The following is a 283,799-nucleotide window of genomic DNA, read 5'->3' as shown; positions in this document are numbered from 1 at the left end:
TGGCTTCAGCAACACCACATTGCTCGTGGTGCCACACTCGGGACACTGTTCCACTCGGAGGCTCTGTCTCTTCTTTCCTCTCCATCAGGTGCCTTTTCCTACACCTGGGCCATCTCAGTCCTTAAGGGCCGTTTCATCTGCTGTGACACATTTCCCACCTCCAGCCTGGGTCCGTGGGCCCTATGTGACATTCTATCATCATACTCAAAGCGACAGTCCAATGCTGAGCCAGATAACCCGGGTTTGAGTCTAATCTCTGCTGTGTATTTATCGCTTGTGTGATCTTGGGTGAGTTTCTTGACTGCTGGCTGCCTCTGTCCCTCACTTCTAAAATGGAATGGAGGTAATAACAGTTCCTCCTTCATAGAGTCGTGTGAGGATTGAATTACTTAATACATGTAAATGACTTAGAGCAGCGCTCGCTGAGAGTTATTGCAGCCATCTGTTATGTTTCCCTGTGACTGTTGTCAAGTCCATCTTCCTCTCTAAGCTGGGAGCTTAATGAGGGACAGTCCATTATCTCGTCTCTTCCTTCGCGCCCAGCGCTAACTGGAGTGCTGCCAGATTCCTGCTTTGCTCCTCTGTCCCCAGTGCCCATGACTCGAGTGCTTTCCTAAGGGAACAGCAGTTTCCCAGCCCATCGGCATCTGGCGTGACCATGGGGCTTGTCTGGGCCAATGAGACGTAAGTGGAAGTGACTGGGGACCAGTTCCAAAAAGGAGCTTCCAGGGGCACCCCTTGATTTCACCAGCTCCCTTCCCCTCTGCTCCTTTATCCTGGGTCCTGGAAGCTGAAACACACCTTGGAACAGGAGCACAACCGCTGCTGGCCTGCAACGAGTACATAACAGGAAGGAAAACTAAGCACAGTGGCACCTCGGTTTTCAAATGCCATCGGTTCCCGAAGACCCTTCGAGTTCTGAAAAGTTGGAAAACCGAGGGATCCGCAGCCAACAGCGAGGCCTCAGGAGCTTGCCCTCAGCAGAAGCCGTGGGCCATGTTCGACTTCCGAGGCGTGTTCGAAAACCGAAGCATTCCCTTCTGGGTTTACGGCGTTGGTAACACGAAATGTTCGTCAATGGATGTTCGAAAACCAAGGTGCCACTGTATTTGGTTGTTGGCCACTGAGGTTTGGGGCTTGTTTCTTACGACATTATAACCTAGTGAGGGCTGACTAATGCAACACACACTAAAGGCTTGTTGATGAAACGGATAACAGAATGAGCACTGATAACAGAATGAGTAGGGATGGGCGTAGGCCGTGCACAATTCCTGCCTGGACCGTGGCTGGGATGTACCTCGCCGCATCAACTACGTTAAGAATGCACTTTAAAAACAGTGAATGTGCTTCCTCACATTAATATGGAATGTAACTCTTTGTAATATAAAAAATGAGACAGCCATACTGTAGTCCTCCAGACACATTCAGAATATCCATCCCCAAGCCCAAATGAAAGTAAAGGTGGCAGTGAGAACAGGAGCATTTCTTGGGCAGCTACTATGTTGGGAGCACTTTGCTTTGGCCAGCCCAGCAGAGCCTTTCGACAATCTTAGGAACAAACTGTATTTCCAGATGTGCGGACTGAAGCTCAGAAATCATGTGAAGTTCACCAGAGATAACAAGTGATGATCCAGCTGTGAACCCAGATCTGCCTGAGTACAAAGCCCATTCTCTCTCCATTAAAGGGCACTAAAGAAAGTATTTGAAGACAACCCGGGAAAGAAAACTGGCCATCCTACAACACTTCTCCTACGCTACCTAACATGTTTCACTTTCCTTTGACACATGGCCCAGCATTTTAACAGAGATCCAAGTGAAAGAATTTGAAAGTGCAGTCTCCCTGATGGCACTAAGCAGACTAGCAGGCATTTACTCTCAGTAAATGGATTTGTTTAATCAGATTGCTTTCTTATCACAAAATTAAAATCTGTCCAAGAAAAGAGAAAATGCCAGTTTGGGTATAATAGAGAAGAGAAAAAGTGGAAAGAGTAATTTCCATCAGGGGCTTCAAACTTAAACACCTACAGGGCCAAACAGGTAAGATAATAAATGAAGAGGCTGAATGGGGTGTTGGCAAGCCAGGGCCACATGCCTGGTCTAAAAGGGACAGTGGCTGGTCTTTTCCACTCAGCTGCTACTATTCAGGAACACCGGGCTCTAGAAGTCGAAAATCTGGCCCTCTAAATGTTGACAGGTTGGCAACAAATTCAGGCTGTTTTTTCCAATACTGTATATTCCAACCCTCCTCCAAAAACTGTCCCGTGGGTTCTGACCTATGTGTCACCTATTTGTGATACATAGGACATTTAAGAGAATTGCACTTTTGGAGGGACCCATGCTTGGAGGGAAAAGAGAGAGCTGGGGAGCCAGAGTATGAGAGCAAAACCAGAGGATGGTGCAAGGCAGGCAGACAAGGTGAGCAAGAGGTCCCAGGAAACAAACTTCTTTGAAAACAATTGGCTTGGGCTGATTCAGTTCTTCCCCATTCCAACACAGCCACAAGTAAAAGAAAACTCTGAGAAGAAAAAGCCATTTTTTACCAAATAAACTTTATTACTTTGCAAAGTATCTTTACTAGATCTCGTTTGATTTCAGTCCTCAATTCAACATTACAGTCAGCCAACTTAACCTTTTAAAAGGAGTTTTATTGATGGTATACTATACAGGCATTAACATGTCTCCAAAAAAAAAAGAAAGAAAGAAAGAAAGAAAGAAAGAATTAAATTGCTTTGTTTAGTGATCTTAATTATCTGAAATAATTAGCTCCAGTCAATTCTCCAATAAGCGCTCCCCAGAGAAATCAGTGTTTGGGGTAAGGTAAAGGGGGGAGGAGGGAGTAAGCTTGGGACAAAAGCAAGCATTTGGGAAGTTATGTGGAAATATCTAATTAACCCCAAGAGTGGGACTGACAATCAAAGCCACTTCCTCAGTGCTTAATTATTAAAAGCAAATAAAGAAAGTAAATATTCAGAAAGCTAATCTATTGGACACTGGAAAATAGGAGCCACTTTGCACCAAAGTACTTAATAATCCCCAAACACACAGGCAGGGGTGTGTGTGTGTGTGTGTGTGTGTGTGTACACACACTCCCTTGCCTTTGTTCCTGAAGATCTTGGCTTAGAATACTCTTCCATCCCATCTCTGCCTAGAAACCCCCTTCAGCCCTTTATGAAGTCTCCTGTTTCCTCCCAGACAAAATTGTTCGCTGTGCTTCCATAACCTTTTGTGCAGAACGATATCCCATGTGTATTCAGTAGGGGCTTATCTGTCCCACTAGATTGTAAGCTTGCAAAACTCGGGCAAGTGCTTATCCACCTCTGCGTCCTCAGAGCCTGGTGTATTTGGGACAGAGCAGGTGCTTGGTAAGGGAAAGTAGAATGAACCTAAGGATTGGATCAACTCCTTTTTGTGCACAATCTGGTGCATAGTAAAAACTCAATAAATATTTCCTATTTTCCTCTTTCTTTCCTCCTTCCCTTCTCCCTCCTTCCTTCTTGCCTTCCTTCCTTCCTATTTTTATTTCACTTTAGTTTCCACAATAAAGGTATTGATTCCAGAGCTTCTGGGCCCAAACAGCAGTTTTCTATGTGAATTTGTCATTTTGACTCATGATTGACTTCCAATGAGCCAATGCAGGTCACTGGAGAGGCTGAGAAACCCCAGGCAGGGCGAGGGGTGGCCTGGGGGCATCTCTGTGCAGAACCCCATTGGAAGGGAAGCCTCTCAGCTTCAAGCCACTACTCTTTGGCTGCTGGCCCCAAAAGAAGACCTGAAAAAAGCCTGGGAGAGAAGGGAAAGAAGGAAGGGGAGAGGAAAGCCCAATGATGTTCAAGGTGTCTGCTGATGTTACTCAGGATGATTTGTCGAAACCAACCTGTATGTCCACCTTGAGGACTGTGAGAATCCTGGGGACTCTGGAGAATTTTATTTAGATATTTGCCCTTGAACCTGAGTCTTGGAGCTGAGTCTGGAAGGCTGAATAAAAATTAACTGGGTGAAGAAAGTCCAAGTTCTTCCAAAAGGAAGGACCAGCATACACATGGGCACAAGGGTGAAACATCACGATGGAAATGGGAATCCAAGCCAGGCAATTTGGTCTTCTACACCAATGGTGTTATTCTGCTAAGACAGGCAAAGAGAGAGTAGAGGAGATGTAGGCAAGTGAGGTCAAGAAGAAACAGTTACAGCCATTGCTCATTTCTGGGCTTGGATGTGGCCAAGAAGTGATGGCTCTCAACCCTGACTTTCTCCCTAGTTTCCGCCTCAGGGTACATTGCCTGCTAGACATTCCTCCTTGCTCGGGTGTCCCATAAGCACCCCAGATCCAACACGCACAACCATCTGTGCCTTCTATTTTCCCATAAGCTTCCTTCTCCTCTCACTTTTCTCTCTGATCACTGTACCATCATTTCCCTAATCATCTAAGACAAATACTTGGAAATCATCCTTGGTTCTCTCTTTCCCTCCCTCCCATACTCAGTTAATCAGCAAATCCTGATGACTTGGCCTTCTAACACCTCTTGAATCTCTGCCTTCTTCCCCATTCCTACCATCACCATTGTCACCATCTCTCCCCCTGGAACATAGCCAGGTTTCCTTACTTCCAGCCTTGCTTTACAACCCTCCTACCTATGGTTTCTCACTGGCCCTCCAGCATGGACAGAATAGAGCCCAAAGTCCCAGACATGCATACAAGGACACCTGGCACCTGGCCCTGCCTACCTCTCCGGCTTGATATCTGCCCACTTCAGTATTGCGTTTTGCACTTCGGGAAATCTAAATGGCCTGGAGTCCCCCAAATGCTCCACGCTGCTCTTCAGCTCTGTGGCTTTGCTCCTGCGCCGCCCTCCTCCGGAACACTAGTCCCTCCTCCGGAACACTAGTCCCTCCTCCTTTCATCTGGTCATTACTCATCTTTTAACCTCAGTCTGGCGTCTTCTCTTCCAGAAATCATCCTTCAAAGGCCAGACTTCTCCCCCTCCTCTGTACCCTTGCAGCTCCCTGGGCACACCTCTGCCCTTTGCCTTCCGTCATTACCTAGTCACATGGAATCTGCCTCTCTAGGCTCTGACGTCCTCAGGGAGGGCGGCCACCGTGTCCTGTCCATCTTAGAAAGGCCACATCTTAATGCAGTGCTTGGCCCTCAGCAGTCACACAGACGTTTGTTGAGATGCACTCTGGGCCATGCCTCCTGAGATGCCTCTTCGACAACCAGAAAATTCAGCCTGAGTCAAGGGGTTCCCACTTCCATATACATCGGAGGAAGGTCGGGAGACCAGCTGAGAGCACCAGAGAGCTCTGGGACATTTTTATTATAAAGGTAGATTCGCTGAGTGGAAAGAACACAGTCCAAAGGTATCTTGTTGAAATCATAGCTCTATCCTGACTCACTAGTGCAGACTTGGGGGAGATATTTAATCTCTCAGAGCCTTAGGTGAATTGTCTGTAAAAGTATGATGACTTATTAGCTTACATTAAAAAATGTTGCCCTGGCCGGGTGGCTCAATCAGTTGAAGAGTCGTCCTGTACACCAAAAGTTGCATGTTCCATTCCCGGGCAGGGCACACCTATGGTTGCAGGTTTGATCCCTGGTCACTTTATATTGCTCAGCAAATAGTGTAGTAAGCAAGAGAAATATTAGATAATTTTCAGCCTCAAACAACTTAATGAGATTATAGGAGTCACTGATGGTGACCAGCAAGAGAGATAATATTTTGCGATCTGTCTCCACAAAGATCACTTAACCCTGTTACTGAGAGATCATTGTTTGGAAACTGGCAACATGTAATATTCACTAAGTGACTTGTAACATACTTCCTGTACTGTGTTCTAATTGAATATACATAGATTAAATTTTGAATTATGGATTTGCTTGAATAAGGGCTGTTTGGTTCCTGAAAACCTTAACTAGAAATTAATTGCTCATTCAGCAAGAATTCACTGGGTCCTGATAAATCTCAGGCCCTGCACTAGTCTGAGGATTCAGAGATGATTAAGCCACACGTTCTGCTCCCAAGGTACCCATAGCCCTGTAAGGGAGACTCAGAAAGGAATTGGTTTCACAAAGGACGACAGGTAGAAGCTCGCATCTATAGATCCAAAGTGGAGTTCCAGTATTTTGCAAGTTTTTTTAGTGCACTGTCCAGAACTCACTGCTTCACTCAGAAATGAGCTGAACTATAAAACCCCAGCCTGGAGTGGTAAGGTGGTCTTGGGCCAAGCGCCTCTCAGTGTTGCCATAGGGCCTTCTCCAGTGGGAAATAAGGAAACGGTGCCAGCCAGGTGGCTCCTGTGTATACGGCTTAGCGAGATGCGCAAGACTCCTGTTCTCTCCCGTTATAACAATGAGAGTCGTGGGGAACGTGGGTGTTTGGTCAAACCACAGACATCTTCTGTATAAACGTCAGTGCACTAAGATACAGATGCAGCACTCTCTCACTGGTGCCCGCTTGGGAGGGTCCCTCTTCATGCCAGGAAGGACACCCAGGGTGGTTGTTGTTTTAATTTCACAGGCCTGCTCTCCTATCCCACCAGCCTGTGCACGTGACTTCTCTACTGAGACAGACCGCCCCTGGAGAGGCAGGTGTCCCTATTTGACCCTCAGTGGAGAGAAGGGAACAAAGTCCACCTTTTAATACTGTTTGGGAAGACATGGGGATTCAGTGGGCACACAGAGAAGCGAGCAAGAGGAAAGTGGAGAAACACCAAATGCCTACGGTGGAGCAGCCCAGGAATTTACAGGCCGGGAAAGGGAGCACACAGGAAAGGGCCACGGCCATGTTCAGCCTGGGCATTATCATAAGAAGAAACATCTATGTGAATGGAAAAGCGGCTCTGTAATAAATCTGACAAGTGTAGTGACCAAAAGTAACCTTACAGGGTGATCTGATCATAAATTCCTAGCTGGGCAGGTCACGGTGCCTATGAAAGGTTTGTCTTTGCCTTCAGCCAGGCCTGTGCATTGTTCTTGTGCATCTAAATTAACACACCTTTGAAATGCCAGAAAGATTTCTCTTTGCCAGACCCCTCAGAGGTGTAACCACCCTTGAGAGAGCACATAACTTAGCTAATTGTCCTATAATCCAATCATAGGGATTTCCCCCACCTTGCTTTCTCCTACCTCCATGTAATCTGCCTTACTTGTTCCCTCAATTCCAATGTACAAAAGAAACTGTGAAACTGTCACTCCCCAGAGCATTTGAGGTCTTGCTTCCCAGCATGTCATCAGTTTGGCTCAAATAAACTCTTGTAAAAGTTCTCTGCAGGTTTGGACTTTCGTATATTGATGCATAGAGAAAGTTCAAGAGGATGAAAGAAATGCATGCTGCCAGAAAGAAATTACTGGATTTGGAGCTGATGAAATTGCTGTGTTAAAGAATAGGTATTATTGTCCCCTGCTCTACCTCTACCCCACTGTCTGGGCTGGTGCATATAGGTAGGTTAACAAAACAGAGCAGTTAGTAATTTTAGTAATTCTCTCAGGTGCAGGACAAGAAACTCATCTCACATGATTAAATCTATGCTAAGGAGAAGCCCACTGGACAAGAGAAGTTCAAATTGGCCGTTGATTGAGATCTCACCCCACTGCCCTGCCCAGAACAGAATTCAGAGGAGCACACACAAAATCCCACTTGCACATGCCCACACACTGGCACACACACAGACACATTCGCACACCTGCAGGTACATGCACAAACTCACACTTATATGTAATCACAGTCACAGGTGCTCATATGAGCACATGCACACATGTTCACATGTTCACAGGTGTGTGTGCACACACACACACACTCACACACAAGCCCACCTGGAAGGGAAGAAGAGGGAATGAATGATCATAGCTGAGGCTGGGAGGACAGATGGGAACCGAGGGGGGAGTCCTGGGAGGAGGCTTTTAGCTCTGTACTTCCCTCACCTGAACTGTCCACAGTCATGTCTACGTACATTCGGCTCTTACCCAGCTGCCCAGCCCCTCTTCTCTGGGAACTGCTTCCATGGCCCAAAGGCGGTCTTAGCAGCCGTGTTTCTGAGTATAGTTCCCTTGGCCATAGCTAATTGGCTGGGGGCTGAACCCTGGCACTCAGCTTGGTTAATCATGCTATAGGTCCCGGAAGGTGAAGGTTGGATCAGAAAGGCAGAGAGTCATTGGTGCTGAGCCATACTGACAGAGGAGCTCTCAAGGGAAGAGACGCACCTTCACTACTGAGGCCCCCAGGGATCTCTGCTTCCCACCCCGCCCGACACCTGTCAGTTGACTACTTCCTTCAAGTCTGAGAGATACCACTGACCTACTCCCTGTGAACATATACAGCTAGATTAGCTTTGATTTATTTTACTTGCAAACAAAAAATAAATACACCATCCATTCTAATCTTATTGGAACACCCATTCCTGCCTCCAGCTAGAAGGGATCAGCTCATCCTCAGAGCACCCATAGCATTTTGATGACTTGTTTTTTCTGTGCCATTGATTTATCTCTAACCTTCAATGCAGACCAGAGGTTCCTGAAGGTAGAATCCATGTCTTAGTCATCATTTTAGCCCACATAGCACCTCGCACACAGTAGTTCTTGATGAGTATATGTCGAACAAATGAGCAAATGCATGATTGAACAAATGAATGAATAAATAAATGATCTCAAGCAATGCTAAGCATTTCTTCTGTTTTCCCCAGGAATTCATCAGACCATAATCCTAGAATCTAAAATCCACATAGGTGAATCAGTTCATTTTATTTCATTTTATTGATTTGTTGTCATCAACGATGTGCCACACACGGGGATACAAAGATGAGAGTAACATATGGACTCCGTCCTTAAGAACCCCTGGTGGCACTGGGCTGAGGATGGGCTGGGGGTGTAAATGAGGCAGAGGTACATGGCTCCCCACCTGGGGACACAGCCCTGAACACCCTGTTCCTGGGAGCAGCAGAACTGGGAGAGTCACACACTGTACACCCGCCCCAATCCTGTATCAAGGCCGCATTAAAAGCCATTTTTCAAGCCTGAGTAAGATGTTTATGACCTGATAGACGATGGCTGGCAAACTCATTTCATCATAAATATCACGGCAGATAATATACTCAGTATAAATGATGCACCTGCCTACGCCGGGATCCTCAGGGTGAGCGATGCTCCTCCACATGGGCTTCTTAAAGACAAATTATGGGCTGTAATTACCTGGTGTTTGATTTTCTTTCTTACGAGCTTTTCTTCGCCCTAATTACACTCAGGTGGGAAGATGGAAGCCACCACTGGGACGGAATGGAAGAAAAGGGCTCTCTGTTCCCTCAGCACTGAGGGATGTCAGAGAGGTGCCTGGAGAAGGGGCTGGTATTTCCGTTGCTCGAGGGGTGGGGAACGTCTGGCCCGCGGGCTGTATAAGGCCCGCGAAATCATTTGGTGTGGGCCTGCCAAGGCAACTGTAGGCAGGACTTGACATTCAACAAATCTAGGAGCTTTTTTCATAGCTACTTTTTAAGTCGATAATTTTGTATGGCCTGCAGGACGATGTTATAAATATCCAAATGGCCCTTGGTGGAAAAATGTTCCCCATCCCTGCGAGACTGAAAGAAAAAACTCAGCAAGTCAGCTGAGGAGAAAGTGGAGAAGTCGGTGGGGGAGAGAGTGGTGAGTTCTCAAGAGTGTATATTTTTCAGAAGATGCCAAGGACATAGAAGATATCCTTTCCCTGTCTCTATCACACACACACACACACACACACACACACACACACACACACTATGCAGGTGAGATTCTACATCTCCAAACTGCCCCCCGACTGCAGAGGGTGGGCCCAGGTTTGTACACTGTCTAACCCACTGTGACTCCTGAATTCGACCCCCCTCCTGCTTTCTGGGTACACCCTTTCCTCTGTCCTCGCCAAAGCTTAGCTTAAACTTCAACTTTCCAAATACCCAAGCCCTTTACCTTTTGATAGACTCCCGACTGCTTATCAACTATTCCACCAAAATATTTCCTCTATGGTTTCTGGGCATTTTGTTACAATTTATACTTAAAAATTAAACCTCACCTTAAACAAGGGACCAGATTCTATTGGCTTAGTATCTTCTCTTGAGGGGGTCAGAGAAATTCTTCAAAGTGGGCAGGAAATATGTCATTAAAAATAAATCAGTGGATGCACAAGAGGGTCACTGTAATGTGGTAGAAAAACCTCTGGGCTGGAAGTCAGGAAATGGGGTTTAATTAGTACTTTCACTATTTCTTATGCAAGTGATGTTTCTTCACTTCCAATTATAAAGTTAAGAACTTGGGTGATGGTTAAAAAAAAAAAATTTTTTTTTTCTTTTTTTCAAAAAGCCCATTCCGGAGCAATCTCATGTTCATTCACCTCCTATTGAGAAGAAAATGGGCCACCCAGGAGATGTGATGACATTTCCCCCCTAAGGAGTGTATGCTCCTGGCCTCTGAAAAGCTGCAGGCATCCTCCGTAGCCATTACTCACCCAACCAGATGTGATCCATTGTGACTTTTCACATCCTATTTCCTGATTTTTTTCCAACTACCTGGAGTTTCTCAAAGACCTCCAAAGGAAGACAAGTCACTAAGTCACTTTAGCATCAGCCAAAACAGACACCAGGAGAGAGGAATCGTAAATTAACAGCAGCAAGGCCTTGGGGCTGGCAGAACACTGGTGTGTGTGTGTGTGTGTGTGTGTGTGTGTGTGTGTGTGTGTGCGCACATGCATGTACGCTATTCATGGAAGTAGGTGGAAGTAGCAGAAGCCCATCCATGTAGGCCCAGCCATTTCCAAGCCTCAGGGCTCTAAAATCCCTGGCATTGGAACAGCCACTCATAAAGGAAAGTCATATAAAATATGCCGAATTTATTAACCAGGGTCTCCTCGTTTTTGTTTTCTTTTGCCATATTGAAAAATAATTAAGTTTGGCTTTCAGGGTAATAGTCCCCATTTCCTCTCCATCACAGAAACCTGCACTTTAAAAGAGAGAGCCATAAGCATACAGGTCCCTCCGCCCCCCAGGGAAATTTCCCACCCCAGCCTTACCTGCCAGGTAGCTCAGGTCAAAGGGCAGGTGCAAGCAACACAGCACCATCCTCGGCCACTGAGCATCCCTTTGGGGTAGCGAAGATGAAGGGCTGTCCTGCACTTCTGCATAGTTGAAGCTCTGGGCTTCTGGACTCCCAGGTCCTCTTCTTTCCCGTTAGACAAAGGCAGTGAAGTGCCCAGCTCCAAGGGCACCCACGGAAAAGGCGGCGAGTTAGTAGGTACTGATCTCACATGGTCACATCATGGACTTCCCGAAGCGGTTGCTGCTCATTCATTCTCATGGTGACTGTCACTCACTCCTTCCTTCCCTTATTACCCATTTATTATTTTCTTCTATGTTAAGCACTAGAAGTACCAAGATGACAAAATTTAGTTGTTACTCCTGATTCAAAACAAGAGCAAAGCAAGTAAAAGGAACACCTGAAGCTGAGGTCTCAGGATCATAAACTAGAGGGATGGACCCTTTTTTCCAAGGCAGGCCTTTCCCATCTCCTCCGCAGGGCTGAGGCAGCTCTAGGTAAAGTCACACAGGAGTGTTTGGGGACCTCTCTTCCAGCTCTGGGACTCCCCTCTGTCAGGTGTCTAGCACCCCCTGATGACCTTCTGACTGGAGACTCCTTAGTTCATTCTCACTAGCTATGGCACACCAACCAGTTGGTGGGACCAAAACCTCAGAGTTAATGAGCTAAGAGAAGTTTAGTGGGGACTGGAAGTCTGGAAATTTGAGAAGGGAGACTATTGTTCCTGTAACCCTGTACTCACTGCCCAGTGTTCCAGGCTAAAAGAGAAAGGGCTCACAGCCCAGGAGTGTGAAACAACAAAAACAGACATGGGCACTAGCAGTGCTAAGTAAAGTCTGTGATGACTACTTTTAGTTTTCCTGCTGGAATATCACTTGACCTAAGAAATACGCACCCTGTAGATTTTCCTGTTTCACCTTAGGACTCCCATGTGAGCATTGGTAGCCAGGGTGGGGAAATGGAAGACTGAAGTCTCCATCCTCAGTTCCATCCATGCTTCGCCTCCTCCATGGAGCCTTTCCTGATTCCAGCTCTCTGTGCTGCTTTCCTTTCTCTGACTTTTTTCCACATGTAACATTACACAGCTTAGAACAGGACTGTGTCCTACTTTGAAATGCTCTCCATCTGTTTTGTTTGCATACTTCTTGCTTTATCTGGCAAGACTGCAGGCTCTCTGAGAGCAGGATCCAGGTTTGAGATGTCCTTTGATGAATCAAGGAGGTAGGAAGAGGGACAGATCCAGGATACACTCAAGGACCTCACACTGGAGTGAGACGAGGGCTGGGGACACTGACTGCAGAGGCGGAGTCTGGGGGCATCTTCCCTCCAGTGTGAGGTTGAGCTGCAGCGTTGAAGGCTGTTGTGACTCTGGACGTGATTCAGGTTATAGTTGCTGGACGGAGAGTGACTGGGGGAGGAAGGGGAGGGCAAAAGACAGAGCACAGGGCAAAAATCCCAAGTAGTGGTTGGCATTAAGGCCTAGAGAGCAGGAAGCTGTCACCATCCAAGGAATGTCTGTTGCCAGCTAGACCCCAAGGCTGATGCACCAGTCTTGCACATCCAGGGAGAGGCACAACACAGCCCCCGAGTCACCAGGATGGGATTCAAGTCAGGTAACCAGCTGTAGAGAGGCCGGCTGGTGGGCAGGAAAGCCATTAAAATTGCAAAATGGGGCCATTGGGACTGAAAAGAAAGACCTGCCCTCAGGGGCTGGCCCTTTCCAGAACACTTGCAGCATCTCTGCCCCCATACTCCACCACCTCAGGGGACTTCAGGATTTGGAGTTGACTCCCTGTCTCTCCTGACCTGAGCTCTCTGGCCGGTTCTTCTCTTTGTAGCTGGTCCCAGGTATCTGCTGCGAATTATTTCTTGATTCCCAGGATTTCATCATCCAAGACTGCAACTTTGTTCCCTTTTGACTCAAGTCGGCAGTGGAAGAAAGATCCTAGCTGGCACCCTCAGTACCTGGAATTGTGCAAAGTACATACTTGTCTGTCTGTTCCAACATATCACAATGAACAGCTCACCAAAGCCAGTGCACACCTGGAGGGTGTGAAAAATTCCCTGCTGGTGATGTCAGGCCACTACAGAATCCATTTAAACTTCCCAGTTAACCTCTCTGTTACTCCTTACTTTCCCCTTAAGATCGAGGAGACCTGAGTTCAAATCTGCCACTTACTAGCCTGGAACCTTGGGTGACCCTCTCCAAAAGATAGAGATAATCAATCCTGTGGATAAGAGGCCTCTGCCCCTAATCCCTGGTGCCAACTAGCCAACATGCTTCTGTACCTCACACATCAAACAGTAAGATCTGAGAATCGGTGATCAATGAAGACTTATTGACTTGGCCATTTGATCTGAGACTAAGGACATCAAGCTGCAGACAAGGACTCATTTATAGCAGAGGGGAGGACCACCAGCACCAGGGACGCATGCCATCGGTCAGTGTTTGTGGGGAGAGCTGATAGAATGCACACTGGTAGCCCATGTGCAACGACAGGCACAAATTCTTCTCAGAAGACAAATAACCATGTAAATATGTAACGTCATAGCAGCATAAAGGCATGGGTCAAAAGACGGGTGAAGAAATGGGGACGGGGCACCAAGGGGGCAGAACTATGACGGAGCAGGAACCTTTCTGTTCAGGCCACTGCCCCACACTCTGTTTCCAGGTTTTAGTATGTTTTTAATCACTTTACTATTCCTTCTGCAAACCAATAGCAGGTCCCTGGTGGAAAGAGAAAATAATGATGCAGGCATGCGAGCCACTTTCTTATTGATCTCCTTTCTCTTCATTTCCTTTTGACCTAAGCAGAGAAAGCACAAGTCTCACTCTTCCGAGAAACCATAACTCAGACCTCAACTCGTGGACTTTAAGAAAGTGCTTAATATTTTTCTTCTTATGTCCCAGGGAACTACATTTCAGGTGTTTAATCATCTTTACAGCCCCCAGATATTTGGGATTTATGGAAAGCATTTAAACTCAGTGGAAAAAATAAAAAAACAGAGTGTCCTAAATTCAGGGTAAATCTCTGCTCTCGTTATGGGTGTTAATTTACGACTCGACGGTGATTTCAAGGCTTTTCCCCAGATCCTCTGAGGCTTGTAGTTGCCTGTCATTCAACCTGGTTTTATTCTCAGTGTCAAATGAATCTTATGTTCAATCATACAGAGTCTAATGTCCCCGCCCAGGGCCTTAGTCTGTGGAATTACAAGCCCTCTGAGACAAGACCAAAGCAGTCTTTGTGGTATCTCATGTCCAGCCCCACCATGGTGAAAATGCCTAATCCTTCAAAAGGCTTGATTCTTGGGCACAATGCTCCTGGGGGCTCAGCCTGGGGGCCAGAGTGTCTCAGCTGCTCTGAGTGTGTCCCCAGCTATGCAATCCCATAAAGTTACTCCAAAGCAATGGAGTGGTTTCTGGGAGCATTAATCTGTGCTCACTGAGCCGACCTTCATTCCTGGTCCCTGGTGGTGGACCCTGCAGTCATGCTTCAAGAAGGAAGAAGGAGCTGGGGTCTGGGGCCTCCACTTAGGAGTCCAGTTTTCTCACCCTTAGGGTGGGAGACGAGAAAAGTGGTTAGAACCAATCAGGGAAGTGGGGATTCAAGGAAGATTTTTTTAAAAAAATATGTATTTATTGATTTTTAGAGAGAGAGGAAAGGAGAGGGATTGAGAGATAGAAACATCGTTGAGAGAGAAACATCATCGATTGGCTGCCTCCTGCCCACCACACACTGGGGATCAAGCCCCCAACCCGGGCATGTGCCCTGACCAGAATCGAACCAGTGACCTCTTGGTTCCTGGGTTGATGCTCAACCACTGAGCCATGCTGGCCGGGCATCAGGGCAGATTTTGGATGGCAGGGGAAATCCTAATATCTCCTCCTGCCCAAGGCTGCAGGCACTCTATGAAACACCTCTGCAGCTACCGTCTCCAGGCACAGCACAGTCTCCTGCACCCGCCCTTGCTGTGAACCTTCACCTCTGGCTTCCCTGCATGTTTTCTCCTGCTCTCCCCACCTGAGCTCCCCCTTCAAGCCCATAACTTGCTTCATTAGCCTGCCCGGACTTGGGATTCAGCTGCTTCTCAAGGTGACCCTCCCGAGCCTATGTTTCTCACCTGCAGGCTGGTAATGTCGTCATCTTCACACTCCACCCAAATCTCCCAGGACCCCCAGGTTTCCATTGGCCTAGAAGAGAGACCAGACTGCCTGTTCCCTCCCTGTGTCCCCCGTCTCCATGTCTCCAACCCACTGTGGATCCATAGGAGCCTCTCAGGCCTGCTCTCCCAGAGCTGAACTGAGCCCCAGCTCTCCTCCTCCACGTTTCCAGAGCACAGTCACCCCAACCATGTCCTACAAGGCCTGCTAGGTCCAGGACATACCGACAGCAGACCAGACGAAGACAGAAGTAGCTTTTCAAAAGCCTATTGAAGGGACAGTGCCTTAGCCACATGGAATGAGAGGTAAAATTACAGAACTTCAACTGGCGGGAGAAAGGGTATTTTAGGGAAAATCATTCAGTGGTACTGCTCTAATCATATTATATAGGATGAAAAAACACAATAAGGGAGAAATAAACTAAGGTTCACTTGGTTCCTACTGTGTGCCAGACCATGTGATGAGCTTTTCCTCAGACATTATTTTATTTCCATAATAACTTAACAAAATCTTATCTTACTTTTATAAAATTAAAACTAAATCTAAAAGAGATTAAGAGAATTAACTCATTCTATCCAGCTGGTAAACTGCAGAGCTGGAATCAAACACAGTCTATATTTTCTCCTAAATTTGGGAGTTTTTTACCCCAGCTTTTTCCCCATGGCAGGCTTTTGGCTTCTGGAAGCCACTTGTATTGATGCTCACATCCTTCCCAGAGCAGGCACTGGTGGTGGGCATGGTGCTCTTTTCTCCAGCCTCACTCTCTCTTCTGGCCCTGCACCACTTGCCACCCCAGTGAAAGGTCCAGGTTGAGCTGGTCACACTGGCTCTGATCCAGGGCCCATTAGCAGGGAGACTGACTGTCGTATTGTGCCCTCACCACCTTGGGACAAGGCGCTCTCACTCTCAGAGACTCCAGACCCTCTCAGGAGCTCTGCCTTGCTCTTGACTCTGCAGCACAGCTCTTCCAAGGAGAGGCTGCAGAAGGGAAGGGTCTGGATCTGGGCCCCATGTCACTCCCCACTAGCTTACTGCTCCGATGTAATTAATCTGGAAACTGCAGCCGATCCTTCTGCATCCTACTGCCTATCAAGGAAAGAACCCCACAGAGGTGGGGGAAAGCAGAGAGTCGTCTCAGCTTGTGGTAATCCTGTAATATTTGAGCAAGATCCATTCAGAGCTAAGCTGCTACTGAAATGCTTGAGTGCTTGAGAAGCAGAAGAGCCACATGGTGCTTTTAAGAAACCAGCACTAGCCAGCAGCCTCACAGATGCCCAGGAAGTCCCAATTAAGCCAAATGACACCCTGCCCAACCCCAGTGATCATTCATTTACCTATTTATGATTTAGAGACTATCTTCGGTGGCTCAGCCTCTTTCTCATAGTCCACCTAACAACTGGCTCCAGCTGTCTATGGTCACTTACAGCAGTGCCAGGAGGATAGCCTCCTTTCTCCCTCCCTCCATCACTTAGCTCCTTTGGAAAGAAAGGGTTAGTGCAGGAGCTCCTGAGACCCACAGGTCTCCTGACTCACCTTCCTGAACTCCATTCAAATCTCTGTCTCTCTCTGAGGTGTGAGTCAAAGGAGCTAAAAGATGAAGCATAAAGCTGTCAAATTAATAAGAAAAAGAGAAGCACACTGTAGTGGCTTAAATTGTGTTCCCCCAAAAGGTATGTGGAAGTCCTCGCCCCATCAGGACCTGTGCAAATGACCTTTGGATACAGGGTCTTTGCAGATGTGATCACGTTAGGAGAGGTCATGCTGACTGAGGGTGGGCCCCAATCCAGTGACTCGTGTCCTTAGAAAGAAAGGGAGATTTGGAGACACACAGAGAAGCACAGAGGGAAGACAGAGGCAGAAATTAGAGCAGTGCAGCTACAACGGAGGAATAGTGAGGGCTGCTGGCAACCCCCAAAAGCTGGGAAGAGGCAAGGAAGAGGGAGCCCTCAGAGGGAGCAGGGCCCTGCCACCACTTTAATTTCAGACTCCTGGCCTCCAGAACTATGAGAGGATAAAGGTCTGTAGTTTTAAGCCACCTAGATTGTAGTAATTTTTTATGGCAGCTCTTGGAGACTAAGACACACACCAAAAAGCAAATCATGAAGGAAGAAATGCAGACACAATAGAAAAATGTAAACAACGCTCAGCCTCCGTGGTAATAAAAGTGTGGCTTAAAACAATGACGTGCCCGTTTTACCTTTCAGATGGCAAAGATTAAAAAGAATTATAATGCCTGCTGTGGGCAAGAAGGTGGGAAGCGGGCATCTACATGCTGCTACTGGGAACAAGTGGGAACGAATCTTCGGGAGCATAGCATGGTAACATGCGTCAGAAGCTGTAAACCCATCCTGTTCCTGGAAATAATTAGGCAAGGGTGCGAAGATCTATGCCGAGCACTATTTTCATTAAAGCACTCTTTATAGTAGCAAAATAAAGAAGGAAATTTAAAGTTCAAACAATAGGGAATTGTTAAATAATTTATGTTATGTTCGCACAATAAAATTCTGAAGCCATTAAAAATGACGTTGATATATATGCATGTGTATCTATATTTTAATATATTTTTATTTATATCTATTTTTATATACAGGGGGTTGCAAAAGTAGGTTTATAGTTGTGAGTAGGCAAAACACACTAGGATTATTATTTATTAATCACTGTATTATTTTCCATATAAGTAACTATAAACCTATTTTTGCCCACATATATATACATATATATGTGTGTGTGTGTGTTTGTATATATATTTACCAGTCTTCTTTTATTGAATGTTAATTCTCAAGTAACATATAAAAGGGTACAGAGGTGCCTGGCAGAGGAGCTCATGGCCAGGGACGCAGAGCACCCCGTCCACCCTGGGGCCTCTCGGTCGTATTTGTGGGGCCCGCTAGTATTTGTCCCTCATAAGAAAGGCAGTAATTGAAAAGCACAAAACTGGCTGCCCCACAGAACCCCCAGGGGTGCTCCTTTCCTCACACTGACGAAGGTTTTGTAATTCTGGCAGCAACCTCTGAAATGCTCCAACATGCCTCTGGGGTGAAAGCCTGGTCAGCATCCAGCTTGGCATCTCCCCTGTTCCACAGCCGTGAGTTTCTTCTCCGTCACTGGTATGACTGATGCCATCTTGGAGTCCCGAGTGTCCTCTGTAGAAGTCAGCTTATATTTATCGACAAGGAGAGATGTCCAAACATATTGCCAAGTAAGAAAATCAGGAAATAGAATCATATAAGTGTGTGTGTGTGTGCGTGTGTGTGTGTGCGTGTGTGTGTGTGTGTGCGTGTGTGTGTGTGTGCGCGCGCGTGTGCATGTGTGCGTGTGTGTGTGTGTGTGTGTGTGTGTGTGTGTAGCCCGCTGTGCTCTGCCAGGCCTCTTTCCCCCGCTGTCCCCTCAGCCCTGGCCTGTCTCGCCCGGTCCCTCTCCAATATCCTCATCCCCTCTGACCACACTTCTCAGCACCTGTCCAGGTTTCCAGACCCCCGTCTCCGCCCCACCTCAACTCCCAGCCCAGCTGCCATGTCCAGTGGGCCCAGAGAAAACGGATTGCGCCACTGTTGTCCCTTCAGGCCTCACATTTCCCTTCCAAACCCGTGTTCCAACCCAAATACCTTTCACCTCGATCTGGAAGGTTCTCAGCTTCCCCACAGGCACAGCTCACAGGGCCTCAGCTTCAACCCCTTTCCTGAGAGCCGCTACTGCCCACCTGTAGCGAAGCCCCCTCACCCTGCCCTCGACGTGCCAGGCCGGCCCACAGCCCGCCGGGGCCTGTCTACCCCACGGGAAGGCATGAGCCCTGCGTTTCTCAGAAAGGTCTCCAGGGCTCTGTGGGGGCAACCAGGTCTCTGCTACCACCCACTGCGGTGGGACCTAGAGGAGAGAGAAGTGGTGGGGACAGAGCTCAGGAACAGGACCAGAGACACATGGGTATGTGGATGAGCGGGACACTGGTTTTTCCACCGGAGCTCCACAGACACCAAGGTCCTCGATGTCCCTGGGAGGGGGCAGGGAGAGGCCGGGCTGGCTGGGCTCAGCGCCATCTCTCGCTTCACAGAGTGGCCCACAGCTTAGCTCTTTTGTGTGTACAGAATACCTTCAGATCGTACTCTTTAAATGGGCCCATGGTTAAAATCAAGGTTTAGGAAAATACTGAACTGGGGCTCTAGAAGCCCAGGTCTCAGGGCTAAGGCAAGGGTTCAGTTTCCATGACCGAACATGCATTCATTCATTCATTCATTCCTTTAACAAATGCTCTGAGTCACTACTATGTGCCAGGCGGAGAGCCCAGGTCAAGTTTACCAGACTCACCGCAGAGGAAGAACTGCCTGACATTGAAGTCAGGGCTGCTTCCGAGGACGGGGAGCCTGCCCGGGCCAGGGCCCCAGTTTTCTAACAAGCCACGTCAAACACGGGGCTGAAAACAATCATTGATTTTCTCACAAATGCGCGTTTTGGACAGGACTTGGCGGGGATGCTCATGTTCACTCTGTGCAGAGGCGGTCCTTTGAAGCCCTGCCCGCATGTCTGGTGGCCAGTGCTGGCTGTCAGTTAGGACCTCGGCTGGCCTCATCAGCTCAGTGTGTCTGTCCTTGTGTCTGCCGGCTTCCTCGAGGCGTGGTGGCTGCTTCCAGGAGTGAGCAAGAGCGAGAGGAAGTGGAAGTGGCCAGTTTCTTAGCGCCTAGGCCCTGGAGCTGGCGCATTGCTGCTTCCCCTGTGTTCTGTCGGTAAAGGAGTCACAAAGCCTAGATTCCAGGAGAGGGGACACAGACCCCACATCTTGATGACAGGAATGTCAAAGACCTTTGGGGTCATGTTTTAAAATCACCACAGCCTGCAAGTTGGGAAGAAATGGTCCCAGCTACGGGAAAGAAGAGTGGTGAGGGCTTTAAGACCAGCTATAAACGCTTCTGTCCGTAAAATACAATGGTTGAAAATGTGGGCTATGGTATTGTTCACCCCTGGACCGTTGCACTGCTCCATGGAGCTCACATGAAATATGCTTACACCTTCTGCTTATGGAAGATCGCCATAGACTGAACGATGGCTACCTTAGCCAAGTGCCCAATCCCAGGAATTACCTAGGCCCCAGACTAAGTATTCTCAATCTATTCCTCCATTCCTTAACTGACTTGATTTCCAGGCCCCCTTACCAAGATGGTCAGCATCCATAGGAAACATCTACACTTGTCAGCATTCCTTGGAAAATGCCACCCTTCACCTAATACCCAGGTCCATCTCTCCATTGATTAACACAGTTTGGCATCTCAGCAATCTTTTGGTTGTTAACACATCCCGGGCTTGCAGGAGCCTGAGGCCTTCACTCCTGTGGTTCTATTAAACTCTGGCCCCTCATATATAATAATTCAATCCCACAGTTATTAAAAGGAAAGCCTGTGCTTAGGCAGCTGACAGTTGGGACCAAAGGGTAAGATTTCGAATTACCCACAGAAGGGAAAAATCACAGTGCACATCACAGTTTTTCTCTCTCAAGGGAGTGAGATGTTACCTGTAGAGTGATTTTCACTGAGTTTAAAATACACAAGAGGACTTTGAAATAATCTTGAGAGACGGCAATATCTCATTTCACTTCTCCACCCAAACCAGCCATCCTGCTTCCCCCCGAGTGAGAGAGGACACATGCAAGAAAAGATTCAGCTCCTAAACCGACAGGTAGTGACACAGGGCTAAATTTATTTAGAAATACCTAATTAAGCTCCAGAGTAAACTAGTCATCAAGGTGTTTAATTGGCAGCATGTGACTATTAGGAGCTAATTAAGTCGTTCTGTTGTACTTTAATGAATGTTTCTCATCCAGCCACTGCATGGCTGGTGCAAGTTTAAAGAAAAGAGAAGGGCCCTGCTGGCCAGCCAGCCCCTAGACTGTGTCCGGAGCTGTTAGCAGCACCAAGGAGGAGCTGAGCTGAGCAGAGGGGCAGTGTATGGGGCTGCGCAGCTCTTTCTACGCCCAAGCCCCCGAAGTTACTTTGAATTCACTTAATAAATAATTGTTGAGGCTCCCTTCGGTGTCAGCCAGGCAAGCAGAGAGGATAGTGGGGAGATTCTGGCTAAGCCCTGGTTCAAATCCCACCTCTGCCTCCTAGTTATTACATAGCCACACATCACCTGGCCCTTCTGAATTTCAACTTTCTTGTCTGAAGGATGACAAGTAATACCTGCCTCATAAAGCTATGGTTTTAAAATAAAAATCAGGTATCCTCCACCCTATGTTCAAAATTCTTCAATGACTTCCCATCTCAGAGGAAAAGCTAAAACCCTCACAGTGGTATGAAAAGCTTTTAATAATTTTTGTTCTTCCCTGTCCCCTACCCCCTTATTGCTCTGCCTTCTACTTCTTTCTCCTCTCCTCTCACTTCAGCCACCCTACTCTGTTTGCTGTTCCTTGGACATACGAAGTCCCCTCCTGCCCCAGGGCCTTTGCACTTGCTGTTCCTTCTGTCTCTAATGTCCTTCTCCCCAAATATCCACATGGTTCACACCCTCCATCTTTCCCCAAGTCACCTTTTCAGAGACTTGTCTTCTGATGTCCCTATTAAAATTCTAACACTCTCTCCCACCTAAACTAAAAAGTTGGCAAATACTCTCTTCCATTCCTGCTTTATTTTTTCACTTAATGCTCAATCCCATCGAACTTACAATATATTTCAACATATTGTTCATGTCTATTGCTTTAGAATGCCTACCTCACTCCAACATGGAAAGTAGACTCAATGATAACAGATAACGTTTTGTCTGGTTTGCTCCCAGCTGCATTTCCAGTGCCTAGAACAGTGTGCCTGGTCCATGGTAGGCACTTAATATTTGTGGAACAAATAAATGAATGTTCAATGAGATAAAGCATACAAAGGACATAGCACAGTGCTTGATGCATATTGGTGCCCACATTAAAGTGGGAGAATCCACCAGGGAAACAGCTCATCACACCCCTGCTGTTCGGATAAGCTTCCAACACCTCATCACTGGGAGCAGGGGGAGAACGGCCTAGAGACCCCTTGTGCCCAGGCAGAGTTGTTGCAGTCAGCAACCCGCAGGATTTACCCAGCCCTGGCTGTAGGACAAGCATTCTGCCACACGCCCTGGGAGTTCAGATGAGAATGGCACACATTACCCGCCTATAAAAGCTGAGGGTTAGGGCTCAGCAAACTCCCCTGTAAAGGGCCAGATAGTAACTACTTTTGACTTTGCAGGTCATCACAGTCTCTCCCAGCTGCTCAACTCTGCCATTGTAGCCAAATAGCAGCCTTAAAGAATCTGCAAATGCTGGGCATGGCTGAGTTCTAATACTTAATTGGGAATCCTAATACTTAAATTTTATATAATTTTTATGTGTCACAAAATATTATTCCTCTCTTGATTTCTTTTCGACAGTTTAAAAATGTGCAAACTATTCTTAGCTCACAAGCTATACAAGAAATGGACCAGATTTGGCCCGTGGACAGTAGTTTGCCACCCCTGGTCTAGACAGAGAAAAAGGAGATAAAATATTTTGCTTGTGACTAAAGTTTAAAGCAGGATGCTGCAGGCCAGACAGGAGTGGCTCAGCAGTTGAGCACCGACCTAGGATCCAGGAGATCACGGTTCGATTCCTGGTCAGGGCACATGCCCGGGTTGTGGGCTCAATTCCCCAGTCGGGAGCGTGTAGGAGGCAGCCGATCAATGAATCTCTCATCATTGATGTTTCTATCTCTCTCTGCCTCTCCTTTCCTTTCTCTGAAATCAATAAAGATATATCTTTAAAAATAAGTAAAATTAATTAAAAATTTAAAATAAATAAAATAGGATGCTGCAGACTAAATTTCACATAGGCTCATGGGAGATGGGGGTAACTAGGTAAGGGCCAGAGCTGATCTGTCAGGAGAGGTCTTTTGTTTAGGAGCAGGGATGGGGGCAGAACTTATGCCCAGAGACTGAAATTGTCTTTGCCAATCATTTATTTAATACAGGTTCCCTGTGGGAATTATAATAATTTCACAAGCCAATAGCATACAGGATAATGGCTTTTCACAAGCCAATAAAAATAACATACTTTGAATGAATTTACAATTGTTTCGGGCAAGAGTTTAAGAAAATAAAGTCAGGTGTAGTTTGAGGCGCACCTTTCTACAAGCTGGTTGTCAGGAGAGTCAGCTTAGCCAGCTCGGAGCAGGTGTCCAGCTGCCAGTGCAAAGTGAAAGTTTCTTGCTCCAAGAGCTCATTTCTAAGGAACCAAGGCACCGGAGTTGGTGGCAGGATACTATCCTTCCCGGGGCTGCTGCTCCGGTGTCCCCTCTGCTGGTGGAGTCGCTTTACCAGGGCAGGAGCCCCAAGCTCTTCCAATAGCACTTCAGACCAGCAAAGAGCCTCCTTGCCCAGACTGCACACTCTCGGGCGGTCCTCATAAACTCTGGTACTTCTGGCCCAGATGTCCCCCAGCCACAGCTGCCATAGTGGCTTCTCCAAGTGTTCTCATCAGTAAGTCCTCTGCAGCACCCTCAGGAGCTGAGCTATTGGGTGCTTATCAGACGCCCATGATGACATCCTGGCACAACTTCATTTTTGTATCAGGTTTGGGGACGAAAAGCTTCCCCAGCATGGAAAATAACAGTATTAATAATAATAACAACAACAGCCTATTGAGTGTATCGGATGTGGCATGCCCAGCTCTCTGCATTTTATAAGCATTATTTCATTTAATCCTTATAGGAAGTAAATTTACCCCTTCTTTCAAGGGAGGGAACCAAGGCTCAGAAGCTTAGAATAAGTTTTCGAATTTTTTTTATTTAGAGAGAGAAAGGAAGTGAGAGGAAGAGAGAGAAACATCCCTGTGAGAGCAGAACATCAGCAGGCTCCCTCCTGCTCACCCCTACCTGGGAGAGAGCCTGCAACCCCTGCATGTGCCCAGACCGGGAATGCAAACTGGCAACCTTTAGGGGCACAGGACCGACACCCAGCCAACTGAGCCACACTGGCCAGAGCGGAAGGTTAATACTTTTTCCCAAAATGCACAGCCAGTAGCAGAGCGGGAATCTCAGCCCAGGTCGGCAGCCTCCAAGGCCACCCTCCCTCCCACTAGATCCCACACTGTGATCGAGATTCCCCCCGTTTCCTCTGATCAGCTGCTGCCATGTCCCTGGTGTGTCTGTGCTCATGTAAATAACCATTTCCTAAATACACTCAATGAAAAATCAATTACATAGCAAAGAGGCTGAGGTTTGGATAAACAACCTAATTGTTCCTCTGGGGCTGCTGGCTGAGCAGTTCCTGCAGAAAGAAGACTAAATTAAGAGCTCCACCTCAGGCACTGAATATACACTCTCTTCCTACATGACCCCGGAGGCCTGAGCCCCTGGGGCCAAGGCCCCACAGCATCCCAGGGGAGTTCCTGGTCTCTTATACCACTCCCAAGGGGGCTAAGTGAGAACCCCATGCTCAGAGTAGACCCCTTTGGTCTACTCAAGGTGCCTTACTCAAAGATGAACACTGGCTGCCTTCCTGATTGACTTGATTGCATCCCTCCAGGAAGACCTCCCTGCTTGCACTTCTGGATGCCCTTCATGAGTTCTTCGGTTCTATGCCTAAAATTTGGCTATCAAACTTTCTTTCTTTTGAGTCAGGACACCGTTCCTGACTGATATGAAAAGATCCCAAAAAGGTGTCAGTCATTAACACCTTACTGTGAATTAGTTCTCAGAGCTTTTCAGCCAGACAGGTAATTAAAACTGAGCCTTGGCTAGAGAAGATGTAGAATCCAGGTTTGGGGCATAGTAAGGGATGGCTGAAGACAGAAAAGTGGCCTTTGACAAGAAAAACTGTGAAAGGATGGTATTCTAAACTGAATTTGCATGGGTCCCAAACCCATAGTTAGCGATTATCATCAGTCATTTATGGTGAGCCAGGCAGGGTGCGTGGTTGGTGATGCTTGAAGAACTAAGGTATGGTTCCTAACCTGGGACTCACAATTACCACAGCATACAGTTGGCTCTGTAGGAACACAAGAGCACACCTGTCAGCACTGGAATAAAGTGTTCAGAGGTCTGGCCATCAACTATGGAAGCAGTGAAATAACTGAAGAGCCCTGGGCAGAAAGTCAAGAGACAGAGGTTCCAATCCTGGTTCTTCCGTGCGCGTTGCTGTGTGATCTTGCACGAGGACCTTCATTCATCCATTTAGTCATTCATTCAACTTTGTGATAAGCTCTGGGGGTGAATAGAGTGATATTACTAGACCAAAGTCCATGTGCCCAATACTTCAAAAGGTCAAAACTTAAAACATCAGGCTTTGGAGTAAGGAAAGGTTAATTGATGGAGACAGCACCAACCAAAAAGATGGGGCCCCAAATGGTGCCTCAAATCCATCTTGCTCGCTGGCCTAGGTTAAGAGTACTTAAGGGGTTGGGGGCACAGGTATGCAGAAGTGCTAGTAGGGCGAGTTTTCATTGTAGTGAGGCAAGAAAGTTAGGATTGGGGACAGAGGCCTCAAATTCTACCCTCCCCTTTTCCATCCTGAGCTGGTTCTGTGCTCATAGTGGTAACATCATAGATACTATTCCTGCTCTATTGTAGGTTTTACAGACTAATGGGGGAAACAGACATCAAAGAAATACTTTCACAGACAATTTGCCTATAAAATGACGAAGTTGGTCTAGACTGGAGGCTTTCAATCTTAGCTGCAGATTAGAATTAACTGGGAAGCTTTGGGGGTGGGGTGGGAATATGACTATCTCCAAAGATTATCTCCAAAGACTACAATTCAAACTGGTGGGGCTCAGGCACAGGTATTTTTATAAGTTCTCCCAAGTGATTTTAACTGTAATCAAGAGTAAGAACCAGTGAGCTAGACAAAATTTAAAATCTCTTTCTACTCTAATATTCTATTAGTCTTTTATATTCTATGGATAATCTAGGACATTTATGTGTACATATATGAATTTCTGTCTGTATGTGTATGAGAGAAAGACAAAGATACCCAGGGAGATTGAATGAAGGGGGGAAGAGAGAGAGAGGAGAGAGAGATACCAAGACCAAGTGGAATGTGGGTAAGACAAACCATTGGAGACCAGTGGGAAAATCATATATATCAATACTTCCAAAACTTGGCCAGAAGAATGTTCAGTTGCAAGAGGCGACTGGCCTACTCAACATTCTTTCTTCCATTCTTCTTGAGTTATAAACCTCTGATTTAATTCAGGGCAGAAATGTGCCCAGCTCTCAACCTGCATTTCCCAGGCTCCATGGCAGCCAAATGTGATCAGTGAGATGCAAACAGAAGTCATGGATGGGACTCTAGAAACTCTCCTTAAGAAAGATACTCACCAAGGGGGAGCAGACTTCCTGCCCTTCACCCCTTCTTCCAACTTTCTGCCTGGAACAGAGTGTGATGGCCAGACATCTTTAGCCATCTGGAGCCGTGTAGTGACCTTGAGGATGGAAGTAATGAGCTAAGGATGTTAGAACAGAGATAAAAGGAGCCTGGGTCTCAGAGAGAATCATGTGTCACAATCTCCTGGACTGCTTATTTTTGGTTTTCTTTCACCTGAAAAAAACCTAAAACCCCACTGTGTTTAAACAACATACTGCAGGTTATTTGACTCTGATACAGGCATTCTATAAAAAAAAACACCCTATTCATTCAAATAAGTTTGGGAAACACCGCATGCCGCAGTGGCATTCTCCACCTGGTCTGTCAGGACTCCCATTGGACACTTGCCCATAATAAAGGTTCCTCACAGAGAAACCTGGTCACTTTGTTTAACTTGACACTCAGAACCTACTTTCCCCCCACTCCTTTCTCACGGTAATATGTAGTCAAGCACAGACACACAGGGAATCTTTCAATATTGCACGAAACTAGTGTCTTTCATTCAGTACATTGAGAACCTCTGACATGGAGGCGTGAACACCCACCTGTTGAAATCCGCGAACACTCAATATCTGAGCAGTTCCATCCCAAACATCAATCAAATGTTTCAAAGCAGATGTGACAGAACAACCAGTGCAACGTTTCCTTTTCCATTTAGTTGTTGGTGCATTGCAGTGACAAAGTCACAAATGCTTCGCTCAGAACCAGCTCCAACAGCCCAGATCCCAAGTGGCCCGGGGGGGCTTTCTCACCAGCAGCCGGTTCCTCCCTGCGGGTCTTCTGCTCTGGCTCAGCTCTGTGTAGTGTGTTGACCTGTGTTTTCCTGCTCTGGCCCATCTGGAAGGCTTCCTGGGATGTACATGAAAATCAAGGCCGCCCAAGAGCTGGCTTTCAGAGTGAGGCCCTGCTGCCAACCCCATTTCTCAGGCCACCTAAGGGAGTGCACATCACCCAGCCCTTGGCTTCTGCTCCGTGCTAACTGACTGTGGGCACACACATGCAGCCTGCCCTGTTCAGAGGTGGCGTTTGACTTGGCCGTTTGAGGACTCCCAAGGAGATTGCCTGAATCTTCTGCGTTTAAAATCCTGAGACAGGTGACAAGTCCTTTTATTTCACAAAAGCATCATCTGAAAAAAATTCCTCTGAGAAGAAACACCAACAAATTCACAAAAAATACAAATGCCTGATATTCTTTCCCAAATTCAAAACAATGGCTCTTGTCCCTTTACATTTAACCAATACGTGTCTTTAGGTTCTTATAGACGATGCAGTTGGGTCTTGTTTTTTTTATCCACTCTGACATTCTTTCTTTTAATTGGTGTATGTAGATCATTCATACTTAAAGTGATTATTAAAAAATAAAGTGATTATTGATGTAGCTGAATTAATAGCTCTCAAACACTCACACAGCCTCACACTCACACACTGAAACACGCTCATGCTTACACACGTTCACACATTCACACTCATGTACACCTGCACACACTCATATGCTCATATACATACACACGCATGCACACTTACACTCACACACATTGCAGAGGTTGGTGAGAGGCCCAGAAAGGCCTTTTATTTGCTCCAGTTCACACAGCACAACTGGGACAGGCCTGGAATGACACCCCAAGGTGACTGTTCCCATTTGGGGGACCATACTGCCTCTCACTGGGCCAACAGGACCTCAAGGGGCACGAGTGTGTCTGGGCACATTAATAGTGATCCTGTTTGCTGCCAGCCAGAGACCGATGCTTGAACCAGCCACCAGTGAAGCACATTCTTGGGCTTTGATTCTGTTAGGACGAGTCTCCAGGCCTCAGAGAAACCCTGCTGACCCTCAGGGCTGGCAGCGCTTTGCTGATACAGCGCTGGGCAGGGGGAATTGGGGGGGACTTGCCAGGACCAGGACCTCATCATGCCAGGAGAAAAAGGGCTACATCATAACAAAAATCGGATCACTCCTACTCTCCTAGAAGGAAAGCAAGACCTGTAGCCCGGGGGAGCGAAGCTACAGACGACGTCCTAGAGCAGTGGTCTTCAAGCTGGAGTGCACAGTTGTGCTGTGTGACCTTAAGCAAATAAAAGGCATCTCTGGGCCTTCTCCTGCAACGTGTGTCACTGCAGGTGTGTGTGGCTATGTATAAAAATGTGAGTGTGTGAGCGAACATGAGTGTATGTAAATATAAGTGTATTTTTCAGTGTGTGTGTGAGAGTGTGTTTGGGGGTGTATGGTGAGTGTAGCTTGTGAGGGTGTGTGAGTGTGAGTGCCTGTGTGTCGATGGTGAAGAGAAACATTCCACACATGGGGACTTTCCAAGAAGCATCCATATATGGCCGATCGTACCAGCTGCAGGTCCTCGGACTCCACACATACTATTCCTGGTGTCATCAGAGTTCCCTTTCCTACTCTCCCCTCTTTTAATTGCCCCTCTCCTACCTCACAAAAGAGAGATGCTTCCCTCACCCACCCCCATCCTTGGTAAGGTGCACTCTGCAGGTGTAAAATGCTTCAGGCCACTTAACAAAAAGACAATTAAAAATATTATTTGGGAGGTGGGCCTCCTTACCGATGAAGTCAGGCACAGCAAGCCCACCTCAGGACTTCATTCCTTCCCTGGGTTGTACATTCTGTAGCTAACAGAAAACCGCACCCCACAGCCTTCGTCGCAGGCCCTCAGGGAAGTAGTCTTTAATCAGATATATAGGGCGTCCCAAAAATGTATACACACACTTGGAATAATTATAAAGGCAGTGTTTATTAAAATGTATTTCATTTTCAGAAGCGAGCTGTCAGCTGTTAAAGCGTGTATACGTTTTGTGGGACACCCAGTATTATAGAGTAAGGCAGCGGGCCTGTTGATAATTCTCTGGTCAGGACGTCATCTCTGCGTTCCTCCAAAGAGTCATTGCTCTGACAGGGCCTGGGGGAATGAAGAGGTGACCACATTGTAAGGGGCAACAAAGACCAAAAGTGGCTCTCCACACACACGCACACACACAGTATTACACATAAGAAGCTCTTTTCAACTATTCTCAGCACTCAACCCTAGGAGGAGCCAAAAAACCAACAGCAAACAAACAAAAAAAACTTTGAACAGCCAAACCAGCCTAAGTTTGCAGCACCAAATGTTTTAAACAAGACAAAAATGTTTCCAGGGGCTCCTGAAGTTGACGAGTTGTGCTAGATAAAACCCACAGATAAAAATTTCATGTGATTTCTTTTGAATGCAATGTGCATTATTCAATAGGTAGTTAAAATCTATTTTATCAAATAATATGCTGAGATATGTATTCCAGTTGCAATCAATCTTGAGACTATTTTGTCTTATAAAATGTTTAACATTTTTCCCCTCCTACACCTCCTATTAATCAAAAAAATTAAATACTAAGCTGGTGTATAAATTAATATTTAGCAATACAGTTGACTCTTGAATAATGTGGGGATTAGGGACACTCTCCCCCCTGTGCAGTTAAAAATCAGTGAATAACTTTTGACTCCCCCAACACATAATAGTCCCTGGATATCCAAGGGGGAATGGTTCTAGGAACCTTCACAAATACCAAAATCCATGGATGTTCAAGTCCCCAATACATATAAAATGGCTTAGATCAATGCATACAGTCAGCCCTCCACATCCTTGGACTCCCAACCACACATCAAAAATAGTACAGGTATTTACTGAAAAAAAATCTATGTATAAGTGGACCCGTGCAATTCAAACCCATGTTGTTCAAGGATCAACTATATTATACTATATATACCTTCCTCCTTCACTGAATGTGTTGGAGAATTTATTTCAATGTCTAATGAAATTAAAGGGGCTATTTCTGTTTTTTAATACAAGATTCCTATTTAATTATTCCCGAAAGCTAACACCAAGTTCAGGGCACACTTGCAGGCACATTTACTAAAAAAAATGCCACACCATTTATCATGTTTTTTGGTTCATAAATAACTTAAAATTTCGACTGCACATAGCATTGAATTATGAAACAGCTTATATTTATTCTTGTTTTTATAACTCTTTATAAAATAGATTAATTATATTCTGCATAATTTTAATCTTGACTGATTTTAGTAATCTTTCTTCATAAAATTAAAAGTAAACCTTCTTATGGTGGTTTTCACGATCTTCCTCACAGCGTATATTGTAATGTTGATATGGATTAAAAATTTAAGTCGGACTTTTTCTTAGAGAAAGTAAGTCTGATTTGCAGCCTGGTTTGACAAGGAAGACTAGCTTTGCTAAATTGATTATGCACAAGGCATTTTCCATGAAATGAGTGAGCTAAACCTAAGCTGAGGTTCTGACAAAAAAGATACTTAAGCACATCATAAAATAAAAGCATTTTCTGTTTTAAAATTGCCTTCGGAAAAGTGAATTGAAATTAACAATATTTTAATTTTCCAACCCTTTTTTAATAAGTTGGGCTAGACAAGGTGAAAAAAATAACAGATGTAATTAACAGTCTTTGAGTAGACTTGAGAAAAGGCTCTCTGGATACTCCCAGAAATGGAGAGTGAATGCTTCTAAGGATGGATAACAAATCCCTCAGGGAGTCTTTTACTCTTTCAACAAAATTGAAGAATAAATATTTTTGGATAATGGGTCACTGTGTAAATTGGGGCATTTAACCCAAAAGAGTTCAAACAATTAATGAAGTTATCATAATTAAAACATCTAGTCCTGTCAACTGATCAGTGTAAACAAGATTTGTCAGTGTTCACACCTAAAAAACAAAACAAAAAAATTTTAAATAGAATTGATGCTTTCCCCTTTCTCATTCTAGCAATAAGTGATATTTATTATCTAATTGGGAGAACCACATTAATCTCATTTAAAAATATAATTCCCCAGCTGATGTTGCTCAGTGGTTGATCCTGGACCCATGAACCAAGAGGTCACTGGTTCAATTCCCAGTCAGAGCCCACACCCGGGTTGCAGGCTCGATCCCCAGCAGGGGGCATTTCTCTCTCACAGATGTTTCTCTCCCTCTTCCTTCCTCTCTCTCTAAAAATCAATAAAAACATAGTTTTTTAAAAAAGAAATATAATCCCAATTATTCTTATTATTTAACTTTGTACTGACAAAATTTGTTATATTTATGTTAGTTTGATTATTTGTACACTGATGATAATTATAATGGCCATTCATTTAAGAAGTAATTTTAACACATAGAGCATTATGGAAAATTTTAATATTAAAATTTCTGACTACACACAAAAAAGAGTATATAATTAACACTACTGAACTGTAACCTTAAAAATGGTTATGAGGGCAGATTTTACATTACATGTTTTTTACCACAATTAAAATTTTAATTTTTGATTACATACATAATATTTTTTCAGAAATGCATACTTGGTGATCAATAAAGGATTAGCAAGCATAAAAATATATTACATTAGAATAAAATTCTAGGAAGATGAGTTTGTGAAGATTAGATGATGCAATAAAATGTCCCAGTGTTGAAGAAACAGTTTAAGTTCACATGCTTTTTAAATGAGCAGTGATGGATGTTAAATCACTATGGTATTTAGGTTCCATTGAATGCACTTAATAAGTGATAACGATTTTATTTTAGAGTCAGTATTTATAATACCCTAAAATTATATCCTTGGAATGATTTCAACTTTTGGAGAAAATTGTAGATGTTTGAGGAGCAACATAGACTTTCAGGAGAACTTGGGAGGCATGTGGGTAGAAATGAAGGTGCCACCTTTGAGTCTGAGGACAAGCAGGGGTCCTCGCAGCAGAGACCGGCTCAGGCTCCCCATGCAATCCTGATTTTCCATCCTGTTCTTCCAATTTCATTCCTTAAGAGCCTTTCTTTCTCCTGGAGAAAGCGGTGACCCTGTGGACAGCAGTTTCCAAGCTGTATCCACTCTGTGTTACGCACCCTTTCCTTTCGTGGGAAACTCAGTCAGGCTGGGATTTTCAATGCATGGTCTAGATCATTCCATTTAGGAAGGCGAGGGGTGGGGACCTTTATTTATTGAACATCTGCCATATACCAGATACTGTGCAGGATGCTTTATATACATAATCTCATTTATTAATAAGAATAATTAAGATTATCACATGCAGTTATGATGATTATACTGAGCACTTAGTATGTACCAGACACTGAGCTGTCGACTTTACATGAGTGACCTTTACCAACCCCTACAATGATCCTATGAGGTAGGAGTTCTGATCAGTCCCATTCTACAGACGAGGAAAATTAGGTCAAATACATCTTTCAGAGTTAAACAGATAGCACGTGGCAAAGCCTGATCGTGGCACCAAAGTCCACCCTTTTGACCTCAAGTGCCATGCCCAGTGCAAATGAATCTCCCTGAGTTTAAACATCTTGACAAGGTGCCACTTGCCAAGTCTCAGGTCAACCTCACTCATTCATTTCCTATTTTGTTCCAGAAAGGAATTGAGGAGCTGCCTGATAACTACAATATTTGTATTTGTCTAGGACTCTCCCAATATGGGGTCACCTTGCTTCTTTGCCAATTTTATAAAGTGGACAGAATTGACTTTAGTATAATAATTACTTTATTATGATTACATAATTACTCTCTCCCTGCCCCCCCTTTTTTGCAAATGAGGAAACTAAACCGCCCACAGTGCTTTCTGAAACTCACCCCACCCCATCGGCATCCCCCAAAGCCCTGAGCAGACAGCACCTGACAGCTGTGAAAGCTGAGTCAAGGCCCTGATGCAACACCAGCGCCCCAAAGCACACAGGGCTCCAACAGCCGAACCAGGGGGAGCTCTTAACACACTCTTTCCAGCTTTGGACGTCACCGAAAGTGAGGGCTCCTAATGGCCTGTCCCATCAAGCGGCGCCTGGCAGTCCCCCTCGTGGCTTTAAGGAGGGAGCCCGTGGGCCTGGCCCGGGAGCACACCCAAGGGGCCGCTTGCAGGTCCAGAGGAAGGAGAGTGCGGGGCTCAGTCCTCACGGCCACTCCCCAGTAGGGGTACTTGTCCCCTTGCTCAGAAATTGGACTTTGCCAAAGGGCCTGTTTTCACTAATTATCCCCCAGATAATAGTGTGGACCTAATATAACACGCAAAAATGCAAACAGAGCTTTGACTGTGAGAGAGACGGAGCCCTGGAGGAGCACCTAAGGCTGATGAAGTGACAAGAGATAGAGTAGCAGGGTTGGGGACAGGACCTTCACCGGGGGCCTCCCCTGGGTTTACCTGCGGGGACTCCCAGAATTTCCTGCGCAGTCCCAGCTGCTGCTCCCAGGACCTGTGCATCGCAGGGAAGCCAACAGTCTCATTCTGGTGCTTTTCTTTCTTTAAAGGATTAGAGAGGAAAGAAATAGCTTTTGTTTTGCTTTTTTCCCAGTTGGCTAAACATGACATCTGACCTACAGACTTGAAAACAACTTGACTAGCAGTGTGAGCGATTAGACAGGACAACAGCCCCGGGGCGTTCTCTCCTGGAATGGGGGACGCCCAGGCTGTCTTTTCTTCTAAAATTTGTGGCAATCATCAGAAAAGAGCAGCTGTCAAACTCGCCTCCTGCCCCAGTGGGGCTGCCCGGTCACTGCAATCTTTATTTAATTGGGTTATTAATCTTGCAAAGCACTACCAGCCTCTCTCATTGTGCCTTTCGAGCTAGCCAGGTCTGGATTTTGCAAGCATGTTTAATTAAGCTCCAAAAGCCACAAGCCTCTTGTTGACACTCTCCCACCGGGCCAGACACCAGCCAGAACTCAAATAAATAAGTGGCTCTACCTCCCTGTCCATCTGTCCCATTGGGAGGTGGTGATGTGAGAACAGGACATTCCGAGGGGAAAAATGTCCACCTCATCAGAGGTTTGCTGCTCTCCAAGACGGGAGGCTGCTATCCCGTGGAGAAACATGAATTAGAGTGCCAGAGGGAAAGGAAAGGAAAAGATGTTATTCAGACTTGTGCAGATCAGTCACCCCTCCCGGCCACGCATACTTGTCGGGAAGGAGACCCCCCACCACAGGGGAGCAGCCCCTCTCCAGGACTCTGTGCAATCCTGGAGACAACGTCTGCACCCTGGCAAGTGGAGGCGTGTAAAGCCGGTGGGGGACGGGGGGGGGGGGATGTCCAGAGATGGGTCTGGGGAAGAAATGCACTTGTGTATGTTCTACAACTGTGTTTTAACAGCTGTGTGCACATCTGCCTCACCTAATAAACTGTGAGTCCTAGCAGGCAAGGAATGCTGTCCGGCACAGTGCTGGGCACATAGTAGACACATACATTTTGAAGGAGGGAAATAGGAACATGAGGGAGGGAGGGAGGGAGGGAGGGAGGGAGGGAGGGAGGGAGGGAGGGAGGGAGGGAGGGAGGGAGGGAGGGAGGGAGGGGGAGGGAGGGAGGAAAAACAGATGGGCAGGTGAGGATGGATGGGTGTGTGGCTGGGTGGCTGGGTGGCTGGGTGGCTGGGTGAGTGGGCAGGTGGCTAGCTGAATGGATGATAAGGATTTGGATGAGGGACTCCTCTCACTGTTACACAGACCCCATGGCTCTAGAAAACAAAGTTTCTTCCTCAGGCTCTTCTTTCACTGGCAGAGTCTCTTTCCCGGGCGGGTCCCCAGAGAGTGGTCAGAGGCTTGCGCGAAGCCTGCATAGTACACCACCGAAGCAACGCCAGCAGGGAAAAATCCCCATCTGTCTACCAGCTGTTTGAAGACAAGATGCTCAACAACTCACTGCTTGGGTTGTAGAGGTTATCTTTATTTTTTCATCTATTTGTTTTTACTGAATTATGTCCACAGGGCACCAAGCACTCAGAATAAGCAAAACTGCGAAAATGAAATCTACCATCTGGACTTTTCTAGACATCTGGGTACTTGGTGTCATGTTGACCCCAGCTGGGTGTCTTATGGTCAAGTAGTTATATCCCAAAGCAGCAGCAGGGCAAAGAAGGAAGCATAAATAAGGGTGTTCAGGTGAACATACATTCTAGAATGTCCATAAGTGTTCAGATTTCAAATACTCTGGCCCATTGTCAGGCTATGTCCCTATTTTTAATTTGGAAAATATGCTTATTCTAGACACATGGGTAAAGGGGAGAGTACAAGGGATTAGGGAGAGAAAGGCAGAAGTGAGGAAGGGGACTGCCTGGGGGTACTTCACTGCTTGGCGGTGAGACGGGCACCTGAAGACAGCACACGTGCCACAGGGTATTCCTCAGAGGGCGCTTTTCCCAGCGCCGCTACTTAAGGCTGGCTTGGGCCGCTCGCCTCCTCCCAAGCCCAAGCCCCGGGTGGAAACAGCCGGAGCACCAGCTTCTCCTGGAGTTTATCTTGCACCACTTTCAGTAATGCCCCCACTTTTCCTCACTCTAGCAATGTGGGTAGAGAAAGGAGAGTGAATCTCCCCATTCTACAGAGAAGACAACTGAGGCTCAGAAGCGAACAGAAGCTACCGGTGCTGAGCTAAAGGGAGAGGTGGAGCGAAGCTCTGTGCTTCCAGGGGGCCTTCTCCAGAGGGGGAGAGTACAGAGAAGCCTTAGCTGAAGTTATTTCCTGCTGCCCAAATAGGTATCAAACAAGAGGCAGGACGACAGGGAAAGCCTGGAAAAGACTGGCATCACTTTAGACATGACCCAGGCACACACACACACACATATGCCATATGTCCTTAAGGTTCATTTTATTTTAAACCCATTAAGAGAAAAATATTCTCTCTCCGGGACGCCCCTCCCTGCCTGCCTGCCCCGCATCTCCTCTTGGCTGTTCCGGGCTCGCTGTGGTGTGTTTTTGTTTTCTGACTGGGTGATTGATTATAGAGGAGCAAATTAGCTCCCACTGCTTTTAAGATGCATTTTCTCTCTTAAAGAGAAGATGATATGTGTGAGCATTACTTCTGTCTCCCGCTGCCCGCCTTGGCCGGGAGCCGCAGTCTTCGCGGCTTTAGAAGGGCATTCTCGAAGGGAGGAGGCACACAAGTGGCCCTCACCCTGCTGTGACCCAGCCCTGCACCCACCCACCGTCGCCTCCTCCGAGCCGCAGGGGATCTCTCTGGTTACTCCAGGCTCTTTTTACCCATCTCCATGTCAATCCGTGTGAATCCATCTGCCACGCACAAGGTAGACAGTGTTGAATGAATGAATGGACACATAAATGATGAACGGTGTATAAACACTAAGGCCTCTACCTAATAAAATACCTCTCTGTCTCCCTCTCTCCTTCCCCCTCCTTTCTGCTATGGACCTTGCTGCTCAAAATGCAGCCCTGGACCAGAAGCATCGGCAGCCACTGGGAGCAGGATTTCCAGGGCCCCAGGTGACCTATAAACCTCGAGAATTCTCTGCATGTGGTGCTAAGTGGAGGCAGGATGGTAGACGAGACGAACCCTCATATGTCTCTCACTCAGGATATCAGATGGACACAGTTATAAAAGGCTTGGCTCGGGGTCATTGCAGACAGAGCGCTGGCCTAGGAGAGGGAAGGTGGAAACTCAATTCTGCCTTCCTTTTGGTTCTAGCCCGCCCTGCTATCTGCTCCTTCGGGGTTCTCAGCTGCCAGATCCAGAGCACAGCAGAGCTTTGCTCTAACTAATTGCCAACAGTTGGCTGTAGCTGCATTCGTTACTCAAAAAGGCTCATTAATCTCCTAATGCCAGTGCAGCCACAACTGTTAATGGCACCTGTCACCTCCCAACCCCCAGTGCCCCGTGGAGCATCCTGGCTCCTCCGGCAGCATAGCAGCAGGAAACAGCTTCCTTCTCAGGCTGAGTGCCTAGGGACATGGAGCCAGGCTGGTTTAGAACCCGGTTAAGCCCTGTCTATGGTAATAGGGGGGGGGGGGCGGGGGGGGGCAGCTATCTGGGACCTCTTAGATGAGCTGAGTTGCATTCTCTCAGTCAAATTATGGAAGCTGTCCTTTTTTCTCAAGTATAGGGATGGGCTCTACCTTTGAAAACCTTGCAGGATATTTGGGAACATGGAAAAGGTACCTTCTAGAAAGCTAATGATGATGTCTGAAGAACTTCAGAGCCTTTGGCCAGGGCTAGAGTCAGAGGCTCAGACCTGTATGTGTCCTATGGCTCCAAGAGTGTGATTTGGACATTCCCCTGCCTTTCTCCTCTAGCTCTGCTTCTGTGGGCTGTCTTTCTACGACTACGCATCCTTAAGGGAAGGGATCTGCTGTGCCTTTCACACCCTGGCCACCAGGGCCCGGCCCTGCTAACCCACCAACCAGCCGCCTAGACTCACAGCTAGACTTGGGGTGAAGGAGAGAGTAGGAGGGGAAGGGAAAGAAAAGATGGGGAGGGAAAGAGAGCAACTGAGGAAGGGAGCTGGTGGGGGCACCTCTCTGGACAGTGGGAGTAAGATGAATATTAAGACTAAGATGCTTGTCCTGGCCAGCGTGGCTCAGTTGGCTGGGCACCGTTCCATGCACCGAAATGTGGCCAGTTCGATTCTTGGTCAGGACACACGCACCCGGGTTGCAGGCTCTATGCCCAGGAGGGGCGTGCAGGAGGCAGCCAACCAGTGTTATGCTTTCACATCAATATTTCTCTCTTCTCCCTCCCTCTGTCTCTAAAAATCAATAAACTATATTCTTTAAAAAAAAAAAAATGGGATACGATGCTTAATGGAGACTGATGTCACTGTCCCCAGTGGCTAAAGGACCAGTCCAGGTGAATGAGCCACCCACTAGGGCTAAGGTGGCACAGCTAATGGCTTTATTCTGTTTCTTCTAACATTTTAATATGAAATTTTTTTTAAACAGAAAAGCTGAAAGAAATATATGGAAATGCTAATTGTTGAATATAGGCAGGGGTGCATAGGGGTCCATCTCTGTTGCTATTTCTGTTCGTCCAGTGGACCAGGCTCCCCGGCGTCGGTCAACTCCGTCAGCGTTGCCACAGCCCACAGGAGCGGCCCTCTCCCGAAGCAGTTGTTAGTGCAATGCCGCCCTCTGCTGGCCGCAGTCCTCACTGCCCCAGGACGGCTCAGGCGGGCAAAGGGCTCTGACCGGGCTGGTCCAATTGTCCCCACTCAGCCCTTGGCCGTGCCCCTCCCGTGTCTACCCTTTGCCGAGGCCCCCACTTAGTGCTCGTGGGACCCACTCAGGCCTAGCCGTGGGCACCGGGACTGAAACCCAGCTAAGCTCAGACTGTTGAGCAATGCGTTGGGCCAGCCAGCGTCTTTGTCTTCATGTTCCTGCAGCCGGTCCCTGAGCATCTGCTGAGTGAGGCTCTGCGTGCAGCGAAGCTCCCTTTCCACGCTGTGGACAGATGCCTTGACCTCTCGGAGCGCCGTCTTCCTCCTCGGGGGCAAAGCAGACAGTGAGAAAAAGTGCAATAAATACACCTGAAATTTCAAATACACCTGAAAAGAATTAGAAAGCATTTGTCTTCTTAAAGCAACGCTGAACCCATGTGCCAGTGTGTTGCTGGCATCAGGTAAGTACCCTGGGCCTTGATATACTTGAGGTCATTCGGAGGTGTCTGGTGCTTAGACGTCACCACCAATGGGAAGGGATAAAGCCGAATGGGTCATCCAGACGGTGGCCGCCTGTGGGGGGAAGTCCCTGTGCAACTGGAAGCCGAGGGAGCAGCGTCTCCCCTGGGCCCTGGGCCTGTTTTATTCAGGGGAGGTTAGAGCAGCGGCTCTCACACTTGACCTGTGTCAGCATCGCCTGGAGGAGCTGTTAAAAACCCAGACTGCTGGCCCCGGCGTCGGTCTTTGATTCACGTGTGGGGTGGAACCTGAGAATTTGTATTTCTAACAAGTTCTTAGGTAACCAGAGCAGACTGAGAACTGCTGGGCCAGCTGTGCTTTGGTAACAGCTCCTGAACCTCAGTGGATTCACACCGTAAAAGGTGATGTCTCGTTCACTACGTATGGAGTAAGAGTCGGTGCGAGTCACAAGCCAGCGGATGCCCTTCCATCTTATAGCTGCGGCTTCTGGAACATCTGACCTCCTTGGTTGACAAAGGAAAAGAAATGAGGTGTCATGTTTGGGTTTTTAACCATCTGAGTCCACAAGTGATGACACAGGTCACATCCACTCATTTCACTGACCAGAACTATTCACATGCCCCACCCATGTTCCAGGTAGACTTCTGCTATGTCCCTAGAGGAAGAAGTGAACTGGATGTTGGTGAACAATTGTACGGTCTATTACACCACCCAAGCATATCTCTTTTCACCTTCAAGAACAAGTGCAATCGATTAAAACAGGATGGTGGTTAGTGGGGGCACATTTTTGGCCTTTTAAATGTTAGTCATAGAGTAAAGATGATGATGATGGTGATAGTGATGGTGATGGTGATGGTGATGGTGATGATAATAAATACTGAGTGCTGCCAGGCCGGGTGTGGCTCAGTGGTTGAGCATCAACCTAGGATCCAGGAGATCGGGGTTCGATTCCCGGTCCAGGCACATGCCCGGGTTGCGGGCTAAGCAGTCGATCAATGACTCTCTCATCATTGATGTTTCTATCTCTCTCTCTCCCCCTTCTTTTCTCTCTCTGAAATCAATAAAGATGTTTTAAAAATAAAAAAATAAAAATAAATAAATAAATACTGAGTGCTTACTATGTGCCAGGAACTGTTCCTAGTGCTCTTTGTGTATTAAATCGGCCCTCACAACAGCCCTCTGTGATAAGCACCATTTACATCCTCATTTTATAAATGAGGCAAAGTGTGGTTATGTCATTTTTCCAGGTCACACAGCTAGTGAGACCGAGCTGGGATGTAACCCAGCCAGTCTGACACTAGAGTCCATGCTTTATAACCATTCCTCTGCTCCATCACTGTGCAGTGAACTTATTTTTGAAGAGAGAGTAAGGGAGACCGCAGTGGGACTGCGTGGTGTCTGGATAAGCAAAGAGTCCAAACCTAAATGATCGAGAGATAAACAGCTCTACAGAGAGAGCATCCTCGTAAAAGCAGCTCCACTGATGATATACAAAGGAGTTGGCTCAGCCGAGTAGGTTAAAATGGGATCCAGTTCCAAAGGAGTGTTTTTAAGAGCACTCACTGAGGCCCCACAAAAGCCACAGGGCCATGCAGGTAGTATCTGCTCCCCGAAAAGAACACAATCTTCCCAGCAATAGGTCAGCGATCAGGAGGACAGGACAAGATATTTCTCAATATTTCTCATAGGATTGCTTCCCATATCATACAAGGGCTCCTTTAATGAAACCCCAGAAATCCCCTTATTGTTACTTCCCTCCCTCTTCCCCCAACCCCCTCTCGGCCTTACTCCATCTGGAAATACACTTCAAGCTGCGTGCTCCCACCCTGAGGCCTGAGCATCTTCTCTCACTCTACCCTGGGGGGTCAGTGGCAGGCTCTTACTTACTACCATAGGAAGAGGCTTTAAGTCTTAGCGTGCCTGGGGTGCAGTCCCACTGAGCAGTGACTGAAACGGTTCCTTTGGGTGGATCACCTACATGCAAAATAAGCCTTTCTCCCACTGATGGTGATATGTTCTCAAAACTTCGAGGAGTTATGGTCATCAAAACTGTTCCTTTTTTCTGTCTTACCAAAGACCCCCACTCGGCAGGCAATTAGGAAAGGAGGAGCTAGGAACACGCAGAGCTGGGAGAGGGAAGGGAAATCCTGCCTGCACACGCTGGATCCCAGGCGGTCGAGTGCCTCTGGCCGAGCCAGCGGTGGCCAGCAGAGGGCGCTGGCCTAACGCCTTAGAGAGCTTGGAATCCAGCCTCCGCCGGCGCCTCGGGTCACTCTGACATCTCTGGGAGAATGGTACCTCCTCAGAGGGACCTGTTTAGCCCAAACGGTCCTTGTCAGTGCATCAAACGGCTTTGGCCTCAAAATGTCAGATTTCTTTCCTGGGATTTACTGTCTTCCTATTTCCTGTTTTCCTTAATAGAAATTCAAAATCTCTTTGGCCATGCTTTTGAAACACCACGGTTTTCAGGGCAATCTGAAAATACTGGCTATTTTGTTTAAAGAAAACAAAAGAGTTCCTTAGTTCTCAAGGATATGTGATGAGTTATTCCACCTTTCTCTCTATGTCTCTCTCTCTCCTACACACACATGCGCGCACACACACACTCAACATTCACAGTTTCTGCTGGCAGCTCACCCCCACATCTGCAGCCTGGGATCCAACTGAGAAGACAGATGATTGGGAATTAACTGAGTGCTCAGATAAGTTATTCTGCATCGAGTGTCTGTTTTGTAAGGGTCTCCAACCTGTTCCGGAGTGTGCTTAGCATTAATTACCAAGCACAGTTCCACTGAGTGGTGACTAACGCAATTCTTTCTAGCCCAGTCTCCAGGTGGTAAAAGGCATGGAAACACATCTTTTCTTTCTTGCAGGAGTGCCTGTCAGATGGACCAAGAGTGGGAATTGTGCTTTGAAAAACAGGCAATAACAGGTCACTTCTCAGCTGATTCTGACATGGAAAGCATGTTGCATACACACGCTCCTGGAGGCCCCCCTGGGCTCTGCCGCCAGATTAAGAATGAAAAAGTAGGGATTGAGGATTTCACACTATTAGCAAATCCAAGTCTTGAGAGGGCAGCGAAGGCAGACTGGGGATCTTCTATAACTCTTGTTTCAGGCTGTATGCAGGGGAGGCTGGCTGACCCCAATACTTCCTTACCCCAGCCCTGCCCAGTTGCAGAGGGATCCTACCCCCAGAGTCAGCCTGGCAATCCCTGTGGAAGTGCATTAGTTTGTTAGAGCTGCTGTAACAAAATGTCACAACTGCATGGTTTAAACAACAGAAATTTATTGTCTCACAGTCCTGAACGCTACATGTCCAAAATCAAGTGTTGGTGGAGTTGGTTCCTTCTGGGACCACGGAAGGCAATCCATTGCATGCCTCTCTCCTTGTTTCTGCTGGTTTGCCAGCACTCTTTGGCATTCCTTGGCCTGCAGAAACATCACTGTGATCTCCCCCTTTATTTCACGAGGTGGTCTCTCTGTGGGCATGTCTGCTTCCAAATTTCCCCTTTGTATAAGGACACCGCTCGTATTGGATTAGAGACCTTCCTAACGACCTCATCTTACCTAATTACATTTGCAATTACCCTGTTTCCAAATAAGATCACATTCTGAGGTACTGGGGAGTTAGCTGGTTTGAGATGAGTTTTATAGATGAAAAAAATACAAGATGGGTGTTGTAAGCAAAAGGAGAGCAGCGACAGGGTACAGTCCATGAGGCATGGCACAGCAAGGTCACATAGCCATGCGGCTTAGCTTTGATCCTGCAAGCAGGCCTGCGTGCTCAGACGTGCATTCCAGGTCGAGCCCTCTTTCAGGTGCCTGAAGAATGGAAACGCGAGAAGGTCAAACCCAGAGGACACGGGCCCAGTTCCGAGCTCTGACTGTCATTCAGCAAGAAAAGATGATGTCAAGCCCCAAAGGAGTGGAAAAGGGGCACGTTGAAGAAATATTTAGGAAACGAGATCAGCAAGACTGGGGGGTTGCTGGATGTGGACCGGTGAAAAGGGGGTGGGGGGGTCACAGGTGACGCAGGCTTCCAGGCTGGGTGACTAAGCGGATGACACAGGATGCAGGTGGAAGCGCAGGTGTGGGCAGAGCTGGTCAAGTTCAGCCTCGTAGCTCCTCCCCACCACCCCCGCCTCGCCCTTCTCACCTCCCACTAGGTACAGCTTCAGAGGAGCTGAACTTGGGGAGCTGTAGGACCCTCAGGGAGTGTTCCTCAGTACCCTTAAATAATTTACATTTTAATAGAGAAAATAAACGTTTGATCCAAATATACCTAGGCTCAATTACCTCCAAGTCAGCAACCTATTACCTACAATTCCAAAATCCAGAAATCCCAGAAAACCTGAAGTTTTTGTTGTTATAAATTCGAAGTTCATTTGGCAGCAGAACTAAACTGAATGGACTTGAGGCTGACCCATCAACAGTGGCCAAGGACAGGTCCTATGTAGACACAATGGCTTTCATTAGAGCCATGCGACACCCCCAGAAAGGGGGTGGGAGTGTGTATCCAGAAAGTGTAGAGTGCTGTGTAGACCCCCCCAGGAGCCACTCACTCTGCTCGTGAGAACCCCTGTGCCATCAAGCCTACACTATTCTTCCCATTCTATAGATGAAGAAGCTGAGGCTCAGGTCTAGAATGGAAACCTCTTCTACGAGATACGAATTTGTCTTTATTCTCAGACCTCCCCAGTTCACTTTCTGGTCGTTTTCATGTTGACTAAGCACCCCCCCACACAGACATGCTTTCATACCTGAGCTTTAAATCGCCCTCCCCGAATCCATCCTGCCTTATTCCTGCAACCAGTTTTCCTACTGGACTCTTGTCCTGGGATCCCTGTAATAAAATCTGCCCGGTGCCCAGTTCCTCTGAGACAAGGGCACTTATTTGCTTTTGTTTCCACCCCTACCCTGGGTTTGGAGTCTCGTCCCGATACCTCCCGCTAACTCCCCCCCCCCCCCATGCTACCTGCCTTCCCGAATCCCAATTTATATTTGTTGAATGAATTATTAAGTTACTAGCTGCTATATGCTAGGCACTTAAAGTCAATATCTACTCTAAGGTCTCAAGACTTTGTGAAATAATAATTTTTAATATAATAGAAGATGGAATCAGGTATTGCTAAATGCTGTGGAGAGAGCGAATTATTTTGTTATGGAGGATTTTATAAAGGAGGTAAGATGTGAGCTGAAGCACGGTTAGGAACCCTCCAAGCAGAAAAAGAGAGGACAGTCCAGGCAAAGGCATGTGGCATGAACGTCTCAGAATCCCCACTGCTGCTCTCTGCACACCTGTGAGGCCTCGTTAGCTCTTGTGGGAACTCTGGGGTGTGAGGGTTTGCTGGACATGCCAGCCACTGCCCATCACCCCCCTCCCCGGATCTGAGCTGCACCGGCCCCTAACCTGTCCATTCCTACCTTGGTTACAAGTTATGATGAGGTCAGTCTTATCTTACGGGTGTCCAAAATGACTTGCTTTAAAGGCTGATGCTTCCCAAGTGTCCTAGGATTGCAAGAGGAACAGGGACTGCCTTTGGAGCTGCCCTTTCTTGTCCCTGGAATCTGCCATGCCCTCGTCCAGCAGAAGAACAGAAGAAATGTCTCCTTCCCTTCTCTCTGCCACACCCCGTCTTGCAGGCCTGGCCCCCAAACATGACCCCATCAGTCCGATAACTTAGTTCCTCTAGGCCCCAGGATCAGTCAGTAATTTTCCAGTGCTACTGAGTACAGCAGTCTTGCCACCTCTGCAAGAAAATGATCCCCGCCCTCTCTGCAATCCTTTAGTTCCGTTGCTCTCCCCAAGGTTTTGGAAGGCCTGCACCGACCATTTTCTCTCTGCTTCCTCCCACCTGTTGGAAGCGGGGGAGGCAGAGTGTAGAAATGCTGAAAGTTGAGACCACAAAGCAGAGTGTCAATGCCAGCCTGCTCCCCACCGCCTGCTGAGTGTAAAGTGCAGGCGCTAGCCTTGGGTTTGACGTGCATTGTGCCTGTTCCAAGGCGCTGCACAGAGAGGCCCAGCCACTGTTCTCTGCCCACAGACCTTGCCCTGGAGGCATCGCGCCTGCATTCTCTCCTTCCACAGGTTTTTTCAGTCCACCCCTGAAGGTCGTATTTGGACAATAGCCCTGGGAACAGTCAGACAAGAGATCTGGTGTCTAAATCCAGCAATTGTTTCCTTGCTCGGGAGTGAATGACTTCTGCTGCTTTGCGTTTATTGTCATTCTCTTCTGTAAATGTTCCATCTCAGCAACAATAGCAGATGAGAGCATCTAGGTGGGGACGCTGGCAGCCTCGGAGCCCTCCTTCTGAAGGCCTAGAAGGGAGACAGGGAGAAACGGGGAAGTGAGGCAGAGGGGTTCACTGTCCTCAGGAGGTGGGGGGCAGGGGACCACTTGTCGTTGCTACTTTCCCCATGGGCCCCCGGGGTGGATGTGCTCTCAGAATGTTGTCCAGCTCCCAGGTCCTGGGCGCTCCAGTGGTTCAGCACCCTCCCAAGCCCATTATTAAGGAATGGTTAGTCTTTCACTGGCCCCCACTCACGATAAGTTCATAACCAGGGCATACATTGGACTTTGCTGGTACTAGCATGCTCAGGGGCTCAGGACCTCTCTTCTTCCTGGAAAAGACAGTTACCCCAGGAGGCAAGAGGACCTGTCATCTCTGTACCTTAGGATCTTTTTTTTTTTTTTTTTAAAGTATATCTTTATTGATTTCAGAGAGAGGAAAGGAGAGGGAGAGAGAGACAGACAGAAACATCAATGATGAGAGAGTCACTGGGGATGGAGCCCGCAGCCCGGGCATGTGCCCTGACCGGGAATCGAACCTCGATCTCCTGGATCCTAGGTCGACACTCAACCGCTGAGCCACGCAAGCCGGGCTGTACCTTAAGATCTTAAGCTGAGACCTCACTGCCCATGGAAATCTTCTGTCCCAAACATCTGGCTTACAGGCGTGCACACATATGCACACCCACAAGCACACACACACCGATGCCCACACTGCCCCTTCCCTGGCCCCGTCTGCTGGCCTCCCCGAGCTCTCCTGAGCTGCCCTACTCTCTGTATTGGTCCCTGCAGTGTCTCAAACTGAGTCATGTCCCCAAAGGGCCCTCTTCCTGAGTGTTTATCCTTTCCAAGCATTTTCTAACCGTTATCTCATTTAATTCTTATGACCCTCTTGTTGAGAAATGTACTCCTTTATGCCCAATTTATGCATGAGAACCAGACTCAGAAATGAGAAGAAAATTGTCTAGGATCACGCCTCTAGTAACAGGGCTCCCAGTTCAATCCCGAAGCAGCTCTGCGCCTGACTCAGCTTTCTCACTGTAACTCTCAAAGGGGTGAGTGCATATTACAGAGGCTAGGATCTGTCTGAGGAGACACTCCTGAGGCCAGCTATTCACTCACTAGTCAAGTTCTTCTCTAGATGAATCCTTGCAGGATGCCTGCTCCATGCCTGCTCTGTGCTGGGCACCATGGGGACAGAGAAGATTAGCAGGCAGTCCCTGTGGCCCTGTTAGGTCCTTTCCACAGAGGGCAGAGGGCTTGGTAATCACCCCGGAAATGTTCCAGAAGGTTGACATCGTAGGGACGACTGGCCTAAGAGCCCCTTGTCCTAAGGGAGGAGGGAGCAGAGGGAGGCAGGGAGGAGGGGGGTGTCACCTCAATGCCTGGCATGGTTTTTCCCAATAGACAAATACTTGTTGGTGCTTATAATATCACTGAAAAGGAGCAGCGGTCTCCAGCCCCATCAGGAATGTGGAGAACTATGAGGCAGGGCTTTTTGAGGAAGGGTTGGTTGGAAAGAGTCCTGCCAAGAAAAGAGCAGCCAGAGGGGTGGACACAGGCACAGGTCTGGGCAGAACGCTGTCACTAGAGGGCAGTGGCAACTCACTCTTGGGACTGAGGGAGCCCTGCTCTGCCATCCTTCTGGAGAAGCGAGAGCAATCCTGCCGCTTTATAATCTGTCTGTGCCCTGAGGCCCCCGAGGTGGGCACGAGACTTCTGCTGGGAGTAAACGCAACATTACTTTTCATGTTTCATTTGACCTCGAGGGGTAGACTGATATCGCCGGCCCAGTTTGACGGGTAAAAACAGAAAGATCTTGATGTTTTAGGCTCACCCCAGGTTGCTTGGCTAATAAAGATGTTATGGAGACAAATGCCAGCCAGGTCCCTTAAACCCCAGACTGGGGCCAAATCCAAAACCTGTTTGCACATGGCGATGTGGGCCAAAGGTTTTAGGGAAATCCTCACCATCATAATTTTCCCTTTAGAGGCCATCCCCTTTGTTATTTGTTCATTCCCTTCAGGCTTAGGAAGTAACAGAAAAAGATTAAAATGAAATTGGACAATCAGGTACTTGGTAGGTAACCTTGATAAAAGTTTGGATGGGGCAAGTGATACTCAGGACTGCCGGCCCGCTGCCCCCGAGCTCCCTTCCTGCTCTTTCAAGGTCACCGGCGTGTGACCTTGGAGAGCCATGACGTATTCCTCCAGCTGTGGATACAGAAATACACCCAGATAATGATGGACACCAGGGAGAGAGGCACTGCAACCCCTGCAAGGGCCAGAGCAGGTTCTCACTTCAGGACCGACTGGGTCATCAGCCAGAACTCTCAGGTCCCTGGTGGCCTTTATCCCGCCCCCACGGCTTCCTGGAACAGGCACCGTCCAGGCCGGCTCAGCTGGGAATGTGACTCAGGCAGCAACGGCGAGAGATTCTTTCAGTGCAAGGACCCAGCAAACACGCCAGGAGGGGATCAGGGGAAAAGCTACTCATCTTGTAGACACCTTACCTGCAAGATCCAGCGCCACCCCGCCTCTCCCGGGGAGAGCTGGAGACAGCAGAGGCCCAGGGAGAGGGATCTGAGCAGAGGATGCGTGGCCCACCCGACACCCAGCTCCCTGCGGACTCTAAAGAAACTGGAAGGTGCAACACAAATCAGAAGAAACGGGCTGTTACATGTTCTGGATTCTGCATGTGTATGGGGAGCCCATCCATTACTAACGCTCTGAATGCTTCCCCCTTCTGCTATCAACAGTATCAAGCTCAGGACACACCAGAAAACTCTTCTTTTAGGTCTGAGTCAGCCCTTTGCTTTTGTAGATCTTTATGGAACACAATCGCTGCCATGATGGAGGTAATTGGATCATGGTTTCTACTCTCAAAGAGCTTGTCACTGTCCGGCAGCCCTGACATGTATCAGACCAATTTTCACCCCAGTGGAGCAGGCTGGATGCCGTTGCAGAGATGGGCTTTGGGAGAACAGAGAGGGTCATCCATCTGCCTGTGGACCCAGGAAAGGGTGTGCAGGGGAGGAAACTGTTTGCAGGTCCAGCTCAAATAAAAAGATGAGAGCATCACAGGCTTCAGGAACAACGCACACAAAGACACAGCAGAGTCGGTTCCTGGAAATACTAGAAATCTGGTGTCTTATTTTTAAAACAAATAAACACTAAAGTAACGAGTCATACACTGATCCATGCCTGCGTGCCAGCCTATTGTCCCTTAATTCTATTCCTTCCCTCCTACCACCCCTGCCTGTACCTACTCCATCCTGTTACCCAGCTTCAAATTGGAATGTGCTGTGAAGTCAGTGTCCTTTGTTTGTTGGTGGCCCCTCATTATCTTTCTCGTTACCCTTTCAGGCCATGCACAGGATGTGCCTTTTCCCCTCACCAGTTGCATTTGGGGCTTCTCTCCCTCATGCCCTCACTGGCCAGCCACAATGCACTTCTCTCTGTCTCTCCAATAGGTGTGGCCCCTTTCCACCCCAGGACCTTTACACATGCTGTTCTTCTGTTTCTCTGACTTTTCTTCTACCTAATTCTTTTTCCTTCTGATTCCAGTTTGAAAGTCACTAGGTAAGGTCCCCATAACGTATACTTTCATAATGCCTTAAGCTGTTCATGGCACTTATCACAATCATAATTATCTGCATTTGTTTAAAATCTGACGTTACTGCTAGAATGTGAAACTCATGAAAGCAAGACTACCTATCTCGTTTACTACTGTATGCTCAGAGCCTAGAATATTGCCTAAGACAGGGTAAGTGCTTAATGACTACATGCTGCATGCATGCATGCATGCATGCATGAATGAATGAATGAATGAATGAATGAAGGTAGTTTTCCCTTCCCTTTTCCACCCTGGCATCTCATTACATCTTATTAGCATTTGGCTATCTACAAAGCTCAATCTCAAGATCTAATTAAATATAAAAGACAATGCAGACAAAGTGAGGTGAGAAAGAACTGCTCTGTCCTCATGAGCACACCTCCCTTTTCTCTTTCTTACATCAAACCATAAGAGGGTCCCTTACTTTGTGTATTTCAGGGAGCAGTGGAGGTGAGCACCTGAGAGTACACTTGGCCACACCTCCCTTTGCCAGCGTTACCTGGATCAGCTCAGACCTACCAGTCATTTGAGGGGAGAGAAGGCTGCTCCCTGACAGGCATCGGCACCCCCTTCAGGTCCTTCCCTTCTTTCCACTCCTGCTGCCCCCTTAATCCAGGTCCTCATCCCTCAGCTCAGGGACTGCAGAGCTCTCCTGCCGACTTTCAGTCTCCACCTCCCAACTTCAGGCACATTGCGGTTTCCCACCAATGCCCTTGCTTAGGAACCTACAGTGAGTGACTGTCTACTGACTTTGCAGCCAAGTCCAAAGCCTCTGCCAGGCTGCTCAAACACCCTGCCCACCAGCCTCACCCCCACCGCATTGCAGGCCCATCTTGTCATTTCCAGCATGCATCTTGTGTATTCCAACCTCTGTGTCTCTCCTAATCCCACCCCACCCACCACACCTCCCAAATCTGGCCCTGCTCATCCTTAAGGCCAGGCTGACTCCCATGAAAACTTTCTGATGTCTCCAGCCTACTGCAGTCTGACCCTCGTGGTCCCATCTCTGGTGACCACCTTACTTAGCTATTGATGGATCTCTGATGGTCTTCTGTACTTTAGCCTTACCTTGTCTATAGGGCACTTAGCTGATGTTTAATAAATATCTGGTTGAGTGGTTGATTGGGGAAAATGTAGAGGTAAAGCCATTAAAAGGCTCTGAACCAGCCCTAGCCTGTTTGACTCAGTGGTTAGAGCATCGGCCCTCAGACTGAGGGTCCCGGGATTGTTTGTAGGCTCCATCCCTGGCCCCTGTTGGGGCGTGTGCAAGAGGCAACCAATCCATGTGTTCCTCTCACATCAATGTTTCTCTCTATCTCTCCTCCCCCCCACACACACTTTCTCTGAAAAGCAATGGAAAAAAATATCTTCAGGTGAAGATTAAAAAAAAGAAGACTGAACCAAATAGACCTGCAAGCACGGGTGTATATGAGCGCTCTACATGTGTTACCATGCCAAAAGCTCTCCTCCACCTCCCTGAAAAACATTCCCGAATGCCCCTTCCATTCTCTGGTCACCTGTGCCAATGCTCAAGCAATGGATGCTCTGCCTGACTCCTGCCTCTGATGTCTGACGTGTGGTCTGGTCAGTAGCTGCCAGGGCATCTGCCTTCTGAGCTCAGCATAAAGAGGCAACACTCTCTCCTATGGCACCTGACACCTGCAGGACCTATTTCTGTCTCCACAGCTGAGCATGTATCCCTGGCTCCGGGGCTCGCCAAGGCCAGCACTCTACAGGTGGATTGAAAGAAAGGGGGCGGAAGGTGGAGGGTTCTGGTGAGCTGATGTTGACAGGCAGTTCCTCGCCCCATTCAAACTTGTACCAGGGCATGTGACAAAGCACAGAATGGACTGATTTGTGTGCTTGGACTATAGAAGTGCTATGAGTATAGAGTCTGGGTCTGGTTTTGTGTGCCCAGTACCTAGAACCCAGTCAGTGCTTGATAAATATTTAAGGAATAGTGTATGTGTGTGTGTTCTGGAGAAGATGTCAGAGGCAGAGTTCAGCACCCTACAGAGATAAACTTTCTAGTGTTTGTTGATATCCATAAGCATTGCTGGACTGCCTCAGGCTGTGATTAAACTCCCCAGTCCAGTGTTCAAACCGAAGGAAGACAGCTGCTAGTTGGGATATTATACCTAGAGAATCTAAGCAACAGAAATGCAAACTAGAATTCAAGGCAGAAAAATATTAAGAAACAAGGGCTTTCCAGTCTCCACATTTCAGCCAGTGTAGAAACCCTACTACTGCTCAGGTGGGCATTTTCAGACAACACGCCCCAGCAACTGAGTGGTTAAGAGGGAAACTGAGGCAGGCAGATCTAGAAAGCTTCTTGGATTTTCTGTAGTCACCCCATTCAGGGCAATGGAAACCTCTCATCCGATGTTTTGTTTTTGCTTTTTCTCTTTCCTCTCTCTCTTTCTATCACACACATCAATGCAAACACAATTGCACACATGTGCGTACACACACACAGCATAGAAGGGCCTCTTTGCAAAAGCATTTTTCTGGATCAGACTAAATGCTACTAGGAGTGAAGGAAAGCAGGGCAGAGGAGCGGAAGGAGAGCTGCAAGCCACCTAGCTACTTTCCCTCCCCTTTAAGGCTGCCTGGTTACGGTCCTGGGAAAGAAAACCCCTGCATTCCTCCCCTTTAATTCGGTTTATTGTTACAGCGCTGGAGCAGCTAATCCGCGCAGACCTGTAGGAGCTGGAGTGGGAGCACCAGGAGCACGAATTCTTTCCGAGTCCCTGGGTAAGACGAACCTGCTTCTTTTCTTGATGTGAGGAGGTTTCCTTGCTTCGTGGGGGCACGGGGCTCCCAGAGAGTGGGTTTGATGAGCCAGTTTGTGAGCAACTTGGGTGTTTATTTCAGCCTCGGTTCCAGTCTCGCCTGATGGTTGTGGTATTGAGGGTAAGTTGTAGCTGCCTTGAGAAAGAAGTCTGAATGAGGTCCGAGTGGGACCTCCATGGGAGCCTTGAGTGGGAACCTTATGCACTTCTGGGCAGGAAAAGGGGAGCCCCATAACTGTCTGTGCCCCTCCTGCAGGCTGCATTCCAGGGACAGTCCTCAGGGCTCTGTGCCCGGGAGGGGCAGTCCATCCGCGGGTGTCGGGACCTCCAGAGGGCTGCACCCCTGCCCCCTTCATCTCTTAACCTCTCTGACCTCATCTGTCACCCAGGCAATTCCCGGTCCGCCTACCTGTCTGGGTTGTGGTGAGATTTAGGACGGCCAGGGGGCAAAAAGGAGATTTATAAACAGCCTGTGGCTCTGCAAGCCCAAGAAAGGGAAACCAGCCTCAGTGCCCCTGGCAGGGTCCGGGCCGGCTCCAGCTCCGCATCCCTGGCTGCATTCGGCTGCAAACTCAGCCGCCCGGAGCGTGCGGAATTGCTGTCGGTCGCCAGACCACTCCTTCCCCTTCCCCGGGGGTGCGCCCATCTCCCTCCTGCCTTTAAACTTCCTTAGTTCAGTTCGCAGGTAAAGATGCTAAAAGGAGGTCTGGACTCACCACCACCCCCATCCACGCTGTGGCCCCTTCTCTCCACCACGTAACTTTGACGCACAAACCTTAACCCTGAGGCTCCCGGAGGCGCTGCGGGGCTCGGCTGGTCTGGCTGCAGTGCGCGGCTGGCTGGCTGCTCGCTCTGGAGCCAGATAAATTGATCATGAGGAAAATCGCTGAGAAGGGTCAAGAGAGTCAAGCAGGTTCCGTCTTGGGTAAGGAGATGATCTTTCCCAGACCAGAGGCTGGGGGCAGAGCCTGGCCCCTGGCAGTGCTACTGACCCAGGCTTAACCAGAGCCAGAGATGAGACCCAATAGGCCATAACACAAAGTGCTTAGTAATACTGGCCGTGGGGACCACACTTCACAGTTATAATGTGCTTTTGCTTAATTATCTTTAGGACGAGTCCATCAGGCTGGTAAAGTATCATTTCTCTTTTAGTAGAGATGAGACCACTGAGGCTCAAAGAGGTTAAGCGGTTTGCCTGGGGTTGCCAAGCTGGATGCTGGCAGTATCCACTTGATGATAGTAGCATTTGAACCCAGGTCTTCTGACATAACCAGTGACCTTTCCCTGATGCTGCAGACAGCCACGGTGTGGGAGTGGGGATGGGGGGGGCGGGTATTGAGAGCACTCTTTAGGAAAGGTGCAGAACTTGGGGAAGAAGCTTCAGGTTAGAGTGCGAAAGGTTTGGGCTACATCAGGGAGAGGCTCAGGCAATAGGTGCCTGGGGTCCCAGCCTCAATGCTAAGAAATCTGAGTGGTCCAGGGATGCAGCCTTTCTCAGGCCATGCAAGCCACGTGGGGGGGGGGGGGGGCAGGAAGGGAAAGCAGTCAGGTTTGGGAATGCACGAAAGCATCCTGAGGATGGGTGTGGAGGTAAGTGAGACCCAACCGCCACCACCAGGAAAGAGGCAACAGGTTGCGTGGTAGGGGGACTAGAGGCTGCTGCTGGCCTCTGTTGGCCTGTCCTTTACCATCTGCTTGATTTGGGGCATTTTGTTTAACATGTTTTACCCATCAGGATCCCAACTCTAAAATGGAGTTAATGATACCTGCCCTGAAAGGCGCCCGTGAGGCACTAAAGGAGAGAATGCTGGTGAAGCGCCTAGCACAGTGCCCACCCAGGGGATCAGCCGGGCAGGACTGGAGCGGATTCTGGCTGGGACTGGAAAGAATGAATCCCTCTCTGAGAGGAGAGCGCCTCCCTCGCCCCCTCTCCCCCGTTCACGCACGCACATGGCCATAAATAAATTGCCACACGGAGTGCCTGCGAGGGATGGGGCCAGCCGCAGCCTGCCAGCGCCGGCGGCGTGAATGGGCCGCGGGATGAATGAGGGAGGTGGAGCGGCTGGCCTGCCGAGCGGCTGCGCGCTGGAGCTACAACTGCAGGCGTCCGGTCATGGTCAATGGCAAGGGGGCCGGGGCCGGGCAGCTGCCAAAAGGAACACGAGTCCGAGCCCTTGGCGGCCAGCAGGCTGCAGGGGCTGTGCTGATTGTCAAACCTGGTGCCTCGGAGGGAAGGCTGCTTAGACAGAGCTGCTTGCCACAGCAGACCCGAGCTCAGCCTGTGCCACCTCTGCGCTCCCTCCCCAGGTGCAGATCCCTCCAGTCACCTTCCAGAAAGCTCAAGGTGCACTGGCATGCCTGGCTGGGGCAATTTAGCGTAATGTTCAAAGGAGGCGCCTCTTGAAGGGGAGTTAAGCTCAAAGGCAGCATGTGGCAGACACAGTGAAAACTATTACCTCTGAAAACTCCTTAGGAAGGGGCCCTGGGTGGAGATGAACATATTGCCCATGAAAAAAAAAACCCACACCAGCAGTGTTTCCCACAGTGTTGCAACAGGTCTCTGTTTTCTTGGTCGAGTACCAGATGAAGTAGTTGGTTTGCATTGCAGGGCCCTGATGTATGAGAATTTATATATCTTTAAACACTTCGGAATCACAGTGAGAAGAGATGCTCACGCTGTGAGAGGCGTGTGAGAGCTGAGAGCAGCTGAGGAAATAACAGATTCACATTGCCTGTCCTGTGCTCAGCCCGATTTAAATTGTCATGTTTCCCTCTCTCTCCATGTGCCTGTAGCGTGGGCCCACTGCAGAGCACGTTGGAGGTTGCAGAGTGCTTTCAGGCCCCCTGATGCGCTGGACAGCCACAGGAGTGCTGAGCAATAGACAGAGATCTTTGTTCCCAGTCAGCAGATGAGGACACCGAGGCCCATTGTGGTTAGAAGCCCATTAAGAATAAGTAGCCACCCTGGCACATGTGACTCAGTTGGTTGAGTGTCATCCTGGGCACCGTGGGGTTGCTGATTCTATTCCAGGTCAGGGCGCATTCCTGGGTTTGGGGCATAATCCCTGGCGGGGGGCGTTCAGGATGCAGCCAATCAATGTTCTGCTCTCACATCAGTGTTTCTCTCTTTCTCCCTCCCTTTTCCTCTCTCTCTAAAAATCAATTTAAAAAATCTTTTTTAAAAAAGAATAACTAGTCCTGCCAGAGTGGCTCAGCGGTTGAGCATCAACCTATGATTCAGGAGATCACAGTTCGATTCCCGGTCAAGGCACATGCTCAGGGTGGGGGCTCGATCCCCTGCAAAGGGCATGCAAGAGGCAGCCGATCAATGACTTTCTCATCATTGACGTTTCTCCATCTCTCTTCCTCTCCCTTCCTGTCTCTGAAATCAATAAAAATATATATATTTTTAAAAGAATAAATAGCACCCCCTGCTCTTTCCAGTGACTCCTATGTGTTGACCTCTCAGCACCAAATGAAGCCCTAGGGAATGTTCCTCATTTCCTAGACGAGAGGCACACAATAAACCTCAAGCAACACATGAACTCTGGCTTGTCGCTGCAGATGGAGGAAACTGGTTAAACTTAAGTGTGGGTTTGAGCCTGAAATAAACTGCATGAGGCAGCTGAGAAACGTCCTTCCTCAGTGATTTTGTGAACAGAAACTGGCTAACGGAATTGGCCTTGGAGATGGCAGGATCAGTGGGAGGGCTGGGGATGGAGTCCAGGTTCCTTAGAAGTCTGTCCCACCAGAAGTCTCCAGGAGCTTTAGGGTCCAGGGCCTGAGCTCTGGCCAGCTGACCAGCCATTTGAGTTGCAGCCCATGAATTGGAAACAGGTTCTGACAGCACACACAGACCCAACCACATGCCTGCGACCATGAGGAGAGCGAGGCTATGAGTGACAGCAGCAGGCTGCTGGAAAATTCATATATTGCTCAAACAAATGGAGAACCACAGCAATAGACATAGCCCAGTCCCCGCTTTCCAAAGTAAGCTCTGAGAAATTCTAGATTCCCCTGGATGCTAGTAGGTGTTATGAAAAGAAAGCATTTGACAGTCTAGTAAATTTGGGGGGGTTCCAGGTTAAATAGCATTAAGCAGGTGTCTGTAATAGTCCCAGAACCTTTTTAATAAGCTAATGTGGATCATTAAAGATACCTGCTGAAGAGGCAGAAAATCCACTTTGCTCAGAATCTCCTGGGACTAATATTCTAAAAAACAAGCTTCAGAGAAACTTAATCTAGTCCAATCTCCTGTTTTTACCAAGGAGAGAGGTGGAAGCCCAGAGAGGTACAGTGATCTGTGTGGGGCTGCACAGCTCCTCAGTGCCAAGCCAAGACTGTGCCAGAACTTGAGTTCTTTCTAGTGTGTCTCTCAATCCAGAGAATGATGGAAAGTCAAGTATGGGCCCGAGTCCAGGAAACGGTGGGGCCCCAGCAAGAACCATCCCAGCATTAGCCTTCCAGCCCCTTTATAACCAGGGTACCCCAGCCTGGAGGCAGACAGCACATTCTTATGACAGATGATCTAACTGATAACCTTCCTCTCAAGGCCCACAGGCCTTTCTGAGTCATGATCCAAGGAAATGGAAAACTGTGGAAGCACAAAGCAGTCTTAGGGGGGCCTAAGTCCTCTGAGGTGAGGAAAAGGCCACATATGGTCCCTCGGGAAGGCTCTGAGGCCTGCTCACCATGCCCCACGTAACAGCACCAGGAAAGGCAGGTTGGCTCTTCCTGTAGGTGGAGCTGAGAGCCGTTACCTGAGGGTTGAAGGCTGTAAAGGTGCTGCTCAAAGATTCTCTCCTCCCCTGTCCCCATCTCTCTGATTTGTTGTGTCCAGTCTAGGTACTGGAGTGTGGGTTTGGGAAGCACACTGCATTGCATTGCATTGCACTGAACTAAACTGAATGCCTCTGGATTAAAACCTGGTGCTCCCAAGACTCTTATCAGGAAGGGTGACATTCTTAAGCAATTAGCCCAGCTGATTGATTTAATAAGCACCTCAGAACAAAGTCCTTAGTGGCTGTGACTCGAAAAAGGAAACTTTTGATAAGGAGGTCACATGGAGATAGGCAGGCAGGAGTGAGGGTCCAGAGAGAGGCTCCAGGGCAGTGTAGGACCTGGCACCTTCAGGATATGGTGATGACAATGAGAAGGCCACCGAAGATAATAAGCTCATCCTTCTGGGGCTAGTGCTGCTCCTGGAACCAAATGGAGCCTGGGAAGGAAGGAAGGAAGGAAGGAAGGAAGGAAGGAAGGAAGGAAGGAAGGAAGGAAGGAAGGAAGGAAGGAAGGAAGGAAGGACAGGGGTGCCCCATGGAAGAAGCATGTGAAGGACGCCTGCCTCCTGGGCTCCCAGCCCAAGATCTCTCACCAGCACCTCATAAGTAACCAGGCTGGAGGCACGGGGATCACACATCATGTTTCCAGAAGCTCAAAAAGGCCTACTCAGAGGCTGTGTCCACCCCAAAGCTGTGTGTCTGCCCTTCAGGAAGAACTTGTCCTTCTGTGATCTCCACCCAGTTGTGAAATTTTCCCCCAAGAGATCAAGAAGACCATCCAAAAATTACGACTGAGTGCTAGCTGGAGCCAGGCACTGAGCTAGGCCCAAGGGAGACAAGGAGATGGACCAGGTCTTTGTCTATATGGAGTCACTTTCTAGTGACGACATGACCTCAAACAAACAAACAGAATTTCAGATTGTCAGGTGTGTTCCAGAAGACCGTCCCAGTTTCACATTATAGAGTAACTCTGGGGGGAAGGGGAAATGACTCTAGGTAGAACGGTCAGGAGAGGCCTCTTCAAGTGTCCCAGGAAAGTTCTGACACCAAGAACTGGACCTAGAGTCCACCCCAGGCCCTGCATTATCTGTCCCAGAGGTGACAATGATGGCAAGGGAGGCAATTCGATTCTGCCCTCCCTGCGGCTAGGCCCCAGGCAGAGCCTCTCAGCAATAGCTTAGAGAGGAGGCCCTACTGCCCCCCCTTCCCAGGTGCCCGGCTTCCTGCAGCTGTTCCTCTCTAGAGCAGTATCAAGACCACGTCTCCCCACCCTCGACACCCATCTGAAGTCCAACTCCTTCGCAAAGCCATCCCTGATCACGCCCCCCTCTCCCCTCCCTTCAGGGGTCTCCTCCTCATTCACTCACTTAACAAACATGGGCACTAGAGGTTCCAAGATGAGGAACGCATGGCCCTGCCCTTTAAGCACTCGCATTCTGGTGAAGGAAACCCACCCGTAAGCAGTCACCCCAGTCGACCCCTGAACTATTTTGGCCCTGACCCAAGGTGCTCATTCATTTGCTAACTCCCATCAACTCGTCTGTGTTCTTAGGTATTTATTTACATACCTCTTCTTGGTCTTTTCAACTTCATTGTAAGCACTTTCCAAGGTTGTCTCATATCATAAAAATGTCTGTATTTAGTCCTGTGGGTATACAAGAGATATTCAACAAGTGCATGTTGAATGAAGGAGTGTTACCTCCACCACTCAAAAATGGTCCCATGAAATGGGGTGATTTCCTTTGCCAGGAACCATTTTGCAGAACATTCTTGAGGGTCTGGCCCTGTTGGGGAATGAGGGACCTGAGCCAGCCCCAAATGCCAGCATCCTTGTGTCTTCTGAGCCGTACGTGGGAAATCAGCTCTAAGTCTCAGAGAAGTCTGCTGGCTGTTGTGGAGCTTTGAAGCCCAATAGAAATTGTTGCCAGAAACAGAGAGAGGTGGGGAGTACTTTGGAAACAAAGGAGAGCAATACGGGAGCCTCGACCTTTTCAAGATTTGTTTTCTTTTCTTCTGAAAGGGCCTTGAAGTTTCTCTGCCATCAGGCAGGGGCGGGAATGAAGCAGGGGTTCAGATCTGGCCCCGGACCCTTCCATGGAGCTCTGAAGATGGAACTAAATTGTTAGGATTGAGTGTATGGGAGGAGGGGTGGGCGGGAAAGATGATTTCTTATAGCCTAGCTTAAGCTAAGAATACTATGTTTTTAAGCAGCTATTTAAAAGAGATGGGAAAGAAGGAACAGTGCGTACAGATCTGCTAATGAGGCGGCGATGCCTCCTGGAGAGCAAGCGGGTCGTCATTCCCGGGGGCTCCACAAGGGGGAGTGCTCCCGCCCGGCTGAGGGCCTGGCACCCGAAAGAAGGCTCGTGATTCTCTCCCACCTGGAAAAGCAGCGTCCGCAGCCCTGTTCTTTGGAAGGCAAAAGAGACAGAGAAGGAGACCCACATACTGACCCCGCTGGTCTGGTTCCTTTTAACGCCCACCCCTTTGCCCTACACTAGTCAAGACTTCTTAGCTGCAGGATGTCTACACAGTAGGAAGCGTTTGGTCCAAGCCCAGATGCCAACTGCCCTGAGAAGTGGAAGCTACTAGGTTTGGGACTAAGAATCTGCAGAATCATATCTGACTAAAAATAGCCACATATTGTAATATTTCATCTTCCTCAAAGCAGTCTCTGCCAGTCAGGGTCCATTTGTCTCCACTTTGCAGACTGTGCCCTCAAAGTCCAGGGCAAGTCCTCCTCTGGCCAGTGTCGTGGTCCCTCTGGGCTGCCACCCTGCCAAAAGAAACAAATCCACAAACGGGCCCGAGATTACCGGCACCAGCCACCAGATCCACGCTGAGCTGTATCAAATGTGTTTTTTATTAATTCTATAACCAGGTTGTAAATTTACACACTATACTAAAATGTGCAAAGAAAATGTAGATTCTTTATTTCCTATAAAATCTTACCCCACCAGGCAGCAAAAAGAATATAGGAAGCTTCACCTTTGAACTTGTCTGTGATAACATCTCAAATTTCATAAAGAGTTTCATCTAGCTCTTGATAAAGTGTCTTTCAGAAAAACACAGGTGGCCTTTCCTCCTCCTGTCCTAGTTCAAGGTGGCATTTTACTTATAATTTACTTGATATAGCTTTAGTACGGGAGAGGGGGCATCAGACTCCCCAGGGACCTCAACTCCCAGCTGTCTGGAATCTCCTCAGAAGCTGATCGGTGACCTCTGAGATGTGACTGGTCTCATCTGGCCCATGGGAGTCATGCTGACACCTTCCACTGAAGGCCCAGATTCCAGCCATTTGCTGTCACCTGAGACTCCCTGATTGTGGTCATGTCTTCACCCAGACCCCAACTGACATTCCCTCTAGCAGCAATATTTCCCCTCACCAGGGCCATGGGCTGAAGAGAGCTGATAAATGTTTTGTTTGTTCGTTGATAAATATTTGACATCTGGTTCTTGGAAGGTGGGGGGAGGAGTGGGGAGAAGCCCTGATTGTAGCATTTGCCTATTTCCATGGTGTAAATACTCTCACGGTGGCTAACAACATGAGGCCACTAAGGATGGAGCAGAGAAGAGACATACACAGTCAGCTGTCAGGAGCTGGTACAAGCTGGCTCCAGCCCCCCACAGACCCTGGGCAACTCCTGCAGGTATGGGACTCCATCTCTCCCAGCTGCTCCCTCTAAGCCTGCCCCTTGGGTACTTTCTGACCTCTTAGATGTGGCTGCAACAGAGTTCCCCTTAGGCTTACAGTCTCCCACCAGCAGGGTCCAGGGAAGTCCACCCATCTACTCCTGGATGGATGTTAGCAAAGATGCATGCTTCTGACAACTACACTATTTGCCTCCCCATCTCCTCCCCAGGATCCACACGAGCTAACAGTATCTGTCTTTCCATGCCTTGTCCTCCCTAGCAAGGGCCTCACTGTGTCACATTCTTCTTATTCCCAGGATCTAAGCCTCACAGTTATGTCTTAATGGCAGAAGAGGTTTCCTTCTATGCTATAGACCCTATTTTATGACATGAGTGCTCCAGATGGGGATTACCAGGAATGAAAAAAACATCAACTTAATATCCCCCAAATGTTATCTCTGTTACAACTGGTTAATACAGGGGAGACAATGTGCTAAGTTCCCGTGTACACAATTTCAATTACTCATCATAACCAGAAGGGGCTTTGTCCCCATTTTACAGATGAGTGAATGGACTCAAAGAAGTTATTAACCTGCTTAAGGCAATGTAACTAGTAACTAGTGGAGGTAGGATTTAAACTCAGGTTGGCCTCCAAACCTATGCTCTTTGCCTAATGCTAAATTGTGGAGACACACACTTTCTCTTTGTTCTAAAGCTATTGGAAAACCCCATGGATTGTACTGGCTTTTTTTTTTTTTTTTTTTTTTTTAATGGGGAAAGAGGGGCATTGCCTAAGACATACAGCCATTAGACATACTTTCCCCCTTCTCTGTCAGGTCCAAGAAGTCTGCGGAGAAGGGTGCTGGCAGAAAAGTGTCTCACCTCCCTTCAGTATCCCCTCTGTCCAGCTAGGGCAGAGTGTCCAAAGGAAGAGAGAGTCCTTCCAACCCACTCAATCAACCCCAAGAACATGCTTCTCTCTAGCAATCACGGCCTCAGAAAGGGCACCGTAACCCTGGGATGTTCCTACCAGAAGCATGAGAGTCAATCTAGACTCCTATTACTCCACTGTAGACACATCACCTAGTATCGTAGAGAACTGGACCCCCAGAATATATCCCAGCCACCCGCCTCCCTCCTTTCCTACCACCATGGACCAAGCTACTTTCAGCTCCCTCGGGTTTCTGCCCCCTACCTGTTCTCCATGGACCAACTCCTGCCCTCTCCACCCCATTCTCCATAGGGCAGCTCGAGTGAGCTCTTTAAAACCTCAGTGGTCTAATTTAACTCTCTTGCTAAAAATCCTTCAATGTCTCCCAGTATCACTAAGAAGAAATTCCAATATCTAATGGAGCCTTAAGGCCTTCTAAGGTCTGTCCTGTGCCCGCCTCTCCCTGACCACCCACCGCCCATGCCATGCGGAGCTCACTCTGCTCCAGCCACACTGTCTCTTCAGTCCTTGGGGCTCTTCCCCCCTGTACTTTTGTATTTTTTTCCTTCTGCCAAATGCTCCCTCATACACTCTATGTTTGGCTGGCTTCTTTGCAAACTTCTGATCTCACCTGAAATATAAACTGCTCGGAGAGGCCTCCCTGACCTTCATCTAAAGAAGGCCTGCCCTGCCTGTCTCTTTTCCAAGCCCGGGCTTTGCTCTTTCGTGGTTTTCCCACACTTTGTCTCTGGGCACATGTTAGTTCACTAGCTTGCTGCCAGTCCCAGGAAGGCAGGGCCATCACCTGTGTTTTCCATCAGGACATATCCTGCGCCTGACACATCACAGGTGCCTACCAATGTGGTAACTCCAGAACTCTGATATCAAAGTTAGGACATGAGAGGCTCTTTATTTCGCCATCTATTTCGAATGATCGCCTAAGGAGTTTATCGCCACCAAACCAACACTGCAGGAAACGTTAAAGGGACTGCTGTAATAAGAAGCAGAATGCTCGGTAAAGCTGCCCTGTGAGGCCCTCCAGACCTGGGCTTTTGTTTCCTGGGAGTTCTTTTATTGCTGCTCGATTTCATCAGTTGCTATTGGCCTATTCGGGTTTTCTGGTTCTTCCTGATTCAGTTTTATATGATTTCACTCCTATGTGGAATCTAATAAACAAAATAGATCCAGAGACACAGACACATGGAACAGACTGAGGGAAGGCAGGGGTGGGAGAGTGGGTGGGGAGAGATTAATCAAAGAACTTATATGCATATATGCAAAACCCATGGGCACAGAAAATAGTGTGGTGGGGGGGGGCGGATGCAGGGTGGAGGGGATCAATGGGAGAAGGGGGGGCATCTGTAATACTTTTAATAAAGATAAATTTTTTAAAAATAATAATAAAGTTAGGACAGGATTCAGTTCAGATTTTAATGAATAACTATTGAATAACTATTTCCCGGCACTGTGCTAAATGCTGTGGGAGTTACAGAGGAAACACAAAGTTCATTCATCTAGCATTCATGGGTTTAATCCTTAGCAGGTAGGAGAGATGTGGGAATAAGAATGATTGGGGACTGGGGGAGGTGGCAGAGCTGGGACAACAGAAAAGGAAGTTGGGCTGGCTCAGCAGTGTGCATAAACACCTTGGGGATCACCTGGTGACACAGGAAATGCGTCAGCTCAGCCCAGGTCCCATCAAGGTGGGTAATCCCATGTTAATCTGTACATGGATATGTTACTGCCCTTAAATGCATAGATACAAAGTAGAGTTTCCACTGCAGACTAAACTAAAATCCCTGAACACTGGGCAAGCACAATGGGCGTGTAGTAGATGCTCAATAAATGTGTTGTAGTGATTTACAAAGCAAGTGGAGAGAAGAGTCTTATTTTTGCCAATTACCCAGGTTTTGCTCTTCATACTTCTAGTTGTTCCATGAAGGATGTATTTTCAATTCTTTTTACAACTTATTTTATTTGGGAAATGAGCTGACCAGGCCCTTTCTTCCCTTCCCCAAACAAAAGCATCCCCAGAAGCTTCAACTCTGGAGGCGATGGGCCGAAAGGAAGAAGATGACTGCAGCTCCTGGAAGAAGCAGACGACCAACATCCGGAAAACCTTCATCTTCATGGAAGTGCTGGGATCGTGAGTGCGGGCTGGGAGAGGAGGGAGCGGCTGGGCCTCCTGCGGGCGTTGGAAAGGGGGCGGTCCAGGCCAGCAGAGGCTGAGAAACTGGGACATCTCCGCAGCTCCAAGGGACCTCGGGAGGTGGAGTAGAGGCCTTGTGGCGGAGAGTAGGGAAGGTGCTTGGGGATAATACAGGGGACAGTTTAATACATTGGAGCCCTCAGGGAAAGCCCCCCCCCAGCTTCTACCTTCTTCCCTGCCCTCCCCACCCCCACCCCCACCCCCACCCCCGGGACCCCATAGTGGCCACAGCTCCTGACTTCTGGTCCTGGTCAGAGGAAAGAGACTTTCTGGAGCACTTGTGGAGATTCAGTGACCCTAGAACTTTCCTGGGCCCCCTCACCCACCTTGAGGGATCTTCATCTCCCCGGGCAGTGAAAAGTCAACCCCACTGTCTACTGCAGATGGAAGAAAACATGCTTTGGAGGCTCAGAGCCGGTGGGGTTCACACACCTGGATCAGCCGTCTCTGCTCCGTGGTTAAGAGCTGTGTTGGAAAAATAAAGTGGTGCCGCAGCCCGAAGCCCTGCCAGCCTAGGGGTGTCTGGGCTGCCCCTTGACAGTGATTACACAGCTGGCGGAGCAGAGCGGCTCGTCTGGAGCTGACTCCCCCTTAGTCCTGCCTCTCCCGGGGGAGGCCACAGGCTCTGACGCGGGCTGGCAGCACCTCCACACCGCCGGCCCCCTCGCCTCCGAACCCCAGCCGGTCAGCTAATTAGCCCGGGCTAACTGGGCCAGGGGCCTGGGGAAGTGAGGGGCGGTTAGTGGGCTGCGCATCCAAGCGAGCCCTGCCCTTGGCCAGCCGGGCTAAGTTTAGCTCCCTCTGCCCCGGCTAGGAGGCAGTGACCTCAGGAGCGAGGGCTGGCCAGACTCACAGTGTAGACGGGGAGGAGCCAGGCTCGGCCCTGAGAGGAGGCCTCTGGCCCTCCCTGCCCGGGTAGGGGTCGGGCAGGCGGCGCTGGCCATCAGAGCGTTGGCCCTCCACCAAGGGCCTTTGCCAAGACGAGGGAGGCTAGAGAGCTGGGTTTTGGCACAAGAGAGAGGAACAGGACTCATGAGTGAATCAGAAATGGTTTGATAAGAAGCCTAAAAATCAAAAGAAGGAGGCAGAAGGAAGCCTGGGATGACAGAAGCGTAGTCACCGTCTGCCCAGACTTGTGCTGTAGTCTTATCCGAAAATAGACACGCTGCCGCCGTGGAGCCCAGTGGGGCCTGCCACAGCGGGTCTACACCCAGGCGCATCAGAGCCACTGGAGTGTGTCCCTCTAACTGATGACTGCGGGAATGCTTAAGCAAAGAAAAGGTGAAATAGGTACAGCTGAACACCAACATACCCGCCTCCTAAATTCAACAGCTGTTAACACTTCACTATATTTGTTTTACACACACACAGACACACACTAATATGTAAGCTGGTTGCAAACATCATCACACATCACTTCTGAATCCTTCTTTCTGCATCTCCAAGGAGTAAAGGCATTTTCTTCTATATCCACAATGTCATTTTCATACTCAGATAATAATAATAATAATTTGCTATTATTGTAGCCTAGGTAATTTTTTGAAAAATACAGATTCCTGGGCCCCAAACCTACTAAACTAGGATTTGGGAAGACAGGACCCAGCAGCCGGGAATCTATATTTTAAGTGTTTCTGGTGGCTCTAATGTATCCAGCCCCACACTGATTTGGGGAAACTGAGAGGACAAGACAAGGTCAAGTCACTGTTTAGCAGTAGAGCTGAGGAGCAGCTAAGGAGAAAGCCCCTCTGTGGTGCTCAGGATGGAGACAGGCAGCCCCATGATGCAGGCCCCACGACTTACCCAGGGGAGGTGCCGTGAAGGGGGGAGCAGTGGCGCAGAGCAGGCTCCCCCACTGGGGATGCACCGGAATCCCAGAACAAGGCCTCTTCTCTCCAGTCCTCAGCTCGGCTGCAACTACCCACCAGGGAGAATAGGCTTTTGCTAAATCTGCCCAGACACCACCCACAATTCCAGGACCCTAGGACAGCTGTAGGGACACTGGGCAAAGCTAGTCCATAGCAGGAGGTATGTCACCCCAGTTCCAGGCCTCCTCCTTTCACTACCCGGGACGAGATTTTCCTCCTTGGTGCCTGCCCCCACCTCCCGCCTCACCCAAGCTCCCAGGAAGAGCGGAGAGCCGTTCAGAGCAGGAAATGCAAACCCAGAACTATGAAGCAATTACTCCTGGCTCTGAAGGCTCTGCCTGTCTTGCCTTCTGACCCGCACAACCTTGACTGCTCAAAACTAGCTCTCTGCTCCCCAATCTGACAGTCTGACAGATGGCACAATTAAATCTTCTCTGTCCCTGCCCCCCCCCACACACACACACACACAGTAGAAAGCAGCCAGAGGCAGAAGAGCAGCGCCGTCATTTCAAATTGCCCCAACAGGTGCCACTGACATACACCTGGATGTAAATAGTGCCCCAGGAAGGCCTTAATTTGATCTCATTGCACAAGAGGATCCCGAGTAGATGTCAGCTTTGAAATCGGGGGATCGTTCATGTGTGGTTGTAAAGGTAAAGGTGAAAGAAGCTCTCAAGGTAGATCCTAAAATGTCACAGCTGGAAGGAATCGTTAGGCCACAAGGTTCAACTCTCGTTTTATAGATAAGGACAGTGGAGTCTCACCCCAACCTGCCGCTCCCCACCCGGGATTTTTCTCCAGCTTCTTCCCCGACCTCACCTGAAACATCACTTCCAAGCGTATTTTCCCCCCACTGGACTAACTCTCATTCAGTCCTTTACACTGGGCCAGGGCGCTCTCAAGTCAGCCGTGAACCATGTTCTCAGCTCTCCCGGGGGGCACTGTACACATCAGGAGAAGTCGCCGTTTCTCTAGCTGCTGTCTGCTGGGGGCAAGTGTTGTGATAATTATCCTGTGAAATACACGACGGCTCCGAGGCGAATGGCGCCTGCTGGAACTGTGCAGTGCACAGCCGGCCCAACCACAGCAGGGCCATGTCTTTAGTCTCGGTTTTCTGTGATCTCAAAGTACCTCCTGCTCCTCTGTAAGTGTCTGTCTCTCACACTAGACTCTAAGCTAGAAATTGATCCCAGAGCCTAACACAGAGAGGCTCTGCCAGCACGACAGGCATTCACTTGAATGTCTGATCACATTTTCAAGTTAGATATTAATTGCTTATGTGTCGGGGGTCTTCACCAGTCTACAGGCACCTTAAGTGCAGAAACTTACCTCTTTACCTGCAGTGGCCAGTCTCCGCAGGTGCTCACTAACCCTTGATTAAAGGGACGAGTGAATGAATGAATGAATGAATGAATGAATGAATGAATGAATGAATGACTAGACGAGCTCCGGAGGCTCCGATTAACTCTGCTCCAAGTGCAGCTGGGGAAACAGGAAACTCAGACACAGGAAACACCAAGCATTTTCTGATTATATTCTCAAAGTCCTTTCACCAGCTTGAATGCTATTGGGCCTTCATTCTAGAATACCCTATTGGCACGGAAAGGATGGCTCAGCCGTTTCCTCCCTAAACTCGATCTCCTTTTGTTACTCCCAGGTGTCCTCCCTAATGGTAGTCAAATAATAATAATAAATCTAACACATGTGGTTTAATAGATGTCAGGAATACTTTTAAGCACTTTTATGAACTCATTTAATCTTATAAACAACCATATGAATCAGATGCTATTGCTATTCACACTTTTCAGAAAAAGAAGCTGGGCATATAGAAGTTCAGTGACTAGTCACCTAAAAAGCCGAGATTCTAACATGGCCAGTCAGGCTCCAGCATCTATTGCGAGCTAACTGCCGTTCTGATGGCCTGGTCTCCAGAGGACCCCTTCAAACCAAGAAGCCTGTACTTTGGGACCCTATGCTCTGTTACTACGGGGTTCTGTCCGCTCCGTCTTGAGGAGCCTGCCCAGAGCTGCTGGGTTCTGTCTTCCACTCTCTCAGATGCTACCGAATGAGAGGATGCTCAGCCCCCCTGCCTCTGATAACTGGTTCAGGGTGATTATCACCATCTACAGTGCGTACAGGAGCCTTTCCTCTCTCACTGTATCTGAGCACTGTCCCCCAGTGCCACCTCCACCTGCCACTCTAGTGCGCCACACTGTGCCATTTAGGGAGAAGAAGGGAAATTCACTCCGCAGTGACCTCTCTTTAATGGGTTTGCCAAGTGAAGGAATGTCTCCATAGCAAAGCAGGGTCTCTGGGGGTCCTTCCCAGATCACTGATGCAGGAAGTAGCACCTCCCAGTCCCTAAGTCTGTAGTAGAATCTTTTCTTTCCCACGAGGTGGATGTCTGATAGGCTCTGCCATCCACAGCTCCCCAGGGGCCCACGATGACAATGGAAACTCATTCCCCAATGACAATGGAAACTCATTCCCCAATGACAGTGGAAACTCATTCCCCGCCATGATCCGTCGGTTTTGCCTCCAGCAATGTTCTCTAGCCAGTGCTAATTTTTATCTCCCGGTGTCTTCTGCTCAGAGGCGCTTTCTCAGAAGTTTTCCTGGTAAAGCAAAGGGTGACTGGGAAGCTCTTCGCCCTGAAGTGCATCAAGAAGTCGCCGGCCTTCCGGGACAGCAGCCTAGAGAATGAGATTGCTGTGCTGAAAAAGTGAGTGGGGCTCGGGGTTGGCTGAGGACCACTGTGGGGTCACAACGTTTCCTTCACAAATTGCCTTCGAGAAGGATGGGAGCTGGGGTTTTCACTCCAAGAGGCACTGCTCTCTTTGATTGAGCGAATGGGTCAGTTTGACTCATCAGCTACGTTTAGCCAGCCAGCTGTCTTGGCTGATTTTTGCCCCCCAGCAAATTGTCTAGTGAACCAACTTGTAACAGAGCTGGTTTGTGTGCACAGACCAGAGGGTAATTATCCCAAAGAAACAAAAATCAATTGAGGGCCAACCCTAGGAAGAATCGATAATTAACCTCAATTTGTTCCAAATCAAATGTAGGGTCAGCACCCCAAGCGTCATGGTAGAGGCTACACTAATAAGTCATAATATTTACAGCAGGGCTCGTAAAACCCTTGTGGAATTCCTTTGGTGTGTCAAAAGTGTAGTAGGCATCAGGACCACAAGGATGGAGCCAACAAAATTCCTTACCCTCAGGAGCTCACATTTTCTGGGCAGAGGCAGAGGTACTCATAACAAAGTCTGTCCCCATTAGATGTGAGCCACACCAGCAGGAGGCAGAATTTGAAGGAGACAGGAATTCATTTTGCTACATGTGTTTTTTTATGAGTATGAACTATTAGGTACATTTTCAAAGATGAGGGACCTCGATGGATGAGTGGAATTTTGTGGAGGCAGGAGGGGCAATGCAGAAAAGGAATTCAGACTGAGATTAGCGTCAGCTTTAACGCAGAATCATGGAGGTGCAAGGGATGTCGCAGAAGAGTTAGTATTGGAAGCCCCTGAACTTAGAGTGAGCACTATCAAGGGACAGGCGATGAAACTGAAATGGTCAAGTGGGACCTGATTATAAAGGGTGTTGTCTGTCATGATCAAGGCTGTTGACTTTATTCTGTGGGCAGAGAAGTCATCAAAGGATTTTAAGTAAGAAGTCACATAGTCAGATTTATATTTTAGAGCCAGTGAAGGAGGGATTGGAGATGCCAGCCTAGAGGACGGGAGAACAATTACAAGACTTCCTCAATAATCTAGGCAAGAGATGAAGATACAAGCAAAGTAGTGGCAGGATCATGCCATGGCAAGAAGACTGAGTTTATGAGGCATTTCAGAGAGAGAAGCAATTGAGTTTGGGGTTGACTGGTAAGAATATAAAAGAAAAGCATTAAAAATGACTCTGAGATTGAGTGATTAATTGGACCAGAATATCATCACGTGGGATAAAAAACAAAAAGGATGTGTAGGCTTAGAGGAAATGGAAAGAAATTATTTGGAGCATATTGAATATAAGTGTCCACCTATCTCTACATAAAGGTGTCTGGTAGGATGCTGGAGATATAGGACTGGGCTCCAGGGAGATTAAAGCCGAGAGAGACTCCAGACTCATCAAAGGCAAGGACTGTGGTGGTCTTTGCTATTATTGGATTGTATCATCGGTCCCTAACAGCACAGATACATAAACAGCTCAATAAACATTTGTTCAGTGACTGAATCATCAACATGTTAATGTCAGCTTGGCAGCTTATATGTATAATTGAGTCCATCAGGTTACCGTTACAAGACATCTATATTTTTAGAAATGTTTTAAAGATGATAGGTACTATTAATTATATGTTTACTATTCCCCGGGCACTGCACCAAGCGTTTGACATGCATTTTTCTTTTAACACTGATGTAACCCTATGAGACAGTTGTACTTTGGAGACAAGGAAAGTGAGGCTTAGATCTGAGTAAGCCAGACAAAGTTACCCAGTTCATAAATGCCAGAGCTAGATCTGAACTCTGCCCCAACTGACTTAGGGTCTAAATTCTTAACCTCTGTGTTGCACAACCATGACTAAAACTTCTAGAAATTTTTCTCCTGGACAGCCATGCGCAGAATTGCTGATTGTAAAGCCAGGCCTCCAGCTAATACTATTATTCTGCTTGCCTCAGCCTCTGAGTAATCCCAGACGAAGGTCCTCCAGGGCAGGATTTCTTGGCCTCGCCACTATTGACATTTTAAACCAGATCATTCTTTGTTGTGCTGGGGGCAGTCCTGTGTACTGTAGGATGTTTAGCGGTGTTCCTGCTTCTACCTGCTGAATGCCTGTAGCATCTCCCCTGTCCCCAGTCATGACGATAAAAAATGTCTCTAGATATCACCAAATGTCCCCTGAGGGACAAAATAGCCCCTGATTGAGAATCACTCCTCTAAAGTATCCCACAGAATGACCCTCGCAATGAGCATCTGCCTTCTCACAATATCCTGGAATAATAATTTTGCAAAACTTCCTGCATGGTTACCCATGAAGAGGCCTCGCTAACCTAAGTCCCTCCTCCAGTTGTAGTAGCCTTTCTTCATGCAGTGTTTCTGACACCCTGGATACCCGTGTTGCTGACTAACCTAGTGGTCAATGCTCCCTTAACCTTCCTCAGGTCTTTCAACTTTCTCTTTTGATAAAGTTGGAAGAGATCCCTAAAGTAACAATGAAACACTTATTACCTGAAGGCGGGATGATCAATTAGCCATTCAAAAACACAAACTGAACACCGCTCTGGGAATCTTTTCTCTGGGATTTCTTTGTGACTGCTTAGGCACTAGGAAGGCTTAACAAGAACTCTTTCTTCCTAAAGATTGTCATTAAAAGTCTCAGAGGGAAGGTGGGGGTGGGTGGCAGGGTAGGGAGAGATTAACCAAGAATTTATATGCATACATGCATAACCCATGGACACAGACAATAGTGTGGTGAAGGCCTGGGACAGGGAGAGGGGTGGGGTGGAAGGGGTCAATGGGGAAAAATGGGGACATCTGTAATATTTTCAACAATAAAGATAAATTTTAAAAAATAAAATAATTTAAAAATTTTTAAAGTCTCTAACAGAAATAAGAGTCCAGTTGGGCTGGGTCTGCATCCTTTGTCTGGACAACCTAAACCACATGCCTTTCACCATGACCCTTACTTTTCCCCAGGATCAAGCATGAAAACATCGTGACCCTGGAGGACATCTATGAGAGCACCACTCACTACTACCTGGTTATGCAGCTGTAAGTGAAGGTGACCCGCTTCCCCCACAGACGTCCCACTGGAGGAGGCTGGTTGGTGGTGAGGGAAGGATGACAATTAAAAGACAAAATCAAGAATTAGTTCAAGAGGATTTGAAATGCCAAGAGTCCTTTTAAGATCAGTATGCCTCTGGGAGTGGACATGTTCTGTGTGGACCGAGGGATAAAACTAAGGTTGATTGTTGAGTTGGTACGTACCAGTACAGCCTTACCAGTTGTTAAAATCTTTCCTACCAGCCTGCAAGTAGCTGTGACCCCAACCCATCCATCCCCCTTCTCCCTTCAGACTTTCTGGACCTCCCCACAGCCCTACAATTGAAAGGTAAAGCCTTGCATAGCAGGGCCCTCCAGAGCCCTTCTCTGGCACCATGGCTTAAGTTCATTTTGACTAGTCATGTTCATCAAACTGGATATTAAATGCTCTAACATCACTCCAGGGTAAAATTACTATGGGAGTAGAAGCCACAGGTAGGTAGATTTTGATTCAATATAAAGAAATACTTTCTCAAAAGGGAGCCACCCAAAGTTAAGAACATGCTGTGATTGTGTGTCCACGTGTAGGACTGAAACGTTGCCTCATCATAAAGGTCTCCCCATCATTGTCACATCCAAATAAAAGTTCTGCCTGAGAGCAACTACCGTAGGGTTGGTCAGTGCTCCTGAGGACTCAGCATTGGGCTCAGAAACACTCTACTTATAAAATGCACACACACACACACACACACACACACACCACTGCAGTCTCAGCATGGCTGGATTCAATCTTGTGACTGACAGGCTAATTCCTCATAAACTCTAACGAGCTAACTCCGGCCTCAGCAGCCCATTAACCCCTGGGCTCACCTGAGGCCCAGTGAACAGGTAGGAGTCCAGGGAGTAATGTCGGGGGAGGGCCCAGAGCATCACTAACACTTGAGCAGGGACCACATGGCACCTTAATGAAGCCAGTTCAACAGGATTAGCACACAGTCATTCAGATGGCTAAGGGGAGGCAGGAGGGTGGAAAGATTCAGAAGTCACTGAAGAACCACCAAGCCTCCTAGAGCACCAGCTCCAGGACCCAGGACGCTCCAAGTCAGGAATTCATAGTAGTGGACAAAGAGTGTCTTTCTCTCAGGAGCCTCCCCCTCCCATAGCAGAGTCCAAGCTTCAGGATAGAAGCAAAAGGAGTAGGCTGTTATGCATTTTTATTGGAGAATTCTACACCCTTAGTGATGCATGGTCCTGACATGTGTGCATAACCACGTCCCTTGTCATGGGGCAGTGCAGGGGATTGGCACTCCTGGCTCATGGCTGAAGTTGTCTGGAATATTCATCCCAGAGAAGGCCTCAGAAGAGGATTTCACTGCACGTACTTGAAAAGATTCATGTGACAGGATGTTCTTTTTGTTCCGTGTGGCCCTAATGGGCCCAATGGTAGAATTAATGTTATGTCTGCTGGTAGAAACTACAGGGAGTCGGGTTTCATTGTATAGCTAGAAATAGTAAGGTGACAAATGATAAAACAGTCTTAGGAGGTAGTGAGTTCTCTGATGTGTTCTAGTACTTACTAGAAAACTTCTTGGCAAAAATACTGTAGATGGTATTCAAGAGATGGGGGTCAGACTTGTTCTTCAAGCTCTGTTAAATCCCAAGATACCATCCGTGTGAGCCTCAAACTACCACAACGCTACCCCTTAATTTCACCTTTAGGTGACCCAATTTTACAAATGAGGGCAGAATTTCCCACATAAGCACAAAATTCTCCATTCGCACACCTTTTCTTTGCCTGATTTCAGTTTCACTTCTCCCTTTCATTGTTTCTTCTTTCCTGTGTCCTAGGCTGGGAAAGAAGGCAAATAAGAAATGTGTCCACAGAAAGGAATTATTGGCTTCTTGTGAAACCCTAACAAGGGACACTTTACATTTTCAAGGACATTTCCAGGGAGAGGTCAATGTTTAGGCCAAAGAAATGAGTCCCTAGCGATATCATTCCAGGCACCTGAAGGAGGCATTCTGAGGCTGGAGTGGCTGGTCTTCCCTGTGCACAGTCAGGGGTCCCCGTCTATTTCACCAAGCTGTGTCCCCATGGCTACAGAGAAAACACATTCACATTCCCTTGACCTAAAATAAGAGCTGGATTCCTGCTTTTGCCCCTGTGCCCACAGCGTTTCTGGTGGGGAGCTCTTTGACCGGATCCTGGAGCGAGGTGTCTACACAGAGAAGGATGCCAGCCTGGTGATCCAGCAGGTCTTGTCAGCCGTGAAATACCTCCATGAGAATGGCATCGTCCACAGAGACTTAAAGGTGCCAGGGCAGAGCCCTCTCTGGGGAGGAGGGGACAGAGAAATGATCCTTTAGGAAGTTGCATGGGTCATGGGCAGTCTGAGCTCTGTAAAATGAGATGGCTGGACTGGCTCACTCCTAAGGCCCTTTCTGCCCTTAGATTGAACAAATCTTGGATGAATGAACAATCATTGTCAATTTGTACCTCAGCCCTTTCCTGAACTTTTCACTAGACCTTACCCTATTTGGATATCAGGATAATCTGCTGGTTTCTGGGACCCAGTCACAGTCATACTCAAATGTAATGAATACTTATTGAGGGTCAGCATTGTACCATGCATGTGCCAGACTTTAGAGGTGTCAGAGATAGTTAACCAAGGGTTAGTTCCTTCAAAAAACAGTCTTAGGGTGGTTGGGAATGGGAGTGGGAGGCTGGGATTAGTACATTAAAGGCTATAAAGCTAAGCAAAGTCAAGGCCATAAGCAAAATACAGATTGCTGGGGTATAGGAGTTGAGGGTGCAAGTAGGAGGCAGGAGAGAAAAATGGGGGAGAGATGACCCTGGCCTTGAAGTCAGGAGCCCAAGGTGCAGCTTCCTAAGAAATTACATGTCAAGGGAAAAAAGAAATGTATGTTTCAGATGATTACTGTCTTACATGATATTTCTCTTCTCCCACAGCCTGAAAACCTGTTGTACCTCACCCCTGAAGAGAATTCCAAGATCATGATCACAGACTTTGGTCTGTCCAAGATGGAACAGAGTGGTGTCATGTCCACTGCCTGTGGGACCCCGGGCTACGTTGGTGAGTCTGGAGGCAGGAAGGAGGTTGACCAGTTAGCTACATTTGACCACATGAATATTATTCACAGTTGTGAGAAGATAGGGTTCAATTTCAGCAATGATCCAAGTAGAGCAATCACTTAGGAGGTTCAGGGCCAGCCAATCCACTGATCTCTAAACTACCCCTGCTGCTCCCAAGCCTACATCTTAAAAACAGCCTACCCTGACTTTATGCCTTTGTCTTTCCAGTTAGACGAGGGGGGGAGACAAGGTCACAAACCCAGACACCATTAGACTGCTGAGGGGTTGATCTCTAGCCCACTTTCCTTTCTTCCACTTGAGAGGAAACCTCAGCCACCCAAGTGTTGGTATCCTGGAGGCGTAGTGCTGAGTTTGAATCTAAGAAACACAGATGTGGGCCCCCAAATACACACCCTAGGAAGCTGGCAGAGACGGGGCCTCCTGCCTAAGCAGGAGGCTTCCAGAGCCCCCCAAAAAAGTAAGAGCAAGCAAGAAACCAGGTGACAGCATTCCTGAGATCCATGGCGGAGAAAGCCGAGACTCAGAGCATCCACTCCTGCCCCTTCCCTCTTAGCCAGCCTCACTGGGTTGGGGTTAGGAAGTGGGAAGTAGAACCTGACTTAATAGAAGGAATCAGTTCTCTCCGCAAAAGAAAGGTCGATCACTTACCATTAGGTATTTAGTCCCACTGGGCACAAAGCCCTGGTGTCTATGATAAATACAGAAGACAGACAAATGCCCCAGAGTTCCCAAACAGTGGGAGACATGACCCATTCCCTCATGGAGCTCACAATCTGATAGGGCAGACAAAACCCTGCCCTCAGAAGGTAGCAGAGACTGATGGGACAGGGACAGGGACAGCCTGCCCTCTGGGAGTTCCTCACTTAACAGGGGAGACTCAGTCTCTGCCTTCAGGGAGATCCTGGTCTAGTCAAGAGAGACAGTCTTTCCAGCTACACACCTTGGGGGTCCCTGCCCTAGGGATCCCCCATCTGAGTGGGGAGACACAGGGCCTGCCTTCAGAAAGTACTCAGTCCAATGGGTGAGACATAGCCCCTGAGATCTCCAGTCTGATCAGAAAGTCATAGGCCCTGTCATGGGGACCTTCTAGTCTGATGGAAGATGATTTAGTCTGATGGGAAAGACACAGTCCCTGCCCTAGAGGATTTTTCAGACTTACAGAAGCTGCACCAGCCCAGGGCTGCTATAAATCTTCTTCTCTAAGTCTCTCCCTGACCTTCAGCCCCCAACCCACAGCCCTCTCGTCTTGCCCCAGCCCTGACTCTGCCTTTGGTTTGCAGCTCCGGAAGTGCTGGCCCAGAAGCCATACAGCAAGGCTGTGGACTGCTGGTCCATTGGCGTCATCACTTACATATTGTGAGTAGAAGCTATCATTGGCTCAGTTCCTGGGAATTCTCAGAACCTGCTCACCCCTCCTTTCCCTCCCCATCCTCAAACGTCATCCACCTCCAAAGCATGTGCACGTACACATGTGTGCGTGTGCACACACACTCTCATATGCACATACATGCACATATGCACACACACACACTTTCTTGTGCACAAAGTTCCACCTGTCCTGATTTCTACCAGGTAATAAAAACAGCTCAGTGTGAACCCACTGTTCACCCACATGGTAGTCTGTCTTCCTGTACTCCACCCCCATTTACTGCATGTGTTGAGTCCTGCTCTGTGGAATGAGCAGTGAAAAGGGGAGAGGCCAAGCAAAGCTCAGAAGCCAAGTGGGCACAATGTTTACGTCTTGGATTTTTTTCCTGGTGATGTCAGCCTGAGGCCCGACGATGGCAGGTTTTCTAAACCTGCTCAGCACCCTTCCCCTCCATCCCTCCTCAGCTATAGCAAACTTTGTTCTTAGAAAAATAACCTGCTGTTAGTTATTTACCCTTTAGTGTGAATTCATTTCTCTATTTCCTCAGCTTATGTCGAATAACTACTCTCATTCATTCATTTACTCAACAAATATTCATTCACTGTCTACCCTGTGCCAATCGCGGGTTTAGGTACTAAATAATAAACTACTAACTAGCCTTAAAAATCCCTCATAAAACTTACACTCAAGTGGCCATTCTACCAGCCTTCTTAAAGATATTTTATATCATCTAAGCATCAGGGAAAGTACAGGGAGAGGTGGCGGAGATGAGGGGAATAACATCCAAAGGGACCTTCCAGGCCTGCCTGTCCCAAGCTTTGGCTGCTGCATAAACACTTGCTGGGACCTGCACTGTTCCTGAATCAGAGGCAGATCCATGTCCTGGCCACACTGCTGCTGGGGGGCCCTTGTTGCCTCCCTGTGTTCCCAGTGGGAGGCTGGGCATGGGGAGAGGCTGGCTCGGGGAGGAAGGGGGTGTTCAGCAGCATGGCCCCTTCTGTTCCACTGCAGGTTGTGTGGGTATCCCCCTTTCTATGAAGAAACTGAGTCTAAGCTTTTCGAAAAGATCAAGGAGGGCTACTATGAGTTTGAGTCTCCATTCTGGGACGACATTTCTGAGTCAGGTAAGGCCAGAGGGTGTGAAGGACAAGATGACAGGCTCAGGGCAGAGGCTGCCAAGAGAAAAGAGCTTAACAAAGGATGGCAGTCCTAGCTTTTGAAAGTCCCTGAGGAATTTCACAGAAAACAGGCTGCCAAGGAGAGCGGAGAAATCTTCATCTGGTTCAAGGGCCAAATATATTATTCACATCTAAGGTTCATGCTTTTGTTTTCCTGGAAACAGAACCACAGTCTGCCTGGTAAAAGCAGGGGAGGTAGTTCAGTTGAGGGGCCAGGAGCGCAGAGCCAGGCAGAGGGGAGTCCTCCAGCAGGAGCTGCAAAACCAAGGCCACGTTTTGCCTTTTACACACCAAGACTGAGACTATGCCAGGTCTCTGTGTGTGAAAGGCAATCATTGCACGTTGTTGGGTCCATTAAGTAGAGATCAGAGCTGGGAAAAGCCATTGCTCACATGCGTGCCCATGTGAGGGCGTTGGCCCCTAAATGGTGCAAATGTGCACATGCAGGCACGTTGATGCCTCGTGACGAGAGATGTATGCGCAGTGCTACGTGGGTGAGGCTGAGTAGAGCCTTTCTTTGGTGCTTTATGGTGGGTTGTTGTTAGGTGGTTTGGATTTTTCTTTCTCTTTTTAAGATTCTTAAAATTGCCTCTTTGGAAGATTAGCTAAAAGATGCATTCACTGCCACCCACCAGCCGGAAGTGAATTTCCATCAGTCATGAAATCTGGTCCTTAGCTGCTGTGTCTTTGATTGCTCCTCTTAGCCAAGGATTTTATTTGCCACTTGCTGGAGAAAGATCCGAATGAGCGGTACACCTGTGAGAAGGCCTTGAGGCACCCCTGGTGAGTGAGGAATGGGGTAGGTTCTATCTCCAACCCGTGGCTCCCCCAAGACCACACTGACCTTTTTACATGGTATGTTTCCCTGGAGTCTGCTTGCCCTGAGCTATTTACTGTCGTGGCATCCAAGAAGCACAGAAGTGTTCATCAAGTCCAGCTAGAGGGGCAAACAGCATTTAATTAAGTGGCTTCTGACCCAAGGGTGGCATCTGAGTGTCTAGTCAAGTGCAGGGGGCAGAGGCAGCTAGGTGCCGTCATCAGCACTGGAGGGCAACACTCAGTACCAGTCACTCGGGAAGCACCAGGCAGGGGCAGCTCTGCCACGTCCTTCAGAGGATCACTTTACTCTACTCTGGGGTCAAAACCTGTTCCAATTGAGAGCAATCACAATTCATAAAGTAGGTAAATAAAATCTTAAAACACTTCCTTTTTTCTTGCTATACCCCTACGCAAGAATTTATAATAGCTCCCTATTTCCTACCACAGCAATCCCAGAATCCTTTGTCTTTCCAGGTTTTCCCTAATCTGGCTTGACCTCCAACTTTCTTTCCCAGAATTCCCAACACATCTTCTCTGTTCCAGGAAGGCCTAAGAGCTACACTTCTCCCCCTGACTTCCCCTACCCCATATACCAAGCTCTTTACTAATTACACCTTGGGTTATACCATTTTCTGGTGAATGTCCTGCCTCTTGCCTTCAGGATCCAGAGTAGTCTCTGCCCTTCCCTGAAGCTGTGGCTCTTGCAGTCCAGGCTGACCCCCCCATCTCTCTGTGTCAATTACACAGCTTACCATGAATGACTCTGGCTCATGGCATGAAACAAGGCTCCACACCCACACTGTAAGCCCCTAGGGATCAGGACCACGCCTGTCACTTTTCTGCATCCCTTAGTACCTAGCAAGTACTGTGCACACGGCAAGTGTCTGAAGAACACTTAGAGACATGTGAATAAGGGGTTGAGGAAAAAGGAAATAGACAATATTGGGTGGCCTCACTGAAGAAGGCTTCCAGGAGGAGCTCAGTTCTGAGCAAAGTTTTGAGCTAACAGATGGTGACAACCCAAGTGCTCTTTGGCACAGGGGTTGCTAAACCTTTTTATAAAAAGCCAGATCGTAAATATTTTAGGCTTGGCTGGCCATACCACCTCTGTGGCTGCTAGTCAATCTGCCCTCGTAGCATGGAAGCAGCCATAGCCCGTATCTGAATGAAGGGGCATGTCTGTGTGCCAGTAAGACCATATTTACAAAAGTGGCAATAGATAGATTTAGCCTACACACCAGAGTTTGCTGCTCCTGCTCTAAAGCAAGTTTTGGTTTTGCCAAAGCTTAGGCCCCTGATGACCTTCCCAGGGGGATAGAGAAGCTCTGGTTCCAGCCTTTCCTACTCTGGGCCACCCTTCTCCTTGGGCTCCATTTGGCTTAACCTGGACCTACAGGGACAGTCTTCTGCCCAACCCCTGGCTGAGTTCCCATAGCCACCCACTATCCCAGTGTCCCCTCTACACCTGCAGGATTAATGGAAACACAGCCCTCCACCGGGACATCTACCCATCAGTCAGTCTTCAGATCCAGAAGAACTTTGCCAAGAGCAAGTGGAGGGTAAGTTGTCCTCTCCAGGAGGCAGCAGGCTGTGCTGGGCCCCCAGAGCTTGGGCTGGGGCAGGGGCTGGTGGAGAGACTCTGGACCCTCTCTGAACTGAGAAGTGGGCATATTGGTTTCAAGAGGCCATGGGGCAGAGGGAAATTGAGCCCTGTGACCGTCTGAGAATGGAGATGGCCAAGGCTGGTCCGTGTCTCCTTAGCAAGCCTTCAATGCGGCCGCCGTGGTGCACCACATGAGGAAGCTGCACATGAACCTGCACAGTCCGGGTGTCCGCCCTGAGCTGGAGAACAGGCCTCCTGTCACTAAAGCCTCAGAAGCTTCGAGACCCAGCTCCCCTGAGATCACCATCACCGAGGTCCCTGCCCTGGACCAGAGCGCAGCACTTCCTGTCCTGACCCGGCTGCCCTGCCACCATGGCCTCCGGCCCACCGCCCCTGGTGGCAGGTCCCTCAACTGCCTGGTCAATGGCTCGCTCCGCATCAGCAGCAGCCTGGTACCCATGCAGCACGGGCCCCTGGCCGTCGGGCCCTGTGGCTGCTGCTCCAGCTGCCTGAGCATCGGGAGCAAAGGGAAGTCCTCCTACTGCTCCGAGCCCACGCTCCTCAAAAAGGCCAACAAAAAGTAAGTATTTTCACCCAAAGACAGAAGCCCCACCTTACTCAGTCTAAGTCTGAAAGAACTCAAGCAACAAGCTAAAATAAATTGACCAAACGATCTCTCCCACTTGAGGCAGTTCTGGGGGGTGGGAAGAGCTCTGGATCAGGGGTCAAGACAAATGCTGTCCTTACCACCCACTAGCTGTGTGGCCAGTGACAAATCAGGCAATGTCTCTACTCTATTTTGCTCATCTGTAAAATGGGTTCATTGAATTATATTTACCTGCTCAGCCTGCCTCACAGAGGTACTATAAAAGTTTAGTGAAGCAACAGGAATTAGAAATGCCTGCAGAAAACTGGGTATATGTGAATGGTGAGCATTAGAATCCTTGAGTTTCCAGGGCCTTGGTGCTCTGGGAGATTAAAGGGGGGTTGGTTGTCTTATTTGTCTTTTCTGCAAGTGCTTGCCCTTTCTGAATCTCATAACGGAAGGGCTGAGTGGATGCCACAGGCACAGAAAGCTATCTCAGCTCTTCCTTCCTCAATTACATCACTGCCTGCCACTTCGTTTCCTTTCCAGGAACTTCAAGTCCGAGGTCATGGTGCCAGTCAAAGCCAGCGGCAGCTCCCACTGCCGGGCAGGCCAGACTGGGGTCTGTCTCATTATGTGATCTCCGGAGGCTGTGTCTGTGTCACTGCAATTTTCAGGTGAGGGGACTAGAGGCAAGAGGGCCAGGCAGGAACTTGGCAGGGGAATTTCTGTCCCAGAAGAAAAGCCCCATCGGAGTCTGAATGATGGGGTGTGAGGGGTGCCAGCCCCATCCCCACCCTGAACCCTTTCCTCCACAGGAAAGATGGTAGACTCTTCTTTGCCCTTCCGACCCTGGGGTCCACTCTGCATCAGGAGGAAGGAAAGCCAGCGGAGCAGGGCCTTGCAGGAGCAGTTTCTGGTCAGAAGCAGCCAACTGCTTCCACTGGGGCTAGGCCCTCCCCGAAGGCCCAGGCATGAGCCTCCAGGTGACAAGGCCCCGCTGAAGCCATGAGCAGGAAGAATGGCATTCACTGGCTTCCAGGTCACTCTGGCCTGCCTGCTCCGTGCCCCACTCCCTACGTGCCGTGGCTCTGTGCAGTGTGCGTAGATAGCTCTTGCCCAGGTCTGTGTTGTTTGCCGTGAAAAGCTTAACAGGCTGGCCAGGCTGTGCCACCTTCAGAGCAAAGCCATAAGGAGCATCTGCCCAGACTCCCCGCTCAGCACACACTCGCTCCTGCCTCTCAGGCCTCCGTCCTCATGGCCAGAATGGGCTCACCCATGCAGTCGCCTGCCCATCCGCATGAATGACAGGCAGCTGGGCAGTCGGCCTGTGAGTTCTCAAAGTGGATTTTTAACTCCAGGATTAGCTCCTAACCTTGCCGGACCCCCAGCCTACTCCAGCCCACTTCTGAGCCACCTCCCTCCCAGCCCCAGTCCAAAGGCAGTGCCACACCCTCCGAGATGATAAAGGAAGAAAACCATGACTCAGTACTGTAAGGAGTTGGTATCCTGGCCCGATGTCCTCCGCACACACACCCAATTAAGTAAAAAATTGGAATTTGACTGTTTTCATTGCAGCCAGTAATCCTACTCCTGCCTCTGTTCCCCTTTCTGACCCTGAAAGTCAGGCACACCGTTCTTGTCCCTCCCTAATTTTCTTGCCACCCAACCCCCTTCCAGCTTCATGCTCAGTGTTGTGCTCAATAAAATGGACATATTTTTCTCTATGAGGCTTCATTTGGTTCTTCTCAAAATCAGAAGCAGCTCAGGGTCTTGTGAGCACGCGTGGAGTGGAAAGTGCATGGAGAGCTTGAGGCAGGGAGAACCTAGCAGGCGTGCACTGAGAGCACGCGGCGTGCCAGGCCCCTAGCGACAGGAGTTACACATACCCACCCGTTTACTCCTCACGGTGACTCCTTGGTGGTCCAGCGCCAGCACCCATTCTCCTAATGACTGGATTAGGTGAGCATGAAGGTGAGGCTCAGGCCTGCTCTGCCACATCTGTGACCTTGGGAAGTTATGTAACCCTCTGAGCCACCTCGGTTTCCTCCCTTGTCAGATGAGAACAACAGCACCACCTACATCACGAAATAGTGCAGGTAATGTGTCCCGCACAGTGTCAATAAATAATATAATTACTAATAATCAAGATGTTCATGTAGATAAATGTCCAGCACAGTGTCTGGGCTCTGGCAGACACAAACCCTGATGCCATTTCCATAGCCAAGCCCCATACACACGCGCACACACACGCACACACAAATACGAATCCATTACAACTTCCCTTTGAGATCCCAAAACACACAGGTTCTGGACTTAGTTCTGCTTCCAGAAGCAATGTGAATTTGGACACCTTGCTTCCCTTGTCTGGATTTCTATTTCCTCATCTGTAAATGTGAAATGGTATCATGTTCAAAGACGAAATGGCTCCTCTGGTCTTTCGGGGATGGGATCCATCAGGTCCCGGGGCGAAGGGGCCCAGCCTCCCTAAATGTGGGTGATGACCAAGCTGGACCGAGCAGAGCGGGGCAGCCTATGCTTCATGCACCACCAGGCCGTGGGGGGCAGAAACAGGTGACAAAGCTTTACTTTATGGGAGACAGCCTAGTTTCCCTCTTTGAACCTCCAGGCTCCGTTCCAAAGCTTTTTATTGGGCCTTTTCACTTGTACATCGTTTGGGTTAAGTTTCTGTGTTGCTCCAGGATTCAGCCTCAATGGGGAAGAAGAGCGAGGACACTGCCCAGCCAAGCTCCCTCCACTTGAGAGCTCCTGGTCACAATGATATGGCTCACATCTGCCACCTCTGTCCCTCACATGTAGTTGTCCCATCAGCTCAGGCTCAGCTGCGGCCCAGAATAATCTTAATAGCTGTGCACCAGGGGTGGTCCAGGCGGTGCTTTCGGCTGCATAAAAGAAGCTGGGAAGCTTTCCAAACCAGTCTGCCCCCCGAAGCAAAGAGGGCTGGTGTGTGGGGCCGGGGACTGGCAGCCAGAGTCTCACTTGCAGGTGGCGTAGTAGAGCACCCGCTCATTGATGTGGTCGCGGATTTGAGCCACGTGCTTCTCCAGCCCCGTGAGGTCCACCGAACGAAGCATGATAGCCTGGCTCCCCTGCAGCAGTTCTGACTCCATGTCTGAGGGCAGATGGAACAGTAGGTGGGGCTGGGGAGACCCCCAAAGACTCCCGACCCTTCTTTCTCTCCCCACTCACCTGGACGCAGCACCTGCAGGAGGAATCACCTCCGGGGAGCCTCCTCAAGGGCAGCCCTCTCCAGCCCTATGCCCCTCCAGCCCTATCCCATGATTAGAGAAGCAAACATGGTAGAGACCAGGCCCAGGAAGCCCTCGTCCCAATTACCCCATGGCCCCCGACCCTTCTCTGCTCTGGGCTCCCTCAGATGTCCCAGACTAATGAGGGAGGCCACTGGCACCAAGATGAGTAGCCCACTGCTATTGGACCCAGACAGCTGCCACTCCTCCAGTGATCAAGTGGGCATCATGGAGAAGAGCTGGCTGGGTGACCAGAATCCCGCCCTACCTTCCCTCCCCAAAATGCCACTCCAGGTAAACCTAGCCCTCTCCCTCCAGTCCATTCTGCATACCACCACCAGCATGTGCATGGAGGACTTGAAGGACTCCAAACTGGCTTAGTCTAGCCTGTCCCTCCTGTCACACTAGGCAGGAGACCCTCTACCACATTCATGAGAGCTGGGACCCAGCCTCAGCCTGAACTCTTATAGGAATAGGGAGGGAGCACACTGCCTCCCTAGGCTCCAACTTTAGGCAGCTCTAGTTGTTAAAAAAAAAAAAAAGTCTTCTCATTAAGCCAAGGTGAGGTTCTATTAGCAGAGTGTAACAGGGCTGTTACTGGACTGACATTCAGTCAGTGGGTACCCATGTGGACCTATGGGCTGATAAAACATGGACATTTTAACAGCTGCTGTTCTGTTCCCAGCCCTCACCCTTAGGGCCCCCTATGCATGATCATCCCCATAATTCTGCAATTAAAGGTAAGTTCCAATGTTACAATCTGAGCTTTTTCTGATCAGTAAGTGCGTGACACACCCATTTCTAAATATTTTTAATATCATCTCTGAGCCATTACTCCTTTATTTTGGCTGCTTTATATTTATTCGCTCTTTTGGCAGCAACAAGACAAATACCAAGACTTATATCAAGCTTACAGTTACTCAAAACTCAAGCCATTTTCAGGTGAACAACAACTCATATTTGCTTACTAATTACTTGTCATAAACTGTTTCACTACATCAGCCACTGAGAAACTCACCTGAGCTGTACTTGTGGGTTTAGGCCCAAGCGAGGCCAGCATGGAAGACAGCATTTCAGTGTTTCAGCCCATCCTTTTAGACTTCTGAGAGTGCCTTAGAATACTGGCTCTCTTATCTAGTGCATCATATGAAACATCGAGGGACAAGACTGGGCACCCACTGACCCAGCCCCTGGGCTCCTCTAACAGGGTCAATTCCTCTCACCTCACTCTCAAGGTCTGGCTGGTCACAGCCTCCTATCTATTCACTGCTGACCCAACAGCCCAACCTTCTCCTGGTTAGCCAGACAGATTTTTGTCTGTTTCTCTGAAATTCAGAGAAACTCTGAGGCATGCACGGGCACACCAGTGCGATGAACCCATTGTCATCACACCTGGGAGACTGAGCCTGGTTCCTGGAAATCCCTGTCCTCCTTTCTGAGACACTCCGAACCCTTTTGAAAGCTCCTTTCCTTATGCCTCTGCCATATTCAAAACCCTTGAATGGTTCCCTACTGCCTCCAGGGCTGAGTCTGCCTCCCATCCTGGCATGGGGGCCTGGCACATAGGTCCCGCTGCAATGACTCCTGCTACATCTCTCCATCCCATCCTGAGCCTCACCAGCCCTCCTCTCCTGATGGGTGCTCCTGCCCCATCCTCAGAACATGCCTCGTCCTTTCTGCCCATCCTGTCTTGAGATCCCTCCCCTTCCTCACAGCCTCTCCCGCATATCCTTCAGGCTGGTGTCTAATCTTGTCTTTTCTGAACGTTTCCTTCACTGGACATTTCGCTCAGACATTGTTTAGTCTCTGAACCTCCAGACATCTTATTATTTGGGATCTTATCATAGGCCCCCTTATGCTGTTAAATACAGTCATGCATCTTGTGAACAATAGGAAAAGTGGCCACATCTGGATTGCAAGCTTCCTGAAAACAGGCCACATCTTGTGAACATCTCTACATTCCCCGAAGCCCCATCATTGTGGCCCATACTTACCAAGTGCTCGGGAACTCCCGACTGACCTCACTCCCTGACCACTGCTAGATCCAAGACTGAGCTCAGACGCTCCGGGGTGGGGCCAGCCTTCAGGGATGCCCTGAACCATCTCCTCACCTCTCATCCTGTCCATCATCTCCATGGTCTCCCCAAACAGCTCCTCTGCCTCCATCTTGACGTTCATGATCCGGCTGCCCTGCTCCCCCAGTGGGGGGCTGCTACCCAACTGGTCCTTCAGCTCAGCATATTTTTGCTTTAGTGTCTCAAGTCCCTGAAAAAGGTAGAACAGTCTCTGTCACCATCATCATCATCCAAAGTCCTAAAGACCTTTGGCTAGAACACCCAAATCAATACCGAAGGATAAAGGTAGGTGCCTCCTAATAACCCCAATGGATTGGTTTTGCCTATAAGAACCCCTAGGCCACAAACTGTGCCTTAAAGTTCTTCTGCATGCCCTTCCCTTCATCTGTAGTTCCTGTCATTTCTCGTTCACTCTAGCACAGTGTCAGGCACACAGTTGTTACTTAATAGTATGCTTGGCAGCTTGGCCACTGTACCAGGACTGTGAGTGCTAACGTGCCTGGTACACTGGGGGCACTGACATGACTCTTTGATCTTCTCTCTGGTCTAATTCTGACCAGAGAGTGATGGGGCACCCAGGTGAGGCTGTCACGAGTATCTGTCTGGACTGGGCAGCCATGACAGGGGACAAGCTCTGGACCGGGTGTCAAGAGGCCTGCCTTGTAGATGAGCTTTGCTTTGGACAGAGTTACCACTTAGTCGGTAAAAGGAGGATTGGACTAGATTGTTGCCACCATGTCTGAATCAGCGACACCCAAGGCAGCCAGAAGTAGAACTCAGATGTCTGGCCAGATTTGGGTTAACCCTGAAGCCCCTCCTGGTTATTCTAGAATAACTGCTATCCTACGTGCCTAGAGCCCATGGCCTTATAAAGTGGACAGTATACACCTATAAAGTGTCCTCGCATGCTCAGGAGCCCCCACCATTGTGCTTCCTCAGGCTAGCTGCGACCTCTCTGTACCTCCTGGGCACTCAGCGCCCCCTGGATGGCACCCTCCGCCAGCTGCTGAGCCTGGGCTGCCTGTGTCCCCTGCTGCTCGGCCTGGCGGCGGAGCTCCTCCATCCGTGCTTGGAAGCCACCCAGCTGCTCCGTAATGCCCGTCACCAGTCTTCCCGCTGGCCCCAGCACCTGCTGAACCTTTGTGGAAAGGAGACTTGGGTCAGTGGTGATTCTCACAGGCAGTGGTTTTGATCCCTCTTTTCTCCAATGCACCAGGCACCTAAGCTTTCTCCAACCAGAACATCCCTCCGGCCCCCTCCAATGCCCTGTCTGTCCACGGGCATCCAGGCCTCCCCCTTCTCCAGCTCAGTGGACCCCCATTCCTTTCTGCACCTGGCCACAAGGCCAGAAAACCAAAGGCTCAAAGCCAGGTTCAAGGCTGTAACCCTCCTTCTTAGGTCCCCGGCTCAGTTTCCATCCAGGTCACTTTCTGGCATCTTCTATGCCTTGTGCCTGAATCTGTCTGTTCATTCTCAAAACAAAGGAAGGAAGCCAGAACAGCTCACCTCAGCAACCCTGTCCTGGATAAGCCGCAGGGAGCGGCTGGTGCCCTGCATGGTGTCCTGAGCTTCCTGCAGCGCCAAGGTGCCCTGCCGCAGGTTCCCCACCACGTTCTCCACCTGGCCCTCCACTGCGTGGGCTCGGCTCCTGGGCCAGAGGGCAGAGGGGAGAGTGAGTGAGCAGGGAATGGGGAGGCCCGTGCCTCAACCCACTCACCAGTCCAAAAGAATATCCTTCCCAGCCAAGACAAGGGGAGTATTAACTCAGGAGCTTTTCCCTCCCGGACCCCACCCAGCAGACACCTGTGGGCACGGTGTCCAGTGTGGAAGGCAAAGGTCACCTTGAGTAAAGCATCACCTGAATGCTGTGTCTCACTCTGCCCTCCCCCACCACAGTAAGCACCCCCTCCTTTCTCCCAGCCCCTGGCACCCCTCCAGCTTGGAGAACTTCTTCTCTCACTTCCAGCCAGACACATGGGGAGCAGAATCCCGGGCAGGGAGGAGGAGTTCAGGGCCAGGACCGTACCTGGCCTGCTCAGCCTCAGCCTGGAGCCTGCGGGCTCGAGCAATGTCCTGCTTGGTCTGGGACAGCACCAGGTCCACGTTGGGGAGCCTGGCTGCAATGGCCTGGATCTCGTGCATCTTCCTCAGGACTGTGGCTGAGTCCGTGGGCAGCCACAGTGCCAGCACTGCCTCACTGACCTCCTGGATGGTGGCTGCATCGGTGTCAGGGTCTAGAAGACAACTGTCTGTCAGACTAGGGAGCCTGAAGGTCAGAGGCCTCTCTAGGGTGAGAGGCATCTATGGAAGGCATCACTGTAGCATCTCTGCCTGGTGCCCATGGCCCTGCCGCCCCCTCTCAGGCACACTCAGGTGCCCATGCTCTGAGGATTTCCGGAGGATGATTGTTGGCACAGCTGTGGCAACTAAGTGTCTGGTGGCACAGGAAACTGCAGGCTGGGAGAAGGGGGTGGTGCCAGACAGCTGGGCCTGAACAATGCCTAGAGCACAAACACAATCAGCCCTCAACTCGGGAGGGCGGCCAGGAACTGGAACTGCTTCCTTGGCAATAAGACCCCTTCCACGTGCCCCTCCTCAGACCAGAGCGCTCGTTTCTGCAAAGGCAGATGAAAGTGATCAGGTCTTTGCTTAAATGTCACCTTCTCAGAGAGGCGGGCCCTGGCCATCCAATCTAAGATCACAATCTCCACCCTGCGCCGGCACTCCTTACCTTCCTTCTCTGCTCAGCTGTTCCCTGCATTATCACCACCCACGTGCCAACGCACAACTCATTTATCTGGTTTTCTGTCTCTTTTCCTTCTAGAACGTGAGCTCCATGAAGGCAGGGTCTGGTTTCATCCACAGCTCTCTCCCCGGCCTCTAGCACAGTGCCTGGCACTTGGAGGCACTCTGTGTTTGTAGAGTGAGTGAATGATTCGAGGGCTCCAGGCCCAGGCCTCCCCATTGCTAGTCAAGCAACCTGGGTCAAGTGAAATGGCCTCTCTCAGCTCAGTTTCCTAATCTATGAAATGGGAATAATCATCCTCAACCTGAAGGGCTGAAATGAAACCATCAAGTAGCAAGAATTTTACAAACCATCTCTGGGGCAGAGAGTAAGCTCAGAAGTACAGAGAGGGCTTCTCCTCCCCATCTCTCCCTGTTCACCTCACAGATTCCACCGGTACTGATGTGGGAGGGAAGGGGACACCCACCCACCCAGATGGTTTGCCCTGGACTTGAACTCCTCTGGGGCGCTGGGGCTCTGGGCCCAGCATTACTCTGCAACCAGAGGGTTTCCTCGACAGCTACCTCACAGGTCCCAGCCCCAAGTCAGGTGGAAGGACATCCCTGGAAGGTAGGAGCCACACCCCCTTCATGTCTGCGCCCCTTCGGAGCCAGAACAGCACACTGCAGGAGCCCGAGGCATAACTGTGGTTGGGTTTAATGAAGTAGGCTGACCCTCAACTACAAGCTTGCACAAGGACCTCTCCACAAAGACCAGCAACCTCTCATCTAACCCAGAGTCCTACCCACAAAACCAGGCCTCATATGCACCTTCCCAGAAAGCCCCACACTGAGCACATTCCCACAGCCCTGCCCTCCTTTATCCCGCATCACTTCGGCTGAGCCCAGGGGCTGAGTCTGCGTTTCACTCAGTTTCATGGGCTTCCAAGTCTCAGGATGGGCTCAGCAAGCATACATTGCTCTGAACAGCAGCGTGTGGGGAGCTGAGACTGAAAATCAAATTAGACTCGGTCCCTGCCCTCATGGAGCTCAAAATCTGGTGGGACAGAATCAAGGAAACACAACCCCGAGTGAAGGGGGTAAGCACAGGGTGCTGGGACGGCCACTGGAGGGGTACCTAACCCAGTCTGGCGGGTTCAGGGAAGCTGCCTAGAGAGCGGGACACCTGGAGGGTTCCTAGGGGAGGAGTAGGTCTTAGCAGGTAAGGAGAGGTGGGGCAGGGAAGACAATCCAGAAAGAGGAAAAACATTAGCAGAGGCAAGAGTGTGTGTACGTGTGTGCACGCACACGCGAGCCCACACACATCTGTCTCATGGTACAATGACCTAGAATATGAACTGCGGAGCAAGAAGAATCCTGCCTCCACTGCCTCCAAGCTGAATGCCCTTGGGCAGGTTGCTTAACCTCCCTGTGCCTACTGTCTTCATCTGCAAGGGGCAAAGGGGTAGGCAGTCGGGATGAAGCAATAGAATACAGGAGAAGCACTTAGAACAATGCCTGGGACTTAGTGAGAACTCGTTAAACCTGAACTATTGTTTAGTCAGTTCCTTTTGAAGACGTAGGGAAGGTGACATCTCCTCTTCCCCCGCAGGCCTCCCCCTAGGCTGTGGCCCTGGGTGCCAGCAGCAGCTAGTACCCACACCTCCCACACCAGGACTCTGGAGAGTAGACCATGCCAGGGAGGCTGTGAGAAGGCTCTGTAATAGGACTTGACCTGGGACACAAGTATAGCTGAGAAGACACGGAAGGGGCCCCATAGCCCCACAACTCCCGCTGTTCTGTGAGCCTTGCACCCCGAGGAGAGACTTCCTACCCACCTCCCACTCCCCGGCAGAGTGGATGGCCATTCTGACTCAGGAAAGCTTCCTTATGTCTCCGCCTGAGCCCCAAACTTGGCGCTGCCCCTCTGTTGATGTTTGTCGGGCACCATCTCCCTGCATCCCCAGGTAAATTATCTTCCCCATTCTGGAGCTCTCCTGGAAGGTGACGCCTGCATGACCTCAGAGAAGCCAGAGGACCTCAGCAGGTCCTTCCTGCCCCTCTCTGACCTGCCATCAACTCTCAGGAGGGGGCTCTGGCGTGTCTGGAGAAAGGCAGCACAATAGTAGCAAGAAGAACCACTGTCGTTACACCAAGCCCTCAGCTCCTTTTGACTAGGCTCCCAGCCAAGCAATTCCCTGGCAGGGACCAGAAATCTAATAATATCGACTCCTATTCCTGAGGCACCTTTAATTTTTCAAAACACATTTTACATCAGCTACTCGATCCCCAGAATAAACTTGTGAAATACTACCATCCCGGTTTGTAGAAGCAAAAGATGAGGCAAAGGGAAAAGCAACTTGCCCAAAGTCGCCAGGTTCCTGAGTCCTATCCAGGGAATTTTCCACTCCCCAAGGTGGCATGGGAGGGGATCTGGCTTATTTGTTCATTCCACCAACGTTGGATGTCTGGCCTTATGCTAGGACCCGGTGACACAGAAAACAAGACAGACAGTCATCCCTGCCCTCTTAGAGCTTGCAGTCTAGACGAATGAATTCTAGAACACAGGCTCAGAGCAGTGTGATGAAGGTCAGATGCCAAAGGGGAATGGGAGGGGAGGGGTTGACCAGATTTGATGGTCACAGAATCCCCCACTCCCCCCCCCCCAGGTGATATTTAAGCTGAGACCTGGAGGGCAAAAGTCAACAGCCTTGGAAAGAGCATTCCAGGCAGAAAAACAGCACGCAGAAGTCTCCAGACAGTCAAGAGCCTGGCCTGTTCAAGGGCGGTCAGTGAGCAAAGCAGGAAGACACAAGGCCGCCCACCCAGGAGGTGAGCAGAGGCCATGGTAAGGAGTTGGGAGTTTATTCCAAGACCAAGGAGGATTTTAGGCACGAGTGGGATGGGACCCCACACATACATTTTTCAAAGGTGTTTTAGGCCATTTTGTTGAGAACGGACCTGACGGAGCAGGAGGGGAGGTGGGAAAACAGGCCGTGTCAGCAGCCAGGGGAGCGACGGGGCCTGGCCCAGGTGGCATAGAGGCAAGGGAAGGAGGTGGCCGGCTGTCCTGCCGGGACCGCAGGAGTGGAGACATCAGCCCAGGGGTGGGCAAGGCCAGGCTCACCTGAGAGGAAGTCCCGAACCTGCTGGATGAGCTGCCGAGTGCGCCTGACGTCGTCCTCCATCTGGGAGCGGCTGGTGCTCACCTGCGTCTCCAGGCGCTGAGCGTCCGACTGCACCTGCGAGGCAGCCTCCTCGGCTGCCCTGATCTGCAGACACAGGCTACAGGTCAGCGATCAAAACCCCAAGGGAGCCTCCCAGCAGCCCCCCAGGATCCTGTGGCCACCCACTACCCAAGGTCTACCTGGGAAACATTTGTAACTAACTCAGTTTGGTCCCAGAGAAAAACGATGTGGAATCAGGTAAAAGAAAAGCCCAAAATGTTGGCACCAGAGTCGACTTCTCACTTGAGTGGGGCCTGGGGCAAGTCACCTGACATCTCTGGGGCTTGTCCCCAGAATGTAAAATGGAAACTGATTTCCCCGGGGTTTCTGTCCTCCCTGCCTCTTCCTACGGGTGCCCACCTCACCTTGGTCACACCTACCATCTGTCTGGTCTGCTGGAGCTGGGCGTTGAAGCCCCGCAGCTGCTCGGCCACCTGCCCTGCTGTCCGGAAGGCCCCACCAGCCTTAGGGAGGGCACCTCTGCAGTGGGAGCCACAGGCTGTGCCGTTGTCATGGGGACAGAGCTCGCCAGGGCACGATCCTGGGGTACAAGCTGTCTGCCTGGAGCCCCCACAGAGCTGTGCAGAGAGGGGCAGTCAGAGGGTACCCAAGGCTCCTCAACAACCACTCCCATCCCACACAAATAGCCAGATGTCTCCATGGCAACTGGGCACCAGAAACTTGTTTCCTTGGCAACCACTGAGTACTCGGTGAGGGGCCAAGGGTCAGGATAAGTGGGGGAGCGGGATAGGTTCACATTGCCCTACCGGGAAACGTGTACAAGCAGTTGGTGTGTGACAGACTCGGGTAGGGGCTCCAAAAGTGGGGCTCCATGCCATGACTCACCCTGTTGATGGTGGGTGTCAGATCAGGCAAGGAAGCCATCCCCAGCTTCAAGGCTGCGAGCTGGGGGCCACCAGCTCCTCCTCCGCCTCCCACCTGCTGCTCTAGCCTCTCTGCCTCTCTCCGGCTCGCCCTGACTTGGAGTAGCCGGTGGGAGCTGTCGGAGACCTGCCTGGCGGCCTGGGCTGACCGCTGGTAGGCTGCGGTTAGCATCCGGAAGGCTCCTGTGGGGATAGGAGAGGGAAACTGAGTCACCCCTGGGCCCAGAGGCCTGGAGATGCAGGAGCAAGAGGTGTGGCATGGCATGGCAATGCCCACGGCTCTCTGAGCTCCCGCTCCTCACCTGAAGGGTCGGCACTGCTGATCTTTTCAAACTGCTCCCTCTTATTTTGGTACAGGACAAGGAGGTGGTTGACGCTTCTGTCCAGAGTCTCCAGGTCTCCTGGGAGGGACAAGGTCTCCTCCTCTAGGGGCAGAGTGGGCTGCAGGTCCTGGAGGCTCCGCCTGAGATGGGAGAGGAGCCTTCACTACCATACAGGAGAGGGGCTGACTCCCCAGAAACAGCTCTCCCTTTGAAGAAATTGCTATCAAGTCAGGAAAAACAGAGAGGCTTTCAGCAAATGAAGCAGGAGGGAGATGCCACAGGCTGAAGAAGATTCTGCTGGGCAAAGGCTGAGAGGTCCGGCCTCCCCCTCCCTCCAGTGCTCTGCAAGCAGATCCAGGAAAATCTCTCCTTCCTCGACTGCTGTGCCCCTGACACCCCTGATTCTCCTGCACCTGCCCACAGCTGGCTTCCATGAGGAGCGCCCCGACCCTCCTCCTGGCCTCCCTACAAGCTGACCTCAGCCACCACCTGTATAGCCGAGGTGCCCAAGGCTCTCTCTGGAGTCCACACTTGCCCACTGAGCTCCCACAGCCGCTGCCCCCTGGTTGTCTCCACATGAAGGAGGGTCACCTGTCCAGACCCACAGCCGTTGATCTCTCAGAGACTGGCCTCTCTCCAAGCCTTGCATTCTCCACTCCAGGCTTTGCTCAGGCCTGGACCGCCCGTCCGTGGACCGCCCATCCAGGCCTGTACTTCCAGCCTACCAAGTGCCCAGGGACTCACTCCACAACCGTGAGACTCAGGTCAATCACACACCTGGACCGCTCTGGGCACTAAGTCTGCGAGGGCTCGGGGAATGGAAACTAATTACAGAAGCTTCCAGAACCAAATCTCACTAAGAAGGAGACTCTGCTGGTAGGAGTGGGTGTGGGTGGGACCGCTCCCATTCCAAAGGCAAAGACAAGCTATTTTTAGGTCCCCTGCCTCGCGGATGCCCTCCGCCAGGGTGACTAATCCAGAGCTGACTCTCACAGGCAGTGCCCAGCACTTGAAAGAACGCCGGGCTTGGGCTCCAGCCTGTGCTCAGAGTCCCCTCAGCGGCCGGGTGGCTCTGTCACGTCATTTACCTGTGCCTGTTTCCTCATCGGAAAATAGGCACTCACCACACCACCACGCAGGCCTGTTGTAATGGTTAAAAGAGCACGTACGTGAAAACGCTCTGTAATCTGCAAAGGGCTCTACCCACGCAATGAAAGACTGGGGTGCCCCTGGTGTGAGCCCATGTGACAGAATTCTCCTAAGGGCTTGGCAGGGAAAGAGGATTACCTGATAGAGAGGATGGCATTGGCCACCTGGGCCACGTCCCGCTCCGTGGCCGGGGCACTGCCAAGAATTGCCTGGATCTGCTCGATCTTGCTCTTTGCATCCCGGATCTGGGAGGCCAGGCGGGGGTCCTCCAGGCCCGACCCGGGCCGGAGCGTGGTGGTGGCATTGTGGAGGCTGCGGAGGCGCCGGGCCTGCTCCTGGAGGTCAGTGTCATAGGTCTGGAAGCAAGGGTGGCAGGCCACGCACACCGGGTAGCGGTCACAGTAGCCTCGCTGGCACTGGTCACAGCGGGGCCCGGTCAAGCCGGGGCGGCAGAGGCACTGGCCTGAGGCTTTGTCGCAGCCTGGGCCCTCGGTTCCCCGGAAGTCACAGTCACAAGCTGGGGGACAAGAAAGGCAGCCGGGTCAGGGAGGTGAGGGTGTCTGATAGGGACAGTCTGAAGAGGAGGTCTCACCTCGGGGTCTTTCTCACTTAGAATAATAGACTGTCAAGGCCCGAATAAAATCATGGAGATGCCAGCAACAAGGGCCAGCCCTTTCTTAGCACCGAGTCCCTTCCAGGCACTGTTCTAAGTCACACTCACCATCCACACAGCAACTCATCTGACCTTCACGCCCAGTCCACGGCAGAGCTGGCCCCCTTACGTTCCCATCTTTACAGATGAGGCAACTAAGGCACAGAGAGCTTAGGTACCCCTTGCCCCTTTCGCAGAGGGGGAAACTGAGGCCTGCAGAGGGGGAGTGACCCGCCCACATCACTCAGTAAGGTCAAGAGAGAGCAGACCCGGTGTGCATGCTCCTGTGGCTACTTGTCAAGTGGACTTTCTGGGGAAATGACACCTTCCCCCTCAGGACACACTTTCTCCACTTACGAAGAGGGAAGAAAAGTCCTCCCCTCCCTGCGGCAGCCCTGGAGGTGACTCTGAGAAATGCTTTCTCGGGGAAGTGGGGAGCAAAGCAGCCTTTCTGTCATGGGGACACAGGGATGGCCCCATGTCACTGGCCCAGGGCTGGAGCAGTGGGGAGCGGGTGCTCTCACGGGCCACTAGGGCCCACGCCACATGTGGCACATGATAGCCTCCCATACCACAGACCACGCGCCCCCACCACGAGCCCACCCAGGCGCTCATCCCGCCACAGCCTCCGCACCCCCCTACTCCGTGGGCATGTACCTCGGCATCCCACGGCCGAGTCTCTGTAGGTCTGGTCCGGACACTGGAGGATGGCTGCAGCATTGCACGTCAGGCCACCAAACCCTTCCCGACAGGGGCACTGCCCTGTGAACTGTGGGAGAGCACCATGAGGGAGCCCCCCCGAGCCCCAGCCTCAGAGAACCTCCCTGGTGCAGTGGCCCCCAAACAACGGCTTCCACTCAGAGACAAGTTCTTAAGTCAAAGCCCCACAGGATGGCCCCACAGAAGGGGCGGCGAATGGGCATTGCCAAAGCTCTGAGCCACAGAGGGAGGGACATTGGGTGGCCTCCCCAAAGGGGCTGGGGACAGAAGCAGCCCAGCCTGGCTTTGGAAAGGCCCAGAAGGGCGGCGGGAAGGGAGATGGACATGCTAGTGGACGAGTCCCCTCTCCTGTTCAGGGGCCCACGGGGCCACCCCCACCATGTACCTGGTTGCACTGGGGGCTGAGGGAGTTGTTTGGGTCGCAGGCACATGGCTCGCAGCCCCGGCCGCTGGCCAGCTTCCAGTGGTAGGGAGCACACTGGTCACATTTGGAGCCCACCACATGGGGCAGACACAAGCAGCGTCCAGTCTCCTCATCGCATGGCATGTCCTGTCGGGACCCCAGAAGGCTGCAGTCACAGCCTGCAGGAGGGAAGGCTGCTGAGTTTGGGAGACAGCTCACCAAAAACTCACCCCCAGAAAACATGCGGCAGAAGGGTCTCAGCCTGGGACAAAAACCAAGCAGGGCCCATCCCTCCAGATAATCTGGCTGACTCATAAAGCCACTGAGGTTCCCACCAGCTCCAGCACCTGCCTTGGCCGCCGGCCCTGCCTCCCACCGGTTGACTCAGTCCCACCTTCCAAACCGGGCCTGTGCTGCCCCCTGCTGGAAGTCAGTGGCACCGCACCTGACACACAGCACAGCGAGCCGGGCAAATCGGGGATCTGGTGGCTCCGTATGGCCTGCCCCATGTCACGCCAGGCTGGGCCCCTACTCACGGTGGCAGCCCTGCGGGTTGGCGTAGGTGAGTCCCGTAAACCCCGGCTTGCACAGGTCACAGCGCTCCCCTTGCACGTGCTCCTTGCACACACACTGCCCGGTCGCTGGGTCACAGGGAACCCCCGGCACTGCGCCATCCGGGTCACACTCGCAGGCTGAGAGACAAAAGCAGCCACCACAGTAGGAGTAAGAATGAAGAGCAGAGAGTTAAGGGCACATTGTGGGAGACAGGCTTCCTGGATAAAAATCCTTGTTCCGCCACTTACTGGCGTACAGTCTTGCAACCTTAGTCAAGTTATTTAACTCCTCCGTGCCTGTTTCCTCCTCTGTAAAATGAGGATAATTAGCCCTCATAGGCTTCTTTGGAGGAATAAATGAGCAAATGTTACAGGGACCAGGGCTTGGCACCTGTTAAGTACTATACAAGTTCTGTTGTCATTTACTGAACAACTACTGTGTATCGGCGCTGAGCTGGGCACCCTCGTATGTTGCCCTAAGTGATTCTCATGATAACCTTGAAAGGTGGAGATGATTATCCCTACTGTACAGATGAGGAAACTGAGGCTCAGAGATGGTAAAGAATGGACTCAGTCCTCACAGCAAGCAAGTGCTGGAAACAGAAGTCAAACTCAAGTTTTTCTCACTCTTTCCATAAACAAATAATATCAACAGGGAGTGACTCAGCCTGCTCCCACCACCGCATCCTTTCGTGCCTTCCAAAACACAGGTTCTCTTCACCTAGAAAGTCTTTCCTGACTAACCCGCCCAGTCAGCCTGCTTCCATCCAGTCTGCTCTCTCCTCTACGAACCACTGGACCTTGTGGACGAGTTAAGTCACTGCTGGGTGGTCCATCACATTCCACTCATTTCTTTGTTCACTAAACATTCTTCGAGCATCAGTTATCTGTTTGTCATTGTGCTGGGGCTTAAGGATACAAGATATAATCCCTGCCATGGAGAAATTCCCAATGTTTGGGGAAAATAGTAAAATATAGAGCGAACCACATTACAGCATGTAAAGGCAATGGCATATATAAAGACAAAGGGCTTTGCCCCTCCTTTTCATGTGTTACGGTTTATATTACCAAACAAAGTCTGTTCTTCTCAGCGGCAGGAACGGTATCTAATATTTACTTTTTTCTTTCCTATGCCCAAAGTAAGGATTATATATGTTTGATTGACTGATTGACTAATGGTCCAGGTGATTTGCTTAGAGGTACACAGCTAAGTTAAAACAATGGCCTACAGCCCGGCTAGCATGGCTCAGTGGTTGAGCATTGACCCATGAACTAGGAGGTCACAGTTCGATTTTTGGTCAGGGCACATGTCCAAGGTTGCAGGCTGAACCCACAATAGGGGGCGTGCAGGAGGCAGGCGATCAAAGGCTCTCATCACTGATGTTTCTATCTCTCTCTCCCTCTCCCTTCCTCTCTCTGAAACCAATAAAAATGTATCTTAAAAAAAAGACCACAAACAATGGCCCACAAGTCCTGACACACAGCCAAGTCTTCTTGCTTCCTGAGGGCTTGTGTGTCCCCAGGGACGTGTGCTCTGTTGTGTCCAGAAGAGATGGAGAGTCAAGAACAGATGGTACCCTGCAGAGCCCCTACTCACGGATGCAGGTCTCCTGAATGGGAGCACCAGGGCGCCGGTTCCGGAAATAGTGAAGCTGACACCGCTCGCAGTTCCTGCCCTCAGTGTGGTCCCGGCAGTTGTCACACACCCCTCCATATGCCCCCTGGCTGGTGGCAAACACAGCTGGATCGAAGTGACAGGTCTCTGAGTGGCCGTTGCAGTCACACCCTGAAAAAGGAGTTCCCAAGGTTGACGTTAGACCAGCACCTTTGCCATCTACAAAGCTCATCCCGTTACTTCACTGGCATCTCACAACTCTGCAATATGCTCAGGTCCGGGAAATGGGGAAACTGAGGCCCAGAAAGACTTGTGTAATTTATTTAAGGTTATATGGCCAGTAAAAAAGCAGAATAGAGTAAGAACTCAGGTCTCCTGACTCCGAGCGTGGGGACTAACCCAATAATAAAGTCCATGTTGGGCCAAAAAGAGTTCTTTGAATGGTCCATCCCAACCCTCCCCCATTGCCACCATGGATCTCCTGCTGGGTCACTGCTTCTCTCTGGGCTAGGGACCCCTGTTTCACTCAGTTATGCAAAGAAAGGCCCTGACTCTAGGGGACCAGCCTAAGCAGGAAACCAGATACACCCTACACAGGATAGGGCAAGTGAAGAGGCCAGAGAGGAAGGATCCAGAAGAAGCCGTGTGGCATCAAAGCGTGGACCAAGCCTGGTCTCTCTGGACCTGGCGAGGAGAAGGAAGGGGAGGCAGAGGGAGGTTGCAACCCAAATACTCTCTCCATCCCCACAGAGCAAGGAGAGCTTAAATTGCAGAACAGTTAGGATTAAGTTTAAATAAAGAATACATTCTCCCTGTGTCCCAGGAGAGGTCACTGAGGCCCAGTCATACTTTGGCATTCATGGGGATCCTGGTCATCCGCAGGTCTCCAGGGCTGATTGTTGTAGAAGGGTGCACAGCGTTCACAATTGGGGCCGGCAGTGTTGTGCTGGCAGACGCAGGCACCATGGACCTGGGGAGGGGCCATCAGCCATCAAGAACGGTTATCAAAGGAATGGCCCAGTATGGACCTGCCCTCTGCCCTCTGGCCCTCTTCCCAACACTCAGGGTCCAGCTCAGACCCCAGCTCTTCCAGTGTTCCTGTGTGTGTGTGTGTGTGTGTGTGTGTGTGTGTGTGTGTGTGCACGCACACACACGTCTGCACGGCTCCTCTAGCGAGGTGTCCACAAGCTCATTCCTTGCCCTTGGTCACCCCCGTGATGCCCAGTCCAGGGCAGCTCCCAGAAGGTACTCAGACATCCTTACTGCTAAACTGTGATTCTAGAAGCTTGTGGGTCCTCTAGAGATTTCTATTCCAACAATCTATGGCTGAGGTTGTTTGGCTAATGGCTGTGTAATGAATCCTTACTAGACTCGTTAAGGTACAAAAATAGAATAGCTATTGTGTGCTAATTGTCTTCCAAATTAAGACCAACACCCCCAGCCTGGCATTCAAGGGCCTGTATGTTTGTCCCATTCTCATCTGTACCCCCTCCGGACAGCACAGCCGAGCTGAGCTTCGGAGCAGCAACCTCCACAGGCCCCGCTTTCCTCACCTTTTGCCTTTACTGATGCCTTTCTTTCTGCCTGGAATACCTTTCTCTCCCTGGTCACCAACAGAACCTTGCTAGCTACAGTGGGACCTCCATCTCAGGCTCCCTGGTCCCTCCGGTTCCATGCATTTCAACCCTGAATGTGCTTTGGAATCATACAGGGAGCTTTTAAAAACATACCAACAACAGGCCCAATTCGGTCAGAATCTCAGGGACAAGGGCCAGGCACCAGGGCTTTTTAAAGCGGTGATTCCCTTGTGCAGCCAGATTTGAGAACCACGGGGGCTGGGCGTGCCCTCTCCCTGCCCTCCGGCCCACAGCACCTTGTATCCCCATCTGCAATCGCCTGTTCGGGTCCTTTGTCTTTGGGCCCTAACAGAGCACATATCCTCGGACCTGGCCTCTTTCTGGCCTCTTCTGCAGCCCAGGCCAAGAGCTGGGCTGGAAGTGGAGAGAATAAAGCTGACCGATGTTCATTTTGCCTGTATTTCCCTCTCAGGCCAGGTTACATGATTTCCTGGTGCCCACCTATGGGCAGGGCAAAGAGCGTGCTACCAGATGTTAACAGCACAGAAGCCCCAGGACAGCAAAATGCCAGGTCTCTCTGCTTCTTGGCCCAGGGTTCTCTACGGGTGGTTCTCAAGTTTGGTTTCACGACTAAAGCCCCTGGGTTGCTGGATAAGATGAGCCTCTCACCCCATCCCTGATGCATCCGACTCTGCTGGTCTGGGGCATCCGTGTTAGACTATCCTCTCACCCTGCCCCATCTCTCACCCCTGGGTGGGACTTCAGAGTCCCCGAGCTCTCAACCCTGGCAGTACATTAGGATAATCTCAAAGCTTCAAAAAACAAAGGTCTGGGCAATCTTTTTAGGAGACTATTCTGTGTGGCTGGAGTTGAGAAGCATGGCCCTAAGCTCCCCCACACCCACGCTTGTGCTTATGTGTAACTGAAAACACCAGGCTGCAAACCTAAGGAGTGCTACAAAATTCTCTTCTTTAAAATGATAATCGCCGACTTTTCTCACCATCGCTAAAATATTAAATACTCATAACTTAAATGTAGTGCCCACCCCACTTTACGGGAGCCTCACAGATGCCCTTAGTTGCTCTGGCCTTGCCCCTTCCCCTCCGTCCCTCCCACTCGACTGTCACCTGTACAGGGGTGGAGGGGCCAGCAGGGGCTCCGGGATCCGGGGCGCAGCGGTCAGCGTGGCCATGACAGAAGCAGCTCCCTCGCAGGCGCAGCTGGGACACTGCATAGTAGGCACTGGGGGGCAGGTAGCCCCTCTGGGGCACAGGGGCGAGCCTGGTGAAGTTGACTCTCAGGTTTGTGATCCCCCCCAGCTCTGAGAGGGGCAAACGCAGAAAGGAAGGGGTTGGGAAAAGACAATAAAGAAGCAATTAGAGGCAATTAGAGTCTCCACAGGCGAAGTGGAAAAGGGAAGAAATTCTGGTTTACCATCCTTTATTGCCTTTATAAGGTTATTCTAGGGCCCATCCTCAACCCTCCAAGGCAGAAAACACACACACACACACACACACTGCGAATCAGGCCTTTTGTGCCTCTGGGCTACCGCAGTGCCCCTGGGGGTAAGCAGGGCAAGTATTCAGTCCAGCCACGTTGTCCGAGCCATGAAAGACCAGAAAGGTTCCATGGCCTGGGTTCCAACCCTGCTTCGTTCTCTACCCACAGTCCCACAGGCTGGAGAGGTAGCCACACTGACCTTGAATTTTTTGACTTTGAGTTGCGGGAATCCCAGAGGCTAAATCCATAAGGTTAAGTTGGACCTAAGAGAGAAGAAAGAGGGAGGCACTGAGGAGGAGGTGGAATGTGTCCCCAGAAGTCTCCTTTCCATTCAGTGCCCCGCCCTCCCCATGCTACCCTTCTAACCTGGGCCCTGAGACCACCATGGATGTGAGGCCTGCCAACTGCCCTCGGGGAGTGAGATGGTCACTGGGCCCTAAATGACTGCGTGTGTGTGTACAAGCTCTCCTCTCCATCGAAAATATAGTGATCCCACGAATCTCTTGACTTCCTTGGGTCAGAAATTACATAGTAAGATATATAACATACATATAAGGGTTTAGGGAATACTAATTTTCCAAAACCCTGAGTGAATGAGAGGATCCAGAGCCCAGGATGCATGGATGTGGTGACTACTACCCTCTAGACCCCAATTTCGACTATGCTTTTTCTTTTTAATAAAAGTCATTTATTGGATGTGACTTTATCTCATATCCCAAGAAGAGTTTTTACATCAACCCTCCACAAGTCAGAAAAAAGTCCTGTATTTTAATCTGGGGCCTGGAGATTGTGGTCACTGTGATCTGGATGTGACTATAACCAAGGAGCAGCTGTTACAGCGAAGGGAAGAGATGCACTGTGTTCAGAGCAGGTGAACCTCTAAGCAGGCCCTGCAGATGAGAGCAGCTCCGAGGGCTCACCTAAGCCCGGGCCAGAGAAAGAACAAACAGCCTCCCACTGGCGATGGGGGAAGCAGTGATGACAGGAATGAAGGGATCTGACCCAGCTGGGAGGATTCGGGGAGAGGCATTTAGAGTTGTTTCTAGAGCAGGTTCTCATTTCCAGCTCAGGGTTTAAGTTTAGGGGACCTGGAGCTGTGGCTTATACCTGGATGCCCTCAAGGGCAAGGATGGGACGAGGTGAAGAGATTAAAAGGAAAAGTTCATTCTCTTGTTCAGCCCTACCGAGGTGAAAGCTGAGGTTGGATTAGATTTGTGTGATTTGCTCGCTGGACTCTAAGTAGCCATCTCAAAGTCCTTGCACTGGAGCAAACTCAGCTGTGCCAGCTCCACTATGGGGCCAGGCCAGCCCACGAGCCGCGGGAGAGGGGGCCATGGCAGAGGGCAGGGTTGGCTCCTGCGTGCATTCAACGTGTTTCTGAAATGCCCTTCCTGGGCAGCGAAGGGGACAATGAATGTTCTGAGGATGGAGAGCTCAGGAAAGACATCGAGGAGCACTGCCCAAGGGTATTCTTATCTCAAGAGTCTGGGTGAAGGTGTGAGCGATGCCATGTCAGAGACCTCGCCGTGGCTACATGTTCAGGGTCCCTTCTACTTACCCTGCCCCCATCTAGGTGCCCGTTAGTCCTCTGGGGCAGAGACCAGCACCGAGCATCCTGCCAGCTCTGAGGGTAGCCCTGGCGGACACGGGGGAAGGTGGACTTGCAGTCGGCAGCCAGGTACTGGTACACGTGCCAGGTCTTACCAAAGTCTGGGGAGCGCTCGATCAGCATCCCGGCAGGCATGGGCCCCTGCGGAGACACAGACAAGGTGAGGCCTGAGTGACTGAAGGAAGGAGAGGCACCTTGGGGACACAATCACAGAAACAGGTTTCTAAAGCCGTGCTGGGGACTGCTGTCCTGATCATTGTGGGATGCTTAGCACCATCCCTGACCTCTACTCACCAGACATACCCATAGTCATGACAACCAAAAATGTCTCCAGAAATTGCCAAATATCCTCTGGTTGAGAACCAATACCTTACACCAATACCTTGGGCCTGTCTTGTTCACAGTTGTCCATCCAACATGCAGCACATAGTAGGCGCTTAGAACACATTTGTTGAATGAATGGGTGAGTCTTTAGTCTGCTTCCTCCCTCCCCATTTATATCTGTAAACTTATCTCTCAGCAGTTTGCAGCCCTCCATGTCCCTGTGTCTCAACACCAACAACATTTCCCCCTCCGGACCCTATTTCCACTCCCTTGCCCTCTCCCCAGTCATACACCTTCTTGCCTCTTGTTGCTGGTCTTTGCTCTTTACTGTTCCCTTTGCCTGAATGAAGTTTGCCCTTCACCTGGCAATCACTGGTCTAGGAAAGTTTATCTTCCCTGGGTGGTACATTCTCTGACCCGCCCCCCACAAGACACAACAAGCTAGATGCCCCCCTCCCATGCTCCCCAGAACCTCTTGGCAATATCACAGCATGTACTAAGGCAACTCGAGGACCATGATTCAGCTTGACTCAGCTTTTATCCCTGAGACCTGGCACCAACCTAACATATACTCAGTGTTCTAAATGTCTGTAGCAAGGATGGGCAAATACATGGATGGGGGAGTGAGAATTAAACACTGAAACCAGCAGTATCCATCCCAGTGAAGGTTACCCTTCAGAGTTGTCACCTTAGAGCCTGGGCATTTACTCAACGACACTGGCATTTCTCATAACACGTGTGATCTTTTCTTGGAGTGAGGCTCTCAGAGCTCATTTCCTCAGTAACACGAGAAATTCGGTTCTATTGCTTTTTATACACAGCTCATTTTAACTCCCGAAAATGGCATCGCCCTCCCTGGTCATGTAATCTTAATAACCAAACTTGATTCTTGAATATTTGACTATTTCTGTGGAAACATAAAATCAAATCTCTTCTGAAGCAAACCAAAAAATGACCTGTCACGAATGAATAAACATTTTCCTCTGAAAGGACCACCTCGGAAGGCTGGTCTAACAGCGGAACCCGAAAGTACCCTGAGAGGTAACGGCGCTGAGTGAGTAGTCAGCTCACCAGAGGGGCCGCTCAGCTTACGTGGATGGATGGGCCAGTTCTTGGCTGTTTGTTAAACTCAATCTCATCAGCAAACTCATCGAAGCTGAGTACACCAAGAGCACACAACTATGTAAGTGACAGCCCAGTAGAACTGGCACTCGGCAGAGCTGAATCAATTAGAGGCGTTGAGGATGGGAAGGCAGAGAGAAAGTAGATATATAACCACTGCGGGGCAGAGACAGGGAGCCTGGAGTGGCAACTGTTCTCCCTGCAGTGGGACTTCTGCTGTCATCATGACATGGGCTCTGGGTAAGTGTCGCCCAGTCTGGGGAAGGGAGGCCCCCCCAGCCTGAGGTGCCATCCCCCCAGCCCAGGCAGACAAGAACTCTGCGCTCCCTGTGAGTCAGTTAGCATTGCCCAGGGTCCCCGCTCCTATCCCTTGCCGTTCCCAGGAAGCGCACCTTAAAATCCATCATGATGTCTTGGAGCTGGAATCTCCTGTCCAGGTCCAGCTGCAGAGAGACAGGGTTCACATCTGGAAGGACAAAAAGGAGAAACTTCAGACCAGAGAATTTCCACCTTCCCAGCCTGAAGAAGGCTCTGTACCATCCCAGCTCTGGGAAGTCAGAAACTCTCTGACCTCGATTCTCTTATTTCCCTCCCGGGGAGGAATGGTGCCAGCACGTTTCTACTTATATTATCTATTCAAGACCCTGTCTGGTTCTGGCCAAACTTCCTGCCCACCATGACTTGATGCCCCTGATACCTTAAAGGGGTTTCAACTTATCTATTCAACACAGACCTGTTCCCAAGCCTCAATTCCTTCAGCAAGCCCATTGCAGGTAAGTGGGGTGAAATACCTACAAAGTCTGAAAGACCTCACACTTGGAGGCAGAAGGTCTGCTGGTCAACCACCACGTCCCAGAGCCCTAAGAAATGCCTGGGAAACCCAAAGACTTCCCAGGCACCCTCCAGCCACCCCACGGTGGGAGCCTTCTCAAGCTTGGTCCCCTATAGGTGGCAGCCTTTACCGTTCTGTGACTGCCACCAGCGCGTGGGGCCTGAAGATGAAGCCACATTCTCCACTCGGTGACTGTTGTAATTGTGGGGCAACCTGGAGTCGCACTTGCAGCATTTCATCTGCCACTGTGGGGACAGGGAGACAGCAGACTCAGGGGTGGGGTCCAGATAGAATTCTCGTCTTGTACCTAAGAGCCCAAACACTCCCTCCACGGAAATCCTCCCCAGAGGGACCCACTGATTTCATTAATACACTTGAAAGGATTAACCTCTTAAAACAAGGATATTGGTCATCTTTTAATTTAATTCCTCTGTGTCCATCCTAAGACATAGCTAAGTGAATAGTAAGTAGATGTTAGGGTTGGGAATGACGTATGAGGTGGTAGAAAATCTTTGGTACGTGACATTGCCTTGAAGAGAAACTTAAAAATGGTGCCAAGAAAGAAAAACACACACATTAATTTTGCATCTATGTGCTAAATGCAGGCCACAGAGTTTTATATCTCATCTCACTTAATCCTGGCAGGCTGCAACCCAAGCATGTGCCCTGACTGGAAATCAAACCAAACCGTGACCTCCTGGTTCATAGGTCGACAGTCAACCATTGAGCCACACTGGCCAGGCACACTTTCTGAGCTCAGTTTTCCCCTCTGTAAATTGAATGTAGGTTAGAAGAGTCATTTAATCATTCAACAGATACTTACGTGTTAGCAGGTACTATGTGTTAGACCCTGCTCTGGCCTCTGGAGTTATAACAGTGAACACAACAAAGACCCTGCCGTCAGGGAGCCCACATTCTGGTAACATTCAGAGCATCTCTAGGGCTTTCCAATACTCATATCTGGGACCTGAGGCTCTTTCCCAAGTGTGGCCTTCCCTACCCAAAGGAGAAAACCTGGGGTCCTCAACCAAATAGGACTCTGTCAGTAGACAGTCCTGAATCCAGAAACGTACGCAACCCTGGGGCTGAGGACAATGACTCTTCCCATGAAGATCTGGGCCAAAGTGGGCAGCCAAGAAGGAAACAGCCCCACGGGGAGGGCCACAAAACCACACTTTTCCTGGTCTGCCTATGCGTGGAGTGAGACAAGAGACGGAAATGAACGCCATGGGCTCCACAGGGGGGCAGAAATCACCAAGAAAAAGAACATGGCCCTTGTTCTTTTGTGTGTGTGTGTGTGTGTGTGTGTGTGTGTGCGCGCGCGCGCGCGTACACATGGGTGCACACACACACCACCCCACAGAGAGAGTATAACCTTCTCCCAGCTGCCTCTTCAACACACATAAAATTGTTTTATCTGAGTACCCGTGGCCCCAAGCCTTGTGCCCAGAGTAAAGAACACTGTTGAGAGGGCTCCGGATTTACCCATAAGCAGAAGCAAGGCTTGGACAAGAGGCCCCCTGAGCGGCTGGTGGTCCTCCACACCCTCCACGCCTCTGCTTCCCCTCAGCCTCCTTCTCTGAGGTCTTCCAGCACTGCCCCTCCGCCCTGCCCAGGGAAGGTGAGAAGCTAACAAGGTGATGTCTGCTGAACTGATTAACCCGGCAGCTCAGTCCCAAAAGGATCGAGTTAATTAATATGTGACTTCGTTATAAAAACTCCTTGCCCAACACCATCTTTCCTCTCCACAGCTGACAGCTTGGAACAGTGGCCACAGGAGGGTGCCAGGTCCTGGCTCTCTGGGCCTCTGCTTTCCACCCCTTTCCAGCTCTCCCTTCCAATCTGCAAAGTAAGAGAATTGTTACCATCCTGGCCTGGGAGCTGTCCTCATCATGTCCAAAAATGCTTTTTTAAACAACAATTTTTGGACGTTTAATGCTCCAATAATGGTTGGCACGGGTGCCCTGCATAAAACAGCACCCACTGCCCTCCGCCCCTCTCTGTCCCTGTCCATCCCTTGCCTTGCCACATTTTTCTTCATAGTACATATCTCTACTTCACATACTGTGCATTTATTGTCTATTTATTTGCTCATAGTATTTGTTTATTGCCCCCCCCCCGGTAGAATGGATGGATACTCCATGAGGACAGAACTTGCTTGGAAAAGTACCTGGCACATAGAAGGCCCTCGATAAAGACTTACTGAGTGAACAGTAAACGCTCAATAGTGCCAACATTTTCATTTTCATTATCACCAGACATTCCTTCCTGCACTCAGGAGGGGTGGGAGTGTGAGGAGGTAATGAAACATCAATAGTGAGGAATGGAGAGCCTGCCATGTGCCAGGTACTGCATTAGGAGTCTCAGTACAATAACTTATTTAAGCCTCACAACAACCCTATGTGGTAAGTGGTATGATTCCCATTTTACATATGAGAACACTGAGGCTCACAGAGGTCATGTGACTCTCCTGTTGACTGATAGGCAGTGTCAGCACCAGAATCAGAGAAGGACCCTTCCCTCCTCTGTCTTCTCTCTCCCACCCCCTCTCTCTCACACTCTTTCTCTCTCTCTCTCTCTCTCTCCCCCTTCTTTCCTCCGTTCCTGCCATCTCTCATTTCTACTACAAACCAGCTGGGTGCAAAGACATCAGGGAAAACTTGATCAAGGGGGACAATGTCTGTTTCACCCAAAGGCCTCCTCTGACCCTGAAGCTGACCATGGGGGAAGCTAAGGCAGAGACCGACACTTGGGAAGGAAGCCGGCTTCTCAGATTGACCCGCTCAGTTAACACGGAGACTGTAGATCTGTCCGTGACTGAAATAACTACGTGGGCCCTGAAATAATCCTTTCTGGGCAAGAGAAGCCTCTTGCTGGAATCCGACTCTCCTGCAGAACCCTAATTTGGCTCTGGCAGAGAACATGCCCTTCTCCCCACTCTGCCCAGCTTCTCAGGGGCAGACTTTCCCACTCGCCACCCTCTGTCTGCACTCAGCCCACGTCCCACAGAGAGACCAGGGCCAGCTGTCTTCCGGTGGCCTGTCACCAGAGCTCTCTCTCCAGCCCTGCTGGGAGCTGGTCCCAGCCTGCTCCCCGGCCAAGAGAGCGGCAGGAACACGGCTCTGTCTTTCCTTGGGACATGGGACACAGGGGCTAGAACAGCTCAACCCGGGACTTTGAATATCCTTGATGTTCCCAAATGATGGAACATTATGTAACTTTAAAATACTACTGAGAGAAATATGGGGGAAATGCTTACATTATAATGTTTTATGAAAAAAGTTGGGCATAAATTTGTATATACATCATGATCTCAAAACTACATATATTTTAAAGAAATAGAAAAGTGTTTGGAAGGAAATACATCAATGTTATAAAATTGCTGATATTCAGTCATTTTTACCTACAAAGAATGGCAACTACAAACAGTTTAACCTAATATCTCTGGGAAATAAGATTATAGGCAACTTTTCTTCCATCTTTGTAATTTTTTAATAATTTAAACCTTTCATACTTTGGATATACATTAACTTTTATACTCAAGAAAATAGGCATTACTGTAAAATAAAACAAACTAAAAATGTCCCAGGTGCTCATCGTGGGCTTGTTACCCTGCCTCCTCCCATAGTCCTCACAGTCTGGGGTCCCCATGCCTTCCCCACCTTCCTTCCACGTGTGCAGGCGCAATGGAGGGATCAGATGGCCTCGTGCACTAAATCTATGTGCTGCTTATCATAGTAACACTGCTAAAGGAGAGATTTGTCTCAATCCTTAGAGACAGGTGAAGCAGCAGGCTCGGGACAGGTATTTTAAGTAGCTTTGCTTGTCAACTGGCTAGCTGGGTGGTGGCCCAAAATAGGCCAGCTCATGGCAGAAGCCCACATGAAGACAAGCTGTTAATTCCTTCTTTCTTCATGGGCCTCAGTTTCCCTTTCTGTTTTATTCTTGCATGCCTCCATGCTCTGTGTGCGTGTGTGCGTGTGTGTGTGTGTGCACGTGCATGATTCTCAAGGCAAGGCATGTGCTACGTGCCTCTGTCTCTCCCAGTGATGGGACCTCTCAGCTGCAGCTGCTCCCTCTCTGGGGTCACTTGGCTGGCATCTTCCTGGCTGTGCTGCCTCAGAGACATAGCGTTATTATCAATCCAGCCTGTCAGGCCTACAGCCAGTTTGGCTCCTGCTTGCTCTCCATCTGGAAAGGCTGAGCTTCTTTCCTTATCCTGGAGCCTTCTAGAAGCTCAGCTCAGTCTGGCTAGAAGACAAGCCCTCCCAGAGAGCTCAGGGAGGGCAAAGGAGAAAGCAAGAGCCAGCAAGGGCCTGAATCACAGTGGAGAGGGGTGGGGAGAGGACAGTAATGCAAAGCAAAGCTCTGTGTCTTTGCAGAACACAGCTAATTCCGGGGGGGGGGGGGGGATAGAAAAATAAGCTCTGCCTAGACATGGCCCAGCTCCCACCCACGAGCAAGCCAGAGGCCACCTGTGTCTATATAAGGAGCTACAGTCAGGGTCATGGCAGCCAGGGCCAAAAGAAAGAAAGCCAGGACCAAAAAAAAAGAAAAAAAATCCAGCTCCCTGCAAGGGAAAAAACATTCCCTCCACTTCGGCTTCCTCATTGGTTAAACACAAGGGTGGGATGAGATGATGAAGCTCCTTCTTGCTCTAGCATTCTGTTAGAATTCTCCCCCACTCCACCCAGCTTATCAGCTCGGAAGTTAGACACTCCAAACGAGAAAGTGAAGGAAGCAAGAGAAATATAAGCCATTGGCCAGACCCCATACTGGAGAAACACAGGGAAAGAAAAGGCCCTTAAAGGCCTTTGGCCAGCAAGGCCTCCATTAGACCACACTGGGATCTGCCGGTCACTTCTATGTCCATGGATATTGCCAGCAAAGGTCAAAAGTCAGGGCCTGCTGGGGTGTGGGAGGAAGGATTGCCCTAATGCCATGAGGAACATTTTGGCCAAAGCCTTAACTCTACACCACCCTTATCTCTATCCAAACTCAGTTCAGAAAGGTCACTTTCTGAAGCCGATTAGAGATGATGTGTACCACCCATCCAGAAATCACACTGCACCACGCTCTCCCCTGAGCACTGTGCTTGTTACCTCATTTCATCCTTCCAAAACCTCCGAGGTAGGTGTATTCTATTAAATGGTGGGTGCACTCATTTCACAGATTAGGAAAGGAAGTCTCAGAGAAGTGAAGAAATGTGTCCAAGTAAAGAGAGCTGGGAAGAGAGGAAGCAGGGATTTTTGCTCCAGGCTACCTGCCTCCAAATCTTCCTGTCCTGTTCTGATTCAAGAGACACAGTGGTCATTTGGCAACCATGGAAAATTGCAGGGACTGAAATTAGTTGTCAAGATGCTCTCTCTCTTCTGCCCTGGGAAGGGTAGCCTCAACCCCAGCCCAGACCAATAAAGAAAGAGGTGTCCCCTAGACCTCAGTGCAGAGAGTTGGCTCGTATGCCTGGACCTCTGCAGGCTCTACCAGTGACAATGTTTCCTACAGTCCCTGATCACAAAAAAACAAAGTAGGTCTTCAAGAAATTTCCCAGACACTTCTAGTGACCTGAATCCCTGGAGCAATGGGGTGAAAGGTCAGGCTTGCAAACCTGTGAGGCCACTCAGGTTTGTGTCCAGGCCTTCCCATCACACCTTTCCCCTCTTGTCTCTCTTTTTAGCTCCATAAGTCACACTCCTCAGCCCTTAACAACTAGGACCCAAGAATCTCACATTCCACCAACCCAAGTTTTGCGCCCCTCTGATAGCAACTCTTTTTCTCAACGCCCCTTTCTATTTTCTTCTATCTCCTCAAAATTTACTCATCCTGGGTCTTACTCTCTTGGGACCCTTTGCAAGAGCCACAGCTGACTTTCTCATAAGCAGACCCTTGCTGAGATATAAACAGTTGACAGTAGATGAATATGGTGCCTTTTCCCAAGGTGGTTTGCATTTTAAACAAGGAACTCAACAATGTTTCATCCACAGGAGTGAATCCCCAGTGGTTAGAGCTTTGAGGGTTTCGGACCTGCTGAGGACTTCTGGGAAACAGGGGAGCAGATACTTTGGTCGACCAGTCTCAAAGTCCTCTGAGAGCAAGGAGAACGAGACTCTCAAGACCTACATGAACACTGTCGTTTTCCTGCCCACTCGCCACGCCAAAGGTCAAGAAAACAGACAATCCTTAAAGAAAGAAGCGGTTGTTGGGTGTGTGCATGTGGGTGTGGGTGCACTCAAGAGCACGTGTCGGGGGGAGACGTCATCTGGCTACTGCTCCTCAGATTGTTTCCAAGAGACAGAAATGACAGCCGTTGGGTTTCCCCAGTTAATTGACCTGAGGAATGCACTGTGTAAGACTGTTATATGGCAGCTGGGTAATTAAGTTTTCCCCCAATAAGGGAGTGAGCAGGGGGGTAAATAAAGCATTTGGGGGAGCAGATACAACATTGGAAGGGACACTGTCAGGAGCAGAAATAGGGCTGGAAAACTCCCAGGTGAAGCCCACTGGTTCCTGAGGAGTGTGCACCAGCCTGGAGATGACCAAAGGGCATGGCTCAGGCTCTGCCAGTGCTCACCTGAGAAAGAACACAGCAGACCCTCAAGGTCGCACACAGCCCAGCCAAGTCCAAGAAGCTGGCAGAGATACCAGAGCTGAACAAATGCAATGGTTGACTAACCCAACTCTTTGATTTCATAAATGAGGAAACAGTGGTCTAGAGATAAGCCACAGCCCTTGTAAGGTCATGTTTCTATTCTAAGTGTCAGAGCCAGGACCAGAACAAGAGCCTTCACCCCTAGTCATGTGGGTGTGGGTGCAGACCATGACTGCCTCCAGATTCTCTATCACCCACCGCAAATCGCTGTCACCTCGGAGGCAGAGCGTGGGATGGCCCAAGTATGCGAGTGTGTATCCTGACTGGGGAAGAAATGCTCAGGAGAGTGATTCACAGATGGGGCGGTCTCTGTGTGCAGACACTGGTCCCAGAGGTGGATGGGAAAGAGATGAAACATTTAGCATCCTCCAGGCACCACACCAGTGGTCATGTGGCTCATTTGTTTATACGGTCCTCACAACAACTTACTGAAGCAATACCGTCATTACTTCCATTTTCCAAATGAGGAACTGAGGCTCAGGGAAAGCACAGCGAGAACAAGAGTAGGGGCATGTCACAGACATTTCATTCATGCTTGAGCTTTAGAAGACAATGGTGCAATGAGGTTACCCAGAGGTTATCTAGAAGCTAGAAGAAAGAGAACAAGGGGACAGGATGGTACTGCAGCCTCAGGCCATTTAGTAAAAAAAAAAGCCTGAGTCTAAGCCCAGACAGCTAATGGGTAGTCAAGGTAGGCAGCCTCGAAGTGGGTGGGGAGGAGACCACAGGCAAAGCTGGCCAAGTTCTATGACCATAGGAAGGGTTGCAATATGGACCCCAAACCTACCGAAGCTAGCCTTCGAGGCCAGTAGGATTTAGCCACTGAGATAAAATTAGGCAGAGAAAGTAACATGTCAGCAGGCTAAGATGGCCCACAAAAAAGGGGACATACTCTGAGATTAGAAGCTGGGACAGACAGTTTTGGAACTGGAAGGGGTCCCACTGGCTCCTGCAACTCCTATTCCACTGAGTCCCCCTGGAGCTGGGGGTGGGGAGTGAGCATTGCAAAACTGTCCAAGGTCATTAATCCCCATGGCACCTGCATCAGTGCCAGGTCAGTGGGGAGGCAGCAGGTGCTGGGTGATCTTGTACAGAGCTCAGGGCTCACAATGTGACCCCTGTATGGAAATAGAACAGATGCCAACCAGAGGCATTGATTTAAGGAAGGTGTGTAGATGGGGGTGGGGGCTGGTAGAGAGGAGTAAGGGGAGAGGGGAAGGAGGGAGAGGGGAGGGGGAGACAACTAGCAATGCAGCTGTGTGTCATGCCACCCTCATTTCCAGCTGGGGTGGCCAGTACACCCTCCCACCTTTAACTGCACAACAAACTCAACACCTATGTGGTGTCATCAGAAGCTGGGGGTCCCAGCACACACCTCCCAGTAGCTCATGGGGATAACAAGAGTTACCTCATGGAGTATTGTGAAAAATTAACTGAGATAATTTATATAAAACTCTTAGTATGATGCCTGGGATGAATAATATGTGCTTAATAAATTATAGCTGCTATAATATCTAATCATAAAATAAGCTTAAAAACTGAAATTAGGACTCAGCAGAGTTAAATCTGGGTCCCTGATTTTCATCACCCAGCCACTGCTGCACCCAGCAAGGGCTCAGGGCACATTGTATGAAGGGAGTATCTGTGCCTTCAGCGTGTGGGTTCACTGCTGGCAACCACGGCCTCTAGAAAGTTAGACAGGTAAGGGAGAGGGAAAGTGAAATCAGACAAGAACAGAGAAGTGGGTAGGGGAGAGAAGCTGGCTCTCAGAAGTCAGCTCATTCCCAAAGAGAGTTGGAGCCAGGAGCGACCCTAAAGACCATTTCATCTGACACTCACTCACAAAAGGGAAAACTGAGACTTAGAGAGGGTAATATCTGATCACACCACAAACGAGTGGTAGTCCTGGGGTTACACCCTGCACTCAAGATGCCCTACCCTCTACTCTTTCCAAGAGGGTGCATGGATCTACTCCCCTTTTAGAAAAAGAAAAAAGAGCCAATGTTTCTCAACTCGTGTAGTACCAAAATAGCTGAGATTTATCTATCCCCAGGGTTGCAAAAGTCTAGACTTCTCTTTTGCAAGCACCCCGTTTTGCTCTCGAGGGGCGACTTAAAAGCAGGGAAGGCAAAGTTGGCTCCTTGGGGCATCCAAGGAGGGCAGGCCAAGGTGAAGCTCAAAGCCCCAGATCTAGAGGGAGAGAGGCTATCCAGACAGGGCTGGGCTGAGGGGACGGCCCAGCACAGGGGGCTCTGATTTCTCCTTGGTTCCTCTCTCAGAAAGCAGGTCAGCCTAAGGAAAGAAATCAGAGGTCTCCCTGAAATTTCTAGACATGGCTCAGTGGCACAGGATTCTGAGAGTGTGTGGGAAGGGACAGCCAAAGTCATTCTATTGCCCAGAAAGCTCAATACTGCCAGGTCCCTCGATGCTTGTGGAGTAATCTGGGCCTCGGGGAGGACTCGCCTGATGCTGGCCATCTTGCCCAACACTGTCAGACGGGTTTTCCCGTATCCAACTGGGTGAGATGCAGAAACCACAGCCATCTCTGCTCAGCACATTCAAAGGACAACTCAATACCATCTGTGATTAAAAGTTGCCAAAAGAACATCGAGGACTAGAAGGACAGCAAGGCTCAGAGGCGGTATCAGATACATCACCATGGTACTCAGATACACCATGGAATATTCTAGAAAGAGGAAACCACAGATAACCCAAGTCTCCTTCATGGCAATCAATATTTCTCACTCCCTTTCTCTCTCTGTCTCCCCCCTCCCCCCCCAAAGGCTGCAGAGACTCAGGGCAAACCACACCCTCACCCTTTCCTTCATCCAAACCTGTATTTTGAGGGCAGAAAAATAGTCCAATGAGTTAAGGGGCTGGGAAACAAGAAAACACTGAATGATTTCAACCATGGTGAACATGAGGAGCAAAGAAAGATCCCAACCTTGTTGAAGTTCCTACAAAAAAGCTCCTGAGGCAATGTAGAAAGAGAAATCTGAAAGAAAACTCACGACAGCTCTTTGAACAAATCAGTTGCCTATATAGGCCATGTCCACTGATGTAGCTCGAAGAGCTGGAGCTCCTGGATTCGCTCAGCTCATTTTCTCCCTTGTCAGCTGCGTCCCTGAACCTACTTGCTAACCTCAAGTCACTTCCTCATTTATTTCACTGATCTACATCCTTTAACAACAGTTTGAATGTTCCCCACTTTGCCTGGGGTGATAAACACATGGACCAAGGAGGCTGAGAGGTAAGAAAGTTGGATCTTCATCCATGATCATTGCAAAGCATAGAAGGTAAACTCCAGCCTACAGTCGTATTTTCTCCTGCTAGCTCTGTCCACAGCCATACCCCAACACTGGCCAAGGAGATTATGGCAGTAGAATTACCAGCCCCTGGCAGGACACAAGCCAGTGCATGTATCCTAGCACCTGTGCTCCACAGGCCTTGACTCTGTCCACCAAGAATGGCACAGCAGACTCCACATATAAAGCATCGATATTTATGTGATTGCCCATCTCTAAGACTTAAATGACTGTCCTGCCCATGCCAGGGGCTGAGAAAAGACTCCAGTTTTATGGAGCAGAAGAGAGAAAAGAGCTATTCAGCTACTTATGAGTACATTTTCTCTTGTCCAGCCTTATATTTTTCTTGCACCCCCCCCATAGGGCAGGGGGCTGGGCCTGTAGCAAGTACACTCTAAGTATTCAGTGAATGAATACTTAGAGGCTCACCCACCCCACCCCACCCACCTCGCCTTCCTCCAGCCCTGGGGGCGAGGAACTAGAGCCTACCTCGCCATACTGCGTGCAGTAGGTCTCAGGCCTGGTCAGTCCACAGGTGGATGAAGCTCGGAGATACCGGGTCCTTCCAATGAGCAGGTCCCCAACAGGTGGATAGCAGGCCCCACGGGAGCAGGTTTGCTGGGCACACAGGAGGCTGGGCAAGACTGAAATCACAGGGGTGCTGGGGTTCAGGCTGAGAGGAGAGTGTCTAGACAGCTACCCCTGAGTCCCTCAGAGAAGCAGACATCGACAAGACTAGACCCTCGCCTCTCTCCTGCTCACACTCGCTGGTAAAGGTAATTATAGTAATCCTGAGGCTGCTGGGTAAAAAAGCTGATTTCATATTCTGAAACCCCCAACTTAAAAGATAAAAAGCACTGGCAACCAATATCCATGGATGAGCCTGAAATTTGGTATCCATATGTGGCTTTCGAATCAAGCTTCAGACACACGCTGAGCCACCAGGACACAGTCTTCAATTCTCCTCACCAGCAGCGTGGCCTCTGTCGACAGCACAGGAGAGGGCTGGCTGCTGGCCACTTGTGGAGCATTGGGAGAAACCTGCATTCTTTCTGCTCCTTTATCTGCAAAGTTGACCCACATTTGTGAGTGCCGCACTACAATTCACCAGAAAAATAGAGAACTCAAGCCATGATGGGTCTGGACCAGCTTGAGAATGAAAGGGTGAGAAATAAACTCCACAGGGCACTCAGGGAGCCAGAAACTACCCTCAGAGGGGAATAAGAAGACTCTTGGGAGCTCCGCAGGAGAGGCAGCAAATCATCTTCCCCGAAGGCTAAAGGAGCAGAGAAACGTCATGGGTGTCCCCAGTAGACAAGTGTTCCAACTCCTAAGACTAAAGGGTGACAGGTAATGCTCACATTTTGATTAACTGTTCTACCCATAGTTGTCACCTCCCTGCTATATGACAGGTCCTGGAAGGATGGGGAAGGATACTTACCAAAACACAGGAGAAGGACTGGCCTCATCTTCAGCCAATGGGGTGATCCCCAGAGAGGACCTCACCTGGGGCAGAGCAAAGCAGTCTGGGTAAAACAGTACAAACCGCTAGGACACACTGGCCCCTTTTCTGTTTCTGGACTCATGCTTTCTCAGAAGTCTTTACCTGGAGTCTTGACCTAGGACAATTCTGAGCAGCAGGTGCATTTGAAGCCAAAAGCTTGGAAAATGCCAGAGCCCTGGATTACTGTCCCAGCTGGCATATGACTCACAGGGTGTCCTGGGAAAACGTCATCCCCTCCCACACTTCAGCTTCCTCCTCTCCGATGGAAAAGAGCAGGATGGGCTGGCCCTGCCCCAACAGTCATAAAGACAACATGGGGAGCAGGAAACAGCTGGGCCATTGGCAAGAGGGGAGCTGCAGAGAGGTATGAGGCCTTGTTGCTGCCCATGAAGGGGGACTGGCCTTTTTCAGGGCTTGGCCCACCCACACGTCCAAAGGTGGGTGGGTGAGAGTAGCTGAAGGTCTGGAGGCAAACCCTTCTTCCACTGGCATAGCCTCGGATACCACTGAGGGCCACTCGAGGGCAAGGCTGTGGTGGCCACAACTCTGGCCTAAGCAGGTGGCTGGAATGTGATGGGGAGGCCTGGCCATCTTTAAAAAGTGAGTGAGGATTTTCTCTGAACTGGAAGCAACCCAAAATGTCTCTAATGATGGGCTGGGGCTGTGCAGGGGGGCGGGGGGGGGGTCTGGGAGGCCACAGAGTGGGGATTCTGAAGGAAACGGGATGGATGCTGGAAGGGTCCTGGAGGCAGGCAGGCTTGCCCTGCTCATGCAGCGACCACCTCTGCCTCAGACCAGATGCTCTTTCTGCTCCAGAAACAGCCACAACTCCTTTGGCTGGGGTAGGGGGATGGGTGGTGGCAAGGCAGGGCCAGGGAGGGAACTGGGGCTGTCCTGGCACCTTTAAATTATACATCCTAATGCTTTAAAATCATTCCTTGCAATCAGTTCCCAGATGTGTCAGGGGCCCAGGGAGGAAACAGGTAGCCTGAGGTCATAGTTAGTTGATCATGACCCAAGAGGAAGACCCATCTTCTGGTTTACCTCCAGCGCTCTCTCTGCCCTCCTGCTCCCAGAACAAGGCATTCAGAGGGGCCTCAGAAGAGCCCTGGCCCTGCCAGCCAGCCCACCCTTCCCACTTCTCTTTGTGCTCAGCCCCGAATCTGACTTGCTTTCTTCCAAGTCACTGAGATGCTGATCAGATGTGAAAAAGCAATTCGAACAGGGGCAGACATTTCATCTGGCCTTTGCAGGTGGCTCATTCGGGTGAGCTCGCAGGAAGAGAAAGAATCGGCCCTGCAGCCAGGCCCCAGACACCCGGAGCACAGCCCTTCTCCCCGGCCCGCCCCCAAAGGGCAGGCGAAGGCAGGTAACATACCTGGCTCCCTGCTGCCACTGTTCTTCCTCCAGATCGCCTCTCTGAGAGCACCCCTTGAATGTGGGGGTCTCGGCTCCTGGCTCCCAGTTTTTAAACGTCGGCCTCACCTCTGGAGACTCCGGGGCTGGGCGTAGCCCACTGCAGGGCGTGTCTCAGGAATCTGGCAGCTGGCACGCCCATCTGCCGTCACTGCACCCCACAGCCCCAGGACAGGACTGGGCAAGTGGGTGGGTCCCAGAGGCCTCACAGCGAGCCTGGCAGTGCCCACCTGCCTGTGAGTGCCTGGGGGGTGGAGGGGAGCACGGCAAACTGAAAGCACCAAGCAAGTACTTGAGGCCATTCCAGAGCAGGACTCGGAGGGTGGGAAGGGCACGGGCATTCGTGACAGGCGCTGCACTTGGCGTTTCTCAAGGCGCGTAGGGGCCAGCTTCCTCTGTGTCCTAGGCCACCTGCACAGGAGGCCAAGCAGAGGACACAAAGATCAGGGCTTGTAGATAGGGTGCTACAGCCCAGATCTGGCACCAGGCTGGAAGCAAGGAGACCCACACATCCAGCACCCTGGGAAGCACCAGACCCACCCCTGCCCCAAGGAAAACAAAAACCATGGAAAATCCCTGCTTCTTGGGGAACTCAGAGTAGCCTTAAAAGGCTACAGCTCATCAGGAAGGGGTCAAGGCCCAACTCATCCAAAGACTCTTAAGAGGATCTTAAGAGGATAAGCAGGAATAAACTCGAAAGGCCTCCCCTCTGGCTCCCTCCCTGGCTTGGCAGGGAGCCCCAGGACAGGTGAGTCACTGCCCCCAGCTTAGGAGGAGGGCTGGTCTGCTAGCCTCTCCCTCCCTGGGCAGGAATGCCAGCCTGGAGGGCCAGAAAACAGGCCTGACCACAGTGGTGGAAGGCAAGGCTAAAGCGTAACCGGACCAACTCGCCCTGGCCCTGAGCCATGCCTAGAAACACAGCTTCCATTGTGGGACCCTGGGCAGGCTCCTGGCTCAGGGCCACCAGGCTGAGCCACTGTAAATGGCAACAACAGGCCAGATCAAGAGGACACTCTTCCCCCAGGTAAGGGTCAGAGAGCTTCAGAAAGATCTGGAAGGTCACTGGGTGCATACCTTGGCCCTGGAGAGCCTGCACTGGCATTGTTCGGGAGCAGTGTTGCCTCAAGTTTCTATTTAAAGGAGACTCTTAACTTGGAATTCTGGCTGGCAAGTCTCTCCTAAGCAGGAAGCTCTTCTACAATAGGAGGGTTACGTCCAAGAAATTGATTTGAGAACCCTTTGGGAGAAAATGTAGCATTTTGTGGATTAAGCTGGAAATTTCTAACCCTCAGTTTCTAATTTAGTCCAAGAAATCTAGATGGGAGGAAGGAATACTATAATTAACAAATGGGCAAAAAAGTTGTTCAGATGCAAAATGGAAATTCCAATAAATGTTAATGTCTTGATCCCTGTAAGCACTGCAGTGAAATCTAGCTCAACCCAACAAGCCTGAGTCAATATAAGCAGACTCCTTTCATGGGCCCAGCCTCTGCAATAAGAGCACAGACCCTCACTGAGTTACCAGAGGAAGGTCACTGCTGACACCCTGGGTTTTGAGGTCACCTGCCTGGTTTCTTTCTCTCCACTTCTCCAATTCCCTAAACTCAAGGCTTCCAGGAAGCTTGGGTCCTCCTGGAGCTGCTGTCCTCTGCCCACTACCAGGAAAGAGTATGTCACAAACCGCTCGTTAACAGTTAACTCAGCAGAAGAGCCCGTGTTGCAATCCCAGATCCTCAGCCCAGGTGTGACTGGCGTGTGGTGGGCCTCACCTTTAAACCCCCCTCCTACTCCCCCATTATGAGGCAGGAGCCAGGTAAATAAGCCTTTAGTGTCTCAGACATCACAGGCTGGGGCAAGTCCAGGGAGTGGTTTGGCTTCGCAGCAGGAAAATGGCAATTGCTTTGTTTGGGCCCCCCACGCACTCCTGCCAAGTTCAGGATGTTATTTCTGCAGAACCCAAGAGTAGCCCAGTCAGCCTCACTCCTTAGGGACCCTGAGCACTCCCCAGGGTAGATCTAGTGCTCCCAGGCACAGGCTTTGAACTTCAGAACCCAATTTATTCAGGCACAAGAAGACTAAAATAGAGCCAGAGGCTGGCTTAAGACACAGCCAGGGCTAACAAGGAGGCAGGGGTGTGGCTCCACCACTGCAGCCTCCCTTCTGTGTACTCTTCCCTCTCTCCCTGCCTCCCATTGTCCTGCTCTGGAGCCCTCAGCCCTCACGGCCCACCCCGAGCCTGGGCCCACTTGAACTTACCCCTCAGGAAAATGGTTGGCCAAGTCATCCTGGACTCCTGACTCTCTCACCCCCACATCAACTCATCAGGCAATTTTGCTGGCTCCCCTTCCAAAGGCAACCAGGACCATGCCCACCCTCTTGGCTGAGCCTCTCTTCCCCAGACTTCTGCAATAACCTCCCAACTGGTCTGCAGTCCAGTCCCAACACCCCAGGTCATGGCCTCCCCTGCTCGGAACCCTGTACCAGCTCCTCACTGCAATCCAGGTCAAAGCCAAAGCCCTTACAGAGGCCCCACATGATACCAACCCCCATTACTTCTCTACATGACCACTGTTATCCTTCTTTCTCCTTCCACTCCAGCCACGTGGTCTCCTTGCTGTGCTTCCGAATGACCAGACTGCTCCTGTCTGAGGATGTTGCCCCAGCAGCTCTCTCCGCCTGGACCACTCTTTTTCCCATGTTAACTCTCTTATCTCTTTTAAGTCTTTGTTCAGATACCACCTTCTCAATGAGGCTGACTCTGACCACCTTTAAAATGACAACCAAGTCCGGCCGGGCGTGGCTCAGCGGTTGAGCGTCGACCTGGGATCCAGGCGATCGGGGTTCGATTCCCGGTCAGGGCACATGCCCGGTTGCAGGCTCGATCAATGACTCTCTCATCATTGATGTTTCTATCTCTCTCTCCCTCTCCTTTCCTCTCCTCTCTCTGAAATCAATAAAGATATATTTTTTTAAAAAATAAAAATAAAAATAAATAAATAAATAAAATGACAACCAAGTCAGGTGGTACCAGACTTATCACTTTGTAAGTTTTATAAATGTCTAACTACTTATACCCCTGAAACTGATATAATATTAAATGTCAACTGTCATTGAAAACTAAAATATAATATAATAAAATGACAACCAAGCTCCCTGCCCCATCCCTCTCCCCCACCCTAAGCACTCCCAACCCACCTACCCTACATTATTGGTTGGTTGGGATTTGTGTGTGTGTGTGTGTGTGTGTGTTTTCAACTCTTACCTCCTTCTAACTAACTACATAACTTACCTGTTTATCATGTTCACTTTCTGTCCCCCTCCACCAGAATGCAATGTCCAAGAAGGCTGAGATTTTTGTCCATTTTGCTCACTACTATTTTCCAACTGCCTAGGAACAGTGCCTGGCACATGTTAGGTGCTCAGTATTTGTGGAATGAATGGACTCACACTGGAGAGTAAATCACTGATATAGGTTCATAGTCTCCATGCCCTTGTAGGTGTAGTTACACTCTCAGAGGGCACATCTGGACATTTGGTCACCAGAATGGATGGCTAATAGTAGTAATTCATACATCAGCCAGCTGTGGGGTCGGGAGGCCTCCTTTGAGACAGCTCCCCTCAGGCTGCAGAAATGTCCCCATGTTACTGTAGGCAGGCTCCTTCTCTGCCTGTTCATCAGTGGTTCCTGGCAGTGTCTCTGACAGGGGCGGGAGTGGCATTGGAAGCTACTGTCTCCATTATCCATATGTGAGACTTAAACCATCCAAATTGCCAGCGAGATCAGTCAAGATCTGATCAATGGGACGTCAAAGAATAAGGAGCATGGGAAGGAGGGTGGAGGAAGGAACGGAGAAAAGAGCTTAGGAAGGGTAAGAGAGCCTGGTCCAGGCTGTGAATGCTGATGCTCAGGTGTTGGAGGAAGGGGTGCGGGGTGACTAAGGCTCAGGCATCACCTGGATACAGTGAGTCATGGCTGAGTCCTTGTCTGTGGGACAGGGTGGGCTCCAGGAGTGGCCCTGGCATTTGCCACGTGACTCAAGCTGGCGTGGCCCTCTGCTCCAGCACAGCTCCTCAAGTGCCCAGACAGCCAGTCACTCATCTGTGAAACAAAGATAGAAACAAAGAGAAAAAGTGGGGCTGCTATGTTACTGAGCAGACAGGAACCAGCTTCAGGCAGAGGCCACAGTAAGCAGAGGAGGAGCCTGGGCTGCCTGTTGTGGGGTGAGTCTATTCCATGCCCTTCTCTCTACCCCCACTCCCACCTCCCCAGCCTGCATGTCTGCCCAACAGACAACCATGCACATTGGCCTCAGGCCTGAGATCTGGGAGAAATCAGACAGGCAGCCTAAATTAACTACAGCTAACATTTCACTGAGTGCCTGCGGCATGCCAGACACTGTGCTGAGCCCTCTGTATATATTAACTCATTTAATACCCACTCTATCTCTGTGGAAGCTGACACTCAGTTATCCTTCCTTTACAGATGGAGAAAATGAGGCACATTTTCAATAACTTGGTCCCAGCCAGTAAGTGGTCATTTGAGCCCAGACCAGTTTGCTCTAGCACTCATATTCTTAGCTGTAATTTAAAGCCTAATGTCACCTAAACTCCCTGACTCCACCCTTGGGAATCCTTGACCAGAGTCCACTAGACTCTAAACTTCATGTTTCTCAAACCTAATCAAGACCCAATATCTAAAAATTTATCTTTGAGCCCAGCTGGAGTGGCTCAGTGGTTGAGCATTGACCCATGAACCAGGAGATCACGGTTCGATTCCAATTCCAGGGCTTCATCCCCAGCAGGGGGTGTGCAGGAGGCAGCTGATCAATGACTCTCATCATTGATGTTTCTATCTCTCTCTCCCTCTCCCTTCCACTCTCTGAAACCAATAAAAAACATATTTTTAAAAATAAATTAATTAATTAAAATGTCTCTTTGAGCCTTGCTCCAACTCTTGGAGCACTGATGTTGACAGAGGGCTCCTGGGGAGACATTGCAGAAACATCTAGTACAGAGACTATATTTTGTTTGTTTTCCATATTGACGGCCTCTCTTGTGTGGGGACAGGTGGAGAAGGCGCTGGCCTCCAGATCACTCAGCCCTGAAGCTCTGGTACATACCAGCAGGGGTTCCCCCTCACACCCATAGGAAGCTGCTCTGAGTGAGGAAGCTAGCATCTAGAAGGAGTGAGAATTCAGAGGACGTGACCGGACAAACATCACGGTGAGCTGACAAGATCACACAAAGGGCGTGATGACGCCATGACACAACTTCCTCCTCACCCGGGAAGGGAGGTCCCCTCCCCTGAGGGCAGGCTCTTGGGTCACCTTGGGGAGGCCTCAGTTCCTTCTGTTCTACCTCCCAGAGAACACCCCCAAATGTCCCACCCCTTCCCTCCCAAGAGGTACAGCCCGGTGCAGCTGCAACCTGGTGGTGTCAAATGCTGGCTCTTGGCTGGCTGGCCTCCCAGAGAAGGGGGAGGAGTACCTTGGCATTTCTGCTCCCATCACCGCCCTACCCACTGCCCTACCTTCCTCTGGCAGACCAGCCAGCTCATGGCCACACCCCATCCTCCACCCCCAAACACCTCTACTGCCCAGCCTGGGCCCTCTGGGAATTAGATTCTCGGGACCTAAGTCCAACCTCTGTGACCTTTGATCAGCACGTCCCTGCAGTGCCCATGGTCACGTGGGGTCTGCGTTTGAACTTGAAAAATCTGAGACCTAGCTCCAACTCTGCTATTCAGTAGAAGCATAAACACGGGCAAGCCCCTCTCAGCCTCAGTCTCATCATTCATAAATACAGGTGTTGGATTGTCCTGGTTCTCAGCCCAGGCTGCCCCTCAGAATTACTTACAGAACTTATAAGATCAGATCCATAGGCCAGGCCCCACCCAGGGATTTAATTGGCTTGCAGAGGGCCAGGGGCATTCAATATGCTTTCCAAGTTCCCCTGAAGCCTCCTCCAGCTCTAGGATGCTGTTCTCAGGGACGGGTGGTTTAGCACAGCACTTAAAAGCCTGGACTTTAGAGTGAGAAAGGTTAAGGTTCTAGTCTGGTTTTGCACTCACCAGCTGTGACTTTGGACAAGCGAAGAGACTTGCCTCCAATGGGAACAGTTAACAATCTTCCTCAGGGGTCCTTGTAAAGATGAAAGGAAACAAGGGTGTATAACTCTCAGCTAAGTGCCTGGCAAGGTGCTGCTCTCTAATGGGTGTTTGTCCCCATGTGTGCGTCACACAAAGGTGTCTGGGGCTATGATCAGCAGTTCGTAACAAAAAGCAAATATCAGTCTCATGCAGCTGTTTTATCACTCACTCACTGGGCAGTGAGTAGCTGGGCTGCTCCCCTCCTGCTCCCTCCAGGGGATCCAAGTCCCAACCAGAGAATCTGCTTTGTTTATTCCACTCTACTCTGTAAGGGCTGCAAGTCCCCCAGGAGCCATGACCTGGACCAGAAGGAAAACCAGGAAACTCAGGGGGCAAACTGAGCTGAGCTCCCCAATAAGGGTGATGCTTCTGGCCTTTCTGGACAGAGAAGGACAGAGGGTGGGGATAGGGACAAAGGAGCAACCTGGCTTCAAGCATAAGTGTGACAGTTTTATGGCTTCAAGAGTTAGTCAAACCAGAGTCAACACCTGATTAAGATAGGAGTCAAAGCTAGTCTGGACAGCAGGTATCTTACTTAGCTCGGGCAGGTGTCCAGCAAGTCTGAGGGCTGTAGAGAAAGGCACTTTCTTTTTCTGGGATCGTGGTGAATGGTTTAGATCTGCAAAACCTAAAACATCCTAAGAGTGCCCGCTGGAAAACTTTAGAAACAGACAATGAGATCTCTGCAGGTTACACCCAGAAGGTACATATCTGTGAGACCTGCATGCCATTCAGTCTCTAAGGGAAACACCACCGCGGGTAGGAGCAAATCGTCAAGGAGATGATTCCAGTATGTTGCAGGGTGACCAGCCATTCTAGTTGTCCGGGACTCTCTTCGTTTAAGCTCTGAAAGTTCCACGTCCCAGGACACCCTTCAGTCCCAGAAGAATGCTTGGTCACCTGGTTGACCATTGATACTTTTATCTCCCAGACAACTTTTGAAAGTGTCACCCCAAATGGCTCCGTAAGCTTTGCATGAAGATACACACTGATCTGAGAAGGGGAAGCTGGCTCTGAGTCCAAGAAAAACCTGGATGGAAACAGCCCAGGAGAATGAGACTCTCCCGCAGGAAAGAACTCGGGAGCTCCAGTATGAAAGCTGGCCCATCGTAGGAAAGCAGTCCCCTTCGTGGACTTGGGGGGGAAAGTAGTAGCCAAGAGGACTTTTGTTCTGGAGACTCTACTCCTGCTACTGTAGACTGATGACAGGAAACTTTTCCCAGCCAAGTCACACCATGGACCCATACCGAGTTTACAGATACATTAACACCTCTGTCTTTTTCAAGTCAAATACTGTTAAAACAGGGTGCCCCGTCTTGAATTGGGGCCACTGTTAAGGAAGGCATGCACACGCACATGCGCACACAGACACACACGTAGAAGCACACATGCCCTTGCACTTTTACCTATTACATACTGTCTCATTAGCTTTGGCCTACTGCTCCATTTGCTATATTGGATGCAGAGTGCACTTTGACCTGTACACACTCCACTACCTCCAGATTAAAATCCAGAGTCCACAGCCAGGTCCTGCTGAAAAAAAAAGGTGCATTTTGGACCCCAACTCACACAGCCTCCTTCACTCAAGTGCTCTGACCCAGCTGTGCTGTTCCCTTGACCACACTTGGGCTTGAGTCATCTGGCTCGACGTCTGCACTGCCCTCTCCGCCACCTGTGTCCTTGGCTAAATCCTAAATCCAAACTTACTTCAGATTCCTGGGTCAGAGATGGCTTCTCTGCTAGTCTCTGTCAGTTCTTCCTAAACTCAAGCAGCAGACCTTACCAATACAATTCAATTAGCAATCAGTTCTGTTCTGTTTTATAAATCCCTTCTATCTCAAACTGACTTAAAAGTTTTGCAACTTTTAGTTATTTTGTGATTTTTCGCCAAACCTGGATTGCAAGCCCCTTGAGGACAGGGACAACTCTTGTCCACTCTTTGTATCTCCTAATGAAGTGCATAACCCAGTGTTTGCACAGAGTAGTTGCTCAATAAATAAATGCTGGTTTATTAGTATGGATCCTTAGGGCAAGGGAAACCCTCACAAAAAGTATTTCAAGAATATAATGCCATGAATATGACCCCATGACTCCCTCCCAAGACAACATAGAGAGAAAATCATCCAGAAAATGAAATGTTTTCCCCTTAAGAATTGAAACCTGAGAAAATTCATGAAAAGCTGATCCACTGATCAGCTGACTTCCAAGGCTGTGCTTCCTGTTCCATCCACCATGGCTGGGACTTGGAGATACAAAGGCCAGGAATCAAACGGGCAATACTTTTAGTATTTGGAACTGAAATACTTCCTGGGGTCAAGCCATAGATCCAGGGCCTCAAGGAGCTCAACACGCAGCTTTCAGAAGCTTGGGAGGTGATAAAAGGGATAAATGTGGGTCCAGGGGACAGGAGGGCACAAATGGAGAGTGTCTTAGGAACCAAGAATTTCTAAAGATTTTTTTTTAAAATATATATCTTTATTGATTTCCGAGAGAGGAAGGGAGAAGGAGAGAGAGAGAAAGAAACATCAATGATGAAAGAGAGAGTAATCGATCGGCTGCCTCCCACTGTATCCTGACCAGGAATCGAACCATGATCTCCTGGATCCTAGCTCGATGCTCAACTGCTGAGCCACACCCGGCCGGGCTCTAAACATGTTTTAAGGATTCTTCGTCACTCCCAGGGAATCAGTAGCAAAACGTGGGTCAGTCCCTGCCTGTCCCTGTGCTTCCAAAGATGCTGTGTCCCACTGGTAGTTTTAGGCCCATCCCAACCTTTGGCCAATGAGTGTCAATCCTGGTACACTAAGAAACCCCTTCCCACAACTAGACGGGGTCTAGGAATATTTTTTTCTCTAAGGCCATTGACTGGGGATCAACGGGGTCCTGTTATCCCTCCAGTTGTCCAGGGGACCTGGGCTCAGCTCTGAATCCTCCCAGCAAATCAGTCTGCATATTGATACCCCTCCGCCCCCAGCTTCTGCCTGCTCCTCAGAGCCTGGGCTTTTCTTCCAGTTTTCCTCATCAAGTCTCAGCAGACCCTTCTGACTTTTTTTTTTAAATATGTGTGTTTTTTTTCATTGACTTCAGAGAGAGGAAGGAAGAGGGAGAGAGAGATCAAAACATCAATGATGAGAGAGAGTCATCGATCGGCTGCCTCCTGCATGCCCCCTACTGGGCATGTGCCCTGGCAGGGAATGGAACCTCAATCTTCAGGTTCATGGGCTGACACTCAACCACTGAGCACACCAGCTGGGTGACCCTTCTGACTTTTGACCTCTCCAGCCTATTTTGGTCCCCAAATGAACACACGGTCCTTCTCCAAAAAGCAAAACACATAGCTGTTGAGTTTAAAAAATGTTGCTGAAAATTTGGAGATGACACGGGGAAATTACAACCTAAAACTAAATATTAGCGTACACTGCCTGCAGACCCAGCACCATAGCATGTTCCTGCTGACATCTACCTCCTTAGCTCTAAGCCTTCACCAGGTTGCTGAGAGTAATGCTCAACACCGGTTATGTAGGAGAATTCCCTGGAATTGTTTTTTATAATTTCTGATGCCCAGGCCTCATCCCAAGAGATTGAGCTGGTCTGGGGTGGGGGTGTAGGAATTGCTATTTTTCAAAGTTCCTCAGGTGATTCCAACATGCAGCTAGGATGAAGAACCACTGACATGGGGCCTTGTAATCAGTCAGAGAGACAGAAAAGTGAATGGCAAAGAATATGGACCCTGGAATCAGATTGTCTAGTTTTGAATCCTATCTCGGCCACTGACTAGCTGTGTGATTTAAGATGCATTTCTTAAGCTTTCCATTCCTGTTTCCCCATCTGAAAACAGGAATAAGAGTTTGCCTACCTTGTAGAGTTGTCCATAAGATTAATAAATTAATACATACCACGGTCTTAGAAAGAAAGCATCAAGGGGCTTTTAGCTTTGACCATTCCATGTGAGCCATAATGGTGGCATGGCCCATGTTGGAGGCAGTGGAAATGGAGAGAAACTGATAAAGTCAAATTATGGCTGAAAAGATGAAGAAAAGAAAGGAATAAAAGACGGTCTCCATGGTTAGGACTTTAGGAATTAGATGGAAAGTGATGCCATTTACCAAGATGGGGAAGACTAAGAGAGGAACAAGAATTTTTTTTTAAAGGAAAAAAATCAAGAATTTCATTTTGCATGTATTAAGTTAAAGACACCCATTAGATATCCAAGAAGAGCTACCTATTAGACAGCTTAATACATAAGCCTGGAGCTCATGAGAGAGAAACAAATTTCAAAGTCATTATTGTATAGAACTGTGCTGTCTAACATGGTAGCCACTAGCCACACTTATGGGGGACATTTAATTTAAATTTAGATTAAAAGTAAATTATAAATTCAGTTTATCAGTCACTTTAGCCACATTTCAAGTGTTCAATGGGCACACGCAGCTAGTGACTGCCACATTGCACAGCACAGATATAGAACATTTTTATCATTGCTGAAACTTCTATAGGACAGCACCATGGAACGGTAGGAAATCACCTAGGAAGCAGTTCACATTTCTGGATACACATTAGAATCACCCCAGGGATTCAGTCGATTCATCTCGGGGAACTCCCAGGCATCGGTCATTTATAAAAGCTTCCAGGATGACTCTAAAGTAAAGCAGGGCTGAGAACCACTGACCAAGGGAAATAATGTAGGCAGAGGAGAGGGACCATGGCAGGACCCTGGGGTACCTCAACATCAAGGGCAGTGATCCTCAACCTTGGCTGCACATTGGATTCACTTTAGAGTTTACAGTATTACTGATGTCTAAGCATCCTACTTAGAGGGATTTCTGATTTAACTATGCTAGTGTCACTTGGCTTTCAGAGATTTAGAAAGCTCCCCAATGATTCTAATATGCATTCAAGATTGAGAACCACTGATTGAAAGAGAGTTAGATGTAATAAAGGTGACCTAGGCAGAAGAAACTAATAGGGTAGGATGAAAACAGGAGAGTTCAGTGTCCCTAAAGCAATGAGTAAAAAAAAAAAAAAAAAGTTTCTAGAAAGAAGATGTGGTTATATCTGTTGAATGCTAATATTCAGTTCATTCAATAAACAGCCTGCAGCCTATTAGATTTTGGTGGGGTGGTGGGAGTGAAAACCATGTGGCAGTGGGTAAAAGAGCGAAAGGTTCATGAAGACACTGATACAGTGACTGTCGACAACTGATAAATAGTTTTAGGTAAGAAGAGGGGCAAAGAATCACACAACAGCCAGATAGTGACTTGAGGTCATGGACTAGACTTTTTAGGATATTAGAGTATGTTTGTATGCTGATGGACTACTATAATAAAGGAGAAAATAATTAATTATTCAGGAAAGGGGAGGGATCTGGCAGGGACTTCACTCCCTATCCAAATTCCATACCCTCCTTCCTCCTTGCTAAAGATCCTCAGCGTTTTTCAAGTATTCAGAGCAGTTGTCCTTTCCCCAGCTCAGAGATTAGCCTAAACCTTTGGTTCTCAAATTTCAGCATGCACCAGAATTACCTCAAGGGCTTTTCACAGCAAAGACAGCCAGTCCTGCATACAAAATTTGATTCAATAGGTTCGGGGTAGAGCTCAAGAATCTGCATTTCTCACAAGTTCTCAGATGATGTTGCTGCTGCTGTTCCCAGGGACAACCTCTGAGCCCACCAGTCTAAGCTCATGATGGTAATCCTTTCCTTCATAAGTAGTCTTAGGGATGGGCATTCATCCCAGTTCTGGCCAATGAAAGGAAGTCTCTGGGGAGATTCTAGGCAAGGTTTCTTTGGCAATAAAAGAGAAAGAAAATCCTCTCTCTTTTCACTGGATGTAGTCATACTGAGTGAAATGCCTGGAACTGTGACAACTATCTTGGAACCATAATGTGAGCTATACTATAACAAGTTTCTATGCTGGAGATATAAGATTGCAAAGATGGAAAGAACATGGGTTCTTGATAATGTTACACTACTGAATTAATTGATCTTGAAATCCCTGTTTTGTGAAATCACATATCTTTCTTATTATTTAACCATTTTGGCTTAGATTTGCTTACTTGAAGCCAAAAGCAACCTGAGTTATTCATGGATTCCCAAGACCTTAAGTAGATGAGTCAAGATCAGATGGAGGGGCAGCTCTATATACAAAGAATCAAAGATGCTTCCTCCCTGATGATGTGACAGAAGGTAGAGCTGATAGATGTGGTGGTTGGAAAATTAAGTAGCTCCTGTCTGATTCTTTTTATGGCACCAGGTCATGAGATGTCAGGGGAGAAAACCATACAGCCTGTTTGTGGAAAGGTCTTTTTAGAGCAAAATATAAATAAGTGACTTGGAAGACACAATAAATTATAGCAGACTGCCCATTTGAGATTTGTGGTCTTAAATTTACAGTCAGCCTGATTGGGTAATTTACTCCAACAATGATAAACTGCTTGAATCTAGATTGATATAGAGCAGATAGCTGACTCCAACCATGGTTAAGTCTTTCTGGGCAAATATGAAAGAAACAGAGAAGGGAGAGGGAGTAAAAGGGGTCTGCAAGGAAGTGCTCATGACCGTCGACCATAGAATCCAAGCCAGGTTCTTCCCATCCTGGTTAGTCTTCCTAGTCTTTGTCAAGTTTTGAACTGGTTTTCTCCTGTCAACCCAGCAGGAGCTCCTAGCATGCAGCTTGTATTAGTTTCCACTTGCTACATAGCAAATTACTACAAACTTAATAGCTTAAAACAAAATGTTTATCAACTCACACTTCTGTAGCCAGATGTCTACCACAGCGACTCAGGGTCTCATAAAGCTAATAATATCCAGTTGTCTGGCGAGCTGAGTTCTCATCTGGATCTTGGGGTCTTCTTTCAAGCCGATGTAGTTGCAGAATAATGCAGTTCCTTATTGCTGTAGAAAGCAAATAAAATCAGGAGATACTTAAGAAGTAGAATGACAAGTCTTGGTGCTTATTGACAGAGACAGGAGTAAAGGATGGTTCCCCGGCTTAGGACTTGAGCTACTAGGTAGACTATGAAGTCTAAACTAAAAAAGATGGTGGTGCAAGTTCAAGGGGTATAAATGTTGAATTTGGCTTTAGACATGGTAAGTTTTATACCTGCAAGATACCCAAGTGCAGATATAGCACAGACAGGGAAGACAGGGCTAGAGCTCAGATTTGTATGTCATCTGCCTAGAGGCAGTCATGGAAGCCTTGGGAGCAAACTAAATCACCTAAAGCAAGCATGTGGAATAAGAAAAGAGGCCTCAGGACTGAGTCCTAAGAAATGCTGACATTTAGAGGTTGTATAAAAAGCAAAAGTGAGAAAAAGAACTGAGGAGTGTCCAGAACAGGGTAGGAAGGAAACTAGGAGGCTGCGATATCATGGAAGCCAAGGAGGATGTGCTTCCAGGTGAAGGGAGTGGTCAACAGTTCCTGGGTATGACATGCGCAGTTGATCGTAAGAATTCTTCAATATCTGGCTCCTGCCTGCCATTGCTTCATCTCCTGCCATTTCCCAAAACCTACCCTTTATGCTCTAACACTAATCTTGCCTAACTTCTGGACCATGCAGTGCTTTCTCATGCACCCTCGCTTTTTCATATGCAGCCTTTTCTCACTCCAAACCTCCCCAACCCTGAACCCCACTCTAACCAGTTACCCAGTGAACACAACCCATCCTTTAATACCTTAAGCTGCTCAGTTCAGTTCTCCTCCACTCTTGGGCCTTCTCTGACTACCTCCTTCCCACATTGAATCAACATATTTCCCATTCTATTTGTCTACCTGGGAGTATTTCCATTACTGTGCTATCCTAGTACAATGTAGTAACTTATTTAACGCCTGTGTCCTCTACTAGAATATGAGCTACCTCAGGGCAAGGACAATTTTGTATTCCGCTTTCTATAACTATAATTAACACAGCGTGGAATACATGGCTAGCTTCAACAAACGCTTCTGGACCTTACTGCTGCCTACAGGTCACCTAGGGAATGGGAATGTCCTGGGCTGGGGTGAAAGACCATGGGAACTGCTGACGTGGAGCAGGAGGGAAAGACAAGTGAGTAATAAAAGCAGAATAACTGAATCAATACCATGTATTGATTGCTTCGCCTGTGCCAGACCACTAAGCCCTTTACAGTGCTCTAGCTCACTCAGTCCTCGCCACACGCCCTCTAATCGGTGCTGTCATCACTCTCACTTTACAGGTAGGGAAATGGAGGCTAGAGAAGGTAAGTCACTTTTCCAAGGTCAGACCCTGGGAAGAGGGGCCAAGGCTTAAACGAGCCCAAGTCTGTTCGGCTCCAGATCCCTGTACTCTCAAGCCCAGCTGATATTTGCGCTTGGGAGAAGTCCCCCGTGCTGACTGCCATGGGTGAAGTACAGTACTGCCATTCAGGAGCGGTATGTGGGCAGCAGGGTGCCCATGGCTGCCCAAGGTTCCCAGCACATCCTATGGGCACCGGCAGCTAGTGGTTCTACGTGGCCAGAAGCCATGAGGGACAAAAGCAACATCTCTATGAAGGGTCTATTCCTCAGAGTGGATTTGACAAGGCCCTGGCATCCCAGGAGCAGGTTGGAGGGGTGCCGAGAGTGAGCCAATCGTTGCCACATCAGACACTAAGCTGGGAGTGCAAGTGAAAGGTGAGGAGCCCAGAGTGGAGGGAACTAAGCCAATTGCCAGGACTTGAGCAATTATCACCCCAAGGACAAGCCACTGTGCCCAAAATAACCTCCCAAGAGAGTTTTAACGGGTCGTTTTGCATACTCTGTCCCAGTACTGACTTTCAGGTCTGTGCAACTAGCATTGATTGGGCCCTATTATATGTTAGCACCACGCAAGGTGCAAGGATCTGGTCTTCCGCAGAGACAAGGCAAGCCCACAGAAAACAGTGGAGAGCTGTGTGACACGACACAGCACCGACCTGTGCTGTACAAGCCACAGAGGCAGCTGAAATTCACAGAAAGGAGTGGTCAGGGTGTGCTGGCACCCGCCGAGGTGGCTTCTTGGAGCACATGAACTGAAGGAAGGCAGACGGAATAGGAAGGGAACAGCATTTCAGGTGAAAAGAAGAGTATAAGCCAAGTGAGACGCAACAATGCAAATGAGTTACTTCTTTGGCTGTGAGCAACCCATCTGTGGAGCAAAGCATTCTGGTCGGAGACGAGTGAAAGATAAAGTTAGATGCGTGGAGAAGATTAGATCATAGATGTCCTGGATTCCAAGAATTTTGGTCAAGCAGATTCAACATGCAGAATCCAGGAATTCATCGTGTGGGTGAGAAATCATCCCAGGCTTTACACAGGCAATTAAGAATAAAAATGTGATTTAGGAAGATTTATTGGCTGGTAGTGTTTGAGACAGAATTAGAGAGGAGAAAACGAACAGCAAAAAAACTGGCTGCCCCCTCCCCCCAAAAAAAGTCCTGAATGCTTCTTTGAACATCCATGAAATGTCTTACTGCATACAAACTTACAAATGTGGCTCCCCCCACACCAGGCTTCACAGTCCAGTGGAGATGACATTCATTAATCCCATAGTTACCTATTAAGTACCTACTAGTACCAAGGAATGTACTGGGCCCTCGGGACACAGGGAAGAACTAAACAAAGTCCAGGCCCTCACGAAGCTCATTCTCCAAAGGACGTGGAAGACAATATAAAAAGCAAACTAATAATTATATCAATATAAAATCAGTACTAAGTGCTACTGAGAAAAATAAAGCAGGGCATTGGGTAGAGGATGGTGGGATGAACTGGTCAGGGGAGGCCTCTCCAAGAAAACACCACCATATGTCAAGCCCAGAGAACAGGTAAAATGGAGATGCCACTGCTAGAAATAAGGATACTGAGAAGGTAACTTAGTTTGTAAGAGTGGAGAGAAGGTGGGAGTCTTGTTTTAAGTGTGTCATGCTTGTGGTAGAAGCAGGATAACCACACAGGGATGTCTAGACTCTAGAATGCTAACCTTCAAGACCAGAGGAAGATAAAGGTTAGATAAGTAGATTTAATAATCATCTATTAATATTTGAGGGATGAGAGACCTTCTCTCCAAAACAAATTTATGTGGAGTGAAACTAACTCAAGGACCAAAAATCATTGGAGTATAAGATACACAACTAGTTTTATCAATGGTCCCCTCCCTACAGCCTCATGGAACCCCAGGGGGGGTAGTGACTTCAGTAGGTAGCAATCGGCTGGTTAACAAAATAATACTACTAATAACTGAGGTTCATACACAACCAACCATCGAAAAAAACCTCTGTCCCTTGTTCCTTCAATCTCCAAGGCACAGTTGTAGGGACAGCTCTATTCTCTTTACCCCTTGGACCACATGTTACCCCTTTTAATTGTTTCCTCTGCACATAGCTCTGGGTACTTTAATGTTTGGAAGAAAGGGATTTGGAAAGCAAGATCAATTTTAAACTGGTCGTCTCTGTCTTCCTAGAACTGTCAATAAATAAATATTGGGGTAGACTCAAGGGTAGGGTGACCAGCTGTTCCAGACTGCTCAGAACAGTCCCAGTCTCTGCACTGTAAGCCATGCAACTGGGAGAAACTCCTCTGTCCCGGGCAAAGAGGGCCCCTTGGTCACCAAGGCTGCTCAGACCTTCATAGCGATAACCTGTGCCTGACCTGTGTGTTGCAACACAAGGCTTTACATCTCTAAAGTGACATCAGTGCTTTAGAGCATGGGCTTAGTTTCCCAAGCCCTAACTAATCCCCTGCCCTAGAGGCTGCGTTCTCTTTTCCCACCCAGACAGAGAGGCTATGTCAGACCTTCCTAGCTAGAGGGTGATCCTGGATTCCTCAGCCTTCTAATTCCCTTCATCTCTCACTCAGCCCCAGCTAACACCTAAAGTAGGAACACCAGCTCCACGGGCCACTGCACTCCATGCCACTTGCTGCCTGCCCTCTCTGCCCAGCCCTGGCCAGCAAGCTGGTGGGGTCTGGGGATCAAAGTCAGATTATGAAAGAGGGAAACTCATTTGAGGTGGTGATGTGCTGTACCACTGAAAATCACAAGAAAGGGGAACCCCACATAAATTGCAGTCTGCTGACCTCGAAAGACACGCAGGTTGAGTCTGAGTTACAGAAACACCGGAAATACTGACATGTTAATTTCGGAGTTTTGGGTTCAAAGCTGGGCTGACTCACCTTCAGAACAGAAATCAGGGAAAAGCCCTGATATTAAGGTGCACGTAATATGTTCGCCCAAAAGCCACAAAGTCTGCAACACTCACAGATCTTGGGAGAGCCTACAAGTCATTTCTGCCAGTTATTAGAGGCTTTCCCAAAATTATAAGGAAGATTCAAAGAAAATGACAAGACCGATATTAATCTCTGCTTAGTCCCTCGTTACGGAATTTTCCTGCCTGAAAGAATTATAAGCAGGGGATACAATCTTCCAGAAATAATCCCTACTTGGCCCCTTGTCACCTTGACTGCTTATGTACAGACAAAAATGTAGAATGTTAAATAAGCTATTTAGGCAACCTTGCCCCAATCTGCACAAACCAACCCTATTTCTTGAACTATGAGTAGCCAAGGCAAAAAGTAGTTGTTATTGCTGCCCTTTTATAAACTGAATTGTCTGGGAAATTGCCTCAGACCCTCAAAGAAAGATTGCTGTTAAAATTTTCACTCAAATGTCTGATCCCTGAAACAGCTCTTCCTCCTACCCCTCCCCCGGGGGCTCAGCCTGAATGATTGTGACAGGCTGTTGCAAGGTTGCATCACTGACCTTTGCAATTTTCTGGCCAGTTTGATTTCCCTCTTCCTCCCCCTGCCCTCTCCCTTTCCTATTTTAAAGCCCTTTGGCCTACCCGGTTCTCTTTTTCCAGACTTGCTAACTCTGGCATATGGAGAAGCAAAGTTAAATCAGACCCCCACCACACAGACACACGCACACAGTGATAAGGTTTAATCCTAGTCACAATCAATCCTACTGTCCTCACACTTCCAAGAGTCCTCTCCATTCTTTAACTTCTCGCCCAGACTCTCTGCTCTCACCCTTCTGCCCCTCAGCTGTTTCTATGATAAGCTGAGCTGGCACAGTGGAGTTGCACCCCCCAGATCCAGGCAAGTGGCAAATAATTTTTGAGGACAGCATGAAATATTTACATTCCAGGCCAGCAGACTAACTTCTACCAACAGCCCCTCTTCTATTTTCGCCTCCCCCCAGCCCCCAACTTCACTTCTCAGTTGGGAAAAGGGGCGACTTGGAGTTAAAGGCAGTTCCCTGATACGCAGAAGCACATACACAAACACCTGCAGGCACAGAAACTCACACACACACACACCTGTGCACAATGGCATACCCTCAATGAACAGTTATCTATCAGGTGACCCTCACATTGCAAGCACCTGTGCATAAAACCGGTCAGGCCAGAAAGAAACAGTATCAGTGTTCACAGCCTTAGGCGGAGCCCGGGGAGGTCACCCGTTCTTTACCAGGATCCCTCCCCCTTGCCTTCCCCGCTACGATCCCCCCAACTGTGGAAAGGTGACAACCCTTCTGAATAATAATAATAATACAGTGGTTTTTCTGTTAGATAGGACTCCCCGATGTCCTCATTAGGGGTCCTTCTCAGCCTGCCCGGGCCGAGGACAGCTGTGCGCCCACCCACGAGCGAGTCCTGCCCCAAATGCACTGGTTACCCCCCGGGCCGGCTCTCGCCCTTGCACGCACCTGGAGCAGGACCTCCCGCGTGCAGGCCAGCCCCACCCTGCACCCGGGCGCGGTCTCCCCCTCCGGGTCTCCGCGGCCCCGGGCCCCCCGCTCACGGGCCCCCGGCGTGCACAGCTCGTGGCCGCCCCGCCCCGCCGCTGCCCCGCCCCGCCCCTCGCCCCTCCCCCCTCCCGGGCTAGCACGGCGAGCCGGGGAGGCGGGCCCAGGAGGAAGATTTAAGCGGCCGCGGGACGCCGCCGGGGTGTCAGCTGCGGAGCCTCCAGCTGGAAGAGCCGCGGCTGTCCAGAAGGAGAACAGCGACCCTCCGGACCGACGGACGAGCCCACTGCCCCCAGCTCGCGCCGCCTCCTTGGAGCTCGCAGCCCGGTCCAGGTGAGCCCCGGGGCTGGGCGCGGCGGGGCGCGGGGACGCTTCCCGCGGGGCTGCGGGGGGATGCTGGCGCAGCTGGGGCCACCCTTCAACGACTAACGGCCCCCTTTCCCGCTCCGCGCCGCCAGGTCCCTCCCGCCCCGAGAGCGCAGAGCCGCGATGGAGACCGTGCAGGAGCTGATTCCTCTGGTCAAGGAGCTGGTCGCGCAGAAGCCCAGCCGGAGGCTGGTGAAGGTGTACGTGCTGGGCGGCGTGCTCGCCCTGTTCGGCGTGGTGCTCGGCCTGGTGGAGACCGTGTGCGGCCCCTTCGCCGCCGCCAGCCGCCTGCGGGACGAGCGGGCAGCCGAGGGCGCGCTGCGGGCCGCCCTGGAGCGCCAGGCCCTTCAGACGCAGGCCCTGCTGGAGAAAAGCAAGCGGCACGAAGGCGTCGTCTGCAGCCGGGCCCTCGCCAACCGGCAGCACGCCTCCTAGGAACTGGGGGGACCCGCGGGAGGTGGGGGAGAGGAAGGAGGCGGAGAGCCAGAGGGAAGCCGAGAGACACGGAGGCCGAGACGGGGTCACGTAGAGAGCGCAGGAGCCCTGCGCCCCGCAGACCTGCTTCGGAGAAGCCACTGACTCCTAGGACCGAAGGAGCTCACAGATCCACCAGAAGGAGTTTGGGATGAGTTTTGCTGCTGTGCAGCACTGCAGAAGGATGCCATGCCCTAAGCGACGTGTCTTTGAGCTGAGTGCACCTGTCATTTTGCACTGGGGCAGAAGCAGAAATGCTTTTTATATTATTATGAGTATTATTGTTATTATTGTTATTTTTACAATCACCACCATTTTGCATTTGGAAAATGAAAACGTTTTTTACTAAATCTCAGTCTCTGATTCCTGAGGGGCATGGTTCCCTGGGGGGGGGGGAGCGAGGCAGCAGAGGGGGATGGGCCTGCTGGTGAAGGGGGTCTCAGCTGAGTGAGCACTGGGGAGAGCAGCTTCCTGCAGGTCAGGCAACACTTTCTTCACTTCTAGGGACCCCGATATTTATATTCCAATCTTATAAGTCTGTTGAGGATTTGTTTTTGTTTCACACTAGGGGTGGAAAGACAGAAGCTTCTGCAAGTCCTACCAGACTTAGCATTTTAAGATCAGAAGATAAATGAACTTCTGAGCTAGAGAGCATGAATGGGAGATTTTGATCAGTCCTAGGGCAGAAAATCCATTTGTCATTTCACACCTGTGCACCAGAGGCCCCTATGGCTGATACCTCTTCCTTCCTAACTATATGTTAGCGAGAGGGAGAGGGGGAAGGCGGGGCAGAGGGGAAAAAGCAGCCAGCTGGCAGGTAAAGAGGGAAGGCAAGCTCCCAAGAACCCCTAGTTGGATGTCTAGTTCTACCCAACCTTCCTCCTTATGAACTCACATCACAGTAAGAGAAGCTCTAGGTGAGAAGGGGAAAGACTGGCTGTCACAGACCGGAGTCCTCTTCCTTCAGGGGCCAAGCTTGCTTGTGATAACTAATTCAGTGTGTCTACAGGGGTCTCAGCAAAGGAAATTTTGAACAGAGATGTAACTAGGGACATGGGCTGGATGCCACTCTCCTTGCAATTTTAATACATCTCCTGCCCTAGCCAGGCACAGACATTTCACTCTTGTCATCGATAGCGATGTCTTTTTGCCAAACATCCTGATGGCTCCTGTCATTGCCTCTGATGAGACTCTCTCCACCACCACCACCCTCCCGCACACCCCTACATTTTGGTCCTGCCAGCTCAAATCCTACCTGGGGTTCCTGGCCTTGATCGAATGCCACCTCTCCTGAGATGTATCCTTATCACTCCAAATGAAAAACAATCAGAATGGGGTGAGATTAATCAGGGGAGAAGAGATTAATCTAAGGAAGAGAAGACACTCAGTGGCACCGCTGCTCTCCGTTTCCGAATGGGGAAGCTCAGCCCTGTATTAAGGACATAGTCTCACCTTAAATGTCCAAAACCTTCTTAGGAATTCACCCAACTTACTCTTCCAGTTGGTCTTCCCAAGGGCCTCTTTTTTTATGTTAATTATTCATCCATCCAGCTACCACTGGGCCCAGCTCTCAAGAACTGAAACAACCACCCCCAGGACATTCTCCCCAAACCAGTCTGCTGCCAGGCTGTCCTTCCTTCATGCACTGAACCTAACTGAATGGGGAAGATGATACAGCACAGGATTTCGGTCCAAAAAAATCAGTTGCATGACCACAGAATTAATTATGAAGGCTTATTCTAGCAGCAGATTATGTGAAAAAGAAAGGCACAGGTATTTTCACCAATCACAAGTTCAATATAGGCCCCCAATGGCTTATGACAGGGCTGCTAAAACAAAGTAGCACCTTATTGGTAAAAGTAGAATGTCCAGGAAGAGTGAAGAGAGGTGGCTTTGTTTTACTTGGCAATCTGGCAGGCGGGAAACAAGAGAAGTTAAGTCCGACCGCCTGGAGTGCTGTGCTTGGCATTCTGACTCTCTATTTGTGAGCAGCTCTGAAGCCTTGAACAAGTAAGTTACTTATAAACTGCCTGCCTCAAGTTACTTAAACTATTTTCTCACCTATAAAATAGTACCTTCTTCATGGGATTAATTTTGCAAACTAAATAAGTGCTTAGAGGGTACCTGGCATATACAGTGAAGCCTTGAACAATTTTAGGGGCACTGACTTCTGCTGCAGTTGAAAATCCATGTGTAGTTTTTCACTCCCCCAAAAGTTAGCTAACTACTTCATTACCCATGGGGGATTTGTCCCAGCTCCCCCTTTCACCTGGTGAATACCAAAAATCTGCAGATGTTCAACCCCCTCTTTATAAAATAGCATAGAACAATGCATACAGTAGGCTTTCTAAATCTGTGGACTCCCAACCACGAATTGACAAAACTGTACAAGTACTTACTGAAAAAAGTTATTGACCCTGGCCAGGTGGCTCAGTTGGTTGGAGCATCTTCCTGAACACCTAAAAGTTGTGGGTTCAGTTCCCGGTCAGAGCACATACGGGAGGCAACTGATCGATGTTTCTCTCACATCGAGATTTCTCTCTCTAAAAATCAATAAAAACATATTCTCAGGTGAGCATTTAAATAAAAAAAGAAAGAAAGAAAAAGTTCTTGTATAAGTCGATTCACGCAGTCCAAACCTGTACTGTTCAAGGGTCAACTGTAGTAATCTTTCAGCCAATGATAGTTGTTGTTGTTGTTGTTATAATTTAAGCCCAAACTGCTTTGATTAGAGTGACTTGGGCAGATAAAAGTCCAGAAACCATGTCACATACAGAAGAATCAAAGGATCACTAGAGAAGAGAATATAGTATCACATAACAATTGCCTCCAAATAGGTGAAGAGTTGCCATACTGGTCCAATAAAATACACTAAAATGAACTTATTTTATGTGGCTTGAAAGTGCAGAACTAGGACTAGCAAGTAGGAGTACAAGGAAGCAGGTCTGACGTCATTCAGAAATCAGAGCATTTCAAAACATGACAAGTTGTCTTGTGATGCATAGAAAGAGCTTCATTACTAAAAGCACTCAAGCAGAGGCTAGAAATTGTCTGCCAAGGATGGTGTAAACTGGACAGGAAATTTCTGAACTTGGAGGGATGTTAGTCTTATGGCCTCTGAAGTCCCATCTAATTATAAGATGCTAGGATTCTGTTTAGTCAACCACCAAATAACGGCTGCTTCTCTAGAACCCTCCACCTCCTCTTCTCTTTGATCTTTTTCTCAGCATGTTGACAAATATTTTCCTTCTTGCCGAGTAACTATTAAAAGTAATAAATTTAATCTCCCAAATAAACTATTTCCTGATTAAATTTATCTAGCAAATACTCTTGCCTCTTAGAAAACACCTAAACCTAGTGGCTGAATCTAATGGCTCTCAAACTTGGTCATAATGAAACATGTATTAGTCACCTTGTTCAGTACAAAACACCACAGAACTCTGGTCTATGAATATAAATTAATATTTTATGTTATATCAGATGCCAATTTGCGTTATGTTCTAGTGAAAACAAATAGTAAGAATCAACTGGGAGAATATTAAAAAGTGAAAACATTCTTGGAGAAAGTTTGATCATTCTATAATCATGGTACCCAGAATTAGTTTTAAACCCATTGACTCAATCAATGACTACTCGCCTCAGTTAAAACACTTTTACAAGTCAATGGATCAGTGACAGCCCTGAGAGTCAGCCAACCAAATAAATATGCTTCCATAAATGATGCCAACCCACTTATATCTGGGAAAGGACACCACTCCCTGAACTCCATGCTTCCCAAAAATCAACAATGTACTTACTGAGTTCCTGGGATCCAAACTCTATTTGTCCTTCAATCTGCTGCCAGATAAATCAGACCCAACACTAATCTGAACTCAACTAGTTTCACTGAACTGTCACCATTTCTATGATTTTAACCAAGTAGGTCTTTGTATAAAATCATTGCACCTCCATCTTTGTATAAAGTAATTAGAAATTTTAGTTTACAGATGTGGATTCTGATAGATAATTATACCTAGACTTTTATATAAGGTGATTAGACATTTTGTTTGGAAAGTAGATCATTGAATAATTGACATAGGTCCGTATAGCTTCATTAAACCTTTTGTTTGAGAGGTGAACCATTTGACAACTATTTTTGCCATTAAACCACTTAGTCTCCTAGTGCTCATTTTCTTTTGCTTTTGTTTGTCTATAAGACAAAGTCTTATTCTATGCGTTTTTGTTTTGTTCTGGAACTCCTTGCTTCTCAGAGGTAAATAAAAGAGTGTTTCCTACGGAATGGCCCAATAAGTCACAAATCTAACCCAAGGTGGTCCTGAGGGATAACAGTTGGAGGTCCATTAGACTGGTGACCAGTTCAGGAAAGGGCAATTGGTCGAACTTAGCTTTAGGTTCCACAGAACATTCATGAGGGCACTGTCTTGTCGACGTGTGCCAGGTTACTTTTAGTTCACATTCCAGGGTCAAAGATTGTCAGGTCATTGACTGCATGGCCCTTTCCTAACATTTGCTTAGAAAAGGGAACCCAAGATACCATTTGCAGGCACACACTCTTACTAAGTAACCTCTTTTGTCTCTCTTGGGTTCTTCTATGTCAAAACCACAACTTCCTCTTGGAAGAACTCCTGCTCTCCATATAAAGTTGCACTGTAATCCTAACTCTTGCACTTACTTTGATTAAAAAGCGAACAGTTTTGATTTAGAATAGCAATGACCATCATGGAGAACTTCTGGCATGTCAAAATCAATAAATTAATTCATTTACAAGGAACCCCAGAAATCTAAAAAGTCAATAGGTAGCTTCTTTAACTAGTTTGCTGAGGTTTAATAAACAAAATTCAAACTCCAGCATGGCCTTTTCAAAGGCTCTGAAAACCACCCTCATTTCACTTCTCTCTCTTTTCACTCATCTTTACCTGCCCTTTTAGGTGAGCCACCAGTTTTTTCAGAGTTTTCCCTGGGGGAAAAAGCAAACACGTTATAAAATTGTAAAACCAGAAGGCAGACCTAAAGAAGTTGGTTTGTTTTGTTTGTTGTTGTTGTTGTTGTTGTTAGTTTAAATAAATGGAATTGTTTTTTTAAAAGAAGTTAAAGTTAAACCTTGGTCTGGAGCCATATTAAGAGTTATAATTAAGAATTTTCCTTTCAGGAAGCCAGGTAGAAATCTGTTACATAATTCACGATTTTATTAGGTGCTGATTGTTCTGAACTACAGATCAGTGCCAGCTAATTCAGTCGTCAGTCCTTCAACTGGAGAAAAGTATTTAAAACCAGAAGGGCAAGAAAGAAAACGTTTTAATAACTCATCTGTGTCAAATTAAGAAAAAAGTGCCTTAAGAGAACAAGAAAAAAATGAAAACACAGTACAAAAGACAATTCTAGAAGCCTTTCTTTTAAAGATACATTGAACAGAAATTCAAAATTATAAACTAATGAAAATTAAAACAGACTTCAGGAAACTTTAGAAGAACATTCTGGGGTAGACTCAATAGTTGACGTAAAGGACACTTTTTTTTTTTCATTGTTGTTTTGTTTTGTCTGTTTCCCTCTTTCTTCTAATGGGCTCAAATACGAATTAGGGGATTTAATGAGAAAAAAATTAATTGAAATCCAAAACGAGCCGTCTAGAAACTATTCAATATGTGGCTAGACATTTTCAAAGAGCCTCAGAAAGTAAATAAGCTGGAAACCTCCAGATAAAACAACTGGCTTCTGAAAGAAAAACAAAACTAAGAGATCTTCTATCCTCTAAGAATTGGGAGTCTATAAGTTACCAAACTTGTAGATATTAGAAGCAGATAGGCCCTTGGAAGAACCAATGTATAATGACAGGGAAAAGGCCTTTTTTTCCTTTGTTGTGGCCTTCCACAATTTATGAGCAGCACCTGTCTGTTAAATCCCAAAATTGTGGGCCTCTCTGATTCAAACAGTCCCTCTGTTCAAACTGCAGACAAGATTAGCTACTCTCAAGGCTACATTCTTACACCCCCCTGCTCCCTGCTGTTTTCACAGCTCGGGGATAATTCACACCAAGGAGTCTCTAGTTAGTAGAAAGTTCCCTTCCCACCCTCCCCTTCAAACAAGCCTCTCTTGAGCTCCTCATAACTTTTGTTTTAAGGGTGTTTTACAGGCTTGGGAAAAATACTGATAAGACACCTCCCCTAGGACATCTGCGGGACTGTCTCCTGGAAAGAAACAAATAGTAACTTTTCAAGACAACCTCCCTGGTATATCTGCTCAACTTCGAGACAAACCAAACCTCTCCCTTCCTTGTCACCTAGCAACAGTGCCTGCTTAAAACCCCAGGCCGCCCTTTGTTTCTTGCCTCTGTGTTGATTAGCATGCGTTGGCCCTTTCCCTTCTTGGGGAAAGTAAAATAAACTTTCTCTCTGTATCTCTTCTTTTAGTTGTGAATTCTTCCACAGCCCCATGTCACGGGCCAAAACCCTAACACAGTGTCCCTTTTTTGGCTAAGAAACAGAAAGATGACCATCTAAGATCTGTTCAGTGATGCTGCTCCAAAGGAGACATGAGCACTCAACAATTTCAGTCCTTCCTCTAAATTGATGCCCCCAAATCTCAACAAGGTCAGTGTGCAACCATATAATTATACTCCCCGTGGGGGTAGAGCTATGTTTAATTTGGCTCACTACTCTGTTCCCAGCTCCTAGCCAAGCGCTGAGCATAGAGTAGGTGCTCATTAAATAGTTTTTGAAAAGTAAATACCTAAGTGGATGAAGAAAGAACTTTTTGTTGACATATTGTTGTCCATGCCTTAGTCCAAAAAAATGAAAACTTCTGAATTGGGTGTGATGCTCCATCACTAATCGGTGTAAATCAGGCTGTCATTGTCCTGGCTTATGGAGCCCCTACCCCACCTAGATCCTATTGAAGGCTCCTGTCTTCCCTCTACCATCCATGTTCCTATTGATGAGATCACCATAATGGTTTATAAGCCACATAGGTTATTGCTTAAGGAGTTTATAATTGAGAACTATGTAGACACACAGGCCCCACAGAGAACACTGGACCACTGGAGTCTCTTCGTGGGAGGGAAAATCTGTCCAAACCTAGTTCTTGTTTCAGTACTTTTCTTTGAGGCAAAGCCAGGAATCTGAGAGCAAGCGCCTGCTAAAGGTGGGACAGGGGTTCTGCCTGGTGTGCCTCTGGCATGTTTAGAGCTAACAATGGTAATGGATTAGTCTCCAGAGCAACCAGGACCACTTCCAATCATTCAGGCCCTGGGCTGACTCAGAAGGTCTTCAGTCCTCTGGGGAGCCCTGGCGCCTGCGGCCCAGGATGGGCTCACTCTGGCTCCCCTGTGGGGCTCCTCTCCCAGGGCCTCCTGCCTACAACCTTGGTCCCAGCATAGGGCCTTCTTCCTTGGCCTGAGTTTCACCTTCTTGTATCAGGTGGCAGACCAGCTGGTTCCAGTCCTGAATCAGATCTTCTGACTCCTCCCAGAAACCAACCAACTTCTGAGCAGGAAATCTTGCCCCTCCCCAAAGAGAGGGAAACCGCAGAGGAAGAGAGAAATGAAACAGAAGGGAAGGCAGAGGAGGAGAGAGAGGAAGAAAAGACGCAAAAGGAGAAAGGAGATCCATACAAAGAAGTAAAATTTGGTTGAAACCTCAAGGTAAGACTTTTAAAAATCCCATTATATATTATAGCATCACCACGGTGTCAGGGCCTCGTTCATAGTAAGTATTCAAAAAAACACTATTGAAATAATGCATCTATTGGAATAAACTAGAGGGCTGGGCTGAAGAGAGATGTCAGTGTCAAATGCTGGTCAAAGAGAGAAAAAGAGAAATTCCCAATGAGTTATGAAAGAAATGTGTAGGAAAGGGAGAGAAAAGACGCAGCTGAAACCAGACGGCTGTTACTGGCACTGGATGCATTCTGATCATTTTGGGACCGAAAGTTAAGTTGGAATCAAAAAGTTGCAAAAATCGTTTTTAAAACGCCTGCATGTTCTTTGAAATCATACAAAGATTGCAGGTCGTAAGCATTTTGTAAAAAGTAGCTTTAACCGGATGACAGAGCACAAACATCAGGCGGTCTCCTGGGAATTGCTGAAAGTGCTGATAGCTGCATCTCGCATCCAGTCATCAGCCAGGCCACCGTCATTAATCCTGAGGCCTGCAGCTCTGAGGGAGGCTCATTTTATTTCAAGAAGTTGTCTCCATTGGACTAAGGAAGGCCTAAAGTTGTCAAGCAAAAGTCTTCATGTGCTCCTCACCTATTTCTTATTCCCAGTCCTGCCCGGCTGCTGGGGATACTGACCTTCTGAGCTTTAAAAGGGCCTGTTCAGAAAGAATTAGAAAGCACTTCTTTCAGGCCAGTGCGAGAAACCCTGACAGGGACAGGAAATGCCATTCCCACTCCCACCATCCGCCCCAGCCCTCGGCTGCCATCAATAACAGTATCGTCAGAAGGCTGCGGTTTACTGATCCAGTCTTGGAGGGATTATAATGGCTGGACTCAGGCTTTGGAAAAGGTCTATAGACGATGGTGATGTGTTTTCCTGACAGCTGCTGGCTTTTAAGAGTCCTACTCCCCCAACTTTTCCAACAGAGCTTAACAATTCAGAAGGACACCCTTGAAGGGGGTTTTTTAGTGCCAGTATTTCTCTTTGGTGTTTGCGTGAGTAAATCAAAGTCAGAAGCTGAAAGGAGCTGGGGAGAGGTACAGAGAGATGGAAGAATCTCACTTCGGCTTGCTTGCCAAGATGTAAAAGGATTTTTCCTTTTCCTCTTCAGCATGATATGAAAATAAAACCCCAAGTCCAAGGTTGCTCTTATATTATTTCCGTACAGCTAAAAGCTTCCTGCATCCAATTTCTGAGCTGGAACAAATCTTAAAGTTAATCTAATTTAATTTCTCATATTTGCCAGGTGAGGGAATCAAAGCCAAGGCAAAGGAAGGCCTCTTCCCAAGGTCACATATATGTCAGTGGTGGAGGGGAGATTGGAACTGATCTCCTGATCCCACCCAGGAGTCTTTCAAGAAACCACCCAAACTTTACCAGAAGGTGCCCCAGACGCCCGAGAACCCATGAATTCTGCATCTGCTGATTAAATAAAACATTCCGTTAAAAGTTGCTCAATTAATCCTTGCCTGGCCGAGATGGAAAGAGGGCAAAGATTTGCCTAATAGTTAAGATTTTCCAGAATCTGTTTTGTAACTGCCAAGGGACTAGAGACCATATTAGGAGAATTGAAGGCAGGTTTGTCCTAAGAGACCTAGAATATTTTACATTCCTACCATTGGTCCAACATTTTACGTCTCATCTTTTTATATAATCTCACAACTTCACTTTACTAATATTTTCTAATTTGCTCCAGTTCACAGAGGGAATAACATATCATTATTATTTCTGCATGTCTCATTAGTAGGCACAGGATCACGTTCTGGAGGAACGTGGACGCTTACAGTTCAGTGACCATTGCACCCTAATTCTGGCCACCCCCCAGCATGCTCCAGTTTCATTCTACGTGAGGCTCCTCTGACTGCCGTGCTATTTCTAGACCCTTTGCATGAACATATGGCGTTCCCTCTGCTTGGAATGCCCTTCCCCCAAGCCCAACTTCATCTCCATAACTTGTACTTAATCTTCACAACTTAACTCCAGGGCCACCTCCTCCCAGCAGCCTTTCCCCCACTTGGGGCTGATATGAGTGGCCTGCTCTGTACTCCAGCAGTACCTTATGCACACCCTTGTTATTAGCTATTGTGGCTTTTCATTTACTTGCTTACCTTCCTTATGTTTAGCTACAACTTCTTTGAAGGGTGATACCAAATAGTGCTCAGCTTTTATATTCCTGGCAGCTAGCACAGTTTGGATTATTTATTAGTGTTTGGAAAAAGCGGATGAAAAAAACAAATAACATATTTCCCCTCCTTTCCTTCCATTCAAATGATTTAATAAAAAATCTCATTTCCACACTCTTGACCCTTGGGTAACTTAGGGGGGAAATAGAAGATGTCACGATTACAAGTTTTCCCTCGTTTCAAGCCTGACAGCCTACTCGAAAGAGCTACCTAGGGTTAAATGTGGGAGTTGAAAAGCCATGTTAATTTCTGCTTTAAAACAAAATGCACTTATCACAGTAGGAGAATTTACATGCTATAAACCACAAGGTCGATTGACCTGGAATGGAGGCAACAGCAGGTAAGGGTGTCAACACTCTTTTGGAAAATGAATGGACGAGTGATACGTGACTTAGCAAACTGAAGGCTGCTGGAGGAAGCCCAACTGTGGTGACAGTGTTACAGGACAGGGGCTGGCCTGGAGCGCGTCTGTCTCAGGCCGGCCTGTGGTGCATGGGTCCTTGACTTCGTGTAGGGAAGATTCGGCAACAAGAATCCAGATGGGTTTGAGAGTATGTTTATTAGTGCTGGGGAGAGTGAAACAAAGGAAGGACTTTGGGTAGGAGCAACAACAGGGGAGAGCCTAGGAGGTGCTCTGCTTTGGCTCTCTAGAAATATAGGAAAGAAGTGAGCCAAGACAACAGGGCTGCTGTTAGCTCACTGGGAAGTCAGAGAAAAAGGGGGCCTTGGAGACAGGATCAGGGGCTGAGCCCAGGTCGAGCTGCTACTGCTGACCGCTCCTCTGGCCGCAAGTCTTGTGGGGACCCTTAGAAATAAAAAGTTCATGCCTGGGAGGGGGCATGGGCATGCTCTAGAGCGAGCCTGAGTTGGGTCTTTGTCCTGAGGTGTGTGTTTTTTCCTGCAGGCAAGAATCTTAAGGGAGACTTTCAGTAGACTATTCATCAGCTTTCCAGGTACATTTTTAATATGCTGATGCATTAAAATGAGTGTATGGGGAGGTTTGGATAACTCTTTGGTCTGTTTTACTTTTATCTTAGGTCTGTCAGGCTTTAATGAAGTTTTTGTTATTTGTTCCCCAACTTCCTCTGTCCTTGGGTTTATCTGGCATAAATGGCATTAATTGGGTCTTTGTTCTCTATTTTCCCAGGCCAGGGTGATTTAAGCTATGTATTCTTTGTTTAGGAAGCAGGGTATAAACCATTCGCTCTCAAGTGTCCTTAGTTAGGGAAGATAAGGTCTGTAATTCACAAGCTGGCTGCAAGCTGTCCAAACTATTTGGCCTTGTTTAATTTTCTTGCCTCAGTTTCCCCATCTCTCACTTGCCCAGGGATTTTCCTAGCTTCTTGCTATCCTGCTACAACAGGAAGCCAACAAGAAGCCACAGAGTGGAGGAGAGTCTCAAGGATCTGGGCATCAGGATCTCAGAACATGGGGGGGGGCCAAAAATAGGACACTCTGGATCCCCTCTCCTGCCCTCCAACTGAAGAAGGAAAGTCTATTTTCTGGAGAAACTGGCCTAAGAGGCAGTAGGTTCAGCAGAGGTTGGGTTTAGGTGTGGAGCTAGAAACAGAAGGGTTAGAGAAAGACTCCACCCTGAAAGATAAGATTCCCCAGCCCATTATTCTGACTCAGCTCCCAGACACCAACAGCTGGTTTACAACCCTATTCATTCACCCTGCTCCAGCCCACACCAGACAGAAAAACTAAGGATACTTCTGTGTAGAAAAAACTGCAGGCACTGATATTTGAAATTGTCCAGTACCCTCTGGGTTATCTTACAGTAGAACCAGCAATTAATAAGCCCTGCCATCACATACAAAGCTTCCAGCAGCCAAGGAATGGACTCCAGGGGTCATCCATCATGGAATAAAAGCCTCTCACGCTGAAGATAAAAACTCCAAAATAATCGAGAGAGCAGAAGAAATCATTAACAGCAGCGACAGCCACAACAACATTGAAATTGCCCTTGAGATAAGGGAAGACAGTACCTCCATGAATGAAGAGCAGGAAATCAATGTTTTTAAAAGGGAGTAGGAACCAAGAAAGAGCTTTTTAAAGTAAAAATACAACTAGAAATTTAAATTAAAGTGAAGCATTGCACGATAAAATTGACAAAATCTCCCAGAAAGTAGGTTAAAAAGGAAAATAAATTTAAAAACAAGACAACAACAATAAGAAATGTACAGGATCCGTCCAGGAGCTCTGACATCTAATACAAATTCCAAAAAGAGAGCACACAGAACACTGAGGGAATCCATTAGCCAAAGAAATAATTTCTCCAAAAGTTCCCATAATGAAAGATCTGCATTTCCCTATGGAAAGGACCCAGTGGGTGCTCAACACAATAAATGAACAAAACTCTCCCCAAAGTACATCATTATAAACATTAGAACCCCAGCAATAAAAGGGTCCCAAAAGTCTCAAAAGAGGAAAACCAGTTCATAAACCAAAGACCAGGAATCCAGGCAGCAATTAGACTTCTCAGGATCAACACTGGAAGCTGGAAACTGAAAGGCAACACAGCAATGGAGTCCACTTCCGTGAGAAAATAATCTCCAATCAAGAAATCCTTACCCAGCCAAACCATGAGGGAGAGAGTAAGATAAGGACAAGCAGGCAGAGTTGCCACATGGGGCTTTATGTGGCCATGATCTGATGGATTAATGCCCACATAAACATGTTAAATGTAAAATGACACCCCTGCATCCAAGGTCTCAAAAAATGTCCTTACCATTTATGAAAAGTCAACCAAGAAAGAGAGAGATTGGAGTTCCTGTGTGGATGGCAAAGGGACGTCCCAGCTACCAGCCTATCAAGCTCCTAGTACCAATGGGAACAGGAGGATTGGGGGCTCCAAGAAGGATACCTCCAAGGAAAAAAATCAAACAAACTACCCAATTAGTTTAACCAATTTATCTTTCTAGCTCTTCTCAGAGGGTTTGGAGAACATGGACAACTAAGCAAGCAAACAAAGGTGTGATTGTGGGAAGAATGGAAGGAAAGAAGTGCAATCACAGTGCATTACATTGCTCAGTGTAAACAACTAGTCATGATCATCTGAACGCTGAGTATTAATTAAGATGATGAAATAATAGTATTAAAAATGTAGAAGAAAGAAAATGAATGTCTTCATGTGTTATCAAAAAAAACAAAATATTTCTTAGTAGAAAACCAATAAATAATTTCTAAAATTGTGAAGCTATAAACACATATTGTTTAAAAATATGTGGTTAATTCTCAGAGGAAAAAAAAGGCGTTGCCTCTGAAATGAGGCCAGGGCATGGAGAAGGAGGAGGAGGGATTGCTGTTATTCATAAGCCTTTTGTACCATATAACTTTTTAAATCCTCATATATTGAGAAATAAAAAATATCTTTTTAATTTTTTTTAAGTAAATCTTTATTGATTTCAGAGAGGAGAGAGAAACATCAATGATGAGAGAGATATTGATTGGTTGCCTCCTGCACGCCCCCTGCTGGGGATCATTGAGCCTGCAACCCCGGCATTTGCCCTGACCGGGAATTGAACCATGATCTCCTGGACATTCAACCGCTAAGCCAAGCTGGCCAGGCACAAAAATTATTTTTTAAAAAGAGAGAGAGTGAGTCAATCATAATGGTAGGCTCCCATGGATTACATTCAATCTACCTACCAGTCAACGTGTTGATGCCTGAAGCCCTTAAATTAAGTCTCAAAAAAACTGTAATTTAAGTACTTACCTAATTACCCAGGGCAGTTCACCAGTCTGCCTGTCCACAATTGGCTTCAGAATCACCTGGGGAGCTTTGTAAAAATACAGATTCCCGGGTCCCACCCTTGATGGTTCTGGTCCAACAGGCCTTGGTGGGGTCTGGGAATCTGCCCTTAGTTCCCCCCAGCAATTCAGTGGCACTGGACTGGAGCAGAAATTGTGAGTGTGCTTAGCGAGGGGTGAGAGAGGGGGTTCTGTGTGATTTGTGTGAGTGTAACTGTTTCTGTGTATATGTCAGTGTATTGTGAGTCTTTCTCCTTTCCTCTCTTTCTCATGCCCCTTTATCTGAACTTAACTCTTAAATCCCTCTGGATTGCTGAAAACATTGCCAGAAATGAAATCCCCACCCTGGTGGCTTTTAACCCCTGCAACCCCAGCTTTCTCTCCCAACCCTGGGGCTCCCTCTGCTGGCAGGAGCCTGTTGAAACTCTTAGCATCCTGATCCTAGACCATTCTCCTTCCTTCTTAATCAGGTTCTTTTCCTGGGCTGTTTCCACATCCTCAAACTTCATGACCATCAGACAGAAAATGGGAAATTCAACCAACCTCAGAAGGAGCGTCTTGCCTTATAGGCATGAATAGTACTTAAGGGACAGGAGGGACATGGCGAGGCAGAGGCGAGAATGAGAGGTACTTCCTGCGGTCAGGCCTGAGCAAAAGCAGACAAGGAGTCCTGCTCCCCAGCTTCTCCCTCACCCTCACCATAGAAGGACGGGTGGGTGGGGAAGACACAACCTCCTGCCTTCCAAAGATGAAAGGAAAGAAACACGTTAGGCTACAGAGCTCACTGGAACTGGAAGCAGAAGACAAGGGTCCAGCACCACCTTCTCTTCACTTCCTCCACTCTCCTCCTGAGCCACGTGCCATTATCAGGGGGCCCCGTAAGTCATTTCCCTCCAGCAGCTCTGCCTGTGGACTCTACTGGACCTTCCCCACAAGCTGGAAACACGCCCAGCCTGGCTCTGTGTCTGGCATGGGGAAAAATGCTCAGAAACATTTTAATGAAAACCGAACTCATTGCTAGATTAGGAAGCAAGCCTTCCTTCAGATCTACACACCTCTCAGGCTCCTCACAACTGTCCCCTCCGTGCCCGCACTAAACATTATTTCCTCGGGCAGCCTCGCCCTTCAAGCCATAGCATCTGGCTCGAGCTCCTTCGGGACTCACTGGCACAGGTCCCCAGAGATTCCTACTCACCAGGCCCCATGTATTCTTGTGACTTCTCATTGTCCCTGGACTCTCAGGAGCTTCGAAGCTGTGACCTGTCCCATCTCAACGAGACCCGCTCCTCCCCCCTTCCCTGATCTCTCAGGTCCTCCTGCTGCTGCTTCTCTTTTGTCTGGCACCGGCTCCCCTCTTGGCCCATAAACATTATGTAATGTTCCCCTTCACCCTCCGCCTTCACCATCTACTCCTGTGGTTTCAACTTTAGTTTATATGATTTCATTCCCCTAAATCTATATCTCTAGCTTCGGCCTTTCCCCTGAGCTCCAAATCCATACCAGACATCTTCATCTGATTGTACAGAAATTGCTTTCCATGAAACACTTGAAAAATGCTTTCTGAGCACCTACTGTATGCCAAGTACCGTGCTAAGCCATGGAGATACACTGGCAAGATAGACCAGGCCTCTGCCCTCCCAGAGCTGTGTGTAATGGGGAAAACAGACACATGAGCAGCTCGGAATACCCAGTGATGACAGCTACGCTAAGAGAAGTGCCAGTGTTTAGGGAGCCCACCTGGTCCGAGGGAGGTGACTTTGAAGGCTAGAACCTGAAGGATAAGGGATAAGGGTCGGGGTGGGGAGAGGTTCCTGGGAAAGGATTTCAAAACTTATGAAGAACTTGCAAAGCTAAAATAGTGAGTTTGGACTTTATCCTAAGAACAATAGGGAACCATTCAAGAATCACGTGGAGCCCTGGCTGGTTTGTTCAGTGGTTAGAGCATCGGCCCACGGAGTGAAGGGTCCTAGGTTCAATTTTGGCCCAGGGCGCATACCTGGTCTGCAGGCTCGATTCCTGTCGGAGTGCATGCGGGAGGCAACCAGTCGATGTGTCTCTCTCACATCGATGCTTCTCTCTCCCTTCCACTCTCTCTAATAAGCAATGGGAAAAATATCCTCAGGTGAGGATTTAAAAAGAACCACATGGAACAGAGTCCACAGGGCACTTCTACAGCTTTGACAAGGGTCAAGTCTCAAGGTAGATAGTAGGTCCATAAGGCTTTCAATTTATTACTATGCCTCACAAGTCATTTATGGTTTCCTGTATCCTTTTGCGCATATCAAGTGCTTCACAACCTCTTTTCTTCTTTGAATAAATGGATTGGAGAGGTGAGAAAGGTAACAGGAAGAGTGAGAAGGCACGAAAGCAGAACATAGCAGTGGCCTGAGTTAGGATAGTCCCGGCAAGGGGGAAGATTTGGAGATGGTTCCAGAGGAACTTAGGAAGTAGAGCCGCCTGGACTTGGTGAGTAATGGAATGTGGGGACGTTCAAAGGGGGAGTAAGACGGACTGCCAAGGTTCTGGAGTATTAATTGAATGAATGATGAAGCTATTGATTGAAACAGAGATCACAAGGAGATGGTGAATAAAAATAACAGTCACTGGAAAACAGTTCAGCAGTTTCTCAAAAAGTTAAATATAAATTTGCCATACAACCCAGCAATGCACTCCTGGGCATATACCCAAGAGAAATAAAACAATGTTCAGAAAAAGACTTTCACACCAATGTTTACAGCAGCACTATTCATAACAGTCAAAAAGTGGAAAATTCCAAATGTGTGTGAATTGGTGAGTGGATAAACACAATGCGGTATAGCCGTACGATGAGATTTGGCAATAAAAAGGAACAAAGCACTGATAAAGGTTACAATATGGACAAACCTCAAAAACCCTATGCTAAAGTCAAAGAGGTCAGATGCAAGAGATCACATGTTATGCTATTTCGCTAATATGAAAGACAGAAAATAGATTGTTGGTTGCCTGAAGCTTGGGATTGGAACAGAGGGTAATTGTAAATGGGTAAGGGAATCTTTGGGGGTTGACAGGAATGTTCTAAAACTGGATTGTGGTGGTTTCCTAACTCTGCAGATTTATTAAAAATCATTGAATTGTACACTAACCATGAGATAATTTTCTGGTATATAAACTCTACTGCAAAAAAGCTGTTAAAAATAATCAGATCAGTTTCAGCATGTTGAGTGTGAAGTGTTTAGGAAGCTTTAAAAAGGAGAGGTCGAGTAAACGGGTGATGCTACCTGACGCTTAGGAGACAATGCTGCACAGAAGGTAGAGATTTTTAAAACTCATCAACACAGAAAAAGTGATTGGAGCCATTAGAGTGAGGGAAATCACCCAGAGAAGACAGAGAGAGCACTGAGGACAGAAGCAAGGCCGACTCCAGCACTCAAGGAACCTACCTGAAAGGGAAGAGAAGCCTGGAAAGAAGCAGCCAGAGAAGTAAGAAGAAAGCACGAGAGACATGAACGGATGGAATCCAAGGAAGGCTCTCTGGGGGCAGGGACAGAGGCAAGAGGAGCAAGGGCTTCTGAGAAGTCAGGAAAGTGTAAACAGAACCAAAACGTGAAAGACATGGCAGAAAAAACATTGCTGGGCATAGCGCCAGGAGGCCACAAGCCTCCAGGGACCAGGTCTCCCTGAGGGCACCCCCAGCGTTGGAGGTGGCCCTCAGGAAGAGTGAAGTGTTGATGGAGGGCGTGGGGTGGATCCATGAGCCTGGGGCTTGCAGGGGATCCTGAATTTTCAGGACCGGGCAATGAGAGAATCCAAAAGGTTTAGTGAACAGGCAACGTTCTGGGAGGGGTGTGAGGAGACCACAGGGTGCAGAGGCTTCCTGACTGGAAGAAAATGGCCAGTACTTTAGGCTCCGGCAGCAGATATTGAAGACCCTCAAGGGCACGGTTCTTGCTGACTTCTCCAGGCTTCTCACCATGGAACCTCACTTCTTAAAATTCAGTGATCGGGCCAAATGGAATTGTTTGCAATTCCCCAACGATGCCACCGTCCTTCACACCTCCTTCCAGTTTCTTTTTTTTTTTAATGTATCTTTATTAATTTCAGAGAGAGGAAGGGAGAGGGAGAGGGGAGATAGAAAGATGAGAGAGTCATTGATCGGCTGAGGCCCGCAACCCGGGCATGTGCCCCGACCGGGAATCGAACCCTGATCTCCTGGATCCTAGGTCGATGCTCAATCACTGAGCCACGCCCAGCTGGGCTCCTTCCAGTTTCTCACATGGCTTCCTCTGCATGGAACATTCTAGAAACCAACCCGTCCCTCTCCCCCACACTCCTGGAACGTAACTCCCTGCTCATCTTTTGCTTTCTCGTTTGCCTGGAGCATTCCTGCTCTTGCTCAACACGGATCCAGGTTAAATTGGGCCCTGAAACCTTTCCTGCTTGCCCGTCTCCCACCGGGATGGGCTGTTTCCCTCTTTACGCCCCCACCAGAGTCTTCCACCACAGCACCGGTGACATTTGATACATTTCATTTTTTCCACCTTAGTCTGGAAAGCAGTTTGGTTTTTTCATTCACAGTACCTGACCCACAGCAGGTACTAAATCAATGTTAGCAGATGAAACTTCCACTCAGCCATGTGGGTGGCATGTGTCCTTTGCTTCCCTGCCTGGAGTCCTCTCGGGGGCTGTCTGGGGCCAGGCTCCTGCGCTCTGTGGTGGGGAAGGCAGGAGAGGTGGCCTCATCTCTGCTATCAGTAGCCACCGCCAAGGATGTTCTGTCCACACCTACGGCACAGTTTCCCAGCTTTGGCAAAGCTCTATGCTACTTCTAGGATCCTCAGATAAACCATAAGATACCCAGGTAAGTAATGAGTAATGATAATACTGAGTATTAAAGAATTTCAGATGAATTATGAGTAATGTTTTAGCGTAAGTGTATTCCATGCAATAGTTGAGATGGCGTATATCCTGAAAATGGGTTCGTGTACGTGCAGTTCAAACTGAACTGGGTGTCCCATATTTCTATCTGCGAATTCTGCTAAATCTGGCAGCCCTGCTTCCCAAAAAAGGGAGGTGGTTCCCTCTAGGGCTGGCGTCGCTGGCACCCTAAGCAACCCGCCTGGCTGAGGCTGCCGGGCCACCCTGCTGTGCCTCCTGAAAGCTGGGCAGAGCAATCAAGAACCAAGGCTGGGTGGCCAGAGCTGAGAGGTGGCTTTGCTGGAGCCAGTGGTCTGGGCTGCGTGGGGCTCACCCTCTGCACCCTTGCGCACCAGTTTCCCCGAAGCCCTCGGGCAGTCATTTCCTCAGCCACCCCGTGTGGGCTCTGCTCTCCTCCGCGCTCTGGTGCAGGTCCACAGGAGCGAGGCCAGGTGGAAACCTGAAAAACCACAACATGTTCAGAGCTGCCTCCGCTCCACCTGCAGCGAGGAGCAGGGATTCGCCAGGCTGGGGCCTCATTTGGATGCTTGCTCTCCCAGGCAAACAAACCCCAGGGGGTCCGCCTCACCAGTGCCCCCACCACAGACCACATGTGACAGGTGGGGACAGGACAGCACACACAGGGCAGTGCGGCCCACCTCTCGTTCGTTTTTCCGCATCGGAGGTTCCATTAGGTGGAAACTGAGTAATCTGTCCATTAGGAGTAGGGTGAGCAGAAGGGTTGGCAAATGAGAACATCCCCAGGAGGGAGAGAAGAAAAAAAGGGGGGGCAGGGAAAAGCAGTCCCTGTTACTAGAAGAAACAATTGTTGTTTCCATCGCTGGGAACAGATTTGGGTGGCGATGGCACAGATTTACAAATTCCTCAAAAATCAGACCGAAAGAGCTGGACTGGGGTGGGAGGGGTGAAAAGAGAATTTTACACATTCTCATGCTTTGCTAAGATCCTTTCCTGTCTCAACAAGTTGGTGTTATTTTCCAGTCAAGGCAGAGCCTCCCAACAGAGAGGGCTCACCCACCTTTTACTCTGGGCCTGCCCACTGTTCCCCTGGCAGGTTCATCTTCAAACACAAAAGGCCGCTTTCTCAGAAAAGCTACTGAACAGTCCCCAAAACACGCTGCAGCTGCTGGGCCTCAGGAATGACAGATGCTCCTCTCAGGATCCGCGTCTTCTGCCAAATGCATGCACATTTCCCTCTGGCTGTTCCTTCTCACTAGCTGGAGTCCTCCCAGATCTGGCCCGTTCCCTTTCCCTTTCAATCCCCGCGTTCCTCTCACCTTGTGGTCTTTACTATTTAGTGGGCTGGGAATCAATGCTGGACTGGCCTCTGACCTGCGCCTGCAGCTGAGGGGGACCCACTCTCTGTGGGGCTTTTCAAATGGCCAGGTTGTGCTCGTGGTATTTCATGGAAAGCCTGCTCTAAAATGTAGAGTCAATGCATTGCAAAGAAGGGGCGGCATGCAGAAGAGGGGTTGCTGGGTAACTCTCTTAATTTTGGGGGGCGCCTCCATACTGTTTCCCATAGTAGCTGCACTAACTTACATTGTGGGCGCACTAACACCCTAACTCAGCTGTAGGGGAGGGTCCCTTTTCTGCACATTCTTTCCAACACTTGTTATTTCTTGTCTTGCTGGTAATGGCCATTCTAATAGGTGGGTCTCGGAGGGATGGAGGGGGGAGCAGTGGGTAATGGGGGTCAAATATACGGTAATGGAAGGAAATTAGACTTTGGATAGTGAGCACTCAATAGCGTACACAGATGTCAAATTATAACGTTGTACACCTGAATATTATATAATGCCATTAACCAATGTTACCCCGATAAGTTTAATTTTTAATAATGGAAGGCAGCACCGGAGGAGTGGGGTCCACAGCCAGCTTCGTTGCCGTGGCGTTGAAAGCAACTTCACTTGACTGGAGAAGATTCGGCTCAAAAGAAAGCCAGGGGAAGCGCTTGTGTTTCCTGTCGTATTTTTTTAAGTTGGTTGAGAAGCTCTGGAAGGGGACCAGGGAGTGGGTTTGATCAGGTCTGACCAGAGCCCTGAGTCCCAGGGATCTCTCCGCTTTTTAAATCAGGCCCCGGGGAAGATGCTGTCTTCTCGTTGCTGCAGAACGTCAGAGACACTAAAACAGCAAAGATAAAAAAGACATAGTCCATGTCCTCCAGGAGTTTGCAAGCAAATGAAACAACCAGACTTGGGAACCCATACAGTGGCTTAGTGTTTATTATGTAATGCGGCCAGGAGGTGGTACCCCTGGGTCCCTGAGGCCCTCTTGGGGGCTTGAAAGGTCAACCCTATTTTCATAATCCCACTAAGACAGTATTTGCCTTTTCCCCTTGTTACTCCCTCGTGAGTTTCCAGAGGCCACAGCATGTGTGGTAATGCAAAGCATACTACCTGTATGCTTATACCGTCTTGAGTTTTAAAAATTCTAATATATCCTATCAACAGCTGAAACCCACATGTGCAAAATTCTTTGAGATCCTCAATAATTTTTAAGATTGCATAGGGATGCTGAGCCTAAAAATCTTGAGAACTGCTAAGAAAACATACCATTACTCAGTGTCCTCGTTTCTCATTAACGCATTTTACTGACTAAAAATTATTTCATCTCATTCCGTGAATATTACCTTGTTAGGTGCTTTCTCGGTGTCCTGATTTTCTAACATGACAGTTATTAAGCCATCAGATGACTAATCTCTGTGTGTGTTTTAATGTCTGTGTTTAAATGTCTTTTGAGGCAGCACAAGATCAAACTTTATTACTTCAGCCAACAATCAACAATAGTTGATGCATTTGTTTTACATTCTACCATCCTGCTGTTTACCTTACTTGTTGTTATTTTTTATTTCTTTAAATTGTGTTTTCTATAGTGCACTTAAAAATGTTTTCTTTTTTGTCAGGCAATAAATTCCCCTCTTCTGTCCATCCTTCTATCATTTTGGCATTGTCATATTTTCAAGCAATTTTTTGCTCCCTATAATTTTATCATTAAGAGTATAGTATTAAGGAAATAAACTTAAAATTTTTTCCTTCTCGAGATGCAAAATGAAGTCTCGTCTGCAACATACCTCGGTAGCATAAAGTCGTTTATGAAATTGTGCATGTACCTCTTACAGTTCTGACAGCATGGAATGTAATTTTTCTACTTGAATTCTCTTTATATTTTTTTCTAGTTTGTCTGCCATGAATCTTGAGCTCTACCTAGCCCTCAACTGTGCTCAGATCTCCATTGCTCTCTGGAAGTGAGCTTCACAGCTAAGGGGGGTTGTTGACAAATTATTTCATCTCCTCCAGGTCTTAAATTATTTTCCCTTGCTCTGAAGTGGGAACTCAGTGAGCATTTCCAGATACTGTACTTGGGGTCAAACTGGATTTATCTTAATTGTGAGACTTCCCCAACCCCCCCCCAACCCATATTCCCCCTCCAAAGCCCTGGTACCCATCCTTATCGACACATTTAAATGGTCTTCTCGGCTCTACTGGTAACTTATAGAATTCTGAATTTGCTCTCTGATGGGGTAATTTTTATGGTTTGGTTAGTTGGTTTTAAGTTGAAAAACTTAACAATAATATATCTTAAATTCATTCATTGAGGGGTATTCCTTAATGAATTCATACTAAAGACATACCAAAGTGGTTATTTCTATAGTTCTGTGATAAATTCTAAATTACTCAGGGTTTCTCTTCTATGGTCATTTTATTGTTGCCTGATCAATTTTTAGCTGGACGTGGCCTTTTCAGGACAGTTTTGCTTCAACGGTGGTAGCTGCTTTTTTCTCCTGCAATAGTAAGTCTGCTCTTCTAGCAGCTTCTCCACGATTCTTTTTCCTCTATACCATTTACAAGGCCCAGTTTAACAGCTTCGTGCCTTTTGAGGGTGTGGGGGACCACTCATTATTCCTTCTGTATTTGCTATTAAAGTAGTAAGTGTCCATCCCTTTGCACTTTCCTGAGTCTTGCCATCTGGTCTCTGGCTGGCCTGTATTCCCTTTTGATGTTGTAATACACGTTCATTAAACTCAAATGTCAAAAATGTGCACACATTTTCTTAAGCTTATTTTTCGGCTTTGTGCTATTATTTTTCATTGTTTCTGACTGGGAGGTGGGGCTGAGAGTGAGATTTGACTTGAACTTGGCTCTCTTTACTATAACACACATTTCCCCAGAAGCCCCACTCACACTTGCTCTCTTTGACATACGCTTTTGTAAGGCCGTTGACTCCTGGTGTAAATGGTGCTAAGAGGAAGATGGGCTCGGGGTAGTGATGCTCAGGAATCCAGTCCTGTACGGTCATGAGCTGGGCCATCTGTAAGTCTCTTCTTGCTCAACGGAATGGAATAAATATTGTTCATTGTGAAATCTACCACGCAGGCTGCCAGGACAAATGGGATCTCACTCATAGCCAATCGCTGCTCTTACAGGCAAATTTGCCAGCACTGCCTGAGACTACTCCAGCCTCCCTGTCTCTGATGCCACAATTCTGAGTCTGCCGCTTACACAAGAGGTTGTGGAAAGTTGTGTAGATTCTCCCTGAGTGTCCTACAGGGCTCCTCGTGCCAGATTCCTGCCCGATGGCTTTTATGAAAAACTATCTCCTCCCCATTCTGGGGATCTTCTTGGCCTACTACTACTATTCTGCGGATGAGGAATTCAGACCAGGTAAGTACTAATGTGTCTAATTTTGGAGGAATAGATAAAAAGGAAAAACAGGGGTGGCTGGAGTGTCTGAGGATCATGCTGATTTCCTGATCCCCAAAGTTGCAGAACAAGAGACCCTGAAGTGGAGAGTGTTTGTGTGTGCTCCAGCAACAGGCAATGGGTAATAGGAGTGTGGGGAAGGGTAATCATGTGGCCAAGAGAGTGCCAAACAGTTCATGTTGTACTTGGCACCGTTAAGGAAAAAGTAATTTTAGATCCCTTACAAAGATGAGGCTAATTCCAAAATTCACAACTTAGCCAAATATTTGGGCCCCATGGAAAGATCTGTAAGTGGGAGACAAGAAAGGAGTTGGCGACTAAATAGTGACAGGGAATCCCTGCGATCTCTGAGAGCACACTTGTTTTGACAACTTTTTGCATTTTATTTCAATTGAGCAGAACTGGATGAGTCCAGAAACATCTGGAGCTCTAGTGTTCCAGCTGAAACTTCTGTCCATGGAGTGTTTTTGGGTGTGTGGGGATTTTTTTGGAAAAACAGTAGGAAGACTTGGTTTTGAGCAACCAAGCAAAACCCCCATTTCAGAGCATATTTATAAAAGACTTGAACTTTCCTCCACTGATTTATGCAGTTTGAAATGAGTTGATCTGGACTCATAACCATGAGACATTGAGATAAGGCTGCCCATATCCAGAGCAGGAAGAAGAATGTTGCTGCCAAGTTGAGCATGCTCCTCACTTACTTTTGGGGTTTCCCAGAGATGCTAAAAGGAAAGAAAGTGATTGTCACGGGAGCCAGCATGGGGATCGGAAAAGAGATAGCCTATCATCTGGCGAAGATGGGAGCCCATGTGGTGGTGACAGCGAGGTCAGAAGAAGCTCTGAAGAAGGTGAGAGTCCTGTGCCCACAAACACATACATGCGCACATGCCCAGATTTATTTTTTATGTACTTATGTATACATGCCAACTCAAAAAGTCTGGCACATCCATCCACAAAGGCATACAGACACATAAACACACATGCGCATGCATACATACATACAGGTTCAAACACCCAAACACCCACAATAACATGAAAATAGACATTTCAGTGTTCATTCCCATGCACATATACAGACACAAAGCTCTTGGGCTATATATACTCATAGACATGTCTATGCACACACAGTTACACACGAAGTCACAGATATGTAGATGTGTGCTCAGATACCAAAATTCCAGTATCTACACATGAATTCATATTCTTGTACCCATGCAAACCCTCACACACATGCCTTCTCGTAAGCTCAGACTCACAAACCTAAGTATATACAAACATTCACAAACATAGGGCCACCTGCATAAAAACTAGGATGGTTCAGAAACATCCATTCACAGAAACTCATAAATACAAATCATAGACTTGAACCCAAGCACAGTGATGATTTATCCATTTACACCCTACCTGAAATACTTCCAGAAAGTATTTCATACAGAGGACAAAAATTATGTCAGGTAGGACTTAGCAACACACACACACACACACACTCATGCATGTTCACTAAATTCACATTCACATACAAAAACCCGCTACCATTTCTTATCAAAACAGTGCTGTGACCAACGTCCCATCTAAGTCCTCACTGCTTCAGAGACTGCCCCCAAAGGTCTGCAGCGGAGACTGTAACAGTAGGACTTGTAACCCCCCCCCATTCTTTTGACAGTGTTTCTGTAAATGCTGACTCCGACTGATACGTAGCTTGTAGATACACATCATGTTTGTAGGGAATCCTAGGAACTAGCTTCAGAAGATACAGACTCCAACCTTCAGTTATCCCAGTTCCAGGATTTGCTGACCTTCATCCATAGAACCAGAATGACAAAGAACCAAGGTGACGTCCACCAGACCATCGCTTGACCAGTTTCGAGGTCCTTATCAGAATGGACTGTGCTGGCCTGCATGTAGAGAACTTTTCAAACCCCTCCCCTTGATTTCTTTTTTCTACCGTGCCTCTCCCTCCTTATTAAAACCTCTACCTGCACCGAGATGTGGAGATGGGCTTTGTGACAAGAGTCCCCCATCTCCTCAGGTGACCTGCACTTGAATAAAACCATTTTCCTTTTTCACCAGCATCTGTCTCATGAGTTTGGTTTCTGTGGCAGCAAGCAGTCGAAGTTGGGTCCCGGCTACAATACTGAAACCAAGGTCACTATGTCCCTGCAGGTAGTATCTGACTGCCTGGAGTATGGAGCAGCCTCAGCACACTACATTGCTGGCACCATGGAGAACATAACTTTCGCGGAGCAATTTGTTGCCAAAGCTGGAAAAATCATGGGTGAGACTGCTCTCCTCTCTCCTCTTCTGGACTTGCTCTGTGGGTCTTTGCTCTATGGACTTGGCTCGGGGAGCTTTGGGAAAGGGGAGGGGGAGAGGGAAAGAAAAGGCACCAACCCCAGATGGTTTCCCTCAACACAGTCATTCCTTGCAGGAGGGCTAGACATGCTCATTCTCAATCACATCGCCAAAGTCACTATGGAACCGTTTGCTGGTGACACCCACTTAATGCGCACAATTATGGAGGTCAACTACATCAGTTATGTGGCCTTGAGTATGGCTGCAGTCCCCATGCTGAAGCAGAGCAATGGAAGCATTGTCGTCGTCTCCTCAGTGGCTGGTGAGTGGGGCAGGGACCAGTGTGCAAGGTAAGAGCAGGAGAAATGCCAGGGATGGTGTTGGGGACCTCTGTAGCAAACATGCATTTTTTATCAGTTTTCGTGCAGAGAAATAACACAATATAAACTGGAAGTTGAAATGCTCACGATGATATTAAGCAAAAGCTGATTAACAGGTCTCCCACACAGGTAGATATAGGAATGAAAGACTTGGGCATGCAAACTCAGTGAGGGGCGTGCATGCTGAGTAAGAGAGATGCTGTTGAGAACAAAGGGGGGCGTACAAAATGAGGGATCGTTCAAGGTAGAGGGGCTACAAGATCCCTGGAAGGAATGGAGAGAGAGCATTAGTTCAGAGTGCCTCCCTGAAGCCTGGTGACTCATGATCTATGAATGGAAGTCCAATGGGACATCAAGAAACTGCTCGAGGTACAGCCTGTCCTGATGCTGAGAGAGATCTGGTCACGATGAATTAAAGGGATTTGGCTTCCTTCATGACCAAGAGCTATAGGCAGGTGACGTTAGTTGATGCCAAGAAAGAACTGAAAAGTGAATTATTTTAACAACCTGCAGTTGCCTCATTAGTGAGTCAAGCTAAGGCAAAATGAAATACAAAGCGGAACACGTCATATTATTAACAGACCTGCCTATTTTGGGGTACACTCCAAATCTGAACTTGCTACACTAAAAATCCTATTTGAATAACCAACTAGGTAGGGAAAGAGTGTGTACAGAGGAATATTCATGAAGGGAATTCTGTGTGATGAAGAGAAGTCCTTGAGGTTTTACATGGCGGCAGCATCAGAAGGTGTCACCAGTAAAAAACCAGAGAGTTTCTGGCTTGGGGAATTTCCAGGCACATTTCATCATAGAGTAAAGTTCTGCAAATATTTGTTGGTTAGTCCATTAGAAGGACGTGGCTGGAAGATGCAAACACCAGGATCAATGTCAGCCATCTAAAGTTCATTTCTGGCAATGTAAAAGCAAAGGACCTAGAAGACTTTGTACATTCTTACATATGTCACAAATGTTAGTTATGACTGTAACTAAAAACACCTCCTAGGTTGTGAAGAGTTCTACTTCCCAGACACAAGAGAGACGTGCATAGTGGTGGGGTAAACGGGCGGTGTGTCTGCACTACCCGCCAAACAGTGATTAATATGCATTCCTGTGCTTCCCAGGCAACACAGTCTCCCCACCCATCCCCAGACACAGCCTCTCTGGGCTGAAAGAAAGGGAGAGCTTCCAGAGGCGTACTGAGTAGGAAGGGTGCTGGGCGCAGCCCCAATTCACCCTAGGGCATTGGCCAAAGCTTGATATCAGTCATGCTGTAGGTGGTTTTAAGGATTACAGTTGATTAAGTAATACATGTACTCTAGGCAAAGGAATGCATCATTTTTGGCTGGAATATTTAACTTTCTAACCGTGTGAATATTCTAGAAAGGACCAAGAATTACCATAGGAAAAAAAAAAAAAAAAAAAAGAATTACTGTAGAAGTCCAAGGACATGATGCAATTTTGATAACCTCTGTTTCTACATATCTTCTCCACCTCCTAAACATCATTTTATAATTTCTGTGAAGTCTGGGAGATGGGAATCTAGTCGGACAACTATCCTCTGAGTCTGTTGTTTGCACTGCCAAAAGAATTCAGCCTGTTTGCTTTGAAGCGTGTCTCTGAACTTCCAAAGTACAGGTAACTTTGCTTTCTCTCCCTAACTGAAAAATTTCTCTGTTCTGTGCCATATTCTTTTAGACGGTCAGCACTAATGTTCATTAATCCTTCCTCCTTAAAATCTAAATCCCACAAACATGGGATGCTAAATCTCAAATTGAGGTCAGCCAAAGAGTATTGGACTGGAGTTGTGTGGGGTTTTTTTGTGGGTTTTTTTTTTTTTTTTTAAACTGGGCCGTTTTAATGTTCTTTACAATAGAATAAATCGTTCTCTGATGACTGCAGACATGTACCCTGTGAGACAGTACTCAGAAACATCGCAGTAAGAGAATCTTCCTGACTGGTGCATAGTCTTCAATAATTATAAGGAGTTACTTGTATGAAACTGCGGTCTCACCTGTAAGACTGCATTTATGCATCCATCCTTTTCAGGATTGCTGGTAACCTGGGCATATTCTCCCCAAATAACCTTGCCTCCTTGTGTCACAAGGTGCAGCTCGCCCACGTTCACTTCGATGACAGTACCTTTGGTAATGACACCCAAAGTTGTATAAAGTGGGGATGAGGGGTTCTTCTTTACACCAGGTATTGGCAGGCAAAAGGTAGCTTTCGGTTCAGGGTGTGTCACATGGGCCCTCTTGAAACGTAAGCCCGTTGGCCTAGTGAATCTTTCATATTTTGGTGGTTTTCTAGTAAAGCCATCTCTAGCAAAGCAGACTTTAGGAACAATCTTCTTCCATGCTTTTTTCTTTCTCTTTCCTGTTCGAATAACTTTTAATCCTTCTGTTTCTCCCTGGGCATGAACTTTGGGCAGAAGGACTTCCCATTTCCCTGCTTTCCATTTTTGTTTTTGTTTAATCACATTGGAAAGCACTTTAGCCCGGGACTGTCCCTCTCTGTCCAGCAGGTACGCAGGTGCTGTCCCTGTGGAGTCGTCTCATCATTTTTCTGTTTAGTGTTTCTCTCCTCGTGCATCTTGCTGGTCTTTTTCATTTGGATTTTCTCAGCATGGCGCTGTTTAGGGTAAAGCTTAGCCTGCAGACCAATCATCTTTTTTGCCTTCTTTGAACGTTCATGAGCCTCTCGGCTTCCTTCTTTCTTTTTTTCTCATGGTAGTCCAAATAGTAGCCATAGCGCTTACGGTGTGACTCAATAAACTAGTTTTGTGGCCTGGCTGCAGCCACCTGCCCGCCGGGCGCAGTCCCCAGGACACAAAGAAGCTGTCAATCCTCAGGTCTCAGAGTGGACTGGAGTTTTAATCATTCCTTCCAGGGGCTGCATTTAGTTGTTTATGGAATTATAGTGATAAGCAGTAGTTTTTGTCCCCAATGCATGTCTAGGCATTGCATTACATGGAAATCCTATACTTTTAATATGGTTTTTAAAGCCTTAGCTACCTCTTTAGCATCAACAGAGACAATATTGCTGCCTCTGGGAACTTCCTTATAATCTACACCCATTCGTCATTCAATACCATTTTGTCACCTACCATCTAATCAAGTTTCTACTTATGTATAACACTGACTAGTCTCCCCTTCTTCCCCCACTTACAGGTTAAGATACTAGTTGAGCTACTATAACCAAAACCTCAACTTAAAATGGCTTAAACAAATAGAAACTTATTTTTCTCTCATGGAACAGCCTGGGGTAAGCAGTCCAGGGCTGATATGGTAGTTCTGTCCCAAGAAATTGTCTAGGAACCTTAGTATCACAGGACCACCTCTCTAGGGTGTCCCTCTCCTGTATGTCAAGATGGCTCATTATCAGGTCAGAATTCTAGCTAGAGAAAATGGAGAAAGAAGGATACATGCAACCTGAAAGTTGCACATTTCTATTCTGCCACAGCTGGCAGCATTTGTGGTCTTTATTCAAGGTAGGCTTGTGTCCATTTGAAAATCAGGGGTTCTATTTCTATCAAAAACACTAATGTTGATAAACAACTCTCAGCCTCCCAAATCACTCATGGGAAGATGCACATAAGACTGGAAGGCAGTGGGCTCCTCAGTCTGGAGCACTAGAGCCAGGAAGAGGCACCCACATAACATCTGGTTGTGAAAATCAGCAGAGTTTCTGTCCACAGAAGTCTGCTAGAGACACAGGCACCCTCTTAAAGGGCCAATGCACAAAATCTTGTTCTCAGTCACTCACCCTAGGCTCCAGTGGAGGGAGAGCAGAGCAGACTAGAGTTGTGTGAGGTTCTGGGAGAGAGCTACAGGAACAGCCACCAGGATATCACTCTCCCACACCGCAGACACCATCTTATTTGCATGGAGCACTCCGCTCCATACAGCATTAGCCTGGGGAAAAGCAATTGCTCCACCTTCCGGACACCCTATAGCTCCACCCTGCAAAGCTGGCACCCTACTGAGGAGTGAGCTGCCTGGACCAGAGTGCAGAGGTCTAGGCAGACTCAGGGTGTGTCAGTGACTGAGCCGTTTCCCCCACTTTCATGCGAACCTGACTGAAGCTCCCCCCCTCCCCCACCCCCCCACCCCCCCACCCCGCATAGGAGATCTGCTAGACCCACTCTCCCAACTCCCAGCGGCCCCACCCTCCTGACTCCTGCTGGCTTCACCCTGCCAAGGTATGGGTAGAATCTGGGACAAACAGAGTTGAGTAACTGTGGAACAGGGGCCAAAACCCCCACTTTCCCCCAAACCAGACCAGCACCTCTCCCTCTCCCACCTCCCAGCAGCCTAGCCCTGCTGAGATTGGACTCCTGGCAAAATCTGAGACAGTCTGAGTTGTGTGGCTCTAGGATGGGGGAAATTTTTCCCTCTCATGCCTGACTGGTGCAGAGTTCTCTCTTTACATGGCCAAATCTTGGTCTGTTTGGGCCTAATAAATTCTGCTGGCCTCACCCTGATGACTCCCTGAGACCCCTGCCCCACCACAAAAGTGTGTGAGAACCCACTAGGTGGAAGCTAGACTTAGTGTATCCTGGGACATTTGCTGAGTGGCCTCAAACCCAGCACTGGCTCTGAGGGAACCTGTATCAATCTGGTAAACACCACTCACCCTACCTAGTGACTCACTGAGAAGATACCTCATGCATCTCAAGTACTACAAGAGGCTCTTTCAGTGACTGAGCCTAACAGGCAGCCAACATATGGAGGCAGGCAGAAGCAGATCTTGGGGTGCCTTGGGAGTTTTGCTGATTTGCCTCTGGCCGGGTGCTCATAAAAGCTGGCCTTGGTGCACAGGTGGCCCTTCCCACACACACTCAGGCCCAGCAGAAGCTGCCACAAACTGTGGATCACATTGTAGCTCCAAATAGGTTGCCCAGGGCCACTCACAGGCAGTGTCTGACACTGGCTTGCACCAGAGTCCCTCTTAAGAGGCCCCAGAACCAACACACCCAGTGGCCACCTTCAGACAATATCAGAGCAGAATCCAATTTGCTTTGGCAAGTGGCATATCCAAAAGGAGATCTTGACAGGCACCAGGCTCTGCTGAGGAGACTTCTTCTTAGTGTGGTCAGCACCTATATAACAGCTCATGGAACGATCTTCACAGTCAGCCAGCCTGAGAGTTGACCCCAGATACGAATAAGCCAATAGAAACCAAGACCCAATTACAACAGGAGGGCCCACATAACCCACCTAAGGGACTTTCTGGGAGCACCCAACTCAGGTCATCAAAGAGACTGCACCACTGAGTCCCACAGGACCCCGACTACGTAAGGCCACCATACCAAGACTGGAGTCATAGCAGAGCTACTAACTAATACATTGAAACAAACACAAAGAGGCAGCCAAAATGGGGAGACAAAGGCACATGCCCCAAATGAAAAAAACAAGAGAAATCTCCAGAAAAAGAGCTAAATGAAATGAAGGCAGGCAATTTACCAAATACAGAATTTGAAATAATGGTTGCAAAGATACTCAAGAAACTTAGTGAGAACTTCAACAAAGAGATTGGAAGCATAAAGACATTAAAAAACATAAAAAAAGAACCAGTCAGAGATGAAGAATACAATACCTGAAATGAAGGATACACTATAAGGAATTAACAGTAGGTTGGATGAAGCAGAGGATCAAATCAGTGATTTGGAAGACAAGATAGCAGAAACATCCAATTGGAGCAGCAAATTTTAAAAGATGAGGAGAGTTTAAGGGACCTGTGGGACAACATGAAGAATAATAACACCCACACCATAGGGATTCCAGAAGGGGAAGTGAGAGCCCAAAGGATCAAGAACCTATTTAGAGAAATAATGATTGAAAACTTTCCTAACCTGGTGAAGGAAAAAGACACAAAAGTCCAGGAAATGCAGAGAGTCCCAAACAAGATGAGCACAAAGAGGTCCACACCAGGATGCATCATAACTTAAATGGCAAAGGTTAAGGACAAAGAGAGAATCTTAAAAGCAGCAAGAGAAAGACAGTTAGTTACCTACAAGGGAGCTCCCGTAAGACTGTCAGCTGATTTCTCAACACAAACATTTCAGGCCAAAAGGAAGTGGCAAGAAATATTCAAAGTGATGAAAAGCAAGGACCTACAAAACTACTTGACCCAGCAAGGCTCTCATTTATATTTGAAGAAGAAATAAAGAGCTTCCAAGACAAGAAAAAGCTAAAGGAGTTTGTTACCACCTAACCAGTTTTGCAAAAAAATGTTAAAGGGTCTTGAAGAAGGTGGAGGAGGAGGAGGAGAGAACTGAGGAACATAGTCAAAAGAATAAAATGGCAATAAATATGTACCTATCAATAATCACTTTAAATGTAAGTGGCTTAAATGCTCCAATCAAAAGACACAGGGTAGTGCCCAGCCAGGCATGGCTCAGCAGTTGAGCATCAACCTAGGATCCAGGAGATCGGGGGTCGATTCCTGGTCGGGGTACATGCCTGGGTTGCAGGTTCGATCCCCCGCAGGGGGCGTGCAGGCGGCAGCCAATCAATGATGATTCTCATAATTGATGTTTCTATCTCTCTCTCTCTCCCTCTCCCTTCCTCTCTCGGAAATCAATAAAGATATATTTAAAAAACAAACAAACAAAAAAACAGGGTAGCTGAATAGATTTTTTTAAAAAACAAACAAAAACAAGATGCATATATATGCTGTCTACAAGAGACCCACCTCAGAACAAAAGATACACACAGTAAAGGAATGGGAAAAGAAATTTTATGCAAATGAAAATGAAAAAAAGCTGGGGTAGCAATACTTATATCTGACAAAATAGACTTAAAAACAAAGGCTATAGTAAGAGACAAAGAAGGACACCACATAATGATAAAAAGAGGAAACCATCAAGAGGGTATAAAGCCTGTAAACATTTATACACCCAACATAAGAGCATCTAAATATATAAAGCAAATCTTAACGAACATAAAGGGAAAGGTGAACAGTAATACAGTCATAGTAGGGAACTTTAACTCCTCATTGACATCAATAGATAGATCTTCCAGAAAGAAAATCAACAAGGAAACAGTGACCTTAAATGGCACACTGATCAATTTAATTGATATCCTCAGAGCATTTCCAGCTGAAGCAGCAGAATGTACATTCTTTTCAAGTGCATATAAAACATTTCCTAGATAGACCACATGTGAGGCCACAAAACAAGTCTCATAAATTTAAGAAGATTGAAATTATACCAAGCATCTTCTCTGACCACAATAATATACTAGAAATCAATCACAAGCAAAAAACTGAAAAACACACAAAGACATGGAGGCTAAATAACATGTTACTAAACAATGAATCGGTTAACAATGAAATCAAGGAAGAAATCAAAAGATACCTTGAAACAAATGAAAATGAGAACACAACAACCTAAAATCTATGGGACACAACAAAGGCAGTCCTAAAAGGGAAATTCATAGCATTACAGGCCCACCTCAAAAAACGAGAAAAATCTCAAATAAACAATATAATTTTACACTTAAAGGAACTAGAAAAAGAACAACAAACAAAACCAAAAGTGAGTAGAAGAAAGGAAATCATAAAAATCAGAGTGGAGATAAATAGAACAGAGTCTAAAAAAAAATACAAAAGATCAATGAAACCAAGAGCTAGTTCTTTGAAAAGATAAACAAGATTGACAAATCTTTAACCAGACCCATCAAGAAAAAAAGAAGGGACCCAAATAAATAAAATTAGAGACGAAATAGGAGAAGCAACAATTGAAACCAAAGAAATATATGGTAGCCAAAAAGAAAACATTTCTCCTCTGGCTAACTTCAGGAGGACAGAGCTTGTGCTCAACCTCCCACGTAAACAAATCAGTTTAAATGACTAAATCAACTAAACTACCAGATTCAAACTATTAAATACCATGGTGTGTGTGGGTGAGCTGTGGGGGTTTTGTTGTTTTATTTGGTTGGTTGGTTTGCCTACACAATTGTCAATTGTTTAAAACTTTGTTAACGCCACAAAGTAGGTGTGAGACAGGCACTCTCATATACTTTTGGTGGAAAAGGCTATGGTTCTTGTATTTATTGTAACTGGTTTTCACAAGTGATTTTAAAAAGTCTAGTCCTTCACTTTTCCTTTTGTCTACAGCAATTTGGCAACATGTATCAATAGCCTTAAAAAGTGTTTCCATCATTTCACCCAGCAAATATGATGCTAAAATTCTGTCAAGGAATAGTCATCAATCCAGTCAGAGATACTACAAAACATGCACAAAAGCACTTATGGCAGGATATTTTCAACATGGCTATGGACCTATAAGCAAAGCTACCAATGCTGACATGTGCCTGAAGTCAGGCATCAGAGTCAACTGAAAGTCAGAATCCAATTAATGTCTGGCACAGTTGATTTTACTATATGAATTTTATTTTAATTTTTATTTATTAATTTTTAAAATATATCTTTATTATTTCAAAGAGAGAAAGGGAGAGGGAGAGAGAGATAGAAGCATCAATGATGAGAGAGTCGTCATTGATTGGCTGCTTCCTGCACGGCCCTACTGGGGATGGAGCCCGCAATCCGAGCATGTGTCCTGACCTGGAACCCAACCCCGATCTCCTGGATCCTAGGTCGGTGCTCAACCGCTGAGCCATGCCCGGCCAGGGGAATTTTAAATTAATGTTTTTCCATGAAGTTGTCTGGCTCAGGAACTCCCATGTAATGCATACATGTAATAAATCCTTTATTTCTAGCATTAGAAAGTTAGCCTTGCCCTGTACTCTCTAAGTAAATGTTGAACAATATTTAATGAATATTATTTTGAAGGGGTGCCTAGTCACTGGCCCACACTGGGCACACATCTGTCTCAGCCCATCCCTGGGGAGACAGCTGGCCTAATGGGAATTGCAGTGGAAAAGCCACCAGGAGTAAGGCTACCCTGGGATCTCCCAGAGACTGTGGTTATGCCATACCTGCTTCTCTCAGCACATTTGATTGGCTCAGCTGAATTTTAAAAATCAATCTCACAAGTCATTCAACCTAGAGAGGGACAATTAATGACTAAGGTCTAGTCAGCAAGGCCGCGGGGAAGACAGGGTTAGGCTACAAACAGGGGAGGCAGTGGTAGACCTGTCTGAGCCCCTCACGTATCTTCAGATAATCTTCCTTAAATATTGCTCTGTCCACACAGGTTGTCAAACTGGAGCAGAATGGGACAGCTTTGTATCAGGGGGCAGCCTGACTTGGGATATCAAGGCTGAGATGAGATGAGAGGGGAGGACATCCAGATAAGGGACGGCAATGGTTGCTTGGTTTATACCAGGAACCTGGTCCACATCAGACCAAGGAGGGTGTCCATGCGGCACCTGGCATGGGGTGACAATAATAGAGGCAACAAGGGCATCTGCAAGGGGGACTGCAATGCGGCAGCTCAACACGGAGTGAAGAGGGCACCCTTGTGGCCTGGCATGGGGTGTCAGGGCCCAGTGGGAATGAGGAGGGTGTCCACACAGAGGGCACAGAGCAGCTGAAGAATAATTACATACAGGGAGTCTTAATCCACTAAATAATACATGTTGAGAATAAGGTTCTCACTATCAGTGTTACAAAAATGAAAAGAAAGAAAATCAGAATGAACCCTGTGATCCGGCCAAAAAAACGCATGGCCTAAGTCATGAGGAAACAACAGAAAAAAATCTAAACTGAGGGACATTCACCAACAGGGTTCTGGCAAATATTTAACAGCTACCTCTCCAGAAGGCGACAATCAAAAATTTTTATCCAGAGCATTTCCATGGTATAAAGAATCTCATGATGGCCATTGCAACATGACCCCAACCTGCCCGCAAAGTGCATGGAAACTGAGCAATCGTCTCTCATGATCCAGTATGAGCCAGCTCCGGCACATCACCCGATGCCGAATTATTGACAGTAGTCAGCAGTGTCGATCCAGTGTCATGAAAGTCAAGGAAATACTGGGGAATGTTCCAGCTCAGAGGAAGCTGAAGAGTGATGACAACTAAATGCAGCATGTGATCCTCAGTCGGATCCTTTACTACAAAGGATATTATGAGGACAAGTGGCAAAACTTGAATGGGGTCTGTGGACTAGATGCTTCAGGGTTAATGTAGTAGGCTGGATGGTGGCCCTCAGAAAAAGGCAGGGCTACATCCTAACTTCCTGAACCTGTGTACTTGACCTTGTTGCAGAATCACCTCCCACGATTCAGGCTCATGCTCCCGTTGCACAGGCAAAGCCAAAACATTGAGACACTGGTACTTGGACATAGAGAGAAATGTTTATTTGATTTGGACAAAGCAAGCAAAGAAGAGAGCAAGATTTCTCAAATCCATCAAATTACGTCAAAAGCAAACTTAATCAGTTTTATGCAGCTAGAGAATCTGGGAGGGGTGTTTCAGGGAACCGAGAGAGAAGTCTTTGTTCTTGACTCATAGATGACGCTTTTATGTATCAGACTCCTGGGCATCAGCAGCTGCTCACAGCTAACTTAAAGACATTCTTTCCTTCCACAAAACAAACTCATAAATTCTCTTCGTGACCCTGAAGTTACCTCCTCCTGCTTGACAAACAGGCACCACATTAGCTACTTATGACTACCTTCATGAGAACAAACGGAGGTGAGCTGAAAGAGTGGTTAACATGTGAACAAAGGCCTAATTCAAGATTAAATTATTCAATTCTCGCTGCCAAAATTAGTAGGGGCATTAAAATCACATGAGAAATGCAAATCAAAACTATGAGATACCACCTCACACCAGTCAGAATGGCTGTCATCAATAAATCAACAAACGACAAGTGCTGGCAAAGATGTGGAAAAAAGGGAAACCTCCTCGCTGTTGGCGGGGTCGCAAATTTGTTTAGCCACTACGGAAAACAGTATGGAGATTCCTCAAAAAATTAAAAATAGAGCTGTCATAGGATCCAGCAACTCCACTTCTGGATATTTATCCAAAGAAAACAAAAACATTCGAAAAGATATGTGCACCCCTATGTTCACTGCAGCATTACTAGGATATGGAAGCAGCCCAGATGTCCCTCAACAGATAAATAGGTAAAGAAGATGTGGTATATAGATATATATGGAATGGAATATTATTCAGCAATAAAACAGAATAAAATCTTGCCATTTGCTGCAACATGGATCTAGAGGGTATTATGCTAAGTGAAATGAGTCAGACAGAGAAATAAATTTACCACATGATCTCACTTATAAGTGAGATCTTTAAAAAAAGTAAATGAAGAAACAAATAGACCCATAGATGTAGAGAACAAACTGATGGTTGCCAGAGGGAGCGGGGGAGTGGAATAGGAAGAGTTTGCAATGGTGTGGCCTTAAAGAATGGTGACAGCCACTCCACCCTGGGAGAGGCAAGGGAGGATTTTCTCCCCCCTAGAGCGTTGGAGGGAGTGCAGCCCGGCCAACACCTTGACTTCAGACTTCTGGTCCCCAGAACTGTGACAGAATAGATTTCTGTTGTCTTAAGTCACCTGGCTTGTGGCATTTACTATGGCAAGTCTAGGAAACTACTAAGGTACTCTCCTCATTTTGATAGTTATGTAGGAGAATGTCTCTATGTATAGCAAACACATGCCAACCTATTGAGAGTGATCGGGACATGCGGGCCAGCAATTCCCTCAGTGATAGCAATTACTCTCCAAGAGTTCAGGAAGGTCAGGGGGGTTCTTTATACTATTCTTGCAGTTCTTCTCTAAGTTTGAAATTATTTCAAGAGAAAAAGAAATTCCCATCCTAGATGGTCTAGTAATTTGGAGGAGGTGGGGTGGGTTTTGTGGGACTTTTTCATGGATTTCTCAGAGATCCCCTGTAGAAGACCCCTTTAGTGTCAACAATGCCTCCTCTAGCCCACTCCTTTCAGCCTCAGGGAGTCAATCAGCCCAGCCCTCTTGGCCCGGTCTGCCCACCATCCCTGGGCAGGTGACCCCAGGCCAGCCACCCTCCACAGGATCCACATTTGGTCTCTGGGAGGCCTGCCATTTGTGGACATATATGATCACACTGTCTCCCATAATTTTTCATCCAGAATTTTTAAAAATATGACATAAAACAAGGCACTAACATTTTTTCCCCAGTAGTTAACTAACTTTCCCAGCGTCTTTATTGAACAAGCCACCCTTTCTTCATTGATTTGGCATGCAACTTCCTTATACTTAAAATTTTATAGAGGTTCCAATCCCAGTAATGGCAGAGTGGTACCTAACAGACCGACCTTCCCCATATAACAAACTTTGGACAAAATGTAAAAAACAATCATTGAAAACACTGGAGAGGAAAAGCAAAAGCAGACAGAAACTGGAAAGTTGTTTACACTTGGAAGAGAAAATGACGCTAGGTGAGTTTTCCAATTTTAGAGCTCATGCCTTAACGACAGGCCCTATTCAGTGATACATCTGGGACAGACACCTGCCATCTTACTACCTTGAAGAACCAGAAGAAAGACTTGGGGTTTCTGTAGCATCCAGAAAATAAATAGGGACATCCTGCAAAGGAAAGAACCACAGTAAAAGAGCATCAAAGTCTTCATATAAATTCTTTCCCTATCTTTCTTTGTCCTCTGAACTGCTCCTGGGCAGCGCAGATACCAAAAAGTCAGTTAAAATTAAATAGTTGCACAGAGATTTTAGGTGGTACTTACTGCAGGAGACACTGGGTTTCAGCTAAGTTAACTGCCCACCTAAAAAAATAAAAAGCAATATTCTTAGGAAGAACATGCCAGAATCCTGAGACTCTACAATGTGTCGTTCACAATATCAAGAATACAACGCAAAATTACTGCACACACAAGACTAGGAAATGTGACTGATGCTCAAGAGGAAGGGCAGTCAATGGAGATCGATCATGTTTGAATCATGTTTTTGAATTAGCAGACAAGGGTTTGAGAGTAACTGTTATAACAATGCTCAGCAGAAGTTTAAGGTCTTGGGCCACTTCTACTCCCTCCCCTTGAAAAGGGTATAGAATAGGTTATCCTATTAGGCATACATGCACATGTCCTTCCAAAAACTAGAGTGAGAATTTACCAAGCTGATGAAAGTTTAAAAAAAAAAAAAAGTAGCTTTGGGAAGAAAAACAAAGACAGGAGTTTTCATTTATCTTGTGTAGAAAGTAAATCAATGATAGGTCACTGTGTTGGCAGAAAGCTCTTGACAAACCCTTGGATCCCCAGATATCTTGGGTCAGACATAAAAGAGTTAGCAGCCTTGGGATTCCGTGGCTCTTTTTTAGTCCCTCAGATTTACCATGTTTACTAAAATCTAACTAATCCCACTTCTGCAGCCCTGCTTGATTCTTTGGACCAGCCCTAGATTAGTCATTAGCCGAGCGGTTTCAGATGGTCTGGCTGGACATTCTCTGCCGCACACCCATTATAGTGAAACCCCAACCCAAAACTCATGATTCAGGATGGAGTTGGAGTGATTCCCTAAAGAGATTTGTTTGTATTTTTTAAGAGTTCTTTATAAATTTATATGCATATATGCACAACCCAAGGACACGGACAACGGTAGGGAGAGGGACTGGGGGGGGGATGGGACAGGATGGAATGGGTCACTGGGGAGAAAAAGGGACATCTGTAATATTTTAAACAAAAATAAATTTTTTAAAAAAGAGTTCTTTATATATTAAGGATGGAGAAGAAATTTGTTTTCTTTTTATAAATTCAACACAGCATGATCATCTCCGTAGGGAGTAGAGAGAAACTACATGGGAGTTCCAAAGCCTGCTACAGACAAAGCCAGGGTCAGCTCTGCAAGCCGAAATGGATCACCTGATTAACCCGTTTCCTTATTGTTTAGGGAAAATGGCGAGTCCACTTCTTGCTCCCTACTCTGCAAGCAAGTTTGCTCTCGATGGGTTTTTCTCCTCCCTCAGGAAGGAATACTTAATGACCAAGATCAATGTGTCAGTCACCCTCTGTATCCTCGGTCTCATAAACACAGGTAAGGTCAAGAGATTAGCATACATGGCCTGCAGATGGACCGTCTGCCTTATGATTCTGGGAAAAGAAGGTGCTGAACTCCCTGATTCATGTGTAGCGACCTAAAAGCCAGCGAGGGCACTAGGCCTCATTTAATGAAGTACTCCTGTCACTAGTGGAGCTACTCTTTGACCCTTTTCTTTCCATTCTGACCACCAAATACGCTGAGCGACACCACACTCATCACCTGAGTCTATGCAGAACACCTAGTATCTTCTTGGACTGGCAATGGCCATTACTTTCCTATACAAGACTTATCAAATACGAGTTTATTTTTCTTAATAACATCACCAGTAATAAGACATATCAATATGTGAACCCTTTGATATGATGCACTGAGAAAGACACAGCATTGTTGTTACCGTATCCTTTCCAAAAATGCATCACCTCATCCCAAGTATAAGGGAGCAGGGGGCAAAACCATGAGAGACAAGGAAAGACTAAAGAACTGCCACAGATTGGAGGGAAAATAAGAAAAATGTAATACTAAGTGAAATCCTGGATAAGATCCTAGAACATAAAAAGGGTATTAGTGAAAAAAATAAGGCCTGTAGTTTGGTTAGTAATATTGTCCCCATCACATCATATGTGCCCTTGATGGTTGTGCAATGGTTCTGTAAGCGATTACGATCAGAGGAAGCAGAGGAAAGGGTGCAAGGGACTACTCTGCATAATTTTTATAACTTCTCTGTAAGGCCAAATGCACGATTATCTAAAACATGCGGCAAGTACGCTAAGAAAACTTCATTTAAAGAGTAATTGAGTAAATTGAGCAGTAGTGACAGAAAGAGAGAGAGAGAAAAAGGCTGAGGTGCTCAGTGGAACGAGAAAGAGATGGAGAGAGAGACAGAAGCTGAGTGAGAAGCACATGAAAGTCGGGAGGAAAGGAGGGAAGGAGGAAGCCGATCCCAGGAGAGCTTCCTTCCAAGTGAAAGTGGTTGGCGTTGGCAAGGGAACGGGAGCAAAGGCCTGGGAACAAAGGCCTGGGTCCTCCTCCTCCTTCTGCAGGTCAGTGAGTCATTGTCACGCAGCGCTCTGGTTTTGCCCACTGACACTTACCATTTAGCTACTGGGCCATCGTATGACTCTGTTCTGCTCACTCATGTTACTCCCTCGCCCCCAATCACACACCCAAGAGAGGGACACCATTCAAACCTCTCAGCTAATTAGCTCTAACTGCCCTCCCAAATCTTCATCCAGGAAGACAGGGCCTGTATTAAGCCTCTCTTTCCCCAACACACCCAGCCTTCTCTGTGTATTCCCCATAGGCTATGGACCTTTCAGAGTAAGCCCTTAGTGGCTAAGTTGTTGGCGTCAGCAAGCCTTTCATCATGTAGACTCTACTGGTCTTGGGTGACCCCACTCTTCTCTTGTCCTTTAACAGACTCAGCCATGAAGGGGATTTCTGGGATACTCAAAGCAGAAGCATCTCCAAAGGAAGACTGTGCCCTGGAGATCATCAAAGGGGGAGCTCTGCGCCAAGAGGAAGTGTATTATGGCAAATTACTGTGGCCCCCTTTCCTGCTCAGAAATCCAGGAAGGGGCATCCTGGAATTTCTCAGCCTAAGAAAATATAATGTGGAAAAATTTATAAACAACTAGAAACTTCCTTAGGGCTGGGCATGACAAGGGAGCTTTGGATTGTTCTGCTTTATATTTATCTAAGCTCCACCCATGGAGACATCTACCTAGAGAGATAAATGAGTCTCTCCAGAGAGTTGCAAGTCATGCCTCACATCTCACAATTGGAAGGAGTTCCTCTAACACTTGCACAGTGGACACGTAATTATACTAAATGTCATGAACCTGCAGCACCTATGAGATTTTTTTGTTGTTGGTTTGTTTAGTTGTTTGGTGTTGGTTTTTTAGGGTTTTTTTTGGTTAATCCCTTCACCTTTTTTACCCCTCCCTACAATCCCCCTCCCCTCTGATAGCTGTCAGTCTGTTCTCTGCCTATGGGTCTGTTTCTATTTTGTTAGTTTACTTTGTTCATTAAATTCCACATATGAGTGAAACCCTATGGTATTTGTCTTTCTCTGACTGGCTTATTTCACATAGCATAATGCTCTCCAGGTCCATCAGTGTTGTCTCAAAGGGTAAGATTTCCTTTGTTTTTACGGGAACCTGTAGCTGTGAAATTGATAGTAACCATAGGTATAATTACAAGGTAGTTGTATCAAATTTCCCTCATCTATAATAACGTTCTGGTGCATAATATAATATTGATTATAATAGAGGTCACATAAACTTTATAAATCATAACCGGTAGCTATAACTTTAGTTCATCCAGCATGGTTCCTTTAAAACCATAACCTATACAAGTAAAAGTTATCAATGTTCATTTCTTATTTTGTGTTTTGAATCTTTTAATTATTTTTGAGTTGAAAAAAATCACCCTACTCTTCATTTAATGGACATAATGTCTTCACTAAACTCTATATTTCAGATACTATTTTATTACTTTTATTGCTCCTCTAGGAAGGAGGACGCCTTGGTATGAATCACTAAGGAAATCACTAAGGGGTAGAGGTCTCTGGAAACCTGAGCCTCAGAACCTATGTGCATTTATTGCACTCAGAGTTCATTGAGCATCAGCACTTTACATGTGAATGCTCAACTGTTTTTCAGAAGTTTGGAGAGAAGGCAAGCGCTTGCCAGGTATCAACCTGACTGCAACCAAATAAGAAACAAGACATCAGCTATATTAACAACTCAACAAAACCCTAATGAATCGGGTCCCAAACAAGTAAGAGATGGCAAATTGGATAATTTCAGTAGAGTTTAATAACACGGGGATTGGATGCCAAACAGCAATTTTTGTTTAAAGATATTCTCTTACTACAAGAATTATTGTACTAACCTGTTAGGAAAATAAAAGTAAAATCACTAGACATTACATTTGTGGTTAGGGCTAGCCCTAATTTAAAACTTTAATGTCTACCCATAGGATATCAATATTATGAAATCACTCTATCATGATAAACAGGGGTCAGGTGGATTTATATGTACTCACATGCAAGGACCTTCAAGACATACTGTTAAGTATATAAAACAAGTTGCTTACAAATAGGTATAATATAATCTATGTTAATATTTTATACACATACACACATAGGCATTTGCAGTGCCTTTCCACTGCAAATTTGTTCAGTATAAATCAGCAGTTCCCTGATTCTGCTCTTTCATCATTTATTGGAAAGTAAGAGAAGTTATGAAACAATACTGATGTTGTTAGTAAACTAAAACTTTGATCTATCCAAGGATGTGTTGGTAAGTGTTTAACAACTGGCTCTCCAGAAAAAGAAAAGAAAAAAAGCCCTGATGTGTAATACTTACTATGCCCATGATGTAAATACTCTCGCCATGGTCGATTTCAAGCCATCAAGTGACATCACTGAATGTTTATGAGAAGAGAGATGCACCATCAGCTCTCTCAAACCTGTAGAGCTGGCTCCAGCATCACCACCCTGACTCTCTCTTTCCACATTCCTGACTAAATTACCTCTTCTTGAAGGCCCAGCTCAGTGCCTCTCTCCTTCTCCGAGGACCTGAAAGTAAAAGAACAGCTTGTTTCTACCACAGCCAGGGAAAGAGGGGGAAGCAAGGGCTCCCAAAGACAGGGGATACTCACACCTTTCAACTCTCAGGGTGTCTGTCAGCTTCTTCCATGAAGTCAACAGCCTTAACTAAAGTGTCAGTGAGTCCTGAAGTTGACCTTCAGGTTTGCTAGCACCTGAACTCCCCTGGGAGTAACAGGAAAACCCACTGTCAGTGGCTGAAGCAGGTAGACATTTATTTCCCTCCCATCGCACAGGGCCTGGGAAGGACAGATCAGGGCCTCAGGGAGCCAGGCTCCTTCTGCCTTTCCACCCAACTACCCATCCTTCTCCTTGTCGCTGTGCGGTCGCAAGACATCTGCTCCACCTTCAGCATCAAGCTGTGTTTCAGGCAAGAAAAACAGGAATGTGAAGAGCAAAAGCACACAGCACACCTGATGAACCTGGCCCCCCGATAAAGAGCCAGCTGGCTTCAGCTCACATCCCATGGGCAAGACTCACATCCTGTGATCACTCCTCTCTTTAAGAGAGGCCGAGAAATGGTACACATTCCCACCCCCCAAAAAATGGGGTTCTATTAGGCAGCCAGAAGTATTTGTCACAAACATAAGGCACAACAGAAACAAGGACATAGATCAGAAGGACACAAGTCCTAAAATGTCAGGCTCCTAACCATGGTGACAGGAGCCACTCCCACTGACCATCTGCAAGGTCCTAATTTGTAACAGTACCGCATCCCCCATGCTGAAGAACATCCCAGGCTTCTCATCTTTTCGCATTTCCCTCTGTGAAACTACGATTCCGTCTCCTCAGTAAAGAATGCATGAATGACCTTTGAAATCAGGTAGCAAGGAGGCCTGAGGTGACCTCAGGGGCACTGACTCTCATTGGCAGCCGGGGCAGTCATCCCAAATGCTGGAGAGCTCTGTCGCAATGACAGTTAGGTTCCACCTTGCCACCCAAGTCTGTCCACACAGGCTGGACCTTTCTCCTTGACTGGACTGCTCTGGGCCAGCCTCTCAGACCCAGAACATCAAAGATTCTCCAGGGCAGTGGCCTCCAAAACTTTTGATCACATACTTCATCATTAAAAAATTATTATCCATATGTGTTTCTAGAGATGTATAGTTGCTACTTATGTAATATATGCAGGTACAATTTACTAATGTAAAACATATGCAAAAAGAGAAATCTCAAAGAGACAAGATAAAATATATACATAAATTCTAATATTTTCTCCCCAGCAGTTCGTCTAATGTGTCCTCTTTGGAGACCATGGCTCTAAAGTTGTGTCAGAGAAAGAAGTCAGCATATGTTATGCTACTTCCCAGTTCTTTGAGGTGTACGATACAAGCCAACTCGGGGTGAGCTCCCATTCCCTGTTCAGGGTGCTACATGTGCCCCTCTGGCATTGCCTGCTACCCAGGGAATTGACCAAGAACCCACACCTTCTTCATTAGTGCCCAGCCCAGAGCACTAGGACACATGCTAATCAAGTCCCTTAATTTCTCAAGGGAGGTAAGCAAATCAAACTAATTTGCAGTATCAAGGGAAAAGAAAAATACATTGGCCACCCTGATACAGTGCTTGAGGTGTCTCACAACCACTCTGCCTCAGTGCCAACATCTCAGTGAAACCAGACCCAAAAAGGTCCTGCTGCCCAGCGCCCTCAGAGTCAGCTTAGTAGAGACGAGGTTGGATCTTTACGGTGCATTTTATTATCCAGACGGCTGGCAACCTGAGAGAGCAGCAGGTGTAACCCCTTGAAAGGACTGCTCTGACATTTCATCTCAAGTCAGCCCTTAAATATGACCAGAGGGTGGGAAAACATCTAAAACTTGTGAGTTGCCAAGGTCTGCTTTCTATCGTTGTCTTGCAAGGATTAGCCCGGGAACGCTGTCCCCCTTCAGACAGGTCTTATCCTTGATCTGCACTCAGAATGTATCTTCTTTTCTGAGTAATAGACCCATCCAGGCTTTGCAGTAGCCTTAGCCTTAGAGCCCTGTTGTTCTTCTTGCTACACGTCCTCCGGTTTCCCAGGGACTATAAAAAAAAAATCTCTTTTCTATTACGTGCCCCTCCCCTATCACCAGCAGCCCTAGATCTCTGTCCCACTTGAGAGCCACCAGTTCATGGAGAATGCCAAGGAAAGGCAGGACACCACTTAATACTAAATCGTCCCTCCTCTTAGCAATTCTCTGGTTCTTAGACTTTCAAGTTGTCTAGTTAGACTTAGATGTATCCAAATTCTCTCCTTTTTAAAGATGGAGAGAGGGATGGGAACTGGGCAGATGAGAAAAGAGAGAGTTTTCCAAAAGGTAAAACAGGATTTAGAACCCCAAGCTCACAGCAGGGGGGGGGGACAGGAGAAACCGAATTAAGTCTGCACAAATCCACACACTCGGAGTGAGGACACGGACCTAGAGCAACAGCTAATGCCACAGGGGAAAATGGGTTCTGCAAACACAGAAAAGTGCCAGCTGAAAACCCACTGAGTTAGGGAAGCTTTGGAGATGGTAGTTTCGGGGAAGGAAAATAAGGAAACCGAAGTCAAAGGGGAGAGCACACTGGCCCGTCGCATGGCCTGGGAACCAAGGGTGGAAACTGAGGGACAGATCAAAAGACCCACACCCCTGAGGCCTGAGGCCTGAAGGACCATGAAACCAGAGTGTCGACCTGTCTCTGTGCTGCGCTTGGCTGACCTGGGGCCGCTGGTTGGTGGCCTCCCTCCTACTGTCCTTCACAGGCCCGTGGTACCCTGAATTCCAGGTAACAGTGGACCAAAAGCTATGCCACCCCCCGGACCAAAGAGCAAAGCTGTTCTAACCAAAGACTTTTCCTTTTCACAGGCCTCCTTTTGCCATCAGTGGCAGCAGCGCCACCATCGGCTGACAGCGGTGGCTGTCACCACAACTTCTTTGCCACACGAGCCCACGTTCTTCCTGCTCTAGGGCTACCCCCAGCTCTTCACAGCGTGTCTGCTTCTGAGTCACCACTCGGGGCGACGAACAGACCTAGTGGGGGTGAGGCGGGGGGGGGGGGGGGCTGTCCTCTGGTGGGGCCTCCTGGCCCTAGTAGCCAAGGACACCACTGGCTTTGAGCTATGGGGAGCTAGAGCTGTTCAATAGCGACAGCTAGTGGTCACCCTCAAAAGCAAGGCGTTCTGAGCCCAAAGGGGAAAGAAAGCTCAAGCTGTGGGGAAATCAAGACAGCTTCCTGGCTGTGAGTGGAGGCTGGCACACATCCAAAGCCATTCTTGGCTGAAATGGTACGTAGAAAACCCACGCTCTTTAAAATGATGTGCAAGAACCCTGGCTACCTCCCCAGCCACATCTCCGGCCACCTGCCCTGCTTTTGATTCCTGAGGACATGAGCTGCTGGTGCTCAGGGCACTCTGCCGTTCCCGCCCCGCCTTGGCCCGTGCCATCTCTTCTACTCAGACAGCTCTTTGCTCTCCCCACTGTCTGCTGAGCTCCTACTTCATCCTTAGACTCAGCTCCACCAGTACCCCCTCCAGGAACATTTATCCCCTTCCACCAGGCTGAGATGCTGCTTTCCCGCCCCATCCCATGCCTCTATCATTTTTATTTGTCTATCACTTGAGTTCACGACACTTTAACTTACTGAACACAGATTTTGACATGTATAAAATATTTGATTAATGTTTGAGAAATAAAGGACTCCTAGACCCTAATATTGGGAAAGGCTTTAGAGAAAACAGAGACCCACGGGGACAGAACAACTTTGCATTTCAAGGGAGAGGTGCAGATGGATCTAAAAGTCATTTCACTGGATTCCAGCCTGTTACTCTTCTCACCACCCCACCCTGGTTTTGCCTCCCTGCTAACACAAGCAGCCCTGAGCCCTCAACTGTTGGGAGAGCCTCCCGCCTCTCAGCAGCCTCCAGATCATGCCGTCTCCAGCGATGCCCTAAATCCTAGCTCTGTCCCTTCCTGCCCACTTCCCGCAAAACCTTCTCATCAGAACTAAACTGCTTCTTCACAAAACCGCATGCATGAAGATGTTCATTAGCAGCATTGTCTGTAAAAGTTAAAAATTATAAATGACCAAATAGCCATAAGAATACAATTAATTCCTCCATATAATCTCCATAAGAATAAAATTATCAATCATATGCAAAACCTAAAAGACACATCACCACATTGAGATGCTTTGGGCTTTTCACTTCATTGTATTAGCAAGCACTCCCATAGTTCTATGTTCAGGTGCTATTCTGCTGTATGAATATTAACAGTAGAGACAGCCCCATCAGGTAGGTACTATTATGATTTCCACTGTTTATTTCAGAAAACATTTGGCTTGGTCTGGTATAAAACAGAAGGCAAGACACTTATTCTGGGGGACACTGAGAGGTACCTCAAATATTCTTCCATACAGAGTAGTGTGACACATATTCTTAAAAGAACTTGCCCAGTTGACTTGAGTTGAGTGAGTTTAAAATCTTATTTTAACTTTCGCCATCATTCCATGACTAGAGAAGTTCCATGTTTATTATTTTTTCAAAGTGATTATTTTAAATGTTTTTTATCTTATAGATAAACTTATGAAATTATATCAGACAAAATGTGCTGATTCACTAAAACTATCTGTTGATTTTTATGTACTGCAGGTCCAACTGGGGGTCCACATCATCATAACCATTAATAACCACAAGGGCAGATGTTCCAAATCGCAGGTGTTGCTAAAGCAGTAGTGATAGCTAACATTTATTGAATGCTTTTAAAATGTTATATTATGAATCCTAATATAATCCTGTAGAGAAGATACTATCATTACGCCCATCTTAGAGAGGAGGAAACTGAGATGCAAAGAGGTTAAATAACTTACTAAGTGAAACAGACAGTAAATGGTAAAGCTAGACTTCCAACTCAGGCTGTCCTACTTCCAGGTGTTCTTGCTGATCTACTGTCCCAGGCTGCCACTCAGGGTAGGACCTTCAGAGTGAGTAATAGCCCTGGAGAGCAGGTGGCGGATGTGATATATAATCTGGTTACAAAGTTGAAAGTTTCACAACTCTGAATTAACTATCACAATTACAGAAAAGTATTATAATCCATGTCAACAGATGGTCATTGGCACCACTTCAGCACCAAAAGGAATCCCCAGTTTGGGGTGTGGTGAAGTGCAAACAGCTCAATAGTGATACAGTACCACTGTGCAAGCCGAGGGACAACTCAATTGTGATACAGCACAGTTGTGAAAACAGCCAAGCTGTGAAGCAGCCCTGGCACCAAGTGACCCTGGGGCCAGGCCCCTCTCCACTGGATACCTCTGTTCTGCTAGCTGCTCTGCTCTGCTCTGCTCTGCTCCACAGCACTCCATGGCCTGTCTGCTTCCTGCTGTGCTGGTCTGCTCTGCTCTCCCCGGACATCTCAGTGTAGCAGCTCAGCCAGGGACCCACAGTCTGCAGCGTCCCCTGTAAAGGGAAAGGGCACTCTGGGAGCCAGAGGGGAACTAGCTTATATGACAGGAGTTCCCGCCCTTTGTCCCTGACTGGTCAGTCCTCGTGCAAATGAGGACTTCAAATCCTCACAGTTTGATTGGTCCAAAAGGCACTGTGGTGATTGGTCAGAATAAAGCCTCTCTGATTGGCCAGAGCTGTGCCTCTCTGGATGAATAGGGAAAGTCTCGGTCTCATCTTATTGGTTGAAATAGGATTCCAGGAACTTCTTTATAAAGGCTGGCTCAGGAGGCAGAAACACAGCGCAGGCAGGCAGTTCAGCAAAAGGAGGCGGTCTGGCCCGGGTTTCTCTGTGTGGTGCAGTTTGCATGAGAAGCCCCTATGCTCTATTTTTGGTTTTTGTTGGGTTTTTTTTGTTTGTTTTCTACTGATTTGAGAAAGAAAGAGGGAGAGAGAAAGAGAAGCATCTATTTGTTGTTCCGCTTGCTTATGCATTCATTTTGATTTCTTGTATGTGCCCTGACCAGAGATGGAACCCGCAACCTTGGCGTATCTGGACAACGCTCTAACTCACTCTCCCCCCCTCCCTCCCCCCACCCCCCACTAGGCTCTGATTTTTAAAATTTGAACCCAGTTAGCCACCAAGAGCCCTTTTAAATATATATATATATATACATATATATATATATATATGTTTCTATTGATTTCAGAGAGAAGAAGGGAGAGGGAGAGAGAGAGAAACATCAATGATGAGAGAGAGTCATTGATCAGCCACCTCCTGCACACCCCCCACTGGGGATCAAACCCATAACCCAGGCATGTACTCTGACCAGGAATGGAACTGTGATCTCCTGGCTCATAGGGTTGATGCTCAACCACTGAGCCACGCCAGCTGGGCCACCAGGAGTCCTTTTTAGTAGGTGTCTTTTTTCTCAGGCTTCACACTGATATTCATTTTTCGTATGTCTATTAAATTGTACTTACCATTGGTTAATAATTATCCTGAGGAATGCTGGGTAGACATAGTTACTGTTCAATAATGAGGAAATTATTAAACATTATGAAAGATAATGACATTAAAAGGCAAAAATGTGAAAAAATGTAAAAACATGAGAAATATTCATATTATAGTGTTGAGAGTATCAAGTGGGAAAAAGCCCACAATTGTAAGATTACTGTACTTAAAATATGTTTTAAAAATGTACATACAGACAAAAACTAGACGAGAGTGTGAAAAATGTGAAACTAATTTGTGTGTGAGTGGTAGGGTTAAGGTGGTTATTCTATTTTAAAAATTCTTTTAATGGTATCACATCACACTTTTTATCAAAATGAAAAAAGCAGGTAAAGGAAAATCTGAATGCTTGCTGACCCACTTCTCCATCAAGCTACCTTCACTGTTAGTTTGCAAAGCAAGCCCTTAAAGGGCTCTCTGCAGAGCGGGCTGCCAGCGACCTAATGTGCGATCAGCTTTGGGTGAATTTTACTACATCAATTGAAATATCCTCTGTTATAGATAATAGATTTGCGGAGCATGAACTAGATGGAAAGGTTAGTGTAGAAATGTGCAAAATGTGTAGAAAAGGCTCTGGAGGATATTTGGAATGTGAGGCCACCTGTGAAATAATTGGGACAGCTGAGCCGAGGCTGTGGGAGAAGTGACAGCTTCACCAGGAAGCCAAATTGTCAGTTTCAGAAAGAGGATGACACTGTTAAATAGCCTAATTTTACTGGAGAGCAAACATCCCTAGAATCAGAGTTTTCTTAAATCCTTTATATTTAGATTTTCAAAACATTGGCATAGTTACACAAATGACTAACATTATTTTTAGTTCCACTATATTGTGCTATTTTCCATGTCTTACTCATAACTGTTTATAAATGTGCTTTCCCTTTATTTTAATTGATTTAGCAGGTAGTTTGTTATTAACTTTGTTTCCTACTGGTATTTCTATCTCTCCCCACATACAAAGAACCAGCTCCTGAATCTATTTATCAGTTGTGCTTTGAATTCTAACATCATACTGTTTTCTCCTTTTATCTTCCTTTTATTCTCACTTCCTTTCCTTGATTTTTCTGACCATTTCTTAGGAATTTGTTTGAAAATAAATAGCTAAGTTATTTCTAATCTTCCTTATTTCAGTAATAAAAATATTTAAGACTACGAATTATCCCTGGGTCATGCCTTGGCCATCCCTTAGAGATTTTGTCCTTAATGTTCTCATTAGTATTGTTTTCAACACACTCTTAACTGCAGGTGTGGTTTCCTCATATTTCAAGAGTAAACCAAGGGAAGTTTCTTCCCAAAAAGTAGAGCTATTTATTTATTCCCACTTTTGTTTTGTTTTTTTACTTCTGATTGTATTGTATGGTCCAAGAATTCTGCCATAATGAAACAACTTTTTTTTAATGTAGTGAGGTTTGCTTTATGATCAATTTGGTCACTTTTTAATGCTTCCTGGGCATTTGAAAATAAAGTATATTCTCTGTTTTCAGGGTGTGTGTGTTTCTTTCTCTCCATAAAGATAAATAAGTATTACAACCTTATTAAATGTATTGTTCTCAGAACCAACTGTTAGAGGTCAGGCTCTGATGTCAGGCAAATCTGTGACTGTGAGCATATTTTGTAAATCTCTCAAAACCCCAGAAAAGTGGGTGTAGTGTCGCATTGGGTGCATAGCCCTAAAAGGGATTTTTATCTTCTTTCTGCTTTTTAATGAAGCCCACAGGAACTCCTATTACAATCTCCTGTCCTTTCCGATGCTCTAGTGCCCTCAACTCCCCAAGCCCTCTCACTATTTATTCCATGCCAATGACATTCTCTTCTTCTGCATCTTGGGCTCCCAAGCCCTCTGTCCTCTACTCGGTCCCATCTCCTTATATCCAACTCCAAACCCAGGACCTGGGCTATTGCCTCCCATCCTGAGAGAATGTCACTGGCCCTTGGTTCTATTACTTGAGAATCCATCCTCTGAACTTTTCCCTGCTGACTCCTTGCCCTGTTCCTCCTGGGAGAACAGGGGAAGTAGTAGGCAATGAAAAAGATCGTGACATACTCCTCATATGTTGATAGGCATTATCACAGCCATTTAAAAGTCTCGCCCGGCCAGCGTGGCTCAGCAGTTGAGCATCTGACCTATGAACCACAAGGTCACAGTTTGATTCCCAGTCAGGGCACATGCCCTGGTTGCAGGCTCGATCCCCAGTAGGGGGCGTGCAGGAGGCTCTCTCAGTGACTCTCTCATCATTGATGTTTCTCTCTCTCTCCCTCTCCCTTCCTCTCTCTGAAATCAATTTAAAAAAATTTTTTTAATTAAAAAAAAAAGTCTTATGTGCCTCACATGTGTCAAGCCTTAGAATTCATAGGTACCAAATAAATCACCCAACCATGTACTGAGTGTGCCTTTCAGACAAGGTGAATTGCACAAGGTTACAAAGCTACTTGGTTAACTTGTCGCAGTCCAGTTCCCTTTCCACTGTTTTAACCTAAAGTTCTGGGGAATTTCCTGACTATATCATTTGTAATGGTTTCTTTATAACGCACACAGATCAGTTCATTTTAGTTTTTCCCCAAACATTCCAGTCTATTGACTAGAAAATATATTTATAAGATTCTGACTGCTATTGCTCCCTTCATTACCCAGCCACCCACCTTTTCTCTCTCTCTCTCTCTCCCTCTCTCTCTCTCTCTCTCTCACACACACACACACACACACACACAGACACACCATTGCTTCAGAAAGGAGCAAATTCAAAGCTGGCCTCATCCCAGAATTATGAAGAAGACACCAGTACTTCAGAAGAGCAAAAGCTCTACAATACCAGGACTGGGAAGAGGTAACTAAAAGAAAGAGAAAATTGAAAACCTGCACCGAGAATATCTCTTCTAGGCCAAAAAGACACTTTTCCTCTCATCGAAATTACAAGAATTGAGTCCAACACAGAGACCCATCCTTGTCTATTCTTGGAAAGGGATCTTAACTTGAAACTGTCCAAGAGCTCAAACCAATCCAATAGCAAGAGAAAGGGTGGCTGGGGTGCCCGCAGATAGGAGGAGCCCCTGAGCCCGGCCCTGGAGGCCTCAAGGGTTCAGGGGCCCACTCAGATTGTGCCAGAGAGCAAGAGAGAGGAACTGGGGTGAGCAGGCGCTGTGGCTTTGTCTGTTTCCTGTTTCGGCAAGGCTTCTGTGCAAGGAGAAACAGTACCAAGAAGGGAAATGCTAAGGGGACCCAGAGCCATGGATTGAGAGCTCCACTTTACTCAGCTGCTATCTCGCCCCATCTGAAGCCAGAGCCAAGATCTGCCCGGGAGCTGGAAGACCTTTCTGAGCTGCTTGGGTTGGAGCCTGGGACCTGAGGTAACTGAAAAGGCGGATGTTTTGTGTTCAGGTTGGGGTCCTCCGACTCGGGTGGAACAGAAGACCCTGCATCCTCTGAGCTTCCCGGTCTGAAGGGGGAGACTCGGGAGCGGATGGTGGAGTTTAAGAGTGCTGGGTGTTGGGCAACCAGGAAAGCACCCCGTGTTGGTTTCCAGAGCCACGGGCCCCAGCACGGCTCCACCGCTCCTCCCCTCCATCCATTAGATTAAACTAGGAGTGAGTCAAATGACAGGGTTCAGGCTACCCAGTGACAGGGGCGTAAATTAGATGAACGTTTACAGTTCCCTTCAGAGCAGGGATCACCCCAAACAAGAAGCTGCCTTCGCAGCGCCGTAGGTGTAGGCCCTTCTGTCCTTGGCTCACACCGAGCTCTGGGCCAGGAAGGCCAGACCCACGCAGGAGGCCGGTCACTCAGGAAGTGGGAGCAGAGGCCCGGAGTGGCAGCACCCGGATGTCTCCCTCTGGCAGTGAGGCTGTTCCCAGCCAGGCCCACGTCTCCCCCGAGCTCCACTGGGCCCTGTCATGCTGCCAAGGGGTGCCCCACAGATGCCAGAAAGCCCAGGCTGTGGCCCAGTGACCTGTCTTTGAACCACACAGGGGCCAGTTCCTTTTTCTTCTCCAGCCAGTCCCTGTCAGTCAGTGTCCCTCATGGTTTCTTGTGTGCAAGCAAATCAGAAAAGTCAAGCTGTCCCAGAGAGCTGGGCGTGATTCCACTCAGCCATCCACACCAGGTCCCACCGGGTGCGAGGGCCTGGGGGCCGGGAGTGCTCCCTTCTCTAAGGAGCCGTTTCAGCCCATCTCCCCACTTGGGTAACAAGCTCCAGCCTCTGCCCCAGGAAGCAGAGGGGGACTAGTGCGGACAGCCTGGCGGAGTCCAGAGCCCTTCCCTCAGCCTCGGGCTGCTCCCCACGGCCCGTTCCTCTTCACAGCAGGAAGGCAGGGGATTCTTCACAAGCAGGGATCTGCCTCCTCTACCAGCCTGTGCACTGCCTGGAGCCAAACAGGGTGGGGACCTCGCACCCCACATTTAATGGTGGAGTGCAGGCAGGCTGGGCACCAGTTCTTCACCCCCATCTCTTCTCTGCCTTTCTGCCCGGCCTAATCGAGAAGGTGGTTGTGTCCAGACCACAGAGAAGTCCCTTCTTTTTCTGGCCCAAACCCACAAGCCAGATGATCCAGAGTAATAAATACAATGACATCCCTGGACCAGCACCCCCTCTGAGGGATAAACAGTGCCCTCCAAAGAGAAACGGGGTGGGGGGACTGGAGGGCAGGACATGCTTGGTCCTGGGAACACTAGGCTAGCTCGGGGCCTATGTCTTACAGCACCACATCTTTAATATCCACAATCCGCAAGGCAGGGATAATAATAATCATAGTTTATCCTTATTATTACAAAAAGCTGATAGTTATTGTGTGCTATGTGCCAGATGCTTTTTATCTCATAACCTTATGAGATAGGCTCCTATTTTATAAATGAGGAAACTGAGGTTTAGGGATGTTTAAAAGTAAGTGTCAGAGCCAGGACTTGAAGCCACACTGTCTGAGCCCAGAGCCAGGGCTCCTGCCTCCCCCATCCATGGCAGAAAAGCCAGGGGCTATGCACAGGATGCCACAGCATAGATTCCGGACATGGAGTTCACCTGCCCATAGTCCCAGTCTCCTCCATGCAGTCATTTATAACCTAATATGAATGGGCTTCTCGGATCCTTGTCTAAGTTTTTAAATAAAGAAAGTGGCAGGTGGGACGTCAGGGGATCCGTACAGAGTGAAGAGAAAAGCCTAAAGAAAGGTGAGAGCCAGCCAGGGATGAGATGATAGAACATATATGACAGCAACTCACAGCTCTGCTTGGAGTCGGCCTTGCCCAGGCCAGACTATGCCCCTCCAAGACCCAGGCAATTGAGAGGGTGCAGAGCTCAGTCACATAAGACCCCTCTCAGGGAGTGAGACTACCCACCCATGGCCCCAGGAATGAGCAGTATGATCACAGAGAGAGCAAGAGTCCTGCGGAGAATTCCAGACTGAGCCAGATGGGCAGCAAAGTTCCAATGAAGGAGCAGAGACTCTGCTACCTGTTGAGTCTGTTTGGCCTGTAAATAAACCCGAGGGGCCAGAGCTGGAAAAACACTGCTGTTGGTGAGATGGAGGAACCCTCTCTGACCTACCCAGGAACTGAGGTTCCCAGGGTGTTGGGTAATAAGGTTGTGGGACCAAGACGAGAAGCAGCAGCTGTAAGGGGAGTTCCTCTTCCTTCCTCAGTCACTCCCGTGATCGGTGGAGGCACAGAATTTCCAATGCTCAAGATCCAGCTCCGCCAAGTCCAGCCCCAACTCAGCCAAGCTATCAGAGGTTCTAGGAGAAGAAACAAATTTGCAGAAGGTAGGTGAGGGGGTGTAGGAGAGAGGAAGGAGAGCACAGAGAAGGGAGAAAGATTTGGGGGTTATGTGAGCAGCACATAGGGCCACATAAAGGGGCCACAAAGCAGGCCTCTACAGGAATGCCTGGGGACTTCAGGTTATTATTTTCTTTTGTTTCTGTTTCGTTTTTGTTTGTGATGACCTTATTGAGATATACTAGGTGTGGCTGCTGGTTTTGATGGCACAGTCTGTGTCTGGGCCAAGGAAAACAGACTTGACACCGTATTTAGCTCTGACAGGAAGGTGATTAAAAAAAAAAATGGAACCTCAGCTCAGAGAATTATTGAGCTGGAAACTCTGAAATGGGTTTTGTCAGCACTGGGCCTGTGGCAGGTGCTTGGCCAATACTGATTTGGGTTGATCTACAGCTGAGAGTCAGGGCTCCGGCCTGGGCTGAGAGTGGGGTGCCAATGGACCAATGTGAGGACATCATGATTGGGGGAATTAGGGTGGGGATTCCACCACCACCCCTCCCCCCCAGAACATGCCCAGGACCAAACTCACAAACTGGTTGCTAAAGGCTAAGAAGAAAGCAGTGGGTGCTGGTCTCAGGACTGGCCACACCTCTCCAGGCCTTGAAAAGAGTCACTCACCCTCTAGAAACAACCTGGGCCAAGAGAGCAGTAGATGCTGGCTTTTCCTTTAGATCTGGGAACAGGGAGCCAATTCCACTGGTTCTCCAGAAGTCCCTGGAGAATGAACATATCCCTGCCATCCAAAAGGTGACACGCTCATGATGACTTTTACCCATTATTTCTCATGGTCCCCTGACTAGGAGGCAGGGTGAGATGTTCGGTCGATGAAGAAGTGACCCCCAGAAAGACCTTTCCACGTTGCAGGGGGGGAGACAAAGGCCAGAGAAAAGCAGAAATTAGCAGAGACTGGACCCCGGAGTCCTGACCCCGTGTGACATCATCACCTCCTGAGTGTTCAGCCCACGCGTATATGCTCTTTCTGCCCCCTTGTCTCTGCCCATCTCCTGACCCCTCCCTTCTCCTCCCTCTTGGCATTTGGCAGATCCCAGCAGCTATTCCAGGACCTGGAAGCCAAGCACAACAGGTGCTCGGAGCTCATCATGATCAGCCCGGACCCCAGGCCTTCCGGCGGCCTGGCCCGGGGGGCCGAGAGCTACGAGGCCAAGTACGAGCGCCGGCAGGAGACGCGGGAGAGCCGCCGCTGCCGCCCCAACAGGACCACCTGCCGCCAGGCGGGGAGGGCGCTGGGCACCCCGCAGAGAGAACAGCTCCGGAGGGCCCGGCAACAGCAGTTCCTCAGGAGGAGGAACCTGGAGGCAGAGGAGAGAGACACAGCACAGGGCCCCCCGGACAGGGAGCCAGGGCTCTCCGGGAGGCCGGGCCAGGCCTCCGACCTCAAGAAGCCCTTGCCTTGGGCCAACGGGATTCCTTCCCCCAGACAGCAGGTGGGCCACGTCTAGGGACACGTTGCTCTGTTGGGGGATGGGTGGGCTCAAGGTCACTAAAAAGTGATTTAAATTGAGTCCCTTCTTCCTCAGTCATATAGTAAAGTCCCCCTTAGCCACTGATTCATTCAGAGATTTTTGTTGTGTTTTTTTGCTTGTCTGTTTAGCTATTTTTTATTTTGCACTTGCCTTATAGGAGAGAAAAAATAATTTTAAAAACAATTCCACTGCTAATTCCTAGTATCAGTTCAGATTTAGGCAATCTACATATCTTCTACAGCATTCATTCATCCATCATTCAACAAGTATTTATTGAATGCTTGTGTGCCAGGTACCCTGGCCAGTCTTCTTGATGTGCCTCTCGAAACACACACACACACACACACACACACACACACATCCTCTACTCTTCTGCGAGCTGTTGCACCCACCTTCTCTCTTTCTCTTGGGCCATTCTAATTCTACTAAATTCACCCAGCTAAGGCCTCATCTGGCCCAGAAAGCCTTCCCTCGCTTCTCCAGGCCACCTCTGTTCTCTGTGGTTCTTATGAGGTTATTAATCCTCTGAGATTAAGTAACGATTAAATAACCCATTAGTCTGGCCTGGGAGGAAGCCGTGTGGGCAAAAGAAACAGGGTATGTCAAAATGACCTCAGCCAGCAAACTATCTGTGTCTTCCTGTGGCTGTTGCGAGCATGCTGACAGCAGGGGTGGGGCCACTGCATTCCCTAGAAACGCCTAGCATTGTGCCCTGTGCTCTGTGGATCTGTTGTCCACAGTAGGAAGCGCTGTTCAGAAAAATGATCCTCAAGCCCAGCTGTAAAATAAAACCAACTGTGTACTTTCTAAGGCAAGAAAGCTTCTGAACACTTTTGTTGAAAAAAATTTAAGGAGAAAAAGATCAGGCCCTGGCTGGTATGGCTCAGTTGGTTGAGCATAGTGCCGTGCACCGAAAGGTCACTGGTTCGATTCCCATTCAGGGCACAAACCCAGATTTGTGAGTTCGATCCCCAGACAGGGTGCATATGGGAGGCAACTGATCGATATTTCTCTCTCCCATTGATGTTTTTCTCTTTCCCTCTCCCTCTCTCTTCATCTCTCTCTAAAATCTATTTTTTAAAAAAAAGGTCCAGAAACACAATTAACTAAAGAATTCCTACTGAGCCTATCAGTTATCTAAAGTTTTATCGAGACTGAGACAGTCTGCATGATTAAACACCACAGGCATTTCTCGGCCTCTGAGTGTTATGTTACAAGCATAGAATTTTTGAATGTGTAAGAAGAAAATATAAAAAGCGCAGACTAAATTGTGACAACTACTATTATACCCCTCCCTGCAACTCCCTAGTTTACCTTTTCTTCAAGCACACCTCAGAGATATTCCAGCTATTTCTAAGAGGAAGGAAGCCATCTCTAGAATATAGGAGGGACCTTAATGTTTATCTACTTCGAACTCATTACACAGGAGACCGAGACCTGGAAAAGGCAGGCTCTGATCCCAGATCCCCTCAACCCCGACTGGGGCCAGTTCACTTTCCATATCACCATGCTGGCTGTATAAGTGGCCAAGACCAAACAAGGTAGCTCAGGATTCTAGAGAGCATAATTGGAGACAAGCCCAGCTCCTGGTTTCCTGGCTTGAGGAGGGCCATTCCTGCCAGCTGGAACGAGAGCGAATAACCTTGTAGCTTTGGAGTCTTGAAGGGGTTACTTTGGTCCTCTGGGCCTGAAACTTGATCACTGGTTCATCTTTCTGCAGTCAGCTGGAGAATCCTGTCCTAGTGACTCTGGGCTTCCAGCATGCCCCACTTGCTTTCCAGGTGTCAGGGACCAGCTCTGAGGTCTTTCCAACCCAGCATCATCCTCTCTCAGGCGTCTGGAGGGATCTGGCTGATCACCTCCCCTCCCAGGCTGGGGGCCTTCCACCTCAGGACTTTCCCATCAAGAAGCCACCCAAACACCACCGTGGTAAGAGCAGAGCCTCCCTCCCTCACTGGGGCCTGCGGAGAATCCTGCCGAGTCAGTCCCAGCTCGCTGGCAGAGGAGAGTCCTTGCCCCCCCCTTCCCCCACTTCTTCCTCCCTGGTTCTGAATCACCCGATCCTCCATCTCTCAGGCACTCAGACAAAAGCCAGAGAGGCACAACCAACAGTTAAGAATGATGCCAGTCAGCAAACCAAGTGAGTGCCTTTCATGTTCCTGACCCAGCTCCCTCACATCCCATCCATTCCTCTCCTCTAAGCTTTACTTGAATACCCTCACCCAGTGTGTAAGCAACACGGTGAATTTCCATGTCCACCTTAATTAAAAAAGAGGAAGAGCGTCCCACCTTACTGACTTTTCAGAAGAGACTAGAGTCAGCCCACCGCCTCCTGACGTGCTACTTTCTTTGCTCCATTGTCATTTCTGTTTTTATTTCTTCTCTCCCCAGTTATGGAGTTGCAGTTCTAGATAAGGTAAGAAAATCCTTATCTTGGAGGGGCGACTCATGGTAGATAAGCTGCTCCAAACTCTGATGTTCTGGGATTCCATGATAAACTCAGCTGGGATGGAGGGGCCCCTTCCCCCTGGAGGAGCACAGCCATGAGGGGCTGGAGGGACTCTTTCTGCACCAAGGGGAGGGAAAAAGTTTACTGTGCGCAAGTCAGTCCCGGCTCTGGTTGCATGTTCCAGGGCTCCAGGAGAACCAGTCTTCTTGACTACCCTTTTCCTTCCTCTGTAGGAAATCATCCAGCTTTCCGAGTACCTCAAAGTAAGTAACATGTGAACTCTCCCCTCAGCTCCTCCATCCGTCTACTCCTTTCTCCTCCAGGTTAATCTCACCCTCTTGCATTCTGCCCCCCAGGAGGCCCTACAAAGGGAGCTGGTTCTAAAACAGAAAATGGTGATTCTCCAAGACCTACTGTCCACCCTGATCCGGGCCTCTGACAGTTCTTGGAAGGTAAGGGAAATGAAACCTTTGTTTGAACAAAGCTCGTGGGCTTCTAAGTCTGCCTGTGTCATTCTGTTTTCCATGTCACCCCAGCAAGAGGAGGGGTTTTTCTCACTACTGAAGAGGCAGGAGGTAGGGAGTGATGCTAAGAGCTAGAAGGGAAACAGTGAAGACCTAGAGGTCACAGTAGATATGTGGGACGGCTCGGCTAAACCCAGGGTCATCAGCTGAGGGCTACGCTGCTGCACACCCAGGGAGGACCCAGACCCAAAAGGGGTAAGAATCCCCAAATTTTAATTTGTTGGAAGAAAAGAATGAAGATCCAAGTACAGTTAATAGGACTAACTGTGGTAAATGTCAATTATTTTTGTATGGGATTCATGCCAGCATGAACTCCCAGCCGGCACACGCCTGCTACTCGGCCCAGGCAGGAATACGAGAGTGGGAAAGAACCTTAGAGATCATCTCATCTAACTTTCTCATTTTGCTCACGAGGAAACTGTCAGAGAGGTCAAGTGACTAACTTCAAGTCACACTGCTGGTTAGAGGCAGAACTGGAACTAAAATTCAGACCTCCTGATTTCAGTCCACTCAGTCAACAAATATTCATAGATCATGTTCTCTGTACTGAGCACTGGAAATAATGAGATTAATTAGACAGGGTTCCTGCTTTTAGAGAGCTTGTGGTTTTGTCAGGGAGACAGATGCCCAAACAATGCAGAGATATGGGACATGGAAGAAATGTTTTCAGCCCCGGCCAGTGTGGCTCAATTGGTGGAGCATCATCCTGTGCACTGAAAGGTGGCGGGTTCGATTCGCAGTCAGGGCACATGCCCGGGTTGTGGGCTGCATCCCCTGTAGGGGGCAGTGTTCCGCTCTTACATTGATGTTTCTCTCTCTCTACCTTCTTCACTCTTTAAAAAAGATCAATTAAAAGTAAATAAAAACCAAAGAACTTATATGCATATATGCATAACTCATGGACACAGATGATAGTGTGGTGAAGGCCTGAGGGAGGTGATGCGGGAACAAGGTGGAGAGGGTCAATGGAGGGAAAAAAGGGGACATCTGTAATACTTCAACAATAAAGATAATTTTTTTTAATTTTTAAAAGGAAATGTTTTCAGAATATAGTAGTATACAAGAAGAAATGAATAACTCTAGAGAAGATGAAAACCAAAGAAATATTTATAATTACATAAGTATTTTCCAAGCAAATGTTGAAGAAGGAACTATATTCTAGACAGGGGATACGGCACAGGGAAAGACTGAGAGACTTAATATAGTCTAGCACAGTGAGTCACCAACTTTTTAATCTTAGGATCCCTTTATACTCTTTAAAAAAACTTTTTGAATCTCCCAAACTTTTTATATTTATATTTTTACATTAGATTTTACCATATTAGAAATTAAAACAGGAATCTTAAAATATATATTAACCTTTTCATTTTAAAATTTTTATTTATTGATTTTAGAGAGAGAGGCAGGGAGAGATAGAGAGAGAGGGAGACAAACATGGATTTGTTGTTCCATTTAGCTATGCATTCATTGGTTGATTCTTGCATGCACCCTAACCAAGGATTGAACCTGAAACCTTGGCATATCAGGACAGCGTTCTAACCAACTGAACAACCCAGCCAGGACAAAATCTAGATTACCTTAAAATAACAATAATAAATCCATTACATGCTAACCTAAATTTTATATTTTTATTAAAAAGTAAGTGTGTTTTTAAAAAATAGTGAGAGGAGTAGCATTGCTTTAAACTTTTGCAAATCTTTTTCCTGTCTGGCTGAGCAGAAGACAGCTACTTTCCCATATCTGCTTCTGCATTCAATCTGTTGTGATGCATTGCTTTGGTTGATGCATATGAGGAAACTCATCTGTAGTTGGAAAAGGGAAGATCTCCTTTGAAAGGGTCCCAGGGATTCCCAGGGGTCCTCGGACCCCACATCGAAACCCCTAGACTAGTGTGTTTAGGGAGCAACAAGCAGCTGGACGCCGTCAGAGCATAAAGCACCAGGTGCCAAGAGAGAGCGCACACCCTCGGGGGCCTCTCTGAACATCTAGTTCACCACGTAGACAGTTTGTGCTTAAACAGAGAGAGGAAATGGGAGGTGGTGGAACCAAACTGAGATGTGAGAAAGATTTCCTAAGCTCAGCCTTCCCTCCTCACATTCGTCATTGTCCCTGGGTTTAAGTATTTGTGTTCCAGATTCCTGATTGTTAAGGAAGTCGTTTTCATCTGTAGAGTAGGAGCCTGGGGCAGACAGCTCTGCATGCCAGAAGGTTCCCAGTGCTGGACTAAACTGAGATTGTCTCACTCGCTTATTCAACGGACATTGACAAGTTCCAACTATGTGATGGGCCCTGTGCTACAGGGAAATACGAGGAGCAGGGTGTTTGCTGCTGAGGAGCTCACACTCCAGCAGGAAAGGGAGAGACATGCAATAAACAACTCTAATACAATGTGATAAAGCTATAACAGCAGCATCTACAAAGTGACACAATGAAAAGAGAAGAGAGCAATCATTCAGCCTGAGGTGGAAGAGAGTAGGTTCTAAAGGACAGGGACCATTTTAACTGGGTCCTGCAGGGTGAGTAGTTTACCGGTACAAAAGTGGGGATCATGACGGGGAAGAAAAGCAGACAGGCGGCAAAGAAACCAGAATGATTACAGGCCAAGGTATGATAAAGCATTGGGCGTAGCAGAGTGTGGCTGAAATGAAGAGATCATGTCAGATTAGTTCCAAAGATAAGACCAGAAATGACCTCAGACAGGTCTCTAGAAATATGAGGTTTAAACTTTTTCTGTTGAACATAGTAACTCAAACTTAAATCATGTACAGACTCCACTTTAGAGGGAAAACACAGATATCTCAGATCTATGAGATTGCCTGTTATCACCTGTTTGGGAAACACTGCTCCAGACAATAAGCTGGATAGCAATGGAACTGTGTTTTATTCAGGTTTAAAGTCCTACAGTGTCTGGTACATCCTTAGAAGGAGTTCAGTTAATAGTTCTGGAATTGAACTGAAAGGGAGTGATGAGATCAGTGTTTTAGAAGGTCCTCTGACAACAGCGAGGAAGGACCCTAGCTCCGGGTGGGCGCAGGCGGGTGAACACTCCTGTAATATCCTAGGTAGGGCACGATCAGAGCTTGAATGACAGCAGGCTCAGTGGAATGGGGAGGGATGTGAAGAGACATTTCTGAGGTTGGCCATGAGGCAGTTTCCCCCGCCCTCCAGCAGGCCAGCAGATGTTCCCCTGGCTGCAGGTTTCCTCCCTCCTTCATCCCACCCCTCCCTCTCCTCTCCCTCCCCTTCTCCTCCACGCTACCAACCCCGCCTCCTAGCTTCCTGTTTTCAAGAAAAATAGTCTCAGACTTCCAACGAAGACTTTTCAGTTACTTTTCCCCCAAAACAAGGCAATTCAACCTTCTATCCCTTCCATGGAAGCCTCAACTTCAATAAAAGGATAGTAAGTCTGTGGTATTTGGAGAAAATAATTGGTAGGATGTGGCCAGAACAGGGATTCTGACATTCAGCCCAGTTCAGGCCTTTATTTTTCCCATTTCGCCTCCATGATTTGAATCTCCAACTTCAAATGCAGAGATGCTCACCGCAAACTCTGTTAGGACCCCAAGGATCAGCTCCCTCCATTGCCTCCAAACTCCAAGTTGACTCTGGGCCTTTTGGAAGCGATAGGCCCTAAGGCTCCACCAGAGTCCTAAGCTGGTACAATCTTCAGAACAGTTCGGGCAGGAAAGCAAGCTCTTGGTATTGAGCAATAAAAAACAGGAGCTGGACACCAGTGGGTTTTTTAAGTTCCGCAAAGTAAAAAGGAGATCTTGAGATGACAGCTCGGAAGGGGATTGGCTGCAAGTCCCAAGACACCTCTGCTAGAGCAGAGACGAGCTGGGGGCTGGCGCTTCTGCCGTGAGGTGCTAGTGTTTCTGGAGAACAGAGGCAGGGGAGAGCCACATAGAAGCAGGAGCTGTAGCCCTCAGACCGGCACCAGGTGTGTATGGCCCCCATCTTGCTCCCTTTTCCAAATGGGGGACTGTGCTCTCTGAGCCCTGGGCTCCAGGGGTGTCATTGCCCCAAAAAGTCCACATAAGCCCTGTAACAAGTGCTTCTCCCCACATCCTATACCACTGGGCTTCATGTGGGGCAAGCTGGGGCTCAGATCAGGGAACCACATGCCCCATTTGCAACTACTTGGCTGCAACTGTCCTGCCTGCCTTGGGGAATCTGGGAAGACAGAGCTGTAGACAAGAGATTTTTTTTTTTTAACCCCAGACTTGAGTGGCCCTTTATCCCTGCTGAAGGGGGTATCCTGAATTGTATTATATTGCAAGATGAATAGAAAAGTTATCTGGGCTGTGGCTAAAGTACAGAAACAGTTGGAAGAGGTAAAACATTGAATTAAAACGATAGTAAGAACGGAGGGAGGAGCTACCCAAAAGGATAGGACACTGGGGAAAATGTAAGAATATTGCCTTGGGTTGGTCTGTTTTCTTTCCAAACTATAACAAGATAAACCTAAAACTCAGTGGGTTTCATTGCAGCCTGCATAGTAAGAGTTCAGGCAAAGGGAAGTGCTCCAAGTCAGAGGATCTAAAGAAGGAGGGAGTGGATTTCAGGATCTGTGCGTTGACAATGAGCAGGCCACTCTGGGGAATGCAGCCCTGTAACCAGTTATTCCAAAGCCCAGACAGTGGAAGCCTTTGTCTGTCTCTTTTATCCGTCCCAAAGCCCTGTGGTCATTGTACGTGCGAAATCCCTGACTCTCAGCTCTCACACGAGACCAGACGTTGTAAAAAACGTTAATAGCAGGAGACACTTTGAAAAATTATTTTTCACAAAGCCTTTTGCTTTTGCAAGCCCCAGCTGAGTAATACAGGAAGCAGAAAGGGTGGGGGCACCCCTTGGCTCCCCTGGTTAGAAGAATCAGCCAAACAAGAGAAGAACAGGAGCTGTGAGATACCACTTCCTGCCTCCCCCAGGTGCCCTGAAAGTCCCTGAAGGGGGGCAAACCCCAAAACAGTGTCCCCTCCTTTGACCCCAGGCTGTTACAGACTGGAAAACATTAGGAGGGTTGGAAATGCCTCTGAGAGGAGCCATGGTGCCTCAGGCCTGAGGAGAAATGTAATTTCCACATCTCACAAGTGTCCCATGGGGCCTGGTTGGGAAAAGCCAGAGAAAGGATATGAAAACCAGTTCATCCTCAGGAGACCCACAGCCTTTACTTTGGGAAAGGAGCTCTGGATGGCACCCTCCTCTCCCCCACCCCCTCATATACACAACCTTAAATCAAATCAGGGCTAGAAGCACAAAACCCCTACGGGGGGGGGGGGGGGGGGGGGGGACAAGTCTACAGGTGGAGGGAGGAACAAAGCAGCAAGGAGGTTGTTCGTTACTCAGCTGAAATACTGAGAAATGGAGGCACAGATCATGGCCCCTTCTGCCTGCTTGTCTCTGCCCACACCCTTGAGATTAGCATCCCTCTTGCAATGTCCAAAATGCCATTAGACAGATCCAGCTTACGAATAAGTAGAACGCAGCTTCCTGGAAAGCCCTCTGAGCCCCCCACTTCTGGCTTTCTCAAAGAATTTCTCATTTTGAGTCCTGGCCGGGGTGGGGAGGTGCCTCGGGCAGCCAGGGGAATGTGCTGGTTTGCTAGGCCTGCTGCAACCAAGTGCCAAAGGCGGAGTGGCTTAACCAACAGAAACTTATTCCCCCACAGCTCTGGAGGCTGGAAGTCTGATTAAGGTGCCGAGAGGGTTGATTTTTTCCCTAAGGTGTCTCTCCTTGGCTTGTAGGTGGCTGTCTTCTCCCCGTGTCTTCACATGGTCTCCGCTCTGTGTATCCTGATGTCCTAGTCTCCTCTTCTTATGAGGACACCAGTCATATTGGAATAGGGCCAACCCCGATGGGCTCATTTTAACTTAACTGCCTCTTTAAAGATCCTGTCTCCGAATACAGTCACATTCTGAGGCACTGGGGCTTAGGAGGCCAACTTGTGAATTGGGGGGTGTAGAGGGGGGCCACAATTCCGCCCATAACAGAGGCTAAGGGAGAGGATGTATATTCCCCCTGGGAGGGGAGACCCCTCTAATCTTCTTGGCCTGTACTTTAGAAGTGAAGGTCCACGTGCAAGACTGAGAGAGGTGAGGTGCCCAGCCAGGCAGGGGAGAGAGGAAATGAGGGAAGAGAGGACCGCTTAGGAGCTTTCCTTCGAGTGGACTTCTGCTAGGATTCCCTGAGCCATTTGATAGAGGACCTCGAGGTACAGAAAGGGCTTTGGGGGTCAGTCCGATTCTTCCTACTCCACAAAAAGAGGAAAAGATCCTCTTCTACCCCCAAATCCTTTGTCATCTTTCTTCCTCCCTACCTCTTGAAAGAGCTCAGTTTCCCAAACACCAGGCACAGACCATGTTCTAGGCGGCGGGCTGGGAATGCAGAACAAAACATTTTGTATACTGAATTTTGGCTCAAGCTCTTTTCCTTATCGCATTCGTTCCAGGGGCAGCTTAATGAAGACAAACTGAAGGGCAAACTGAGATCGTTAGAAAACCAGCTGCACACCTGTACCCAGGTAAGCATTCTGGGGAACACTTCCAGCCCAGGAACCGAGCATTGAGGTGAATGCTTGAAGCTGCGCTATGCTCTAGAATTGCCACCCGATAGAGATAGGGCGCGCATTCCTACTCCCCCAGTTCTGGCTTCCCCATTTGCACTTTGATCCCCACTTACCATATGTCCATACTCTATCTCCACCCTCCTCTCCCTTTCTCCCAGTGCGCCCTGGGACCGAAACCCAGCACCAAGCACTTTGCTAGCTCCAGGGCAACCTTGAGAATACCTGGAACTGTAGGGAGGAGCCCTTGGTAAAGACTCACACCACCCAGATAGACCTACGCAGATCCCAATTTTTAAACAGATGAGTCGAACGTTATAATGAAATTCTGCAAAATTATTTCTATTGCATGAGCAGCTTTCATCTTGTAGCAACCTGTGGGAGAATGCTGTAAGGCTGTGACTCTTGGCTTCCCTGCGACATTGTTATCCAGCTTCGGTACTCTCTTGATTGACCTGATCTTGGATTACAAGAGATAGAAAGAAACCAGCTTTCAGACTTGAGAAGTGATGCATTTCCGATAGGTGGGGACATTTCAGATGATACTGAGGTGGAGCAGGAAGACTGCTCCTATCTGGAATTAGGGGGATAACGTGGACCTGGCCACACAGTTAGAGTCTTGCAGAAGAGTTTATTTAGTCTACAGATTTGCTGATGATCCACAACTTTAAATTTTCAGTATGACCTCTTTTGTCAGACAAGAACATAGGCCCATTCACATTTAAATCCAAATTTTCAGATGATTCCAAAGCTAAATGGGAATGATTTCATATTGATCCCTAAAGTTGCATTATCTAGGTTACTGCTTACCCAATGGGTAATCCAGAATTGACAATAAAAGCTACCTGTGTTCCCTAAAATCACAGGGCATAAAGATGAAAGACATGGGGACCTGGCTGGGGGGCTCAGTTGATTGGAGCATCAACCCATACACCAAAAGGTTGCAGGTAGAATGGAAAGATAGACACACACAGGGGGCACTATGTGAACACTGAAAAAAGCTAACTAACCCATAATGAGTTAGGGAGTGGGGGTAAGATTTATCAGAACTTACACGGTTCTTGGGCTGAATCTTGAGCATGAGTAGAAGTTAACCAAGTGAAAAGGGTGGGTAAGGATACTCTAGGCAGAAGCAGCTCCATGGGCAAAGGCAGAGGCCAGACAGCACAGTGCTTAGGGAATCTGCAGGCAGTTCAGCTGGGTGGAGACAGCATAGAATGAAAGTCTGGGCCTATTAAGTAGGAACCATGCGAAGGAGTTTTGACCTGATCCTTAGAACACTGGGAATCCACTGAGAGGCTGAAGCAGGTTGTGACATGATCAGATTTGCATTTTAGAAAGAACCTTGTAGCTGTGGGTCTGAACGAGTTTGAAGGGAGGCAAGTCTTAAAGATAAGGAGACTATTGCATTAATCCGTATAATAGTATTAGAGTCTGAACTAAGGGATAGAGGAGACAGGTGTGAGCTGTAAAGGAGGTTGACTTGACAAAGGTCAGTGACCAACTGAATACTGGGAGAAGGTAAGAGAGAAATCAAGGTGGCTCCCTGGCTTAGGGCTTGGGAGATTGGCTGGTCACTGAGATAAGGGAAACCCAAGAGAAAGGAGCAGATTTAGAAAGATGGTTTCTCTTTGGAATTGTTGGATTTCAAGTGCCTGTGGTAGGCCTAGGGCACAATGCCCAGCAGGTCAAGGGCCCTGTTTGTTATCTCCACTCACCTTTCACATCACCTGAGGGACTTTCCCTGCTCACCTCTAGCCTAGAAGAAAAGCTCCACCAGATTATTGGTATCTCTGCCCTGCAGGCAAATTCTTTTCATTTCTGTATCCCAGCTCAGGATTTGGCACACAGAAACTCAGTGTGTATTTGTTGAATTGCATCAAATTTACAGAAATATTCCCCTTGGGGAATGAAAAAGGTACTAATGGAGATGGAAGACCAGAAGAACAGCTATGAGCAGAAAGCCAAGGAGTCCCTGCAGAAAGTGCTGGAGGAGAAAATGAGCGCAGAGCAGCAACTGCAGAGCACGCAGGTGCGGGAATGCGGCGTGGTACTTGGAACTGGGGACCCATGGCAGCTCTGGGAGCCAGCTGCACAACTCCAGGGAACCCCCAGGTACCACCCTCTCCCTTGATCTCCCTCAGCGATCCCTGGCTCTGGCTGAGCAGAAGTGTGAAGAGTGGAGGAGCCAGTACGAGGCTCTGAAGGAGGACTGGAGGACCCTGGGGACCCAGCACAGAGAACTGGAGAGCCAGCTCCATGTGCTCCAGTCCAAACTGCAGGTACCAGGCCCTGGAGGTGGGGAGGCGGGAGAGGAGGCAGGGTTTAGGGGAAGGAGGGTTGGTGACAGCAGTGATGAGTGAAGCTGCTCCTGGGCTGGGGGCCCCAAAGGAAGCTGAGAGCATCTGGCTTTCAGTTCCTCACTCTCTGCCCACTTTGTACCAGACCCACTGTTTTGGCTCTGAAATCTAATTTTGAGTTTAGCGAGGACGTCTGCACTGCCAATGCAAACAAACTAAGGGTTCACTGGAATGACACCATCCAAATGCAAAGGGCTGAAATAGTCATCGGCCTACTGTCATATCCCAACCCACCCTCTGCACCCCATCCGCATACAGCATCCAGTTGAGAAATGCCCACTACTGGCACAGAACAAAGGTCACTAGTTTACTTTAGGTTGAGTATGAAGTAACACATCCTGCCACATCCTTGGCATTCTCAAGGGTTCCATCATTTCTGATCTGCGTTACCTAGGAAAAGCTAACTAACCCCCTAAGCCTGTTTCCTCATCTCTAAAATGAGGATAATAACAGTAGCTGTATCATAGGATTGCTGTGAGGGTTCAGTGATGTGATCCATGTCTCTACGTGTCTCTACACTTAGCACAATGCCTGGTACATATAACCCCTCAATAAATACTAGCTTTTTTTCATAGATTTTTCTTACTTGGTTTGGAATTTTGAGGACCCACGTCAAAAATCTATCTAAGTTTACTGAAGCAGGGATCTGGATACAGTTCATTTGATAAGAGGGTGTCTTATCGAAGGAGTGAACCTCGCTGGCCACTGCATTGCATCCGTATCTCAATCACCTACAAGGCAACTCTTATAAATCTTTTTCTTGTTAACCTTAATTCTTTGTGGAAAATGACACTACCAAAAGAAAACTGATAGTGCTAGAATGAAAGGTAAAGATACAGTGATGACAACTGGAAAATGATGTCGGGGTACTTTTTCATTTGGGCATTTACCAAATGAGTCCCTTATGAGTATCAAAAATCTAACCCAGTGTTTGTAATAAGAGGAATAGAGCAGAGCACAGGGAAGAATTTTTTTAACTTCCCTATTTTTCTATTTCCCTAGTAGTCCCATCTCCAAAATTTACAATTTTCTATCATTTTCCTCTCCCGTGGGATCTGCCCCTACCCTCCACTAGAGCACTGACCTGCCTCTGGGCCGCCCCTCTCCCCCCTGCAGGGAGCAGACAGCAGAGACTTCCAGATGAACCAGGCTCTGCGGCTTCTGGAGAATGAGCACCAGGAGCTGCAGGCCAAGATCGAATGCCTGCAGGGAGACAGAGACCTGAGCAGCTCGGATACCCAGCACCTGCAAGGTACCCTTCTCCTTGGGGGCCTCTGAGTGGGCCCAGAGAAAGCAGCTGGGCGAAGAAAAAGGCTTCATGCAGCCTTTCATTTGGTTGGTTGGTTGGCTCTAAGATTCCATTTTACCTTAAGGGAAAGGCAGGGCTGTTTTGATCATCCAGTGCTGAAAATTAATTCTGCGGCACTGGAGAATCTGGTAGTATCAGCTCTTCTCCAGCCCATCCCTCTGGGCCGGACCACAGCTGCTCCACATGTGTCACATGTGTCAAGGTAGCATTCCTGGTTTGAAAGGGAAAGGTCAGCGGAAAGGTCTCCATCCCAGCCTCTGCGGTCAGCTGAGAGGACCACACTGCGGGCAAATACACCACTTAATTCAACCCCACTTGTTGATGCAAGTGGCATCCAAGGTGCTTCGGTTCTGGTTTACCTCGTCCCCCTGGGGCAAGTAGAAGGAAGAACTTCCACTCACACATACCAGAGGCCATGGACAAGGCAGTGCCTGTTACGAATTTCCATCCTCGGGTGTCGAGTTCATTTGTCTTGGGTTTTTCTATTTTGGTTCATTTTATTTCATTTTTAGATCAACTAAAGAGGTCAGAGGAGGAGAAACTCACCCTGGTGACCAAAGTACAGCAGTTGCAGAGTAAGTTCCCTTTCCAGCCTCGAAAAGTGGCACAGGTGGCGTTTTGGTGTGCCCGGGGCTCCTGCCCTGTGAAAGGCAGCCAGAGGAGGGATGGGGGCCCAGTGTTTGGCATCTCCCCTACCTCTGTGCATTTTCAGGCCCTCTTCTTATGAAATGAGGTCACTTACATAGCTCTGCACAAGTTATATCTTAGCCTGTTCTTTTTCCTGTTTTTCTCTTCCCATGCCAATGACAACCACCTGCATTTCTCCTAGAACTACAGATTTTAAGTGTTTTCTAAAGTAGTTTTGTATATTCTTATTATGTACATGAATATGCCATAGACCTTGTTACTAGGAATGGTTCAGAAAATAAGCTCACACTATGCCTCAGATGTCCCTTTTTCCCCCATTGATCCCCTCTAACCTGCACCCCCCTAGGCCTTCACTACACTATTGTGTGTGTCCATGGGTTATGCATTTATGCATATAAGTTATTTGATTAATCTCTCCCCACCCACTTCCCCACCCCTGCCTTCCCTCTGAGATTCGACTGTCTGTTCCATGCTTCTATGTTTCTGTATCTATTCTGTAATCATGCTTTTATTTATTCAATACATATTGAGTGAGCCCCTACCAAGGGCCAGGCACTCTAGCTATACCCACCGAGGATACAGTAATGAACATAACTGACACAGTTCCTTCCCTCGTGAAGCTTACATTCTAAGTAAGCTCTAAAGTATGGAGTGTCTGTGAACAAATAAATGTGTGTCAGGTAGTGATAACTGCTATGGAGAAAAACAAAGCAGGTTAAAGGAAAATATTTGCTATTTTATACAGGGTCATCTGGGAAAGCCTTTCTTCTAAGGTAACATTTAAGAAGAGACTTAAAGACATGGTAGGAAGAGATATAAGGATGGCGTATTCATAACAGTACCACAGACTGGGTGCCTTAAAGGACAGAAATTTATTTTCTCATAGTTCCAGAGCCTAGAAAATGATTAAGACGTCAGCAAGGTTGGTTCCATCTGAGAGTTTTGAGGGAAGGATCTGTTCCAGGCTACTTTCCTTTGGTTTGTAGATGGCCGTCTTCTCCATGTGTCTCTTCACATGTCTTCCAGCTATGCATATCTGTGTCCAAATGTCCTTCTTCTTATAAGGACACCAGTCATATTAGATTAGGGCCACCCAATGTCCTATTTTAACTTGATTACCTCTGTAAAATACCTATTTCCAAAAAGGTTACAAGATGAGGTAATGGGAGTTAGGGTTTCAACATATGAATTTGGGGGAAATACAATTCAACCCATAACAGATGGAAACACCTTTAATAATTAACGTTCTGAGCAAAGTTCTGAAAAGACATTCTTTGCAGTAAATATGCTAGCACAGACAAGTTTCTCATATTTTCCAACAGGTCTGCTTCAGAGTCAATCCTTACAGCTTCAAGAGCAGGAGAAACTCTTAACAAAGAAAGGTCAGCAAATTTACTTCCACAGATTCTAAGACAATGCTCTTTCCATGCCTGCCTAGAGGCAGGGGATGGACTACATGACCTCTTGGAGTCCCATCCACTTCTGGGAGTCTGTTAGGTCAGGGATATGGGGAAGCTCTGTAAGGACTGATCACTGGCTCTGAGAATACTTTAACTAGTTAGTCTCCTATCCTGAGAGGTATGTAAACTTTGAAAAAGGATTTCTACCCTCCCTGAAAACATGTCTATGTTAAACATTTCAATAAATTGATTTGAACTCAGGATTTCATGTCCATTTTTACACTTGATTTTCCAAATCACATCCAACTTCCCAAGTCTAAACCATGTTGCATGCAACAGTCACCTCGCTCTCAGCCCCCAAAAGTTTGCTGCCTTAGCTTCCTGAGAAGAATTCATCATGTACATGGAGAGGCAAAACCTCCTCACTTATCCGCTACACATGGCCTTTTGTTTTCTCATCAGAATCACTGGGTGAAACATAAGGCAGGAATTATGATGCCCACATAGTATGGATAAGACAATGAAGGCCTACAATCAAAGACACAGCTAAGACAAGAATCCAGAATTTCCAACTCCTAGTCCAGTGCGCTCGTCATAAGACTAAGACTGCCAGGTGGCTGAAAAGCCATCTTTAATCACATGAAGATGAATTCAGGGACATGACTGCCTTCTCATGACTGAAATGAGGACAGACGGGAAAGGGGGTCATACTGAAGCATCCAGCAAACCTACCAGACAAACTAGAAAGGATGTGACTCATAACCCAAGAAACTGGATTCATAAGTGTACTCTAAAAGTATCTGGCATTAGAGAGGACTAGGGATACAAAGTAAGATGCCAACCTTGCCCTCAATGGGGCTCAAATTCCAGCTCTGTCCAGGCTAAGCAGGGTCCCAATGGGAGTTCTTTAAAAGTCAGAGAATTCCATTCCATGAGGTCTAACCAAAGACAGGCCCTCCCTTTTCCCCCTCCCCTTCCTTCCCCTCACTCCCAGGGGTTCTCTCGGTGACAGGGCCCTTCCTCAGAGGTGTGGGCCTTACCATCACTGAGAATCTGGCTGCTTTTTTAGATGAGGCTCTGTCTGTGTGGAGTCCAAAGCCCTCCCATAACGAAGTGGAGCCAGAGGGTACAGGGAAGGAAAAAGACTGGGATTTCAGAGACCAGCTGCAAAAGACGACTTTGCAGCTCCAGGCCAAGGAAAAGGAGGTGAGATGGTGAGACGGTGACCTCAGACAGTGGGGAGCTCAGCCCATAGAGATAGGGAAAACTGCTGGGAGGCATCCAGAGAGCAGGGATTCCAACATCCACATTGTGACTGGATGTCTGCAGGTATTCATTTGCCTGTAAAAAATGTTTTTGCTCTAGGGTTAACCTGTCAATCTTTTCCCATCCTTATGTATACCAACCCTTACTCATTTTGTTAGTTACCTTTTAGTAAGTCAACCTAAATTCAAACACATTTAATAAACATTAACTCCTCAAACTTTTTCCTACACTGAGTATGTTAAAACTTTATAGTCTCTTAGGTAACAAAACTCTTCCTATCTACAAATTCACAAATGCATATCCTCAGCTACTGGCAAAGAGATTTGTACTATGATCACTTCCAGGTCATTTCTTAGTGTCCCTGTTTAGAGTACTTGCACACTGTCACAAGAAAGCACTTACTTATAGAATATATAATCATTCCTGTAAATCACTTGTGTAAATGAACACATTCCAGACAAACATGGTGAAATAGTCAAAGGGCAAACTGAAATCACTAAGAAAGCCTGGGAAGGAAAGGAGGTGGTACAAATTCCAAATGAATGAAGGGGTGACTTATATGGGGACCCTCCCTTACCTGGTGATGACCTTGGTGTGTTCTCCCCTCAGTGCAGAGAACTGCATTCAGAGTTAGACAACCTCAGTGACGAGTATCTCTCCTGCCTGCGTAAGCTGCAGCACTGTCGAGAAGAGCTGAACCAAGGCCAGCAGCTGCCTCCCAGAGTAAGAGCATCGATCCTCCCATAGAGCCCTAGATGATGGTGGGACTACTCCTCCTTTAGCGAAATCTCGCAGATAAAATTTATCAGGCCATCTGAACAGCTGGCCCATCTGGCCAACATCTGACCAGCCTATCCCATTCAGCCTGGTTTATACTAACAGTATAGCAACTATGGAAAGAAACACTGGCTTATGCATCCGAGCCTAATTTTCATGGAACTCTTAAACCTAAAGGGACTTACTATTAGCTAAAGTATGAAATGGTGTTTTTTAGCCTACTGAGTGTTGTAGTGGCAAGGACGGAATGAGGAGAGAAAAGTACTAAAGACCATGAACAGAGAATAGATTTTTGCTGAGTTATTTTCCACCTTTGACTGGACATATCAGTATTTAAGTATCTGGCCCCAGCTGGCTGTGGTTTGCTGGGCCAATGATCCTGGCTTATGGGCCAATGACTACCAGTAAAGTGGTTTTATCCCAAGGGAGGTGACAGATACAGACAGTAATGTAAAAACCTTTCCCTCCTCCACCAACCCAAGATTGTTGCACTGGGCCAGAATGGGAAGGAAGATTATTTTTGCCTGTATCTTCTCCAACCAACCCACGGCTTCTTTCTCTTTTCTCCCTACCCCCCCCCCCCAGAGGCAGTGTGGTCGGTGGCTATCCATGCTGATGGTGATGGTTGCTATAGCACTGGCAGTGTTCCTGGCCAACAAGGATAGCCTGATGATCTGAATAACTTGTGACAGCTGCCTTGGGTGAAACTTCACAAGCAAGAAACTCAATAAAAAACTCAGAAGGTTTGGTTAAAGTGTGGCTTTTCCCAACTTAACTGAGATTTCTGACTTTATTATTTTTTCAATCTACTGTAAAATAAACAAATAAACTTCACTTGTCAGTCTCTGTTCCCCAGAATTCTGTTTATTCATGAACAACCCACCTATCACATCACAAATATAACACACTTGAGCATCCTGGTCTACTCTCTTTAGTCCAATTCAGTTGGAGGTACATAAACATGCTGTAAAGCCCAGTCCTGCTACTTTCTGGTGAACACTACCCAGGTACATTTACAATGCTACCATACCACACATAGTATACACGGATACACTACTTATACTCTACCTCCCTTCCTCTTCTCCACCATCTTTTTTCAAAAATAACTATTTTTTCCCATTACTTTTTTTTTTAAATCCTCACCTGAGGATATTTTTTCCATTGCTTTTCAGAGAGTGGAAGGGGGAGCGGGAGGGGGAGAGAGAGGGAGAGAGAGGGAGAGAGAGGGAGAGAGAGGGAGAGGGAGGGGGAGAGAGGAAGAGAGAGGGAAAGGGAGAGAGGGGGAAAGAGAGGGATAGAAACATCAATGTGAGAGAGACACATCAACTGTTTGCTTCCAGCACACCCTTGGCCAGAATCTAACCCGACACTCTACCTACTGAGCCAAACCAGCTAGGGCTCTATTATCATTTATCCCCTATTACCCTCCTCCACATCCATGCCCCCCACCTCAACCCCGTTCTCCACAATCTCTTTCCTTCTATCTTCTATCCAGTGAAAAAGGAATAGATAATCTAAGTCAAGAGGACTCCGTAGCAAGTATGTACTACCAAGGCTGCCACAACCAGTGCCTGGTCCCGTGCCCATCACAGGTGTGGCCAGATGCTTGGAAGTGGACCTTGAGATGATGCCTATTTGTAATCCCTGTCTTAGAGCTGAATATTTACTGAATACTTTCTACATGGGAGTTAGTCAGAGGGCCACAGCTGGCAGTGTGACTATCTCAGAGGAGATGCTGAGGTCAGCAAAGTCATTCTGAGTCCTACATCGAGTCCTAAGGTCCTTCTCCCAAGTGTTTAGAATGTCCCTCAGGGCTGGGAACAAGCTCTCTGGAACACTAAAGGAATAGAGCAAGACTGGAGGTTGACCAAGTAGCCATGAGATCCGGGCAGTGAATACCCGTAGTGGGGTCAGGGCTAAGCAGTTGCCATCTCCCTGGTTCAGGTGAAAGGTATAGGGAACAGGATAGCCCAGGAGGATCCCAAACACAGTACAGAGATTCCAGTCTGAGGAATGGAGCCTGCTGCGGGAGACTGCCAGGGACAGGTCCTTCTGCAACCCCTGCAAATGGGTGATGATCTCAGCTATGAGGGACTTCAAGTCCTGAAGCTGGTCCAGGGAGTGGATAGAAGGGTGAGGTTGGGAGCTGGAAACATCCACAAAGGTTATAGTACCAAGCAGCACCTGCTCCAGGTGCTGGCATACATGCTCAGGTCTGACAATCATGCTGTTTCCTCCAATCTCAAGGATGTGAAGTCCCTTGGTCAGGAAGCCCAGGCCCTGCAGCTCCTCAACATAGCTCTGGAGCTCTGATGCCCCTGCACCGTTGCAATCATAAAGCAGCGCTGGCTTCAGTCCCCGGGCCACAGCCAGTATCTCTCCGGCTAGGTGAAGGCAGACAGCTCGGGGCGGGCCACGTCTCTTTCCCATGCCCAGGGTCTGCTGAGCAGCTGCCACCAGCAACTGAGGACTCGGTGCTGACATGCGATCTGGAAGCAACATCCGGCATGGCCTTCTTAACTAGCCACAGTTCCCTCCCCTGGGCCACATCTCTGAGCTCCAGACACTTGAAGGGCCTAAAAACAAAGCAGGACCAGGAAATCATTAACAGCAGCCAGTGACATACATACCAGGAAATCTGCCAACGGCCTTCCCCTGAGTCTTACAGCATCTTCCAAAGGTCATTTTTGACCCTCCTTCTGCTTTGGAATGCTCACCCAGGCCAGGCAGGGTGGGGTCAGCAATGCTGCCTGATTCCTACGGTTGACGTCAGTCTCCCTCATGTGTCTTTCTGGACTTAGGGCTAGATTTATATTCTTTCTGGCTTCTTTTCTAAATGGTATCTTTTGTAAATTACTTCCTCCGAGTCAAACTGTAAGAAGTTTGGGGCAAAGAAGAGGCGAGACAGTCTCTGGCAAAATTCAGAGCATTTCACCTAAAACTGCCCTCGGAGACCGAGTTCCAGGTCCCAGAGGCACTCTTTCCGCTGCCAGGTTCCGCTTCTCTTCCCGCCGGAATGGTTCTGCGCATAGCAACCTGACTAAACCAACATGCACTAGGATGTGGGCTAACAGCCATCTCTCCCTGGGACATAAAAGTAAAGGAGTGAAATACGTGAGAATCGCAGGAGGGCGGTATTTTAACGTCTGCGGGCCGCGCCACCCCCTTCTGGCCGGCATCCGCGGACCCTCGGCGGCGGGCTCACTCCAGTCCCCACACCCTTGGCTGAGCAAGTTGTGATTTCTTAAACCAGGCAGAGGCCTCTCTCCCACACACGTACGTCCTTCTTCCACTTCCGCTGCGGGCTCGCGGGCTCAGGATCGTCTTTCTCCCGTCCCGTGGCGCCGCCACACAAGCAGCGAGCCCGGCGCTCCGCCGCCACACTGCAAATCCCGCCCACTCGGCTTCCGGTCGGCGACGTCGGCCTACTGCGCATGCCCAACGCGACTCCGACCCCGCCCTCCTGCCTTCCGTGACGTCATCCAGCCCGCTCGCGCGCCTCGCGTTAGTACCACGGGCGCCCTAGGGCAGCGCTTTCCGGCCAGACGGAAGCCGGCCCCGCCCGTTGCGTAGCAACGCGAGGGGCGGAAGTGGCCCGGGAAGGCGGGACCCGGAGGGCTGGCCGCCGGCTGCTGCGGCCGCTTGGCTTCCGGCAGCTGCCCCGCGCCACCGGGACGTCCGGAGCCGGACACGCGGTGCGAAAACACTCATTTGTGTCTGGAGAGGTGCGATTACCCCTGCAGACGAGATTTATCGCAAGACGATCGGCGGCGCGTTTTGCGGAAGCTGCACACCTGTGGGCGGTGCTGCGAAGTTCTCGGGCCTTGTTTTGTGACTTGAATTCCGAGCCGCCGGAATCCTGAAGTTGAGCGGCTCGGTTGTGCGACGCGGGCGGACAGGCGCTCCCCCGGCCCGGGCTGAGCAGGAGGGCGCCCTGGGAACAGCCGCGAGCTGGGCAGGCTGCTGGGAGGTTAGCAGAGCGCGCAGGACAAAGGCCGCCTTCGCGGAGGTCAAGCCCTAGGAATTCAATGTGCTGACTTCACGGGAGAAATGAGACGCGGAGATGCAGAGGCTTTTCGATCACTCCTTTAAGAAGAAAAAGCTATTTCGCGGAAGGGTTAGCACCTCTTCAACTACCAGCGATATGACCCATACAACAAAGGGAAAGGTTTTGAGAAACCTCGTGTCTGAGGATAGGGCCCAGATGTATTGATAATATGAGCAGGGCAGGGGCAAAGGGGACTGCAGGCACCTGCACTGGAGCTTTCACTCCTGGTTCTGCCCTGGCAGAGTCTTCAGACAATGAGATGACTGCAATAAAGATGGGGCCAGCCTGGAAGGAGGACCAGCTCGCAGGCCTCCTGGTCTAATGCTGGTCCTTCCCTCAGGGAGACCAGAAACGAATTTCAGAATTTTTTTCCTTCCCCGTATTTATTTTACCATGGTGCCTACCGATAAATCCCTAAAATGACTGACTTAGTTCCTTCACTGATTCCAACAATATCTGAAAACATACTCCGTTACCAGACAGTAGGCTAAGGGCTTGCAGCAAAGTCCAGAACAAACAGTGCCCACCTTCAGTAAGTTTGTAGACAAGACACAGATGCTGAGCAATTACAAGGGAATTGATGGCTCTGAAAGAGGAAGTTTAGGGTGCTATGGCAACATTGGCCAGAGACCTAACTACCTGCAGGAGGGACCAGCCCAGATCCAACACCAGCCCTCCCTACAGTGGGTTCTTTTGAACTTTGAGGTAACTTTGGTTGGTAGAGTGGACAGTGGAGAAAAAGAAGAGCCGGTGACACCATTTAACTCGTCCCAGTCTTCAGCAAGATGAAGGCGAGGAAGTGAAGACCCAAGGGAGTGTGTGGTTTCACCACCAAAGGAGACAGTAAACTGAGTCTCCAAAACAGAAAGGACACCTGGTATCTATCCAGCAGGACCAGAGCAGGAACACTAAGGGAGCTCAGCAGAGAGCTCTGCATGCAGTCTTCCAGCATCTGAAAAGGATTTAAAGAAAACCCAACTGGGCTCTAGTTAAAACCACATAAAACCACTCATCCATTCCTCTGACATGTTTATAAAGTTTTCATTACAGTCACACACTAAAAGTTTGATGCTTCCTGGCACTTTGGAACACTATTTTCAATACCCGTGGCCGGCTCACATTATCTGGGCCCCAAACCAGTGTGGACTACCTGGCTGTTAGCATCTCACAGAATAAGAGAAAGACCAGCCCAGATTCAACAGTTGCCCTACCCATTTATCTACAGTGAGTTCTTTATCATTTTGAGCTATGCAGACACAGACAGAGGTAGCCAGACATCAAACCAAATCCCTCACTTCACCCACTCAACAAAATAACCAAAAATATAAAGTTTCTATACCTTGTATGTTTCCTGGTCTCTAGAAGCCCAATTTCTGCTCACAGCTGAGCAGCACACATTTACCCAGATTTCTCTTGGTTATGTTTTAGTAACAGCAGATCCTACTAGGTCCCAGAGGACCTAAAACTAGGGCTTAAGCATTCTCAATAAGCTGCCCTAGCTACTTTTGCTCAGTGGTTAGAGCGTCAGCCTGTGGACTGAAGGGTTCCAGGTTCTGTTCCAGCCAAGGGCATGTACCTCAGTTGCAGGCTCAATCCCAGGCCCTGGTTGGGGTACATGCAGGAGGCAACCAATTGATGTGTCTCTCTCACATCGATCTTTCTCTCTCTCCCCCCTTACACTCTCTCCGAAAAGAAATGGAAAAAATATCCTTGGGTGAGAATAAATAAATAAATAAAACAAATCCCACTGCCACCTGTAGTTGAGTTGAGGCTATGGTTTTTGAAATAAAGCTAGCCCAATTTTTCAGCTAGCTCAACTCCGGTAGCAAGTAGGAGGTGGCTTGGGTTTAGGGGTAGCAGACTAGCCATGGGCTTTCTAAATATGGCCCGGCACCAATAGCCATCAGTATTCAAGAGGACTGGGGCTGCTACGAGAGATTAGCGTCATATTTTCCATTTAGGTCTTGAAGTTTAAATCGTGTATGATTTCGTCCTTAAAAAAAAAAAAAAAAGGCAAAAGGTTCAAGGGCCAAGCAAAAGTTAATAGATAAGACCAGTTTGTGGCACCTATACATGCAAAGTTCTGCACCTTAATTATTCACACCCAGCTACCTCCACTAGGGAGACAAGCAGGTTTGTGCTAGGTGAAACTTTTCCAGAAAACACTGCCCAGCCCTTCTTCACCTTGGCCTTAGCACACTTGATACCCTATTTTTCCCAAATGCAAATAACCCAAATGACAGAAAGACTATAATTCTCCCAACAAGGAAGAATTGCTCCTTTTATACTCAGAGGAGTTTTCCTAGATGCTCAGCTCATCCCCAGGTCTTCCTCAGGGAATAAAAAAAGTAAGAGAGAGCTCTGTCCTCTCTGAAGGCTGCCACCAAGTCAAACACTCTCACCTACCCCCCAACACAGTGGGTGCTGAGTGGTGGTAAGGTAAACACCAGCCAACCAATTCTTCCACGGGATCCCTGGGCCTTCTATGTTGACAGCTTCCCTTTAGAAGCTCAATTTATGAGCGTTTACTCCACAGGTGTGACTTTCAGACTTTGGCACCTATTTCTATTTAGATATCAAGTCTGGTTCCTAAGCAACCAGCTGGCTCCCCTCCCTCTCACTTCCCCCATCAGGGAGCCAGCTTACTATACTAGCAGAACAGGTCAAACAGAGATCAATCCTGGACAAATCAGCACTTGAGGGAACTTTAATGAAAGCAAGAAAAAAAAATGTGGTACAAGAACAATTCAGAAGGGTTCTGTTTCAGGCAGTTTTGCCTTGTACAAGTAGAATGAAGTCATCGAGTCGGAGTTTTAAAGCTGGCATTGCCCTGGCCGGTTTGGTTCAGGAATGAACAGTCCCGGGTTTGATTCCAGCCACGGGCATGTACCTCAGTTGCAGATTCAGTCCCTGGCCCCCGTTGGGGCCTGTGCAAGAAGCAACCAATCGATGTGTCACCCTCACATCAATGTTTCTTTCTCTCTCTCTCTTTCTCTCTTTTTCTTTCTCTCCCTCCCTTCCACTCTTTCTGAAAAGCAATGGAAAAAAATATCCTTGGGTGAAGATTAAAAAAAAAAAAAAAAGGAAAGCTGGCATTATTTCAGGCATCATTCAAACCCCTTCACTTTACAGTAATGAAGCTGAAGCCCAAAGGTTAAATGACTTGGTTCAAGGTTGCACATTGAGAGCAAAGCTGTAGCTAGGACCCTAGTGTCCAAACTCCCAGGCCAAATCTCCTTCTACTACATTATACTACCATTGGGATGTTTAAAAAAAGAAAGGGAAAGTATAAAGGGTGATTTTTCCATAAATTAAATCAACTTTGAGAACCAGACATAGCTGGAGAGTCAGAAACTACTAACATTGTTAGAAAGAAAAGAGGTTTAAAAAGCTGGTTAAATCTGAATAATAAAAAATATCCATCTGTACAATATTGTAAAAAAGACAAGGAAGACGGCATTCAGGGTTACTGAGCCGGCAGGGCAGGGGGCAGCTGCATGCTGGGGGGAGGCTGCATGGGCTGCCAGCTTTCCTGGGTCTGAAGGATGCGATACAGCTGCTTCAGCTGGGCAACGATGTTATCTTTGATGTCTGGAGTTGAGATCTGCAGGCGGACACTGCCGCTGTCAAAGGATCGTGTGAAATCGCCGGAAAACATCTCGTAGATCATCCGAGCCACCACCGGAATAACCTGTTTAGGACACAGAGCACACAGGTATCTGCTGAGGAAAAGGTATTTTTAAACAGCAGGTGGGACCCAAGATTGAAGGAAGGACCGGTGAGGCCCTGGGGAAGCCCCCCCACTCTAGATATAGGATATGCCTTCGTCTCTCTGAAACACCCTACTAAGGTTCACTCTAAAAGTTGGTTCAAATGAAGGTAAAGAATCTAGATGTCCCATCGCATCACATACCTAAACAAATAACTGCTTATTACCCCAATTTCATCTACCGCCTGCCTTCTTGTACAAATCCAGGGGCCAAACCCACGTGGCCTTGCTTCTACTTCCTAGAATAAGGTTATGTTCTTAAAAGTAATTCGAAGGTTTTTGTAAAAGAGCTGAAACGGGTCATATCCTGCTAGGTTTCAGCAAGACTCTAATGTCAGTAAGAGAATGAGAGACTAAATGCGTCATCCGTTTTGGGGACCCTGTATTCCCCAGCGTGGACCTACTGTTCAATGTACAGAGCTGGAGGGGATTCAAACCCACACAGGCTGATGGGTCCTCGCTCAAGGCTCTACCTCAGACCTAGGGGCTAAAGCTTTGATAAAAAGGTAAAGAGTTATTTGACACACCCTTATTTCCTCACCTGGACCAGGATGAGTTTCCTTTCCAGGGGTTTCCCATCTGGCCATTCTTCCCCAAAGCATAAGTAGATCTCAAATGGTGGCTGCTTCTCTATCTGTCCTTTCTGGTGGGCAATGAGATCTGCAGAAGGTGGAGAGCAAGTTCGCTGTACTGGGTCATTCCACATCCACTCAGTAAATACCACCCTTTCCGCTATCCTAATATGGTAGCCACTAGCCACAACATGTGCCTATTAAATTTAAGTTAATTAAAGTTAAATAGTTTCTTAGTCACATATACATGCTCAGTAGCCACATGTGGCCAGTGGCTACCATACTGGATAACACAGATACAGAACATTTCCATCATTTCAGAGGACACCACTGAGTTAGACTTGGGGTTCAAACCATATTGTAAAGTTCACAACTCAGCGCTCTCCCTAAATTTGCCTGCTTGAATTCACCATTCAGATATGTTTCAAAGGAGGAGAGCATATGTTTGCTGATTATGATGAACAGGGTCACCTTCCAAAGTTAAGTATAAGCTGGTAGCATTTGGGGGGTAATGATGAGGCTGTTCCCTCTTCTGCCACTAAACGTGCCAAAACCAACCTAAAAATAGCTTCTAAGTACATAGCACTGGAGTGGAACACCCTTCTTTGTTGCCCAGGTCACTTTCATCATTCAAAACCAAGGTTCTCTTCGACCTTCATTTCCTCCAGGAAAATTTTTTTGGCTAAAATCTTTGCAGAGCCAGGGAAGGGGGGAGGGATGGAGGAAGACATATTTCCAGGGACCAGTTCCCACCATCAACCTTCTGAAAAGAGACTCACCACTAAGGAATGTTTCCAGACAAAACAGTTTGACCTTCTTTTGTCTCTCAATCAGGTTGGGAGCAACAAGCGATGGGGCACATGGCCCCGACCAGTACACCTTGCACTGGCACAGCCTGATGGCATAAATGGCGTGACCGCTGACCTCCAGGATCAGTCCTCTGTCCATGACGTCTAGCAGCTTGCTGGTGAACAGCTTCTGCTTCTCGTTGGTGATGTGCTCCGGACCTGGGAACTTGACCTGCTCCAGACTGACGGGACCAAAGAGCTCCTCCTGGTCAGGCATGGGACCCAGGTCCCCATAGAAGAGCCGGCAGCCCTGGGGGTTGCTCACGGTCAAGGTCTGCCCATACTCCTTCCCACGGTACTGAAACTTGATGTCCAGGTCAGTCACTGCAAGGTGAGAGAGGACAGTGAGAGTCCTGCTCTGCTCCTCTGCCTATTTATCCCTAAGACTCATGCAAGTCCATCAAGGCTGAGCCACCTTTCAACCAGCATTCAGGAAGGCCACTGCCATAGTTATCCTTCCTGCAATAAAGGGAGACATCAACATAACCCTGCAACAGTCACTCAAAAGGCTGTCTTGAAGCAAACAGTTCAAAGGTCCATCTATACTCTGTTCAATCACCACACCCTAAGGGCTAGAATTTCTCCAAGCTAAGTTCTGGGTCCTGGTCTCCCCATTTCATATTGAATCTTTGTATCAATAGGCATTGAAGGAGCTAAAAACTAAGGTATCTGGTTTGTGTCATATTTTTGTCTCATTGTTTAAAGAAACCAGAGAAACAAGAAGAAATACCAAGTCATCTTTCTGTTTTAACGCTATCATAAAAAAGACACGGTTCACAGCAAACTAAATCTTCACTCAGCAAGTCTCCCTAAGGTCTTATGAAAGCTATTAGCCTCTTCGACAAAATTCTAGCATTCATTTGCACCCCACCCCAGTCCATGTGTGGATTGAAAGGGAAATGGAACATTGACAATGATTTTTTTTTGTAATAGAATTTTTAAAATTTTTTTATTGATTTGAGAGAGAAAGAGGAAGGGAGAAAAGGGGAGGGGGGAGGGGGGAGAAAGGAGGAGAGAGAGAGAGAGAGAGAGAGAGAGAGAGATTGAGATTGATTTGTTGTTTCACTTATTTATGCATTCATTGGTTGATTCTTATATGTTCCCTGACCAGGGATCAAACCTGCAACCTTGGCATATTGGGATGATGCTCTAACCAACTGAGCCACCTGGCCAGGGCAACAATGATTCTTCATTGAAATAAATTTGTGCCCAATCCAGAAAAAGATTTTTTCCGTGTCCTAAAGCCCCTCAAAATCCAAAAAAACCCTTTACCAAATCCATGGCCATTACTTCTCTATCCCACAACTGGCCTTATCCCCAAATCCCCTAGCCCATCTGATAAGCCCGGGCCTCCCACCCACTTGAGAGGTGAGTAACCTGGAGCTGTAACCAACAGAGTACTCCCACAGGCAATCAGGTACAGACTAATGTTTCTTTACTTCTTCCCTGGTGACTCATCATCAGCTGGCCAAGAACCAGACACAGAAGATACCTGTGGGAAAGGTAGCTATTCTATACAAGGCAAAGAAATGGAAGCAGAAGGCAAGGCAGGGAGGGACTATAATAGGAGCTGAAGGCCCATCAAGAAAGATCAGGGCTCACTTACTTGGAAGAGAGCTGATCCACAGCTCTGGGGAGCTATAGAAGGGCTGTATAGGTGCCTGGGGTACTTCCATCTCCAGAGGTTCCGTTTTGGGCCACACTGCTTCAGGGCTGCAGTTGCCCACACTGCAGTTGCTTACACTACAGTTGCCCACACTGGCTGGTGCCATGGGAGAACCTAGAACAGAAGGATGTGGGTGAGCAGGCAGGGGTACCACACATGCACAGCGCCTGGTCTGAGGCTCTCAAACCCAACAAAGTCAACAGAGCAGAGTCAGACACTGGACCATGACTCAGTGGGGCAGCCCGTCACGATTCCCACAGCCAACACAGGAAGAAACACGTTTCCCCTGCTTATGGGGAAACTGATCATATTGGTTCTCCCATAAACTCATAGTTATGAAAACCTGTGTTTGCTGAAGGTTAACAGAGGGGTGAGTCTTCTCTGGGGTTAAATTAGTATGGGCATGTATGAGAGGTTCTCTGTTGTAAAATTTGAACCCTGCAATTAAATAGAATCTGATTGTCTTTCATAAAATGGACCCAACGGAATTAGTTAATTAGCTTTGAGTAAGTGTTAGTTTAAAAAATTTCATTAAAAACAAATACTTTTACATGCATTAAACATGTGGAAGGATACTCAAGGACCTGGAAAGATCTGCCTCCTCCAGCAGAGGAACTGGGAGGTTCAGGGACAGGATAGAAGGAAAACCTTTCCACTGATTACCTTTCCATACCATTATGAATTTTAAATCATGTGAGAGTATTATTTATTCAAAAGTATTCAATTAAAGCTCTTTTTAAAAAGAATTTTTAAAAAACCATCCTATTTCCCTGCTATTGGCAAAGTTGGCTCACTCCAAAGTCTACAGATTTCTCCTCCTAGCCTCACCTCTTAGGCATCTATTCTTCAACAATTCTTCTTCCTCTGCCCCAACAGCTCTGAAATCACACAGGTTAATGTTTCTTGGACCCTTTCTGTACAAGTCTGGTTAAATCTATGTCCCCATTTTACTTTCTTGTTTTTAATATATGTCAACTATCTTCCCCAAAAGGATCCAAGGATCCAAGTACCTCATTTGACCCATAGCAGCCAGATGGAACTAGAAAGGCAGTGAAAAGCTGCTCAACTGAATGCACGTCAAGGAGCATTTCAGTGGGCAGTTCAAGCAAAGATACTGCAAGGGTGCAGTTCGCCTTGTGTTCAAGTATCCTCAGAATGTACAATGAGAGGTGCAGCCCCTGCTCTGTCACACAGTGACCTTCCAACCTCTCAACTCATTTTTCCTGGGAAGCTGAATTCAAAAAGTCCACAAAAGAAAAGTCTCTTGCAGATAAATTATATCAGAGCCTAGAACTGAGAGCTGTAGAACCCACAAGTTCCCATCACACAGCCTTAGCAGAGTAGACCCTGTTAAGGAAGTGACACAAAATTTATACTGAGGGATAGAGCAGAAGAGTTTGCCTAGAATTTATGAAAATGATGCCTACAACTTGGCCTGAAGGAAATCAGCAAAATGTATAAAAGTTTATGTGCTTGCATGTGGGACTGGGAATGAACAACCGGGCCAGCAGAGTTCCCTTGCCTATGACCCCTACTTGCTAACAGACCAGCAGCCTGGCCACAGGGCTTTGGCCACTGCTCCCAGTGCAGTGGTGGCGGAGGGGTCAGCAGTAGCAAGGTCAAAGCCTTCCTCAACCTTCTGGACCACCCATCAGCCCTACTCACCATTGATGTTCAGGAAGGGAAAGGTGTCCTGGATGGGAACATGGTGCTGTGACTGATCCAGCTCATCTTCTTCATCATCATCATCAACATCATTATCCTTTTCATCCCAAGGAGCAGATCCAGTGGATCCTACCAAGAAACAGACACACAGCCTGCAAGTGAACCCCTCAGGCTGCACCGTTACCCCTGCAGCTGACCCGCTGCACAAGCTAGCACGGAGGGTCTGCGGGTTCAGTGTGCACCCTCAGCGCCCTCACCAAGAAGAGTGGGAGCTGAGGGTGTGTTGATCCCTGGTTTCACCTCTTTCCAAAAACCCTGATGTAAGCTCTTTTCCCCACCCCCATTCAGGAGCTACAAACCCTACTCCCTTCTCCAGAAATCTCTTGATTTGTACTGTAACCCTCTTCCTACACATTAGCACCCCTTTTAAGGGCTTAAGGACACCAACTTCTCTCTTTTATAATCTTAATGTGAGGACAGACCCTTCCCTTGTGGCAGAGCCTCACAAATCAAAATGATCTGGCTTTTAGTCAGTTCTCGTTAAGGATTGGCTAAACAGGAGGAGCAGGTGGCATTCTCCTAGGAAAAGTACCCTACACTTAAATGATCACTCACCACGATATTTATAAAGAGAACTTAAGGGTTTTTACATGTTAATGCCGATGATTCTCACAATAGCACTTGAACTAGGCAGGAAAAATAAGCGCTCACATCTTACAGCTGAAGAATCTGAGACTCACTAGGTCAAATGCCTTGAGTCAATGTCCCACAAGTAGTGAAGTGATACGAACCAGGTTTAGAACCCAAACCTTCTAAGTTTTAATTCTTCCTTCTTCTAACTACCTGGCCTCCCCTCTTAGTGTTGAATCCCAAAAGAAGTTATTTTTTCAGTAGAAACCTATATGCGCCCTAAGCAATCATGCTAGTGTCTATTTCCCTAAGGGAGCAAGAAGATTTTGCTGAGTTTACATCTTCTGTTCCCTGGGTCCTTCCTAGGGAAAGGCTTTCTTGCTTTACCAGTCCTAACTGCAATAAGCCAGGCAATTTTGAAGTAGACTATCTCTTTAAGAGTCCAGCCTAGAACTTAGCATATGATCCACCTTCTCCCCAGCAGCTGGGGCCTCACCTGGGTTAATGATCGAGCCCTGGGGCTGGGGGATGTCACACACTTGATATATCTTCACTGGGTTCATGGGCACCTCCTTGGTGCCATCATACATCAGGTTGAATTCCCTGCTCTTGTTCAGAGCACAGCGGAGCTGGGCCTTCCATTTGGCAGGGTCAGGGTCATCCACCCCTTCCTGGTACTTCCCTGTCTCCACAGCCCAGGCCTGAGGAATAGGAAACTGCAGTGAGTGCCTACTGATGCCCAGAAACGCTGCAAAGTGCCCACCCTCTCTCATACACACACGCACACACCCCTGCTGACTGCCCCACCATCCCAACCCCAATCTACAGGGACCGCAGCAGGAAACACCACGCTCAGGACCAGGCCAGGCAGGGCCTACGGGAAATTAAGCCATGTACAAACATAGTCTTTGAAAAGAGGAGCCTAATCTCGAGAGTTAGTGCCAGCACCGCCAGTCAAGACCACCACGATGGCTATAATGAAGGGTTGAAAATAAAGAAAAGTATAGAAAAAATATACTCCAAAACGCTAGAGTAACTTCGGATAGCAGGATTTCCAGTAAAAAAAAAAAATTGGGGGAGGGGATCTAAAGCCCCAAAAGTTTTTTTTTTGGCTGACTTGTTTTTTGACATGAATTACTCATCTAATAATAAGGCAAAGGGAGATGGCATATGGTATAAAGAATTTGGCTTTGCTGCTCCCTCCACCTTCAATCTTCAATCTGATGCATAAATAACTGTAGAAATCAAGTGACTTTAGGAGGGACAGGAGGACAGGAAGCACTCTGGAGGTTCAGCTTACCTCAGCTTATGGCTGAAGGCCTCAGGTCCTAATAGACCCATAGCCCCTGCCTTTCCCCATTTCCTCAAACTCCCACTCCACTGGAAGCATTTGCTGGAAACACCAGTGGCTGGTGGCATTGGCTAAAACCACTTTGGCTCCTCTCTGGTTCCTCCTTCTAGGTCTAACAGGCATTTACATTTGTGCTCACAGGACATCCACGCTCCCCCACCGCTAACGTATTCTCAGATCTCCGTGCTTTCTCCAGGAGCCTAGCATATGTTCTGATGCAGAAAGGGGGGATAGCGTTAGCAGGGTGCTCACGTTCAGGAAGCGCATACTAACTTGCTCGCGCTGACAGGACATATCACTCGTCCAGTCCCAACCCTCCACCTCTGTTCCTGACCAAAGACTTCTTCCTCCGGCTGAAATGCAGTTTTTCTGCCCCATCCTTTGAGATCTCTGATCGACTTCAGGCACTCCCAGCAGAGCCTCACAATCGAGAGGAAGTTTCTTCCAAGAGCTAATCTAAATCCCTCTCCTCTAGTTCAGCCTCACTTCTCGCCATCTTCTCCAGACTTGGGAGCTCCTCCATTTGTTAAGAAGTAGAAGATGAAGAGATTTGACAGAGTTGTGCTGCCCCAGGTGGCTTGGCAGGCACCATTCCATCCAACTCCTATCGAGGGTTTCAACTTCACCGGCCCCTGGTGTCTGACAAGCACACCTCCAGCTGTGTCTCATGCTACCTGGCCTCACCTGTGTCCCTGTTTATCTGATCCTCTGTGCCCACTCCCATTCTGACCCCACCCAATGGGCTTGGGCTGTGCTGACTTTGGCTCGGGTCTGCAAATTTCTGTGGCTCCCTAAATCCCTACCCCTCCGTGGAGAACAGCCAGACTAACCCAGAACCACAGCCCCAGTCTTGCTGCTCGCAGCAGAGCTATTCCCGAGGGCCCATGCAGATGGCATTGAGGTGCCCATTCTGATGCAGCAGAAGGTAGCGCCCAACACATGGCCATCATTGTAATTTATAAATATCACTTGTTCAAACCCACTCTGAGTCATGCTTCTGAGATTCTGGTTACTGTACAGGTCCCTATTTCTCTTCCTAAAATGGAAATAATCCCTGCATTTTTATAGTAATTTATGAGTCCCTTCCCATACATTCTTCCATTCAATTTTCACAATAGTCTGGTGAGGCAAGCAAGACTGGGCTCATGCCCATTTTACTGAAGGGGAATCTAAAGCCCAAAGAGATTATGTAACTTGCTCAAGACCACACATGCAATTGATGGTAGCAGGACCTGAAGCCAGGTCTCCCATTCCTAGTCAAAAGGGGCAGTGTGGGAATGTGGGAGCAGATAGGTCTGGGTTCAAATCATGATCCCACCACGTCTTGGCAGTGTGATTTTGGCAAGTTACTTAGCCCCTTGGAGACTTAGCTTCTGCATCTACAACATGACAGTAAATTCCCTTACGGAGCTGTCAAGAATTAAAGGATATAATGGACATAGGGTGTGGACCAGGCACCCACTTAACGCTAGTGCCCCCACGCCTACCCCACAATCCTGTCAAAGGCTGGTCAGAGCTTTGGGCCTGTGAAAGCAACCTCACTCTTCTCCTAACTTCCAAGGCTCTCCCTTAGCATTCTGAAAACAGATACACAGATAGAAATAAGCCAAAGCAGCTTCCCACAGCCACCTTTTCCTCAAGCCCTAAGCATGCAGATCGCTCTCCTGAGTGGGGCTTCCAGGAACCAGCCTCTTCCTCCATGGCCAGCCACCACCAGACACTTCAACAGAAACCCAATTTCAGACCAGCTGGGCAGGGCAGGCCCATTTCCCCTCTGTACCAACTCAAATGTTGGTGCTTGTTTACGGACATTTTCCTAGCCCTTTTATGTCATTATCTAATTTAACTTAACTTTTTAAAAATATGTCTTTATTGATTTCAGAGAGAGGAAGGGAGAGGGAGAGACAGAAACATCAATGATGAGAGTCATTGATTGGCTGCCTCCTGCATGTATCCTATTAGGGGACCCAAAACCTGGGGATGTGCCCTGACCCAGAATCAAACCGTGATCACTTGGATCATAGGTCGATGCTCAGCTGTTGAGCCATACCAGCCGGGCTCATTATTTAATTTTAAATTAAGTGCTCGTTTACTTTGTAAGTAATCTCAGGCCGATTTTCTCTCTGCCTCTTGTCTCTACACTTGACATGACTGAGTCAGGTGGGAAACATCTCCAGGATGGCTCTGCATTGAGATGTGAGCCCACCTTTCCTGATCCAGTCTCAGCAAGATTTTGCCAGGCCCACGGTAGAGACTGGATTTCACTTCTGACCTGCAGCTTACAGTCAGGAAAAAAGGGATGAACTCACTTATTGGTGCCTTGGGGGTGCAGTAACGAAAGCCACTCATGAGCTGGGAGACTGACCCACATAGAGAAGTTGGTCTGGAGATGAGGTGCAGGCTACCAAGTTACCGACCACATCATACCTTTTCCCACAAGCAGCTTCTCACCAACTTCTGTCTACATCTAGCTCTGATTTCACTTAACTTTTGTAAAATTCCAGGTGGTTAAAACTTGTTTTCAGTTAAGTAAAATTACTCTCATATCATAGCTATTTTTTGTTATTTTAATGTAGTTTTAATTTTTTTTTATTTTTAAATTATTTTTCAATTACAGTTGACGTACAATATTATGTTAGTTTCAGGTATACAACATAGTGATTTGATATGTATGTAATTTACAAAGTGACCCCCTTGGTAAGTCTAGTACCCATCTGACACCATGCATAGTTATTACAATATTATTGACTATATCCCCTATGTGGCTTTTTATTTTAAGAAACCATATTTGTATAATAAAAACATAATGAATCACCTTTAATTTTTAAGTGGAGGTATGGATGGGGCAAAATATCTTAATATCAAAATAAAAACTTGCAGAGGGCTCTCTACACGGTCCTACAGACTCTGTTAGGAGCCTGCTGACACTCGGTTCTACCTTGGTCTGAGGAGCCATCCCCAGGCCCGAATCCCTTTCTTCAGAGAAAGAGCCCTGAGTGAATGAAGAGGAGGAATTAACTGCTGACACTTGGGAGCTTCTGGAACAACTCACAGGAGTCTGGCCAACTTTACCTGCAATCCCTCGGAATGCAAATTGAGAACCTTCGACCAGTGGGAAAGAATAAATGACCTCAACCACTAGAGACGTGCCCCAACAAGAGATTACTCTGTCTGCTAAGTTTGGGAACCCCCATCATAAAGACTGTTGCATCAGCATTTTGGATATAGTATATTCCTCGTGTCAAAAGAGAACACAGAACAGAGCATAAATGCCAAAAGGTCTGAGGGAACTGGAAAAATGTTTCAAGTCACATGGAAAGGTCCTTTACCTTAAAAATGGTGTTTTCCTCCTCCTGTTGGGGGCTATGCCGGGTGGCATGTTTCCAGGGAATCTGGAAGCGTTTGGAGTCCCTGTGCAGCCAGATGAGCCCAGGGTACAGGCCGCTATCCACCTGGGCCACCAGCCAGGGCTTCAGCCGAACTCTGCGGGGGTGGAGGGCCATGATCTGGGTGGGGGAGGGGGCAGAAATGGGGAGAGCAGGAGAATTAGGCCGGTCGCTGGGAATTTTTCCCAGCCACTGTTCCCTTATGATAGAGCTACAGTTTCATTAGATTACAGCAAAGAAACTAAATATGGGAATAAACTGTGCCAGGTGGGGAAGGAAAGAAAAGAGGTTATAAGGTTCCTTTGATTCTAATTCCAAAGCCATTTATACTCCATGCTCCAGCCAAATCAGACTGATCATGAAGTAGATCACATTTCTTCTTTTTAAATCCTGAAGCAGAAAAATGAAAAGATGATGTCATCTCTGCTGGAACACAGTCCTTCTTGAAGTACCAAGGGCTTTGGAAGAGAAGGGAAATCGCTCTTTTCAAACTCATCTCAGGAGAGGGAGGAAAAATACTTATGGAAACAATAGGAATGTGGGCAAGACCCTGAAGCACGCTCTCTTTTTAGGCAAGAAAACTAAAGATAAATGGGAATATTTTAGTAAGAAATGACACCATCGTTGTGAGAGAGAAGTAGGCTGGGGGATGGGGAGGAGGGGTCCCAGTTCCAAAGTCCTCAACTTACGTAGATGAGCTGGTAGTGTGTCCACCAGGATCTGAAGAGCTGGGCCTCGAGTCAGCTGTCCTTTCCCTGGGCCTACCAAAGATTCTGTACCAAGAAAAAGGGGACTGACTTGGTTATCACAGAAAAATCCAGTGTGTGAGAGAAGACTTGGGGATGCTGGGGAAAAAGGCTCTGAGAACCCTGACCTGCAGCTGAGTCTGGTCAGGCTCAGAAGCCCTAGAATAATGGAATACCACTGTCCCTAACCCTAGAGTACTAAAGACAGTGCCTGTCCTGTTAGGACAGCCTCCTTACGTGGGTCTGTTTAATTCCCCAAAGAGGCTGAAGGGAACTGATTGGTTGCAGGAACCAGCTTGGGTAAAGTCTATAATTGATTCTCATAAAAATGCCCAGGCATAGCAGATAACATTCAAGCCAGCCCACATGCACAACAGGTAACAAAGCCTTGACAGGATTGTGGATTGCGTGCCGAAGGAAAAGCCAGTCACTGGAGAATTATTTGCCTGGGATGTTGTGCTTAGATTTTCTTTCTTGGTGTTCTTATTTTACTTGGTTTTTACTTAAGATGAGAAAGAAACGCCTGAAAAATAGCATTCATTCAACAAATAGTTGGTCATCAGCTATTGTGTATCAGGCACTATGCCAGTTACTCAACACTAAAGCTCAATGTTCTCATCAGACTCTTTCCCGAAGAAATCCACATTAGAACCGCTCAAGCCCCACAAAGACCAGAGGAGGAAAGGAAGACAAATAAGTCACCTTCCTACCCAAAAAGACCCCTACCTGGATCCCGGTTCAGAAACCAAACTAGTTGAGTCAGCGAAAGGCTCCCATTCCGAGGAGCTTAGCTGAGGGGCTGGCCACCCGAACACCACTTCTCTCCCCAGCCAGACTTCCATCCAACGGGGAAAACCCAAACCCAACTCAGCCCCTGGCACTTTAAGAGCAAGGCAAGACCTGCACTCACCTGAGCCTTCTGACCCAGTTACCAACTCCTGCAACTGAAACCTTCCCCCTGGGAGCACAGCTCAGTGGGCAGGTGAGGTTGGTTGGCATGCAGAGTTCAAGTGCCCCCCGCCCCCTGGTCTTGGCCTTGGTTTAGGTTGTTTTGCAGGGAAGCAAGACAAGCCATTAAAACACAGAGACCAGTTACCTAATAAGGAGAACACATTCTCCCAAGGGCAACTTCTACCTTCTCCTCAGCCCTAGCCTACTGGGCGGGGGAGGGGGCAAGGGAAGGTTGAAAGGAATAGAAAAGTGGGTAGCCAGCCAGTCAACCCAGAGAGGGGCTTTTGAGAATTTATATTGCAATGCGTTTAAGTCCTGTGTCTGGGCCTGTCTGATGTGTGCAATCCACCTCTTGATGGATCGTGGACTTTGAAGAAAAGTATTTATTCTAGTTGATCCACACAGCCCATGAAGAAAAAAATTAAGGCAACCAGGCCAACACAAGGAACTGCACGTAGTAATGGGAAAGGAGAAGCAGCCACCCATGGAGATCGGTGATTAAGATCTAGAGGCCTGGGTTCTAAGCGTTCTCCCAAGATGGCAGTACCCATGAGCAACCCGCCCCAGCCTGCCCTCCTCCATGCCCGCCCCACCTCCATCGCTGCTAACCAGCCTCTCCACCTTCTGAAAGTCAGCCAAGATCTCCCCCCACCTGCCGCCCGGTAACTAAGACTTAAAACAGGCGGAGAGGGAAAAACTGGAAGCAACCAAATAACAGAGGAGAAGCTAATTACACATTCACAGGCTGCAGGACTGAGCAGCCATTAACGACAGGGCATCTGAAGAATTTTTATTGGATTGGGGAAAATGTTTACAGTATGGAGTTAAGGGGGGAAATGCTGCATATACTATTGACTGTAGAGTAGTATCTCCACCTTGTAACATAACATGCACTTGGGTGCGTATCCACATACACACAGAATTTCAAAAAGAGAAAGAAAGAATGCACCAGTGCACCAAGATGTTCGCAGTGGTTACCTGGATATAGGATTATGAGTGAATTTTATACTTGCCTATATACTTTTTATATATGATTCATCTTGTCCCGCAATGACATGTTTCGATTTATAATTTAAAAAAAAACAAAAAACTACTAGTATGTATGTATACTTTTTGAACCAGAGGAAGCTAAGACATTTCTTGGCCACTGGAAGGTATAAAAGATGATGGCCTTCAACTTGATGAGACCATGGCAACAACCCTTTATATCTACGCAGGCTTCGCAGTTTTTACATGCGTTTTTACTTAATGTGTCTGATTTCATTTTCATGGTCTGGACTTGGTATTATCCGTATCCCCCAAAATAGCTGGGTTAATTGAGACACAGAAAACTTAAGTGCTTTGTCTGGGGCCTGGATTCAACACTTCTGAGTCAGAGTGTGCTGTACCAAATCCTGCCACTGCGCCCTGCCATCCCAGTCCCCTCCTTCTTCTACGCACTGAGTAAACCAAAAACACCAACAAAGATGCCAGCAGCATGGAGGGCCGATGAAGTGGTTGGGAGGAGACTGCATGACACCCATCTCCAAACACACCTAAATCAGAGTTCTCGTTCAAAACACTCTCACCACCCAAATCCCAATGCCCACAGAACAACTTTTGGCCTGGTTGAACTCAGTCCTGGTATCTCTAACTGCCATCGCGGCGAAATTCAAGGCCTGTGTCTCCAACGTGCATTTAACCAGACAAAGAACAGAGATGCTAACCCACCCCCTCCCCTCACAATGGGCACTGAGCAGGCACACTTTCAACCTCCGCAAGGCACTAGTCGTGCTCCCTCATACCCCCACTCCAAAGGGCAAGTCCTCTATAAACAGCCCACTGCCACCTCTGCAGCTCCTGCCCAGACAGGTTTCCAGGGGCACAGCTACCCCAAAGCTGAGACTTGGCTGTCAGTGGTTTTCCGCGGAGTAAAACACACCGCTGTTTCTTGCAGACAGGCCTCAGTGGTGGTCCTGTTTTTCCCTAGCCTCCTGGAGGGAACTGAAATGCCAACCTCCCGGTTCCCAGTCTTTCCTCCCTTAGGTTAGCACTGCTCAGGGGTAAATTCTGGTCAAATTCCCGTGCCCTTCCTCTCCGCGGGACTGAACTTGGGGGCCGGCGAGGGGGAAAGTGCCGGGTACTGGGTGCTGCTGACCTGCACTCCTTATACATATGTTAAACCCTAAACAACTCTCCTGGTTCCACACCCGCTTTCACCAGCTGACTCAAGTGCCTTCTCCCTCTCCCTTCCCTGGCTTCCACTTTTGACATCCAGCAAGAGCAGGGCTGGGGTAGGGATGCCCCCTTTACCACCAAGCAGCTCCCTCTACAGTGTGGCACCCCGGGCCTCCCTTCCAGCCAGGCCTGGGAGGCTTTCCACATTCTCCACACCACCAGCCCTCCAGCCCCGACAGAAGAAGAGGGCCTCACCCCCAAGCCACCACGCCCCGCGCCACCCTCCCAGCACCTAGCTTGGCCACTTGGAAATCCACTGGCGTTTCCCAGGGCGGGGGCCTGACTGTGCTAAAGAAATTCAGGGAGAGAAAACAAACTGGCTAAAGCTCTTGGTCTCCCCCACCCCCAGTTTCCCCAAACACCCACCAGCACCAAGGGCCAGCGGGCCTGGGAATTCCCCTCCTGGGCAACACAGAGGCCGGCGGCCCGGCGAGACTAAAGGGGTGGAGACGCCTTAGCACCCTCCGACGGTGGGTGGGTAGGAGCCGAGAGCAGGCTGGTTGGGAGGGGAGAGAGAGGGAGTCGACAGAGTCGGGAGCGCCCGGCGCTGCGGGGCTAGGACACCCCAAAAGCCACCTGGAGAAGGTCGACAGGCAGCCAGCCCCACGGGGTATCCCCCCCAAAAAATCAGATGTCCCGAAGCGAGTTTTCCTAACGCCACGAACTCAAGAGCAGATCTTTCTCCACCAGCGGGCGTGTCCCTCCCAACCCTCCCCCCCCCCAAATTAGCCTCCAGAAGTTGGCTCCCCACCTTTCCTCAATCCGGCTACCAGAAGCGCACGTCCCTCCGAACCATGTCCCCGGTTGAGATCGCCAGTCGCCGCCGCGCTCCCCGCCGGGTCGGGAAAGGAGCACCTGGCTGCGCGCAGGTAGGGAGTGCGGGCTCCGCTCCGGGTCCCGCACCGGCCCTTACCTGCTCCGCCCAGGTGCGCCCAGCTCACGTCAGCGCCTCGCCCTGGACGCCGCGGGCCCCTCGGCCACCTGGCCACGCCCCCCAGGTGTGGCCACACCCCCCGCGCCCGGGATTGGCGGGTTGCGAGAAATAGGAAACTGTTCCTGGGAGGCCCCGCCCCGCCGCTGGCCGGGCAGAGAGTGTCCAGACCCCCGGTCACGCCTGGTGCCCCGGGCGCTGGTGGTCTGGGGGACAGGAACCGCCTGGGAGGTCAGCTCTAAGTCTGGGGGTTCCCACCGCTCCTTCAGGCCCCGTAATTACCCTGCGGTATGGAGACTGTTACCCATACATAAAGGTTGAGAGATTCTGGGCTGGCCCTAGGCCTGTGGGCCTGGGGAAGCAGAATGTGGGGGCTCCTGGTCTCTTCTAGGGGAAGCCCTGTGGCTTTCAGAGCAGGATTTCTTCCTTTACTCTGCCTCTTACCTGGGTGACCCTGGCTAAGTTACTTAGTGTCAGTTTCTTCATCTATTCAGTCACTCTGGGGTAAAGATGAAAAGCATGGCCTCTGCAGATCCGCACCCCAATTGTTTACCTCATTTCAAAGTACTGGGGTTCAAACCCCAACTCCATCAGTTACTACAGACTTGGGAAAGTGTGTAAGCTATCTGGACCTCAGTGTCTTATCTGAGGTAGAACAAGGTAAACAATGGCCCCCACCTCCAAGGGGTATTGTGGGGATTCAACAAGTTACTTGCTCTAAAGCGATTGGAGCAGTGTTTGGCACTTATCAAGTTCTATATAAATACTTGTGATTTTTATCAGTGTGTAAGGATAAGACGTACCATACAGACAGTGCCTCACAGAACAACATCTCCTGTTATTACCTGAAATTCAAGGCCTGTGTATCCCCTAGCAGGTGCCTGATGAGAGTTCCCTCACCTTTCCCACGGCAGTGAACAAGTCCATACAGAATGCACCCTTACAGTGTGTACCAGTGCGTGAGACCCTGATGCCATTGAGCTGTCGCAGATAGGAAGGGGCATAAGCTGAGTACTTGGGTTTTGGAGTTTAAAGCACTAAGTAAGACCATAAAGGAGTAGTGTTATGAGCTGAATTGCCCCCCCCCCCCCAATTCAAATGTTGAAGTCCCAAAACCTTCAGTATCTCAGACTGTGACCTTATTTGGAGATAGAGTCTTTATAGAGCTAATCAAGTTAAAATGAGGTCATTAGGGTGGACCCTAATCAAACATGACTGATCCTTATGAAAAAGGGAAATTTGAACATAGAGACCGCACAGAGGGAAGGTAATGTGAAGGGACACAGAGAGAAGACGACACGTACAAGCCAAGGAGAGGCCTGGAACAGATCCTTCCCTCAAAACCCTGAGAAGGAACCAACCTTACAGACATTTTGATTTGGAACTTCTAGCCTCCAGAACTGAGACGATAAATTGTCCTTTAAGCCACCCAGTCTCTGGTACTTTGTTTCCGTAGCCCTAGCAAACTAATATAGATAGGTCGGAGAGCTCCAGATTTGTAATAATATGGACTTGCTCCTTTGTCCCAATTAAGCTTAGGGACATAGCCAACAAAGGCCTGGGAAGGCAGCAAGCCCCAAGGCTGACTTAGGCAGCCTCTGTCTCAGCCACTGCTTGTAGCCAGCTCCGTTCATGCAGGCGAAGGGCTATCTCATCCACAGAAGCAGATCTTTATGACTGATGAGCTCACTGGACAAGCAGTATCTTCCGTGTAGCCCAAGGCTGAGCTCCAGAAACCAAGCAAACAGTCCACTGCAGGTGTGTGTAAGGGATCGGGGAAGACCGTCAGGAGGGTGTCATTTAAGGGAAACTAAAAGCCCAATGGCATACAAGTAGAAGCCCACACACAGGCATTCACTTTTGCAATAGCTGAAATCCCCATAACTAAGGTGATTTCTTAAGGGTCTTTAGAGGACTCATATTTTAGAATCAGAAAATTCAAGCTGAGAGGGCCCTTAAAATCCTCTAGTCTGGGGGGTGAAAGTGGCTTAGAGATGTTTGTTTGACCCACAGTGTTGTAAACACCAGGAGGCTTCACATAAACATCCAGATTCTCAGCAGCTCTTGAAAAGTCAAATGTTCTGAACACCCTGGGCCAGCAGTTCCACCTGGCAACAGCTGCCCACGGAGAGGGGTCTGCACATTACAGTTAGCACAACTCCAGCCTATTGGGTTCAGTCATTTACTTTAATTGCCTGACCCTGTAGGCATGAGTTTGCAACTTCTATTCCAAATTCTCCCTTTTTATAGGTGAGAAAACTGAGGACCAGGGAGGACAAGTTATTTTTTCAAGGTCACACAGCAAATTAGCCACAAAGACAAGAATAGAACCCAAGCCCAGGACTCTTTCCACTTGGACCTGGCTCAGCACTCCAGCCAGAGTCTATTCTGATTAGAACTGCACTGGTTGTTTTTTTTATTACCATGTATCTAGGCACTTTTGATATTACAGGGAACAAAACTAAGTCCCAACACTGTGTCACTCTACTGAAGAACCAGTGAAAGGGGGCAAAGCAGGAGGAATTAAGGTAGAAATCAAGAGGATTGACTCTTTGACTGGTGAGATCTGGCTTGAGACACAACTCATCTGCTTGGTCTGGGGAATGAAAACATGTTGTGAACCCCTCCAAGGCTCTGGGTATATCAGTTCTTTTATGTTTTATGTTCTTGAAGAGCTCTCTCAGGATTTAGACATCCCCAGTGTGGCTTGGGCCTGGGATGTTTCCATTGTCTGCACTCCATCCCTGCTCAGGTACGGCAATGGCAATGCTGACTCACTCCTGAGTCTGAGTTTCAGGCAGTGGGATGTATGCTTCAGCACAGGGGCTCTGATTCACAGCTCCAGGGAGTGGGGAATTCCTCTCTCCTGCTCCCAGGCAGCTCTGACTTGGTGAGGAGGGGTCTCTTTCATCACTCAGAGGCTTTAGCCTCTACATTATCAAGCATGTGACAATAAAGTCATGCGGCCCAAATCCCACTCTTCTTAGCAGAGCAGAGGTCACGGAAGGCTCTCAGAGGCTCAGTACAGTGGAGAGCTTAGAGTCATGGGGTCAGTGGTAGCAAATACTCTCTGAGACTGGACTGCAGGTTGCTGGGGCTGATTAACTTGGGATCTCAAGTTAAACAGTCCAAGTCTGTGCTCTCAGAGGCACCCAGACCCCATCCAGCCTTCTGGAAGGCCTTCTGGAGCCCATCGGGTCTACCCCAAATCCTTTCTCCGCCTTGGTTTCTCTCTGGCTCCATCCAAGTGTTTCAAGGTACCAAGGCACAGATGAGCCCAACGCATTGCCCGAACTACGGCCTAAATTTTAACGCACATTGGTCGTTGCCCCTTCCTCTGTCCCGCTCCATAGGTTCTATCCCCGAATGCAATCCAAATCCTAGAATTACCTCTATTTCCACAGCAGAAGCCACATGAGAAATAAATTCATAAATAAATCTCACTTTCCAACCCAAGCAATGACATAGGTTGTGGTTTGGGACGTCAGGAGAATTCCCCACTAGGTGTTCAGGCTCCCTTCATCCTCAAGCCAAGCTGAGCACTGGCAAGTGTTCTCAAAGAAGCAGCTTTCTTTATTCCAATCTTGGATCTACGTGGGAAAGGAAGAGGGAAAACAAGGCCCAGTAAGTCACTTGGAAGTAAGCTGCCCACCTACCCCTCACCCCTGGGGGGCCCTCTCTCTATTCTCCCTCCTCTTCAGGGCCAATCTGAGGGTCCAGCTTCCACTGGCCCTTCCGACAAAAGAGCCCGATAAGAAACTACAACTTTCATGAATGTGGGGGCTTGAAGTCCTGATTTCAAATATGCTGCCCTGTTGGGACAGATCAGTGTCCTGATTTTGACTTCATGGTCAGCACCAACCAACCTATCCAGTGATTATGTGCCACTGTGAAGGGGGATTGTGGATACAGGAGCTCTCTGAAATTGGTCAGGTGCCGTGTGGACTGGGAAGATCATCATTACTGTTATCTGCTCCTGTTTCCTCATGTAAATTATTCTCTCCTGGCCTCCGTCAAGTCCTTGAGGGCAGCAGGGCACAGGCCAGCCAGGAACTTGTAAGTCAGGTTCCTGGCACAGGGCTAGGCGTAGGGCAAGCTCTGTGGGCACTGGACAAAGAGTTGACTTCAGAAAAATAAGTTATCTGGGTATATAGAATTTTGTGCCCAAGTTGGGGAGGGCAAGGGGGTAAGAAACTGGACTTCTGTTCAATAAGACTGATTGACCAAATGTGTTTTATCTCTTCTCCTTCCCCAGACCATTCCAGTACAATGAAAGAATAAAAAAGAAGATATTGACTCACAAGGTTAAGACAGGAGAAAAAACATGGGAAGGGAGTTAAGCGATGAGCTATTTCAACAAAAACATTAGGCGATGAAATATTATTTCAGCAAAAATAGGGAGTGGAGAGGGCTGATGTTTTGGTTATAAAGCTTTCAATACTATTTGATTTTTAAAGCAGATATACATAATATTTAAGAAAGATGTTATCATTACTTTTTTTAATTAAAGAAGAAAGAGCACTCAGGAGTCCAGAGACCTGGTGTTGGTGACACAGCAGAGCTTGTCTCCGTCGTTATCTGAGCCTGAGCCCTTCATCTGAAGGAGCTGAACAAATTCTGCAGTTACCTTCTAATTGTAACAAGTCTTAGATCTATGATTAAGTTCTAGAGGCAGCACTGATGTCCTCACAAAAACAACCTGTGTTTGGAGTTAGTCAGAGCTTGTCCCAAATTTTTCTTCTTCGAGTTCCCAGTTGTAGGAGCGAGCTGGACCTCAGTTTACTCAGCTCATGCCTGAGGATGCTCCCTACTTCACAGGACTGACAAGAGAATTAAATGAAATAAATACAACAAGAATAGGTCTGAGCAAAAGTTATTTTTGTTCGCTGCCTCACCCTCCCATCTTTAGGCAGGGATCTGACACAGTTCTGGGCACCCAGCATTCACTTAATAAAAACCTGAAGAATTCAGAAATGAGTTAGTATATATTTACTCTTGGGGCAAGAACGATAGGAAGCTCCTCACGTGTATTGATTGGATTAGGGGCAATGTCCAAGTGCAGATCTCAGAGCCCAGTGAATAATTCCTTCGAGAAGATGTGGCTAACTAAAGGGCAGGCAAGGGAGAGTATAAATGAGAGGTTCTTTGACCAAGTAGCAGCCCTACCTCCCACCTCTCCACCCCCCTACTGTGTGAACTTTCTCTTAACATAGTCCACATACATACCCAGCTTCAAGCCAGATTAGCCTCCTATTCAATGACCTGCGGTTCTGCAGAAAAGGTAAGGGTGGTGTTCACAGGGATTCCCACTCTCTTGAGTGGCTCTGGACTGGCACACCAATTTTTACACGACAGACTCCCTTCCACACTAATTTCTCCACACCACCTAACACTTGAGTTGTATAACATTCAAAAGGCATTCGATCTAGTCCCTGCCCTTAGATACCCCTAACCCAAACCATCCCTGAATTCCTCCAGCCTGAACCACGGTTTGTCTGTGCTAAGCTGAAGCCTAAAAGGTGACTAAATGCCATGGAGGGTTATCCCAATCCAGAAAGGAAGGGAAGATGTACATACAGATGTAAGAGCTCAGTACTGATCTCATGTAACCCCTGGCAGGGAGAACCCCAGAGTCAAGAGCAAAAAGGGTTTAGATCTTTGCTAAGACAGGCTCAGACCCAGCCCTGGGTCCATCCCGCGTGAGACACAAGCATCAGTCCTTCATTTAGTCAATATTTACTGAACACCAGGTATATGTCAGACAAAATCCCTGCCCTCATAAATCATACTACCTCCTACTGTCTTCTATCCCCACCGAAGTCCTGTGTCACCTACTATCGTGATCACCTTCTATCCCCCAGCTTCCAGACCCACTCTAATCTATTCTGCAGCCCTCCATGAGCTCTGACCCATTCACTCTCCTGCTCAAAACATTCTGTGATTTCCCGACGTTCACTGAATCAAGAGACTTCATGCACTCATCCAACAAATGTTGATTGTGTGTCTACTGTGTGCCAGGCTCTGTTCCAGGCACTGGGGATACAGCAGTGAGCAAGACAGACACAAACTTCTGTTCTCATGGCAGTGCTATTCTAGTGGAGGAGACGGACACTAAACAGGATGAATTAGTAAGATAACTAAAGCATGTTAGTTGTCAGTAAATCCTAAAAAGATCAATAAGGCGACCGAAGGAGGTTAGGAAGGGGAGGGGACAGGGGAGGGGTAAACTTTTAGATAGGCTCACGGGAAGAAGATGATATTTGAGTGGAGATCTGAGAAAGTGATAGAGAATGCCCTGTGGATAGCAGAGGGAAGAAAGTTCCAGAGAGAGGGACCGGCAAGTGAAAAGGCCCTGAGGTAAGAGCATACTGGCCAGTCAACCGATGAGCATGGAGATCAAAATGAGGGTCAATGGCTGGAGCAGAGTGAGGTATGAGGGGAGAGTGCTGGGATGTAAGGCTGAGAGATAAGGACCAGCTTGTACTGTGGGAGTAATAAGGAGCTACTGGGGGCTCTTGAGCAGGAGGGGCATGGGGTGACCTGTTTTGCATGATCTCTTTGGCGGGTGTGTTTAAGATAGGAAGAACTAAAGGGCCAAGCAGGGAGAGCAGGTGGAAGGCCCCTTGCCGGCCCTATCCCCCTTTTCCGACCATATCTCTTCCATTCCACCACCCTGCAGCCCTAAGACTCTTCCCTGAACACATTTTGCAGCTCCTGCCCTGCCATCCTTGATGAAATTACCTTCACTTGTGATTCATAATAATAACAACTGGAATCATAGTCACTACTCATTAATGCCAGTAACTCTGTTCAAATGGTTTCTGTGTATTTTCTAATTTCATTTGCACACAGCATTTCACTTAATGTTTATATTTGGCACCAATTTATTGGGAAAGCTGAGGTTTTTTACAAATTGTCACCAGTTGGAAGGTCCTTGGGCCCAATCATAAGGTAAAGAACTATTGATGGCCCTTTGGTCTCAAGTGGACCATTTGCATTTCCTCAGAGTTTTCTGGATAGAAAAATAGAAAAAAGACATCTCGGGCAAAGAGAACAGCATTGCAAATGTTCAGAGGTACCACATTGGATGGTCAGGAAACTGTAATTTGCTGGAGCATAGCATTCATAGGGATGAATTAGGCAGGAAACAAATCTGGAAGACTTTGAGGGTCATATCAAAGAGCAGGACTTTCTCCTATTTACAGTGGGAGAGCATCAGAAGGTTTTAGGTAAAACAAAAACAAACAAAAATACTGTTTAAGGCTGAGCAAGATAAGAGTGTCTGGGGATGCTGAGCACTGTGGCTACCTGGAGAGCATGCTCTCCTTTTAAGGAAGCAGCCACTAAATTTTGGCTGATGGTTGCCGTACAGAATCACAGGCCGTTTTGCCTCTGGGAAATCTAGATCTTTAGGTAAAATCTTCCAATTTTTTATGTTTGCAACAAAGTTTTTAAACATTTGAGTTACATGTGCCATGTAAACCATCCCACAGGAGCTGCCGTTTGGGCTTCTGTCCTGGAGTATAAATAAGCTCCAGGAGGAAAGGGACTCTGTCTTGTTTCCTCTGTGTTCCCCGTGCTTGCTGCCCACAGGGCCTGGCACACGTTGGTGTTCAGCACATATTGACTGAATACATATATACGGGTTAGTTATTAGAATGTGCATTTTACACTCGAGGAAACAGGCTCGTGGAGGATAACAGGTCACATGGGAAGTGGCCACGCTCAGGTTCAAGTTCAAATCTCTAAACTTTGAAATAGACAAAATGACTGGCAAGAAAGGTGAACTAAGAGTAGAAACAGCTCTGCACCAGACCCGTACACCACCCTCCATCCCCGAGCTGTCCCCACCTGTTACCAACGTCCTGTGTGAGGCTCCACCTGCTTTTTGTTTTTTTGTTTTTTGAAAGGAACGGAGAGGGAGAGAGAGATAGAAACATCAATGATGAGAGAGTCATTGATGAGCTGCCCCTTGCACACCCCCGACTGGGGATCGAGCCCACATCCCGGGCATGTGCCCTGACTGGGAATCGAACTGAGATCTCCTGGATCCTAGGTCGATGCTCAACAACGGAGCCACACCCGGCCGGGCTCCACCTGTTTTTAATCCCCCTGGGAAATTTCTGATCCCACTCTCTGGGCCTCTTATTTTGTTCAGACCTAGGAATCGGAGACTGAGGCAGCCCACACACCACCTGTCCCTCCCAGCACAGCGACATCTGCATAATATTGAGCTGCTAGCGGCAGCCTTTCAGATCCAAAGCAGGACCCTCTAGGCCTCCACTGGCCAGGCGCCTGGCCCACTTAATCCCTTGGGGCAGCCAGGTAGCTTCAAAGCTCTTTCTGTTCATTATTTACAAAACATTATTAGCAGAACCCGGGCTAGGCTGCTGCAGAAACAGAAATGGAAGGAGGTGGGAAAATTGCAGGGCCAGTGAAGGGGGACTTGGGGAAATAGAGCACCAGCAGTGAGGCTTCTAAAATAAGAGCCAGGGTTTCTGCTAAGACCCACTCAGTTGATTCCTTCCTCCCTTTCTTCTCTCTAATCAGACAGCAGGTTAGTCAGTCCATAAACATTTATTGGCCAATGTGCAAACTATTTCCATAACTGGCAGGTAATGATTTGAGTGATGCTCATGAGCTGAGCGTGTCACATTTTATTTACGAATAAAATGTCCATACACTTTTAATTTATTAAAGACAGATAAGGGAAGGAAACCCATGCTTTACCAACAACCCCTACAATTCACGGGGAAAGGTGGTGTTGATCCTCAATGCAGTTCTAAGAGTCATTTACCAATATAGCTTTTCTGGAATATTTTCAGAATCATGTAGTAGAAGGAACAGTTGGGGCTCGGTGCCCGCCTTCTGGACAGGAATCCCCTGCACAGCATTGCCAGCCAGTCAGCCAGGTTCATTTTACACACTTCCATTGTCCTTAAAGGGCTTTATTTTCAAGTACATGGGGGAATTTTTTTAATTTAATTTTTGAAAGAGTCTTATTCAAGGTCACTAGGCTGGTAAATGGTGATTAGGAACCCAGCCCGATCTGTCCCACTCCTGCCCTTTCCAGTAGGGGAACTCAATCTTCGGAATGTTAATCTTGCCCATAAGCCTGGAGTAATATTCCAGGATGTGTGTGACCATCTGTCTGTCCTGGGGGCGTGAAGAAGGCAACTCCTCTGGCCTTGACCCTGACTAAGCCCAGGGGCTGGACCTGGAACTTCAGGGGCCTGGGAAACTCTGTAAATGAGTCAATGTCTGGAGGCCCCGAGAGTTTCGCTCTGGTTCAGAGCAGGCATCCCCACCTCCCAGTTACTATTCTGTGCTGTGGCAAGTGCCAGCTTGCCTCCCCTTCCCGCCCAGCCCGGGAAACCAGCGACATTTCTAGTTCAGGCCCAGACCCGTCCCGGCGGCCTGGATTCCACCGCCTAGGCAGGAAGCTCCTCTCAGCCCAGCGACCATTTCTTTCTGGGTTTTTGTCACAGAGGAATTTCTATTCCAGCAGTGCAGAGTGATGGGGGTAGGTGGCCCCAGGGTGGTGGGGTCAATGTCATGGTGGGAAGAAGAAAAGATGGGAGGGGAGGAAAGGGAAACTTTAGACATTCCATTCCTGGGGCTGTTTCATCCCCAGGTCCAAGGCAGAGGAAGGAGGTGGGAAAGATGGGCACTCGGAGTTCCCGCCCCTCGAGAGCTGTGAGGAGGACTTTCCCTGATTCCCACAGGAGGGTGGGAAAGAGGCTGGGTCTGGGCAGGTCTGGAGAATCTAGTTCCCTGTGGCCCTGGGGGAACACGCCCTGACTTGCTGACCTCTCAGGTAGGAGTCTATCAGGTAGTAGCACATGGGCTCTCTGTGTGTGTGTGTGTGTGTGTGTGTGTGCGTGCAGTGCATGCATGTGTTTATTCTTTATCTGGAATTCAAATTTAACTGGGTGTCCTGTGTTTATCTGACAACCCTGATATAGGGAGTCAGGGCTCAGGAGAACCTGACTGAGGCTGACACTCCACCACCCGCCTCTCCACTATTAGTGAGGTGAGCGCCAGTTTCTGGACACACAGCCTTGCCTTGACCAGCTCCCCACCCTGAAACCAGAGAATTCCTTGGGCACTGGCCTTCCAGGGCTCTACCAGGCCCAGCAGCCCACACAGCCCATGCATCTGAGGACCCTCTCACTGCTGTTCTGAAACTGCAGTGACTTTCAGTCAACACTTAATGCTCCATCCTGGAGCCCCTTTGAAGATGAAAAGCTCTCCTAAAGAATTAAGTGCTCTGTTGTTGTAATTAACATCATTAAAAGTGACTTTTCTCATAGCCCTGTAGAAAACTGGGGGACTTCACCTCTTGCAAAAAATACCTACCTCATTCTCTCAGGAGATAGCCAACCTCTTCGAATCCAATACTAGGGTTGGATTAGAAGCCCCAGTCCCTGTTCCCACCCACCCTGATTTATACTTTTTTTTTTTAAATCCTCACTGAGGACATTTTTTCCACTGCTTTTCAGAGAGAGTGGAAGGGAGTAAGAGAAAGAGAAACATCGATGTGAGAGAGACACATCAGTTGGTTGCCTCCTGCATATGCCCCCAACCAGGGCTGGGGATGGAGCCTGCAGCCTTGTGTGCAATCAAACCCGGGACCCTTCAGTCCACAGGCCAATGCTCTAACCACTGAGCAAAAACAGCTAGGGTTAGACTTTTCTTTTCTTTTTTTTTTTACCTTTTCACCACAACAAGGCACCCAACTCCCCCTTCCTGGGTCAAAAACAACTGGTGAATGGTTAAGACTAGAACTGCTGTTTCTACCCCAGCTATGGACCAGACAAAAAGTTTGCCAGCTTCTGTTACCTGATCTCTCAACCCAAATGCCCGGACCACTAAGAACAAACTCTTCCTTGATTCTAAGAATCGGGCTGTTGTGTAAGGGACAATCTGGGAGGACATGTATTTCCCTCCAAAGGTAGCTAGTTAAACAATAGTCACCAGGGCAGCTGTAGGTCATGCCCAGAGGCCACAAACAGAGTCTTTTGTCTTAATTATTTCTCAGCATCTTCCTGCTTTTCTCAAGAAGGTGATCGACTTTTCCACAGAAAGAGCCACAGCATTTTATTCCCTAAAGGTATAGCATAGAGGATACTCAGCATTACTAATTGCGTTGTGCCAAATTAAACTGTTTGTGATAGGCCGAAGGAGCATCTCTCTCTCTCTCTCTCTGGATTCCCAGGGCTCTTAGCAGGCGCCCCTAGGGTTTCCTGGCATACCTAAATTATAAGTTCTATCTGGTCTGTTATGTGATTGTCAAAACTTACAGAAATGTTCTATGTGGTTACCATTGGCAGTGCAAGGTGTCTGCCCAAACCGGCTGTAAGTTCACAAATTTTAAACTGTAGACTCTGATGACAGCAAGTTAGCAAGAGGCTATAAAATTTCCCTGTTGCCCGGTGGAATCTGTCTTTAATACATTTACATTGGTTCTACCCTAGATCTTCTTTAGGAAATCACAAGAAAGAAGAATCTGGATCTCAGAAGAATATGCTATCAGGGCCTGGTCTTTACAGCCGGCTCATCTCCCTACAACCTACACACACACACACACACACACACACACACACACACTCATCTGGGAGCAAAGAGCCAACTCCTCCCCCCCCCCTCCTGTTTCATTCAGTTTAATTTAATAGGAACTTGTACTTAGCAAATACTGCTCAACAAGAAGAGCTCCTATTGAACATTATTGATCTAGTCTGTTTGAGATTCGGTTACCAGAGCATGTCAGATGAACTACGGGTGCCCTGATTGAGGTTCAATGACAGGCAGTTGTGACAAGGCCACTGAAATGAACTTTACCATAAGACAGGGGAGAATCTGGACCAGTGAACTAGGCCCTAGAGCCCATCAGAGGGGCAAACTGGCTATGGGAACACATGAGGCTGATGCTGAAGCCTCCTTCCAACCCATCCAGACTGGCACTATGGGAGTGCCTGGGGAAATGACCCTAAAGAGCATTCCCACTGGGGGCAAGCTCTGGCATGGCACACCTGAGGCTGAGTGTAATAAGTTGGGGGGGACCTCGGGGGAAGGGAAGAGGAATGTGGGGGAGAAGGTCCCCTTGGAGCACAGCCAGGCTTCAGCAGCGACTGCTCAAGATGAATGTAACCAGGACCGACCCTTTGGATTGGGTCCCCACCATTGAGAGACTTGGCCAAACCAGGGGGGAGACTGGACTTCTTGCTAATCTACTCATGTAGAAGTTCGATGTCTTAGTTTGCTTGGGCTGCTAGAACAGAATACCACAGACTGGATGGCTTATAAACAGTAGAAATTTATTTTTCACAGTTATAGAGGCTGGAAAGTCCCAGAAGATTTGGCATCTGGCGAGAACCCACTTCCCGGTTCTTAGAAAGCTGCCTCCTCACTGGAGGAAGGAGCGAGGTTGCTCTCTGGAGTCCCTCAGATAAGGGCACTGATCCCACTCGTGAGGGCTCCACCCCCAGGATCTACTCCCCTCCCAGAGGGCCCGCCTTCTAGTTCCCTCCCATTGGGAGGGTTTCAACGTGTGAATGTTTCACTCCCTCAGTCTGTTATATGCACTCAGGTAGCACCGGGATTCCTACATTAAAAGACACTCATTAAAGGCTGAAGCACAGGGACAACTTTGGAGGATGATTATTCTTCAAATATGTACCCTTCCAAAAAAATAAACCTTTACTATCTTTTCTAAGAGGAAAGCCAGGTGTTTCCTTCATTTTCAAATCAGGAATATGCAATTCCCCAAGTTTCTTCGAAAGGCTTTTCAAGGATTTTTGTTTTCCAAAGAGGAAACCCTGATTCCAGGGTATATGCTCGTGTGGTTGGAAATTTTTCCTCCTTGGATCCCAGCAGACAATGCTCCGCCCTTGCCCACGCGACCCTCATCTCCCTCTCCACTGGGACTGCCTTTTCCCAGGTACATTCAGCATCAGCGCTGCCAGCCATCAGAGGGACTATGGTTCCAGCCACTTTAGGATTGGGGGACTCAACGATCCGAACATTCATCTGGCTCCAAAATCCCTAGTCGGGTCGTCAGGCAGGGCTGTAGGAGCTCTAAGTTTGCAGAGTAAGGCGGGCACTCCTCCGTGCTCGACAGAGTTCCAAACGGCTTTGCAAATCGGCCTGTGTGGAATTTTCAACACGAGAGTTTATAAGACACTCAGGAAGGACATCTGTAGTTACCAATTTTATTCCTAAAACTCTCAGCTCTCACCATGACGCACAGAGAGGAAAGCAAGAAGTAAACAGCGCAAGAAGACACTAGAAAATCTTGTTCATGACAAATGTATGGTTGTTAAATATGAGAAGGGCTGATATTCTTGGGGCTTCACTATCTGAAGGAAAAGCTGCCCCCCAAGTGGAAGGTAAATCATAGCCCAAGGAAAAATACGATGATCACTGAGGCTACCCACCAAGATGCAACAGGCTCGGTAGTTAAGCCTGCAGAGTGAGGGCTGCAATGGGAGTGATTTGGTAACAGTCAGAAGTGGGAGCACATTCTAGCAGCTGCTCTTGATTTGGGCTAAAAGGCATTTAGAGACTCAGTTTCATCCAAGATGATAATTCTTAACTTCATTTTTGAAAGAGTAGGACCACACTTCTACCCCGTGGATTTTTCCCTACTTTTTTTCTCCAAAAGAGAAAAAATCTTATATAGTCACATGGATTGAATGGTGTGCTCAGAGGAGTCACGATTTTCTTGGGCAAGATGGTAGGAAAAAGACAAACGAGGAAAAAAAAAGTGTTATTTATAAGCCAGGCCACTGTGGGTTGGATTAACGACTCCTCCTCTATGTTCTCTCAGTACATGACTCACATGAGCATTAAAGAATTTGTCACATTGTGATGTCATGGAGAATCATCTACTTCTAGAACTGCTCCCTCCTTCTGGACTGTGAGCTCCCTGAGACCAGGGCCTTTGTTTGGTTTTTCACATAAATTCCCATGGAATTCACCATATGTCCAGCGTGCAACAAATGATTACTCAACAAATGCCCTCCAGGTCCTATGCTGGACCCAGTGGCATATATGAAGTGCAAACTCATTTAGTACTTAATATGCGACTTTGGTACTTATTTAGTACTTAATATGGTATTTGAAACCAGGTCCATCTGAGTCCAGTCCTCGGTTGTAATCCCTTTGTGAACACGCCTTTCCTGAGAAGGATCAGTCAGTAAATGAGAGGCAACACCAGCTTTCCTGTTCCCCCAGAGGTGGCTCCTTCTCAGTCACCATGCTGGTTCTTCCTCATGGCCCCAGGCTTTAAATGTGCAGGGCCCCGGGGCTCAGTTCCCAGGGCTCTTCTCCGTATTTATGATAGGTGATCTCATCCGGTCTCATTCCTATGCTGACAACTCCCGTAAGCGCCTGGGCACGCTGGCATCCGGGATCTCTCCCCTGAACTCCAGATGTGCACGCATGTCTGACTACCTTCTGGACTTCTCCATTGACTGTTTAATAAAAATCTCAGGCTTAACATGCAAACCAAATGATCTTGACATTTGTTGAGCAGATGACTCAGGGACTCTGAGGCCACAAGAACAAAGGGAAGACAGAAGCTAAGAGCTGCTCAGAGCAGGCCCCTGGGGTCCCCTCATGTTGGGACCATGCCCCACACAGGGACTAGCATGAATGGCATGGATTTCAAAAAACTGATTTCACTACGGTCTCAAGTCAGGGTGATTATATCAGGGGAAATTTGAGATACCAATTTCAAGAGATGTTGAAAAGCAGGAGGAAGCATTTGGTAGTAATATGAAAAAGTCTCCAAAGTGTTGGTGGGCAGCATCAATAATAAACTCACTGATCGGGGAAGGCATCGGAAAGGAAGACTGAATAGCCTTGTCACCCATGCCAGACAGCACTGCGATTTCTCTCAAGTCCAAATCTGATCACAAAACTCCCTTGAAATCCTCTAATGGCTCCTCACCTTATATGGGATTGGGCCTAAAGCCCCCAGCAAGGCTCGGAAGGCCTTCAGCGGGCTCTCACCTACCTGCCCCTGCAACCTCTCCTCTCCCACCCATCCGCCTCAGCTACACGGACCCCCTGCGTTCTCGAAACACGTCTTTACCCCTTTGCTTGTGCTATTCCCTCTCTCTGGAACATCCTTTCTCTACGTGTTTACCCGGCACACCCTCTGTGTAGCTCCCCACAGCCCTCCCCCTCCCCCAGCAGAGTGTTTCTTTATGTTCTGGGTTCCTAGAACCCTTTGCACACCCTTCTAATACAGCACACAGCCCTTGACGATGTAATTATGTTAATTGCTTTGTTTCCTTAGCTAGATTATGAGCTCTTCAAGGGAAAAGTCCGAGGTCTGAGCTTTTTAAATCCCTGGTGCCTCAGACCTGCAACACAGTCTCTGCTTAGTAAATGTTTGATAAATAAATGCACATACGCATTTCAGAGCCTTTGCAGGAAAATATAAAAAAATAGAGTGTAGTTATACCAATACTCCACAAGAGGGAGGGATGTAAACCTTCTGTCCTCTAGCACAGAATTTTAGGCTTGTCTTAATTAGACAAATATAATCTGATGAAATATTTCAGTTTTAGGCTAGACCTAATGTAGCTCAATCCCTGATAGGCCTGAGGAAACATATTTATTAGCGGTTTGACAAAGGGTTCCTTGTTACAGGTACAGATGAATAGAAAGGGTAGGAACTATATATGATATTTTGCATTTCTATGTTATGTACAGTGCATTACAAAGCTTTTTCTTTTCTCAGACATAATCTGGTTTTCTAAAACATTCTCCACCTAGGAAACGTATTGCTCCATACACAATACATGCTGCGGAAGCCAATGACTACACAGCTTTCTAATTTCCTGTTGTTCTGTATCCCTCATATCCTGTCCTGAACACACACACACACTGTTCATAACGGCAGCTGAAACAACTCACACAGCCAAAGATCTAGAATCTAGATCAATTTTGAATTCAGTACTAATGTTCAATGAATGTGACTGATTGACAAAGGCCCGATGGCAGCAGATTCCCCCTCCCCTATTTGGCCCCCAGCCCTAAACACTGTCCTCCCTGCTCCCTTGGTATCCAGGTCCAGAGTTTATCAGTTCAGCATGTCTCACAGTGTATTGTGATATCCTGTGCACTTACTCACACCTGGTCAAGACTGCGAACTCCTTGAAGAGGCTGGCATGGATCTTACTCTTTTCCTCACCTCAGCTGTGAGCATAGCACCTGGTACACAGTGTTTAGTAAATATTTTTTTGAATAAGTAAGTAAGCTCATTTCATTATAAAGGTAGCAACAGACTGCTTTCTGCCAGCACACTCAGGGAGAGGCTGGATTGCTTTGGGGTGTGTATAAACATATGCATAAGAGTGTGGTGGAGGGGCTGTTCTATGCATAGGAAACTCTGATTTAAGGCCTCTGGGAGGCAATAGATGCCACACACACACACACACACACACACACACACACACCCCTTCCTGAAAATCTTCCCAAATCAGTGGCTCAGATGTCTGAACTTTTATCATCAGAGAATCACACTTTTGGTTTATATATAGTTCCCTGTCAACATGTCTTGAATTCGTGTGCCCTGTTATTACATAAATTTCAAAATTCCAACATCCCCAGTACCTGATCTGTATCCTCAAGCTCTGACCTCCCCATGCCCAACCCCCTTGAGAATCTCAGCTAGACTCCTGCTTATTTTCTGTAATTTGCACTAGAAAGTGGTTTGTTTACATCTTTTCAAATGCAGAACTATATATCAAATAAGCTTTCCCAAACCATATACACCATCCTGTTTGCAAGGGATTAAAATGCATTAGTTTGTATAACTCCATGAATTAATAATGACACTAAAAATAAAAACAAAATCTTGATTAATCACCATGAGAAGATCTAGTGTATTGACTTCTTGTGCTGAAAATTAGTAAATGGAGAGAACCAAGCATTTACTCTGCCTTTATAAACTGTATCGTTGGGTAACCAACATCTTGATAAGGAAAAGTTTGTCATTATGGAAACAGTCCAGCAAGTTAGTGAAGAAAAAAAATAATACAATTAGAATATCTCTCCCTTGATGGGAATAGAATGCAACCTCCTATGAATTAACGAATCTAAACATTAAGCACCAATGGCTGCTAACATCACAAAACAAAAGGCCACCAGATGTTGTATGCCTCCTGATGGAAATATAAAATACCGACTGTAATTAAAGTCTGCCCTGACCGGGTAGCTCAGTTGGTTAGAGTGTCGTCCCCATACGCCAAGGTTTTGGGTTCGATCTAGGGTCAGGGCGCTTTACAAGAAGCAATGAATAAATTCATAAATAAGTAGAACAGCAAATCGATGTTTCTCTCTCTAAAAATTAAGAAAAAAGAAAAACTCAGATTCTGAAAAGAAAAAAAAAAGTCCTAGGTCCAACAACCTATTCACAAGAAACATAGAGAACAGTAGAACATGTAAACCAGCAAAATATAAAAACAAAAACATGTTTATGAGACGATCACAATTTGAACACTGACTGGATATGTAATGATATTAAATACAGTGGTTGGAAAACAGAGGGACCCACAGCCGACAGCTGGGCCTCAGGATCTTGCCCTCACCGGGAGCATGTTCGACTTCCGAGGCGTGTTCGAAAACCGAAGCCTTTACTCCCAGGTTTATGGCGATGGGAAACCAAAATGCTCGCCACGGGAGACGTTTGAAAACCAAGGCACCATTGTAATTATCACTTTTTGTAGCTTAAATAATACCAATGTGACTATGTTAAAAAATAACCTTAATAAAATAAAATAAAAAATAAAAAACAACCCTTATCTTTACAAATGCAGACTAAAATACTTACAGATGAAATCATAGGATGCCTAGGATTTACTTCAAATATAATACAGAGGGGTGTCAGGGGCAGCAGATGGGCATATACAGGGGTGGGCAAAAGTAAGTTTACAGTTGTGAGTATGGGAAACACAGTTTATTCTTGTATTATTATTTATTCCTGCATTATATATTTTTCCATACAAGCAACTAGAAACCTACTTTTGCCCATCCCTGTATATGAAACAAGATAGCCTTGTGCTGATAATTGGTGAAGCTGAACAATGGGTAATGGGCATGCATTATACCGTTTTGTCTCCTTTTGTATGTACTTGAAATTTTCCCCCAAAAAGGTTTTTATTTTAAAAAATTATTAACACCCTCCTGAACATTCTGATACTCTTGTCCTGAGGGATAGCCATCCCCCTCTCACTCCTTGAGGTCATCATCCTGGGGCATCTCCCGGGAATTGCAAATACCCTGGGAAAAGTCACCTTAGTTCCTAAACATCTCTTTACAAACTAGCATAAAAGATTACTTCCTGGACTTTTACTCCTGAAAATGCCGTGTGCTGAGGGTAAAGGTGAAAGAAAGCCTTGGAGGAAGGAAAAGGAAGGCGGCCTGTGGGAAGGAAAAAGCAAAACAAGTTCTGCCTTCATTCCGGTCTTCCCAGGGCCCTCACTAGTTGGCACATACCTCTTCTTTGTGTGACTTTTACTAAGAGAACTTTCACTTGGGGTATGAAAAAATGTTCAGCTTCTGGACTCTCAGGTTAAAATGTCACAAAGGGTCCCCTTTTACATTGTCAAAAGCTAATGTAAATATTTTCAAAAGTGGGGCCCCTTTCCCATTGCTCAGTGGACCAATGAAGAGGCCCCTTGGGTGGAGCTCGGCACATTTTTTTTTGCCCGAACCTGGGAACGGTCTAGACCTGTCCACAGAACCACAAGGATGTGGAAACCAGGAGGGAAAGGAGTCACCTCAGTTGCTCAAGAGTATGGCTTTTTATAGAAGATCTCTGGAAGAAAACCAAGGAACTGGTTGCCTCTGGGGAGGGAAGCTGGGGCACTTGGGGTAGGGTGGGACAAAAAAGGCTGAGTCTTTGTTCTTACAACCAAGTTATACTGTGGTTAGTGCCTTGAAATATATGATGACATTTTGCACACAGCCTTTTGTTACCATAAGTGACTGACCTTTTATCTTGACATTAGACAGAAGACAGATGTCTGTTTGTTTATGGTTTCCTTAGCTGGGCCAGCGGCTGGCACCATCCACTGTTTGCTTATTTCCTTGGTACTCCCTCTATCTCCCTACCCTCCCTACCCCACCCCAGCCTCACAGAGTTTAATTAGGACTGGTAGATGACCACCAGAAGGGACAAGACTAGGATCCTAGTAGTTCCAGTGCAACTTCTGCAGGTGTGACATGGTACTGGGCAAAGCTCGTTTTCCTAGCAGCAGAGCCAAGTGAACATGCTTTGATGGCTCCTGCTTCACCTTAAAAATTCAGGTGAATGTTACAGTCTATGAATTACCACTTTGTTTTTATAGAAACATGATCTTCTAAGTCATCGTTAGGAGAAAGGTGTCCCTGTGTTTATCTCGTGCTCTCAAGTAGCCCCGCACACCCCGCGCGTCCCCGGAGTGCTGAGCCCAGTTTTGGCTTTTGCATTTTCCTGTTTGTTTACTGAGGTTATCACTTACATAATAACCCCATTATTTACATTAAAACTCACCGATTTTAAATGTACAGTGTCACTAATTTCAGGTAATTGTACACAAAGCGTAACTACTACACCGATCAAGATATAAACCAGTTGCTCCATCTTAAAACGTTTTCCATCCCCAGAGTTGATTCCTGAGACAGGTCACTGAGTTCTGCTTCCTCTGCCATCTGGCTCCCTGGGTGATTTTAGGAAAGTCGCTTTACCTCTCTGGGTGTGTTTCTGCTCTTGTAACAGGAACCATGGAGGAAGAGATTTGTTTCTAGGGGCTCTGCAAAACTTTCAGAAAGTGAGGGGTGGGGTCAGGGTGGGAACCTCAGCCTGGCGGCTCCCTTCTGGACAGAGCACGCGTAGGTCATGGGTAAAAGCCTGCGGTCACATGAGAAAGACTTGGGTTTCCATCCCCCCTCTTGCTAGCGTGTGGCCTTTCCTAAGCGTCGGTTTCCTCGTCTGCAGGATCAGGCTCATTAAGAAGTTCTCATTGCGCCGTGTCGTGGGGATGAGTCAGACGCGCGGGCACCCTCCCATGTTGGCTGGTATTTTTATTACGGTGCCATACAGCCATCTCCGCTACTGCCTGTTGGCGCAGGATGATGCCCACCCGTTTACCCAGCCCTGGCAGCCCCAAGCCCCGCTGCCAAGGTCTAGCTCCAGCAAACGGGCACACGCGCCTGTGTTTCTAAAGGGCCTCGCTAGGGGGCAGAGTCGGCACCCGCGATTCCTAACGCCTGTCGTACACGCGCGACGTAAAGCGGGTCCGCTTTATGGCAACCTGCTTCCGCCGTAAAGCGCCGCCGGCGAGCCCCACGCCGGTGGGTGGAAGGGACCACTTCCCGGTGGGCTGAGCGGGTCTTGAAGGCGGACAAGCTTGAGCGTTCGCGATGGGCAAACGCGGGAGCCGCAGCCAGAGCCAGCTGCTCAGCACCCTGACGAAAAAGCAGAAGAAGCACCTTCGGGACTTCGGCGAGGAGCATCCCTTCTACGACAGGTACGGCGGGCGCGCGGGCCGGCGTCTCTCCCCCGGCGGGGCGCGCGGGTGCCGGGCTGGGCCCGCCGGTCTCCGCGGGCTGGTGAGCGGGCTGCTCCCGCCCCTGCCCGCGCCTCCCGGGCCCCGCCGTGCTCAGGTCGGGCCCGAGACGCGCTCTCCGGGGCCTCCCTACCTGCAGCCGAGCCCGTCGCTTTTCGCCGGACCGCGCTCCCGCTGCGTCGGCTGGGTTTTGTGTGGTCGGAGCTGTTTCTAGAGTGATTTGGTTTTAAAGAATCGCTTGGGGCCTTCGACGGCCCCGCGCTGTCCAGTTACAACGAGGAAGCGGACGCGCGGGTGGTCGTGGGCCCCTCTGTAAGGGCCCAGGCGCGGGTACGGCCTTCGCGCGCCTCCCGCCCCCAGGGCCCCGGTGACTCCCGGGGATGCTCTGGCTGAGAAGTTCGCTGGGAACAGTGAGCCCGACGGCTTTGATTGGCCGGATGTAGCCGTGTTTGGGGTGGGAGCGTGTCACGTGGCCCCGCGAACTTTCCATTGGTCAGTTGTCTGTTGGCTCCAAATCCTACAGCCTCTGTTCGCAGGGCGAGCGTCGTTTTCACACGACTCTAGTTATGATGTGATGATCACGGTGCACGCTGCCGTTTTTAAATGTATAGTTGTGTCGTTAGGACATTTTCCTAATTGCTACATACTTACAAAGTTAAACGTTACCCGTTTCTTCTCAGGGTTTCCAGAAAGGAAGCAAAACCACAGATCTGCGCACTGGTAAATGCTTCATTCCTTCTTTGTAAGAGTTGGTTCTGGGTGGGTGCTTTTAAAACTATGTATAATAATCACGTTTGGCTACATTTCCACTCTTGCTGATTTTAGTAACACTGTGGTAACTGCGGTGAGATCAGCCTGTTAGAACCTTAAGGATGCTTCCCAGCCCGCATTCTTTGGTTGTCATTTTCCGGTTGCCTCTTTAAATGGGCCAACTGTCTGACAAACAGGTTAGATCTCCTTACAGCCTAAAGCTTTATGTCAGCTTTCTTCCCGTGTGGGAACGTTAGCAGTTCAAAGAAGGTGAAGAGCTGCCAGGGTCTTAGCGAGATTAACTGTTTTAAGAACAGGGGTGGGCAAAAGTAGGTTGACAGCTGTTCCTAGGGAAAAATATATAATACGAGAATAAAAAATAATACAAGATTAAGCTCTTTTCACGTACTCACAACTGTAAACCTGCTTTTGCTCACCCCTGTACATATTGGTGGTGGACTCGCTTGAATAATTACGATTGGGTCTTTGCAGAAAGGCTAAGTTTTATTTGGGAAAGTCCGAGCCTGTTACGCTGTCGGCCTGATGGTAGTCATGGGGTAGCAGTGAGAACAATATCATTTTGTTTTTACAAGTCCCATTTTTCTTTTTTAGTCAGAGAGTTCAGATTCTTCAGACTCTGCAAGTGAAGCAGAGGATGAACCGGAGCAAGTTTCTGGGTACCACAGACTACTCGCCACATTGAAGAATGTTTCTGAGGAAGAGGAGGAGGAGGAGGAAGAGGAGGAGGAGGAGGAGGAGGAAGGTGCCCTAGATGAGGCAGAAGTGAGCAGCGAAGACGGTGGCAGCGAGGTCAGTGCAGAGGAGGTGGCCGCAGCAGAGTCTGCAGAGAAGCAGGAGAGTAAGTGTCCCCCGTGTGGGCTCGTCACCTGTACCAGGACCACGGGCACATCGCCCCGTGGGCACAGTGCCTGGTACTGGGAGTTGGATGGAAGCACGTGGGTCCAAAGCAGAGATTCCTAACCTTGTTGGCCTCAGTGATGCTTTCACGAGTCTGATGAAAACATAGGACCTTCTTGCCAGAAAAGTGCAGAAATAACGTCAGACTTCATCAAAGTTTCTCTGAATCAGAGGAAAGAGAACATAATTCTGTTTTTGAGATGGTCTCAGTTTATTTAGAGAGATTACTGTTCCTCAGGGAAACCTAGTTTAATGGAAAATAGACACAAATATACATATTTTTTCAATAAGCAGGGTTTTATGGAGCAGCCGGACATAAGGTGGTGAAGAGATGCCGAGCCAGGGCGAACAAGGGATTTACATGCAATAAAGTGAACCCATTTTAAGTATATAGTTCAATGAATTTTGACAGACTCAGAATGTATACACCTGTGTTATTACCACCACAGTGAAGATACAGGACATTTCTAATAACTCTAAAAAGTCCCTTCTTGTCCTTTTACAGCCAGTTTCCCATCCCTGGCATCAGGCAACCACTGACCTGCTTTCTTTTGCGATAGATTAGTTCTGCCTGTTTTAGAAGCTTATATACATGGAAGCATACAGTATGTAGCCTTTTGTGTCTGGCTTCTCTGGCTCCTCACTTTGTGATTCACCCATGTTGTTCACCTATTAGTAATTCATTACTTTTTATTGCTGGAGTAGTAGTTCATTGTCTGAATATATCCGGCTGACTTTCTATATCTCACTATCTTAATGCCTACTTTCCTCACAGTGCATTTGGTTCTGTACTTTAAGGTGCTGCGCACCATTCTTAGTGTTTTAATTCATTAGTTTTATTAGGATAAAGATTCATTGCCTCAGACTTAGGGGTTCTTTTGTTTTGTTTCGTTTTGTTTCATTTTTCTTTCCTGTTTTGGATTTTTCAAAATGCAGTATTGTGGGGTTTTTTGGTTTTGTTTTTTAATTATGAAAGTAATATATGTCTGCTGTAAAAATTCAAGAAAGTAGTATAGTTAACCTATATCCCCTCCATACTACCTAGAGATAAACACGTTTAACATTTTATAAAACCTTCCAGACTGCTTTTTTATGGATATATGTGTAAGTACGAGTATGTACATATGTTTGTGTGTATGTGTATAATCGTCTCGTACGTTTCTGTTACTTAAGTTTTTCTTTAATAATATACCAGGGATCTTTTTCCATGTGTGTGACTGGATTCACATTAGCTTCTTAATTGGATAGCGTTCCACTGTAAATGATATGTGGTAACTTAATTACCCCATTGATAGAAAATGATGGAATCATTTTTCCCATTTATTTCTCATAATAAAGCCCCGTACTGCTTTGCCTATCTTCATGTACATCTTAGTGTACTTTGTCTAGTTATCACCTTAGAACAAGTTCCTAGAAGTAGAACTGGGTCAACAGTCAAGCTTGATTTTGAAATTTGTTTTCCACCTAAATGTGCGTCAAAGTAAATGATGGCAGCAGATATCAGTGTTGATACAGGCTAAGGAATTAGATTTTATTTGTCAGCAGATGTATAATTGTATTTATGATTGAATAATTTTACAAAATGTTTCTCAAAATTGGAGGTAAGGTCTTACCTGCTGACCCTGAGGAAGAAGATGGGGATGGGCTACCTGGCCCATCACAGCAAGAACCCCCCGAGGAGTTCACAGATACAAAGCATGAGTCCCTCTTCAGCCTGGAAACCAATTTTCTCGAAGAGGAGAGTGGAGGCAGCTGTTCTCTGAAAGCATCACAAGATCAGAATTCATCAGGTGCTTCATGCAGGGATTGTAGGCTGATACATGCTGATCTTGTTATTGGGGTGAGCAGCTAGATAGGGAGCTAGGAAGAAACGCCTCTCAAAGGTGTTTTGTGCTTTTCAGTGGTATGGGGAGTTGGGAGGTTGGGGGGTGGGAGGCAGTTTGTGAGGAGAACAAACAGCTTTAGGAAAGTGGACCCGTCAGGAACTGTCCAGCTCTGGACTGGGAGAGAGGATGGGGAAAGTAGAGGGGGAAAGGGTGAGGGACAGCATGTCATTCACGGGAAAACCAGACATGCCTGCCATTTTCTCCAGGTGTTCTAACATTCTTTATTTCTGAATTAGATCCATTTCTACAACATGTGAACAAAGAACTGAAAGAAAAAGAAATTCAGGTCGTTGCCACAAATCCCAAAACTACCCATGAGCTAAAAGTAAGTGTCGCTTAGTCATCTGAGTCACAAGGGAGGAAAGCTCTCAGTAAAGCAATGGTGTTGGGTTTTAGCAGTCTCCCCAAATACAGGATATGCACCGGCGGGCGATGGATGGCTTAAGGAGGAGCGGGGCACAGGGAGGCTGAACGAGCCTAGTGGAGCACAGATGTAGCTAGAAAAGGCTCTGAGAAGCTGGAGTGTGGGAGCCAGAAAAGGTAGGAGTGTTTTGGAGACAGTACACCGGGGTTTAGACTAACATCTGCAAGGGGCTGTTACCATGACCTATGGCAAGTTAATCTACCTTGTTGATCTTTTCAGTTCTCCTCTGTTAGAGGGAGACAGCAATGCATACCTCAAAATAAAGTAATTCAGTAAAACAGTAGCTCCTGTTGTTGTTGATTTGTTTGAAATATCAGATAATGGTTCACAACTAAATTACTCAAACATGGAGCAGTTTTTGCTTTGTTTTTAAATTTTTCACCCATTGATGCTGTTCATGAGAGTTGGTCATACTTTTTTAATTGAAATTTTTGTTGAGATAATAATTATAGATGCAGTTGTAATAAACAATGCAAAGATGTCCCTATGTCCTTTGCCCTGTTTTCCCCAATGGTAACATCTTGCAGAACAATGTTATAATATCACAGCCAGAAAGTTGACATTGATACAGTCTCCCTGTCTTACATTTCCCCAATTTTGCTCCTACTCAGTGTGTGTTTAGTTCTGTACTGTTTTGTCCCATGTGTGGGTTCCCCTTCCCACCACCATTTTCAGAATGTGGAACATTCCAGCACCATGAAGATCCCTCCTGTTTCCCTTGCCCTTCTATAAGCACGCCCACCTCCCTTACCCCATTCCTAATCCATGGTAACCACTAATCTTTTCCATTGCTATAATTTTGTCCTTTCAAAAGTGTTTGAAAAAGTGTCTGAATCATATAACCTCTCTGAACCTCAGCATTTCCTGACCTGTAAGAAGAGCATTATAGTATTAACCTTGCAGGGTTGTTGTGAGATTAAATGAGGTGACTGTAGGTCACGAGAGGTCTCGGTAAATTAGAAAGTACTGTGTGAATATGAGGTATTACAAATCATTTCTAACATAGCTCTTGATCTGTCTCTCCCCTAGTGGCCCATCCTGGGTCAGCTTGTTTTTTCATCCAAGTTTCAGAAGTCGGGAGCATTTAAACCCCCAAAGGACCTGGACCTAAAGGCACTTCATCTCCAGAAGCCTCTGGAATCCACCTGGACCAAGACCAACAGCCAGTTTCTCTCTGGCCACCCCAAATCAAGTAGCCCCTTCACACCCCTCCAGAAAGAGCTCTTCTTAGTTATGAATTCGTACCAGGACTTGTTCTACCCAGAAAGGACCGCCCTGAAGAATGGGGAGGAGATCCGCCACGTGTACTGCCTGCACGCACTAAACCACGTCCTCAAGGCCAACGCCCAGGTGCTCAGCAACAACGGCCGACGCCGAAGCCAGAAACTTGGGGTGGGGGACGATGATGCCTTCCGGGACCAGGGGCTAACAAGGCCCAAGGTGAGTGGCAGCAGCTTTGCCATCAAGGAGGCGGCAGGGCCCTGCCATCTAGGTGCCTGACATTTACTGAGTAGCCAGGTATTTTAGTGATTAGAATAATGAGTGGATCCAACAGCCAGGTAGTGTCAGAGCGGAGCTCTGTGGACTTTTTAACAGTGGCTCTAACTGGAAACTTGTGAGTAGGAGGCACCTCCATGATAATTCTCCTTCAAGATAAACCCTGAACGTGCATAAATAACATCCCAGTATAATCTCTTCTTTAGGATTGTAGAGCTGGGTAGGACCTTAATGAGCCTCTTGTTTAATCCCTACATGTTACAGCTCTGGACAGACACCCAGGTTTGTAGGGGCCTTGCTGAAGAGAACCAGGACAGGAGTAGCAGAGATGGATGAGAACCGGAGGTTCTCTTCACTAAGCCACAGAAATATGTCAACCTTGGAAAAGAAAAATCCCTGTTTTTCATTGTATGGTTCTTGCTGCTTAAAGTGGTGATTCCATTTACTTGGGCTCATAAGCCTAAGCTCCAGTGGATTTAGGGCTGCGATAGAAAATGCCTTTTAGTTCTGTCTGCACTTTTCAGTTAATACTTACGTGGCTCTTAGAGTTTCGTAGTCCAACCCCCTTGTTTGATCTCTGGGGAAGCCGAAGCCGGGACACTTACATAGTGTCACGTTACAGCCGGGACAGTAACTCGGCCCTCTTCACTCAACACATGGATCCATCGTCCCTGCATTGAATCTCTGCCCCCCTCTGGCCATGCTGGTTGTCATTCGGAGAAACTACCTCAGAGTCCTGAACATCAGGATTATGAGATTATCTGTTTCCATTTAGAATTGCAAAAAAGAATGAGAGACAGGTTACCCAGGAAGCACATTTATCATACAGTGAATTACATGATCTGATTGGGTTATTTCCACTGGTTGTATTGTTTACAAAAAGGTGGTTAGACATTATTTATTTATGAAGCATCTTCTGTTTTTCCCCTTAACAGTTGTAACTTTAAGTGTTTTAGGAAATGTTTGGAAAAACTACGGCCTATATTTCCCATTAAAATAGGATATTATTTCACAAATGTTTTGTCATCGTATCTGAAAAATGTTCTATAGAATGTGTTAGAAAAGTAGTGATGCATTAGCTCTTTTCCTTACCAGCTTTATTCTCTATTGCATCTAATTCGTTTTTTATTTGGGACATATTTGTTCCTTGGGTCTTATGTATAAAAATACTGTACTAAGTTTTGTAGGAGACAGAAGTGAGTCTCATTCCTTGCCCTCAGAGAGCTTATGTGTTTATGTCCTTGGGTTTTTGCTAGTGGATTCCTGTTAAAGGCATTGACTTAACCTAAAAGGTATTCCCAAATTCCACTTGAGAATTGCTTCCCTTGGAGCCATGAGATTAAATCCACAGGGCTGGTGCTGTGGATATGACGGGTGCTCAGCTTCTACCCCTGAGCCAGGTTCTGTGCAAAGGGCTCGACACAGGTATGGTCCCTGGCTGGGGCCACTGCTGTGCAGAGGGTGCTTTAGCAGCACGTCCTCAGCAGGCTCACCCTGAGCTGCCCTTCCTTCCCCTTCCGGTGGCTGCATGGCTCCCTGCGCAGGTGCTGATAGTGGTCCCGTTCCGGGAAGCTGCTCTGCGGGTGGTACAGCTCTTCATCAGCCTCCTTGAGGGCGACAGCAAGAAGAAAATAATTGTGAGCAACAAGAAGAGGTTTAACGGAGAGTATGGCTCGGATCCCGAGGAGAGACCACCCAACCTTAAGAGGCCTGAGGATTACGAAGCCGTGTTTGTCGGCAACATCGATGACCACTTCAGGATCGGTAATTTCTCCTTGTCAAAACTGAGGCCCTGAGGGCCCTGCAGTGTGAGGGTCACATAGCTGGAGGCAGAAGCCTGGAATTAGGCATCTTGCAGTGGGTCACTCGGCCTCCTGACAGAACCAGAGTGCATATGAGATGACATTTTTTTTTTTTAAATATATCTATTGATTTCAGAGAGAGGAAGGGAGAGAGAGAGAGAGATAGAAACATCAATGATGAGAGAGTCATTGATCGGCTGCCCCCTGCATGCCCCTGACTAGGGATCGAGCCCGCAACCTGGGCATGTGCCCTGACCGGGAATCAAACCCTGATCGCCTGGATCCTAGGTCAATGCTCAACTGCTGAGCCACGCCTGGCCGGGCCATGTGAGACATCTTGTTGGCCAGGGTGGAGAGTCTTGCTGAGGCTGATGCAGTAGATACTTGGCTAATGGGGTGGAGCATCTCTGAAGGCTCAGATAAAAGGCACACGCACGTTATAATAGAAATGTCTCAGCACACACATAGCTGTATCACATAGTTAATGCTGCCAGAGTTCTCAGGGAGCTGGAAGGGATGGGCTGAGGGGTCAGTCTGGGGAGGCTGAATAAATTGAGCATCTGCACAGTAGTGGACCTGCCCCCTGCCTGCCACACAGATGCCCACCCCTGAGCTAACACCACACAGGACTCACTGACTCCCACTCAGCCTTCATGCTTTTGCTTGTCTCATTCAGCTCCCACGTACTTGGCTGGCTGTACATTGATAGAGTGAAGTTCTTGGAAAATGTTCATTAGTCACATATGCTCATTCATAAAACATTTATTAAGCATCTCCTGTGTGCCAGGCACTGTTAAGAAGCCGGGGATTTAGAAATAAAAATTATGATGCCTGCTGTTAAGGAAGTCCAGCCTCATGGGAAAACAGACGGTACAGAATGATAATTTACAATCAGAGGTGGCAGTGGGTGTTCTGGGAGCATTTAAAACAATCTCCTTACCCAGCATGGGCCCAGGGTGGTTAGGGAAGGCCTCCTGGTGGAGGTGTTGTCTGTACTAAGTTGAAGCCTGAGTAGGATTTACCAGTTACAAGTGGGGGTGGTCAGAGTGGAGGAAAATGTTTGGGACAGGAAACTGCACTTCCAGAGGCCTCAGGGTGAATAAGCTGGGGCCTGGCCTAAAACTCACACAGACTTCTGCATGGCAGGGTGCAAGGGTACAAGAGCCCATGTTCCGCTTTAAACGGGTAGGTGTCCAGCGAGCTGCTGACAAATGTGCGGAGCTGGGAAAAGATGTCAGCTAGAAATATAAATTGGCGTGAAGGTGATGTTAAAACCATGCTTAGTGCATAAATTTACCCAGAGCTTTATGTAGAGTGAAAGTAGAGGGTGAATCCAGGGATTCGTTGGTTTGGATCTGGAACAATTGCCAACAGCCAGGTCAGTGATAGACACAGAAGTGCTGGAAATCACCGGTGAGGAAAAGAACATGTCAGGGAGGGTGTGCTCAAGGTGCTGCTTGTGCATCCATGACAAACACTAATGCGCCATTGAATTGGTGGCTGAGAGCTACTGGTGACCTTCGCAAGAGCCATTGCAGTGACTCCTGAACATCAGAGGCCAGGCGCGGTGCATTGAGGAGTGAATGCGAGGTGTCAGAATAGAGACAGTTTTCCAGAGAAGTTTGACAGTGAAGGAAAGGAAGAGTGGGAGCTTGAAGGGACCCCAAGTGCACGGGAGGGATGATGATTTTAATAAGTCAGTTTGAGCATGATTCTATGCTAAAGGGAACAATCTAGAAGGTGTGAGGGTGGGGGTGCTTTCGGGGGTGAAGCTAAGTCTGGGCAGTGGTGAATGAACTGATGTGTACTTGGCTGTTTTGCGTAGGAGTGGCAATACTCCAGAGGAGCATCCGGCTCTACGCCCCCTTTTACTCCTCGGACATCCTCATTGCCTCCCCTTTGGGCTTGAGGACCATCATTGGCGCAGAAGGGGAGAGGAAGAGAGACTTTGACTTTTTGTCTTCTATCGAGCTGCTCATCATTGATCAAGCTGACATTTACCTGATGCAGAACTGGGAGCATGTCCTGGTAATGCCGCTCATTCTCATTGGAGGGACAGGAAGCTCTGGCTTAAGTCCTACAGGGTTGTTTAAGTCAGGATTAAAATGCAGGTAGTTTGGAAACAGGGAAGTAGTCCATATTTTCTAAATTGAAATGAAAAAGTTTGTCCCCTCTTCTATCTCCAGATTGGCCAATAAACTAGCCAAAGAGAGAAAAATTCTTTTTTTTTTTTTCCATTTGACTTTTTAAATTTTTTTTTTTTTAGTTTTAAATTTATCTTTATTGTTGAAAGTATTACAGATGTCCCCTTTTTCCCCCATTGACAACCCTTCTACCCCACCCCTACCCCCACCCCCGGCCTTCACCACACTGTTGTCTGTGTCCATGGGTTATGCATTTATGCATATAAATTCTTTGGTTAATCCCCCCCCCCAGCCTACCCATCCCCCCACCCACCCAAGACAAAAATTCTTGTCAATATTTTCAAATCTCCAGAAAAGATTTCTTCCCCTGAAAGGCCACTTCTACTAATGGACCAGTTTAGTGTGGTTGGTTAGTTTGCTGCTTGGTTCCTCCCCACTAGAAATGTCTGTACCTGACATAGTTCCTCTTACAATTTATGCTTATTCTTTGGGTCTTTCGTGGAGATGGGAAAACATTGCTCATGATTCTTAACATGAGATCTTGTTTTGCAGAGAGATGCAGGATGTGTGTGTCCTCCTACTATAATTTGTGCTGTAATTTTTATTTCTCCCTCTCCACATACTCTGTGGCAGTGTCAATTTTGGGATTAAAAACCTGTGCTTTGGAATAATCTTTATCACAGAAATGTAAGATTTTTTTTTTAAGGCATATGAGAACTTACCTTTTCCACAATCCCAGGGCTTGCAGGAAGTTTGGTATAAATAAAGGGGTAACTTATTTCTAAAGTAGAGCATAACTTTATAGTACTCACTACCCTTCAACATATATTACAAACTAAACATATAATTAAAATAGAAAAGACATGTTCATGCTTGTCATCGTCTTTAATTTGGGGAAAAGGCATGTGTAGCGGGTCTGGGAACCTCCTGATATGTTGAGAACATGTCATTGAAGGACAGCAGCTCTGTTTTCCATGTCCTTTCCTCCCTTCCAAGTATGGGACTGAAGAACTGTAGAGTGACCGGGGGCATTTCAGAAGTTCCTTTTAAAGGAATGTTTCTCTGGGTACCATTTTGATCCCCTCCGAAAGGTCCGTGAAGTGCCCAGTCTTGGCTTACTTTCTTGTTGGGGTTCTCCTGACTGTGGGCAAGTCACTCACTCCCCTGAGCCTCGGGTTTTTTTGTAATTTGGGAGATGATACTACGCACTTTATCCGTGGGGTGAAGTAAGGTGACAGACTTGTAAAATGTGTAGCGGTGCCCAGTTGGTAATGCTCAAAAAATATTAATGGTAGTGTTGTTTCTGCTGAAAGCATTTGATGAACCACATGAACCTACTGCCCTTGGACTCACATGGGGTGGACTTTTCTCGAGTGCGGATGTGGAGCCTCAATAATTGGTCCAAGTACTATCGCCAGACGCTGCTGTTTGGGGCCCTGCAGGATGCCCAGATCAACTCCGTGTTCAACAAGTACTGCTTCAACGTGCAAGGCCAGGTGCGTTCTCTCCTCTGGAGCTTCATGAAACTGTATTGTTTGGGTCGTGAGGAGGAAGGGGCGGAGAGCATTTGCTCAGTAATGGGGACAGCTCGCCACCTAATGCTCTCATTGACTCCTGGCAGGTGGCCGTGAGGAACGTCCCGATGACAGGCTCTATCAGTCATGTGCTGGTGCAGCTCCCACATGTCTTCCAGAGGATGGAAGCCGAAAACCTAACTTCAGTGATTGACACCAGGTACCTGTCCCTCCCAGTCCTGTCAGACACCTGAGGACAGGGATTTGATTTTGGCATACCAATTTACAACTGGATGCCATTCTGGTTTTATAGATTCCCATTTACCTAATGAGATGAGATCATTGATCCCAATCATGCCATTGTCAGAGGAGGAAACTGAAGCCCAGACAGAAATGGTGCTTTGGCCTGGTTCTCATAGTTAGTTAGTGGCAGGGTTAATATGATAAATCAGGGCCCTTTCCCCTAGACTGGCTTAATACTGCAAAGTATGCAATGTCAGCAACTTAATTGTAAGCCCTTTAGGACGAGAACTATTTTTCTGATTCTCTCTGTAATTTCCCCATCATCTTATTGTGTTTAGTCAGGGGCCCCATGGTAGCACAGTGATGTTTAGCATGTGGGAGGTGTTCACCAATTATTTATTGACTGATGACATAATGAATGAATGAGTGAATGTGTGATATCATTGGGTACTTTCTAGAATAATTTTCTGGGATAATTAGCATTCCATCTATTCTGTATGATGAATGATGTTAGCACTTATTGATTTGATGTGCTTATCAAGTTTTATTCTTACGTAGTCACTTTGTGATGAGGTGAGCCATACTGGCCTCTTTGGGGGAAGTAGAGGGAGATTGTGACTTGCCCAGGGTCACTGAGTTTAGTAGTGACGCTACGAGCTTAACTCTAGACCATTGACTTTGCCCTTTGCCTTTCCCAATCAGGTTTAACTTTTTCGTGAACAAGATTTTGCCTCAGTATCGTGATGCAGTCATGTCTCACACGCTCATCTATGTCCCCTCGTACTTTGACTTTGTGCGTCTCCGAAATTACTTCAAGAAGGAGGACCTGAACTTCACCCACATCTGCGAGTACACCCAGAAGTCTGGTATCTCCAGGGCCCGACACTTCTTCCTTCAAGGGGAGAAGCAGTTTCTGCTCCTCACAGAGCGCTTCCATTTCTACAAAAGGTAAAGTGGTGCCGGGTTCCAAGCGTCGTTTCTGAGTGGAGGGGTGGTGGGCCTAATGCAGAGCAAATCCTGGCCTGCTCTGAGCACACGGCACAGGCACACGGTAGGCTTCGCGCCATTACAAGGTCTTCCCCCCCTCTGCCTCCTGCAGGGAATCCAGAGTTTGGGCGCTGGCAGACCCTTCTTGGTTGGTTGGTTTCCTCTCAAAATGAGCATTGCTGGGAAAGGCTATGGAGATAAATGAGTGACTGTAACATAACCGTGTAGATCCGGAGTGTGTCCATTCATACTCGGGACTTTCTGTAGCTGTGGTCATACACCTCAAGAAAGACAGAGCTGAACAACTCTTAGCTGGGACAACACAGTGGATACAGGAAGGGGAGGAACCTGTCATAAAGGCACAGACACAAAGTTGGGGGCTGTGTCATCTGTGGAGATCGAAGCAGAGCTCAGTGTCAGTGTGAGTAAGCTTGGGTGTGTCCTGAGCACTTAGGCATGCGATTACTTCCTCACCTGTGAGAACCTGGACCGGGGGCCCTTGATGTTTGCAGTGGCAAAAGGGAGGGGCTTAGAGTTGAATATGTAAGGGTTTCAGCCTTTGGTTAGCTTCCCCCCCATGTGATTTTGATAAAATAAGTCAGCCTGGCCTTTTTTTTAAATTCTAATGAGAGTGTTGGTAATATTGAGCCTTCGGTTACTATTTGGGATAGTTGGAGCCCTTTGTTCCCCTAGTTTTGCTAATTCTCTCTGCTGCCAAATGAAAAAGCCGTTTGAACCCTCACCTTGAGAGAGATGGAAATTGCGTCCTATTACCACTTCCATCCTGATTCACAGTAACGACCAGTGAATTTAAGTTCTGGCTGTCCTGTTTTATTAACTCTTAGTCATATATACCAACAAGGAGCATGCTTTCTCAGAGAAACCTTCCAGGCTTTGGAGCATATCGGATGGTGCGTCTTGCATTGCATTGCCTATATACTGATATTAGGGTGGTGCTCCCCAGACATGCTCTTGTTACCAAGGTGGGAAGGAGGAGCCCAGCAGCTTTCTGGGCAGAGTGGGCTGCTCTGACATGACCCCTCTAGGTATTCTGCTGACAAGGTGATCCGTGAGTGGAGAGTTGAGAAATGACTACACTGGTGTTTCGTGGGCTCCATCCAACAGACAAGGCTGCTGGCCAAAGAGTGCTAATGAATGCCTGCTTGTTGGCATTATTTGCTTTGTTCCAGCAAGTTGTTTTCATTCATGTTGGAGAGTGGTATTTGGGGGAGCTTGTACTCAGCAGGTCTTAAGAGCCCATAGGTTTCTATCAGCTTGACAGATGAAAGCAAGCCCTTGCAGTGAAGTAGGAAGGTTGGAAAACTTCCCAGTGTGACTGTCTTAGCAAGTGTGGATTAAGCTGGGATGAGGCCTGCTCTCAAAAAGCAGCTTTCTAAGGAGAGGGCATGACGTCCTACCTAAGAGAGAGGAGCCCTTCCTCTTTAGTAGGCAGGACAGTCCCCTATCTCACACTGGTCATTTATTTACCAAACTGTTTTTGCTTGCAAAGTCATTATGAAGACAGACCTAGCATGCCCTAGCATGTGCCATTTGCTTTATACCCTGGACCTGGTTAATAGGTGTACCCGTGTTGAAGATGAACGGAAAAATGTGCTTCAGAGTTCTGTAGCTGCTAATTATCTTGGGGTTTCCATCTATAGAATTTTTTGCTTGAGAGATCACCAAGGTGATGATGGATGTTTTGATCTGTAATGCCTTTGTGATTTGATCTTTTATTTGACCTTGGGGAAAGTACATGCATTTAAAACTTTACTGTCCAACACTGAAATTCTGTATTTATGTTCTCTATGGAAGTAGGCAGTGTTAGAAATAATACAATTGCTTTTATGAGCTAGCAAAAAATTTTCAATCTGAAGGTGTGTTTTCTTTGAGGGAGATGAAACTAGTAGAGTCTTCGACTTGGATAGGCATTTGGTCAAGAGGGCTCTCCACAGGAGAGGGAGGTTCACAGCTCTTTCCTGAGCATTATCTGTGGGTTCCACAGCAGGGAGGGTCATCAACCAGGGGGCAAGTCAGAAACTCTGGAGGTGGGATTCCTGGAGTTGGGAACGGCTGCTGGGGTGGTTCTGAGTAACCCCTGCTCCTATATGAGAATCCCAGTCCTAGAATTAGTAGACCTGTTCTCTATAGACCGTTTGGAGGAGCCAGCCAATAGCCCAGCCGGCAGTCAGGTCTTCTTGCTGACCTCCCCCAACAAGCATATAGCTTCTGAAAACAAGAGCATTCTTTCATCTAACCACAACACCGTCATCAGACCACTTGGCATTGCTACAGGAATATCATCTAATGTGTGGTATATTCAGATGTTCCTGGTTGTCCACAGAATGACCATTGAAGCTGTTTCCCCCCACCTAGATTCAGTTAAGGCTCCTACATTGCATTTGGTTAACATGTTTCTTTTATGTATCTTAGTTCTCAAGCAGGGACAGTTTTGCTCCTTAGGTGACATTTGGCAATATCTGGAGACATTTCTGGCTATCACAGCTGGAGGGTGATTCTGGTGGTCTAGTGGTTTGAGTGAGTCAAGCGTGGATGCTGCTAAACGTTCTGCGGCGCACAGGACAGCGCAGGACAGTCACCACAACAAAGGATTGTCTGGCTCAAAAATGTCAGTAGCGCCAAGATAAAGAAACCATGATCTAAAATAATTCTCTTACTTTTTTTTTTCATGACATTGACATTTTTTGAACAGTCCAATCCAGTTTCTTATAGAAAGTCCCACGGTCTCAATTTGTCTAATTGTTTTCTTATTTAAATCAGTGGTTCCCAAACTTTGCTGTACATTAGAATCCCCTTGCAGCTTTTACAATGCCCAGGTTGTACCTCAATACCAGTTAAATCGCAGTGCCTGGGGAAGGGGACCAATCATAGATATTTAAAAAACGACCAGGTGATTCAACATCCAGCAAAGTTTGGGGACCACTGATTTAGGGTTAACATTTTTTGGTAAGAATTCTACATGGAGGATGTTTCCTGCTTCACACTGCTTCCTGCCTACCTTCTTGGCAGCTGTCCTTTTCCTGTTGGTGTCTGCCAAATGTGAAATAGTTCTCATGTCCTCTCCAGAGGGGCTTGTCACTCTGGAATACGGTCACTGGTGGCCTGAAGCTGGCCTATCCTGGCTCTTAAGACCTGGTTGCATGTCTCTTCTGACTCCAAGTTCAGCAACGTGACGTTGGTAGCTTGAAATAGGCCACGATGGGAGTATTTACACCACAGGAGTTGGCAGATGCATCAGATCAGCACTCTCCCTCCCCAGCACCCCATTGAATCAGTTCACCTGCTTACCTCGTAACATCAGCTGTCTATGCTCAAGGAAAGAAATGCTTTCGCATGTCATCTGGGTTTTCTTGTTAGCATGGGAGCAATGTTCTCTTGAGTTTTCTACATACTAGCTGAAGTAGAGCTTAATGTTTGTTTTGTTTGTTTTAATAACTAGCGTGGCAGAACAGCTTACTCAAGTTCATTAGCCATTAGAATTCCTTTAGGGAAAGGTGATGTTGAAAGGTGAACCAAGGAATGGATTGCAGTTACAGTTTGAAAGAGTAGGGTCTCCAGAGAGATCAGGATCAGCCATGGAATAAAAAGGCAAGGAAATCTAATCCTCTGTGAATAAAATAAAATTCCCAGGGAAGCGTATAACATTAGCAATGTATGAGAGAGTTTAACAGGAAAAATCAGAACTTTGTTAACATATAAAATCTTTCGTTATGGGACCCCAGAGGGAATGATTGACCTTCACCCAAACCATACGGTGAGTCCCTAGGTTCCACCCCCTCCCACCACAACCACCACTGTGCAACTCTGTGCAGCAGGGAAAGAACTGCATAGGCTATTAAACTAATTGCTTTCCCATAATGCCTAATGGGTCCTCAGGCAGGATTTTGTAAATGGATGAACTTGGGACATCTGCCGTGGAGTTCACATGTCTATAGAGTGACAAGAAAAGACTAATGGGAAAGCATTTACAGTTTATTTTATGTGCTGGCTCTGACCTCATCCTCATTACAGAGCAGTCTGTTTGGCCTGCTTATGACAAGGATCATGTTAAACTGCAAGTGCTGCTTTGTAAGTTTTCTCTGACAGACTGCTAATCCTAAGTCTGCTCTATTCTCCACCCTACCTCAGTCTGCCCAGAGCAGGCTCAAGACGTGCAATTTATTTTAGCACTCCCTTAAGCCAAATATTAGGAATTCGAATATTTTATCACAAAAATAAGCCTGTCAAGCTCTAATGAGAGTTACCTCCAGTGTGTTATTTGTGCCATTGTCTCCCCTTGAGCACAAAGCACAGGAGTGAACTGCACCCCTGCAGATCTCTCGGGTAGCTTTCCCAGACGTTTTCTCAAGTAGACATGGCCTCTCTTTCCCCTTCTAACAGGTACACTATAAAAGGCATCAGGAACCTGATTTTCTACGAACTGCCAACATATCCCCACTTCTATAGTGAAGTCTGTAACATGCTGAGAGCCACCAGCACAGGAGAGGAAGCCGCCTGGACCTGCACTGTCCTCTACTCCAAGTATGATGCCCAGAGGTTGGCTGCGGTGGTTGGTGTGGAGCGGGCTGCACAAATGCTACAGTCCAAGAAGAACGTCCACCTCTTCATCACCGGAGAAAGATGAGAGCTTGTTGGGCAGAAAATGGTATTTGGCATGATACGTAGGCCTAATTCTGTGCCACTTGGACTGAATCCTGGCCACTTGTACAGAAGAACTGTTTGCTACAGGGAAGGAGCACCAGGCAGCACGTCTGATACTCTCTTTTTTCAGGTCATATGTCCCTGGAAAGTTCAATGTAAACCAAATTTTGGTAACTCCCATCTTTCAGAGGTCAGGGGGAGCTAATGGGAGGGACTCTGAGGAGTTGATAAAGGAAACTGCTACTTGTGAATCTTTGTGAGACATAAATTCTTTTATTGTGACTTTACCTCTAATTTAGTACACTTAGTAAATTCGTTCAGATTTGCCTATTTCTGTTTGACACTTCAAGTACGGTGTACATGTCATTGCTTGCGAGACCTGGTAATGAGAAATTGGAAGACTTCTTGCTGCTGAATATCATCTTAATTTTGGATTGCACAGGTTTTTTGTGGGTTTTTTGTTTGTTTTTTTATAAAGATTTTTAAAAATTGATTTTTAGAGAGAGAAGAAGGTAGAGGGAGGGAGAGGGAGAGAAACATCTGTATGAGAGGGAGACATCAATCGGCTGCCTCCTGCGTGCACCCTACTGGGGATCGAGCCTGCAACCTGGACCAGGAATCAAACTGCAACCTTTTTGTGCATGAGAGGACACCCAACCAATGAGCCACACCAGCCAGAGCTGGATTGCACAGGTTTTGTAGAACTGTTATTTCTCCCCAACCAAAGGTTTTATAACTGCAAATATTCTATTTTAATTCAACCTAGAAGAGTTCATTCATTCACTGATTTTTTTAAAACTCACAATAGTAAGTGACTTAGTTAAAATATGCACTTAAAATGTTATATAAAATAACAATTTCTGTTGTTTCAAGAAATAATTTTGTGAAACTCTTGATGTTGAAATATCCATCTTCATCATCACCATCTTCATCATTGCTGTAGTCACTTTTTAAGTCGTATAACAGATAAAAAGGAAGTGGCACTTTTTGAAATATTTTCAGACAGAAAGTTAAAAATACAGAACCGGAACCATTTGAGAGTAAGTTGCCAACTTGATGGGCCTGTCACTCCTTGAAAACCACCCAAGGACATTTTTCTGTGTAACCACAAAACAACCATCAAATCAGGAAATTGCTGTCACTACCGTATTACCATCTAATCCTTGGACCCCATCCTGGTTTGCCAGTTGTCCCAATAGTGACCTTCATAGGAAAGGGTGCAGTTCAGAATTGCATCCTGCTTTTAGTTACCCTGTCTCTGCAGTGTCCTTTATTCTGTAACTGTACCTCCGCTTTCAGTGGCTTTCTTGACCTTGACCCTTTTGAAGATTACAGGCCAGTTATTTTGGGTGTTTCCCTGTGATTAGGTTTAACTTAGGCATCTTTGGCAGGAATAGCACAGGAGCAGTGCTGTGTCCTCACCAGTCTCGTCTCATCAGGTGGAGCACGATCTCCGGAGTCTCATCACTGAGGACACTACCTGACCACTTGCTTCAGGGGGTGTTTGCCAGTAGAACTGTTTTCCACTGTAGAATCATTTTCCCCCATACTTATTAATTTGTATCAGTATAGACCTGTAGTTTCATCTTTCATTCATTGGGTTATGATCCATTACTATCATTATTTCTTTAGATGTTTAGATGGTCTCAGGGCGAGCAGCCCACTCCTGTGACTTTTTGACATGACCCCCTTATACTTGGGCATTTCTTTATTTTCTGGCACAGTGAGACACTACAAGTCTGTCTACTGTTTTTCCTACTCCAGCCCTACAGTGGAAAATTATTTTAAAGTTAAGATTTGAGTGCTGGGTGTGCTCAACACTGTTGTGGGGCCACTGGTCCCAGGTCTCAGTGGTCAGAGCTTGGGAATCCTTGCATGTGTGTGCATGTACACACACACACGTGCATACAGCGTCTACATTTATTTCTGTATCTGTATCCTGAAAGCCAGGAAGCCATACCCTGCCACCGATTCCAGTCTGACACCACAGGGCTCCTTTTTCGTTTCTCCCTTTTCATATCTGTACCTCCCTCAGCTGGTGACACATGTGGCTTCCATTGTCCTCAGGGGAACAACCCTTAATAGCTACATATTTTCTTCTTCTTGGACACACTTAAAAATTTCTTATCAAAAACAAAATCACTTTTGGGCCTTCCTGCTGTTTCAATACGCATTTTTATTTCTTTTCTTAACATGGAAAGTAGAACTGTTTATTCCCTATATAGGTGGGTTCCTAAAGTTGCAAAGTAGGTAACAGTCTTAAGCCCACTGAACTCATGCCAAGAAGAACATTTTATACCCATAGAGGGCCCTGTGTTTACTGGCATATTGGTGGCGCTATTTACCATCGAGCTTGTGTATGGTGAGAAAAGAAATGCGTTTATTTGCCTAGTTCAGAGATACAAGGAAGAAGGAATGCTGATTACCCCGTCTCCTATTTCCATATTCTTTCCCCTGTGGATTGTAGCTAACCTCCTGGCTTTCATTATCAGCATTCACAAGACTCCCAAATCTCCAGCTCCTCTGGACCTCCGCTCACCTATGGGCTCAGATTTCAAGTCCATGGTGTAGCCTGGGGAATTCGTGTTTTAGTGAGTGTCCATGGTGATTTAATGCCGGCTTGTAGCCAGCCAACTGCTTCTTGCCTTCAGAAAACACTGAGGACTTCAAGTGTGAACAAAGTATTCCTTTTGTTCTTGGCTCGGCACCTGGGAAAGAAGGGGAGCTCAGCAGGTGGTCCTGGCTCCTGAGTTGAGCCTCTGGAATGGTTTCCTTAAAAGGATGCCCTAGCATCAGGTCTCTTGCACACACAAAATAAGGGAGAGAAGAGTCTCCTGGATTGCGGATAATAACGCCTGAGCTAGAATTACATGCTGTCTTGATATTTCTCAGCAAGGCTTCTTTGCAGCAACTGGCTAGATGGTGCCTGGGAAGATGTGGAATTATAAGGCAGGAGGAGGAACTCATCCAAAAAGTAAGACTTTTAAACTTGTTTCCCCTTCCCCATAGTAATAACTAGCTTAGCACTTTTCTTTTTGCAGGGAAAGAAGCTTTGAATCATGAATGCTTCCTACAGCTGGCTGCACCATGTGCAATATTCAGAAAACAAGAGCTAGCTAATCATAGAGAACCAGCAGCAGCTAAACAGCCCTCTGCTGGCTCCCAAAGGCTTATAATTGGTTGCAGATGGCCCCGGTGGGATGGGGAGTGTGTCCCTGCTGACTCCTCACACCCCAGTGGGCCAAGGCGGGCTCACGAAGGCTCTCAGCCCCGATTGTGCCCTCGTAGGGGCAAGAAGCCAGGCTGCCAAGGGGTTCAGGGAAGGCAGGCGGTGCGAGAGCCTGCTGGCTGCCTTCTGCCCAGTTTCCCCAAGGCCACAGGAGCAGGTCTTCAGGCAGCAGAGTTTAGATTTGACGAGTCTTGGGTCTCGCCACTGCAGAAGGCCTGGGGTGAGGGAGCGAGTTGCAAGTTCTTAATAATTATCTGAAGAGCCTCACTGGGCAACTGCAGGTGGCCATGAGGTGCGGAAGCTTCGGGAAGAGGAATGTAGTGGAAATGCACAGACCGCTCCTGTCGGGAGCATCCTCCAAGGGCAGGGCCTTCACAACCTGCCCACCCTCTCCTTCCACCGTCTCCTTCCAGTCTCCCGGCTTCTCTCTCGTTAAAGGCGTCATGGCAGTGATCTTCATTACCACACGTCTGCTCCAGGCTTCTCATGAAACAAGCTTTTCTGGGAGCCTAGCTAAACAGAATTCTAAGCAAACTTCAGTCAGCTATTAATTGCAGAGCCAGTGCATTGGGAGTGGGCACACAGGTAACCCACAACGGATGGAGCTTTTGGAAGATGAAAGAGAGAGGATAGCTCACTCTTCCCTCTGGGCCTAGACCTTCCCTCCCAGGTGAATCCCACATGTTCAGCCGACAGGGGAAAGTGTGTTCCTTTCCAAAAACTTGCATTTCTTCTTCCTACACAGTGTGCTCTAACCAGAGCTGCGATCAAGTCTGCATTTTATGTCCCGCTTCTGGAGCTGAACACACGTTCCTGTTCGCTCTCCCAGGTTTGCTCTGTGTGTTTCCCGTGCATGAGGACTTTCCTGTCTTCACCATGGGAAGGAGTAGCCTCTGCTCCCATTGCGTGTGCTCCTGTGTACTTCCAGGGTTTCCCTGCACCGCTGGCCACGTTGTCATTACTTCCATGGGAGCTGAGGGCATGAGAAGGAACCGCTCCAGGCTTTCACTTTTTAAAAATGCGCTGGCTCCTCTCCAGAGGAGTCGGACTGAGATCTGATTGCCACAGGGCTCGTCCCCCTGCCCAGGGAAAGCCGAGCCTGCCCTGCTGGGCAGCTCCACCCAGGGGCCACCCCCCCGCCGGAGAAACCCCTGCACCTGCTCGTCTTCCTGATGGCCCCCACCATCAGGGGAGGGGTGACACACCCCTGGGCTGCTCCTGGTCCAGCTGCCATGGTCTTCAGCCTTGGGCTTCTGCAGCTGGCCGTGCCCGGTGGGACCTGTAGCCTCGCTGGCAGAGAACGGGAAGGAAGGAGTCTGCTGCTTGGCTGACTTGAAAGCTGCACTGATTTCCCACCAGTCTGTTGTCCCAACAGAGCCGCACCAGAGCTGGCTACCTCTTGCCCACCCAGGGAGTGACACGGAGCCCAGTGTCCTGCAGCCCTTGTCCTCCCTGCCCTCACTGCCCTGACTCCCTCCGCAGAGATGGCCCTGCACTTGCGGCTGGTGGTGTCCACAGATGTGCATGGGCTTCTGCTCGGTGTTCTCCATCATTTTTCAAAGCTGGCGCTGAGCCGGGAGATGGGACCCACATCACCACGGACGTGCTGCAGGTCCTCCTGGCCACTTCTCAGCTTTGTGGTCTTTATGAAGCAGGGAGTAATCCCCACTCTGCTGCCGGGGCCCGGGAGGGAGTGCAGGAGGCTGCTCTAGTCGGCCTCGTGTTCACCTCCTTCCCCCCTACAGAGCACTGGGTGAGACACCCCCCCCCCCCACCCCCACTAACAGGTCACATTTCCCAGAGCTCCTTACAGTGCGGTGTGGCCAGGGAAGGGCACGCTCCCCACTGGGCAGGCTTTGGGGAGCGCTCTGCAGTTCAGGAACACCCTTTCCCGCTTGCTCTTCCCCTTTGCCGGCTGAGGCTCCTGAGATCGCAAGTTCTGTGCACAGATGCGGAGCAGAAAGTGAGAGGAGCCCGGTTTCTGATCACATCTGGGGCTGCCACACTGGTCCCACCGGCCTCCCTTTGCACTCATGTGGAAACCAACCCCCTAATCTGTTTAATTCACGGAGGCCAGGCCTCTACCGTTCGCCATTCCTCACTGATACAGAAGAGACAGGAGCAGAAAAAGAATTGGCAAGAAAACAGACTTCAACTCCGGAAGCTGGCGACCACCTGTTTTTCATCTCTTTGGGTGTTTTTCATCTCATTTTGCTTTGAAATATGGGTCACATGGCAGATTGGATCCAAATGAGGAAATGGATCAGGATCCCCAGCTGGGTAGGAACTGAGAGGTCTTGTGATCCCATCCGCCACGTGACCCATGTGTCTCCCGTCCGGCAGTCTCCAGCCTCTGCTTGAATGCTCCCGAGGATGAGGCACTCACTCGGGCTCTTTTCATCAGCTCTGACCGTTAGAGACTTTATAAAACTTCCACCCACCAGAAAGTCATGGCACATCAACTGTTGATTTGGATTATTCTTGCTTATAAGCCGCATTCTTTTCAAGTGAATAAAAGTGAGGTTTTTGAGAGAGAGTGCTTGGGAAAATAGCTGTGGGGATTTTTCTCAGCAAATTCCAGCTCTTGGGGAAGAAGTGTGACATTTTATGAGTTATAAACACCAGGTGGCGCCGTGAACAAGACCAGTAGCCGGCTCCCCTCTCCCCTCCTCTGGCTGCCCTGCGCCGCTGCTGTCCAGGTCTCTCTCTCTCCCCAACACATAGGAAATGTAGAAATTCAAATACAAAATCTGTGGTACAATTTAAATTGTTTATAGGTTAATACCTTATAAAAAAAATGATTCCACAGATGGTGCATTTATTTCAGGAAAGTTTTTGTAGAGCAGCGAATGCCGTTTTAGGAAATAGAAAGTCTCACGTAGATGCAGTGTATAATTAAACTCACGAATAACTTCTAAAATTAACGTTTCTAACACAAACCCAAAAGTATAACTTTCTGAATAACTTCTCTTGGAGATACCACCAAATTTGTATATATGAAGCCCAAGCCAAATGGTCCCCTGGCTCCCCTTCACCAGGCCGTGGCGACACCTTCCCTGCAGAGAGGAGATTGGCCACAGTGACAGAATTCTGGATGCTCGCCTGAACCTTCACTCTGGAGGAGCCCGAGCTTACCTTGCAGGGACGGAAGTTCTCTCTTTGGGTACTTGCCTAGCCTCTCGCCCCTCCACCTCTCCCAGGCCTAGCTTGTCACTCAGTTCCTTCTTGAGACTGCTCACTTCTTCACCTTCGCCGGGCCAGATGTCCTAGCACTTCCTGCCTCTTTGGTCCCCCTCTGGAGAGCAGTATTTGCCAGGCCAAAAGACAGCAGGAGGTCACGGGGAAAGACTTACTGAACACCTACTATGGGCCAGGAGCTGTCCTGGGTGCTTTACCTGCATCATCTCACAACAACCTTAAATGCAATATCCATCATCATTTTGCAGGAGAAACAGATGCTCAGAGAAACAAGGTGATTCTCCCAAAGTTAAATAGTTAGTGGCCAAGGCCACATGCCAGGACCGGCAGCTTGCATGGACGTGGATCTGCTTGGGGATTTCTCCCTCTCATTTCCAGTCAGCTTCATCAGCGTGGCGCCTCTTAAGCATGAGCTCCCCTCTCCACTTAGTCTAGGCCTTGACTAGCCTCCTTCTGACTTTGGGAGCCTGATGGCCTAGACTTTGATCCCAGCTTTACCTTTTACTGAGCCGTGTGACCTTGGGCAGGTCGCTTGCCTTTGCCTTACCCCGGTTTGCTTGTTTGTAAGGTAGAGATGATGTCTTTCTTGGGGCGTGGCATTGTTAAGAATGAAATGAAACCACATACATACTTGTAGAGCTCATAAGAGCTCTCTCCTCTCCCTTTCCCGTGCATGTCCATCGACTTGATCATTCTACAAATACGTGCTGAGCACCCACGACGTGCCAGGAATTCTTTTGGGCACTTAGGACCCAGCAGTGAATGAGGCAGACGTGCTTCTACACTCGGGGAGTTACGGTGCAGCTGGAATGGGGAGACGGAAAGTAAACAATGAGAAGCTAGATAAAAATATAATTTCAGATGGTGCTAAACGCTGGAAGAGAATGAGGCAGGGTCAGTGGAGGGAGACCTTTGCCACCCTGCTTCCTGTGCATGGAGCGCCTGGGCACCACGTCCACCTGCCGACCCTCGCTCATCTCTCCAGGCCCCTTCCGATGACCATCTCTGTGAAATCATCACAGTTTATTATCAAGTTTAATCATGCCCCGTCTACACTTTCCCACTGGCTGTCTAAATCTGCCTGCGAGGCTGAGGACACTCTCTCTCTTCATTGTTACATTCTCCAAACCACTGTGCACCCTCAAGTCAGACTCCTTGGATACGCTGAAGAGGAAAACTGATACTATCACCTTGAGCAGCTACCTGATGTGCTGGTTCGCAAGAGGCAAATCCTCGGGGTGGGCATGGAATGGACAGGGTGCAGGGGTGCAGTTGGGGGGGGGGGAGGAGAAGGGATAGGTGTCCTGGAACCTCTACAGGGGCCAAAGGGACAAATTTCCAAACAAATGACAAAATGAAACCACACTGTGTGAGTGTGCGTGTTAGAGGCGGGGCTGAAGGCTGATAGAAGGGGAAAGCCTACGTTTTCTAGCAGGTGGGATAGTGGTTTTCTTTTTCTTAAAAAGCCCAAGGCCTCCTGTGGGGGGCTGGATTTCTAGGAGCCTCTGGAGTGCAGGCATTGCGCATCGAGGCACCGTGGCCCTCAAGTCCACCTGGCCCTCACGGCTCCGGCGAGCCCTCAGCCCCCTGCCCACCGCTGCTCCAGCACCACAGGGTCAGGGGCACCTCTTTGATTAGGTCCTCGGAGTGTGAGTGCAGCTTCTCCCAGGTCCTGATCCCTTCCCAGAAAGTAGTCACCCTGCACCCCGGAATTGGAGCTTTTGACATTTTTTTCCTTTCTATCTCCAGCCACATGGGGTGAGGAGGTGTTGACAGGAAGAGGAACGGATGCGCAACACCTGCCACCAAGGCCTTGCCAGGCCCGCGGGTGGGCAGGGCCATCCTCCGAGTTTGTTCCGTCTGATACACCGGAGGCGAAGGCGCAGCCTAGCTGCTCCGACTTAGCTGCCCTGGCTGAAGAAGCAGCTTGAGGCTCTTGGGCTCAGAAACGAATTTCACTCGGCAACCACCATTCCTGGGGTTCGCCACAGGAATCTGAACTCAGGGGAGATGCCGGCTGAGTTCTGTTCTTGCTCCTGCCCTCACAGAATTCCAGCTGCACCGGGACGGGAGCCTGGCTCCGAGGGTGACGAGAGGGACAGCTTCCTCACGCTCCCTTGAGACAAAGCAGGCTGGCCCACGGAGAAACCCATCTTTGCTCTGTTTCGATTGCTATAGATGCTCCTGCAAATTCCCACCGGAAAGCTAACCAGTCCCTTGTGTTTCCTGGCCTTGGGATCTCTGCTGGGAGGACTGAAGCAGCATTTCCCAGGCCAGGAGAACCCTGTTGGCTTGTCCCGGGGGCGGAGGACATTGAGACCAGGTTTGGAGGGGAACATGCAGAAGCAGCCAGAGAAGAAAGCGCTCTGGGGGCTTCTTCCGACTGGAGGGGTATTGCAAACCCCGCTCCACCCAACACGCACACCTGTCCGCGCCCAAGCAAAGCAACACAAGCAGCACATCTGCTCCCTTTCAGAGTCCACACAGGCCCCAACGAGGAGCAGGGCCGCAGAGACCAGAGTGACGGGAGCCCGGACCAGAGGCGTCCCTAAGTGCTGTAGACTCTCTAAGATCCCCGGGACCTTTGCACAGATCTGGAAGGGGGAGCCCCAGCTGTGACTTAGACTGAGTTTCTAGTCAATCAGGAAGGATGAAGGTCAGGGCAGATTACGTTTGTTTTAAAGAAATAAAATGAAATATGATATTGCTCATACTCCAAAATTTTATGGAGCAGAGTGTATACTTGCATCAAAGTATTAGGACAGCACCCCATCTCCTCTTCCTGTGAGTAAACTATAGGGCAGAGCCGGGAAGCAAAACCCCAAGTGGGACTCCAGCAGCCCTAGTCCCAGCTTTCTAAAGAGAACGGGGTGGGGGGAGAATTAGGTTCGAGTTAAAGGAGAAAGGGGGGCAGCAGGCATTCCAGGATGGGTAGTGGGCTAGTTTGCCCAGGGCTGCCCATAACAAAGTATCACGGACTAGGTTACTTAGACAACAAATTTATTTTCAGTTCTGGAAGCTGCAAGTCCAAGATCAAGGGGTCAGCAGGGTTAGTGTCTCCAGAGTTCTCTCTCTTTGGCCTGTAGATGGGCATCTTCGGTCTGTGTCTCCGTCCTGGTCTTGTCTTCTTATCAGGACCTAAGTCATACTGGACTAGGGCCCACCCGAAGGACCTCATTTTACTTCAATTACCTCTTTAAGGACTATCTCCCAATTAATTATATTCTAAAGTACAGGCCGTTAGGACTTCAACTTGCAGGCGAGGGACATTATTCAGCTCATACCAGGCAGCCATAGGCCTTTTCTGCGCAGGCCTTGACCTGAGTACGGCTTCAGCGGTCTATCCGGAGGAAAGCGCATCTCCAGGAGGAAATGCCACCTGGGAGGAACAGACACAGCTCTGGAGGTGTGGTTGCTAGAGGGGAAGTTGCAGATCTGTCTTTTTTGTTCCTTTCTACACCCAGGCTGCAGGCGAGGCCGGGCGCACAGCTCAGCCCGGTCGCCCGCACCCTCCCATTGCCACTCTGAGCAACCTGGGAGAAGCCTTTGGAAGTTTTAGCTTTTGTTCCCTGACTACACTTAAGAGAAAGTTTGCAGGGCATCTTTGCAAAAAGTTGCAAGCATTTTGCTGCAGAAAAGTACCCAAACCTCTTAGGAAGAAAATGTTATTTAAGAAAATACCTTATTAGACCATGTTGTGGGGAAAGTGGGGCTCTGGAAGATTGGCCATAGGGTGGGGTTTTTAGGAGGGGATAAAGCAAGGGGGAAGGCCAGGTTGGTCCACGTAATAATAAATGCCCTAATAACAATTGTCTCTGCCCCAGGAGGCTACCTTGTGTGGCCACATCAGTGGGCTCCTCAGTGGGCCCCAGGCTTTCCTGTGGGGTCTGACAACCGGGGATGGGAGGAGACGGGAGGAGGCGTTCATCCTGCAGGCTCTCTCTGCAGGGCTGGGGGGGCAGTGGGAACCCTTTTCTACCACACCCTCTCTCTGGACCCCCTTCCCATGGGGCATTTCCCTGTGTTAGTTTCCTCTCACCCACCCCTGACCCTTGTGAGCAGACCTTTCATTAATCTCTTCTTAACTACTCATGTAGAGGTGCCATCAATTTCCTCTCAGGATCCCAAACTTTCCTAAGTGCTAAGCACTGTTATAAATACAAATATACATGTTCTATTTTTAAAAAAGCACAGTTTTATTGAGCTATAATTTATATACCATACAATTCACCCATTTAAAGTACACAATTCAGTTGTTTTAAGGATATTCGTAGATATATGCAAACATCAGCACTCAATTACAGAACATTTCCATTTCAGAAAGGAGCCCCATACCCTCTAGCTATCCATGCCTTTAGCTACCACACCCCACCCGATCACTAAGCGATCACTAATCTGCCTTCTGTCGATTTCCCTGATCTGGGCTTTTCGTATGAAAAAAATCACTTGGAATGGGGTCTTTTGTGACTGGCTTCTTTCACGTAGCATAATATTTTCGAGATTCCTCCACATGATAGCATCTCAGCACTTCATTCCTTTTGTGGCCGAATATCTACTCATCATTTGATAGGCGTTTGGATTGTTTCCACCTTTTGGCTATTATGAATAGTGCTGCCATAAACATTCAGGCGCGAGCTTATGTGTGGACGGACACGTTTGCTTTTAGTTCTCTTGGGCATATACCTAGGAGTGGAATTGCAGAGCTGTGGCAGCTCTGTTTATTTTCACGTGTCTGATTCAGCGTAACCTGAGGGCTCTGATTCCCCCACCTCCTCACCAACACGTGTTATTGTCTGAATTTTTTACTCTAGCCGTCCTAGTAGGTGTGGAGTGGTATCTCATGGTGGTTTTGACTTGCATTTCCTTGATGACTAGTGATGTTGAACACCTTTCACTGTTTTTTATTGGCATATGTATCTTCCTTTTGCTCTGGAATATTCTATGCGGTAGGCGGGTTATTCTCTCCATTTTCCAGATGAGAATAATGAGGCACCGAGAGGTGAAGCGACTTACCTACTGTGTGCAGCCCATGAGGGTCAGACCAGGAGATGAACTGTTCTCAGTGGGCTCTCACCCCCCACGTAGGCCCCGCGCTGCCCTGGCATAAGGCACAGGAGGATCGGGGGCAACAGGCAGAGTGGGCAGAGGACCTTTAAGGAGAGGAATATCTACTACTCAGTTTTAAATAGTTTATGCTGCTTCATATCCATTTCCTTCTCTCCATGTGCGAATGGTTATTTTGTGGAAAGGGGGCCAAGTCCTTTCATCTCTGAGTTAAAGCCAGGGCAGAAAGAAAGGAACCGCCGTAAGATATAGGGCAGGGAACAAGCACTCGGCAGGGGCAGAAAGCTGGAGCCGGAGCTGAGCAAGATCATACAGCCCCCTTAATAATTCACAGAAATTTGCAAGAGGGCTCTAGCTTTTGAATAATCCGGATACTTCAAACAAACCTTATCTGGATCTGAAGGGACCGGGAGGCCCCAGCTGGGTCCGTTTAGAAAATAGTTTAACAGAAGTGTGGACAGATTTGTCGCCACTTCCTCCCCGCTCTACCCTCGGCCAACTCTTAGCCTCTCATCCGAATGCCCATGTGGTGCCAACGCCGCTCTTTCCTCCTCCTGCCTTTGTGTTAACACTGACCACGCGGGCCTTTGTCCCTGACCTTGAAGAGACTGTAAAGTCAGCATCAGCCTCCAGAATGTTTCTCAAAGATGGGCCTGTAAGGATTCAGGGGGATTAGAGGACGCCCCCTTTAGAAGCTTTCTTCCCTCAAACTCATCGCAGGAATCTTCATTTTACTCCAACAGCTCTCACCCCAGCCCTACACACACACACACACGCACACGCACACGCACACGCACACGCATAAGCACGCACACATGCACCCCTCCTGGTTCACCCCCAGACTGCCCGATGCTTCTCTCTGATGCGAGAAGCCAAGGTAACAAGAAGGGTGGAGGGCTGCCCCCGGGGATCAGGCGCATCTCCTGCATCTCCATGTGCATCCCAGGCATCTGTCTGCCGATTTATCAAGAGGACGGGCGATGGTTTGGGGGTGATGGACGGTGTTCCGAGAAAGCAGCGCCAGAAGCGCGATGAACAGAGATGCTGAACAAGATGCTGGCTGGCGGGGAAATCTGTCTCCCAGGCCGATTAGCTTGGGT

General features: G+C 47.8%; 8 protein-coding genes and 1 pseudogene across 23 annotated transcripts; 5 read left to right on the top strand and 4 right to left on the bottom strand.

Annotated features, from left to right (window-relative positions):
- Window positions 1-51,287: 51,287 nt before the first annotated feature.
- Window positions 51,288-81,240, top strand: CAMK1G (calcium/calmodulin dependent protein kinase IG). Of its 5 annotated transcripts, XM_081122178.1 has the most exons (14): window positions 51,603-51,629; window positions 51,750-51,788; window positions 63,038-63,158; window positions 67,680-67,808; window positions 70,778-70,852; window positions 73,018-73,156; window positions 73,815-73,938; window positions 75,239-75,314; window positions 76,339-76,451; window positions 77,210-77,288; window positions 78,796-78,883; window positions 79,086-79,507; window positions 80,063-80,190; window positions 80,332-81,240. In XM_081122178.1, the coding sequence occupies exons 3-13, from the start codon at window positions 63,067-63,069 to the stop codon at window positions 80,151-80,153; spliced, it is 1,428 nt and encodes a 475-aa protein (XP_080978304.1). In that variant the 5' UTR covers window positions 51,603-51,629; window positions 51,750-51,788; window positions 63,038-63,066; the 3' UTR covers window positions 80,154-80,190; window positions 80,332-81,240. The 5 variants fall into 5 exon arrangements, with proteins under 5 accessions (XP_080978301.1, XP_080978303.1, XP_080978304.1 ...); XM_081122175.1 differs by lacking the exon at window positions 51,750-51,788 and having other exon boundaries at window positions 51,288-51,629; XM_081122174.1 differs by lacking the exons at window positions 51,603-51,629; window positions 51,750-51,788 and adding an exon at window positions 52,467-52,592.
- A 904-nt stretch (window positions 81,241-82,144) lies between these two features.
- LAMB3 (laminin subunit beta 3) lies at window positions 82,145-135,902 on the bottom strand. 3 transcript variants are annotated; one of them, XM_081122171.1, is made up of 29 exons: window positions 135,770-135,902; window positions 129,842-129,986; window positions 124,501-124,624; window positions 123,017-123,086; window positions 120,900-121,045; window positions 118,021-118,183; window positions 116,909-117,357; window positions 115,468-115,532; window positions 114,516-114,670; window positions 104,203-104,317; window positions 103,633-103,706; window positions 101,744-101,935; window positions 100,385-100,448; window positions 99,813-100,006; window positions 97,958-98,078; window positions 97,091-97,279; window positions 95,476-95,631; window positions 94,922-95,118; window positions 94,474-94,585; window positions 93,303-93,681; window positions 91,995-92,155; window positions 91,655-91,875; window positions 91,189-91,386; window positions 90,709-90,853; window positions 86,884-87,091; window positions 86,364-86,505; window positions 85,819-85,995; window positions 84,894-85,047; window positions 82,145-82,646 (listed from the first exon to the last, which is right to left on the bottom strand). In XM_081122171.1, exons 8-29 carry the CDS (start codon window positions 115,493-115,495, stop codon window positions 82,510-82,512), a joined length of 3,519 nt encoding a protein of 1,172 aa, XP_080978297.1. In that variant the 5' UTR covers window positions 115,496-115,532; window positions 116,909-117,357; window positions 118,021-118,183; window positions 120,900-121,045; window positions 123,017-123,086; window positions 124,501-124,624; window positions 129,842-129,986; window positions 135,770-135,902; the 3' UTR covers window positions 82,145-82,509. The 3 variants fall into 3 exon arrangements, with proteins under 3 accessions (XP_080978297.1, XP_080978298.1, XP_080978299.1); XM_081122172.1 differs by lacking the exons at window positions 118,021-118,183; window positions 124,501-124,624 and having other exon boundaries at window positions 135,770-135,858; XM_081122173.1 differs by lacking the exons at window positions 118,021-118,183; window positions 123,017-123,086; window positions 124,501-124,624 and having other exon boundaries at window positions 135,770-135,858.
- A 64-nt stretch (window positions 135,903-135,966) lies between these two features.
- On the top strand, window positions 135,967-136,998 carry G0S2 (G0/G1 switch 2). Its single transcript, XM_081121265.1, has 2 exons — window positions 135,967-136,141; window positions 136,267-136,998. Exon 2 carries the CDS (start codon window positions 136,298-136,300, stop codon window positions 136,607-136,609), a length of 312 nt encoding a protein of 103 aa, XP_080977391.1. The 5' UTR covers window positions 135,967-136,141; window positions 136,267-136,297; the 3' UTR covers window positions 136,610-136,998.
- Window positions 136,999-143,930: 6,932 nt separating this feature from the next.
- On the top strand, window positions 143,931-178,317 carry HSD11B1 (hydroxysteroid 11-beta dehydrogenase 1). 2 transcript variants are annotated; one of them, XM_081122005.1, is made up of 7 exons: window positions 143,931-144,284; window positions 159,576-159,813; window positions 160,570-160,700; window positions 162,016-162,127; window positions 162,281-162,466; window positions 176,325-176,468; window positions 177,891-178,317. In XM_081122005.1, the coding sequence occupies exons 2-7, from the start codon at window positions 159,726-159,728 to the stop codon at window positions 178,106-178,108; spliced, it is 879 nt and encodes a 292-aa protein (XP_080978131.1). In that variant the 5' UTR covers window positions 143,931-144,284; window positions 159,576-159,725; the 3' UTR covers window positions 178,109-178,317. The 2 variants fall into 2 exon arrangements, with proteins under 2 accessions (XP_080978131.1, XP_080978132.1); XM_081122006.1 differs by having other exon boundaries at window positions 144,168-144,284; window positions 159,526-159,813.
- Window positions 164,444-165,598, bottom strand: LOC308549305 (ribosome biogenesis protein NSA2 homolog pseudogene; annotated as a pseudogene). Its single transcript has 2 exons — window positions 165,536-165,598; window positions 164,444-165,295 (listed from the first exon to the last, which is right to left on the bottom strand). The product of its transcript is annotated as a ribosome biogenesis protein NSA2 homolog pseudogene (transcript).
- Window positions 178,318-189,595: 11,278 nt separating the features above from the next.
- TRAF3IP3 (TRAF3 interacting protein 3) lies at window positions 189,596-211,878 on the top strand. 4 transcript variants are annotated; one of them, XM_081121679.1, is made up of 17 exons: window positions 189,596-189,842; window positions 192,126-192,245; window positions 193,301-193,703; window positions 195,524-195,671; window positions 195,819-195,882; window positions 196,134-196,158; window positions 196,425-196,454; window positions 196,548-196,643; window positions 203,164-203,235; window positions 205,169-205,309; window positions 205,422-205,559; window positions 206,754-206,889; window positions 207,459-207,521; window positions 208,917-208,976; window positions 210,064-210,200; window positions 210,870-210,983; window positions 211,623-211,878. In XM_081121679.1, exons 3-17 carry the CDS (start codon window positions 193,359-193,361, stop codon window positions 211,713-211,715), a joined length of 1,662 nt encoding a protein of 553 aa, XP_080977805.1. In that variant the 5' UTR covers window positions 189,596-189,842; window positions 192,126-192,245; window positions 193,301-193,358; the 3' UTR covers window positions 211,716-211,878. The 4 variants fall into 4 exon arrangements, with proteins under 4 accessions (XP_080977805.1, XP_080977807.1, XP_080977806.1 ...); XM_081121681.1 differs by lacking the exon at window positions 192,126-192,245 and having other exon boundaries at window positions 189,599-189,842; XM_081121680.1 differs by lacking the exon at window positions 189,596-189,842 and having other exon boundaries at window positions 192,047-192,245.
- LOC308549234 (UPF0739 protein C1orf74 homolog) lies at window positions 211,879-214,422 on the bottom strand. Of its 4 annotated transcripts, none has more exons than XR_013997733.1 (2): window positions 214,152-214,422; window positions 211,879-213,613 (listed from the first exon to the last, which is right to left on the bottom strand). XR_013997733.1 is itself a non-coding variant. In XM_081121683.1 (2 exons), exon 2 carries the CDS (start codon window positions 213,537-213,539, stop codon window positions 212,730-212,732), a length of 810 nt encoding a protein of 269 aa, XP_080977809.1. In that variant the 5' UTR covers window positions 213,540-213,613; window positions 214,318-214,406; the 3' UTR covers window positions 211,887-212,729. The 4 variants fall into 4 exon arrangements, 2 of the variants coding, with proteins under 2 accessions (XP_080977809.1, XP_080977810.1); XM_081121683.1 differs by having other exon boundaries at window positions 211,887-213,613; window positions 214,318-214,406; XM_081121684.1 differs by lacking the exon at window positions 214,152-214,422 and adding an exon at window positions 213,755-213,833 and having other exon boundaries at window positions 211,887-213,613.
- A 3,352-nt stretch (window positions 214,423-217,774) lies between these two features.
- On the bottom strand, window positions 217,775-233,836 carry IRF6 (interferon regulatory factor 6). Its single transcript, XM_081121559.1, has 9 exons — window positions 233,638-233,836; window positions 229,662-229,745; window positions 228,916-229,092; window positions 224,732-224,936; window positions 223,606-223,734; window positions 221,881-222,054; window positions 220,206-220,598; window positions 219,396-219,514; window positions 217,775-218,776 (listed from the first exon to the last, which is right to left on the bottom strand). Exons 3-9 carry the CDS (start codon window positions 229,087-229,089, stop codon window positions 218,552-218,554), a joined length of 1,419 nt encoding a protein of 472 aa, XP_080977685.1. The 5' UTR covers window positions 229,090-229,092; window positions 229,662-229,745; window positions 233,638-233,836; the 3' UTR covers window positions 217,775-218,551.
- A 20,282-nt stretch (window positions 233,837-254,118) lies between these two features.
- On the top strand, window positions 254,119-271,557 carry UTP25 (UTP25 small subunit processome component). Of its 2 annotated transcripts, none has more exons than XM_081121558.1 (12): window positions 254,119-254,342; window positions 255,062-255,101; window positions 255,744-255,990; window positions 257,651-257,839; window positions 258,172-258,260; window positions 259,389-259,799; window positions 261,401-261,620; window positions 263,484-263,686; window positions 265,116-265,298; window positions 265,424-265,536; window positions 266,262-266,507; window positions 270,948-271,557. In XM_081121558.1, exons 1-12 carry the CDS (start codon window positions 254,236-254,238, stop codon window positions 271,189-271,191), a joined length of 2,292 nt encoding a protein of 763 aa, XP_080977684.1. In that variant the 5' UTR covers window positions 254,119-254,235; the 3' UTR covers window positions 271,192-271,557. The 2 variants fall into 2 exon arrangements, with proteins under 2 accessions (XP_080977684.1, XP_080977683.1); XM_081121557.1 differs by having other exon boundaries at window positions 255,744-255,996.
- Window positions 271,558-283,799: the final 12,242 nt, after the last annotated feature.

Source organism: Miniopterus schreibersii, assembly GCF_964146895.1.
Source record: "Miniopterus schreibersii genome assembly, chromosome: 19".
Taxonomy (NCBI): Eukaryota; Metazoa; Chordata; class Mammalia; order Chiroptera; family Miniopteridae; genus Miniopterus; species Miniopterus schreibersii.
The sequence above is the reverse complement of the archived record's forward strand: the minus strand, read 5'-3'. Positions and strand labels throughout refer to the sequence as shown.

What these genes read in the sequence shown, in the direction of transcription:
- CAMK1G (XM_081122174.1), top strand. Translation starts at nt 52,541, where the DNA reads ATGAGGAAAATCGCTGAGAAGGGTCAAGAGAGTCAAGCAGGTTCCGTC. An exon ending in TCGTCCACAGAGACTTAAAG is followed by an intron (nt 73,157 to 73,814) that starts GTGCCAGGGCAG and finishes CTTCTCCCACAG; the next exon opens with CCTGAAAACCTGTTGTACCT. An exon ending in TGGGACCCCGGGCTACGTTG is followed by an intron (nt 73,939 to 75,238) that starts GTGAGTCTGGAG and finishes TTTGGTTTGCAG; the next exon opens with CTCCGGAAGTGCTGGCCCAG.
- LAMB3 (XM_081122171.1), bottom strand. Translation starts at nt 115,495, where the DNA reads ATGAGGCCAGTCCTTCTCCTGTGTTTTG. An exon ending in TCAGCCCCCAGTGCAACCAG is followed by an intron (nt 94,586 to 94,921) that starts GTACATGGTGGG and finishes GCTCTCCCACAG; the next exon opens with TTCACAGGGCAGTGCCCCTG. An exon ending in TCCAGGACAGGGTTGCTGAG is followed by an intron (nt 85,996 to 86,363) that starts GTGAGCTGTTCT and finishes CTTTCCACAAAG; the next exon opens with GTTCAGCAGGTGCTGGGGCC.
- G0S2 (XM_081121265.1), top strand. Translation starts at nt 136,298, where the DNA reads ATGGAGACCGTGCAGGAGCTGATTCCTCTGGTCAAGGAGCTGGTCGCG.
- HSD11B1 (XM_081122005.1), top strand. Translation starts at nt 159,726, where the DNA reads ATGGCTTTTATGAAAAACTATCTCCTCCCCATTCTGGGGATCTTCTTG. An exon ending in CGTCGTCTCCTCAGTGGCTG is followed by an intron (nt 162,467 to 176,324) that starts GTGAGTGGGGCA and finishes CTTATTGTTTAG; the next exon opens with GGAAAATGGCGAGTCCACTT. An exon ending in CCTCGGTCTCATAAACACAG is followed by an intron (nt 176,469 to 177,890) that starts GTAAGGTCAAGA and finishes GTCCTTTAACAG; the next exon opens with ACTCAGCCATGAAGGGGATT.
- TRAF3IP3 (XM_081121679.1), top strand. Translation starts at nt 193,359, where the DNA reads ATGATCAGCCCGGACCCCAGGCCTTCCGGCGGCCTGGCCCGGGGGGCC. An exon ending in GCCACCCAAACACCACCGTG is followed by an intron (nt 195,672 to 195,818) that starts GTAAGAGCAGAG and finishes TCCATCTCTCAG; the next exon opens with GCACTCAGACAAAAGCCAGA. An exon ending in CAAAGTACAGCAGTTGCAGA is followed by an intron (nt 207,522 to 208,916) that starts GTAAGTTCCCTT and finishes ATTTTCCAACAG; the next exon opens with GTCTGCTTCAGAGTCAATCC.
- LOC308549234 (XM_081121683.1), bottom strand. Translation starts at nt 213,539, where the DNA reads ATGTTGCTTCCAGATCGCATGTCAGCACCGAGTCCTCAGTTGCTGGTG.
- IRF6 (XM_081121559.1), bottom strand. Translation starts at nt 229,089, where the DNA reads ATGGCCCTCCACCCCCGCAGAGTTCGGCTGAAGCCCTGGCTGGTGGCC. An exon ending in GTGGATCAGCTCTCTTCCAA is followed by an intron (nt 220,599 to 221,880) that starts GTAAGTGAGCCC and finishes CTCACCTTGCAG; the next exon opens with TGACTGACCTGGACATCAAG. An exon ending in GGAAACTCATCCTGGTCCAG is followed by an intron (nt 218,777 to 219,395) that starts GTGAGGAAATAA and finishes TGTCCTAAACAG; the next exon opens with GTTATTCCGGTGGTGGCTCG.
- UTP25 (XM_081121557.1), top strand. Translation starts at nt 254,236, where the DNA reads ATGGGCAAACGCGGGAGCCGCAGCCAGAGCCAGCTGCTCAGCACCCTG. An exon ending in AGAGAAGCAGGAGAGTAAGT is followed by an intron (nt 255,997 to 257,650) that starts GTCCCCCGTGTG and finishes TCAAAATTGGAG; the next exon opens with GTAAGGTCTTACCTGCTGAC. An exon ending in CGATGACCACTTCAGGATCG is followed by an intron (nt 261,621 to 263,483) that starts GTAATTTCTCCT and finishes TGTTTTGCGTAG; the next exon opens with GAGTGGCAATACTCCAGAGG.